The sequence below is a fragment of the Catharus ustulatus genome, chromosome 27 (assembly GCF_009819885.2).
Source record: "Catharus ustulatus isolate bCatUst1 chromosome 27, bCatUst1.pri.v2, whole genome shotgun sequence".
NCBI classification, from domain to species: domain Eukaryota; kingdom Metazoa; phylum Chordata; class Aves; order Passeriformes; family Turdidae; genus Catharus; species Catharus ustulatus.
The window spans coordinates 3,614,824-3,858,616 of record NC_046247.1 but is presented as its reverse complement, the minus strand read 5'-3'; the positions used below and the strand labels follow the sequence as shown (position 1 = coordinate 3,858,616).

General features: G+C 53.3%; 13 protein-coding genes and 1 non-coding gene across 20 annotated transcripts; 4 read left to right on the top strand and 10 right to left on the bottom strand.

The window, feature by feature from the left end:
* Nucleotides 1–2,675: 2,675 nt before the first annotated feature.
* On the bottom strand, nt 2,676–26,920 carry LOC117007750. The gene is made up of 15 exons (XM_033081082.1): nt 26,913–26,920; nt 21,136–24,117; nt 20,508–21,041; nt 19,004–19,088; nt 17,400–17,483; nt 16,253–16,333; nt 15,335–15,447; nt 13,647–13,705; nt 12,092–12,181; nt 11,431–11,474; nt 10,564–10,754; nt 7,967–8,171; nt 5,628–5,772; nt 4,878–5,015; nt 2,676–3,967 (listed from the first exon to the last, which is right to left on the bottom strand). Exons 2-15 carry the CDS (start codon nt 23,795–23,797, stop codon nt 3,644–3,646), a joined length of 4,755 nt encoding a protein of 1,584 aa, XP_032936973.1. The 5' UTR covers nt 23,798–24,117; nt 26,913–26,920; the 3' UTR covers nt 2,676–3,643.
* A 648-nt stretch (nt 26,921–27,568) lies between these two features.
* On the bottom strand, nt 27,569–30,904 carry LOC117007867 (interleukin-36 receptor antagonist protein-like). Its single transcript, XM_033081299.1, has 6 exons — nt 30,816–30,904; nt 30,687–30,723; nt 30,452–30,558; nt 29,541–29,693; nt 28,721–28,845; nt 27,569–28,313 (listed from the first exon to the last, which is right to left on the bottom strand). The coding sequence occupies exons 2-6, from the start codon at nt 30,713–30,715 to the stop codon at nt 28,116–28,118; spliced, it is 612 nt and encodes a 203-aa protein (XP_032937190.1). The 5' UTR covers nt 30,716–30,723; nt 30,816–30,904; the 3' UTR covers nt 27,569–28,115.
* A 971-nt stretch (nt 30,905–31,875) lies between these two features.
* LOC117007868 (interleukin-36 receptor antagonist protein-like) lies at nt 31,876–34,874 on the bottom strand. 2 transcript variants are annotated; one of them, XM_033081300.1, is made up of 5 exons: nt 34,850–34,874; nt 33,499–33,559; nt 33,330–33,418; nt 33,113–33,243; nt 31,876–32,526 (listed from the first exon to the last, which is right to left on the bottom strand). In XM_033081300.1, the coding sequence occupies exons 1-5, from the start codon at nt 34,860–34,862 to the stop codon at nt 32,314–32,316; spliced, it is 507 nt and encodes a 168-aa protein (XP_032937191.1). In that variant the 5' UTR covers nt 34,863–34,874; the 3' UTR covers nt 31,876–32,313. The 2 variants fall into 2 exon arrangements, with proteins under 2 accessions (XP_032937191.1, XP_032937194.1); XM_033081303.1 differs by lacking the exon at nt 34,850–34,874 and adding an exon at nt 33,758–33,824.
* On the top strand, nt 34,402–37,919 carry TMED4 (transmembrane p24 trafficking protein 4). Its single transcript, XM_033081295.2, has 5 exons — nt 34,402–34,588; nt 35,084–35,184; nt 35,537–35,662; nt 36,221–36,367; nt 37,654–37,919. Exons 1-5 carry the CDS (start codon nt 34,444–34,446, stop codon nt 37,801–37,803), a joined length of 669 nt encoding a protein of 222 aa, XP_032937186.1. The 5' UTR covers nt 34,402–34,443; the 3' UTR covers nt 37,804–37,919.
* A 598-nt stretch (nt 37,920–38,517) lies between these two features.
* On the top strand, nt 38,518–49,315 carry DDX56 (DEAD-box helicase 56). Of its 2 annotated transcripts, XM_033081290.1 has the most exons (14): nt 38,518–38,609; nt 39,070–39,231; nt 39,416–39,576; nt 40,284–40,454; nt 40,973–41,063; nt 41,632–41,876; nt 43,693–43,806; nt 44,097–44,243; nt 44,824–44,918; nt 45,439–45,512; nt 46,029–46,118; nt 47,192–47,297; nt 48,330–48,418; nt 49,203–49,315. In XM_033081290.1, exons 1-14 carry the CDS (start codon nt 38,547–38,549, stop codon nt 49,287–49,289), a joined length of 1,695 nt encoding a protein of 564 aa, XP_032937181.1. In that variant the 5' UTR covers nt 38,518–38,546; the 3' UTR covers nt 49,290–49,315. The 2 variants fall into 2 exon arrangements, with proteins under 2 accessions (XP_032937181.1, XP_032937182.1); XM_033081291.2 differs by lacking the exons at nt 46,029–46,118; nt 47,192–47,297; nt 48,330–48,418; nt 49,203–49,315 and adding an exon at nt 45,713–45,890.
* A 2,606-nt stretch (nt 49,316–51,921) lies between these two features.
* On the top strand, nt 51,922–66,105 carry NPC1L1 (NPC1 like intracellular cholesterol transporter 1). The gene is made up of 21 exons (XM_033081081.1): nt 51,922–51,975; nt 52,565–53,590; nt 53,657–54,231; nt 55,100–55,200; nt 55,325–55,497; nt 56,043–56,171; nt 56,314–56,496; nt 57,069–57,183; nt 57,482–57,609; nt 58,039–58,176; nt 58,511–58,600; nt 59,253–59,443; nt 59,520–59,653; nt 60,708–60,822; nt 61,744–61,799; nt 62,158–62,308; nt 63,176–63,407; nt 64,255–64,368; nt 64,519–64,681; nt 64,798–64,923; nt 66,077–66,105. Exons 1-21 carry the CDS (start codon nt 51,922–51,924, stop codon nt 66,103–66,105), a joined length of 4,023 nt encoding a protein of 1,340 aa, XP_032936972.1.
* Nucleotides 65,964–68,791, bottom strand: MRPS24 (mitochondrial ribosomal protein S24). 3 transcript variants are annotated; one of them, XM_033081298.2, is made up of 4 exons: nt 68,750–68,791; nt 67,782–67,850; nt 67,578–67,689; nt 65,964–66,567 (listed from the first exon to the last, which is right to left on the bottom strand). In XM_033081298.2, exons 1-4 carry the CDS (start codon nt 68,774–68,776, stop codon nt 66,284–66,286), a joined length of 492 nt encoding a protein of 163 aa, XP_032937189.1. In that variant the 5' UTR covers nt 68,777–68,791; the 3' UTR covers nt 65,964–66,283. The 3 variants fall into 3 exon arrangements, with proteins under 3 accessions (XP_032937189.1, XP_032937188.1, XP_032937187.1); XM_033081297.2 differs by lacking the exon at nt 68,750–68,791 and having other exon boundaries at nt 65,964–66,379; nt 66,467–66,567; nt 67,782–68,147; XM_033081296.2 differs by lacking the exon at nt 68,750–68,791 and having other exon boundaries at nt 67,782–68,138.
* Nucleotides 68,792–69,529: 738 nt separating this feature from the next.
* C27H2orf42 (chromosome 27 C2orf42 homolog) lies at nt 69,530–76,051 on the bottom strand. Its single transcript, XM_033081078.1, has 8 exons — nt 75,258–76,051; nt 74,509–74,619; nt 73,762–73,875; nt 72,484–72,588; nt 71,416–71,523; nt 70,810–70,910; nt 70,575–70,737; nt 69,530–69,738 (listed from the first exon to the last, which is right to left on the bottom strand). The coding sequence occupies exons 1-8, from the start codon at nt 76,045–76,047 to the stop codon at nt 69,530–69,532; spliced, it is 1,701 nt and encodes a 566-aa protein (XP_032936969.1). The 5' UTR covers nt 76,048–76,051.
* Nucleotides 76,052–78,285: 2,234 nt separating this feature from the next.
* On the bottom strand, nt 78,286–96,306 carry TIA1 (TIA1 cytotoxic granule associated RNA binding protein). 2 transcript variants are annotated; one of them, XM_033081293.1, is made up of 12 exons: nt 96,231–96,306; nt 89,720–89,816; nt 88,180–88,278; nt 86,760–86,814; nt 86,496–86,583; nt 85,906–85,981; nt 85,327–85,435; nt 84,580–84,675; nt 83,808–83,892; nt 82,670–82,793; nt 80,525–80,664; nt 78,286–79,526 (listed from the first exon to the last, which is right to left on the bottom strand). In XM_033081293.1, exons 1-12 carry the CDS (start codon nt 96,254–96,256, stop codon nt 79,415–79,417), a joined length of 1,107 nt encoding a protein of 368 aa, XP_032937184.1. In that variant the 5' UTR covers nt 96,257–96,306; the 3' UTR covers nt 78,286–79,414. The 2 variants fall into 2 exon arrangements, with proteins under 2 accessions (XP_032937184.1, XP_032937185.1); XM_033081294.1 differs by lacking the exon at nt 96,231–96,306 and having other exon boundaries at nt 88,180–88,274; nt 89,720–89,808.
* Nucleotides 96,307–97,285: 979 nt separating this feature from the next.
* On the bottom strand, nt 97,286–97,356 carry TRNAG-CCC. The gene has a single exon. It is a non-coding gene; the product is annotated as a tRNA-Gly (tRNA).
* An 82-nt stretch (nt 97,357–97,438) lies between these two features.
* PCYOX1 (prenylcysteine oxidase 1) lies at nt 97,439–103,259 on the top strand. Its single transcript, XM_033081292.2, has 6 exons — nt 97,439–97,547; nt 98,666–98,872; nt 99,524–99,698; nt 99,993–100,204; nt 100,316–100,468; nt 101,062–103,259. The coding sequence occupies exons 1-6, from the start codon at nt 97,460–97,462 to the stop codon at nt 101,718–101,720; spliced, it is 1,494 nt and encodes a 497-aa protein (XP_032937183.1). The 5' UTR covers nt 97,439–97,459; the 3' UTR covers nt 101,721–103,259.
* SNRPG (small nuclear ribonucleoprotein polypeptide G) lies at nt 103,209–106,520 on the bottom strand. Of its 2 annotated transcripts, none has more exons than XM_033081307.2 (4): nt 106,452–106,520; nt 105,160–105,182; nt 104,453–104,577; nt 103,209–103,378 (listed from the first exon to the last, which is right to left on the bottom strand). In XM_033081307.2, exons 2-4 carry the CDS (start codon nt 105,176–105,178, stop codon nt 103,328–103,330), a joined length of 195 nt encoding a protein of 64 aa, XP_032937198.1. In that variant the 5' UTR covers nt 105,179–105,182; nt 106,452–106,520; the 3' UTR covers nt 103,209–103,327. The 2 variants fall into 2 exon arrangements, with proteins under 2 accessions (XP_032937198.1, XP_032937197.1); XM_033081306.2 differs by lacking the exon at nt 106,452–106,520 and adding an exon at nt 105,417–105,509.
* FAM136A (family with sequence similarity 136 member A) lies at nt 106,499–109,682 on the bottom strand. The gene is made up of 3 exons (XM_033081305.2): nt 109,549–109,682; nt 107,592–107,732; nt 106,499–106,687 (listed from the first exon to the last, which is right to left on the bottom strand). Exons 1-3 carry the CDS (start codon nt 109,633–109,635, stop codon nt 106,499–106,501), a joined length of 417 nt encoding a protein of 138 aa, XP_032937196.1. The 5' UTR covers nt 109,636–109,682.
* A 1,803-nt stretch (nt 109,683–111,485) lies between these two features.
* On the bottom strand, nt 111,486–119,691 carry TGFA (transforming growth factor alpha). The gene is made up of 6 exons (XM_033081304.2): nt 119,635–119,691; nt 116,623–116,676; nt 114,919–115,033; nt 113,869–114,018; nt 112,863–112,972; nt 111,486–112,046 (listed from the first exon to the last, which is right to left on the bottom strand). The coding sequence occupies exons 1-6, from the start codon at nt 119,663–119,665 to the stop codon at nt 112,039–112,041; spliced, it is 468 nt and encodes a 155-aa protein (XP_032937195.1). The 5' UTR covers nt 119,666–119,691; the 3' UTR covers nt 111,486–112,038.
* Between the last annotated feature and the right edge of the window lie 124,102 nt (nt 119,692–243,793).

The following is a 243,793-nucleotide window of genomic DNA, read 5'->3' as shown; positions in this document are numbered from 1 at the left end:
TAAACCTGGGAACTGGCCCAGGAACATCAGGAATAAACTGGGAAAAATCCCTGGGAATTGTCCCACAAACACCAGGAAGAAACTGGAAATAAACCTCAGGAATTGTTCCAAAACCACCAGGAATAAACCTGAGAATGGGGTCAGAAATGGCAGAAATAAACTTGGAAAAAACCACAGGAATTGCCTCAGAAATATCGGGAATAAACTGGAAATAACCCCCAGGAATTTTCCTGAAACCACCAGGAACAAACCTGGGATTTGGCACAGAAATGGCAAAAATAAACTTGGGAAAAAATCCAGGAATTATTTCAAAATTACGGGGAATAAACCCTCAAAAACACCAGGAATAAACTGGGAAAAATCCCTGGGAATAAACACAGGAATTGAACCAAAAACATCGGGAATACACTGGGAATTGGCCCAGAAACATCGGGAATAAATTTGGGAAAATCCCCAGGAGTGGGAGCTGGGAATAAACACAGGAATTGCCTCAAAAATATTGGGAATAAACTGGGAAAAAAACCCGGGAATTTCCTCAAAATCACCGGGAATAAACCTGGGAATAAACACAGGAATTGCCTGGGAAACAACCTGGAAATTGTGGGAATAAACCCGGGAATAAAACTGGAAAAGTTTGGGAATAAACCCCGAAATAAATCCGGGAATAAAACTGGGAATAAACTCAGGAATCACCTGGAACATTCTGGGAATAAACCTGGAAAATTGTGGGAATAAACCCCGAATAAACCCTGTATTTATTTGGGAATAAATACAGGAATCTCCTGGAAAACCCTGGGAATAAATCCAGGAATAAATCTGGAAAATCCAGGGATTCCCCTTCCCGACCCCGTTCCCACCCGGATTGGGATTTTCCCATTTTGTCCCAAGGGAAAAATCCCAGGAAATTCCCATTTTTTAAAATCCCCTTCTGACATTCTGCCTGGAATTTTTTGGGATGTGGTGGTGCAGCTTTTTCCAGGGGTTTTCCTAAAAAAGAGATCCTGGAATTGCTGGGATTGGGGTCAGAATTCCCAGATTTGGGACCAGAATTCCCAGATTTGGGGTCGGAATTTCCAGATTTGGGGTCGAAATTCCCAGGTTTGAGGTTGGAATTCCCAGATTTGGGTCGGAATTCCTGGGATTTGGGTTAGAATTACCAATACTGGGGGCTGAATATTTGGGATTTGGGATCGGAATTCCCAGATTTGGGGTCGGAATTCCTGGGATTGTGGTCGGAATTCCCAGATTTGCGTCGGGATTCCCAGGATTGGGATCAGAATTCCAAGACTGGGGGCTGAATATTTGGGATTTGGGATCGGAATTCCCAACTTTGGGGTCGGAATTCTCAGATTTGGGGTCGGAATTCCCAGATTTGGGACTGGAATTCCCAGATTTGAGGTTTGAATTCCTGGAATTTGGGTTGGAATTCCCAGATTTGGGGAAAGAATTCCCAGATTTGGGGTTGGAATTCCCGGGATTGGGATCAGAATTTCCAAGACTGGAGGCTGAATATTTGGGATCAGAATTCCCAGGATTTGGGGTCAGAATTCCCAGATTTGGGGTCAGAATTCCCAGATTTGGGGTTGGAATTCCTGGGACTGGGATCAGAATTTCCAAGATTTGGGGCTGAATATTTGGGATTTGGGATCGGAATTCCCAGGATTGGGGTCAGAATTCCCGGAATTGGGGTCAGAATTCCCAGGATTAGGATTAAAATTTTGGGATTTGCTTCAGAATTCCCAGGATTGGGGCGTTCAGATTGGGAAAAAAAATGGGATTTCATGACTTTTTTTGGGATTTTTGGAATTCCCAAATCCCCAGATCCCAATTAACTCCTCATTAACCTCCCCCCTTAACGAGCGCTCGGAATTCCCGGTTTTTATAAATCCATCCTGATTTTCTCCCTCCCAAAATTCCCCAAATCCTCCAAAAATCCCGGGAATTCTGTGGGGGAGGAGCAGCTTTATTGCACAGCACAGCACAAAATTCCCAAATTCCCCCCAAAATTCCTCCCAAAATTCCCAAATTCTCCCCAAAATTCCTCCCAAAATTTCTTTGGTGGGGAAAAAAATTCTGTGGGAAGGGGAATTTTGGGAATGGGATTTTTTGGGATTTTTTGGGATGGGGATTTTTGGGAATTGGGATTTTTGGGAATTGGGATTTTTTTTGGGAATTGGGATTTTTTGGGAATTGGGATTTTTTGGGAATGAGGGGAATTTATGGGAATGGATTTTTGGGAATGGGGAAATTCGGGATTTTTTGGGAATGGGATTTTTGGGAATTGGGATTTTAGGGATGGGGATTTTTTTGGGAATTGGGGTTTTTGGGGATTGGGATTTTTGGGAATTGGGATTTTTTGGGATGGGGATTTTTGGGAATTGGGATTTTTGGGAATTGGGATTTTTTGGGAATTGGGATTTTTTCAAGATGGGGATTTTTGGGAATTGGGAATTTTGGTTATTGGGATTTTTGGGAATTGGGATTTTTTGGAAATTGGGATTTTTGGGAATTGGGTTTTTTGGGAATTGGGAATTTTGGTTATTGGGATTTTTGGGATTTGGGATTTTTTTGGGAATTGGGATTTTTGGGAATTCCCTGAGTTGTTCCCAATCCCGGGGGGGCTCAGATCGGGACCCCCCAAAACCAAAAAAGCTCGTACCGGGGGGGAGGGGTCATTGTCACCGGGAGGGGACACGGGGGGGCGGGGGTGGCACTGCCGGTCCTGGTGGCACTTGGGGACAATCCCAGGTGTCACAGCCGCTCTCAGTGGCGCTCGGGGACACCGGTGTGGGTGGCACTTGGGGACACTGCCGGGTGTCACACCCGGTCGCGGTGGCACTTGGGGACAAAGGCACGGGTGGCCCTGCGCTCTGAGATGTGGCACTTGGGGACACTTCCGGAGTGTCACAGCTGCTCTCAGTGGCGCTTGGGGACAAAGGCTCTGAGATGTGGTGGTGGCACTTGGGGACACTCCTGGGGGGGCTGGAGACAGTCCCAGGGGTTGGCACTGTCACAGGCGGTCGCGGTGGCGCTTGGGGACAAGGGCACAGCTGGCCCTGCGCTCTGAGATGTGGCACATGGGGACAGTCCCAGGGGTTGGGGACACTCCCGGTGCCACAGGCGGTCTCAGTGGCACTTGGGGACAGTAGCAGGTGTCACAGGCGGTCGCGGTGGCGCTTGGGGACAAGCACGCGGCTGAGCCCTGTGCTCTGAGATGTGGTGGTGGCACTTGGGGACACTCCTGGAGGGGTTGGGGACAGTCCCAGGGGTTGGCACTGTCACAGGCGGTCGCAATGGCACTTGGGGACAAGGGCACGGCTGGCCCTGCGCTCTGAGATGTGGCACTTGGGGACAGTCCTGGAGGGTGGGGACAGTGGCGGTGTCACAGGCGGTCACGGTGGCGCTTGGGGACAGTCCCAGAGGGTTGGCAGTGTCACAGGCGGTGGCGGTGGCGCTTGGGGACAAGGACGCGGCTGGCCCTGCGCTCTGAGATGTGGCACTTGGGGACAGTCCCGGTGTCACAGGCGGTCGCGGTGGCGCTTGGGGACAGTGGCAGTGTCACAGGCGGTCGCGGTGGCGCTTGGGGACAAGGACGCGGCTGGCCCTGCGCTCTGAGATGTGGCACTTGGGGACAGTCCCGGTGTCACAGGCGGTCGCGGTGGCGCTTGGGGACAAGGACCCGGCTGGCCCTGCGCTCTGAGATGTGTCTCCGCACGCGGCCCGGCAGCCCCGGGGGGGGCTCGGGGACCAGCGAGGGGCTGGAGTGAGCCTTGGTCAGGGGGGCTGGCCCGGGGGGACACTGATCCATGTCCCCAAGGGCCCCGGGACACGGCCCCATGTCCCCAAGGGCCTCGGGATCCCCTGCGACGTCCCCGAGGTCACCAAGGCCGGCGCTGTCCCCGCTGTCCCCGCTGTCCCCGCGCAGCCACGTCCCCAGAGCCTGCACGTACGTCTGCGAGCGGTGGCGCTGCGGGGACAGTGAGCGCGGGGTCACCGCGGGGTGGCACCGGTCACGTCAGGGTCACAGTGTCACCTCAGTGCCACAGTGTCACCTCAGGGTCACAGTGTCACCTCAGTGTCACCGCGTCACCTCAGGGTCACAGTGTCACCTCAGGGTCACCGCATCACCCCAGGGTCACCACGTCACCACAGGGTGGCACCATGTCACATCAGTGTCACAGTGTCACCTCAGTGTCACCGTGTTCACCCCGCGGTGGCGCTGTCAGCCCCACAATGTCACTGTGCCATCCCCCCATGTCACCCCTAATGTCACCGTGTCACCTCAGCGTCACCGTGTCACCCCCCAATGTCACTCTGCCACCCCCCCAGTGTCACTGTGCCATCCCCCCATGTCACTCCTGTGTCACCCCCAATGTCACCATGTCACCCCCCCGTAGCACTGTCACCCCCCAATGTCACTGTGCCATCCCCCCATGTCACCCCCAATGTCACCGTGTCACCCCAGTGTCACCCCTGTGCCACCCCCCGGTGTCACTGTGCCCCCCTGTCCCATGTCAGTGTCACTCCCCTGGGGACATTCCCGGTGTCCCTGGGGTCCCCTCAATGTCCCCGTGTCCCCACCAGTGTCCATCTCGGTGTCTCTGTGTCCCCATTGTCCCCAATGTCCCCATAATCCTCATGGTCCCCAGTGTTCCCTCCATGTCCCTGGATGTCCCCAATGTCCCTCTGTCCCCACTGTCCTCTGTCACCCCCAATGTCCCTAGTGTCACTTCCTCCTGTCCCCCCCTGTCCCCAATGTCCCCGTGTCACCTCCTCCAGCAGGAAGTCCCCCTGTCCCCAATGTCCCCAGTGTCCCCCCTGTGCCCCATGTCCCCAATGTCCCCAATGTCCCTCCTGTCCCCCTGTCCCCGTGTCACCTCCTCCAGCAGGAAGTCCCCGTGTGCCCGGTGCTCCTCCCGCTCCCGTCCCCGTCCCTCGGGCTGGTGCCGCTGGTGCTCCAGGAGCTGGCACGTCACTGTCCCCAACCAGCGGCGCAGCTGGGCCAGCTGCTGCTCCTGGGGACATCAGGGACATCATTGGGGACATTGGGGTCACACAGGGACACTGGGGTCACACTCAGACATTGGGGACATTGGGAAAAAAATGGGGGAAAATGGGATTGGGGAGTTGGGAGAAAATGGAGGAAAAAGAGGAAAAATGGGGGAATATTGGGAGAAATGGGATTGGGGACATTGGGGACATTGGGGTCACACAGGGGCATTGGGGGTTTGGGGGTATTTGGGATATTTGGGGTTTCTATGGGGTTTGTGGTATTTCTCCGGGGTGTTTGGGATTTTTGGGGTTTCTCTGGGGGTTTTGGGGTTTCTATGGGATATCTGTGGTTTCTGTGGGGTTAGTGGGATTTCTCTGGGGTTTTTGGGGTTTCTCTGGGGTGTTTGGGGTCTCACCAGAGGACAGCGGCTCGGGGCCGAGGGCAGCACGGGTCTGGGGTTTCTATGGGGTTTCTATGGTGTATTTGGGGTTTTTATGGGATATTTCGGTTTTTTGGGGTTTTTATGGGATATTTGGGGTCTCACCGGTGGACACCTGCTCGGGGCCGAGGGCAGCGCGGGTCTGGGGTTTCTATGGGATATTTTATGGGATATTTGGGATATTTGGGGTCTCACCGGGGGACAGCGGCTCGGGGCCGAGGGCAGCACGGGTCTGACGAAGCGGCGCCGGGACCCCACGGCCGCGGGGAAGGGGGGGCTGGAGCAGAGCGCGGCCGCCACGTTGATCCCGCGCACCCACAGCGCCAGCTCCGCCCCGCTCCTGTGACGGCATTGGGGCGTCAGCGTGACGTCATCGGGTGTCAGAGTGACGTCATCACAGTGTCACAGTGACATCATCGCGGTGTCACGGTGACGTCGTGTACACACAGCCCCCCACCCCATCACAGATATGGCAAAAATCCCCCAAACCCCCACAAATCCCAAATACCCAAATCTACCCCAAAACCCCGAATATCCCAGAGTGACCCCAAAGCCCCCAAATCCCAAATCCTCCAATCCCCAAAAATCCCAAAAACTCCAAATATCCCAGAGTGACCCCAAACATCCCAAATCCCCCAAAAATCCCAAGAACCCCAAATATCCCTGAGTGACCCCAAATATCCCATACCCCCCAAAAATCCCAAACACCCCAAGCTATCCCAGAGTAACCCCAAACCCCCAAATCCCAAACCCTCAAATCCCCAAAACTCTGAATCCCCAAAAATCCCCAAAACCCCAAATATCCCAGAGTGACCCAAACCCCCAAAACCCCAAATCCCAAATCCTCAAATCCCCAAAACTCCGGCCTCTCTTTAGGGTCCCTTTGGGGTCCCTTTAGGCTCTCCCTGGGCTCCCTTTGGGGTCCCTTTAGGGTCTCCCTGGGCTCTCTTTAGGCTCCCTTTAGGGTCTCTTTGGGCTCTCTTTAGGGTCCATTTGGGCTCCCTTTGGGGTCTCTCTGGGCTCTCTATGGTGCTCACTGGGGACTCTTTAGGGTCCCTTTAGGCTTTCTTTAGGGTCTCTCTGGGGTCCCTTTAGGGCCTCTATAGGGTCCCTTTAGGCTTTCTTTAGGGTCTCTCTGGACTCTCTTTGGGGTCTCTTTGGAGTCCCTTTGGGGTCTCTTTAGGGTCTCTTTAGGGTTTCTTCAGGATTCTTTAGGATTTTTTTAGGATTCTTTAGGGTTTCCTTAGGATTTCTTTAGGGTCTCTCTGGGCTTCCTTTGGGCTCTCTTTGGGGCCTCTTTATGGTCCCTTTAGGGTCTCTTTGGGGTCCCTTTAGGGTCTCTTTAGGGTCTCTGTGGGGTCTTTCTGGGGCCTCTTTAGGGTCTCTCTGGGCTCTCCCTGGGGTCTGTGTGGGGCCTCTTTAGGGTCTCTTTGGAGTCTCTTTAGGGTCTCTCAGGGCTCCCTTTGGGCTCCCTTTAGGCTCTCTCTGGGCTCCCTTTAGGGTCCCTTTGGGTCTCTCTGGGATCTCTTTAGGGTCCCTTTAGGGTCTCTTTAGGGTCCCTTTAGGGTCTCTTTAGGGTCCCTTTAGGGTCTCTTTAGGGTCCCTTTGGGCTCTCTCTGGGCTCCCTTTAGGGTCCCTTTGGGTCTCTCTGGGATCTCTTTAGGGTCCCTTTAGGGTCTCTTTAGGGTCCCTTTAGGGTCTCTTTAGGGTCCCTTTAGGGTCTCTTTAGGGTCCCTTTGGGCTCTCTCTGGGCTCCCTTTAGGGTCCCTTTGGGTCTCTCTGGGATCTCTTTAGGGTCCCTTTAGGGTCTCTTTAGGGTCCCTTTAGGGTCTCTTTAGGGTCCCTTTGGGCTCTCTCTGGGCTCTCTTTGGGTGGTCACTGGGGACTCTTTGAGGTCTCTTTAGGGTCTCTCAGGGCTCTCTCTGGGCTCCCTTTAAGATCTCTTTAGGGTCTCTTTAGGGTCTCTCTGGGCTCCCTTTGGGCTCCCTTTAGGGTCTTTTTAGGGTCCCTTTGAGGTCCCTTTGGGTTCTCTCTGGGGTCTCTTTGGGGTCCCTTTAGCGTCTCTTTGGGGTCTCTCTGGGCTCTCTATGGTGCTCACTGGGGACTCTTTAGGGTCCCTTTAGGCTTTCTTTAGGGTCTCTCTGGGCTCCCTTTGGGCTCTCTTTGGGGTCCCTTTGGGGTCTCTTTAAGGTCTCTTTAGGGTCCCTTTAGGGTCTCTCTGGGGTCTCTGTGGGGTCCCTTTATGGTCTCTTTGGGGACTCTTTAGGCTCCCTTTGGGGTCTCTTTAGGATCCCTTTAGGTCCCTCTGGGCTCTCTTTCTTTAGGGTCCCTTTGGGGTCTCTCTGGGCTCTCTTTGGGGTTCCTTTAGAGTCTCTTTAGGGTCTCTTTGGGATCCCTTTGGGCTCTCTCTGGGCTCCCTTTGGGCTCTCTTTGGGGTCTCTCTGAGCTCCCTTTAGGATCCCTTTATGTCCCTTTATGTCCCTTTCAGTCCCTTCCAGTCCCTCTCGGTCCCCCTGTCCCCGTCCCGCACTCACTGGGCCTGGCACAGCAGCTGTCTCCGGTCCCCGCAGCGCAGCAGGAACACGTGCGGCCGCCGGGAGCTGCGGGGCTGGGGCTGGGCCAGGGCGTGGGGGAGCCCCAGAACCTCCTGGGGCCCCTCGGGGGGATCCCGCAGCCACAGCAGCGCCCAGCCCCGCAGCTCCGCACGGAAACGCTTCCAGCCGCGGCGGCCCCAGGGGGCTGGGGGAAAAAGGGGAGGGGGATCAGAAATGGGAATGGGGAAATGGGAAATGGGAGTGGGGAAACAGAAATGGGAGTGGGGGAGGGAAAACCCAAATGGGAGTGGGGAACATGAATGGGATTGGGGGGATGAGAAATGAGATTGGGAAATCAGAAATGGGAGTGGGGGACATGAATGGGGATGAGGAAATGAGAAATGGGATTGGGGAAACAGGAATGGGATTGGGGGATACAAATGGGATTGGGGAAATGAGAAATGAGAGTGGGGGAATCAGAAATGGGAGTGGAGGAGGGAAAACCCAAATGGGAGTGGGGAAATCACAAATGGGAGTGGGGAAAAACCCAAATGGGATTGGGGGAGGGAAAAACCCAAATGGGAGTGGGGAACATGAATGGGATTGGGGGGATGAGAAATGGGAGGGGGATCAGAAATGGAGTGGGGAAAAACCCAAATGGGAGTGGGGGAATCAGAGATGGGGTGGGGGAATCAGAAATGGGGGTGGGGGACAGAAATGGGATTGGGGAAAAACCCAAATGGGATTGGGGAAAATCCAAAATAGGATTGGGAAACACAAATGGGATTGGGGAATACAAATGGGAGTGGGGGAATCAGAAATGGGAGTGAGGAAAAACCCAAATGGGAGTGAGGGACAGAAATGGGAGGGAGGGAATGAGAAATGGGAGGGGAACGAGAAATGGGAATGGGGGAGGGAAAAACCCAAATGAGAGGGGGGAAATGAGAAATGGGAGTGGGAAACATGAATGGGGATGGGGAAATCAGAAATGGGATTGAGGAATAAGAAATGGGATTGGGGGAACACAAATGGGATTGGGGCAGGGAAAAACCCAAATGGGATTGGGGAAATCAGAAATGGGATTGGGAGATACAAATGGGATTGGGGAAAATTCCAAATGGGATTGGGGAAAATCCAAAAATGGGATTGGGGAACATTAATGGGATTGGGGAAATCAGAAATGGGAGTGGGGAACAGAATTGGGGTTAGGGAAAAAGCCCCAAATGGGAATGGGGAACACAAATGGGATTGGGAGATACAAATGGGATTGGGGAAAATTCCAAATGGGATTAGGGGAAACACAAATGGGATTGGGGAAAGCAGAAATGGGAGTGGGGAAACATAAATGGATTGGGGAAAATCAGAAATGGGATTGGGGAACATGAATGGGAGTGGGGAAATCAGAAATGGGACTGGGGAATAAGAAATGGGATTGGGGGAAACACAAATGGGATTGGGGAAAGCAGAAATGGGATTGGGACAAACATAAATGGGATTGGGGGAACACAAATGAGATTGGGAGAAATCCCAAAAATGGGATTGAGGAGCAGAAATGGGATTGAGGGAAATAAAAAATGGGAGTAGGGATACATGAATGGGATTAGGGAACACAAATGGGAGTGGGGAACACAAATGGGATTGGGGGAAATCCCAAAATGGGATTGAGGGAAATCAGAAATGGGAGTAGGGATACATGAATGGGAGTGGGGAAATCAGAAATGGGAATGGGGGACGTGAATGGGGGCGGGGGAATGAGAAATGGGAGTGGGAACACAAATGGGGATGGGGAAATCAGAAATGGGATTGGGGATACATGAATGGGAGTGGGGAACAGAAATGTGATTGGAGGAATCAGAAATGGGAGTGGGGAACAGAATTGGGGTTAGGGAAAAAACCCAAAATGGGAATGGGGAACACAAATGGGATTGGGAGATACAAATGGGATTGGGGAAAATTCCAAATGGGATTAGGGGAAACACAAATGGGATTGAGGAAATCAGAAATGGGAGTGGGGAAACATAAATGGATTGGGGAAAATCAGAAATGGGATTGGGGAACATGAATGGGAGTGGGGAAATCAGAAATGGGATTGGGGAATAAGAAATGGGATTGGGGGAAACACAAATGGGATTGGGGCAGGGAAAAACCCAAATGGGATTGGGGAAATCAGAAATGGGATTGGGGAACATGAATGGGGATGGGGGAATCAGAAATGGGGGTGGGAAAACAGAAATCCCACCCCCACTCCCACCCCAATCCCAAACCCACTCCCAATCCAAGTCCCAACCCAAAGCCCCCAAACCCCAACCTCAAGTCCCTCAACCCCAATCCCACTCTCAACCCCAAACCCCAAATCCAAATCTGAATCCCAACCCTACTCCCAGCCCCAAACCCACCCAATCCCACCCCACTCCCACCCCAATCCCAATCTAAATCCCAACCCCCAAACCCCCCAAACCCCAACCTCAAGTCCCCCAATCCCAACGCCACTCCCAACCCAAAAACCCAAATCCCAAACCCCAAACCCCAAATCCCACCCCAATCCCAAACCCCAAATCCCAATCCCACCCCAATCCCAACCCCACTCCCATCCTGACCCTTTTTCCCGTCGCTCTCTGCCAGGACCTTCCTGCTCAGGATCCCGCTCAGGCCGGGGCCGGCCCCGGGCTCGGGCTCTGGGTGGGGGATTTGGGGGATTTGGGGCATTTTGGGGTTTTTGGGGTTTTTGGGATTCTTTTTGGAGTTTTTGGTGTTTTGGGGATCCGCCCCAGGCTCGTCCTCGTCGTCCCTGTGAGGAGGAGAATCCCAAAATTCAGGGGAGTTCTGGGAAATCCAAACAAATTTCAACAAATTCCAACAAAGCCATGAAATTCTCACAAAATTCCATAAAATCCCACAAAGTTCCCACGAAATTCCCCTCAAAATCCCACAAAATCCAACCAGAATTCCCAAAAATCCAACCAAAATCCCATAAAACTCCCATAAAATTCCACTAAATTCCCATAAAATCCCCACAAAATTCCCATAAAATTCCCCAAAATGTCCCATAAATCCCCATTAAATTCTCATAAAATCCCCCCAAAATTCCCATTAAAATCCCATCAAATCTTCACAAAATTCCCATCAAAATCTCATAAACTCCCAGAAAATTCCCATAAAATTCCCTCAAAATTCCCATTAAAATCCCATAAATTCCCATAAAATTCCCAGAAAATCCCCCCCAAATTCTCATTAAAATCCCCCTCAAAATTCCCATTAAAGTCCCATAAATTCTCAGAAAATTCCACAAAATTCCCACAAAATTCCCATTAAAATCCCACAAAATTCCCAGAAAATTCCCAAAAATTCCCCCACAACCCCCTAAAATCCCTCAAAATTGCCCCAAATCCTCCCTAAATCCCCAAATTTTCCCAAATTTCCTCCAAATCCCCCAAATTTTCCCAATTTCCCCAGTTCCCACTCACGTTGCCCACTCCAGTTTGTGGCTGCGGATGGATCCGTAAAGAGCCTGCAGGGATTGGGATTGCTCAGATTTTGGGGATTTTTGGGGTTTTTGGGCTTTTTAGGGGAAAATCCTTTTTTTTCCCTTTTTTGGGATTTTTTTAGGGTTGTTTTTTGGCTCAGAACCCAAATTTTTGAGGTTTTTTGGTGCAGAATTCTCATTTCTCCATGGATTTTTTGGAGTTTTTTTCTGTTTTCGGATTTTTTTTGGGGGGTAGGTCACTCCCAATTTGGGATTTTGGGGGTTTTTAGGAGAAAATCCCTTTTTTTCCCCTTTTTTGGGATTTTTTTTTAGCCTTCTTTTTGGCTCAGAACTCAAATTTTTGAATTTTCAGGGGATTTTTTGGTGCAGAATTCTCATTTTTCCAGGGATTTTTTCCAGTTTTTTTTTCAATTTTCAGATTTTTTTGGGGGTAGGACACTCCCAATTTGGGATTTTTTGGGGTGGTGTTTTTGGGGTTTTTGGGAGTTTATTTGTGTTTTTAGGGGGTTTTTGGTGCAGAATTTTCATTTCTCCAGGGATTTTTTTCGAGTTTTTTTCTGTTTTCGGATTTTTTGGGGTAGGACACTCCCAATTTGGGATTTTTTGGATAATTTTGGGGATTTTTTGGGGGTTTTTTGTACCTTGAGCTGCTCCCGGGGGAAGTCCCTGCCGTCCATCAGCCCGCTCAGGTTGGACACGAACTCAGAGCTGCTCATGGCCCTGCCCAGGCGCTGGGTGGGGGAAAAACATCCAAAAAATATCCAAAAAACATTCCAAAAACATCCCAAAAACATCCCAAAAACAGCCCAAAAATATCCAAAAAATATCCCAAACACATCCCAAAAAACAACCCAAAATCATTCCAAAAATGTCCCAAATACAGCCCAAAAACATCCCAAAAAATCCCAAAAATGTCCCAAAACCATCCCAAAATCATCCCAACAATGTCCCCAAAACATCCCAAAAATATTTCAAAAAATATCCAAAAAAAACATCCCAAAAATATCCCAAAAACGTCCCCAAAACATCCCGAAATCATCCCAAAAATATCCCAGAAACAGCCCAAAAATATCCCAAAAATCATCCAAAGCCACCCCAAATCCACCCTAAAACCACCCCAAAGTCACCCCAAATTTATCCCAAAAATCATCCAAAATCATCCTAAAATCACCCCAAAAATCAGAAAAAAAACCCAAATCCAACCCTGGGTCTGACCCAGGCCAAACTCCCCAAATCCACCCAAAATCCACCCCAAAAATGAAAAAAAACCCCAAATCCAGCCCTAGGTCTGATCAACCCCAAATCCCCCAAATCCCCAAACCTGAGTCCCCCTCACCTGGGTGTGCAGCTCCGTGGGATTTGGGATTTTGGGGATATTTTGGGGTTGGTTTTGGGGTTATTTTTGGGGTTGTTTTGGGGGTTTTGGTCTCACCTGTCCGTGCAGGTCAGTGGGATTTGGGGTTTTTGGGTTGGGTTTGTTTTTAGGGTGGCTTTGGGCTGGTTTTGGGGTTATTTTGGGGTTATTTTTGGGGTTATTTTGGGTTTTTTCTCACCTGTCCGTGCAGCTTTATAGGATTTTGGGATTTTTGGGGTTGTTTTTGGGGTTGTTTTGGGGTTTTTGGGTTTTTTTCTCACCTGTCTGTGCAGCTCAGTGGGATTTGGGGGTTTTGGGTTGGGTTTGGTTTTAGGGTGTTTTTGGGTGGTTTTGGGGTAGTTTTGGGGTTATTTTTGGGATTTTTGGGGTTGTTTTGGGGGTTTTTCTCACCTGTCCATGCAGGTCAGTGGGATTTGGGGGTTTTGGGTTGGGTTTGGTTTTAGGGTGGTTTTTGGGGTTGGTTTTGGGGTTATTTTTGGGGTGTTTTTGGTCTCACCTGTCCGTGCATGTCTGTGGGATGTGAGGTTTTGGGGGTTTTTGGGTTGTTTTGGGGTTATTTTGGAGGTTATTTGGGTTATTTTTGGGGTTTTTCTCACCTGTCCGTGCAGGTCAGTGGGATTTGGGGGTTTTGGGGTTGTTTTTGGGGTTGGTTTTGGTTTTAGGGTGGTTTTGGGGTTGTTTTGGGTTATTTTTGGGGTTAATTTTGGGGTTTTTCTCACCTGTTCGTGCAGGTCTGTGGGATTTAGGGGTTTTGGGTTGGGTTTGGTTTTAGGGTGGTTTTGGGGTTATTTTTGGGGTTATTTTTGGGTTTTTGGTCTCACCTGTCCGTGCAGGTCGGTGTTGAGCAGCATCAGGGCACAGGTCAGGGTGTGAACGGAGTCTGGGGGGGTTGGGGGGGTCAGGACACCCCAAAAACGACCCCAAACACCCCACAGGGACCCCAAAACCCCCCAGGGACCCCAAAACCTCCCAGGGACCCCAAAACTCCCTAAGGGACCCCAAAATTCTACAGGGGATCCCAAACCCCCCCAGGGACCCCAAAATCCACCCAATGGACCCCAAAACCTCCCAGGGACCCCAAAACCTCCCAGGAACCCCAAAATTCTCCCAGGGGATCCCAAAATTCTCCCATGGGGACACAGGTTTTGGGGTGGGTTTGATGTTTTGGGGTGGGTTTAGGGTTTTGGGATGGCTCTGGGGTTTTAGGGTGGGGTTGATGTTTGGGGTTTTGGGGATGGTTTGGGATGGGTTTGGGGTTTGAGGTTTGGGATTTGGGGTTTGGGGTTTGAGGTGGGTTTAGGGCTTTAGGGTAGGTTGAGGTTTGGGGTGGGGTTGGGATTTTAGGTTCTGTTTGGGATGGTTTTGGGGATTCTGGGATGGGTTTGGGGATTTCAGGCGAGTTTGGTCTGGATTTGAGGTTTTAGGGTGAGTTTGGGGTGGGTTTGGGGTTTGGGGTTTGGGGTCTCACTGGGGGATGGGAATGCACTGGGGTTGGTTCAGGGTGGGTTTGGGTTTTTTGGGGTGTTTGGGGTCAGTTTTGGGGTCTCACCCTGAGAAGGAAAGGCCCCAGGATTGAAGCTGTGGGTTTGGGATTTTTGGGGATGGATTTGGGATGGATTTAGGGTCAGTTTTAGGATCTCACCCTCAGAAGGAAAGGGCCCTGGGGTTGCACTGATGGATTTAGGGTTTATTTAGGATGGATTTAAGGTCTCACCCTCAAAAGGAAAGGCCCCAGGGTTGCACTGGTGGGTTTGGGGTTTATTTAGGGTATTTAGGATGGATTTAAGGTATATTTAGGGTCTCACCAGTTGAGGGAAAGGCCTCAGCACTACAGCTGTAGATTTAGGGTGTATTTAGGATATTTAGGGTGTATTTAGGGTACATTTAGGCTCTCACCCTCAGAAGGAAATGCCCCAGGATTACAGTGAGGGGTTTAGGATGTATTTAGGGTATTTAGGATATTTAGGATGTATTTAGGATCTCACCCTCTGAAGGAAAAGCCCCAGGGTTGCACTGGTGGATTTAGGGTTTATTTAGGATGGATTTAAGGTCTCACCCTCAAAAGGAAAGGCCCCAGGATTACAATGATGGGTTTGGGGTTTATTTAGGGTATTTAGGGTACATTTAAGGTCTCACCCTCTGAAGGAAAAGCCCCAGGGTTGCACTGGTGGGTTTAGGGTGTATTTAGGATATTTAGGATATATTTAGGGTACATTTAGGCTCTAACCCTCAGAAGGAAAAGCCCCAGGATTACAGTGATGGATTTGGGGTTTACTTAGGATATTTAGGTTATTTAGGATGGATTTGGGGTGTGTTTGGGTTCTCACCCTCAGAGGGAAAGGCCCCAGGGTTACAGTGATGGGTTTGGGGTTTTTGGGATGTATTTAGAGCGTATTTAGGAAGGCTTTAAGGTCTCACCCTCAGAAGGAAAAGCCCCAGGGTTGCACTGGTGGGTTTGGGGTGTATTTAGGATATTTAGGGTGTATTTAGGGTGGATTTGGGGTCTCACCCTCAGAGGGAAAAGCCCCAGGGTTGCACTGGTGGTACCGACTGGAGAAATGTCTCAGCACTCGCTCGCGCTCCTGAGTCTCCCCTGAGAGCACCAGAGCCCGCAGGAACTGCCTGGGACACAAAATACACCCAAAATAAATCCAAAATAGATCCAAATAAACCCAAAATGTACTCAAATGTACCCAAAACAGATCCCCCCAGAGCACCAGAGCCCGCAGGAACTGCCTGGGGACATCAAAATACACAAAATAAACCCAAAATATACCCAAAATACACCCAAATGTACCCAAAATATACACAAAATATATCCAAATAAACCCAAAATAGATCCAAAATAGATCCAAATGTACCCAAAATATATTCCAAATTCCCCAAAAATTCCCAAAAGTCCCTCCAAAATTCCCCAAAAAATTCCCCCCAAAATTCCCCAAAATCGCAGAAAAATTCCCCAAATCCCCCAATATTTCCAAAAAAATTCCCAAAAAGTCCCCAAAATCCCCCCAAATTCCCCCAAAATTCCTAAAAATCCCCCCAAAATCCCCAAAAATTTCCCCCAAAAATTTCCAAAATTTCCCAAAAAAATCCCCCAAAATCCCCTCAAAATTCTCCAACATTCCCCCAAAAATTCCCAAAAAATTCCCAGAAATCCCCCAAAAATTCCCCAAAAATTGTCAAAAAATGCCCAAAAAATTCCCAAAAAAATTCCCAAAATCCAAAAAAAAATTCCCCAAAATTCCCCAGAATTCCCCCCAAAAATCCCCCCAAAAATCTCCCAAATCCCCCAACCCCCCTCAAATTCCCCCAAATCAATTCAAAAATTCCCCCGAAATTCCCTGAAATCCCAAAAAAATCCCCAAAAATTCCCCAAAAATTCCCAAAATTCCCCCAAATTCCCCCAAAATTCCCCTCCCCTGACCTCAGCGCCTGCTCCAGGCTCAGGCCCCGGAACTGGAACAGCCCCAGGTACTCGTGGGCCAGGCGGGAGCTGAACTCCGTGCTGGGGACACAAAAGCAGCAATTCTTACCCAAAAAATTCAAAATTCAAATAAACCCCTCAATTCCCACCCAAAATCCTCAACTCCCACCCAAAAGCAGGAATTCCCACCCCAAAAATTCACAGTTCCCACCCCAAAATCTCATTTCCCCCCACAATCCCTTCCCCCCAATTTCCCCATTTCCCCCATTCCCCTTTCCCCCAATTCCCCACTTTTCCCCAATATCCTGTTTTACCCCAATCCCATTTCCCCCCCCAATTCCCCAGTTTCCCATTTGCCCCCAATCCCATTTCCCCTCTCAATTTCCCCTTTCCCCCAATCCCATTCCCCCAATCCCATTCCCCCCAATCCCATTCCCCCCAATCCCATTCCCCCAATCCCATTCCCCCAATCCCATTTCCTCCCAGTTCCCCATTTCCCCCCCATTCCCCCCAATCCCATTTCCCTCCCAGTTTCCCCATTTGCCCCCAGTTTCCTGTTTTTCCCCCAATCCCATTCCCCCCAATTCCCCATTCCCCCTGTTTCCCTTTCCCCCCTAGTTTCCCCATTTCCCCCACTTCCCCCGTCCCAATCCCATTTCCCCCCAGTTTCCCCATTTCCCCCCCAATGTCCAGTTTCACCCCAGTTCCCCATTTCCCCCAGTTTCCCCATTTCCCCCCAGTTTCCCATTTCCCCCAATCCCATTTCCCCTCTCAATTTCCCATTTCCCCAATTTCCCATTCCCCCCCAGTTCCCCATTTCTCCCCCATTCCCCCATTTCCCCCCCATTTCCCCCCAGTTTCCCATTTCCCCCCAGTTTCCCATTTCCCCCCAATTTCCCATTTCCCCCGTTTCCCCTCCTCCAATTCCCATTTTCCCCCAATTTCCTCTTTCCCCCAATCCCATTTGCCCCGCAATTTCCCAATTTCCCAGTTCCCCATTTCCCCCCCAGTTCCCCCCCAATTTCCCATTCCCCTCCAGTTTCCCCTTCCCCAATCCCATTTCCCCCTTTCCCCCAATCCCATTTCCCCCAATTTCCCTTTTTCCCAATTTCCCATTTCCCCCCAGTCCCCCCAGTTCCCCCCTCACTCCTTGCGCAGGAACGAGGCCACCTGGGACTTCCTGACCCCGTCCAGGCGGAAAAGGCGCCGGGCCAGGGCCGACGGGTCGGGGCTGGGGAGGGAAAAATGGGAATGGGAAATAATGGGAAATAATGGGGAATGGGAAATGGGAAATAATGGGAAATAATGGGGAATAATGGGGAATGGGAAATGGGAATAGGGAATAGGGAAATAATGGGGACTGGGGAATGGGAATAGGGAAATAATGGGGAATGGGAAATGGGGAATGGGGAATAATGGGGAATGGGAAATCGAAATGGAAAATGGAAATGGGAAATAATGGGGATTGGGGAAATGGGGAATGGGGAATGGGAAATAGGAAATAATGGGAAATAATGGGGAATGGGAATGAGAAATGGAAATGGGGAATGGCAACAGGGAAAATAAAATAATGGGGTTGGGGGAAGAAAATGGGGATTGGGAAAATATAAAATAATGGGGTTTGGAGAAAAATAAAATAATGGGGTTTGGGGGAAAATAATAACGGAGTTTGGGGGAAATAAAATAATGGGATTTGGGGTAAAAATAAAGTAATTTCACAATTATAAGCTGCACATTACAATACAGGATGTGATCACAGGTTTCTGTTCTATCACCATCTGCTGAGGGTGGGGCAGTGATCCTGATCTCTGTGGGAGATATTCTGCTAATGGGCATCCATTGAAACCAGCCGGGGCAGTGTTCTTTATCTCATGGGATATCTCCTGTTCATGGCCATGGTTTATAAACCAGCTGGGGCAGTGTTCTTTATCTCATGGGATATCTCCTGTTCATGGCCATGGTTTATAAACCAGCTGGGGCAGTGTTCTTTATCTCATGGGATATCTCCTGTTCATGGCCATGGTTTATAAACCAGCTGGGGCAGTGTTCTTTATCTCCATGGGATATCTCCTGTTCATGGCCATGGTTTATAAACCAGCTGGGGCAGTGTTCTTTATCTTTTCACAGCCCATCCTTCCTCCAGCCAGTCATTTTCTGCTCATGGCCATTGAGTCCCACTGTGGGACTGATAAAATTACTGCATCCCATTGGGAGTTGCTCCAGCCAGGGGGAAGAGCCCAACATTTCTTACCAAGATAAAAACAGAGGTTTGGGACACTAAGGGAGCCCTTTCTCCACTGGACTCCAGAGGGAAACGGGATTGCTCCACATCACCACTGGAGCTCCAGAGGGAAACTGCACCTTGTCCAGGAGCACTGCTCCAGCTGAGCCACATCTGTCACTGCAGGAGGATGCAGCCACCATGGGATGGGACTGCTGCCAACACCCTGCCTGACTGACGGCTGTCAGCTTGGATTCTGACTCTGGCAGGGCTTGGGGCTGTTCTTTGGAATTCTGTATTTCTATTTTAATTTCCCTAGTAAAGAACTGTTATTCCTATTCCCATATCTTTGCCTGAGAGCCCAAAATTTCAGTCAAAATGGTGCGGCTTATAACAGTGAAATTACTGTAATAGGATTTTGGGAAAAATAATAATGGGGTTTGGGGGAAAATAAAACAATGGGGTTTGGGCAAAAATGGGGGTTTGGGGAAAATAACAATGGGGGTTTGGGGGTCAGGGGGGTTCCTCACCTCGGGGGGTCCCGCGGGGGCTCCGGGCCGGTCTCGGGGGGCGGCTGCTCGGGGTTGGGGGTTTGGGGAGGGGAACCCCCAAAACCTCCCGGGCTCTGGGGGGGATTGGGGGGCTCCTGGGGGAGTTTGGGGAAGTCCAGGGGGGATTTGGGAGGGCTCAGGGGGGATTTGGGGGGGCTTAGAGGGGTTTTTGGGGGGTCTTGGGGGCCAGGGGAGCTCAGTGGGAATTTGGGGAGGTTCAGGGGGGATTTGGGGGGACTCAGTGGTGTTTTGGGGGGGTCCTGAGGGGTTTTGGAGGAGGCCAGGAGGGTTTTTGGGGGGCCCAGGGGGGTTTTGGGGGGTTCCTGAGGAGTTTTGGGGGGGCTCAGTGGGAATTTGGGGAGGCTCAGGGGGGATTTGGGGGGACTCAGTGGTGTTTTGGGGGGGTCCTGAAGGGTTTTGGGGAGGGGCCTGGGGCTCTGGGGGGGTCTCAAAAGGGTCTGGGGGCTCTGGGGGGGCTTTAGGGGGCTCAGGGGGCTCTGGGGTCCCCATTTTGGGGGTAAATTTGGGGGGACTGGAGGGGGTTTGTGCCCCCCTTTTTGGGGTAAATCTGGGGGGATTTGGGGTCCCATTTTTTGGGACACATTTGGGGGGATTTGGGGGCTTTGGGGTTCCCCTTTTTGGGGTAAATCTGGGGGGATTTGGGTAAATTGGACACCCCCTTTTTGGGGTAAATCTGGAAGTGCTTGAAGGATTTTATCCCCCCCTTTTTGGGGTAAATCTGGGGGGATTTGGGGACTTTGGGGTTCCCCTTTTTGGGGCAAATCTTGGGGCTCTGGAGGGATTTTGTCCCCCCCTTTTTGGGGCAAATCTGGGAGGACTGGGGTAGATTGGACACCCCCTTTTTGGGGTAAATCTGGGGGGATTTGGAGTCCCTCTTTTTGGAGGGCTGGGGAAGGTTGGACCCCCCATTTTTGGGGCAGATTTGGGAGGATTTGGGGGCTTTGGGGTTCCCCTTTTTGGGGTAAATCTGGGGATTCTGGGATGCTTTGTGCTCCCTCCTTTTGGGGTAAATTTGGGGGGGTTTTGTGCCCCCCTTTTTGGGGTAAATCTGGGGGGGCTGCAGGGATTTTATCCACCCCTTTATGGGGCAAATTTTGGGGGATTTGGGGGCTTTGGGATTCCCCAATTTGGGGCAAATCTGGGGGGCCTGGGGAAGGTTGGACCCTCCCTTTTTGGGGCAAATTTGGGGGGATTTGGGGTCCCTCCTTTTGGAGCAAATCTGGGGGGACTGGGGAAAATTCGATGCCCCCTTTCTGGGGTAAATCTGGAAGTGCTTGAAGGATTTTATCCCCCCCTTTTTGGGGTAAATCTGGGGGGATTTGGGGACTTTGGGGTTCCTCTTTTTGGGGTAAATCTGGGGGGATTTGGGGACTTTGGGGTTCCTCTTTTTGGGGTAAATCTGGGGGGATTTGGGGACTTTGGGGTTCCTCTTTTTGGGGTAAATCTGGGGGGATTTGGGGACTTTGGGGTTCCCCTTTTTGGGGTAAATCTGGGGGGATTTGGGGGCTTTGGAGTTCCCTTTTTTGGGGCAAATCTGGGGGTTCTGGAGGGATTTTGTCCCCCTCTTTTTGGGGTAAATCTGGGAGGATTGGGGTAAACTGGACACCCCCTTTTTGGGGTAAATCTGGGGGAATTTGGGGTCCCTCCTTTTGGGGCAAATCTGAGGGGGCTGGGAAAGGTTGGACCCCCCATTTTTGGGGCAAATTTGGGGGTTCTGGGGGGTTTTGGGGTCCCTCTTTTTGGGGTAAATCTGGGGAGTCCCATAGACTGGGGGGGTCCCAAATTCCCCCCTCAGGGGTGACATCCAGGGGGGTGAGGGGGTCCCCAAATTCTGGGGGTGGATCTGAGGGGTCCCCAAATTCTGGAGGGGGATCCAGGGGCTCCCCAAATTCCATGGGGGAATTCAGGGGGTCTCCAAATTCAGGGGGTGGATCCAGAGGGTCCCCAAATTCCATGGGGGGATCCGGGGGGTCCGAGAGTGCCGGGCCTGGGGGTCCTGGGGGAGGAGAAAACATCGGGGGGGTCCCCATGAGCATCCCTGAGACCCCCCCCAAATCATCCCCCACCAAAGTTGGGGTCACCACACTCACCTGGGGGGTGGCACCAGGGGGTGGCACCGAGGGTGGCACCGAGGGTGGCACCGTGGGGACGCCAGGGGGGCACCCCCGGGGGCAGCGGGCTCTGGAACAGGGGGTTGGTGTGGAAATGGGGCTCCTCATCCTCATCTTCATCTTCATCCTCATCTTCATCCTTGTCCTCATCCTCATCCTCATCTTCATCTTCATCCTCATCCTCATCCAGCTCCTCCTCTTCTTCATCCTTCTGGGAGGAGCTGCCGTGGTCATCGTGGTCATTGGTGGTGTGGTCACCATCATCATCATTGTCATTGTCATTGTCATCATCATCATCACCTTCCTCTTCCTCCTGGCTGTGTTTGGGGGTTTGGGGTGTGGGGGAGATGGGACCATCCATGGTTGTGGGTCTGGGGGACATGGGACCATCCCTGGTCACACATTTGGGTGACACTGTCCCATCCCTGGTCACAGATTGAGGTGACATTGTCCCATCCATGGCCACAGATTCAGGTGGCATTGTCCCATCCATGGTGACAGATCTGGGTGACATTGTTCCATCCATGGTGACAGGTTTGGGTGACATTGTCCCACCCATGGTCGCAGGTTCAGGTGACATTGTCCCATCCCTGGCCACAGGTTTGGGTGACATTGTCCCATCCCTGGCCGCAGTCTGGGCTGAGTTCGTTGAATCTGTGGCCATGAGTTCTGCAGAATTGGTCCTGCCTGTGGTCACAGGTTCAGGTGACATTGTCCCATCCATGGTGACAGATTTGGGTGACATTGTCCCATCCCTGGTCACAGGTTCAGGTGACATTGTCCCAGCCATGGCCATGGGTCTGCACAAGTTGGTGCCACCCAACTGGGATGAGATGGCCAAACCCATGGCCAGGTGCTCCAGGGAAAAGGAAAAGGTCAAGGGCTTGGAGAAGGTGATCCCGGCCATGGTGGGGCTGTCCACGGGCTTGGGTGACACCCTGGAATCCACAGGAACGTCCTCCAGGGAGGGGGGTCCACCCCTGAACACTGTCCCTGATGAGATGTTCCCACTCATTGTCACTGTCCATAATGAGATGTCCCCACCCCTGGCCACTGTCCCTGATGAGATGTCCCCACCCATGGCCATGGTCCCTGATGAGATGTCCCCATCCCTGGAGGTGCAACAGATGTCCCCATCCATGGTCACAGTCTCTGATGAGACGTCCCCACCCATGGTGACAGCCCCTGATGAGACATCCCCATCCCCAGACCTCTGGCAGATGTCCCCACCCATGGTCACAGCTCCTGATGAGATGTCCCCACCCCCAGACCTGTGGCAGATGTCCCCACCCACGGTGACAATGCCGGGTGAGACGTTCCCGTCTCTCAGCTCGCGCTCCCGGCACTGGGCCGGGCCAGGCCCAGCCGTGGCCACGGGACTGGGGGAGGTGGGACCAGCCATGGACACGTGGGAGGTGTTCCCAGAGAGGAACCCAAAGCTTTGGTCCCTGGGAACGGCCTGGGGTGGGATGGAGCCATCCATGGACACCTGGGGGATGTCCTCGAGCATGGGTCCACGGCTCTGGAGGTTCTGGGAGATGTTCTCATCCATGGGCTTGGGTGGGATGGATCCATCCATGGTTGTGGGTTTGGGTGGGATGGATCCATCCATGGATATGTGGAGGATGTCCTCGAGTGTGGATTCACGGCTTTGGTGCTCCTGGGAGGTGTTCTCATCCTTGGGCATGAGTTTGGGTGGGATGGATCCATCCACGGACACCTGGAGAATCTCCTCAAACATGGATTCATGGCTCTGGAGGTTCTGGGAGATGTTCTCATCCATGGGTGGGGTGTTCTCATCCTTGGGCATGAGTTTGGGTGGGATGGAGCCATCCATGGACACCTGGAGGATGTCCTCAAACGTGGATTCATGGCTCTGGAGGTTCTGGAAGGTGTTCTCATCCATGGTCATGGGTTTGGGTGGGATGGATCCATCTATGGATATGTGGAGGATCTCCTTAAACATGGATTCATGGCTTTGGTGCTGCTGGGGGATGTTCTCACCCACAGTCATGGGACCGAGGGAGATGTTTTCATCCATGGTTGTGAGTTTGGGTGGGATGGATCCATCTATGGATATGTGGAGGATCTCCTCAAACGTGGATCTGTAGCTTTGGAACTCCTGAGAGATGTTGTCATCCACGGTCATGAGTTTGGGTGAGATGTTCTCATCCTTGGGCATGGGTTTGGGTGGGATGTTCTCATCCATGGATATGGGATTGGGTGGGATGTCCACGCCCATGGACACCTGGAAGATGTTCTCAAATGTGGATCTGTAGCTTTGGAACTCCTGGGAGATGTTCTCATCCATGGTTGTGAGTTTGGGTGGGATGGAGCCATCTACGGATATGTGGAGGATCTCCTCAAACGTGGATTCATGGTTTTGGTGCTCCTGGGAGGTGTTCTCATCCATGGGCATGGGATTGGGTGGGATGGATCCATCCATGGACGCCTGGGAGATGTTCTTATCCTTGGTCATGGGTTTGGGTGGGATGTCCACGCCCATGGACACCTGGAAGATGTTCTCAAATGTGGATCTGTGACTTTGGAACTCCTGGGAGATGTTCTCATCCATTGGTATGGGATTGGGTGGGATGGATCCATCCATGGACATGGGCTTCAGAGGGATGGCACCATCCATGGACACCTGGGAGATCTCCTCAAACGTGGATCCATGGCCTTGGACCTCTTGGGAGAGGCTCCCAGCCCCATCCTGGGGATGGTTCTGGAGGTCCTGGAGGTCCTGGGGGAGATCCTGGTGGTGGTCCTGGAGGTCCTTGGAGTGGTCCTGGAGCTCCTGGAGGTAGTCCTGGAGATCCTGGAGATCCTGGTGGTGGTCCTGGAGTTCCTGGAGATGCTGGGGGTGGTCCCAGGGGAGGTCTGGCTGTCCCTCGATGGCCCCCTGGAGCTCCTGGACACAGAGCTGGGCACGGAGCAGGCTGGCCCTGAACACGTCAGGGGCTGGGGCCGGGGTGGGGGGAGTGGGCAGGGCAGGGCTCAGGGTGGGGGTCAGGGGGGTCAGGGTGGGGGTCTGGACAGGGGTCAAGGAGGGGTCAGAGGTCAGGGCAGGGCTCAGGGTGGGGGTGGGGGTCAGGGTGGGGGTACGGATTGGGGTGGGGGTCAGGGCAGAGGTCAGGGTGGGGGTTGGGGTCAGGGCAGGGGTCAGGGTTGGGGTCAGGGTCCGTGCAGGGGTCAGGGCAGGGGTCAGTGTGGGGGTTGGGGTCAGGGTGGGGGTCAGAGTGGAGGTCAGGGTGGGGGTTGGGGTCAGGGCAGGGGTCAGGGTTGGGGTCAGTGTGGGGGTCACAGGGGGGCTCAGAGTCCGTGCAGGGGTCAGAGTGGGGGTCAGAGCAGGGGTCAGGGTTGGGGTCAGTGTGGGGGTCAGGGTCAGAGCAGGGCTCAGGGTCTGTGCAGGGGTCAGTGTGGGGTTCAGGGTCAGGGTTGGGGTCAGGGTGGGGGTTGGGGTCAGGGCAGGGGTCACAGGGGGGGTCAGGGTCTGTGCTGGGGTCAGTGTGGGGTTCAGGGTCAGGGTTGGGGTCAGAGTCGGGGTTGGGGTCAGTGTGGGGGTCAGTGTGGGGGTCACAGGGGGGCTCAGAGTCCGTGCAGGGGTCAGAGTGGGGGTCAGAGCAGGGGTCAGGGTTGGGGTCAGTGTGGGGGTCAGGGTCAGGGTTGGGGTCAGGGTGGGGGTTGGGGTTAGGGCAGGGGTCACAGGGGGGGTCAGGGTCTGTGCTGGGGTCAGAGCAGGGGTCAGAGCCGGGGTCAGGGTTGGGGTCAGGGTTGGGGTCACAGGGGGGCTCAGGGTCCGTGCAGGGCTCTCAGCCCCTCCCCCCGAGAAGGCGATGGCGTCCAGCACCGGGCACAGCCCGGGGGGGGCGGGGGCAGCCCCGGGGGGGTCCATGGTCACTCCTGTCCCTCCCTGCGGCCACCGGACACAGCCTGGGCAGGGGACAGAGCCGGGTCCATGGCCTGGGGACACCCTGGGGAGAGGGAGGAGAGAGTGAGGGGCAGGGAGAGGGGAGAGGAGAGGAGGGAGGAGGGAGAGGAGGATGAAGGAAGGAGGGAGAGAGGGAGAGAGGGAGGAGGAAAGGAGGAGGGAAGGAGGGATGGAGGGAAGGAGGGAAGGAGGGAAGGAGGGAGGATGAAGGGAGAGAGGGATGAGGAAACGGAGGGGGAGAGGGAGAGGGAGAGGGAGAGGGAGAGGGAAAGAGGGATGGAGAGAGGGGGAAGAGGAGAGACGAAGGAAGGAGGAAGGAGGGAGGGAAGGATGGAGAAGGGAAGAGAGGGGGAGTGGGGAGGAGGAAAGGAAGGAGGGAGAGAGGGAGGGATGAAGGATGGGAGGGAAGGAGGAGGGAGGGAAGGAGGGAAGACTCCAGGAAGAGAGAGGGAAGGCGCAGGGAGGGAGGAAGTGCGGGAGGAGAGAGAGAGGGAGGGAGGGCTCGGAGGAGGAAGAGGAAGGAAAGCGAGGAGGAGGAGGAGGAGGAGGGGGAGGAGGAGGAAGGGGAGAGGGAGCGCCCTGGGGGTCTCCCTGCCCCTCCCCCGCACCTGCGGCCACCCCGCTCCGTGTCCCTGTCCCGTGTTCCTGTCCCGTGTCCCTGTCCCCGAGCCGGTGTCACCGTGTCACCGTGTCACCGTCCCCGTGTCACCGTCCCCGTGTCACCGTCACCGGCCCCGCGCCGCTTCCGCCCCGCGCCACAGGAAACGGGGGGAGGGGACCCCAAAAATCACCCGGAACCCCAAAAATCTCCTGGGACATCAAAATCCCCGGGGACCCCAAAAATCATCCGGAACCCCAAAATACCCGGGACACCAAAATCCATCCGGGACCCCAAAATCCCCGGGGACACCAAAAATCACCCAAGACACCAAAATACCCAGAGACACCAAAAATCTCCTGGGATACCAAAATACCCGGAGACACCAAAATCCGCCCAGAACCCCAAAATCCACGGGACACCAAAAATCATCCGGAACCCCAAAAATCTCCCGGGACACCAAAATTCACCGGGGACCCCAAAAATCACCGAGAAACCAAAATCCACTCGGAACCCCCAAAATCACCCGGAACCCCAAAATCCCCAGGGGCACCAAAAATCACCCAGAATGCCAAAAATCCCCGGGGACACCAAAAATCACCCGGGGACCCCAAAAACCTCCCAGGGACCCTCCCCAAAAGCGAACCCCCCCCCCTCCAATCTGGAACTGGGGTTTGGGGTTGTCCCCAAATTTTTGGGGGACCTCAAAGATCCCAAAAGTTCTTAGGGACCCCAAAATGGGTTGGGTGTCATAAAACGGGGGGAGACCCCAAAAAAGGGGGGAGGGGGGACAGAGATTTGTGGGGGTTCCGGGGGAGACCCCAAAAAGTTCGAGGGGACCCCAAAATTTATGGGGGGACCCCAAAATGACCGGGGGAGACTTAAAATGGGATGGGAGGGGAAACCCTAAAAGGGGGGGACCCTCAGAGTCCAGGTGGGACCCCAAACTCATTTGAGACCCCAGAAGTTTTGAGGGACCCCAAAAGCGTTGAGCGAACCCCAAAATTTCCGGGAGACCCCAAACTTTAGGGACGGGGCGGGGGGGGCAAAGGTTACGGGGGCGCGGCCCCGAGATTTTGGGGTTCCCCTGAACTTCGGGGGGGATTTCCCAGCCCGGGGGGGTTTGGGGACTTTGTGGGGACTTTTTGGGGACCCCCGGACCCCGCCCCGGGCCCTGCGGACCCCCCGGGTGCCGCCCCCTCCCCTCCCCCCCTTCCCGTCCCTTACCGGCGCTGCCGCGGAGGGGGCGGGGCCAGGGATGGCCACGCCCACAAAGGGCGGGGCTATTGAGCCTTAGGACACGCCCTCTCAGTGACGTCACCCTGGCGTGAGGCCACGCCCCCTCCGTGAGGGAAGGAACGGGGATTGGGGGGGGAGGGGCCCGGGACCCCAAAAATGGGACCCTAAAAATGAGATTGTGACCCTAAAATGGGGTTTGGGACCCCAAAAAACGGGGTTGGGACCATAAAAACATGGGTTTGGGACCCTAAAATGGGGGTTGTGACCCCAAAATGAGAGTTCTGACCACAAAATTAGAGGGGTGACCCCAAAAACGGGGTTCTGAGCCCAAAAAATAGGGTCACAAAATTGGGTTTGTGACCCTAAAATGGGGTTGGGACCCTAAAATTCGGGTTGTGACCCTAAAATGGGGGTGCTGACCCCAAAAACGGGGTTGTGACCCTAAAATTGGGGTTCTGAGCCCAAAAATGGAGTTCTGAGCCCAAAATGAGGGTTGTGACCCCAAAACAGGGGTTGTGACCCCAAAAGGGGGGTACTGACCCCCCTGGATTCATCCTGACTCCCCAAATGACACCCACGAGGTGACACCGACAGCTGTGGCTTTATTGCCAGGGCAGTGACAACAAACCTGGATGTCCCCAAGCCTCGATGTCCCTTCATGGTTGTCGCCCCCCCCGCCCGGATGTCCCTTTGTTGTCACTTGCAGCGCAGGTGGCACCAGGGAATGTCCCCACCGGGAGTATCCCCATGCCGGTGTCACTGTCACTTCTGCCGCAGGTAGAAGGCGGTGGCTCTGTGGATGTCCCCAGGTGATGTCCCCATGCCAGTGTCCCCATGCCGATGTCCCCTAGTGATGTCCCCATGCCTATGTCCCCGTGTCACTGTCACTTCTGGCGCAGGTGGAAAGCGGTGGCACTGGGGATGTTCCCTGGTGATGTCCCCAGGTGATGTCCCCATGTCGATGTCCCCATGCCGGTGTCACTGTCATTTCCGCTGCAGGTAGAAGGCGGTGGCTCTGTGACTGTCCCCAGGTGATGTCCCCATGTCCATGTCCCCAGATGATGTCCCCAAGCCGATGTCCCCATGCCGGTGTCCCCATGTCCCCGTGTCACTCATTTCCGGTGCAGGTAGAAGGCGGTGGCTCCGTGTCTGTCCCCAGGTGATGTCCCCATGCCGGTGTCCCCGTGTCACTCATTTCCGGTGCAGGTAGAAGGCGGTGGCCCCGTGTCCCGGTGCCAGCCCCAGCTCTCGCTCCGGGGCCGTGCAGAGGAACAGCCCGGGGAAGGCGGCGGCCTCGAAGGTGTGAGTGGAGCCCCCGAAGGTCTTGTAGAAGGTGAAGGGCGTGGCCGTGTCCTTGTCACCTGAGAACAGCTCCAGCAGCCCCACGTCCTGCAGGGACAGCGCGCGGTGACACCGCGGTGACACCTCGAGGAACACCTGTCTGCAGGTGGCACCGGGTGACACCACCCTGAGGAGCCACACTGACCCCACCCCAGGTGACCACACCCCCAAAGTGACCACACCCCCAAAAGTGACCACACCCCCAAAGTGACCACACCCCAGGTGACCACACCCCCAGGTGATGCCATCACTAAGTGACACGCCCTGGGGAATTCCCACCTCCAGGTGACACCGCCTGCAGGTGACACCAGTTCAGGGTGCCCCACCTTGGGGTGACCCAAATTTGGTGTCCCAGCCCCTCCTGGGTGTCCCAGCTCGGACTGACCCACCGTGAGTCGCCCCCTGTCCCCTGTCGCCCATCCCCCTGTCCCCTCTGTCCCCTGTCCCTTTGTCACCTGCAGGTGCAGCCGCGGCTCGGGCCCGGTGCCACACGACAGTGCCTTGGTGCCACCGCGGATCCCCACGATGAGGGGACTGCGCCGGCGCTCCAGGTGCCGGTTGGGGACAACGGTGATGGGCTCTGGGGACACGGGGGGGTCACTGCTGTCCCCTCAGAGGGACACCCGCTGTCACCCCTCAGAGTGACACCCACAGATTGTCAGCGCTGTCACCCCAGAGTGTCACCCACAGATTGTCACCGCTATTCCCCCAGAGTGACACCCACAGATTGTCACCGCTATCCCCCCAGAGTGTCACCCACAGATTGTCACCTGTGTCCCCAGAGTGACACCCATCGATTGTCACCTGTGTCCCCAAAGTGACATCCACAGATTGTCACCTGTGTCCCCAGAGTGACACCCACAGATTGTCACCGCTATCCCCCCAGAGTGTCACCCATCGATTGTCACCTGTGTCCCCAAAGTGACACCCACAGATTGTCACCGCTATTCCCCCAGAATGCCACCCACAGATTGTCACCACTTTCCCCCCAGAGTGTCACTCATGGACTGTCACCCCTGCTTCTCCCCAAGTGTCACCCCTGCCTCCCCCCAAGTGTCACCACTGTCCCCCCCAGAGTGTCACCCCTGTCCCCCCAGAGTGTCACCCGTCTCCCCCCTGCTCCCCCAGGTGTCACCCTGCTTCCCCCCGAGTGTCACCTGTGTCCCCTCCAGAGTGTCACCCTGTCTCCCCCAAGCGTCACCCCTGCCCCACCGAGTGTCACCCTGTCCCCCGCAGAGTGCCCCCACCGAGTGTGCCCCTGTCCCCTGTCCCCACCTTCCATGCCGGCGTTGGCCCCCTGCAGGCTGGTGGCCACGAGCTGTCCGTGTCGCAGGCACAGCCCCTGCTGCTCCGTGTCCCGCAGCACGTACTGGTACGGCCGCGCCCCCGGCAGGGGCACCGGCGGGGCACCGAAGGTCGCCGAGCCCTCTGGGGACATGGGACAGCACGTGGGGACAGGGGCATGGGGACACTGGACAGCACGTGGGGACACGGGACAGCACGTGGGGACAGGGGCATGGACATGGGGAGAGATAGACATGGGGACATGGACATGGGGACACAGGACAGCACGTGGGGACATGGGATAGCACGTGGGGACATGGGGATGTGGGCATGGGGACACGGGGACAGATAGGCATGGGGACATGGGGACACGGGGACAGATCACGGGGACAGATAGACATGGGGACATGACATGGGGACATGGGCATGGGGACATGGGGACAGACATGAGACATGGGATAGAGGGACGTGGGGACATGGGGACAGATAGATATGGGTACATGGGACACAGGGACATGGGGACAGCATGTGGGGACACGGGATATAGGGACACTGGGACATGGGAACACAGGGACAGCCAGGTGGGGAATTGGGACTCGGGACATGGGGACATGGGGACAGTCAAGTGGGGAATTGGGACACAAGGACATGAGGGCACCAGAGGGACATGGGGACATAGACATGGGGACAGGGACACGGGGACATGTGTCTGGGCACATGGGACATGGGCTGGGGACACAGGACACAGGGACACGGGGACATGGACATGGGGACAGGGACACAGGGACAGGAACATGGGGAGAGGGACATGGGGATGGGGACATAGAGACAGGGACATGGGAACATGTGGGACAGGGACATGGGCACAGGGACAGGGATGGGGACATGGGGACAGCACCCACCTGTCCCCAGGAACTCGTTGAACAAGGCCACCATGTCGGGGTCGGTGACACCCTCGCTGTCCCCACTCGCTGCCATGGTCCCTGGGCGGCGTCCCCACGGTGTCCTCCTGTGGGGACAGGGGAGGTGACACCCGGGGAGGGGAGGTGACACCCCCCAGCACGAGGGGTGGGACAGCACTGTCCCCATGCTGCCCCCACGCTGTCCCCATGCTGTCCCCACTCTGTCCCTGCTCACCTGAGGGCATCTCTGGGCGCGTAGGACATGGCTGGGCCTGCAGAGGGTGACACAGGTGACACAGGTGACACCCAAGTGCCAGTACGATTGTCCCCAAGCAGGAGCTGCTTGTCCCCGTCCCCACGGTACCTGCGGATGTGTCCCCTGTGCCACCTGCCGCGATGCTGTCCCCTGTGCTCCGGGCCGTGTCCCCGCGGGTGACAGTGCCTTGGTGACAGTGCCTTGGTGACAGCGGCTTGGTGACAGTGGCTTTATAGGGCCGGGCGGGGCGGGGACAGAGCTCGATAATTGGCGGCATGGGTGACAGCGACGTGAGCGATGGCGAAATGCCACCAGGTGTCAGCGTCCCCAGAGATGCCCGCGGTCCCCTGTGCCATCCCTGTGCCATCCCCTGTGCCATCCCCTGTGCCATGTCCTCTGTGCTGTGTCCCCTGTGCTGTGTCCCCTGTGCCATCCCCTGTGCCATCCCCTGTACCATGTCCCCTGTGCCATGTCCCCTGTGCTCCGTGGGTGACCCCTGCCAGCCCCCCGTGCCCTGTCCCTGTGGTCCCATCACTTTGTCACCATTGTCACCATGAGCACTGACCCCAAACTCCCAGGTGTCCCCTGTGTCCCATCCCCGTGGTGCCCTGTGCCCTGTCCCCAGGGTCCTGTGTGCTCTGTCCCCATGACCGCACCTGCTCTGTCCCCACGGTGTCCCCTTGCCCCCTGTTCCTGTGGTCTCAAATCCCAAAAAATCCCAGCTCTGTCCCCACAGTCCTGTGTGCCCTGTCCCCAAAATGCCACCTTCCCTGTCCCCAAGGTGCCACATCCCCACACTCCCATGTCCTCTGTCCCTTCTGTCCCACATTCCTTGTCCCCAAAATGTCACGTCACCTGTCCCTATTGTCCCCAAAATGCCACATTCCCTGTTCCTCCTGCTCTCCATCCCCTGTCCCCACACCCCCGTGTGCCCTGTCCCTGTTGTCCCCATCCCCTGTCCCCCACGGTGTCCCCACAGAATCCGGGAAGGGGCCGCGTCACCCCCGCCCAGGGACATCCCGTTCTGTCCCCATCGCGCGAGTGGCGCAAGAGCGGCAACCCCGCGGCGGTGACACATCCCGCGGTGCCACCAGCCCCGCCCTGTGCCACCTCTGTGCCACCTCTGTCCCCCCTGTCCCCCCTGTGCCACCCACACTCGGACACCGCGTGGCCTCAGCATCTTTATTCTCGCACCGGTGCGCGGTCGGGATGGCATTGTCCCCAGGGAGGTGGCATTGTCCCCAAGGGGATGTCACAGTCCTGAAGGGATGTCACCATCCTGGGGAAGATGCCACCGAGGAGCAAGGACATGTCACCCTCCCTGGGTGAGGATGTCACCCTCCCCAGGAAGATGTCACCCTCCTCAGGGGGATGTCACCCCCTCTAGGGGGATGTCACCATCCTGGTGCGGATGTCACCATCCCTGGGGTGAGGATGTCACCTTTTCCAGGAAGATGTCACCTTTTCCAGGAAGATGTCACCCTCCCCAGGGGGATGTCACCCTCCCCAGGGGGATGTCACCTTCCCGAGGGGGATGTCACCCTCCCCAGGGGGATGTCACCATCCCTGGGGCTGGGCTGTCCCCGCGCAGGGGGGTGGAGGGGGCTCAGCAGAGCTGGAAGTAGAAGTCGAGCAGGTTGGAGGTGACATCGCGGTGGCGACAGAGCGCCAGGGGCTGGTGGCCCCGCGGGGACGTGCACAGGAACCAGCCGGGGTGCGCGGCCGACTCGAAGCGCCACAGCCCGTCCCGGTAGGAGCGGAAGAAGGTGAAGGCGGCCGCGCTGTCCCCGGCGCGGGGCAGCTCCCGGATGTCCACGTCCTGCGGGCCACCCCCGTGTCACCCCCGCGTCACCCGCGGGGACACAGCGCCCACCGTGCTGCAGAGCCCGTCCTGTAATGTCCCCGTGTCCCCATCCCGCAATGTCCGCATCCCCGTGATCCCTGTGGTCCCCGTGTCCCCATCCCACAATGTCCCGGCACTGCGGTCCGCGTGTCCCCATCCCTCAATGTCTCCATCCCCATGTCCCCATCTCGCAATGTCCCCGTTCCCACCGTCCCCGTGTCCCCACCCAGCAATGTCCCAGCACTGCAGTCCCCGTGTCCCCATCCCTCAATGTCCCCATCCTCGTGTCCCCATCCCTGTGGCCCCCGTGTCCCCATCCCGCAATGTCACCAGCTCCGCAGTCCGCGTGTCCCCAGGTGTCCCCTCCCCACGGTGTCCTCGTCCCCTTCCCTCCAGTGTCCCTCCAGTGTCCCCGTGCCCGTTGCATCCCCATCCACCATTCCCACGGTGTCCTCACGCCCTCGGCATGCCCGTCCCTGTCCCCTCCGTGTCCCCTCCCTGTCCGCTGGCTCTCCGCTCTCTGTCCCCTCGCTGTCCCCGCCGTGTCCCGCCGTGTCCCCACCTGCAGGCTGAGCCGTGGCTGTCCGCCGGGGCCGCTCTGTGCGCTCAGGCAGCGGGAGCCGTGTTGGATGCCCAGGATCACCGGCAGCCGGGCGGGCTCGAAGGCGCGGTTGGGCACCCAGAACACCTTCTCTGCAGGTGGCACGGGGACCCTCAGCGCGCGTCCCACGCGTGTCCCCGTGTCCCCACGCGTGTCCCCGCGCGTGTCCCCGTGTCACCTTCCAGCGCGGCGTTGGCGCCCTGCAGGTGCCCGGCCACCAGGTGCCCATCGCGCAGGTACAGCGACCTCTGGTTCACGTCCCAGAGCCTGCGGGCGGCACAGGGGCAGCGGCAGCGGTGCCACCCTGTCCCCTGCCACCCGCGGGGACCCTCGGGGATGTCCCTTACCGGTACTGGAACACCTTGGTCTGCAGGGCGGGCGCGGGGCAGAGGGCGAAGCCTTCGGCCTCTGCGCGGAGGAAGAGGAGGGCGAGGCTGAGGGTGGCCACCAGGAGACCCCCGCGCCCCCTGCCCGCGCCCCCCGAGCCTTGGGGATCCCTCCCGAGACCCCCAGCGAGGGTCCCGGCGGTGGCACCGGCTGTGCCAAGCTCTCCGTGTGCCCTCCCGCCCGGCCGGGCCGTGCCCGGGGTGCCCGGGCAGCGCTCACCCATGGGACCCCCGGCTCCGGCTCCGGCTCCGCTGGGACCCCCGGCTCAGCTGGGACCCCCGGTTCTGGTGAGAACCCCGGTTCTGGTGAGACCCCCGGCTCCGGTGCGACCCCCGGCTCCGCTGGGACCCCTGATTCCGCTGGGACCCCCGACTCAGCTGGGACCCCCGGCTCCGGTGGGACCCCCGGCTCCGGGCGCTGCGGGCGACGACGAGGGAGGAAGGAAGGAAGGAGGTTGGCGGTGGTGTTGCCACACTGCTGGGAAGGGCGAGCCCCGCCCCGGCCATTGCTCAGCACCTCCGCGGGGTGACAACAGAGGGGACACATGGCGATGGGGGTCGACAGCGCCAAACAGCACGGGGACACCGCGATCCCCGCGGCGGCTGCGGCGGGACTCGAACACCCAACCTTAGGGGCGAGGGAGCGACGCCCTCCCCGCTGCGCCACCGCGGCTCTGGGCGCGCATGCGCACTGCGGGAACGGCGGGCAGCGCGCAGGGGCGGCGTGGGGAGCGCTGAGTGGCCGTGGGCGCTGCGCGTGCGCAGAGAGAGGCGCGAAGCCACAGATCGCTGAGGGCGCCACTGCGCGTGCGCGGCGCGGGCGCCGAGGCTGCAGCGCAGGCGCACTGAGGCGGGTGAGGCGCTGGCGCATGCGCAGAGCGCCCTCCCCGACGGGCGGGAGGGACCATGGCGGCGCTGGGGGAGGCGCTGAGAGCAGCTGTGGCCGCGCTGCTGCTGCTGGGCTGGGGCGCCCATGGGCTCTACTTCCACATTGGCGAGACTGAAAAGCGCTGCTTCATCGAGGAGATCCCCGACGAGACCATGGTCATCGGTGCGGGCGGCGGGGGCGGCGGCGGGGAGCATCGGGAATGGCGGGGGGTTGAGGGGGTAACGGGAGAGACCACTGGGAATGGCGGAGGGGGGTAACGGGAGAGACCACCGGGAATGGCGGAGGGGTAACGGGAGAGACCACTGGGGATGGCGGAGGGATAACGGGAGGGAGCACCGGGAATGGCGGAGAGGTAACGGGAGGCACCAGCGGGCTCTTGTGAGGAGGACAGACGCGCACGGAATTTAGGACCGGGGGAGTTACCGGGAGGAACCATTAGGCCGGGATGTGGGCGACACCACCGCCCCCACTGGGGTGATGGGAGCGACCACTGCGGATCGGTGGGGGGGGGTTAACGGGAGGGACCATTGGGGAGCGGAGGGGGGTGCGGGGATTCCCGGGGAGCGGGAGGAACCATTGGGGGGTTTGGGGGGGATACGACCCGGGGGTCCCGGACTGGGGGTCCGGTCCGAGCCCGGTGTCCCCACTCGGTGCCAGGCAATTACCGGACACAACTGTGGGACAAACAGTCCGAGTCCTTCCTGCCCTCCACGCCGGGGCTGGGCATGCACGTGGAAGTGAAGGACCCCGACGGAAAGGTGTGGGAGGGGTCCCTGGGATGGGATTGGGCATCCCCTGAGGATGGGGAGGGGTCTGTGCAGGGATTTGGGTACCCCTGGGCATGGGGAGGGGTCTCTGGGTGGGGGGGATGTCCCTGGGTGTCCCTGGGGTGCCATTCCAGCCTGGCCAGGGCTCCCTGGGGGTCCCTGGGGTGCCACTCCCAGCAGGGTGGGGGGTTTTGGGGTGCCAGGACCCAGCCCAGTCGTGCCCCAGTGCCCAGGGGGTGGCAGTGACCATGTCCCTGTGTCTGTGGGCTGTCAATGCCCATGTTCCTCTCCCATGGGGTGGCCCTGGCCGTGCCCAGGTGTGACAGTGTCCCTGCTGTCCCAGGTGGTGCTGTCACGGCAGTATGGCTCCGAGGGCCGCTTCACCTTCACGTCGCACACGCCGGGCGAGCACCAGATCTGCCTGCACTCCAACTCCACCCGCATGGCCCTGTTCGCTGGGGGCAAGCTGGTAATGCACCTGGGACACTGGGACAGCAATGGGGACAGGCTGGGACAGCTGGGACAGGCTGGGGCAGAGCTGGGACAGCTGGGGACAGAGCTGGGACAGGCTGGGGGCAGCTGGGGACAGAGCTGGGACAGGTGGGATAGCTGGGGACAGAGCTGGGACAGCTGGGGACAGGCTGGGACACCATTGGGGACAGGCTGGGAGAGCTGGGGACAGCTGGGGATGGCACTAGGGGCAGACTGGGGACAGCCTGAGGATAAACCTGGGGATAACCCTGGGGACAGCCCTGTGCCCACACCCCCTGCCCATACCATGGCTGTGCCAGCCCTGGTGACAGCCCTGCACCCTCCCCATGGCCATACCAGCCCTGGTACCATTGCTGGTGTCACTACCAGTGCCAGCCCAATGCCCACACCCTCTGCTCTCCCCATGGCTGTACCATTGCTGGTGTCACTGTCAGTGCCATTGCTGGTGCCAGCCCTGGTGTCACTGCTGGTGGCAGCCCTGGTGCCATTGCTGGTGTCACTGCCAGTGCCACCCCAGTGACCCCTGTCCCCGCAGCGGGTGCACCTGGACATCCAGGTGGGCGAGCACACCAACAACTACCCCGAGATCGCCGCCAAGGACAAGCTGACCGAACTGCAGCTGCGCGCGCGGCAGCTGCTGGACCAGGTGGAGCAGATCCAGAAGGAGCAGAACTACCAGAGGGTGAGCAGGGCTGGGGGTTTGGGGTGACACTGGGGGTTTGGGGTGACACTGGGGGTGTTTGGGGACAATCCTGGGGTGAGTCTGTGCTGTTCTGGGGTGAGCCTGTGCAGATTTTGGAGAAATCCCTGCAGTTTGAGGATGAATCCAGGGGGTTTTGGGGTGAATCTGCTCAGTTCTGGGGTGAATCTGTGGCGTTTTGGGGTGAATCTTTGACATTTTGGGGTGAATCTGTGACATTTTGGGGTGAATCTGTGACGTTTTGGGGTGAATCTGCACAAGTCTGGGGTGAATCTGTGCAGATTTTGGAGAAATCCCTGTGGTTTGGGGAGGAATCCAGGGGATTTTGGGGTGAATCTGCTCAGTTTTGGGGTGAATCTGTGACGTTTTGGGGTGAATCTTTGACATTTTGGGGTGAATCTGTGACGTTTTGGGGTGAATCTGCTCAGTTTTGGGGTGAATCTGTGGCGTTTTGGGGTGAATCTTTGACATTTTGGGGTGAATCTGTGATATTTTGGGGTGAATCTGCTCAGTTTTGGGGTGAATCTGTGATATTTTGGGGTGAATCTGCTCAGTTCTGGGGTGAATCTGTGGCATGGTGGGGTGAGCCCGCTATTTATGGGGTGACTCTGCGTGGTTTTTGGGGTGACCCTGGGTGTTTTTGGGGTGTCCCCACATGTTTTTGGGGTGACTCTAGGTGGTTTTGGGGTGACCCCGTTTGTTTTTGGGGTGACCCTGGGTGGTTTAGGGGTGTTTTTGGGGTGACTGTGTGTTTTTGGGATATTCCTGAGTGTTTCTGGGGTGACTCCACGTGGTTTTGGGGTGACCCCGTTTGTTTTTTTTTTGGAGTGACCCCACATGGTTTTTGGATGTCCCCGTTTGTTTTTGGGGTGTTTTGGGATGTCCCCGTTTGTTTTTGGGGCGACACCACATGGTTTTGGGCTGACCCCATGTGTTTTTGGGGTGTCCCCGGATGTTTTTGGGTGACCCTGTTTGTTTTTGGGGTGACCCCGGGTGTTTTTGGGGTGTTTTTGGGTGACCCTGCGTGGTTTTGGGGTGACCCCATTTGTTTTGGGGTGGTTTCTGGGTGTCCCCGGGTGTTTTTGGGGTGTTTTTGGGTGACCCCGGGTGTTTTTGGGGTGGTTTTGGGCTGTTTTGGGGCTGTTTTGGACTGTTTTGGACTGTTTTGGGCTGGTTTGGGCTGTTTTGGGCTGTTTTTGCGCTGTTTCTGGACTGGTTTTGGGCTGTTTTGGGGCTGTTTCCCCCCACTAACTCACCCTGCCCCGCAGTACCGCGAGGAGCGTTTCCGCATGACGAGCGAGAGCACGAACCAGCGCGTGCTCTGGTGGTCCATAGCCCAGACCATCATCCTCATCCTCACCGGCATCTGGCAGATGAGGCACCTCAAGAGCTTCTTCGAGGCCAAGAAATTGGTGTAACCCCACCACTGCCTCCGGGGGGCTCCCCAAACCCCCCCAACAGGGGATCCCACTCACTCAGGCCTGGGGGCTCCCCCAGACCCATCCCACCCCCCCAGGGGAACCCCCAGACCCATCCCACCCACCCTGGGGTGCTGAGAGGGACCTGGGGGCTCCCCCAGACCCATCCCGCCCACCCTGGGGTGTTGGGGGGGTACCCAGGGGCTCCCCCAAACCCATCCCACCCACCCTGGGACACCCAGGGGAGCCCCCAGATCCATCCCACCCACCCTAGGGTGTTAGGGGGGACCTGGGGACTCCCCTAAATCCATCCCAGCCCCCCTGGGGCACCCAGGGGAGCCCCCAAACCCATCCCCCCCACCCTGGGGTGCTGGGAGGGACCCTCGCTGCCGGGGGGGCGTGGGCAGGTTGGGGAGGGGTGCAGAGAGGAGCCATCCCCCGAAGTGTTTTTTTTGGGGAGGGAAATAAAGATTTTTGGTTCCACCAAGAGTTGTCGGTGCATTTTTGGAGCGGGGAGGGGGTTGTGGCGCTCAGCTGCCTGTCCCGAGGGCGTTTTCCCGCTGGCGGGGGCGAATCCCCCCAAGGAACGACCCCGGGGGGATTTTGGGGTGTTGGGTGCTGCCAGTCCTCCACCACCAGGAGGCGCTGTAAGCTTCCACCCGCCCTGGCGGCGCTCTGGCCGCGCGACCGGAAGTGTCTGTGGGCGGCGCGGCCGGAAGTGCCTTGTGGGCGGTGAGGCCAAGATGGCGCCAGACGTGGAGGCGAAGGGCTTCGAGCACATGGGGCTGGACGGGCGGCTGCTGCGGGTGAGGGGAGAGCGGGGGACGTGAGGGGCAAGCGGGACACCGGTAGCGGGGCGCGGGCCGGGGAGGAGCGGGGTGTTCGGAGGGTAGGGTCCCGTGAGGGGTGTGGGAGAGCCCTCTGTGGGCAGGGATCGGGGAGTTTTTGGGAGTGGGGGAGGATTGGGACAGCGGGGGTCGCTCGGGGAGGGTTGTGGAAAATTGGGGTCCCTTTGGGGGCACGGGGACATTGGGGACCCTCTGAGGGGAGGGATGGGGACACTGGGGGACCCTTGGGGGGGACAAGGCCATGAGGGGTAGGGGCTCAGCGGGGAGGCGACCGGGATGTCGGGGTCCATTTGGGGACATGAGAAGGTGGGGGGCTGAGGGGACACTGAGGACTGTCACCACGGGGAGAGGGTGACACTGAGGATTGTCGCCACGGGGAGGACATGTCCCTGTGGTGACCCGAGCCCCGCGCCCGCAGGCGGTGGCGGAGCTGGGCTGGGCAGTGCCCACGGCCATCCAGGCCCAGGCCATCCCGCTGGCCATGGAGGGCCGGGACCTGCTGGCCCGGGCCAGGACGGGCTCCGGGAAAACGGGAGCGTACGGACTGCCCCTGCTGCACAAACTGCTGGGCATCAAGGAGGTACTGGGAATACTGGGGGTACTGGGGATACTGGGGGGTACTGGGGGCACTGGGGAAGTTGAACATGGAGGATATTGGGGGTCACTGCAGAACGGGATGGGGACATTGGGGTGGCCCTGGTTTCCTGTGCCCTGCAGTGACCCCGCTGTCCCCTGTGTGTCCCTGCTGTCCCCTCTGTCCCCAGGCAGCCCCAGCCGTGCCCCAGGCCGTGCGGGCTCTGGTGCTGGTGCCCTCGGCAGAGCTGGCCCGGCAGGTCGGGCACACCCTGCGCCGCCTCTGCGCCTTCTGCGGCCGCCGGCTGCGCGTGGCCGAGCTGTGCGGGCAGGCCGAGCTCGCTGAGCAGCGGTCAGTCACCTGACAGCCCCTGCTGTCCCCTGGTGTCCCCTGAGACCCCCCCTGGGACCCCTGAGCCCTCCCTGGCGTCCCCTGGTGTCCCCTCTATGTCCCTGAGCCCTCCCTGGGTGTCCCCTGGTGTCCCTGAGCCCTTCCTGCTGTCCCCCTGGGACCTCTGAGCCCTCTCTGGTGTCCCTCAATGTCCCTGAGCCCTCCCTGGGTGTCCCTGGTCTCTCCCTGGGTGTCCCCTGGGTGTCCCTGAGCCCTCCCTTGTGTCCCCTGGTGTCCCCTCCATGTCCCTGAGCCCCCCTGGTGTCCCCTGAGTGTCCCTGCCCCCTCCCTGGGTGTCCCTGGTGTCCCCTGAGTGTCCTTGAGCCCTCCCTTGTGTCCCCTGGTGTCCCCTCAATGTCCCTGAGCCCTCCCCGGGTGTCCCCTGAGTGTCCCTGAACCCTCCCTGGGTGTCCCCTCCATGTCCCCAAGCCCCCCTGACCCCTGGTGTCCCCTCCATGTCTGTGAGCCCTCCCTGGGTGTCCCTGAGCCCTCCGTGGGTGTCCCCTTGATGTCCCTGACCCCTCCCTGGGTGTCCCCTGGGTGTCCCTGATGTCCCATGTCCCCTGGTGTCCCCAGGCCGGTGCTGATGGAGCAGCCTGACGTGGTGGTGGGCACTCCTGACCGTGCCCTGGGTGTCCCTGATGTCCCATGTCCCCTGGTGTCCCCAGGCCGGTGCTGATGGAGCAGCCTGACGTGGTGGTGGGCACTCCTGGCCGTGTCCTGGCGCACGTGGCCGAGCACAACCTGAGCCTGCGGCCGTGGCTGGAGCTGCTGGTGCTGGACGAGGCTGATCTGCTGCTGTCCTTCGGCTTCGGGGATGACATCAAGGCCCTGCTCTGGTGGGGACACTCAGGGGACACTGGGGACACTGGGGAGACACTCGGGACATGGGGGGATATTCAGTGATGCTCAGGGAACATGGAATACATTGGAGGGGCACTCGGGACACTCAGGGTGCTCAGGGGACACTCAGGACACTCAAGTCACTCAGGATACTCAGGACACTCAGGACACAGGAGGACATTCAGTGGACACTTGGGACACTCAGGGGACATGGGGTGACACTCAGGGGACGCTGGAGGGACACTCAGAGCACTCGGGGCTTTTGGGACATCCAGGGGACACTGGAGGGACACACAGGGGACACGGGGGTGGAGGGCACAGGTAAGAGGTTGGGGCACTACTGAGGTTTTGGGGCTCTGAGGGGTTTGGGGCACTGAGAATTTGTGGGGCACTGAGAGGTTTTGGGGTACCCTGAGGGATTTTAGGGTGCCCTCAGGGGTTTTGGGGTACCCTGAAGTGTTTTAGGGTACCCTCAGGGATTTTGGGGTGCCCCTGACCCCCCGTTCCCCCCCAGCCACCTGCCCAAGATCTACCAGGCCCTGCTGGTGTCGGCCACGCTGAACCCCGAGCTGGAGGCGCTGCAGGAGCTGGTGCTGCACAACCCTGTGAGTGGGGACTGGGGATTGGCGGGGCTGGAGTGAGGGCTGGGGGGCTGGAATGAGATTTGGGGGGGCTGGAATGAGGGCTGGGGGGGCTGCAGAGATGGAATACACCAGGGTTTGGGAACACCCTTCACAGGAGCACAGAACCAGGAATTTTGGGGATGGAAAACCACCAGGGTTTGGGCCTTATTCCCCCTTTCAGATCCCTGACCCCAAATTCCTCTTTCAGGTGCTGCAATTCCATCTCCCCAATCCCCCATTTCAGATCCCTGAACCCGAACTCCCATCCCAGGTTCAGGTGCTGCACCCTGACCCCTGTCTCCTGGGAATTCCAGTTCCTTATCCCCCATTTCAGATCCCTGACCCCAAATTCCTGTTCCAGGCTCAGATGCTGCCCCTGGAGCCGCAGCAGTTCCAGCTGTTGAGAATTCCAGTTCCTTATCCCCTATTTTGGGTTCCTGCCCCCAAACCCCTGTTCCAGGTTCATGTCCTGCCCCCTGACACCCATCTCCCAGGAATTCCAGCTCCTTATCCCCCATTTTGGGTTTCTGATCCCAAATTCCCATCCCAGGTTCACGTGCTGCCCCCCGAGCCGCGCCTCCCGGGCCGTTCGCAGCTGCAGCAGTTCCAGGTGTGCTGTGACACCGAGGAGGACAAGTTCCTGCTGCTGGCGGCGCTGCTGAAGCTGCGGCTGCTGCGGGGCCGGGCTCTGCTCTTCGTGGGCAGCCTGGCCCGGGCCTTCCGCCTCAAACTCTTCCTGGAGCAGTTCGGGATCGCCGCCTGCACCCTGAACCCGCAGCTGCCTGCGCGCTCCCGGTCAGTCCTGGTGGGATTTGTGGGGTGGGGTTTGTGGGATTTCTGTTTATGGGATTCCCTTTTTTATCCTAAACCCACAGCTGCCTGCCCGCTCCCGGTCAGTCCTGATGGGCTTTGTGGGGTGGGATTGCTGTTTGTGGGGTGGGCTTTGTGGGATTCCTGTTTGTGGGATTTCCTGGTTGTGTCCTGAACCTGCAGCTGCCTGACCACTCCTGGTCTGTCCTGATGGGCTTTGTGGGGTGGGGTTTGTGGGATTTCTGTTTGTGGGATTCCCTTTTGTGTCCTGAACCTGCAGCTGCCTGCCTGCCTGCTCCTGGTGAGACAGTGGGGTTTGTGGGGTGGGGTTTGTGGGATTTCTGTTTATGGGATTCCCTTTTGTGTCCTGAACCTGCAGCTGCCTGCGCACTTCCGGTCAGTCCTGATGGGATTTATGGGGTGGGATTGCTGTTTGTGGGGTGGGATTTGTGGGATTCCTGTTTGTGGGATTCCCTTTTGTGTCCTGAACCCACAGCTGCCTGACCACTCCTGGTCTGTCCTGATGGGATTTATGGGGTGGGGTTTGTAGGATTCCTGTTTTTATCCTAAACCTGCAGCTGCCCGTGCCCGGTGAGACAGCCGGCGTTTGTGGGGTGGGATTGCTGTTTGTGGGGTGGGATTTGTGGGATTCCTGTTTGTGGGATTCCCTTTTGTGTCCTGAACCTGCAGCTGCCCACCTGCTCCCAGTCAGTCCTGAAGGGGTTTATGGGGTGGGGTTTGTGGTATGGGGTTTGTGGGATTCTCTTTTGTGTCCTGAACCTGCAGCTACCTGCACACTCCTGGTCAGGCCTCATGGAGCTTATGGGGTGGGATTTGTGGGATTCCTGTTTGTGGGATTCCCATTTGTGTCTAAACCTGCAACTGTGTACTTGATCCTGGTTACTCCTCATGGGGTTTGTGGGGCGGGGTTTGTGGGATTCTTTTTTGTGTCCTAAACCCACAGCTGCCCACCTGATCCCAGTCAGTCCTGAAGGGGTTTATGGGGTGGGATTTATGGGATTTCCTGTTTGAGTCCCCAGCTGCCAGCGGGATCCTGGTGACACGATGGCACTGGTGACACGATGGCACTGGTGACATGCTGGGATTTATGGGGTGGGGTTTGGGGATTTCCCATCTGTGCCCTCAATCCCTGACCTCTCATCTGATCCCGGTGATTACTGAGGGAAATGACGGGGTGGGGTTTGGGGAATTCCCTCAGTTCCCAGGGGGCAGGACAGGGGTCCCTGGTGACAATGGCATGTGCTGGGTGACAGTGAGATGTCCCCACTGATGTCCTTGTCAAAGGTGCCTGGTGACACTGGCATGTCCCTCCACACTGATGTCCCTGTCCCAGGTGCCTGGTGATACTGGGGTGTCCCTGGTGACATGGGAATGTCACTGCTGATGTCCCCTGATGTCCCTGTCCCGGGTGCCTGGTGACAGTGGCATGTGCCTGATGACAATCCCATATCCCAGGTGACACTGGCATGTCCCCACTGATGTCCCTGTCCCAGGTGCCTGGTGACAGTGGCATGTCCTGAGTGACAAAGCATGTCCCCTGATGTCCCTGTCCCAGATACCTGGTGACACTGGGATATCCCAGGTGACGCTGGGCTGTCCCAGGTGACTCTGGGCTGTCCCCAGTGATGTCCCCTGCTGTCCCTGTGACTGGGCTGTCCCCTGCTGTCCCTGTGTCCCTGTGACAGGTGCCTGGTGACTCTGTGCTGTCCCAGGTGACTCTGTGCTGTCCCAGGTGACTCTGTGCTGTCCCCACTGATGTCCCCTGCTGTCCCTGTGACAGGTGCCATGTCATTGCCCAGTTTAACCGGGGTCTCTATGATTACATCGTGGCCACCGACGAGGAGGGGCCGGCAGAGCCCCCCCGGCACCGCCCGCGCAAGGGGGGGACGGCCAGGTGAGCTGGGGACAATGGGGACAATGGGGACAGGGGGATGGCACTGGGGACAGCCTGGGAACAGGAGGGTGATATTGGGGACAGCCTGGTCAGCTGGGGACAGGAGGGACAGCGGGGTGGCACTGGGGACTCAGGGATGCCACCAGGCTGCTGTGGGTGTCATCAGTGTCCTGTGAGTGCTGCGGGGTCTCTGTCCCTGTGCCCAGTGGGTGTCCCCAGGAGGGGACAGCAGCAGTGTCCCCATGTCCCTGTGTGTCCCTGTGTGTCCCCATGTCCCCATGTGTCCCCAGGAAGGGTGGCAGCAGGGGACAGTCCCCGCAGTGTCCCCAGGACCCCGAGTTCAGCGCCTCTCGAGGGATCGATTTCCAGAACGTCGCCGCCGTCGTCAACTTCGATGTCCCCAGCACGGTGGAGTCGTACATCCACCGCGTGGGCAGGTGTGTCACCTGTCACTGTGTCACCTGGCGGTCACCTGGGGGTCACCAGTGCTCTGGGGTGTCCCTCACGGTGTCACCAGGGGGTTTGGGGTGTCCCCAGTGTCACCAGGGGGTCCTGAGGTCACATCTTCATTGTCCCCAGCTCGCTGGAGTCCTAAATCCTCCACGTGGACAGATCTGTCCCCAGGGGTGTCACCAGGGTGTCCCCATGGGGCTGGGGGGGCTTTGGGTGTCCCCAGGGTGTGTCCCTTGTCCCCAGGGTTGTCCTCAGGGTCACCAGGGTGTCACTGGGGAGGGCTGGCATGGACTTTGGGTGTCCCCAAGGTGTCCCCACGGTCTCTAGTGTCCCAACCTGTCCCTAGGGTGTCCCCAAGGTGTCCCTGTGCCCAGAGCATCAGGGATGTCCCAGGTTGTCCCCAGGGATGTCAGGAATGTCCCCAGGGTGTCCCCAGGGGTGTCAGGGATGTCCCAGGGTACCCCCAGGGTGTCCCAGCATGTCCCTGTCCTCAGGGATGTCCCAGGGGTATCAGGGATGTCCCAGGGGTGTCCCCAGGGTGTCCCAGCATGTCCCTGTCCCCAGGACAGCCCGTGGGGACAGCCCTGGCACGGCGCTGACGCTGGCACTGCCCGAGGAGCGCGAGGGACTGCGGCACATCGAGGACACGCTGGCAGGAGGTGGGGGACATGGGGGGGCTTGAGGACATGGGGACATGGGGGGGCTTGGGGACTCTGGGGTGTGTTTGGGGACATGGGGGACACTGTGGAGGGGCTTGGGGACACTGGGGAGTGTTTGGGGACATGAGGGACACTGGGGAGGCTTGGGGACACTGGGGGACATTGGGGGGATGTGGGGACATGGAGAGGCTTGGGAACACTGGGGGGGCTTGGGGACACTGGGGGACATTGGGGAGGCTTGGGGACACTGGGGATGTTCGGGGACACTGAGGGGGTTTGGGGTGTCTGGGCGGGGGTTTGGAGACCCTGGGGACACTGAGGTGACACTGATGTCACCCCTGTCCCCACAGAGAACGGGCAGTCCATGCTGCAGCCGTACGAGTTCTGAATTGGGACTGGGGGGGTTTGGGGACACTGAGGGACACGGGGGTGTCTGTGGGGACACTGAGGTGACCCAGGGGACACTGAGGGGACCCAGGGGACACTGAGGGCACACTGATGTCACCCCCTGTCCCCACAGAGAACGGGCAGTCCATGCTGCAGCCCTACGAGTTCCGCATGGAGGAGATTGAGACGCTGCGGTACCGCTGCAGGGTATGGGGACAAAGGGGACAGGGGGGACACTGAGGGGACAATGAGGGGCTGGTGCCACCTGTGTCCCTTCCTGAGGATGCCATGGGAGGGTCCCTGGGGCTGTCCCAGTGTCCCCAGGATGCCATGGGGGTGTCCTGATGTCCCCAATGTCCCCAATGATATTCCCATGTCCCCATTCATGTCCCCATTCATGTCCCCAGGACGCCATGCGCTCTGTCACCAAGCAGGCCTGTCCCTCATGTCCCCAATGATGTCTCTGATGTCCCCATTAATGTCCCCATTGATGTCCCCATGTCCCCAGGACGCCATGCGCTCTGTCACCAAGCAGGCCTGTCCCCATGTCCCCATTAATGTCCCCAATGTCCCCAGGATGCCATGCGCTCTGTCACCAAGCAGGCCTGTCCCCAATGTCCCCATTCATGTCCCCATGTCCCCAGGACGCCATGCGCTCTGTCACCAAGCAGGCCTGTCCCCATGTCCCCATTAATGTCCCCATTCATGTCCCCATGTCCCCAGGACGCCATGCGCTCTGTCACCAAGCAGGCCGTGCGCGAGGCGCGGCTCCGGGAGCTGCGGCAGGAGCTGCTCAACTCTGAGAAACTCAAGGTGAGAGCTGGAGCCAAACTGGGACAGGAACCCCTGAGAGAGACCCCAAAACTGGGGTAAAAACCCAAAATCCAGATAAAACCCCCAAATCCTTAAAGTGCAGGACAAACCCCCCAAAATCAGGATTAAAAAATCCCCAAATTGGGGTAAAAACCCCAAATTCCATTAAAAAAACCCAAATTCCAATTTTAAAAACCCCAAATCCCCTCAAAACCCCCAAATTCCATTTAAAAACCCCAAATTCCATTTAAAAAAACCCCAAATTCCCATTTAAAAAACCCCAAAATTCCCATTAGAAAAACCTCAAATTCCCATAAAAACCCCAAATTCCCAGTAAAAAAAAAAAACCAAATTCCAATAAAAACCCCAAATTCCATTAAAAAACCCCCAAAATTCCCATTAAAAACCCCCAAACTCCCTTTAAAAACCCCAAATTCCAATAAAACCCCAAATTCCCCTTAAAAACCCCAAATTCCCAATAAAAACCCCAAGTTAAAAAAAACCACCCAAATTCCCCTTAAAAAAATCCCAAAATTTCCATTAAAAAACACACATTCCCATTAAAAAAAAAAAACAAATTCCAATAAAAACCCAAAATTCCCCTTTAAAAAACCCCAAAATTTCCATTAAAAAACCCCAAAATTCCCCTTAAAAACCCCAAATCCCATTAAAAACCCCAAAATTTCCATTAAAAAACCACAAAATTCCCCTTAAAAACCCCAAATCCCATTAAAAACCCCAAAATTCCCCTTTAAAAAAAACCAAACTCCCCTTTAAAAAAAAAAACAAACAAAATTCCCATTAAAAAAAAACCCAAATCCCCTCAAAAACCCCAAATCCCAATTAAAAAAAACCCCAAAATTCTCATTTAAAAAACCCCAAATTTCCATAAAAACCCCCAAAATCCTTTTAGGATTTCCCCCCAAATCCTCATTTTTAACCCAGTTTTTCTCCTTATAATTGATCTGAGCTTTCTCTGCTGCCATGAATAAATTAATCAATGAACATTTAATTCTAATTAATTAGTAATTAATGATTAATTAATAATTAATTGGGGTTTTTGGTGGTTCCAGGTTTATTTTGAGGACAATCCCAGGGACCTGCAGGCGCTGAGACACGACCGACCCCTGCACCCTGCAAATGTCCAACCTCACCTGGGGCACATCCCTGAGTACCTGGGTAAAAATGGGGCAAAAAACTGAAAAAAGGGGAAAAAATTGATAAAAAAGTGAAATATGGGATAAAAACCTGAAAAAATGGGATTAAAATGGAGTAAAAATGGGATTTAAATGGGGGAAAAATGGGGAAATGGGAGCAGCCCCAACCCCACCTGGGGCACATCCCTGAGTACCTGGGTAAAAATGGGGCAAAAAAACTGCAAAAATGGGAAAAAATGAGATAAAAATTGAAAAAATGGGGGGAAAACTGAAAAAATGGGGGGAAAATGGGATAAAAACTGAAAAAATGGGGTTAAAATGGGGGAAATGGGGAAATGGGAGCAGCCTCAGCCTCACCTGGGGCGCATCCCTGAGTACCTGGGTAAAAATGGGGCAAAAAACTGAAAAAATGGGAAAAAATGGGATAAAAACCTGAAATATGGGATAAAAATGGGGTTAAAATGGGGAAAAATGGGATAAAAATGAGATTAAAATGGGGGAAATGGGGAAATGGGAGCAACCCCAACCTCACCTGGGGCACATCCCTGAGTGCCTGGGTAAAAATGGGGCAGAAAACTGAAAAAATGGGATAAAAACCTAAAATATGGGGGAAAAATATGAAAAAATGGGGGAAAAACCTGAAAAAATGGGGTAAAAATGGGATTAAAATGGGGAAATGGGAGCAGCCCCAACCCCACCTGGGGCACATCCCTGAGTGCCTGGGTAAAAATGGGGCAGAAAACTGAAAAAATGGGAAAAAATGGGATAAAAACCTAAAAAAATGGGAAAAAATACTGAAAAAATGGGAAAAAATGGGGGAAAAAAGTGAAAAAATGGTGAAAAAAAGATATTTAAATGGGATAAAATGGGTAAAAATTGGGTTAAAATGGGGGAAATGGGGAAATGGGAGCAGCCCCAACCCCACCTGGGGCACATCCCTGAGTGCCTGGGTACAGAAATGGTTCTGGGGTGGTTTTTGGGTGATTTTGGGGTGATTTTTGGGATGTTTTTGGGGTGTTTTTGGGGTGACCCCCCCGTTTTTTCCCCCCCCCAGTCCCCCCCAGTCTCCGCGGCGTCGCCAACCCCAACCCCAGGAAGAGGAAATGTCCCCGAGGGGCCGGGCCCAGGCGGGGGGGCAGCAAGGTGAGGGACCCTGCACCCCAAATCCTCACCCCTGCACCCCAAATCCTCACCCCTGAACCCCAAATCCTCCTGAACCCCAAATTCCCATCCCTGAAACCCCAAATTCCAGCCCCTGAACCCCCAAATTCCAACCCCCAAATCCTCACCCTTGAACCCCAAATCCTCCTGAACCCCCAAATCCCTTCTGAATCCCCAAATTCCAACTCCTGAACCCCCAAATCCCCCTGCACCCCAGATCCTCCTGAACCCCAAATCCTCCTCAACCCCAAAATTCCCATCCCTGAACCCCCAAATTTCAACCCCCAAATCCCCCCTGAACCCCCAAATTCTCCCTGAACCCCCAAATTCCCACCCTGAACCCCCAAATTCCCACCCTGAACCCCCAAATTCCAACCCCAAAATCCTCCCTGAACCCCCAGATTCCCACCCCTGCACCCCCACGGGTACCAAGGTGAGGGACCCTCCCCCAAAATCCCTGAATCTTCCCAAAAATTGCCCCAAATCCCTCCAAGCTCCCCCTGAATTCTTCCCAAATCCCCCCCAAATTTCCCCCTGAACCCTCAAATTCCAACCCCCCCCCACTCCTGGGGTCCAGCTGTGGGGAGCCAAGGTGAGGGATCCCCCTGAACCCCCAAAAATCCCCCCAAAAACTTCCAAAATCTCCCTAAAATCCTCCAACACCCCCCAAAAAACCCCTCAAACCTCCCCCAAATCCCCAAAAATTCCCCCAAACCCCCAAAAATCCCCCCAATCCCCCTCTAACCCTCCCCCTGTTGTGTCGCAGCCCCGCGGCTCCGGGAATCCCCTGCAGAGCTTCAGATTCACCCGGCGGGGCAACAAACGGAGCAGGGGGGGTGGGGACACGGCCTGAGCCTGGGGACATCCCTGGGGACACGGCCTGAGCCTGGGGACACCTGGGGACAGCCCTGGGGACACGGCCTGACCCCTGGGGACACAACCTGACACCTGGGGACACTGGGGACACCTGGGACATCCCTTGGGGACACCCCTGGGGACACGACCTGAGCCCAGGGACACCCCTGGGGACACGGCCTGACCCCTGGGGACATCCCTGGGGACACGGCCTGAGCCTGGGGACACCGCTGGGGACATCCCTGGGGACACAGGCCTGAGCCTGGGGACACCCCTGGGGACATCCCTGGGGACATGGCCTGACACCTGGGGACACTGGGAACACCTGGGGCCACCCCCTGGGGACACGACCTGACTCTGGGGACACCCCCTGGGGACACCTGGGGACACAACCTGAGACCCAGGGACACGCCTGGGGACATGACCTGAGACTCTGGGACACTGGGGACACCTGGGGACACCCCCTGGGGACACCCCCTGGGGACACGGCCTGACACCCAGGGACAGTGGGGACACCTGGAGCATCCCTTGGGGACACCCCCTGGGGACACCTGCCACCCACTGCCACGTGCCAGTGCCACCCCTGCCCTCAGGGGACACCTGGGACACCCCCTGGGGTCACGGCCTGAGCTTGGGGACACCCCCTGACCGCCACCCTCTGAGCCCTTGAGGACCCAGCTGTCACCTCCCCCCTCCCCGTGTCACCTTGGGGCCACCACAGCCCCTCTGTGTCACCCCCGGGGGTTGGTGACAAATAAAGGTGCCGAGGAACCGCTCTGGTGGCTGCGGTGGCTGCGGGACAGGGACAGGGGTGGGGACACGGGGAGGGACAGGGCACGGGGACAGGGACAGAGACAACTGGGGGGCAGGGAATGGGGACAGGGATGGGGACAGGGACAACTCGGGGACAGGGATGGGGACACGGGGAGGGACAGGGAATGGGCACAGGGACACCTCGGGGACAGGGAATGAGGACAGGGATGGCACAGGGCACGGGGACAGGGATGACACAGGAATGGGGACAGGGACACCTCGGAGACAGGAATCAGGACAGGGATGGGACAGAAATGGGGACAGGGACACCTCGGGGACAGGGATGGGACAGGGAATGAGGACAGGGATGGGACAGAAATGGGGACAGGGACACCTCGGGGACAGGCTGGTGACGCAGCCGTGGGCAAAGGTGCCAGGGCAGGACGGGCGGGACGCGCCCCCCTTATCAGTGCCCCCTTATCTGTGCCCCGCTATCTGTCTCCCCTTATTGTCCCCAAGGCCACCAGGGCCATAAACGGCGCCTCAGGGAGAGCCGGGGTGGCAGCGATGGCATCGGGGGGGTGGCACCCCCTCGGGGACACTGTGGGGACACTGCGGGGCTCAGGGATGGCACCGGGACCCGGCTGGGGGACGGGGGATTGTGGCACTGCCCCGCCCTGGTGACATCGGGGACGGGTGTGGCACTGCCTGGGCTCTGATCGGGGTCCAAGGCCCTGAACCCGCCGGGGACAGAGGGCACGGCTGGCACTGGGACACGGGGATGGCACACGGGGATGGCACTGTGACACGGGGATGGCACACGGGGATGGCACTGGGACACGGGGATGACACACGGGGGTGGCATTGTCACCATCAGGATGGCACTGGGACACGGGGATGGCACACGGGGGTGGCATTGTCACCATCAGGATGGCACTGGGACACGGGGATGGCACACGGGGATGGCATTGTCACCATCAGGATGGCACTGGGACACGAGGATGGCACTGAGACACGGGGATGGCACACGGGAGTGGCACTGACACGGCACTGGCACACGAGGGTGGCACACGGGGATGGCATTGTCACCATCGGGATGGCACTGGGACAGGGGGATGGCACACGGGGATGGCACTGGCACACGGGGACAGAGGGCACGGCTGGCACTGGCACACGGGGATGGCACACGGGGGTGGCCTTGTCACCATCAGGATGGCACTGGTACAAGGGGATGGCACTGGTACTGTCCTGTCACCACCAGGATGTCACCGGAGGAGGGGCCACCGAGGTGACCCTGGCACATGGGGATGGCACTGGGACATCACCGGCACCACCGGGATGGCACTGGGGTGGCAGTGGCACTGCCCGGGTGGCCCTGTCACCACCGGGATGGCACCGCGGGGGTGGCACTGCCCACGACCTGGCAGACACCACGGCGTCACCCCCGGGATGTGTCACCGGCGCTGTCACAGCTGCGCCTGGGTGACGTCCCGCTGCCACCCTGTGCCACCCTGAACTCCCAAATTCCGCTGTTGTCCCCATTTCAGCGCCCGCGAGTGACCCCCGCTGTCACCACCCCCTGTGCCCAAATCAGCGCCACCCTGCTGTCCCCATTTCGGTGGCCATGGGTGACCCCCGCCCCGTGTCACGCTGTGCCCCATCAGTGCCACCCCGCCGTTGTCCCCAGCGCGCCGCGGGGTTCCCGCGCCCCGCCCCGATCGATCGATCGATCCGGGTTAATGATCGATCGCGGCTCCGGCCGGCCCGGGGCTGATTGGCCCCGGTGCCATCAGGCCAGCAGGGCCCTCCCCGGGTGGCACCGCGGGGGCGGAGGGGTTTATAGGAGCGGGTGGCACTTGGGGACACCCCCCGTCAGCATGGCCGGGACCCTGGCACTGCCTGCGGCCCTCCTGGCCGCGCTCCTGGCGCTGGTAGGGGACAGGCGACACCGCGGGTGGCACTGGGAGGGACACGGGGCTGGGGGCGGGGACTGCGAGTGACACCGGCGGGGGGCGGGGGGGGCGACGGTGCGGTGACCCTTGGTGACATTTGAGGACTGTGGGTGGCACAGGTGAGCGGACAGCACACCTTGGTGACATTCGAGGGTGGCGTTTGGAAGATTTGGGAGTGGCAGGAGCAGGGGACACCCTTGTGGTGCCCACTTGGTGGTGGCATTTGGGAGGGGCTGGGGAGGACACTGCCGTGCTGCCCATTGGTGACATCCGGAGGTGGCAGGGCAGGGGACACTGCCGCGCTGCCCTTTGGTGCTGTCCGGATGTGACTTGGACGAGCTGGGAGTGGCAGAGCCGCTCCTTGTGCTGCCCTTTGAGTGGCACCTGGTGACACTTGGGTGGCACCTGGTGACATTTCAGGAGGCAGTGTGTGGCAGAGCAGAGGGACATTGCTGTGGTGCCCGTCAGGGGCCATCTGGGTGGCACCTGGGTGACACTTGGAGGGGCTGGGTGTGACAGAATGGAGGGGACACTGCTGTGCCCACTGACATTTGGGTGACATTTAGAGGGACTGGGGGGTGGCAGAGCGGAGGGGACACCGCTGTGGTGCCCCCGGGTGACATTTGGGTGTTGTTTGGAGGTGGCACAGCTATGGGGACACCTCCTCAGTGCCACTCAACCCCTCAAGTGCCGCGGCCGTGCCACCACCCCTCCCCACCCGCAGGCCCGCCCGTCGCTGACCCCCAGACACGAGCCCGGCGTCTGCGCCTTCTACGGCGACTGCGGCAAGAACCCCGAGCTGAACGGCCCGCGGCCCTCGGGGGTGCCCTGCCTGTCCAACACGCCCGCCCCGGTGGCCTCGGCGCTGGTTCTGTCCCTGCTGCGCTCCGTGTGCCCCGAGCTGGTGCAGGAGAACGGGACCACGCGCGTGTGCTGCAGCCTGCAGCAGCTGATCTCGCTGCAGCTCAGCGTGGGGCTGTCGAGCACGGTGCTGGCGCGGTGCCCCTCCTGCTCCCGCAACTTCGCCAACCTCTACTGCCACAACATCTGCAGCCCCGACCAGAGCCTGTTCACCAACGTCACCCGCGTCTCCGAGAACAAGACCGACACCGGTGACGTCCCCGTGCTCGAGTACCAGCTCTTCTACCGGGACCGCTACGCCGAGGCCGCCTTCGCCTCGTGCCGGAACGTGCGGCTGCCGGCCACGGGCGGCTACGCCATCGCCACCATGTGCGGCAGCTACGGCGCCGAGCTGTGCACGGCCCAGCGCTGGCTGGACTTCCAGGGCAACAAGGACAACGGGCTGGCACCGCTGCAGATCGACTTCCACCTGCTGCCCAACGGCTCCGAGCCCGGCGAGGGCATCACCCCGCTGGACCCGCCCGTGTGGAGCTGTGACCAAGCGCCGAGCGCGGAGCAGGAGCCGTGCTCGTGTCAGGATTGTCCCCGTTCCTGCGCGCCCCTGGTGCCGCCCTCGGGGCCGCCGCCGCCGTTCCGCATCGGAAACGCCGATGGAGTGCTGGTCATCTGCGCCGTGCTGTTCGCCGCGCTCGCCCTGCTCTTCCTGGTGGCCCTGCTGTGCCGCGGGGGCTCCGCGGAGCCGCCGCCGAAGCCGCGGGGCCGGGGCGGGTGCGCGCAGCGGGCGGGCGATGCTTGGCAGAGCGCCCTGGAGCGCGCGTTCCGCTGGTGGGGCACCGCGGTGGCCACGCGGCCCGTGGTCGTGCTGCTGGTGGCGCTGGTGGTGGCCGGCGGGCTCTCGGTCGGGCTGATGACCCTGCGGCTCACCACGGACCCCGTGGAGCTGTGGTCAGCGCCGGGCAGCCGCGCCAGGCAGGAGAAGGCGTTCCACGACCGCCACTTCGGGCCCTTCATGCGCACCAACCAAGTGATCGTGACCGCGCCGGGACGCGCCGGGCGCACCTACGAGTCGGTGGTGCTGGGGACGAAGAATTTCAGCGGTGTGCTGGCCGAGGACGTGCTGCAGGCGCTGCTGGAGCTGCAGGAGACGCTGTCGGCCACCACGGCGTGGGCGCCGGGCTCGGGCAGGAACGTGAGCCTGCAGGATGTGTGCTACGCGCCCCTGAACCCCACCAAGCCCAGCGTGGCCGACTGCGCCGTGAACAGCGTCACGCAGTACTTCCAGAACAACCGCAGCAACCTGGAGCTCACCGCCTGGCAGGACGGCAAGAACCCGGGCACCGTGGACTGGCACGACCACCTCATCTACTGCGTCAGGTGGGAGCCGCGGGCGAGGGGCGGGGGGGTCCCGCGGAGGATGGGGGAGGGCACGGTGTGGCATGGTGCCCGCTGTGGGGTTGGGGTGACATTTATGGGGTGCTGGACATGGCCTGGTGACCGTGGGGTGGCCAGCTGTGGGGTTGGGGTGACACCTGTGGGGTGCTGAACATGGCCTGGTGCCCGTGGGGTGCTCAATTGTGGGGCTGGGGATGCCCAAGGGATTTTGGACATGACCTGGTGACCGTGGGGTGATCAGTTGTGGGGCTGGGGTGACACCTGTGGGGTGCTGGACATGGCCTGGTGCCCGTGGGGTGCTCACTTGTGGGACTGGGGATGCCCAAGGGATTTTGGACATGATCTGGTGACCGTGGGGTGATCAGTTGTGGGGCTGGGGTGACACCTGTGGGGTGCTGGACATGGCCTGGTGCCCGTGGGGTGCTCACTTGTGGGGCTGGGGATGCCCAAGGGATGCTGGACACGGTCTGGTGCCCGTGGCATGGTCAGTTGTGAGACTGGGGTGACACCTGTGGGGTGCTGGACATGGCCTGGTGACCGTGGCATGGTCAGTTGTGAGACTGGGGTGACATTTCTGGGGTGCCAGTGGGGTCAGGGTGATGCCCTCAGGCACTGGGCACTGCCCGGTTTGGGGGTCCAGGTGCTCTCTGTGGGCCACTCAGGGGGTCGAGGTGCCACCCGCTGCTCCCAGGGTGCCACCCGCGTGTCCCCATCACTATGGGGTGCCAGGCTGTGTCTCTGGGGTGCCACCCCGACCGGGCTCTCCGAGGTGCCCCGTGGGTGGCAGCGGGTGCGGGACGGGGCCGGGTGGGCGCAGCCCCCGCTGACACCCCCGGCCTGTCGCCACCAGCTCCCCGCTCTCCTTCAACGACATCACAGCGCTGGAGCTGAGCTGCATGGCCGAGTACGGCGGGCCCGTGTTCCCCTACATCGCCCTGGGCGGCTACCCCGGTACAGGGGTTCCGGGGGTCCGGGGGGTTCGGGTGTTCCGGGGGGTTTGGGGCTTCGGGGGTTCCCGGGGGTTCCCGGGGGGTCCCGGCCGTGTCCCCGCGCCGTGACCGCCGTGTCCCCGCAGAGTCCGAGTACACGGAGGCCGAGGCGCTCATTGTCACCTACTCGCTCAACAACTTCGAGGCCGGGGACCCGCGCCTCGAGTGGGTGCTGAGCTGGGAGCGCGAGTTCCTCCGCGTGGTGCGCGACTTCCAGCGCCGGCACGGCCACAACCTCTCGGTCACCTTCATGGCCGAGGTGCGGCGCGTGCCCCTCCGTGTCCCCCGGTGTCCACTCAGTGTCCCCCGGTGTCCCCTCCGTGTCCCCTGGTGTCCTCTCCGTGTCACCGCAAGTCCCCTCCGTGTCTCCCGGTGTCCACTCCGTGTCACCCCGTGTCTGCTCCGTGTCCCTCGGTGTCCCCTCCGTGTCCCCCGGTGTCCGCTCCGTGTCACCGCGTGTCCCCTCCGTGTCACCCCGTGTCCACTCAGTGTCACCCTGTGTCCTCTCCGTGTCCCCTCAATGCCGTTGTGCCTCCCCATGTCCCCATGTCATCTCCACGTCCCTGTGCCCCCCCCACCTTGTCGCCTCCATGTCTCTGTGCCCTCCGTGTCCCCTCAATGTCCCTGTACACCCTCCACGTCCCTGTGCCTCCCGTGTCCCCTCCGTGTCCCTGTGCCCCCGTGTCCCCATGTCCCCGTGTCTGCAGATCCCCAGGTGTCCCTCATGTCCCCGTGCCCCCCCATGCCCCTGGTGCCCCCCACGTCTGGATGCCCCCTCAGCTGTCGCTGTCGCTGTCCCCTCAGCGCTCTCTGGAGGATGAGATCAACCGCACGAGCGGGGAGGACATCCCGGTGTTCGCCACCAGTTACCTGCTGGTGTTCGCCTACATCGCGCTGGCCCTGGGCGAGTACACGGCCTGGCGGCGGGTCCTGGTGAGCACGGGGGACACGGGGGACACGGGGGGACACGGGGGGCACGGGGGGTGCTGATCCGGGAGTGCTGATCTCGGGGTGCCGATCCGGGGTGCTGATCCGGGGGTGCCGATCCTGTGGTGCCGATCCCGGGGTTCCGCAGGTGGAGTCCAAGGTGACGCTGGCGCTCGGGGGCATCGTGGTGGTGCTGGGGGCCGTGCTGGCCTCCATGGGGCTGCTGGCGCTGCTGGGGCTGCCCTCGTCCCTCATCATCATCGAGGTCGTGCCCTTCCTCGTGCTGGCCGTGGGCGCCGACAACATCTTCATCTTCGTGCAGGAGCTGCAGGTGGGGGCGCGGGGGGCACCGGGGGGTCCTTGGGGCACCGGGGGGCACCGGGGGGTCCTTGGGGCACCAGGGGGGACTCAGGGGTCCTTGGGGACATTTCGGGACTGGAGTCCCCGTGGGGTAGGGTGGGCATCTGTGAGCGTGGGGGTCTTTGGGGACAGGGACACCATGGGGCATGGGGACACCTCTGGGGGCAACTTGGGGACACCTTTGGGGACAGAGATCCCTCTGTGGCACAGGAGCACGGGGACACCTTGGGGATGTTTTCCCATGGTGGGGGGGACACCTGAGGGCAATGGGGATCCCTGAGGGGCAGAAGGACATGGGGACACTTTGGGGACCAGGGACACCTGTGGGGACACTTTGGGGACCAGGGTGTCCCCATGGGCTACAGGGACACTTTTGGGACTCCCATGGGGGATGTGTCCCTCGGGGGGGTCCCGTGGGGCAGGGGGGCACCCTCACGTGGGCAGGGGGTGCCCGTGGGGGTCCCTCGGATCTGGGGGGTCCCCTCGGATCTGGGGGTGCCCGGGGGGTGCCCGGGCTGTCCCTGACCCCCCCCGGGCCAGCAGCAGTCGCAGCGGGAGCCGGGCGAGACGCGGGAGCAGCACATGGGGCGGGTGCTGGCACAGGTGGCACCCAGCATGCTGCTCTGCAGCATCTCCGAGGCCGTCTGCTTCCTGCTGGGTGAGTCTGGGGGCACCGGGGGCACCGGGGGGCAGCGGGGGGCTGCAGAGCACGGGGGGGGCACGGGGGATACAGGGACAGGGGGGACAAGAGAGATGAGGGGACACTGGGGGCACCGCGGGTACAGCGGGCACAGGGTGGGCACAGGGACACGGGAGACAAGAGGCACGGACCGAGGGCTGTGGTGTGGGGGGGCTGGTATGGAATCCTGGTGACCCGGGGGTGTCCAGGGGTGTCCGGGGGTGTCCCGGTGACCCGAGGGTGTCCCGGTGACCCGGGGGTCGCGGGGGTCCCGCAGGTGCCCTCTCCTCCATGCCCGCCGTGCGCACCTTCGCCCTCACGGCCTCGCTCGCCATCGCCTTCGATTTCCTGCTGCAAATGTCGGGGTTCGTGGCGCTGGTGGCGCTGGACTACCGGCGACAGGAGGTGACACCCGGGGGACACCCGGGAGCAGGGCAGGGGGTGGACACGGGGACCCCAGGGTGGGCGTGAAGGTCCCCAGGATGGACACGGGGACCCCAGGATGGGCACAGAGTGGGTGTGAGGGTCCCCGGGATGAGTGTGGGGTCCCCAGGGTGGGCACAGGGACCCCAGGGTGAGCACAGGGTGGGTGTGATGGTCCCCAGGGTGGGCACAGGGTGGGCACGGGGACCCCAGGGTGGGCACAGGGTGGGTGTGATGGTCCCCAGGGTGGGCACAGGGTGGGCACGGGGACCCCAGGGTGGGCACAGGGTGGGTGTGATGGTCCCCAGGGTGGGCACGGGGACCCCAGGCTGTACCCGGTGGGGGCAGGGGACACCCGTGGGGTGCCGTGCCAGCCTCCCCCGTGCCCCTAATACCCCCCTGTGCCCCCAGGCCGGGCGCTTTGACCTCTGCTGCTGCTGCGGGACGGACAAGGGGCGCCCGACCGGGGGCGGGGCGGGGCTGCTGCGCCCCTTCCTGCAGCGCTACTACACCCCCGTGCTGCTGCACCGCCTCGTGCGGCCCGTCGTGGTGAGGGACGGGGACATCAGGGGACACTGGGGGGCGTAGGGGGCATCGAGGGAGAGCAGGGGCACGGGGAATTTTGGGGGGATGGGAGCCTTGGGGACAATGGGGGGCACAGGGATGTGAGGGGGGTTTGGGGTTGGGGGGGTGAGAAATGGAGTGGGGGGATCTGGGGGGGTCCTGGGATGTCAGGGGGACACGTGGAGGGATGGGGGACATGCGGGGTGTGAGGGCTGTGGGGGTCACAGGAGGGCTGTGGGGGTTTTGGGGGGACATGAGCGGGCCCTGTGGGTTTTGGGGTGCCCCGGGGGTCCCTGAGCACAGCCCCCTCCCCCTCCAGGTGCTGCTGTTCCTGTTCCTGGCCTGCGCCGGGCTCTTCCTGCTGTTCCAGGTGTCCGTGGGGCTGGACCAGGAGCTGGCCCTGCCCGAGGTGGGGGCTGCACCCCGGGGCTCTGGGGACACAGCGGGGGACAGTGGGGCCGTGAGGGGACACCTGGGGGGGTGGCACCCGTGGGGAGGCTTGAGGACACGTGGGTGACCCCCTGAGGTGCTGGGTGGGGACGTGGACCAGTGTGGGGACACGTGGGGATGCTGGGACCCCTTGGGGACCCTTTGGGGACCCCCAGGACCCTGTGGGTGACACATGGGGTGGGTGACACATGGAGTGGGTGACACATGGCAGGGGTGACATGGCCATATAAGGGGACACATGGTGGGTGACATGGTCATATATGGGGATGCACGGCAAGCTGTGACCCCTTTAGGAGCCCTCTGTGTCCCCTCTGTGTCCCCGTGGATCCCCCTGTGGATTTCCCTGTCCCCCTCTGTGTCCCCTCTGTGTCCCTGTGGATTTCCCTGTCCCCCTCTGTGTCCCCTCTGTGTCCCTGTGGATCCCCCTGTCCCCCTCTGTGTCCCCTCTGTGTCCCTGTGGATCTCCCTGTGGATCTCCCTGTCCCCCTCTGTGTCCCCTCTGTGTCCCTGTGGATCTCCCTGTGGATCTCCCTGTCCCCCTCTGTGTCCCCTCTGTGTCCCCCATGCCCCCCGTCCCCCGCGGTGCCGCCCTGACGCGTGCCTGTCCCCAGGACTCGTACATGCTCCAGTACTTCTCAGCTCTGAACCAGTACCTGGCCGTGGGTGTCCCCACCTACTTTGTCACCACGAGCGGCTACAACTTCTCCTCGACCAACGGCACCAACGCCATCTGCTCCAGCTCGGGCTGTGACAACGACTCTCTCACCCAGACCATCCAGCTGGCCACGGAGTTCGCCAACGTGTGAGTCCCCGGCCCTGCCCCGCGCGCCAGCGCTGGCCCCGCGTGGCTCCTGCCAGCCTCATGTCCCCTCTGCCAGGTCCTACCTGGCCATCCCGGCCAACTCGTGGGTGGACGATTTCCTGGACTGGCTGAAACCCATCACTGGCTGCTGCCGCATCCACCAGTCTGGGGAGCACCAGGGCGAGTTCTGCTCCTCCACCAACACCGACAGTGAGTGCGGGACGGGACGCGCAGTCTGGGCTGGCCACGGTGCCCACCACGGGGCTGTTGGGCGGCCATTAGATGCCCACCATGGGCCACTGGATGCCCACCATGGTGGCTGTTGGGTGACCACTGGGTGCTCACCATGGTGGCTGTTGGGTGACCATTGGGTGCCCACCATAGTGGCTGTTGGATGGCCACCATGGTGGTCATTGGGTGGCCATTGGGTGCCCACCATAGTGGCCACTGGGTGACCACTGGGTGCTCACCATATTGGCCATTGGGTGGCCATTGGATGCCCACCATCATTGCCATTGGGTGGCCATTGGGTGCTCACTATGGTGGCCATTGGCTGCCCACCATGATGCCCATTGGGTAGCCAATGGGTGCTCACCATGGGGGCTGTTGGGTGCCCACCATGGGCGCCATTGGGTGGCTATTGGATGTTCATCATGGTAGCCATTGGGTGGCCACTGGGTGCCCACCATGATGGTCCTTAGGTGTACATTGAGTGTCCACTGCTGTGGCCATTGGGTGCCCACCATCATTGGGTGGCCATTGGGTGCTCACCATGGTCGCCGTTGGGTGGTCATTGGCTGCCCACCATGGTGGCCGTTGGATGGCCACTGGATGCTCACCATAGTGGCCATTGGGTGGCCATTGGGTGTCCACCATCATTGCCATTGGGTGGCCATTGGCTGCCCATCATGGTGGTCATTGGGTGGCCATTGGGTGGCCACTATGGTGACTGTTGGGTGGCCATTGGGTGCCCACCATGGTGGCTGTTGGGTGGCCACTATGATGGCTGTTGGGTGGCCACTGGATGCTCACCATGATGATTCTTTGGTCTACATTGAGTGTTCACTGCCGTGACCACTGGGTACCCACCATGGTGGCCATTGGGTGGCCATTGGGTGCCCACCCTGGTGGTCACTGTGTCCCTGCTGTGATGCCCACTGGGTGCCAGCTTGGTGCTGCTGCAATGGCCACCACACCCCCTTTGGGTGCCCGCTGGGGCCCAGCGGGGGCCAGTGGCCGCACTGTCCCCTCCGTGTGCCCGCAGAGGAATCGAACTGCACGAGCTGCCTGAACAGAACGCGGCGCCCCACGCCCGAGGAGTTCGAGCGCTTCCTGCCCTGGTTCCTGCAGGACCGGCCCACGGTGCAGTGCGCCAAGGGGTGAGCGGCACCTGGGGACACTGTGGGGACACTGCGGGGACACCGTGGGACACTGTGGGGACACTGTGGGGACACCGCGGGGACACTGGGGACACTGCGGGGACAACGCGGGGACACCGCGGGGACACTGAGGACACCGTGGGGACACCACGGGGACACTGTGGGGACACCGCGGGGACACTGTGGGGATACTGCGGGGACACCATGGGAACACCTGGGGACACTGCAGGAACACTGTGGGGACACTGCGGGGACACTGCGGGGACACCGTGGGGACACTGCCAGGACACTGCGGGGACACTGGCGACACTGTGCTGGCACTGCGGTGGCACTGTGGTGACACCAGGGGAAGCACTGGGGTGTGGTGTCAGGGGGACACTCGGGGTTATGTGCCACCCAAGGGGACACAGGGGTGGTTGGCACTGTGGTGGCACTGTGAGGGCACTGCAGTGGAACTGCGTTGGCACCTGTGGGGACACCCAGGAGTTGGTGTCACCCAGGGGGTCACCTGAGGATAGGTGCCACCCGGGTGTCCCCGGACCCCGTGTCCCCCCTGGCTGTCCCGGGTGTCCCCGTGTTCCCCCTCACCCTGTGTCCCCCCTCAGCCTCCCAGATGTCCCCCTGTACCCCTGACCCTTCTGGGAACCCCTCTGGCCCCCTTGACCCCCTGACCCTGTGTCACCTGTCCCTGTGTCCCCTGAACCCCTGACCCCCTGTCCCTGTGTCACCTGTCGCTGTGTCCCCTGACCCCTGACCCCCATCCCTGTGTCCCCCGACCCTTCTGGGTGTCCTATCACCCCCTGACCCCATGTGTCCCTTGACCCCCCTGACCCCCTGACCCCATGTGTCCCCTGAACCCCTGACCCCCTCACCCCAAGTGTCCCCTGACCCCCCTGACCCCCTGTCCCTGTGTCCCCACAGTGGCTTGGGCGCCTACGACACCTCTGTGGTCATGGACGCCAACGGCACCATCCTGGGTAAGAGCAGGAGGGGACAGGGGACAGGGGACAGGGATGGCCACTAACCTCGGGAGTGACCACTGAGCCAGGGGGTGACCACTGTCCCTGGGGGTGACCACTGTCCCTGAGGGTGACCACTGAGCCCTGGAGTGACCACTGTCCCTGGGGGTGACCCCTGCCCCCGAGTGACCCCTGTCCCCGAGTGACCCCTCTCCCTGGGGGTGACCACTGCCCCAGACTGACCACTGCCCCGGAGTGCCCCGTGCCCCCGTGATGCCCACTGTCCTGAGTGACCCCTGCCCCAGACCGACCCCTGCCCCCGAGTGACCCCTGCCCCAGACTGACCACTGTCCCCGAGTGACCGCTGTCCCCGCAGCGTCGCGGTTCATGGCGTACCAGCGGCCGCTCCGCACGTCGCAGGAGTACACAGCCGCGCTGCGCGCCGCCCGCGCCCTGGCCGAGCACGTCACCCCCACCCTGCGCGCCGTGCCCGGCACCGACCCCGCCTTCCGCGTCTTCCCCTACACGTGAGTGGCACCGCGGGGACACCGCGGGGACACCCGGGGTCACCAGAGGGTGCCCAGTTCGGGGTGCCCATCCTGGGGTGCCCCTGTTGGGGGTCTCAGGGGGGGTAGGGGTCAGGGGTGACCAGTTTAGGGGTGCCCGTCCTGGGGTCAGTGGGGGACCAACGTAAGAGGCTCCCAGTGAGGGGTTCCCAGCCTGAGGTGTTGGGAGTGCCCCAGTCAGGGTCAGTATGAGTGCCCGTTTTAGGGGTTCCCAGTTAGCGGTGCCCAAGTCAGGGTGCCCATTTGTGGGCGCCCAGTGCCCATACTATGGTATCCAGTACCCATTTTGTGGTGCTTAGTGCCCATATCAGGATAACCAGTGCCCATTTTGGGGTGTCCAGAATCCATACCAGGGTATCCAGTGCCCATTTTGAGGCGCCCAGTGCCCATTTTGGGATACTCAGTGTCCATATCAGGATAGCCAGTGCCCATTTTGGGGTGTCCAGAATCCATACCAGGGTATCCAGTGCCCATTTTGAGGCGCCCAGTGCCCATTTTGGGATACCCAGTGTCCATATCAGGATACCCAGTGCCCATTTTGGGGTGCCCAGTGCTCATTTTGAGGTGCCTGGTGCCCATATTAGGGTACCCAATGCCCATTTTGGGGTGCCTGGTGCCCATCTCGGGTTCTCAGTGCTCATTTTGTGATGCCCAGTGCCCCTATCAGGAGTCCTAGTGCCCGTTTTGGGATACCCGGTGCCCATCTCAAGGTACCAAATGCCCATTTTGGGGTGCCTGGTGCCCGTATCAGGTTTCCCAGCGCCCACCTCAGGGTCCCCAGTGCCACACGCGGTGCCACACGCGGTGCCAGCGGCGCTGTCCCCGCAGGGTGACGTACGTGTACTACGAGCAGTACCTGACGGTGGTGTACGAGGGGCTGGTGACGCTGGCGCTGTGCCTGGTGCCCACCTTCGCCGTGTCCTTCCTGCTGCTGGGCATGGACGTGCGCTCCAGCCTGGCCACGCTGCTGACCATCGCCATGGTGCTGCTGGACACCGTGGGCTTCATGGCGCTCTGGGACGTGCCCTACAACGCCGTGGCGCTCATCAACCTCGTGGCGGTGCGGGGACAGCGGGGACAGCAGGGACAGGGGGGTGGCACAGGGATGTGGGGTGGCACAGGGACACGGGAAACGCAGGGTGGAATGGGGACATGGGGTGTGGGGTGGTACAGGGACAAGGGGTGCATGGGGACATGGGAAATGTGGGGTGGCACAGGGACATGGGAAATGCAGGGTAGAATGGGGACATGAAGGGTGAGAGGTGGCACAGGGACATGGGGCACATGGGGTGGCACAGGGACACGGGGTGTGAGGTGGCACAGGGACACAGGAAATGTAGGGTGGAACAGGGACATGGGATGGCACAGGGACACGGGGGCGTGGGGACACACAGAGGGGTTGGGGTGGCACAGGGACATGGAATGGCACAGGGACATAGGATGGCACAGGGACGTGGGATATGAAGTGGCACAGGGACACAGGAAATGTGGAGTGTAACAGGGACATGAGGTGGCACAGGGACATGGGGCACATAGGATGGCACAGGGACATGGGATATGAAGTGGCACAGGGACACAGGAAATGTGGAGTGGAACAGGGACATGGGGCACATGGGATGGCACAGGGACACGGGGTGTGAGGGGTGGCACAGGGACACAGCGGGGGTGGGGACACACAGAGGGGTTGGGGTGGCACAAGGACATGGAATATTCTGTGTGGCACAGGGCCACAAGGAGTGGCACAGGATTTGGGACATCCCAAATGGCTTTGGGGGCACAGGAGGTGGCAGCAGAGCTGGGACACTCAGGGTGACACGGGGCCGTGGGGTGGCACGGAGCCATGGGGCACAGGAGGTGACTCTGGGGACACTGGCAGTGCCCAGTGTGACAGCCCGCTGTCCCCACAGGCCGTGGGCATCTCGGTGGAGTTCGTGTCCCACATCACCTGCGCCTTCGCCCGCAGCTGCCAGTCCACGCGGGTGGCACGAGCCACCGAGGCCACTGTCACCATGGGCAGCAAGGTGGGCACGGGGAACACCGGGGGACCCCGAACCCTGCGGGGATGGGGGTGACACTGTGAGACCCCAACCCTGCTGGGGCTGCGAGGTGGTACCGCGGGACGCTGTCCCTTCCCGGGCCGATGTCACCGAGGGTGGCCGCTGTCCCCGCAGGTGGTGGCGGGCGTGGCCATGACCAACCTGCCGGGCGTGGTGGTGCTGGCGTTCGCCAAGGCGCGGCTCGTCCAGATCTTCTTCTTCCGCCTCAACCTCATCATCACCCTGGTGGGGCTGGCACACGGCCTGGTCTTCCTGCCCGTGCTGCTCAGCTACATCGGTACGGAGCGGGTCACCCCCGGGGACGGGGACAGGGACAGGGTGGCACTGTCCCCATTGTGCCCCCTCGGTGTGGGTGACAGGGACAGGCTGGCACTGTCCCCATTGTCCCCACAGGGCCCAGGCCGCGGCTGCCAGCGGGGCAGGACACGCCGGGGGATGTGGGGCTGGGCCTCGGCAACCCCGGCTTCAAGGACACGGACATGGACACGGACACGGACAAGGACAAGGACAAGGACAAGGACAAGGACAAGGACAAGGCGCTGGGGAAGGGCTGAGCCCCCCTGCCCCCCACTCCCCCCCTGTGTCCCTCCCCCCTTTCTATTTAAACTACTTTTGTCACACCCTGGACTGGTTGGACTGGGATGGGCGCAGGGGGAAGGGGAGCTGCGCCTTGGCTCCCAAATGTCACCGGGGTTGGGGACATGGGGACAGGATGTGGGGCACAAGAATGTTCAGGACACAGGGACATGTGGGCACAGGGGCATGGACACTGTGGGGACAGGGACATGTGGGGCACAGAGACATGTGGGGCACAGGGACATGTGGGGACAGAGCCATGGACACTGCGGGGACAGGGACATGTGGGGTACAGGGACATGTGGGGACAGAGCCATGGACACTGCGGGGACAGGGACATGTGGGGTACACAGGAGCCACTTTGATGGGGCACACAGGGACACCATGGGGACAAGCCAAGGACACTGTGGGGACAGGGACGCTGTGGGGCACAGGGACACAGCCCCCATGGCACACGGGACACTGTGGGGACAGGGACATGGGGCAGAGGGACATCACAGGGGACAGGGACACACAGACATGGAGTCACAGGGACACTGTGGGGACAGGGGCACAGGAACATGGGGGGTACAGCGACACAGGGACACAGGGTCACAGGGATGCTGTGGGGACAGGGACACACAGACATGGGGTGTACACGGACACACAGACATGGGGGTCACAGGGACATCACTGGGGACAGGGACATCACTGGGATGAAGCCTCATGGGGCACACGAGGTGGCACGGTGGTGACAGGGACATGCAGGGCACGAGGCCACCACTGGGCTGGGGCTGGGTGTCCCCAGTCCCTCCCAGCCTGGGGTCACATCCTGGACTGGTTGGACTGGGATGGACAGGGGGGAAAGGGGAGCTGTGCCTTGGCTCCCAAATGTCACCGGGGTTGGGGACGTGGGGACAGGATGTGGGGCACGAGAACATCGTGGGGACACGTGGGGCACAGCCCTGGCAGTGTAGGCACCTGTAGCACACAGGGGACATACAAAGATTTTGGGATATTTACTGCCAGCCCTACAGGTACTTGTAGGGCACAGTGGGGACATCCCACAACATTCCTTCAGGGTCATCTATAGGGCACTCCTGTGGGACATTTATAGGTTTATTCCCAGCCCTACAGGACTTGTAGGGCACAGTGGGGACATCCCAGAGCATTCCATGAGCATGTTTATAGGACATTTCCTGTGAGAGGCTTATAGGTTTATTCCCAGTCCTACAGGTACCTGTAGGGCACAGTGGGGACATCCCAGAGCATTCCATGTTTCTAGGACATTCCCTGTGGGATGTTTACAGGTTTACTCCCAGCCCTACAGGTACTTGTAGGCCACGCGTGCAGGCACGGTCTGCAGCTCCAGGCGCACAGGGCACTTGTAGAAGTGGCCCAGCAGGGTCTCAGCGTAGCCCTGCAGGAAGTAGAGCTTGTAGGGCGGCAGGGCCCGGCCCAGCAGGGCACAGATCACCAGCAGGTTCCCGCGGCGCTTCAGCACCACCTCGTCAGCCAGCAGCCCCGGGAAGGTCCCGTACAGGAACTGCCGCAGGAACGCGTCCTCCACCGAGCGCTGCGCCGCGCCCGCCTCGCCGCATAGGTTCCCTGAGGGGACACAGTGACACTGGTGACATTGGTGACCTCACTGTGCTGTGCCAGCCTCGCCGCACAGGTTCCCTGAGGGGACACAGTGACACTGGTGACCTCACTGTGCTGTGCCAGCCACACCGCACAGGTTCCCTGAGGGGACACAGAGGTGGCACAGATGGCACCAGTGACTGCCTGCTGTGCCAGCCATGCCCCACAGGTTCCCTGAGGGGACAGGGTGGTGGTGGCTCTGGCTGTGGCACTGGGTGGCACCACAGGAGTTGTGTGTTCTGTGCCCAGGATGCCTGTGGGCAGCACACAGTGGTCACTGTGCCCACCATGCCCACATGTCCGTGTGTCCCCACTCCTCAAATGTCCCCAGTGTCCCCATCCCCAGGATGCCCCACATCACTGTCCCCACCATGCCCACATGTCCCCTTTGTCCCATCCCCATGTTTCCCACATGTCCAACGTGTCCCCATCCCCACATCTCCTGTGTCCCCATCCCAGAACACCAGTGTCCCATCCCCAGGATGTCCCTTGTCCTCCCATGATGCCACCCACCCCACAGTGTGCTGTCCCCACAGTGCCACGTGCCCCCATGTCCTCACAGTGCCCCAGGGGCCATCCCCACAGTCCTGTCCTGCCCACATCTGTCCCTCTGTGCCTCTCATCGCTGTCACAACACCCTGTGACCCTCCTCAAGGTGCCTTCATGTCCCATTGTCCCCATCCCCACAGACCCCTTCTGTCCCCCATCCCCATCCCCACAACCCCCCGTCCCCATGGTGCCCTCATGTCCCCTTTGTCCCCATCCCCACAGACCCCTCCTGTCCCCATAACACTCTGTGACCCTCCCCACAGTGCCCTCATGTCCCCCTCTCTGTCCCTTCTGCCTCATCCCTGTCCCCACAACCCCCTATCCCCACAGTGCCCTCATGTCCCCACTGTCCCCATCCCCACCCCAGGAGTCCCCCGTGTCCCCCCATGCCCATCTGTTCCCATCCCCGTGTCCCCAGTGTCACCCACCGGTGTGCAGGGACAGCCACCCCTTGCGGTGGCCGATGTAGTGCGGGGCGTGTGCCTGCTCGTACGTCACCGTCTTGTCCCCCTTGCCCGAGCGCACCCGCGCCGCCCGCGTCTGTGGGGACAGCGGGGTCAGGGGGACACGGGGACAGCCCCTCGGGGTCACAGGGACACGGGGACACCCCCGCGGGGTCCCTCAGCACTCACCTTGAGGCAGGCGGGGGTGGTGTGCAGCTGCCGGGTGGCGCTGGGGACAGGCAGGGCACGGGGAAGGACCTGCAGAGAACAGGGCTGGGGACAGCCTGGCAGGGGGACATGCTGGTCCCCTGTCCCCAACAACAGCCAGGGTGTCCCCAGGAGCTCCATGGAGCAGTCCTGGTGTCCCCACAGCTGTGACCCTGTCCCCAGTGTCACCACAGCCCTTGGCGCTCTTATCCCCATGCTCAGTGTGCCCCAAACCCAATGTCCCTTGTCACCCCCATCCCGTGTGTCCCACACTCAGAGCCCCCCAACTCAGTGACCCCCACATTCAGTGTCCAGAGCCCCCATGCCCACCCCTCTCCCCAGCTCGTGTCCCCTCCATTCCCAGTGTCCCCAGTGCTCCCCCTCCTCAGTGTCCCCCATCCCCAGTGTCCTCAGCATCGCCAGTGTCCCCCAGCCCCCGTGTCCCCATCCTCAGTGCCCCTCATTCCCAGTGTCCCCAGTGCTTCCCCTCCCCAATGTCCCCCAGCCCCAGACTCCTCACTGCCCCGCATTCCCAGTGCCTCTCATTCCCAGTGTCCCCAGTGTCCCGTGTCCCCATTCCCAGTGTTCCCCATTCCCAGTGTCCCCAGTGTCCCGTGTCCCCATTCCCAGTGTTCCCCATTCCCAGTGTCCCCAGTGTCCCGTGTCCCCATTCCCAGTGTTCCCCATTCCCAGTGTCCCCAGTGTCCCGTGTCCTCATTCCCAGTGTTCCCCATTCCCAGTGTCCCCAGTGTCCCGTGTCCCCATTCCCAGTGCCCCTCATTCCCAGTGTCCTCCATTCCCGGTGTCCCCAGAGCCCCCCTGAGCGCCCCGTGCCGCTGCCGGGCCTGCAGCCCCCGGTGTCCCCGGCGTACCCCCAGCCCGGTGTTTCCCCCATTCCCGGTGTTTCCCCCATTCCCGGTGTTTTTCCCCCGTTCCCGCTCTCCCCTCACCCGCAGCGCGCGCGCGGCCGCCGCCATCTTGGCTCGGGGCGGGGCGGCAGCGCCCCCTGGCGGCGGGAGGACTGAGGCTACTGGGAGCACTGGGGGTGCTGGAGGTCTGTGCTGGGCATCCCCCAGTACCACAGGCGCGGCTGGGGGTGTTCCCCCTTTTCTCCCTCCCATTTTGGTGATCTCCTAGGGGTCTCCCCCATTTTGGGGGTGTCCCGGGTGTCCCCCCTTCTCTCCCCTCCATTTTGAGGGGGGGTGTCCCAGGTGTTCCCCCTTCCATCCCTCCCATTTTGAGGGTCTCCTGGGTGTCCCCCCCTTTTCTCCCTCCCCATTCTGAGGGCTTCTCCCAAGTGCCCCCCTCCATTTTTGGGGTGCCCCGGATTCTCCCCCCACCTTTTACCCCCCCCTAATTTTTGGGGGGGGTCTTACAGATGTCCTCCCTTCCCCCACCCCCATTCTGGGGGTCTCCCAGATTTTCCCCCTCCCATTCTGGGGTCTCCCAGGTGCCCCCTCCTCTTTTTTTGGGGGTTCTCCCAGGTGCCCCCTCCTCCTTTTTGGGGCTCTCCCAGGTGCCCCCTCCTCTTTTTTGGGGGGGTCTCCCAGGTGCCCCCTCCCCCTTTTTGGGTGGGGTCTCCCAGGTGCCCCCTCCCCCTTTTGGGGGTCTCCCATCTCTCCCCCTTCCCCCCAGACACACTCAGCACACTTTGGGGAGGTGCTGGTTTATTCTGGGGGTGCTCCCAGGTGTCCCCCCCATCCCGAGCCCCCCGCCCCTTTTGGGGGGGCTCAGGGGAAGGCGATGGTGCCCAGGGGGGGCAGCGGCAGCGGGGGGGGCTCTGAGGGGGGGGTCCCGCGGGCCGGGGGCTGCCGGGGCCCCCCGTGGTGGCCGTACTGGAACTTGAGGCGCAGCTCTCCCAGGCGGGAGCGGGGCAGGATGTCCGGGATCCACTCGATGGTGAAGGGCGTGGGCTCCTTCTGCGTGGGGGACGTGTGTCCTGGGGGGGCACGGCGGCGTGGCTGCGGGACCCCCGCCTCGGGGACCCCCCTTCTTCCCCTCCCTGAACCCCCCAACCCTTTGGAACCCTTCATTTCCCGGGGTTGTGTCCCTTCCAACCCTATGGAGTTTCCCTTTTCCTGTCCCTTTGTTCGCCCCCACTCCCTGGGACCCCCCTTTCTTCCCTTCCCTGAACCCCCCAACCCCTTGGAACACCCCCTCCCCTCTTTCCTCTGTCTGGAAGCCCCCAGGGTTGTGTCCCTCCCTCTTTTCCTGTCCCTTGAAGTCCCCCATTTCTGGGACCCCCTTTCTTTCCCTCCCTGTAGCCCCTCTGGCCCCTGAACCCTCCTTTCTTGGAGCTCCCAGGGATGTTTGTGACCCCCTATGGACCCCCCTTTTCCTGTCCCTTGAAGCCCCCCAACCCTATGGAGCCCCCCCTTTTCCTGTCCCTTGAGACCCTCCCCAGGTGTGTTTGTTCCCCTCCACTCTCTGGGATCCCTCTTTCTTCCCTTCCTTGAACCCCCCCTCCCCTTCTCTGGAGCTCCCAGGGGGTGTTCATGACCCCCCACCTCTGAGACCCCCTTTCTCCATCCCTTAAAGCCCCCCCAAACCTTGAACCCCCCTCTCTTAGACCCCCAGGGGTGTTTGTGAGCCCCCAACCCCATGGAGACCCTGCTGGGTTCCACACTGCCCTTCCACGGGTTGTTTTGGGGTCCCACCCTGCCCCTCTGGGCACTATTTTGTGTCCCCCCCTGCCCCTCTGGGCACTATTTTATGCCCCTCCCACCCCATCCCGGTGTGTTTCAGACCCCTCCCGGTGCATTTCGTGCTCCTCACCGACTTTGAGGAAGGTCTGCAGCTCCAGGGGCCGCAGCGGGGGCTGTTTCTCGTGCTGGCCCAGCCCCTCGGCCACGCTCTCCACCTCCACGCGGGGGCTGCGGAAGGGCTCGTACGATCCGTCCCGGTTCTGCACGAAGCTCCGCGTGATCTCCAGCGGCACCTGTGGGGCGGGCAGCGCTCAGAGCCGGCCCTGAGGGTGCTGAGGGGGTCCCGGGGGATGTCCCGAGCTTACCTCGGGAGTGTCGAAGATCTGCTTCACCTGCAGGACGTTGGTGATGTGCCAGGTGTACTTGGAGAAGGTGCCCAGGGGCAGCGCGTCCCTGCGCACGAAGGCTGCGGGAGGGGTCGGGGGGGGCTTCGGCCCCTCTGCTCTTCTCCCCCCTCTTGGTTTTAGTTTTTTATTTTTCCCTTTTTTGTCTCTTTTCCCCCATTTTTGCCTCTTTCCCCCTTTATCTCGTTCCTTTTTCCTTCTCTTTTTTATCTTTCCCTCCTCCTTCACCCCTTTTTCCCCCCATTTTTTCCCTCTTTTTATTTTTCCTCTCCTTTCCTCCTTTTCTTCCTTCTTTCCCTTCCCTTCCCTTCCCTTCCCTTCCCTTCCCTTCCCTTCCCTTCCCTTCCCTTCCCTTCCCTTCCCTTCCCTTCCCTTCCCTTCCCTTCCCTTCCCTTCCCTTCCCTTCCCTTCCCTTCCCTTCCCTTCCCTTCCCTTCCCTTCCCTTTTTTTTGTCTCTTTACCCCCATTTTTTGCTCTTTCCCCTCTTTATTTTCCTGGTTTTTTTCCCCATTTTCCTGTTTTTTTCCCCCATTCCCTGTGTTTTCTCCCAGTTTCCCCCCCTCTCACCCGTGGTGGAGTTGGGCAGCCTCTTCTTGCCGCTGCCGCTGGAGATGCGCTGCTGCAGAGCCTCGAAGAAGGACTGGGGGATGTGGAAAACCAGCGGCTCTGGGTGGCCTGGCAGGGCACAGCAGGGTCAGGGAAGGGGCTGGGGGTCCCAAATTCTCATCCCAAAGGGCTTGAACTGCCAGGGAAATGCTGGGGGTTGGAGGCTCAGTGCCATTGGTGGTGAGAGGAATGGGTGGGGAGATGGGGTGTTCACAAAATGGCACCAAAGTGTTCCCAAAATGGCACCAAATCATCCCCAAAGAGGGACACAGTGTTCACAAAATGGCACCCAAAGTGTTTCCAAAATGGCCCTAAAGGATTCTCAAAATGGCACCCAAAGTGTTCCCAAAATGGCACCCAAAGTGCTCCCAAAATGGCACCAAAGTGTTCCCAAAATGGCACCAAAGTGTTCCCAAAATGGGGCACAGTGTTCACAAAATGGCACCCAAAGTGTTCCCAAAATGGGGCACAGTGTTCACAAAATGGCACCCAAAGTGTTCCCAAAATGGCACCCAAAGTGTTCCCAAAATGGTACCAAAGGTGTTCCCAAGATGGCACCCAAAGTGTTCCCAAAATGGTACCCAAAGTGTTCCCAAACAGGGACACAGTGTTCCCAAAATGGCACCAAATTCCCAAAATGGCACCCAAAGTGCTCCCAAAACCAGACACAGTGTTCCCACTGTCCCAGGTGCTCCAGCCTGGCCTGGGACACCCCAGGGATCCAGGAGCAGCCCCAGCTGCTTTGGGAATTCCATCCCAGCCCCTCCCCACCCTCATTCCATCCCAAATCCCATTTCAATCTCCCCTTTCCCAGTGAAGCCATTCCCTGTGTCCTGTCCCTCCATCCCTTGTCCCCAGCTCCTCCCCAGCTCTCCTGGAGCCCCTTTGGGCCCTGGAATGTTCTGGAAGCTCTTCCTGGATCCCTCCCTTCCCCAGGGGAACATTCCCAGCCTGGCTCCAGAGGTTCTCTGGAGCAAACCCAAGAAAAATTCCCAGGGGAAAAGGCCCATCCTGCAGCCAGACACTCACCCTCAAACTGGTAGTGCATGGTCTGGTGGATGCGCTCTGTGACACTGCCCAGCCACTCCTGGAAGGACAGGGACACCTGGGACTCATCCAGCACCTGGGAACAGCCTGCAGGGGACAGGGAAGGGACACTGCAATGTCACCCTGCCCCAGACCTCACCCTCCAGGGCACTCTGGGGGTGTCTGTGGGAGCTGAACTGGGAGGGTGAGCTCTGTGCTGGGAAGAGCAGGGAAATGAAGAATTTGTGCCAGTTCCCAGGCAAAGCTGAAAGCAGGAGGGGGAAAGCAGCAAGCAGAGGCTGCTGCCTTGGCACAGGGTGATGCCAGCCTGGAGAGAGGGTTTTTCCACAGGGATGTCATGAAAACCACGGGATTTCATGGTGCTGGAGGGACCTTCCCTCTCCCAAACATCCCACAGAATCCCCACACAAATAACTCATGGAATGGTTTGTGTGTGAAGGGAGCTCGAAGCTCATCCTGTTCCAACCCAGCCTGGAACACCTCCAGGAACATTGAAGATTTTTTTCCCAAAATCCCATCTAAACCTGCACATGGAATCCTGGAATGATTTGGGTTGGAAGAGACCTTAAAGCCCATCCAGTCCCACCTCCTGCTATCCCAGGTGCTCCAGCCTGACCTTAGACACTTCTAGAGATCCAGGGGCAGCCAGAGCTCCTCTGGGAATTCCATCCCACCCAGAAATTCCTTCCCAAAATCCCATCCAAGCCAGCACAGGGAATCCTGGAATGATTCGGGTTGGAGGAGATCCCAAACTTCATTTGGTCCCACACCTCCCACTGTCCCAGCTGCTCCAGCCTGGCCTTGGACACTTCCAGGGACCCAGGAGCAGCCCCAGCTCCTCTGGGAATTCCATCCCAGCCTCTCTCCCAGTATTTCTTCCCAAAATCCCATACAAATCTGCACATGGAATCCTGGAATGGTTTGGGTTGCAGGGATCTCAAAATCTGTCTGGTCCCACACCTGCCACTGTCCCAACTGCTCCAGCCTGGCCTTGGGCACTCCCAGGGATCCCAGCTCCTCACCACCCTCACAGGAGAGAATTTCTCCCCCAAATCCCATCTAAACATCGAATCCTGCATTGATTTGGGGTGGGAGGGACCTCAAAGCTCATCCAGTGTCACTGCAGGTCCCACACTTGGACACTGCCAGGGATCCACAGCTGCTCTGGGAATTCCATCCCAGCCCCTCCCAAGCAGGAATTCCTTCCCGAAGTGCACATCCCTCCTGCAAACGCAGCTCTGGCAGTGCCCCAGGGCTCACCGTGTCTCTTCAGGGAGGATGAGGAGGAGGCGACCGGCGGCTTCCTCAGGCTGCTCCTCCTGGGGCCGGGGTGGGGCGGGTCTGGAGCCAGCAGGGGGCCGGGTCCCTGCGGGCCTGAGGGACAGAGGGAGGGAGGGATTGTCACCCACAGTGCCCAGGGGGTCACCCTGGCACCTCCCTCCTGGGGGCCTTCAGCCCCCACACCACCACAGTGACACCCACGGGCTGGGCAGGACAGTTCTTAACACCTGGAGCTGCTCTGGAGGATCCAACAGCTGGATTTGACCTCGGGATGGATTTCAGCTCCCACCCACCCCAAACCCCAACACCTGGAGCTGCTCTGCAGGTTCTAGCAGCTGGATCCACCCCCATGGAGCTGCTCCAGAAATTCCACAGCTGGATCTGACCCCATGGAGTTGCTCTGGAGGTTCCACAGCTGGATCTGACCCCATGAAGCATCCATCCCAGAGCCCTACACCTGGAGCAGCTCCAGAGGTTCCAACAGCTGGATTTGACCCCATGGAGCTGCCCTGGGGGGAATTTCAGCCCCCACTCACCCCAAACCCCAACACCTGGAGCTGCTCCAGAGGTTCCAACAGCTGGATGTGACCTCATGGGGGATTTCAGCTCCCACCCACCCTAAATCCCAACACCTGGAGCTGCTCCAGAGGTTCCAACAGCTGGATCTGCCCCCATGGAGCTGCCCTGGGGTGATTCCAGCCCCACAGCCCTCCCCAGGACACTCACCTGGCCCCAGGTCCTTTTTCCTCCTCTTGGTCTTGGCAGCAGCTGCTCCCCGGGCCCGCACCGTGGCCGTGGGGCCGCGCAGCAGCTGTGGCACCACTGTGCCCTTCAGACCTGGGGACACAAGTCCTGTCCCTAAAAACATCCTGAGCACGGGGACACAGGCACCCCCAGCACACCCCAGGAAAACCCCCACCCTCTCAAGAGGCTCCTTGGAGGGGAAGGGGGGGGTTAATCCCACTCCAAATGGGTTTTCACCTTGGACTGTGGGGGGTTATGGAGAGAATAAACCCCAGATATTCCTGCTGTGGGTTTAAGGGAATGAACCCCAGATATTCCTGCTGTGGGAGGGATTTAGGCAATGAACCCCAAAGGCTGCTTGGGAGGGGTTCAGAGTTTCCAGCCCTGGAAAAGGACCCCCAACCCAGTGGGATGTGCCCCCAAGCTCCACTGGAGCTGCTCCTTCACAGGCAGGAGCTGGCTGCACCCCAGTGGGAATCGCTCCCCATGGATCTCTGCACACAGCAGGATGGGGCAGGACACAAACCCAACTTCCACACTGGGAACACTGGAATGGCTGCTGGGAGAGCCCCAGGCCCGTGTTTAAGGAACCCCCCCAACTCTCTGCCCATTCCCACTGCTGGCGTCAGAGGCCAGGAAGTCGGAGAACTCCTGGGCCAGGAACCCTGGAGTGGCTGCTGGGAGAGCCCAGTTCACATTTACAGAACCCCCAAACCCCTGCCCATTCCCACCACCAGCGTCAGAGGCCAGGAAGTCGGAGAACTCCTGGGCCAGGCTCTCGTCGCTGGCGAAGGCGCAGATGCAGGCCAGGAAGTGGATGCAGCGTGTGGGGGGCGACTCTTCCTCCTCTTCATCCTCCTCCTCCCCCTTGGCACGGCCGTGCCCCGGGGCTCGGCAGCCGCAGGAGAATCGGCGCTGACCAAAACTGGCGTGCAGGTAGCCCAGGCTGTGCCTCTGGCTGGCCTTACACTTGACCACCAGCACGCTCTTGGTGACCCTCTGCACCAGCGGCCCCGTGGGCTCGGTGGCCAACTCCCACAGGCTCTGCTTGGCCTCGGCAGGAGCCTGCACGGTGCCCAGCACCGAGCTCTTGAGCGGCAGCGGCGTGGCCTCGGCCTGGCAGCCCAGCGCCAGCTTCAGGTGCTGGCACTGCTTGTCGGCCGCCGCCTTGGCGCAGGCGGGCGCGTGGCAGCGGCCCGAGCTCAGCTGGGTGATCAGCGTGCCCTCGGGGGTCTGGATGGCCGTCTCGGACACTCCCAGCTCCACGAAGCAGCGCGAGTCGCGCTGGCGCACCGAGTAGAGCTGGCTGTGCGAGCCCGTGAGCACGCGCACGGCGTCGGCGCCCGGCTGGCGGCGGGAGCCCGCGCGGAACACGGTGCCGCACGTCTTGTTCTTGCAGCTGAGCCCCCGCGTGCCGTTGTAGGTGCCGCAGCGAGGGCACTTGCGGATGCCGCGCAGGGTGGCCTTGCCCAGGTCGGACAGGAAGGACGGGGCTTTGGGCCGGCCCGGGCACGGATCCATGGAGCTGGGGAGAGACGGGGGAGCTGCTGGTAACAGGGGCAGTGTGACGGGCTGGGTCAGCCCAGGGGGCACCCTGAGAGTCCCTGTGCCACCCCAAGGGTCACCCTGAGAGTCCCTGTGCCAGCCCAGGGGTCACCCTGAGAGTCCCTGTGCCACCCCAATGGTCACCGTGAGAGTCCCTGTGCCACCCCAATGATCACCGTGAGAGTCCCTGTGCCACCCCAATGGTCACCGTGAGAGTCCCTGTGCCAGCCCAGGGGTCACCCTGAGAGTCCCTGTGCCACCCCAATGGTCACCCTGAGAGTCCCTGTGCCACCCCAATGGTCACCCTGAGAGTCCCTGTGCCACCCCAATGATCACCGTGAGAGTCCCTGTGCCACCCCAATGATCACCCTGAGAGTCCCTGTGCCACCCCAATGGTCACCGTGAGAGTCCCTGTGCCACCCCAATGGTCACCCTGAGAGTCCCTGTGCCAGCCCAGGGGTCACCCTGAGAGTCCCTGTGCCATCCTGACAGGCTGGGCCAGCCCAGGGGTCACCCTGAGGGTCCCTGTGCCAGCCCAATGGTCACCCTGACAGTCCCTGTGCCATCCTGACAGGCTGGGCCACCCCAATGGTCATCCCAACAGTCCCTGTGCCATCCTGACAGGCTGGGCCAGCCCAGGGGTCACCCTGAGACTCCAGGTGTCACCCCAACAGTCCCTGTGCCACCCTGACAGGCTGGGCCAGCCCAGGGGTCACCCCAACAGTCCCTGTGCCATCCTGACAGGCTATGCCACCCCAATGGTCACCGTGCCAGTCCCTGTGCCACTCCTATGGTCACCTTGACAGTCCCTGTGCCATCCTGACAAGCTGGGCCAGCCCACGGGTCACCCCAACAGTCCCTGTGGCATCCCAGCAGTCCCTGTGCCACCCCAGTGGTCACTCTGACAGTCCCTGTGCTACCCCAATGGTCACCCCAGTGGTACCTGTGCCACCCTGCTTGTCCCTGTGAGAACCCAAGAGTCCCTGTGTCACCCCAAGGGCCATTCCTCTTGGTCCCTGCTAGTCCTGATGTCACTCTGCATTAACCCCGTGCCACCCTGACAGTCCCTGTGCCATCCTGACAGCCATTCTGCCTGGTCTCTGTGCCGCCTCAAAGGCCACTGTCTGTCCCTGTGCCACCCCAATGGCCACTGTCTGTCCCTGTGCCATCCTGACACTTCCTGTGCCACTCCAGGCACAGCCTGAGCCCGTTCCCCCTTGTCCTGTCACTCGTTCCCTGGGAGCAGAGCCCGACCCTCATCAGGTGTCTCCCTCCTGTCCCCCTGGGGTCCCCACGAGCCTCTCTTCCCCAGCCCGAGCCCCACCAAGCCCCATCCCTCTCCTGGTCCCCATGTCCCCCTCACGGTCGGGCCCGGGGGTCTCTCCCCTCATGGCCAGGCCCCGGCTCCCTTCAGGGCCAGGCCCGGGGGTCTCTCCCCTCACGGCCAGGCCCGGGGTCCCCTCATGGTCGAGCCCGGGGGTCTCTCCCCACACCAGGCCCCGGGGTCCCCTCACGGCCAGGCCCGGGGGTCTCTCCCTTCACAGCCAGGCCTGGGGGTCTCTCCCCACACCACCAGGCTCCGAGTCCCCTCACAGCCAGGCCCGGGGGTCTCTCCCTTCACGGCCAGACCCGAGGTACCCTCATGGTGGGGCCCGGGGGTCTCTCCCCGGACCACCAGGCCCCGGGTCCCCTCACGGCCAGGCCCGAGGGTCTCTTCCCTCACCACCAGGCCCTGGGTCCCCTCACGACCAGGCCCAGGGGTCTCGCTCCCCCCTCACCGGCGTCACCCGGGGTTTCCCAGCATCCCTCGCGGCCTGTGACGTCACCTCCGCCACCGGGCCCGCCCCGGTACCTGGGCCCCGTTACCGCCGCCGGGAGCGCCGTGAGGGGGGCTCCACTTCCGCCAGCGGCGCGCTCCTATTGGTCTGCTGCACCACGTGATGCACCGCGCGGGCTGATGGGAGTTGTAGTCCAAGGAGGAGCCCAAGCGCCAAAGCCGCTTGGACTACGATTCCCATCAGCCCTAGCGGTGGAAATACCCCAAATTTGGCCTTTCCCCCCCAAATTTCGCCTTTCCTCCCAAATTTCGCCTTTTTCCCCCAAATTTGGCCTTTCCCAACCCCAACGCACCACCACCTGTGCCCCCACCCGACAAAACACAGCACACAAGCAGCTCAGTTTTTTCATTTTTCCTTTTTTTTTTTTTTTAAAAAAAAAGTTTTTCGTATTTTTTTTTTCCATTTTTTGTGAGTTTTTTGTGGTTTTTTTTAAAGGCTGGGCGAGAGGTAGGATAGAAAAGGGCGTTTTTTGGCCTCTGATAGATCAGGTTTGGGAGGTCTTCTCACCTTCACTCCCTTGAGAAACACACCTGGGCTCTACTGAGGGAATTTTACACAAAGGATTAAAAACTTTATATTTCAAGAGATATTTCATATCCACAAAAAAAGTAAGGACAAAAAAAGAGGGAAGATTTGAGGCATAAATCACATCAAAAGACTCCGTGTCCTACCTTTAAATAAGGAAAAAACGTACAAAAGTGGCCAAAGGTTGTGCAAAAATTCTTCAATTTGCGCTTAATATTTTACAGAATCAGTACAGGAAAATGTAGAAACCAGTAAAAAAATTAAAAAAAAAAAATAAAACCAAAAAAACCAACCTACCCCCGGAGGGATTTGTCACGTTTTAGCAACAGGAATTTTGCTGTCCCAGGGTGGGAATTTTGGCTCATGTGGGGAGAGCTGGGCACTTTCAAGTCCCTTTTTTATTTTATTTTAATTTTTTTTTTATTTTCCCCAGCAAAAAGGCAAAAACCCAACCCTGAAAAACACACTGAGATTCACAAAAAAATGATGTAAACGAAGGATTTATCTTCTAAAAAAAGCTCCCCCTGCTTGGGGGGATGCTCCAAGAGGCTCTTTTAAAACAGAGGGTGTGAGGCTGAAGGCAGCTCCAGGATTCCCACACTTTTGGCTTCTTTTGGGTGTTTTTTTTTCCAGCTGTTTCTGTTATTTTTTAATTTTCTGAGGGAAAAACCCCTCAAAAAAAAAAATCACAAAAAAAAAAAAAAACCCAAACCCACAAAGGATGACTTTGTGCAATTCCTGCCCCTATTCTCAGCTAAGGCAGCGAAGTCCCTGCAATTTGTGTTTCCAAAAAAACACATTTAATACAAAAAAACTAAAAATAAAAAAAGAGAAAAAAACCGAAAGGCGGCGGCGGTGTTGGCGATCCAGCATCCGGGTTTTTTTTTTTTTTTGGGGTGAAAAGGGAAGGATTTTGTTAAAATTTCAATGCTCTGGGGCTCACTCCATGATTGGTGGTGGCTGTGGACTGAGCTGGGGGCTCAGGGGGTCTCGAAGCCCACGCGGAAGCCGGGCTGGGGCGGCACCACGGCGCCGTTCTGCCCCTGCACGCCGTAGCTGGGACCCATCCACGGGGCTGAGGACTGGCTCTGCCTGGTTAGAGAGGGAAAAAAATCCTTTAGGGATTCCTGAATTGGCTTTGGAGGTGTTTAGGGAGGGGTTTGTGGAGATTTGGGGTGATAGGGGGGTGTTGTTACCCGATGGGATGTTCGCAGCTTGCTGCGGGTTTGAGGTGCAAAATTTGGTTCCCAAAGGGGATAAAAAATGGGAAAAAATCACTCAAGGCTCATCCAAAGCCCTGCTGGGATGTTCCCACTTTGCTGCAGCTCTGAGGTAGAAAATCCCCTTCCCAAAAGGGATAAAATTTGGGATAAAAATGCTCAGGATTCACTCAAAGCCCTGCTGGGATGTCCCCACCCCACTGCAGCTCCAAGGTGTGAAAATCACCTCCCAAATGGGATAAAAATTGGGATAAAACACTCAGGGCTCACCCAAAGCCCTGCTGGGATGTCCCCACCTTGCTGTGGCTTTGAGGTGCAAAATTTGGTTCCCAAAGGGATAAAAAAATGGGATAAATCACTCAGGGCTCATCCAAAGCCCTGCTGGGATGTTCTCACCTCACTGCATCTCCAAGGTGTGAAAATCACCTCCCAAAGGGGATAAAAATTGGGATAAAACACTCAGGGTTCATCCAAAGCCCTGCTGGGATGTTCCCATTCCACTGCAGCTCTGAGACACAAAATCCCCTTCCCAAAAGGGATAAAATTTGGGATAAAGCTGCCATGACTCATCCAAAGCCCTGCTGGGATGTCCCTCAGAGCTCTGCAGCTCTGAGATAAAAAACCCCTTCCCAAAAGGACTAAAAAATGGGATAAAAGTGGCTCAGGATTGATCCAAAGCCCTGCTGGGATGTCCCCACCCCACTGCAGCTCCCAGATACCAAACCCCCTTCCCAAAGGGATAAAATCCAGGATGAATCCCCCAGCACTCACCCAAAGCCCTGCTGGGATGTCCCCACCTTGCTGCAGCTCTGAGATACCAAACCCCCTTCCCCAAAGGGATAAAATTTGGGATAAATCCCCAGCACTCACCCAAAGCCCTGCTGGCTCCAGGCCTGGCTGTACACGCCGTAGGTTGGCACCTGCCAGCCGTTGGGCACGTACTGGCCCAGCTGGGCCCCCCCGTACCACTGCCCCCACTGCCCGTAGGCTGGGGGGTAGCTCAGCTGGCCCTGGGGACACAGGGGACACGGTCAGGAATGGGGATGTGGGAATTCTCAGAGCCCTGACAGGAGCTGGGTGTTCCAAGCTGGACATGGGTGCTCCCAGGTCACAGCTCTGCTGGGAATTCCAGCCCTTTCCAATATTCCTGTCCCATCCCAATATCCCATTTATCCCTTCCCATTATCCCACCTATCTCTATATGCCATCCATCCTTCCCAATATCCCATCCATCCTTCCCCACATCCCATCCATCCTTCCCAATATCCCATCCATCCCTTCCCAATATCCCATCCATCCCTTCCCAATATCCCATCTATCCCTCTTGTCCCTTCCCAATATCCCATCCATCCTTCCCCATATCCCATCCATCCTTCCCATCCATCCCTTCCCATTATCCCACCTATCCCCATATCCCACCCATCCTTCCCAATATCCCATCCATCCCTTCCCAGTATACCATCCAACCCTTCCCAGTATCCCATGCATCCTTCCCATTATCCCATCCATTCTTTCCAATATCCCATCTATCCCCATATCCCATCCATCCTTCCCAATATCCCATCTAACCCTTCCCAATATCCCATCTAACCCAATATCCCATCCATCCCTTCCCAGTATCCCATATATCCTTTCCCAATATCCCTCCTGTCCCTGCCCTCTGGCACTCTGAAGCCACTCCCCTTTGTCCTGGCATTCCAAGTCCATCATCCATCATCCATCCATCCATGATCCATCATCCATCCATCATCCATCCATCATCCATCCACCCATCATCCATCCATCCATCATCCATCCATCCATCCATCCATCATCCATCCATCATCCATCCATCCATCATCCATCCATCCATCATCCATCCATCCATCATCCATCCATCATCCATCCATCCATCATCCATCCATCCATCCATCATCCATCCATCATCCATCATCCATCCATCCATCATCCATCCATCCATCATCCATCCATCCATCATCCATCATCCATCCATCATCCATCCATCCATCCATCCATCCATCATCCATCATCCATCCATCCATCATCCATCATCCATCCATCATCCATCCATCATCCATCCATCCATCATCCATCCATCCATCCATCATCCATCCATTCATCATCCATCCATCCATCATCCATCCATCATCCATCAACCATCCATCATCCATCCATTCATCATCCATCCATCCATCATCCATCCATCATCCATCAACCATCCATCATCCACCCATCATCCATCCATCATCCATCCATCATCCATCCATCCATCATCCATCATCCATCATCCATCCATCCATCATCCATCCATCATCCATCATCCATCCATCCATCATCCATCCATCATCCATCCATCATCCATCCATCCATCATCCATCATCCATCCATCATCCATCCATCATCCATCCATCCATCCATCCATCATCCATCCATCATCCATCATCCATCCATCCATCATCCATCCATCCATCATCCATCCATCATCCATCCATCCATCATCCATCATCCATCCATCCATCCATCATCCATCCATCCATCATCCATCCATCCATCATCCATCCATCATCCATCCATCATCCATCCATCCATCATCCATCCATCATCCATCCATCCATCATCCATCCATCCATCATCCATCCATCATCCATCCATCCATCATCCATCCATCCATCATCCATCCATCATCCATCCATCATCCATCCATCATCCATCCATCCATCATCCATCATCCATCCATCCATCCATCCATCATCCATCCATCCATCATCCATCCATCCATCATCCATCCATCATCCATCCATCATCCATCCATCATCCATCCATCCATCATCCATCCATCATCCATCCATCCATCATCCATCCATCATCCATCCATCCATCCATCATCCATCCATCATCCATCATCCATCATCCATCATCCATCCATCATCCATCCATCCATCATCCATCTCATTCCCTCATCCCAGCCAATTAACAGCCCATTAATCAGCCCCCCATGTGGAGCAGCCCCCTGACCTGCTGGACAGGGCTGACCATGTCAGGTGTCTCCTTGCCCCAGTAACATTTCACCACGTGGCCCTCGATGGTGGTGCCGTTGACGGAGACGATGGCGTGGGCAGCGCTCTCGTGGGAATTGAACCTGTGGGCATGGAATTGGGAATATTTCTTGGGATTTACTTCATCCTGTCATTCTCCCTCAACTGGGGAATTCAGCAAGGACAGCAGGCAATTCATGGATTTTAAATAAATTAATAGTGGTGTTTTTTGGGACTTTTCCAATTTTTTATGGTCATAATCCCTCCTCAGAGCACAACCTCTCTAAACTGGGAGGGTTCAGTGACTCCTCTGTGCTGATGGAGATCCTATGTGACAAAGGGCCCTGTTCTGGGTGTTTTTTGGGATTCTTTCCAATTTTTTATGGTCATAATCCCTCCTCAGAGCACAACCTCTCTAACCTGGGAGGGTTCAGTGACTGCTTTGTGCTGATGGACGACCAAGGACCCTGTTCCAGGGGTTTTTGGGATTTTTCCCTCTTGTTACAGCCATAGTTCCTCAAAGTAGAGGAAGGAAAACCTCTCTAACCTGGGAGGGTTCAGTGACTCCTCTGTGCTGATGGAGATCCCATCAGACAAAGGTCCCTGTTCTGGGTGTTTTTTGGGATTTTTCCCTCTTGTTACAGCCATAATTCCTCAAAGCAGAGGAAGTCAAACCCCTTTAACCCTGCAAACCTGCAGCAATGTATTTGAACAGTTCAGGCCACAGTGTGTTCCAGGTGTACCAGCCAAGCCATTTTAAATTATTCTTACTAAATGATTAACTACTAAATTTAGCCATTCTTACTAAATTACCAAGACATTATTTAGTTCCATCAAACACTCTGGAATTCGTCAAGGCTACTGGAACATAAATTGGGAAAGAAGAGGCTGAAAAAGAGAATTCCAAGGGGAATAAAGAAGGGAGGTGAAGGCCTGGACTGTAACCAACCACATTTCCTGCAGAGCTTGGGGATGACAGAGCAGCACCAATGAAGTTGTGGGTGATTGTGTGCACAGGAGGTTTAGAATAAAGTGAACAATGAAGTGGCTTTGCTCAATCCCAGGGTTAGTTGTTCAGAATGAACCCCCCACCCCACCCCAGTCCCAGCCCAGCCCACCTGACAAAGGAGTAGCCTTTATCTGGGAACACTCGGATCTCCATGATCTGCCCGAAGGGGGAGAAGGTCTGGCGCATCAGCTGCTCTGCAGCAGGAAGGACAGAGAGAGAGAGCAGCTGAGGCACCCTGGGGACACTGACAGGGACAGGGACACACCTGAGCACCCCTGGGGACACTGACAGGGACAGGGACACACCTGAGCACCCCTGGGGACACTGACAGGGACAGGGACACACCTGAGCACCCCTGGGGACACTGACAGGGACAGGGACACACCTGAGCACCCCTGGGGACACTGACAGGGACACACCTGAGGAACCCTGGGGACACTGACAGGGACAGGGACACACCTGAGCACCCCTGGGGACACTGACAGGGACAGGGACACATGTGAGGAACCCCTGGGGACACTGACAGGGACACACGTGAGGAACCCCTGGGGACAGGGACAGGAACACACTTGAGCAGCCCTGGGGACACTGACAGTGACAGGGACACACATGAGGCACCCCTGGGGACAGTGACACACCTGAGGAACCCTGGGGACACTGACAGGGACACATGTGAGGAACCCCTGGGGACAGTGCCAGGGACACACATGAGCACCCCTGGGGACATGGGGACAGTGACAGGGGCAGATGTGAGGAATCTCTGGAGACAAAGGGAGAGTGGCAGGGGCAGGGCCACACCTCAGACACCCCTGGGGACATGAGACAGTGACAGTGGGGTGGGGACACGGGGACAGTGACAGTGACAGGGAGGCCACACGTACCTGTGAGGCCCGAGGTGACCCCCCCGCAGTACACGGTGCAGTTGCTGGGGCTGGACTGTGTCACCACCTCGTCGTAGGACAATTGTTTGGTGTTTGCTGCAAGAGATTGGGGGGGCTCTGAAGGGACACACTTGAGAACCCCTGGGGACAGTGACAGGGACACACCTGAGCACCCCTGGGGACAGTGACAGTGAGAGGGACACATGTGAGCACCCCTGGGGACATGGGGACAGTGCCAGGGAACTGTGGGGGGATTTCAGCCCTGCCTGGTGCAGGGTGTTGGGAATGAGTTCCAAATCTTTCTAGGGACACATCAGATCCCCCTCCAGGGACAGAATTTGGGATCAGGGACAGGAATGCAACAAGAATTCAGGGATGGGAACACACCAGGAAAATTCTGGAAAAATCCTGGAAATTCCAGCAAATCATGGAAAACTCCAGAAAATTATTGAGGGAATAGGAAATCAGCCTAAAGGGGCTCCAGAGAGCTGGAGGGAGTTGGGACAAGGGAAGGATGGAAGGACAGGACACAGGGAATGGTTTCCCACTGGGAAAAGGGAGATTGGGCTGGGATTTAGGGAAGGAATGAGGGTAGGGATGGAATTCCCAGAGCAGCTGGGGCTGCTCCATCCCTGGCACTGCCCAAGGCCAGGCTGGACAGGACTGGAGCACTCTGGGGTAGGGGAAGGTGTCCCACCCCAAAAACTCTGGGATCAGGAGCTGGCAGGGCACAGGGTGGGCACCTACTGTCATAGGTGCTCTTGGGAGCTGGAGGTTTCCTGGTGGCCCAGTTGGTTCGGATCTGTCGCCCCCCGAGCCACTGCCCCCCCATCTGCTGGATGGCATTCTCAGCATCCTGCAGGGGAGAGAGGGGAGAGAAACAGCACTGACCCCAGGGCAGGTAACCCTTCCTGAGGGACAGACATGGGAGGGACCCCAGTGCCATCCTGAGTGACCCCAGCACATCCTGAGTGACCCCAGTGCCCTCCTGAGTGACCCCAGTGTCCTCCTGAGTGACCCCAGTGCCCTCCTGAGTGACCCCAGTGTCCTGCTGAGTGACCCCAGTGCCCTCCTGAGTGACCCCAGTGATCCTGAGTGACCCCAGTGTCCTCCTGAGTGACCCCAGTGCCTCCTGAGTGACCAAGAAGGAAATGAAGAGATTTTACCCATTCTTGAGGAAGGAAATAAAGGGATTTTACCCACTTATTAAGAGGAAATGAATGGATTTTATCCATTTATTAAGAGGGAAATAAAGGGATTTTACCCATTTATTGAAGGAAATGAAGATTTTTTACCCATTTCTGAGAAGGAAAGCTGAGCTCTTACCCATTTGTTGAAGAAGGACACGAAGCCATAGCCCTTGGACTTGCCCGTGGCCATGTCCTTGACCACCCGAGCGTCCCTGAAAGACAAAGGGAGCAGCTCAGCTGGTTTTGCAGGGCAGGTGGATAAAGGATGTGGATTTTGCAGGGTAGGTGGGATAAAGGATCTGGATTTTCCAGGACAGGTGAGATTAAGAATCTGGATTTTGCAGGACAGGTGGGATAAAGGATCTCAATTTTGCAGGGCAGGTGGATAAAGGATTTGGATTTTGCAGGGTAGGTGGGATAAAGGATCTGGATTTTGCAGGACAGGTGGGATAAAGGATCTGGATTTTGCAGGGCAGGTGGAATAAAGGATCTGGATTTTGCAGGGCAGGTGGATATATGATGAGGATTTTGCAGGGCAGGTGGGATTAAGAATCTGGATTTTGCAGGGCAGGTGGATAAAGGATTTGGATTTTCCAGGACAGGTGGGATACAGGATGTGGCTGTGAGAGCAGGACTGTGGTCCCTCACTGCCACAGTGTCACTCACTCAGCACAGAGCTGCCTCCACTCAGGACAGAGACCCTGATGTGCCCCAGAAAGAACTTACGAGATTCTTCCAAAGGGAGCAAAGGCTGCTTTGATGTCTTCAGTTGTGATCTCAGGGCTGAGGTCTCCCACAAACACATGGAAATGATCTTTGGGGGAGAAGAGACAGGAGCATTTAGTGATTGAAGACACCCTCTGAGCAAAACAGAGGAAAAATTAATTAACACAAACACAATAAATAATTAGGTTTCCAATCCAAAGCATTCCCCCAGAGCTCTGGTGGTGCAGTTCTGGTTCAGAATTTGCACAGCTCAGGGACACTTACTGCTGGTGTCTTTCTTCTGGCTGCTGGGGGTGGTGGCCCAGTTCACTTTGACCTCCTGCAAATGGGAATCAAACATCAGATTTGGCAAATCCCAAAAAGCTCAGGCATCTCCAGTGCTCAAATCTGACCCTACAGGGTTAAACTTCAAGAAGGGATGGAGGGACAGGACACAGGAATGGCTTCCCAGTGTCTCAGAGGTGATTGTGAACAGGACAGGGACACACTGTGAGCAGTGTGACAGGGAAAGGGACAATGGGACTGAGAGATGGGGAATTCCACCTGAATATGAGGAAAAGATGAAGGAGAATATGAAGGAGAACTTTCCTTTGAGGCCTGGAGCAGGCTGTGGTATCTCCTCAGCAGACAGCAAAGCCCTGCCTGGACACTGCCCTGTGCACCCTGCTCTGAATGAACTTTGGCACAGAATCATCTCCAGAGGGGCCTTCCCAGCCCAGCCACTCTGCAGCTCTGGCATTTGCTCCCAGCTCCACATCCTCAGCTCCAAGTTCCTCCCAACATTGGAATCTCTCCCAACACTCTAAATTTCTCCCAATGCTCTGAACTTCTCCTCCCAGTGTTCTGAACTCCTCTCAGTGTTCTGAACTCTTCTTCCCAAAGCTCTGAACTTCTCCTCCAAACACCCTGAATTCCTTCTTCCAACAATCTGAACTGCTCCCACTGCTCTGAACTGCTCCTCCCAGTGTTCTGAATTCCTTCTTCCAACACTCTGAACTGCTCCCAATGCTCTGAACTTCTCCCAACACTCTGAACTTTTTCTCCCAACACTCTGAACTCCTCCCAACACTCTGAACTGCTCCCAGGGTTGTGAATTCCTCCTCCCAACACCCTGAACTCTCCCCAACACTCTGAACTCCTCCCAACACCCTGAACTCTTCTCAACACCCTGAACTCCTCCCAACACCGTGAACTCCTCCAAACATCTTGAACTCCCTCTCCCAACACCCTGAACTCCTCCCAACACCCTGAACGATTCCCAACACCCTGAACTGTTCCCAACACGCTGAACTCCTCCTCCCAACACTCTGAACTCCTCCCAGGGTTCTGAACTCCTCCCACCACTCTGCACTCCTCCCAGGGTTCTGAATTTCTCCTCTCAACACCCTGAACTGTTCCCAACACCCTGTACTCCTCCTCTCAACATCCTGAACTGTTCCCAACACCCTGAACTCCTCCTCCCAACATCCTGAACTCCCAACACCCTGAACTCCTCCAAACATCCTGAACTCCCTCTCCCAACACCCTGAACTCCTCTTCCCAACACTCTGAACTCCTCTCCTGAGCCGTGCCCCGCTGAGATCTCCACCCCACAGAAGACTCAGCCTTTGCAGCCCTGCTTTCCCAGCAGGACTCCCCCAGCCCTGGCACAGCCCCAGACTCACCCCAGAGCACAGCAGCTTACCTTACCCATTATCTTCCTGCCGTTCATGGCAGCCAGCGCCGCGGCCGCGTGCCGGTGCTCGTAGAACTCCACGAAGCAGTAGGGATCATTGCCAGCTGTCTGAGAGGGACAGATCCCAGATTAGGGACAGGAACTGGGATTGGGGACAGACACAGGGGTTAGGGACACACAGGGGTTAGGGACAGACACAGGGGTTAGGGACACACAGGGGTTAGGGACAGGAACTGGGGTTAGGGACAGGAACTGAGGTTAGGGACACACAGGGGTTAGGGACAGGAACTGGGGTTAGGGACAGAAACAGGGGTTAGGGACAGGAACTGAGGTTAGGGACACACAGGGTTAGGGACAGACACAGGGGTTAGGGACACACAGGGATTAGGGACAGACACAGGGGTTGGGGACAGACACAGGGTCAGGGACAGGAACTGGGGTTAGGGACAGACACAGGGGTTAGGGACAGGAACCGGGGTTAGGGACACACAGGGGTTAGGGACAGACACAGGGACTGGGGACACACACAGGGGACTGGGGTCACAAACTGTCATTAGGGACACAAACCGGGATTAGGGACACAAACAGAGGTTAGGGACACAAACAGGGGTTAGGGACATAAACTGGGATTGGGGACACACATCTGGGATTGGGGACATGCACAGGGGATTGGGAACACACACATGGGATTGGGGACACACACCTGGGACTGGGGACACACACCTGGGATTGGGGACACACACCTGGGACTGGGGACACACACAAGGGATTGGGGACACAAACTGTCATTAGGGACAGAAACTGGGATTGGGGACACACACCTGGGATTGGGGTCACACATCTGGGACTGGGGTCACAAACTTGGGACTAGGGACTCAAACCCAGGATTGGGGACACAAACATGGGATTAGGGACACACACCAGGGACTAGGGACATAAACCTGGAATTAGGAATGTAAACCCAGGACTGGAGACAGACACCCAGGATTAGTGACACAAACCCGGGATTAGAGACACACACCCGGGATTAGGGACAGACACAGGGACACAAACCCAGGATTAGGGACACAAACCCAGGATTAGGACAGGTTTTCTGACTCTACAGGAACTAACAATGCTCCTAGAGCTTTCAGTTCTGCTTTAGAAAGGTAAAATTATGGCCAAGGATTTTTAAAACCTTATTTGCAATCCTCTCATGATTTAAGGAGTACAGTGTCCCTCCCTCAGCAGCCCCATGAGGACAGGTTTTCTGACTCTACTGTCAATGCTCCCAGAGCTCTCAATTCTGCTTCAGAAAGAGTAAAAAATTATGGTAAAGAGGTTTTAAAACCTCATGATTTAATGAGTCCACTCTCCCTCTCCATGCCCACCCATCTCTAAATTCACCACCAGGCACGTGCAGAAACGATGCCAAACCCATCTGAGTGCATCTCCAGATTTATTTCAGGTGCTTGTGGCCTGTTTGCAGAGGAATTCCCAGAGCCAGGAGCACACACAGCCTGGAGGCAGCAGTTAAGGAGCAGGGAAATCAGAGGATCCAGGCTCTTACATCCATGATCATCTTGCAGTTCTTGCAGGGGCCGATCTGGCTGAAGAGCTGCAGGATCAGAGCTTCAGTCACGTCCCTGGAGAGGTTCCCCACGTACCTGAGGGTCAAACACAGGGATGGACACGGGTGTTGGACACTCTGGAGGCTGCAAAGGGCTTTGGGGACAGGGATGGAGTGACAGGAAAAGGGGGAATGGATTCCCAGTGCTGGAGGGCTGGGATGGAATTCCCAGCAGAGATCCCTGAAGTGCCCAAGGCCAGGTTTGAGCACCTGGGACAGTGGGAGTGTGGGACCAAATGAATTTTGGGATCCCCTCCAACCCAAATCATTCCAGGATTCCCTGTGCTGGTTTGGATGGGATTTTGGGAAGGAATTCCTGGCTGGGAGGATGGGGAGAGGCTGGGATGGAATTCCCAGAGGAGCTGGGGCTGTCCCTGGATTCCTGGCAGTGTCCAAGGCCAGGCTGAAGCACTGGGGACAGTGGGAGGTGTCCCCATGGCAGGGGTGGCCCTGGGTGGGTTTAATGTTCCTTCCCAACTAAACCATTGCAGCATTCCATGACTCCATGAACTTGACCTTCCAAACTGATTTCCCAGTACAAACTGCAGTTCCCATATTCCATCCCAATTCCCAGTACAGAAACTTCCAGTTCTCATATCCCACAGATTGATTTCCCAGTACAGAAAATCCAGTTCTCATATCCCACAGATTGATTTCCCAGTACAGAAAATCCAGTTCTCATATCCCTACACTGATGGATCTCCCAGTACAAACTCCAGTTCCCATATCCCACACTGATTAATTTCCCAGTACAGAAAATCCAGTTCCCACATCCCCACACCAACTCCCAATACAGAACACATCAGTTCTCATATCCCTACACTGATTCCTCAATACAGAGTCCAATTCCCACATCCCTACTATGATTTCCCAGTACAGAAATTCCAATTCCCACATCCCTACTATGATTTCCCAGTACAGAAATTCCAATTCCCATATCCCACTGTCATCCCTGCCCCAGCACCACTTCCCAGCTGCCCTCAGCAGCTCAGGCTGCTGTTTGTCCACATTTTAAAAAACATTTGGTTGGCTCCTTCCAAGAGCCTCAGGTTTTGGATGTGTCTGAACACCCGAGGGCCAACGTGCTTGAGTGCACACATTCCCAATTCAGCAAGGATCAGCCTCCCCAAGGACAAACACATCCCAAAGCCCCACTCCCACCTGGGGTTTTGGCTTCCTTGGCACATCTGTGACCCAGGGGTGGCTGTTTTTGTTGTTGCTGAGCCCAAGTCATGAGATTTTTATAAAAAGCCCAGTGAGAAACCTCAGCCCCCGAGGTTCCCGCAGAGGAACGTTCTGTGGGAAAGCTCTGCCAGGGAATCCTGGCCAAATGCCAGCCCTGAAACCACACTGGTGCACCTGAGCTGGTGTCACAGGGGCAAAGGGGCTGTGAGAGAACAAACAGGAGCAGATCCAAGCTTTGTTACGTTAAAGGGGCTGTGAGAGAACAACCAGGAGCAAATCCAAGTTTTGCTACATTAAAGGGGCTGTGAGAGAACAACCAGGAGCAATCCAAGTTTTGCTACATTAAAGGGGCTGTGAGAGAACAACCAGGAGCAATCCAAGCTCTGCTCACGTTCCTGTTGCTGTCAGAGAACAACCAGGAGCAAATCCAGGCTCTGCTCACATTAAAGGGGCTGTGAGAGAACCAGGAGCAAATCCAGGCTCTGCTTCTGCTCCTGCTGCTTCCAGAGGGGTAAAGGGGCTGTCAAAAAACAACCAGGAGCAACCCAGGCACTGCTCATGTTAAACGGGCTGTCAGAGAACACCCAGGAGCAATCCAAGCTTTGCTACATTAAAGGGGCTGTGAGAGAACAATCAGGAGCAATCCCAGCTCTGTTCCTGCTGCTGTCAGAGAACACCCAGGAGCAATCCAGGCTCTGCTGCTCCTGCTGCTTCCAGAGGGGTAAAGGGGCCATCAAAAAACAACCAGGGGCAATCCAAGCTCTGCTCGTGCTCCTGCTGCTCTCAGAGAACACCCAGGAGCAATCCAAGCTTTGCTACATTAAAGGGGCTCTCAGAGAACACCCAGGAGCAATCCAAGCTTTGCTACATTAAAGGGGCTGTCAGAGAACACCCAGGAGCAATCCAAGCTCTGCTCATGCTCCTGAGCTGCTCTCAGAGAACACCCAGCAGCAAATCCAGGCTCTGCTTCTGCTCCTGCTGCTTCCAGAGGGGTAAAGGGGCTGTCAGAAAACCACCAGGAGCAATCCAGGCTCTGCTCATGTTAAAGGAGCTGTGAGAGAACAACCAGGAGCAATCCAAGCTCTGCTCATGTTCCTGCTGCTCTCAGAGAACATCCAGGAGCAATCCCAGCTCTGCTCGTGCTCCTGCTGCTCTCAGAGAACATCCAGGAGCAATCCCAGCTCTGCTCATGTTCCTGCTGCTCTCAGAGAACACCCAGGAGCAATCCTAGCTCTGCTCATGTTCCTGTTGCTGTCACTATCAGAGAACACCCAGGAGCAATCCCAGCTCTGTTCCTGCTGCTGTCAGAGAACCACCAGGAGCAATCCCAGCTCTGCTCATGTTCCTGCTGCTCTCAGAGAACACCCAGGAGCAATCCTAGCTCTGCTCATGTTCCTGTTGCTGTCACTATCAGAGAACACCCAGGAGCAATCCCAGCTCTGTTCCTGCTGCTGTCAGAGAACCACCAGGAGCAATCCCAGCTCTGTTCCTGCTCCTGGGCTCTGCAGGGATGCACTCTGAGGTTTGGTTTTGTGGGAAGCAGACCCAGTGTGTGTCAGGAACGGCTCACACAGCAGCTCTGTGGTGATTATTTGGCCAATTGTTTTAGGTAGGAGGCAGCACTGGGGTTTAAGATCAGCAGGCAGGTATTTACAGGCATGTCTGGTTCTGAGTGAGTGATTCCTGCACTTCGGACACTTTTCCTTAAAACCTTAAAAAAAGGAGGAATTAGAGCACTTCATTAAGGCAGTTAACACCAGGACATTTTTCCCCAGCAAGTCCAACCGAGAGTGGGATCAGAGAGGCTGGAAAAGACCCAAGGTCACAGAATCCAACCTTTGACCCATCAGCACCTCATTAACCAGAGCAGAATTAGCAAGGCTTCCCTTTCACTCTCTTTTTAAAATATTATAATTATTTGGACAACAAATCAATGGAAGCACCACAGTGATGAGCCTCACACGACCTTCTGGGTCTGAATTCATTAATTTGTGGCTGGAAGGTTCCCAAACAGAGCATCCACCCCCTGAGCTCTGACTGATGGGATTTCAGGCCTCTCCTGAAACATTCCTGACCTCAGCACTGGGTTTAGCAGGTTTTAGGGAAGTGATTCCCAAAAATCCCACCAATCTCTGCACTCCTGAAGGATCTGCAGGAATATTTGTGTGTACAGAGAGTGGGGAACACCCAGAGCAGGGCCATGAACCAGTACATGACTTTTCCATGGAATTTTCCCTGACTTTTCCATGGAATTTGCAGCACACCTGGACCTTGTCCTGGGCCACTCACACAAACATGACCCAGCACCCAGGTGACCCTGCCAGGCAAGGAGAGTTCAGCCCTGCCTCTTTTCTTCCTGCACCTCTCCCACCCTTTTCTTTCCTGCTAATTGGATGAGAATCCAATTAAAGAGTTGGCTGATGACTCTGTAGATGAAGGGCTGTGTTATTCAAGTTTATCTTGAGAAGCCAAACCCAACTGCTGCCAGGGTTTATGCGTGCTTCAGACCACAAATTAATTTAATTTAGGACACGTATCCCACGTGCACCCATGGAAAACACAAACAACAGGACTCTGTCACCTCCAACCTGCTCTGCAGATCCATCATCTGCTGAAAAGTGGCTTTCAAGGAAGGGAAATGCCCGTGGGAAAAGGAGCTGCACCTCCAGGAATTCATTTACACAAGGAAAAAAAACTCCTAAGGGAACACAGGGCTCTGCACCCCCCTCACTGACACGGGTGAGGTGGAAAAGGCAAAAAACCAAAAAGTGTCTGCAATCTGCTCCAGAAAAACAACTGGAATGTGTTAAGGAATGTCTTAAGGTGCAGAGGGCTCTGGGAAGCTGAGGGAACCCCAAAATCCACACTTGGGGGTGTTTCTGGAGCAGAAATCCCTGTGTGAGCATTGATTTAACACCCACTAAAGATCCCAACTTTCTGCCTTTGCTCCTCACTGACAGGTGAGGTGGAAAAGGCAAAACCAAGGAGTTATTTGAGGAACATCTGGGGAGGAAAAAACAGGTTGCAGAGGGTTTTGGGAAGCTGAGGAAGCCCCAAAATCCACACTTGGGGGTGTTTTTGGAGCAGAAATCCTACAGAAATCCCTGTGTGAGCACTGATTTAACACCCACTAAAGATCCCAACCTTCTGCCTTTGCTCCTCACTAACACAGGTGAGGTGGAAAAGGCAAACCCAAGGAGTTATTTGAGGAATGGCTGGGAAGGGAAAAACAGGTTGCAGAGGGTTTTGGGAAGCTGAGGGAACCCCAAAATCCACACTTAGGGGTGTTTCTGGAGCAGAAATCCTACAGAAATCCCTGTGTGAGCACTCATTTAACACTCACTAAAGATCACCTGAGCTGCACTTTGCTCCTTCTAAACCCAACCTGTGACACCCAGCTGGGGACAATTCCCTGTGTGACCCCAGAAAGTCACACAAGGAGAGAGTCAGAGGAACGTTGCTCAGCCCTGAGCTGTGTTTTAAGGCAGGACTCAGTGATCCTGGAGGTCTTTTCCAGCCTCAATGATTCCCTGTCTGTGCCACCAGCCACACGTGCCCCAGGACAGGCACTTGGATTCCTTGGCACACTCCAAGACCACTAGGCTCCTTGGGATGGGAGAAAACATCTTCCCAAATAAACACCCAAACACACCAGCAGCTCTGTGTTTGCACAGGCCAGGAATAGCTCCCAAAATGTGGGAAAACACCGGGGCTGGGGATGCAGAGAGTGGTCAGTGCTCAGGACAGCTGGGGTGAGGCACGTCAGGGTCTCCTTGTCCTGTGGTCACTCAGCCAAGTTGTTTCTCAAGCCCTGGGGAAGGGCAGGAATCCAAGGGCACAACAGTCCCTCACCTTGGGATGATTCCCTCTCTCCCTCCTGTCCTTTCTGCTGCACTGGAGAAGGCTTCTAGAGGTGGCATGGGAGCCTGATTTCCCTGATCTGAACAAGGGAAAGCTACTCCAGGTAACCCCTGCCTGGGCAAAGGAGGAAAGCCCAGCCCAGGTGTGCACAGGAGCAGCACCCTTTGCTAAAATCCACCCTGAACCTCCCCTGACGTGGCTTTTTGATTCACTCCTTGGGAAGCAACAGGTTCAGAGAGTGCTTTGAACACTGGGATAAGCACTGGATTTACAGGCACCTCCTGGTCATTCCCAGGGAGCTGCTGGCCAGGGCAGTGGGGCTCCAGCTGTTTGCCCTCACACCCCCAGGGGAAAATCCAGCTCCCAAAAACCTACATGGGTCATGCAGAAGGGCAGGACTCTCACCATGGAACGGTCTGGGGTGGAAGGGACTCGAATCATCCAGTTCTATCCCCTGCCATGGGCTCTGATGGACTGGGGAGGGGGGCACACACCTTCCAGACCTCCCTTCCCTCCAGATGTGAGTTGGGATGTAGCAGGGAGGGGAGGACACCTTCCACACTGCTCTGCTCTCCAGATGTGACCTGGGCTGGGCTGGAGAGAGGGGCACACACTTTCCAAACCCCCTTTCTATCCACGAGAAGGGGGGTACACACCTTCCAGACCACTTCTCCCTCCGAGTGTGACCTGGGATGGACTGGGTAGGGGGACACACCTTCCAGACCACTTCTCCCTCCAGATGTGACCTGGGCTGGGCTGGAGAGAGGGGCACACACTTTCCAAACCTCCTTTCTATTAAAGAGAAGGGGGGACACACCTTCCAGACCACTTCTCGCTCCGAGTGTGACCTGGGATGGACTGGGATGGGGGACACACTTCCAGACCCCTTTTCTCTCCAGATGTGACCTGGGATGGACTGGGAAAGGGGACACACCTTCCAGACCACTTCTCCCTCCAGATGTGACCTGGGCTGGGCTGGAGAGAGGGGCACACATTTTCCAAACCTCCTTTCTATTAAAGAGAAGGGGGGACACACCTTCCAGACCACTTCTCGCTCCGAGTGTGACCTGGGATGGACTGGGTAGGGGGACACACCTTCCAGACCCCTTTTCTCTCCAGATGTGAGTTGGGATGTACTGGGGAAGGAACACACAGCTTCCACACAGCCCAGATGTGAGCTGGAGGCCCAGGGTAAGGCCCGGGAGCGTAGGGGAGGCCGGCGGTGCCCAGCACTGCGAACGAGGAAAGGGCAGGAATACCGCGGGAGCCGGGCTCCCCTCAGCCCCGGGCGGGGGTCGCTCCCGCAGCACTGCGGGGCTGAGGGGCCCCGTCCGTGAGGCGACCCCGGGCCGCCCCTCCCCGCGGAGCCGGGAACAATAGGCGGTCTCGCCCCCTCCCCACTCACAGGGTCTTGGGCATTTCATCCTCCATGGCGCCGCCGCCGCCCGCCCCGGCTCTTCCCGCCCGCCGGGGCGGCCCCGTGAGCCCTGGGCAGCCCGGGCAGCCCGAGCGGCGCCGGCCCCGCCGGCGGACGGTCCCGCGGCGGCTCCTCGCAAGATGGCGGCGGGCGGGCGGGCTGAGGGGCCGGGGGGGGCAGGGGCGGGAACGCGCGTGCGCGGGGACAGCGCGGGAACGGCGCGGGGACGCGCGGCCCGCCCGGCGCGGCCGCTCCGCGCATGCGCGGCCGTGAGGGGAAGGGGAGGAAAGCGGTGAGAATTGATTTATAAAATAAAGGCGTTAAAAGTGAAGGGGTGAGAAGTGCAGGGGTTTAAAATAAAGGGGTTGAAAATAAAGAAAGCGCTTAAAAGCGGCGTGAAAAGGTGCTGGTGTGCAGAGGGAACGGGACAAATGGCAATAAAGGTGTGAAAATAAATCTGTTAAAAGAACGGGATTTAAAATTAAGGAATTAAAATAATTAATAGGGGTTAAAACCGCGGTGGGAAGGGATACGGGGGCATCAAGAATGGGGGCAGCAGGGCTGGGAAATAAAAACAAAGGGAGTAAAGGAGTTAAAGGAGCTAAAGGAATTAAAATAGAGGCGTTTAAAATGAAGGAGTGTAAAATTACAGGATTAAAAGTGAAAGAATTCAAATTAAATCGCGGTGAAAAGGGCCACGTGGGCATCGGGAATGGGGAAATAAAGTTTATAAAATACAGATTACTAAAATAAAGTGATTAAAATAAACGAATTAAAATGTATTAATTAAAGAAATTTAAAATGAAGGATTTAAAAATGAAAGAATCGAAAGTGAAGGGTGTAAAAGCAGGGTGAAAAGGTTTCGTGTGGGGAATGGGAACAGAGGCCTTGCGGGGAGGGAGGAAAGGCATCTTCTACAAGTGCAGGAAAATTGAAACAAAGGAGTTAAACTAAAGTAATTAAAAGTAAAGGATGTACAATGAAGGAAGTAAAAGGAGGGATTTTGGAATTCTGCATAAAAGAGTTTAACAGCAAAAGCTGAATGCGCCGCCCGGGAATCGAACCCGGGTCGCAAGAATGGGAATCTTGCATGATACCACTACACCAGCGGCGCGTGTGATGACGCTGAGCTCTCCGTGCCCGTGATGTCTCTGATCCCGAGCCCGCCTGGGCCGCGCTCCCGGCCCGCCCCTCGTCCTCTGCCCTGCTCCGGCGCCATGCCGGGCCTCCGCTGGTTCCTGCTGCTGCTGCTCGCCGCGCTCTGCCCGCCCGCCCTGAGCCTCCGCGATGCGCCCTCCAGGATCGGTGCGGCGGGCACGGAGGGCCTGATGGGCGCGGGGTGTCGGGGGAGGCGTGAGGGGAAGGGGTTGGGGGTCAGCGGGAGGGATCTGTGAGGGGGAAAGTTGGGGGGGGGGTATGGAGGGTGTTCCTTGAAGGGATTTGGGGGAGAAACTGAGGGGCGAGCGGGGTCCTTTGAGGGGATCCGTGAGGAAGGTGTGAGGGGAGGATCCTTTAAGGGCCCGTGAGGGGATCAGGGAGTGCGGGGACATGTCCCTTGAGGGATCTGGAGTGGGGACCCCTGAGGGATCCGTGAGGCTCATCAGTGGGATGTGAGGGGAATCCTTTGAGGGAATCCGTGAGGAAGGTGTGAGGGGAGGATCCTTTAAGGGTCCGTGAGGGGATCTGTCATGGGAGGCCCGTGAGGGGATCTATGTGGGTCAGGGAGTGCGGGGACATTTCCCTTGAGGGATCGGGAGTGGGGCACCCCTTAAGGATCCGTGAGGGTCATCAGGGGGATGTGAGGGGAATCCTTTGAGGGAATCCGTGAGGAAGGTGTGAGGGGAGGATCCTTTAAGGGCGCTTGAGGGGATCTCTCATGTGAGGAAAGTGCGATGGGGGAACCCCTCAAGGTCCCTGAAGGTCAAGGGGGACACATGAGGGGATCTTTGAGGGGTAGAGGATATTGCGGGGGGGGATCTCTTGAGGGGATTGGGATGGGGGATACTCTGAGGGAACTTTGAGGGGTTTCCCTTGAGGGGATTGGGATGATGGGGCTGTGAGGGATCTTTGACGGGCAGGGGATATGGGGGGGGATCTCTTGAGGGGATTGGGATGGGGAATATTCTGAGGGATCTTTGAAGGGCAGGGGACATGAGGGGGGGTCTCTTGAGTGGTGCCATGAGGGATCTTTGAGGGGCGGGGGACATGAGGGGGGTCTCTTGAGTGGTACCATGAGGGATCTTTGAGGGGCAGGGGATATGAGGGGGGTTTCTTGAGTGTGACCATGAGGGATCTTAGAGGGGGTTCCCTTGAGGGGATCTGTGGTGCAGGGGGTCAGTGAGGGATCTGTGGGGCAGGGTGTGAGGAGTGGGGTTTGTGGGGGTTCCTGGGGGTGTGAAGGTGACCAGACCCCTTTCTCCCAGCCGTGGTGGGCGGCGGGATCGGCGGCTCGGCCGCTGCGTATTTCCTGCGGCAGAAGTTCGGCCGCGGCGTGCAGCTGCACGTGCTGGAGAAGGCAGCGCTGGGCGGCCGGCTGCACACGCTGGACATGGAGGGGGCGAGCTACGAGGCAGGGGGGTCTGTGATCCACCCCCTCAACCTGCACATGAAGCATTTTGTCAAGGAGCTGGGTGAGCAGGGACCTCCCTACCCTGGTGTTTCCCAGTCCCAAAATTGTCCCTCGGTGCCAAAATTATCCCCCTTGGGTGCTCTGGGTCTCACTCTGCTGGGGGACATCCCTTGAAAGAACAAGGCTTGGTAGCCCCTCATCCATCCCCAGTAGCCCTCATATCCTTCTCACTTCTTTCCCAATATCCCCCACATCCTCCCCCAATAGCCCCCCTTCCTTTCCCAATATTCTGCCCATGTTCTTTCCCAATAATGCCCCTTCTTTTCCCAATATCCCCCCCATATATTTCCCTAATAATCACCTTTCTCCAATATCCCTCCCCCACTTTCCTTCCCAAAGAGCCCCCCATCACCTCCCCCATGCCCCCTGTGCTACTCCAGCCCCTCTCCAGGCAAAGAAAACCCACATCCCAATGGGAATGGTCTCTGCTTTCCCACAGCTGACCCACTAATGGTATCATAAAGGTCCAAAAGTCACCTCCAGTCACTCCCTGGCGCATGATCAAGGGCTAATTGATTCCCCTTTCCATGCCTTTGGACTCTAATCTTCACTCACCCTTATCAGCATGAAGCCAGGTTATCTCAGAAGTTAAAGTTGAGGTGGAATAGCCCTACCTTTCCCTAAATTCCCTTTTTCTGTCCTTTTCCCAAAGGCCTCTCAGCTGCCTCAGTCCAGGGCAGCCTGGCGGGCGTTTACAACGGGGAGGAATTTGTGTTTGAGGAGAGCAGCTGGTCCTTCATCAACCTCCTCAAGCTGCTCTGGCACTATGGCCTCAACCCCCTGCGCATGTCCATGTGGGTGGAGGACATCCTGGACAAGTTCATGAGGTGGGTTGGGGTCCTGAGGGGGGAAAACACCTTAAAAACTCCTCAGTGCATGGGCAGGGATGCCTTCCACTATCCCAGGGTGCTCCAAGCTCCGTCCAACCTGGCCTTGGACACTTCCAGGGACAGGGCAGCCACAGCTTCTCTGGGAAAACTGTGCCTAGCCTCTCCACCCTCATAAAAATCCCCAATACTCAGCCTAAACCTCCCCTCTTTGTCCTGTTTCTCCTGCTGCTCCCCTGCAGCTCCCAGGGCCACAGAGCCCATGAACAGACACAGTTTCTTGTCTAATTAAAGGATCTACCGGTACCAGATGCACGACTACGCCTTCAGCAGCAACGAGCGCCTGCTCCACGCCCTGGGAGGCGACGACTACACCCGCCTGCTCAACCAGACCATCGATGAGGCCATGCAGAAAGCAGGCTTCTCCCAGAAATTCATCAATGAGGTGGTTTCTCCGGTCATGAGGGTGGATTATGGCCAAGGGGTCACCATCAATGGCTTTGTAGGTGAGTGTGGGCAGCCTCCCATCCTGGCTTTGGGGTTCCTGCTCCCTAAGCTCCAAGCTCTGATTTTGCAGTTTGTTTTCCCCTGCCCTGACAGTTCTGGTTTCCTTGTAGGTGCTGTGTCCCTGGCTGGGGTACACTCAGGCCTTTGGTCTGTGAAAGGGGGGAACAAACTTGTGTGCTCTGGCCTCATCTACGCCTCCAAGGCTGAGGTTATCCCGGGAACAGTCGTGTCCATAGAGCCAAAAACCAGAGTCAGTCGTGGCGGTGAGTGGGGCTGGAATTCCCTTCAGGGGAGGGGATGGTGACCCTGGAGACTGACCTCAGCCCCCTGGGGGTTTCAAAGTGAAAATTCCTCCCTGTGAGGGAGGGGTGGAGAGAAGCTGTGTCTGCCTCTGCATCCTTGGAAGTGCCCAAGGGAGAAGGGAACGCTCCAGGGAGAGCTCAGAGCCCCTTCCAGGCCCTAAAGGGGATCCAGGAGAGCTGGAGAGGGGCTGGGGACAAGGGATGGAGGGACAGGACACAGGGAATGGCTTCCAAGTTACAGAGACTAGGATTTGATGGGGTATTGGAAGGAATTCCTGGCTGGGAGGGTGGGGAGAGGCTGGGATGGAATTCCCAGAGGAGCTGGGGCTGCCCCTGGATCCCTGGAAGTGTCCAAGGCCAGGCTGGATGGGGCTTGGAGCAAGCTGGGATAGAGGAAGGTGTCCCTGCCATAGAACTGAATCCCTTCCAATCCAAACCATGCAAACAGGGCTCAAACCCCAGCTGTACAAATTTATAAACCCAAACATGAAGCGCCAGGGCCAGCCAGGATTCCCTCCCAGCACGGATCAGGGTAACCGAGCTGTTCTCCGCAGGGGACCCGGTGCAGCTCTACCACGTCACCTACAACACGTCCTCGGGGCTGACCGGCGACACGTACGACATGGTGCTGATCGCCACGCCGCTCGGCCGCAAGATGGCCAACATCACCTTCCGCAACTTTGACCCTCCCATCGCCGAGTTCTCCAGCCCCTACCACCAGACCGTCACCACCTTGGTGCACGGCCGCTTGAACACCTCCTTCTTCGGCTACCACGACCCCCAGGCTTTTCAGCTGGGGGCCATTTTCACCACGGACAACCCCAAACTGTTCATCAACAGCCTGAGCGTGGTGTCCCCCACGGGGGACGCGGGCGCGGGCGAGAAGCTGCCCTTGCAGTCGGCCGTCTGGAAGGTGTTTTCCAAGGAAGAGCTCACCAAGGAGCAGCTCAATTTGCTCTTCTCCTCCTACGACTCGGTGAAGGTGAAGACGTGGTTGGCGTATCCCCAGTACAGCCCTCCCGAGAAGTTTCCTCCCATCATCCTGCACGAGCACCTGTACTACCTGAACGGGCTGGAGCGCGCTGCCAGCGCCATGGAGATGAGCGCCATCGCCGCCCGCAACGCCGCCCTGCTCGCCTTCCACCGCTGGCACGGCCACAGCGCCAGCATCGACCAGGAGGACCTGCACGAGAAGCTCAAAACGGAGCTCTGAGATCCCCCCGGGGTTAATTAACACTAATGAACTTCGTGCTTCGCCCCTCTGAAGAGGTGTTCTGTAGGATCGTGGGATCCTTGAAGTTAGAAGATTTTCAAGATGATTAAGACCTTCAGGATCTTTAAAATCTTCAAGACTTTCAGGATCATCAAGACCTTCAAGACAGCCAATTAACATCCAAATAATTAACACCAATAAAGTCCAAGCTTTGCCCCTCCAAGGAGGTGTTTCATAGGATCATGGCATCCTTTAAGATTGGAAGATCTTCAAGACCTTCAGGATCATCAAGACCTTCAAGATCAAGACCTTCAAGACAGCCAATTAACATCCAAATAATTAACACCAATAAACTCCAGGCTTTGCCCCTCCAAGGAGGTGTTTCATAGGATCATGGCATCCTTAAAGTTAGAAGATTTTCAAGATGATCAAGACCTTCAGGATCTTTAAAATCTTCAAGACCTTCAGGATCATCAAGACCTTCAAGACCTTCAAGACAGCCAATTAACATCCAAATAATTAACACCAATAAACTCCAGGCTTTGCCCCTCCAAGGAGGTGTTTCATAGATCATGGCATCCTTAAGGTTGGAAGAGCTTCAAGAACTTCAAGACCATCAGTATTATCAAGACCTTCAAGAACATCAAAACTTTCAAGACCTTCAGGATCTCAAGATCATAAAAACCTTCAGGATCTTCAAGACCTTCAGCATCATCAAAACCATCTTCAAGGTCATCAGAACCTTCAGGATCTTCAAGGTCATCAAAACCTTCAGGATCTTCAAGACCTTCAGGATCATCAAAACCTTGTAGATCATCAACACACTCAAGGTTGTCAAGACCTTCAAGCCCAACCACCCACCCAACCACGCTGACCACAAACCACGTCCTCAAGTGCCGTGTCCACGCGTTGTTCGGACGCTTTCAGGGATGGTGACTTCACCACTGACCTAGGCTGGACAACCCTTCCTTCCAGGACAAAGTTCTACCCAGTAACTCATCCTGAGCTCCCTCAGTGCCAGCTGGGAGCTGTTTGGCCAACTCAGGAGGGAGCAGGAGCAGTTCCCAAGTAAGCTGGGATATTTTCATCAAGCAAATTCCTGAGTTTTCCTCAAACACCTTGATTTATCCTGTCTGACATTAGGGAATTCATTAAAAGTGCCATACTGACCCCAAAAGTGCCCTCCAGCTGGGAATATCGACTCCCCTGGCTGTCCATCCCTCTGGCCCAACTTTTCCAAAGGGTCTACCAAGGAATTATTCCTCAGGGAGCTGCCAAATGGGTGGGAAAGAGGAAAAAAACACCAATATCCATCGCTGTGTTGAGGTATGAAGGAGTTAATAAAGAATTGAACAACCAGAAGGGTTTTTAAGGAAAAAACCACCAAAAATAGCAAAGTTAAGAGGCACTTCAATTAATTAAAGTTTTCCTGGGATTGGAGCAGAATTAACACCCAGCTCCCAAAAAGTGATGCGAGAAAGGCTTGAGTTAGGTCAACCATTACAAAATTGATTTAATAACAAAAACAAAATAATTGTACACTCGTGAGCGGCGTCTTGGATGAGGGAATGGAACCGGTGGGTCGGGATTTGGGGTTTTCCTGGGCTTTATACTCGTTCCAAAGCTTCCAGCATGATGATGCTGTTCCCTCGAATCACCTGGAAAGGGGAAAGTGAGAGTTGTTACCTCTGAGCTGAAAGTTCCTTCCTTCCTTCCAGGTTATTTCCCAAAAAATCCTTGAAAAATCGGCTGGAATTCCCCCCACAAAAATAAAAAAAGGACTGATTTTAACCCTAAATCCCCAGGGATCGCAGAATCCCAGAATCCTTGAGGGTGGAAAAGACCTCTGGGTTCTGAGTTGAACCTTCAGCAGCACAGAGCACTGAGTGCCACATCCAGGAGTTCCTTGGGATGGGATCCAAACCCCCCTGGGCACTTCCAATCCCTGAGCACCCTTTCCATGGGGAAATTCCTGCTGCTGCCCCCCTGAGCTCCCCTGGCCCAGCCTGAGGCCGTTCCCTCTGCTCCTGTCCCTGTTCCTGGAGCAGAGCCCGACCTGGGGCTGTCCCCTCCTGGCAGGGACTTGTGCAGATCCACAAGGTCCCTCCTGAGCCTCCTTTTCTCCAGGCTGAGCCCCTTCCCAGCTCCCTCAGGAATTCTCCAGCCCCTTCCCAGCTCCCTCAGGAATTCTCCAGCCCCTTCCCAGCTCCCTCAGCCCCTCCTGGTTCTCCAGACCCTTTTCCAGACTCTTTTCCAGCAGACTGAAGTCCCTCCCACACTGATGCCATCCATCAATTCACTGAGAGTGCCCTTGATCCCCTTGCCAGATCATGGATAAAGGCACTGAACAGAGATGGATCCAACCTTGAACCTTGCGGACATCTCTGGTGCCTGGCTCCATCCATCCATCCATCCATCCATCCATCCATCCATCCATCCATCCATGCATCCATCAATCATCCATCATCCATCATCCATCCATCAATCATCCATCATCCATCATCCATCCATCCATCCAGGTGTTTCCAGCCCAAACTTCACCTCTCTGAGGAGAACTACCCAAAGCTCTGCAGAATTCCCAGCTGACACATCCCATACCTGTCCCTCACCAAACCTCCTGCTCATTCTGCACACATGGCTCCACCAGTGCTCCCAGTGGCACTCATCACCAGTGCTCCCAGTGCTCCCAGTGGCACTCACACCCTGCTCCCAGTGCTCCCAGTGGCACTCACCACCATGCCGATGTTGTTCTGCTGCCCGCCCGGCGCCATCTCCACGCACTCATCGATGACCAGGTTCATGAAGGGGTCGAAGCCCCGCAGGATTCCCTGCACGTGCCGGCCGCCGTTCAGCTTCACTGCAGGGAACCCGGCGCGTTAGGGATGGACAATCCCCAAACCCACTGGGATTTCACCCAAATCTGAGGCGGGGAAGGAGCGGGACCCACGGGGGGATGGATGGATGGATGGATGGATGGATGGATGGATGGATGGATGGACGGACTTAGCACAACCCATTAATGGGTCATGAAAAGGGAAAAAAGTTAATTTTCCATTCATATTATAGTTTAATTAATGAATTGTGGTTTAAATGAATGAATGAGAATTTTATTTATTGAGTTGTAAGACCTGAACTCAGGGCCTGCTGCAGCTGGGATCCCCTCCCTGGGCACCGTGAGGGGCAGGTGGGGGCCCCCAAAACCGGGGGAGGGGTTTGGGGGTCCCCCATAGCGGGGCCATGAGGGGAAGCGGGGCTGAGGAGGGTCCCCAAAACCGGAGGAGGGGCTCAGGAGTCCCCCACAGCAGGGCCGTGAAGGGGAAGCGGGGCTGAGGAGGGTCCCCACACCGGGCACCGCTGGGGGCCGTGAAGGGAACCGGGGCGGGCGGGAGTCCCCGGGCACCGCGAGGGGGATCGGGGTGGGATCAGTTCCACAACTCACACGACAGCTTCTTGTCCATGAACCTGCAAAGAGATGGCACCGGGTCAGCACCGGCGGGTGGGGACGGGACAAAAGACTCCCCCCTCCATCATCCCCTCATGACACCGGGCCCCCCCGCCGCCATGGCACCGGGCCCGCGGTGCACGCCGGGACACCGGCAAGCGCCGGACCGCGCCGTTCCGGGGCCCGCTTCCCCCCACACCCCCGCCGGCTCCCCTCGCCCTCCGGCCCAGCCCCGGCCCAGCCTCCACACCCACTTTTTCAGCTCGGGCGGGTGCGCTTTGCTCATGGCGCCCACAGCCCCCGGCCCGTCTCTGCCGCACGCCGCGCTCTGACGTCAGCGCGCCGTGCGTCTTCCCGCGCCAGCCAATGGCAGCCGCGCGCGCCTTCGCGCCGCTTCCCCGCGCGCCGCCCCGGCAGCCAATGGCGGCCCGCGGCTGCGTACCGCACTCACCCGAATAGCGGCGCAGCCCGGGGAGAGCAGCGGGGCGGGGAGGGGGCAAAGCAAGGGAAGTGCGCGGCTACAGGGGGAGATACGGCGGCATGGCCGCCATAGCGTGCGGTGCGTGTGGGCACGTGTTGTGTGTGTGTGTCTGTCCACTTGTGCACACGTGTGTGAGTACGTGAGTGTGACTGTGTGTGTGTCTGTCCACTTGTGCACACGTGAGTGTGTGAGTGTGACTGTGTGTGTGCCCATTTGTGCACATATGTGTGTGTCCAGGTGCACACGTGTGCCCGTGTGTGTGTAGTGTAGGTGTGCATCACCCAGTGTCACCACCCTGCACACGCCTGGGGTCCCCAGGTGTGCTGCACACCTACCAGGGTCACCCTGTCCTGTGCACACACACATGGAGGGGACATCCCAAGCCTTGCCCGGCACACACCTGGGTCACCCCACACCTGCACCCGCACAGAGCTCCCCTCACTGTGCCTAAATCACCCCCCAATACCCCTCATTACCTGCAGTGTCCCCTCACTGCCCACCTCATCACCCTCTCAGAGCCCAAATCATCCCCAGAGCCCCCCCAGTGCCCCCCATTACCACTCCAGTGCCCCCCATCATCCCCAGAATGCCTCCCCTTACCCCCATCACCACTCCAGTGCCCCCCATCATCCCCAGAATGCCTCCCATCACCCCCCCAGAGGCCCTCCATTGCCCCCATAACCATCCCAGTGCCCCCCATACCCCCCAGAATGCCTCCCATGACCCCCCCATTACCATCCCAGTGCACCCCAGTCCCCCCAGTTCCCCCGTGCCCCCCGCAGCACCCGCGGTTTTTGGGAGGTGCCACCTGGCCTTTAATGAGCGCGCGGGGGCGTCCCCGGGGTGTCCCCGGTGTCACTGCTGGATGTTGGCCAGCCCGTCCCGCATCTTCTTGGCCATGGCGGGCACGAGGCGCAGGTGCTGGTCCCCGCAGGTGGCCAGGCACGCGTCCAGCTGGCCCCGCACGCGCGGCTCCGAGCCCCCCGAGTCCAGAGCGTCCTTGGCCTGGTCCGAGCACTGCAGCGAGCAGCGGCTCAGGCGGTCCTGGGGAGAGTATGGTCAGGGGGCACTGGGATGGACTGGGGGGACTGGGATGGACTGGGGGGAACTGGGATGGACTGGGGACAGCACGGTCAGTGGGAACTGGGATGGACTGGGGGGACTGGGATAGACTGGGGGGACTGGGGATAGCGGGGTCAGTGGGCACTGGGATGGACTGGGGGGACTGGGAACAGCATGGTCAGTGGGCACTGGGAGCACTGGGATGGACTGGGGGGACTGGGGACAGTATGGTCAGTGGGAACTGGGATGGACTGGGATGAACTGGGGACAGCATGGTCAGTAGGCACTGGGGGCACTGGGATGGACTGGGGGAAATGGGATGGACTGGGATAGACTGGGGGGACTGGGGACAGCGCAGTCAGTGGGCACTGGGATAGACTGGAGGGAATGGGGACAGCATGGTCAGTGGGAAATGGGATGGACTGGGATAGACTGGGGGGACTGGGGACAGCATGGTCAGTGGGCACTGGGAGCACTGGGATGGACTGGGGGAGTGGGGACAGCATAGTCAGTGGGAAATGGGATGGACTGGGATAGACTGGGGGGACTGGGGACAGTGGGGTCAGTGGGAACTAGGAGCACTGGGGTAGACTGGGGGGACTGGGGACAGTGCAGTCAGGGGGCACTGGGATGGACTGGGGACAGCACGGTCAGTGGGTACTGGGATGGACTGGGGACAGCACGGTCAGTGAACACTGGGAGCACTGGGATGGACTGGGGGGCACAGGGAGTGTCCTGGGGGGCACAGGGCGCATTTAGGGGCACAGGACTTGCAGGGGTTGCAGGGATTTGGGGGCTCAGGTCCTGCCCAGGATCCCGGTGCTGTCCCAGTGCTGTCCCAGGGGGGTCCCTGGCGGTCCCGGGGTGTCCCCGTGTCCAGGCTCACCTGGAAGTGCTCCAGCTCGGCGGTGACGATGGCCTGGGCGCGTGCCAGGGGCGCGTGGCAGCGCTCGATGCAGCGCTGCACCTCCTGCATGGACGCGGCCGTGTCCTCGCAGCACCGCGCGCTGCAGCGGAACATGGCACCCTGGGGACATGGACAGGGTCACACAGAGCCTGGGGACATGGACAGGGAGCCCTGGGGACATGGACAGGGTCACAGAGAGCCTTGGGGACACGGGACAGGGTTACATGGCATCCTGGGGACATGGACAGGGTCACAGAGAGCCTTGGGGACACGGGACAGGGTTACATGGCATCCTGGGGACATGGACAGGGTCACAGAGAGCCTTGGGGACACGGGACAGGGTTACATGGCACCCTGGGGACATGGACAGGGTCACAGAGAGCCTGGGGACACAGAACATGGCACCCTGGGGACATGGACAGGGTCACAGAGAGCCTGGGGACACAGAACATGGCACCCTGGAGACATGGACAGGGTCACAGAGAGCCCTGGGGACACGGGGACAGGGTCACAGAGAGCCTGGGGACATGGACAGGGTCACAGAGAGCCCTGGGGACACGGGACAGGGTTACAGAGAGCCTGGGGACACAGAACATGGCACCCTGGGGACATGGGACAGGGTCACAGAGAGCCCTGGGGACATGGACAGGGTTACAGGGAGCCTGGGGACACGGGACAGGGTCACAGGGAGCCCTGAGGACATGGACAGGCTCACAGAGAGCCCTGGGGACAGGGTCACAGTGGGGACAGGGGCACAAGGCAGCCTGGGGACAGAGCCTGGGGACAAGGGTACCCTGGGGACATGGGGGACAGGGTCACAGGGGCACCCTGAGGACTCCTGGGTGACAGGAGCCACCTCCAGGGACACCAGGGTTACAGGGGAACCCTGGGGACAGCAGGAGAGGGGGTCCAGGGGCACCCTGGGGACACTGGGGTCAGAGGGGACACCCTGGGGACACGGGATGGGGGGCACAGGAGATGTCGGGGGGTGCAGGAATGTACTGGGGGGGGGCACAGGGATGTACTGGGGGGGGCACAGGGATGTACTGGGGTGCACAGGGTGTATTTAGGGGGCACAGAAAATGTTGGGGCTGCAGGAGATGAACTGGAGGACACAATTTATTTTGGGGGTGCACAGGGTGGATTTAGGGGGCACTGGGTGTGTTTTGGGGCACAGGAGATGTTGGGGGGCACAGGGAATGTACTGGGGGTGCACTGGGTGTGTTTTGGGGCACAGGGATGGATTGGGGGGCACAGGGAATGTACTGGGGGGGGGCACAGTGTTTATTTTGGGGCACAGGCTGTATTTAGGGGGGCACAGGCTGTATTTAGGGGGGCACAGTGTTTATTTTGGGGCACAGGCTGTATTTAGGGGGGCACAGTGTTTATTTTGGGGCACAGGCTGTATTTAGGGGGGCACAGTGTTTATTTTGGGGCACAGGCTGTATTTAGGGGGGCACAGTGTTTATTTTGGGGCACAGGCTGTATTTATGTATTTAGGGGGGCACAGGGTGTGTTTAGGAGACCCAGAACTTTCCCTGCAGAGATCTGGGGAGGACTCAGGGTTGTCCTGGGGATTTCAGTGACTTGGAGGATCTCAATGAATTGGGGGGGGGGGGTCTCAATGAATTGAGGGGGAGCTCTCAGTGATTTGAGGCGGGGTCTCAGTGATTTGGGGGGGGTCTCAGGGTGTGTATGGGGGTGTCTCAGTGAATTGAGGGAGCTCAGTTAATTAGGGGGGTCTCAGTGATTTGCGCGGGGGTCTCAGTGAATTGGGGCGGTTCAGGGTGTGTATGGGGGGTCTCAGTGCCGGTCCCGGCGCTGCCCCGAGCACCCACGTGTTTTGCAGGGGGTGCAGCAGCAGCCCCGGGACGCGCCCCGGGCTGTCCCCGCTGTCCCCCCGATTGTCCCCCCCGTGTCCCCGCTGTCCCCGTACCTGCATGGCGCGGATCTGCTCCCGCTCCAGCCCCTGCACCGCGCTCTCCACCGCGGCCTGGACCCGGCCCTGCGCCGCCTCCGCCATGGCCTGGTGTGCGCTGGGAACCGCCCTAAACCCAGCCCTAAACCCGGACAAACCCGCCCTAAACCGGCCCTAAACCCCGCCCTAAACCCGCCCTAACCCGGCCCTAAACCCGGCCCTGCGCCGCCTCCGCCATGGCCTGGTGTGCGCTGGGAACCGCCCTAAACCCGGCCCTAAACCCGCCCTAAACCCGGCCCCAGAACCGCCCTAAACCCCGCCCTAACCCCGCCCTAAACCGGGCCTAAACCCTCCCCCAGAACCGCCCTAAACTCCGCCCTAAGCCCGGCCCTGCGCCGCCTCCGCCATGGCCCGGTGTGCGCTGGGAACCGCCCTAAACCCGGCCCTAAACCCGGCCCCAGAACGGCCCTAAACCCCGCCCTAAACCGGGCCTAAACCCTCCCCCAGAACCGCCCTAAACTCCGCCCTAAGCCCGGCCCTGCACCGCCTCCGCCATGGCCTGGTGTGCGCTGGGAACCGCCCTAAACCCGGCCCTAAACCCGCCCTAAACCCGGCCCCAGAACCGCCCTAAACTCCGCCCTAAGCCCGGCCCTGCACCGCCTCCGCCATGGCCCGGCTGTGCGCTGGGAATCGCCCTAAACCCGCCCTAAACCCTGCCCCAGAACCGCCCTAAACCCTGCCCCAGAACCGCCCTAAACCCTGCCCCAGAACCGCCCTAAAACCCGCCCCAAACCCCGCCCTAATCTGCCCCAAACCCGCCCTAAACCCGCCCCGGAGCCGCCCTGGAACCGCCTCAGAACCTGCCTTAAAACCCGCCCCAAACCCCCAGAATCGCCCCCAAACCCGCCCCGAAAGTGCCCTAAAAGCCCGCCCCAAAACCGCCCTAAACCCGCCCCGATCCTGCCCTAAAACCGCCCCAAAAACCCGATCCACCCCAAATTCCGCCCCGAACTTGCCCCAAAACCCGTCCTGATCATGTCCTAAAACCGCCCCAAACCCGAGCGGAACCGACCCCAAAACTGCCGGGGTTCCCCCCAAACCGGTCGAGAAACCCCAAACTGCTGAGGAACCCAAAACTGTCCTGAACCGACCCAAACCTGACGGGAATCGCCCCAAACCCGCCTCAAAACTGCTGAGAATCGCCCCAAAACTGCCGGGAATTGTCCCAAAACCAACCCGGTGCACCCCAAAACTGTCCCCAAACCTCCAGGACGACCCCAAAACTGACGGGAATTGTCCCAAAATTGTCCCAAAACTGCCCCAAAATGGAGTGAGCTGAGTTTTAATCAGGGATTGAAAATTTGGGATGAGAATCTGGGAAATTTGGGATGAAAATCTGGGAAATTTGGGCTGAGTTTGTTACTGGGGCATCAGGGATTGAAAATTTGGGATGAAAATCTGGGAAATTTGGGCTGAGTTTGTTACTGGGGCATCAGGGATTGAAAATTTGGGATGAAAATCTGGGAAAATGGGGCTGAATCCAAAACTGGGGCAGCAGGGATTGAAAATTTGGGATGAAAATCTGGGAAATTTGGGCTGAGTTCATTACTGGGGCATCAGAAATTGAAAATTTGGGATGAAAATCTGGGAAAATGGGGCTGAGTTCATCAGTGGGGCACCTGGGATTGAAAATTTGGGATAAAAATCTGGGAAATTTGGGCTGAGTTCGTTACTGGGGTATCAGGGATTGAAAATTTGGGATGAAAATCTGGGAAATTTGAAATCTGGGAATATTCCCCCCCACTCCCAGCATGTCCTTCCCAAATATTCCCTCCCAAAAAAACCCCCAAACCATGAATTATCTGAAAAAAAAAAAGTGTTTTACATCACTTAAACAACTCTAACCCAGGTTATTAGGATGGGATTAATAAAAAAAAACCAAACCCAAGACCAGGCCGTGACAAGAACATCTTTATAGGAATCAAAATTAATTTAAACCACGCGAAATAAATTAAAACATTAAATATTAACTTTCAGTGCAACATATACAGAAGACATGAGAGTAACCATGACTTAAAAAAAAACCCAAAAAAACCCAAAACAACCCCAAAACAGAGGGAAAAGCTCTGGGTTGGTTATGAGGAGGACTAAGGGGAAATTAAGGCTGTGCCAGAGGTTGGAGCTCCAGCCTGAGGAGGTTTCCTGGGATTTAAATTCATTTATTATTCATCAAAAGCTGGGATTTGTCCCCAAAAACGAGCTGGGGCTGAGGTTTTGTTTTTTTGTTTTTTTTTTTTCTCTATAGAAAAATAAAGCCCCATCCTGGCAGGGGTTTTGGTTTAAAACCCAAATATTTGGGAAGGGGGGAAAATCCCGGGAAAACGCCCCCAAAGCCAAGGAAAAAATCCCAGGAAAACGCCAGAAAAGGGGAAAAGGCCCCAAAAAGGATCTGAAGCAGAGCAGGGGGGAGGGGCCGATCCTGGGGGTCCCCAGGTGCTCCCGGGTCTGTCACACACCTGTGGGGACAGCAATGGCAGCGGTCACACCCTGGGCTGGCACCTGGGCCTCAGCTGGCAGGGGACAGCAGCAGGGACAGCCCTGGTGTCCCCTCACCTGGCCCAGGTGTCCCCAGGTGTTCCAGGGGTCCCCTCACCTGTCCCACATGTCCCCAGGTATTCCAGGTGTTCCCTCACCTGTCCCAGTGTCCCCCTCAGGTGTCCCTCCACTGTCCCTCACCTGTCCCAGTTGTCCCTCACCTGTCCCAGTGTCCCCCTCACCTGCCCCCAGGGGTCCCCAGGTGTTCCAGGTGTCCCTCCCCTGTCCCAGGGGTCCCCCTCACCTGTCCCTCACCTGTCCCCAGGTGTCCCTCCCCTGTCCCAGGGACCCCCTCACCTGTCCCCTGTGTCCCTCCCCTGACCCAGGTGTCCCCAGGTGTTCCAGGTGTCCCTCACCTGTCCTGGGTGTCCTCCATGTCCTTCACCTGTCCCCTGTGTTGCTCCCCTGTCCCCAGGTGTCCCTGGTATCCCTCACCTGTCTTGCCATGGCAGCAGGATGTGTCACCTCTCCTGTGTCCCTCACCTGTCCCCTGTGTCTCTCATATGTCCCAGGTGTCCCTCACCTGTCCCCTGTGTCCCTCACTTCTCCCAGGTGTCCCCTGTGGCCCTCCCCTGTCCCTGGTGTCCCTCACCTGTCTCAGCATGGCAGCAGGATGTGTCACCCCTGCCGTGTCCCTCACTTGTCCCCTGTATCCCTGCCCTGTCCCAGGTGTCCCAGGTGTCCCTGCCCTGTCCCAGGTGTCCCAGCCCTGTCCCAGGTGTCCCCAGGTCCCTCACCTGTCTCGCTGTGGCAGCAGGAGCCCCCCTTGAGCAGCCCCCCCGGTTTCTCCTGGCCGGCTCCGTGCTCGCGGCACCACCCAGGGCAGCGCTTCCGCAGGTGGCAGCAGCTGGGGACAGGGACAGCAATGGGGACAGGAATGGGACAGGGACAGCAGTGGGGACAGGGACAGCAATGGGGACGGGGAATGGGGACAGGAATGGGGACAGGAATGGGACAGGGACAGCAATGGGGACAGGGAATGGGGACAGGAATGGGGACAGGGACAGCAATGGGGACAGGGAATGGGGACAGGAATGGGGACAGGGACAGCAATGGGGACAGGGAATGGGGACAGGAATGGGGACAGGAATGGGGACAGGAATGGGGACAGGAATGGGGACAGGGACAGCAATGGGGACAGGAATGGGACAGGGACAGCAATGGGGACAGGGAGTGGGAATGGGGACGGGAACAGCAATGGGGACGGGGACAGCAATGGGGACAGGGAGTGGGGACAGGGACGGGAATGGGGATTGGGACAGGGACAGCAATGGGGACAGGGACAGCAATGGGGACAGGGACAGCAATGGGGACAGGGAGTGGGAATGGGGACGGGAATGGGGATTGGGACAGGGACAGGAATGGGGACAGGGACAGGAATGGGGACAGGGACAGGAATGGGGACAGGGACAGGGACAAGGATGGGGACAGGGAATGGGGATTGGGACAGGTGTGGGACAGGGGTGGGGCTAGGACAGGGAGTGGGGACAGGGGAATAGGGAATGGGGACAGGGCAACAGCAGCTGCAAGGAGTGGGGTCAGGGATGGGGACAGGTCTGAAGTCAGGGACAGGTAATGGGTACAGGGTCAGGGACGGGGTCAGGGACTGGGTCAGGGATGGGGCTGGGGACAGGACAGGGTCAGGGACTGGGTCAGGAACTGGGTCAGGGACTGAGTCAGGACGGGATTGGGGACAGGACAGGGTCAGGGGGTCCCTCGTCCCGGGATGTCCCTGGGACTCACTGGAGCAGGACACAGACGGTGACGAGCAGTGCCGAGGCCACCACGGCCACCACGAGCAGGGCCGTGATCGTCTGCTTCTTCTGATTGGCTGCCACCACGGCCAGCAGGTCAGCGTGCTCACAGCGTGTCCCCACGTACCCCGAGTGACACCTGGGGACACAGAGCAGGCCAGTGCTCACAGCGTGTCCCCACGTACCCCGAGTGACACCTGGGGACACCAGGGGACAGGGACACACAGCAACAGGGACAGAGAATCATGCCAGGACAAGGACACGTGGGAACAAGGACAGCAGAGTGACCCCAGGACAGGAGGGACAGAGGAGTGACTCCAGGACAGGGACAGGTGGGAACAGGGACAGGGAGTCACCCTGGGGACAGGGACACACAGGAGGGACACAGGAGTCACCTCAGGACAGGGACACATGAGGACAGGTGGGAACAGGGACAGGGAGTCACCCCAGGATTGGGACACACCAGAGGGACAGAGGAGTCACCTCAGGACAGGGACGCATGGCAGGGACAGGGAGTCACCCTGGGAACAGGGACACACAGGAGGGACAGTGGAATCACCCTGGGACACCAAACCCAGAGTTTTGGGGATCCCCAGAACACCAACCCCAGACTTTTGGGAACCCCAGGACCCTGACCCTGCAGTTTTGTTCTTGCCAGGACCTGACCCCAGAATTTTGGGGTCCCCAGGACCCTGACCCTGCAGTTCGGTTCTCCCCAGGACCCCAACCCCGCAGTTTGGGGATCCCCAGAACCCCGACCCTGCAGTTCTGTTCTCCCCAGAACCCCAACCCCGCAATTTTGTTCCCCCCAGAACCCCGACCCGACACTTTTGGGGATCCCCAGGACCCGACACTGCAGTTTTGTTCTCCCCAGAACCCCGACCCTGCAGTTTGGGGAACCCCAGAACCCCGACCCCGCAGTTTTGGGATCCCCAGGACAGGACCCCGCAGTTTTGGGATCCCCAGGACAGGACCCCGCAGTTTTGGGGATCCCCGGACCCGACCCCGCAGTTTAGGGGTGCCGTGGCCCGGCACTCACACGCAGGCGGGTTTGTCCTCCTGCACCAGGAAGCGGCAGGTGCCGTGGAAGCAGAACTGGCTGTGCGAGTCGGGGCACTCGTTGAAGTGCGACCTCACCGCCGCCGCCACCGGAGCTGCGGGAAAAACGGGGCACAAAACGGCGTTTTTGGGCAATCCCAAAGCCGAACCCGGCTCCAGCATCCCCGCTTTGCGGGTTATTTTGGGATAGGATTTATTTGGGATGTGTGGGACGCGGCCACCCCAAAGAGCCCAGCCGGGTGCTGCTTCAATAATCCCCCAGGAATTTCCTAAAGAGCTTAGGAGGGAGGAGGAGGGACACAACCTGCGCTCCTGTTTCCCATTAAAGCCCCGCTGGTTTGAATTATCCCCGGGCAGGGAATATCCTGCTCCGGGATTATCCCGGGATCCGCCACTTCCGACCGCGCCGCTTCAAAGCCGCCCCCGGCTCCGAGGCTGCCCGGGCGGCTCCGTGCGGGGCTGATGGCCGGGATGTGCGGGGGGGCTCCCGGGGCTCGGATGGGGTGTCCCCGTGTCCCTGTGTCCCCATGTCCCCATGTCCATGCGGGGCTGATGGCCAGGATGTGCGGGAAAGGCTCCCGGGGCTCGGATGGGGTGTCCCCGTGTCCCCAAGTTCCTGTGTCCCCAAGTCCATGTGGGGCTGATGGCCGGGGATGTGCGGGAGAGAGAGGCTCCCGGGGCTCGGATGAGGTGTCCCCGTGTCCCCATGTCCATGCAGGGTTGATCACCGGGGATGTGCGGGGGAGGCTCCCGCGGCCCGGCTGGGATGTCCCCATGTCCCCATGACCTCAGCTCTGAGAGTCCTCGGGGTGCTCGGGTGGGATGTCTCCATGTCCCTGTGTCCCCCTGTCCCCAGCTCTGAGGGTCCTCGGAGTGCTCGGATGGGATGTCCCTGTGTCCCCCTGTCCCTGTGTCCCCATGTCCCCAGCTCTGAGTGTTTTTGGGGTGCTCAGCTGGGATGTCCCCTGTGTCCCCAATTGAGGGTCCTTGGGATGGCTCAGTTGGGATGTCCCTGTGTCCCCACGTCCCCAGCTCTGAGGGTCCTCAGGGTGCTCGGCTGGGATGTCCCCAAGTCCCTGTGTCCCTGTGTCCCCAGCTCTGAGGGCCCTTGGAGTGGCTCAGCTGGAGTGTCCCTGTGTCCCCAAGTTCCCCTGTCCCCAACTGAGGGTCCCCGGGGTGCTCGGCTGGGATGTCCCTGTGTCCCCATGTCCCCCTGTCCACAGCTCCGAGGGTCCTCGTGGTGCTCAGCTGGGATGTCCCCATGTCCATGTCCCCCTGTCCCCAACTGAGGGTCCTCGGGGTGCTCGGCTGGGGTGTCCCCGTGTCCCCATGTCCCCCTGTCCTCAGCTCTGAGGGTCCTCAGAGTGCCTGGGTGGGATGTCCCCATGTCCCTGTGTCCCCAGCTGAAGGTCCTCAGGGTGGCTTGAGTTGGGATGTCCCCGTGTCCCCAACTGAGGGTCCTTGGGGTGCTCAGTGGGATGTCCCTGTGTCCCCCTGTCTCCAGCTCTGAGGGTCCTCGGGGTGCTTGGGTGGGGTGTCCCTGTGTCCTTTTTTTGGGGCTGCAAACCATTCCTGGTTTTTCCCTCAGGGATCGGGGTCAGGATCCCACTCAGGGCCCCGTTATCCCACAGAGGGGGTTTGGGATGGCAGCACAGCCCGGAATTCCCGCTGGGCACTCACTCACCGTTCTGGGCAGCCGTGGTGTTGTCCAGGGCGTGGCACGCGGCCAGCAGGACACCTGGGGGAGGGACACAGGGTCAGCCACGCCCTGACCCCAAAAACCTCAAACCCCGACCCCAAAAACCTCAAACCTTGACCCCAAAAACCTCAGGGCCATTTAGGGTCACCAAAACCCTGAGCCCAAAAACCTCAAACCCTGACCCCAAAAACCTCAGGGCATTCAGGGTCACCAAAACCCTGACCCCAAAAACCTCAGGGGCATTCAGGGTCACCAAAACTCTGAACCCAAAAACCTCAAATCCCGACCCCAAAAACCTCAAATCCCGACCCCAAAACCTCAGGGCCATTTAGGGTCACCAAAACCCTGAGCCCAAAACATTCAAGGGGGGGATTTAGGGTCAACAAAACCCTGACCCCAAAAACCTCAAACCCTGGCCCCAAAAAACCTCAGGGGAGAGATTTAGGTTGTTGAGATTTTTAAGGAAAACACAGGAATTCCCTGTGTGGGTGGAATTCTGGAGAACTGGGAGGTCCCAAGGAGTGACTCCAGGAGGGGACAGGGGTTCCCCAGGAGTGACCCCAGGAGGGGACAGGGGGTCCCCCTGGCCAGGAGTGTTCCCAGGGCTCGGGGCTGGCTGTGCCTCCCCAGGATCTGACCCCATTCCTGCACGGATGGGACACACGGAAAGGGAGGGAAGGAGGAGCCCGGGGCTGCAATCCCCAGATCCCGGAGCCACCGGAGCTTCAGGGAGGGATCCAGGGCTGCAGGGATCCACCCAGGGCTGAAAGGATCCAACACAGGGATCCACACAAATTCATGGATCCACCCAGGGCTGAAAGGATCCACCACAAATTCATGGATCTGCCCAGGGCTTTGGGGATCCACCCACGACTTCAAGGATCCAGCACTTATCCAGGAATCCACCCAGGGCTTTTGGGATCTACCACAAATTCAGAGATCTGCCCGGGACTGCAGTGATCCACTGGAGCACCAGTGATCCACCACAAATTCAGAGATCCACCCAGAGTTTTAGGGATCCACCCAGAGTTGCAGCAATCCACTGGAGATTCAGGGATCAACCCAGGGCTGCAGGGAGCCACCAACAATTCCAGGATCTACCCAGGGCTGCAGGGATCCACCACAAATTCAGGGATCCACCGGAGTTTCAGGGATCCTCCATGGCTTCAGGGATCCACCACAAATTCAGGGATCCACCCAGGGCTGCAAGGATCCAGTACAAATTCAGAGATCCATCCAGAGTTTTGGGGATCCACCACAAATTCAGGGACTCACTGGAGTTCCAGGGATCCACCCAGGGCTGCAAGGATCCACCACAAATTCAGGGACCCTCCCATGGCTTCAGGGATCCACCACAAATTCAGTGTTTCACTGGAGCTTTGGGGATCCACCACAAATCCAGGGATCCACCCAGGGCTCCAGGGATCTACCATGACTTTTGGGATTCACTGGAGCTTCAGGGATCCACCCAAGGATCCTCCATGACCTCAGGTATCCACCACAGATCCACAGATCTACCAGAGCTTCAGGGATCCTCCATGGCTCTGGGGATCTGCTGGAGCTTCAGAGATCCACCACGAATTCAGGGATCCACTGGAGCTGCAGGAACCCTCCCTGGTTTCCTCGCAGACCTCGGGGATTTTCCTCCAATGGAAATTGAATCCAGTCCCATCCCAACTTCTCCCATTTCCCTGGCTCGGGGCTTTGTCCAGTCTGGTTTTTTTGGGGAACACGCCTCCACTCCCGGGTTTTTTTTCGGGAATGGCTCATCCCTGTGGTGGGTGGGTGTCCATCCCTCGGCACCCAGCTCCTCTCCGTGGGCAGGGGAGTGTCCAGCCCTCACCCCTGCCCCCGGGAAGATTTCCATGCCCAGGGCCGGTGTGGGGACATCGGACACCTCCGGACACCTCCGGACACTCGGACAATCCACACCGGAGTGGGGCTCCACCCCCGCTTGGATTTCCACCCCCATCCCACCCCGTTCTCCGGGAATCTCTCCCTGCCTGAGCTCACCCCGCCGCCAGGAGCCCCCAAAGGACTCCCGAGCCTTCCCGAGGCGCTTCCATCCCGCTAATTCCCATCCTCCGGCTGGGGTGCGTTCCCTGCTCCAAAACCTCCCTTGGAGCCCCGCTCGGCTCCAGCCCCGAGCTGCAGGGACCTGCAGGGGCTCCCGTTCCCTTCTCCCATCCTGGGGCTCAGCTCCTCTCCCATCCGGATCCCATCGGGGCTGGGAATTGCTGGGATTGGGGAACCCGCGGCTCAGCCCCTCCGGGACGGGCCAGACCCGGGGCGAGCACGGGAGCGGCAGAAAAAGGGACACGGGAGATGTGGAAGAGCCGAGGGAGGCGGGACACGGCTGCTGGAGCCCCGCGAGGGACGGAGGAACCGAACCGGGACCCGGCGGTGCCGGAGCCAAAGCGGCAGCACCGGGAGCTGGAGCGGGGCCAAGCGCAGCCGCTTTCCCGAACCCCAGCGCTCCGAAGCGGCGCTTTCCAGGCGGGACAGAACCCCCGGAGCTGCGGGGGGACAGCGGGACAAAGCCAGCCCGGCTCCAGCCATCCGCACCGGGACCCTCCCCCGGGAGCATCCCCGGCTCTGCTCCCGTCCCGTCCCGTGCCGTGCCGTGCCGTGCCGGCATCGCCCCGCTCCAGCCCGCAGCGCCCCCTTCCCCAGCACCCACCCCCTTCAGCTCTAATTAGCCCCCAGCCCTAATTAGCCGCCCTAATTAAGCGTCTGACCGCGGCCGTACTCACGCGTCGCGGCGAAGGCGCCTTTCCCACAGGGAACGAACTTCGGGAGCGCCCGCGCCGCGGATTGTTACGGGGTTTTTATGGGGTTTTATGGGGTTTTTATGGGGTTTCACCGCGCTCCCGCAACGCACGGACCCGACCCCCACCAGCCACCCCCAGCTCCCCCCGAGCCCGCGGGGACCGCCCCGCTCCGGGGGTCCGGCGGGGTTCGGAGCCCCCCGGGCCGGGCCGAGCCCCGCGCACGTACCGAGGGCGAGCGCGGCCGGGCCGCCCGCCATGGCGGGGCTGCACCGGAGCGAGCGGGGCCGGGGCCGGGCCGGGCCGGGCGGGCGCTGCCGGCGGGGCCGCTGCGGGGCCGAGGGGCGGCTCCGCCCGGCGGAAATGGGCGGCACCGGCCGGGCCGGGGCGGGGACAGCGCGGGCAGCGGCACCGCCGGACCCCCGGAGCCCCTGCGAGACCGCCCTGGGATCCTCCCCCGGGGACCACCCGGGACCCCCTAAGGGACCGCCCCGCGCCCACCCGGGACCACCCCGGACACCCTGCGGGACCCTCTGCGGGACCGCTCCGGGACTACCCGGGACCCTCCCCCGGGGACCACCCGGGACACCCCGAACACCCTGCGGGACCGCCCCGGACACCCTGCGGGACCCTCTGCGGGACCGCCCCGGGACCCTCCCCCAGGGACCCCCCGGACCCCCTAAGGGACCACCCGGGACCCTCCCCCGGGGACCGCCCGGGACACTCGAACACCCTGCGGGACCGCCCCGGGACCACCCGAGACCCTCCCCCAGGGACCACCCGGAACCGCCCCAGGACCCCCCCGGACACCCAGCGGGCCCACTCAGGACCCTCCCCCGGGGACCACCCAGGACCCTACGGGACCCTCCCCCAGGACCACCCTAAACCCCGCCCCCGACACCCTGCAGGACCCTCCCCCGGGACCCCTCCCTGGACACTCTGCGGGACTCACCCCCATGGGACCCCCTCGGGACCACCGGCGCCCCTTCCCCCGGTACCGTCCCTGGGATCCGGAACCACCCCCGTGGGGATCGTCCCGACTCACGCAGGGACTCCCCACAGGATCCCACCGGGGTCCCCAGGGGACACCCCGGGACCCCCCAGACCCCTCAGGAAACACCCGGGACCGTCCGGGACCACCCCTCCATCCTCGGGCACTCCCCCACGGGAACCCCCCCGTCACCCCTCATGTGACCCCTCGGGACCCCCCCCGAGCTCCTCCAAACCCCCCCAAACCACAGAGAGCATTGAACAGCCCCACCCCCCTGTCCCCAAGAGCCCTTGGACCCACCACCCACAGACCCCCATCAACCCCCCGGGTCCCCCTGGACTCCCCCGGGACCCCCAAACCTCCCCTATAACCAAAACCTCCCCCGGGACCCCCGGGGTGCAGTCACTGCCCCTCCCCTTGGTGCCACCCATGGAAGGGCCCAGGGTGTCCCCAGGGGATCCCCCCACCCCTCCAAGGCTGAATTTTGGGCTGGGGTCACCCTGTGTCACACAAATGGGGAGCCCTTGGCCCCACCTCAGTGTTCCCCCCATGGAGGGGGGCAGGAGGGACCAGGCCCCCCCCATGTCCCTCCCTGCCCCCCATGGATTGCCAAAGCCCTGCCAGCACATCCTGTGTCATCCTCAGCTGCTGCTGATCCCAGCCTTGGTCATCCCCAAATCTGCAGGGCCACCACCCTGCTCTCGGTCACCCCAAAATCTGCTGATCCTGCTCTCGGTCACCCCGGAACTGACAGAGCCCTCACCCTGCTGGTCCTGCCCTCGGTCACCCCGAAATCTGCTGCTCACCCTTGGTCATCCCAAAATTTGCTGATCCCAGCCTTGGTCTTCCTGAAACCCACGGAGCCCTCACTCTGCTGATCCTACCCTCAGTCTCCCCAAATTCTGCTGATCCTACCCTTGGTCATCCCAAATTCTGCTGATCCTACTCTTGGTCTTCCTGAAACCCACGGAGCCCTCACTCTGCTGATCCCGCCCTCGGTCACTCCAAAACCCAGAGGCCTCTCCCTGCTGATTCCAGCCGTGGTCATCCCAAAATCTGCATGGTAACCCTCCACTGACCCCACTTTTGGTCATCCCAAAATCCCAGGAGTTCCCACCCTGCTGATCCCACCCTCAGTCATCCCAAACCGGGCCAGGGGTGACCCAAACCTGACCAGGGGTGACCCAAACCGGGCCAGGGGTGACCCAAACCTGACCAGGGGTGACCCAAACCGGGCCAGGGGTGACCCAAACCGGGCCAGGGGTGACCCAAACCCGACCAGGAGTGACCCGAACCCGGCCAGGGGTGACCCAAACCGGGCCAGGGGTGACCCGAACCCGGCCAGGGGTGACCCAAAGCCGGCCAGTGGCCCGCACGTCCCCCATGATCCATGGGGATCATCCCCCAGGACCCCCGGTGTGACCCATGGAAGTCCCTGGCTGTGGGGCCATGGGGGGTTTGGGGAGGTCCCCTCCTGTCCCCTCCCGTGTTCCCTGGTCTCTCCCCGCCGTGTGTCCCTCCGGGTGCCCTCCTGTCCCCTCCCCGTGTCCCCTGATGTGTCCTTTCTCCTGTCCCCTCCCGTTTCCCCTCCCCTGTTGCCCCCCTCCGTGTCCCCTCCCCGTGTCTCCCCCCTGTGTCCCCCTGTGTCCCCCTCATGTCCCCTCCCCTGTTCCTCTCCTGTCCCCCCTCCGTGTCCCCGTGTCCCCCCCGCTCCGTGTCCCCTCCTGTCCCCCCCGTGTCCCCCCCCGTATCCCCTCCGTGTCCCCGTGTCCCCCCCGTTCCGTGTCCCCTCCTGCACCCTCCGTGTCCCCTCCTGTCCCTCCCCGTGTCCCCCCCCGTGTCCCCTCCTGTCCCCCCCCGTGTCCCCTCCTGTCCCTCCCCGTGTCTCCCCTACCGTGTCCCCCTCTGTCCCCTCATGTCCCCTCCCCTGTTACCCCTCCTGTCCCCCTCCTGTCCCCTCCTGTCCCCCCCCGTGTCCCCTCCCAGCCCCGGGGGCCCGGCCCTGCCCGCTCCCATTCCCAGCCGATACCATCTCTCCCCTCGGCACTTGAAAGCCTCTTTGAAGGGGCTGGGAGCTTCCCGACGCTGCCGATCCCAAATCCCAGCACCCCACAAGCCCTGGAATGCTGCTCGGGAGCCCCGGAGCCCCACAAGGGCCACCCAAATCCCAAAATCCCACTGTGGATCGCCCTGGGGGCTGCACATTCCTGCAGGGATCCCACAGCGTTCCCACCCTGCTGGGCTCATCCCAAACACCCTAAAGTGCATCGGGATGAGATCCCAGAACCTGAACATCCCAAAATTCCAAAGTGCATCGGGATGAGATCCCAGAACCTGAACACCCCAAAATGCCGCTGGGACTCCCGGGGCCCGGGTGGGAATGGCAGTGGTGGCAGGGCAGGGAGGAGCCAGAGGGATTTGGGGTGATCCTGAGCTCCCCAAATGCAGCGGGAATGTGGGAATGGGGAAGGAAAGGCGGCTCTTTCCTGCTTGGTACTACTGGGTTTTCCAGAATCCACCAGCATTGCTGACCCCAAAACCCATTCCTGATCCCAAAAACATTCTTAACCTCAAAAACCATTCCTGACCCCAAAAATCATTCCTGATCCCAAAAACATTCCTGACCTCAAAAACCATTCCTGACCTCAAAAACCATTCCTGATCCCCAAAACAATTCCTGACCACAAAAACATTCCTAACCTCAAAATCCATACCTGATCCCAAAACCATACCTGACCTCAACAACATTCCTGACCTCAAAAACCATTCCTGATCCCCACCAACATTCCCAATCCCCACTGGTACTCCCAACCCCCAAAAACACTCCTGACCTCAAAAAACATTCCTGACCCCAGAAACCATACCCAACCCATAACAACATTCCTGACCCCAACCAACATTCCCAATCCCCACTGACATTCCTGACCCCAAAAACCATTCCTGACCCCAAAACCAATTCCCAATCCCCACTGGCAAGTGGTGACCCAAATCTGGCATTCCTGATCCCAAAAACCGTTCCTGATCCCAAAAAACATTCCCAATCCCCATGAGCATTCCTGACCCCAAAAACCATACCTGACCCACAATAACTTCCTGACCCCCACTGACATTCCTGACCCCAAAAAAACATTCCTGACCCCAAAAAACATTCCCAATCCCAAAAAAACATTCCTGAGCCCAAAACCCATTCCTGACCCCCATAAAAATCCTTCCTGACCCCAAGAAACATTGATGACCCCAAAAACCATTCCTGACCCCAAAAACTGTTCTTGACCCCAGACACCATTCCCGACCCCAAAAATCATTCCTGACCCCAAATCCCATTCCTGACCCCAGACACCATTCCCGACCCCAAAGACTGCTCCTCATCCCAAAAACCGTTCCTGACCCCAAAAACTGTACCTGACCCCCAAAACCATTCCCGACCCCAAACAACATTTCTGACCCCAAAAACCATTCCTGACCCCAACAAATTCTTCCTGACCCCAAAACCTGTTCCTGACCCCAAAAACAATTCCTGACCCCAAAAAACATTCCTGACCCTAACCAACATTCCTGACCCCAAAAAACATTTATGACACCAAAAACCATTCCCGACCCCAAAAAACATTCCTGACCCCAAATCTCATTCCCTCTCTCTCCATGCCAGTCCCTTTTCCTGAGTTCCAAAACCACAACCCCAAACCGAGGGGTTATTTTGGGATTCTAACAATAATTATGAATTAATTTGGGGTTATTCAATTGTTCCTGCCCTGGGAGCCTCCCGGTGCTGGGTTTTCCTTTTGGGATTAATCATTCCTGGGGGAAGATTTGGGATAAATCTGTGGATTTGGGGTAAATCCCTGAAAAAGGGGCAGAAACCCCTTGTCCTCCCCATCCCCCATCCCAAAACTCATTAAAAAAAATGGGATTTTGGGATTTCTGGGCTGGAATGTGACACTTTGGGCTCTGCCATACAGAAAACAGTGGGGAAACTCAGAAAAAAAATTGGGATTTCTGGGCTGGAAAGTGACACTTTGGGCTCCTCCCTGCAGGAATCAGTGAGAAAAATTCAGAAAAAAATGAGATTTTGGGATTTCTGGGTTGGAATGTGACACTTTGATCTCCTCCATGCAGGAAACAGTGGGAAAACTCATTTAAAAAAAAAAAAAAAAGGATTTTGGGATTTATCCAGGCTGGAGGGTGACACTGCAGGTAATGGGAAACCCCACCCAAAATCTGGGATTTAGGGATTTATCCAGGCTGGAGAGCAGACCTCAATCAATAGGAAAACCCACACAAATCTGGGATTTTGGGATTTATCCGGGCTGGAATGTGACACTTTGGGCTCCTCCATGAAGGAAATAGTGGGAAAACTCAAAAAAAAAAAAGGGATTTTGGGATTTCTGGGTTGGAATGTGTCACTTGGGGCTCCTCCATGCAGGAAATAGTGGAGAAACTAATTTTAAAAATTGGGATTTTTGGGATTTCTGGGCTGGAATGTGACACTGGGCTCTGCCATGCAGGAAACAGTGGGAAAACTCATAAAAAAATGGGATTTTGGGATTTAACCAGGCTGGAGGGTGACACTGCAGGTAATGGGAAACCCCACCCAAAATCCGGGATTTTGGGGATTTATCTCAATCAATAGGAAAACCCATCCAAAATCTGGGATTTAGGGATTTATCCAGGCTGGAGAGTGACACTGCAGACCCCAGTTTGTGTCCAAAATCTGGGATTTTGGGATTTGGTCACTGCCAAACACCCTCTGTGCCCCATGGGGACATTCTCTGAGATCGACAATATTCTCCTCGATCTGGATTCTGGATTCTCACCCCTCTCACTCCAACCCCTGATTTTTCAACGTGGCGACCAAAAAAAAAAAAAAAAGATAAATAAATAAAAAGCAGGAAAAATCCCCCAAATCTCCTCGTTCTGGGAACAAGGGCGCTGTGTGCTCGTGTCCGGCAGGAATCCTCCGGCCCCTGTTGATCTTGGATCGGGAAGGTGAAAATGAGGCCGAGGGAAAACACGGCCCCGGGCTCCCCCCGGCCCTTCCCGGGGCTCGCACAATCCCAAATTGTGGCGGCCGGGACGGTTTTGGCTCCTCGGAGGGGCCCTGGCATCGCTCAGGCGGCGGCAGCGGGGAGAGCCCCCCCGGTTCTGGGTGTTTAATGTATGGGCTGAGAATAAATCAGAATAAATCCCATTATTGCCAGGGATCCCGCCCCGGGGTGAGCCTGTTCCTGTTGCTCCTGCCCCAAAATTGGGGGTCTGATCCATCCTGTGAGGGGAGAACCTCCAGCATCCATCCCATCCCAAATTTTGGGGGTCTGATCCATCCTGGGAGGGCAGGACCTCCAGCAACATCTCCCTCATCCCTAATTTTCATGGTCTGACCCATACCTGGGCTGTTTTGGGACAGGGAACATTTCTGACATTTCCTTAATCTCAGATTTTCAGTTTGACCCATCCTGGGAGGGGAGAACCTCCAGCATCCGTCCCATCCCAGATTTTGGGGATTTAATCCATCCTGGGGCTGTTGATGGACAAGAAGGACTTCCAGTGTCCTCCTCACCCCAAATTTTGGGGGTCTGACCCATTCTGGGGCTGTTTTGGGACAGGGAACATCTCTGATATCTCCTTCATCTCAAATTTTCAGAGTTTGACTCATCTTGGAAGGGGAGCACCTCCAACATCCATCCCATCCCAAATTTTGGGGTTCTGACCCATCCTGGGAGGGCAGCACCTCCAGCATCCATCCCATCCCAAATTTGGGGGTCTGACCCATGCTGAGGCTTCTGATGGATAAGCAGCACCTCCAAAGTCCTTATCCCAAATTTTGGGGGTCTGACCCATCCTGGGTTTGTTTTGGGACAGGGAACATCTCTGACATCTCCTTCATCTCAAATTTTCAGTTTGACTAATCCTGGGAGCACCTCCAGCATCCATCCCATCCCAAATTTTGGGGATTTAATCCCTCCTTGGGCTGTCGATGGACAAGCAGCACTTCCAATGCCCTTCTCACCCCGAATTTTGGGGGTCTGACCCATCCTGGCAGGGCAGCACGTCTGGAATCTCCCTCATTCCCAAATTTTGGGGTTCTGGCTCATCCTGGGTCTGAATTGGGATGGGCAGCACCTCCGACATCTCCCCCACCCCGCTAAAAGTGGGGCTTTATTGGGAATTTTTTCCTGGCTTTATCTCCCAGCTCCTGTTTTTCCGCCGCCTTAAAAGGCTCTTTCATAGCCGGGATTTTCCCCATGAATGTCCATTTTATTCCTTTTTTTTTTTTTTTCTTTCTTCCTTTCCTAAACAACTCTTCGGGGTTTTCTCCCTTCCCACCCCTTTTCCCCGCTCCCCCTTTTCTGTTTATGTCCCTTTTTTTTTTTTTTTGCCTAAACCCTGCATAAATAAAGGATTTTGGAGCAGCCCAAGCCTGGCCACTGACGAGGGCTTTGTTGGCCACGGGAATGCTGGCGGCTCCGGAGAAAATGTCAATATTGGATCACTTAGCACCACATTATTTTATTGATGTTTTTATCCCTCTCCAGCAGCAGGGATAGCAAGGAGCAGGAATTCCCGCTGGGAATGCGGGAGAGGGGCTGATCCCGCTGTTGATCCCGCGGTGGCTCTGCCGGGTGTTTTTGGGGTTTCCCGGCTCTCCGTGGTCACGGTGCGACACTGGGGTCATTGAGCCGCGGTGAGCGGAGCCCGGAGAGCACCCGGGCGGCCGCACGTCCGGCCGTGCCCTCAGAAACCCCAAACCCTGCTCTGCTCCTCCTCCTGCTCCTCGGGATCCTCCTGGGGTTTGAAATGGGACCCCAAATTCACACCCCAATTATCCTCCTCCTCCTCGGGATCCTCCCGGGTTCTGCAATGGGACCCCAAATTCACACCTCAGTTCTTCTCCTTCTCTTCGGGATCCTCACGGGGTCTGCAATGGGATCCCAAATCCACACCCCAGTCCTCCTCCTCGGGGTCCTCCCGGGGTTTGTGGTGGGACCCCAGGCCCCTGCTCTGCTCCTCCTCCTCTCCTCGGGATCCTCCCGGGGTCTGCAAAGGGACCCCAAATCCACACCCCAATTCTTCTTCTCAGGATCCTCTCGGGGTTTGCAATGGGATCCCAAACCCCTGCTCCGCTCCTCCTCTCCTCGGGATCCTCCCAGGGTTTGCAATGAGACCCCAAATTCACCCCCGAGTTCTTGTCCTCCTCTTCCTCCTTCTCCTCGGGATCATCCCGGGATCTGCAATGGGACCCCAAATTCACACTTCAGTTCTTCTCCTTAGGATCCCCCCGGGGGTTTGTGGTGGGACCCCAAATCCACGCTCTGGTTCCTCTCCTCTTCCTCAAGATCCCAATGGGATCCCAAATCCACCCCCCAGTTCTCCTCCTCGGGGTCCTCCCGGGGTTTGTGGTGGGACCCCAAATTCACACCCCAGTTCTCCTCCTCCGGATTCTCCCGGAGTCTGCAATGAGACCCCAAATTCACCCCCCAGTTTTCCTCCTCCTCCTCGGGATCCTCGCGGCGTTTGCAATGGGACCCCAAATTCACACCCCAGTTTATCCTCCTTAGAATCACCCCGGGGCTTTGTGGTGGGACCCCAAATCCACGCTCTGGTTCCTCTCCTCTTCCTCAGGATCCCCATGGGATCCCAAATCCACTCCTCAGTTCTTCTCCTTGGGATCACCCCGGGGGTTTGTGGTGGGACCCCAAATCCCCATCCCAGTTCTCGAGGCACCCTCCCAGCTCAGGTGGGACATCCCTGAGACCCATCCCAGGTGTCAGGAACCCCAGATCCCCATTCTAGTTCTTGGGACACCCTCCTGCTCAGGTGGGACATCCCCGGGATCCATCCCAGGTGTCAGGGACCCCAAATCCCCATCCCAGGTGTCCGGGCTCCCGAAGCCTCCCCGGTCCCTCCTGTCCCCGCGATCCTCCGGAGCGGGGCAAAGGGCCAGCGGTGTCCGGCCAGCACAAAGCCCCCGGAAGGCGGCGGCGGCGGAACAGAGGCGCTCAGTGTCCGGGCCACTGCCCCGGGCGGTCACAATGCTGGCACTGTCCCCAAGCGGGATCTGTTTGTCCCCGGCCCGCCTGTTTGTCCAGCGCTCCCATTGTGCGGCCCGGCAGGAGCTGAGTCAGCGCCGCGGCCCCGCTCCCCACGCGCGACCGCCCGGGAATCCGCGCCCACGGCGGGGCACGGGGGGCACGGGCACCTGGGGGGACACGGGCACCTGGGGGGACACCGGCACCTGGGGGGGCACCGGCACCTGGGGGGACATTGGTACCTGGGGTGGCATGGGTACCTGGGTGACATCACTACCTGGGGGGGCACCAGGACCTGGGGGGCATTGGCACCTGGGGGGCTTTGGTATCTGGGTGGCACTGGCACCCTAGGGTGGCACCAGCACCCTGGTTATGGCGTGGGTAACTCGGGGATGGCACTGTACATGGGGTGTATTGGCATCTGGAGGTGACATTAGCACCCTGGAGGTGGCATTGGCACACGGGGATGGCATTGGGACCTGGGAGTGGCATTGGCACCCTGGGGGTGACATTAGCACCCTGGGGATGGCACTGGTACATGGGGATGGCATTGGCACCCTGGGGGTGGCATTGGTAACGTGGGGATGGCACTGGTAATTTGTGGATGTCATTGGTAATTTGAGGATGGCATCAGCACCCTGGGGATGGCTTTGGCACCCTGGGGGTGGCATTGGTAACTTGGGGATGGCACTGGTAATTTGAGGATGGCATTGGTAATTTGGGGATGGCACTGGTAATTTGGGGATGGCATTGATAATTTGGGGATGGCACTGGTAATTTGGGGATGCCATTGGCACCTGAGGATGGCATCGGTAACTTGGGATGGCATCTGCACCTGGGGCTGGCATTGCAGGAACCAGAGCCAGGAGATTTGGGATGTTCTCAGCACTTGAGGATGGCACTACCAGAACCAGAGCCAGGAGATTTGGGATGTTCTCAGCACCTGGGGCTGGCATTGCCAGAACCAGAACCAGGACATTTGGGATGTTCTCAGCACCTGGGGATTGCCAGAACCAGAACCAGGATATCTGGGATGTTCTCAGCACCCGGGGCTGGCATTACCAGAACCAGGATATTTGGGATGTTCTCAGTACCCGGGGGTGGCACCGGCGCTGGGAGCCGCACCTGGGGGTGGCACAGCCACAACCGCTCGGCTCCTCGGCATCGCGCACGGAGCTCCCTCCTATCCCTGGGAACGGGGGGAGAACACCCGGGCCGCCTCCCACGGGAATGAATCAGGGCTGGAAGCGCAGCCGAGGCCGGGGAGCCACGCGTGACTCAGCCCCGAGGCACGGCAGGAATGTGTCCCTGCCCGGGAAGCGCGCACAAGTAGAACAGGTCCCGGCGCTCCCCGCAGCTCCTCCGGGAAGCGCCGGAGCCGGGCCCTGCACCCAGCGGAGGTTCCCAGGCGCTCGCAGATCCCGCAGATCTCACACGGTTCACACCTGCGTTTCCCCAGGGAGACACACCTGGAGGGGAAGGTTGGGATGCGCTCCCGATCCTGGCAAGGTCACGGCAGCGCAGCCGCTGTCACCAGACCCCAAACCACCCCAAAGCTCCGGTTTGGGCTTTTTACAGAGCCACCACACCCCAAACCACCCCAAAGCTCCGGTTTGGGCTTGTTACGGAGCCACCAGGCCCCAAACCACCCCAAAACTCTGTTTTGGGCTTGTTACAGAGCCATCAGACCCCAAACCACCCCAAAGATCCGGTTTGGGCTCCTTATGGAGCAGGGAAGAGCCGCCAGACACCAAATCATCCCAAAGCTCTGGTTTGGGCTTGTTACAGAGCCATCAGACCCCAAACCACCCCAAAACTCTGTTTTGGGCTTGTTACAGAGCCACCAGACCCCAAACCATCCCAAAGCTCCAGTCTGGGCTTTTTACAGAGCCACCAGACCCTAAACCATCCCAAAACTCGGTTTGGGCTCATTACGGAGCCACCAAATCCCAAACCATCCCAAAGCTCCGGTTTGGACTCATTACGGAGCAGGGAAGAGCCACCAGACCCCAAAACTTCCCAAAACTCTGTTTTGGGTTTTTTATAGAGCCACCAGACCCCAAATCATCCCAAATCTCTGTTTTGGGCTCATTACGGAGCCACCAGACCCCAAACCACCCCCAAGCTCCGGTCTGGGCTCATTATGGAGCAGGGAAGAGCCGCCAGACACCAAATCATCCCAAAGCTCTGGTTTGGGCTCATTATGGAGCAGGGAAGAGCCACCTCCCTCCCCTCTGGCAGATGGGAAATCGGGAATTTGGTGTCCCCTCTCGGTGTCGCTGCTCGGGGCAGTGTTGGTGACCCCAGCGGGGACCCTCAGGTGTCGGGGTGGTGGCACCACGAGGATCTCATGGATGAGAACCCCCATGAACCCCGACGCAGACCCCCGAGAGCCCCTTCAAGACCCGAGCGTGACCCGCAGGGGACAGGAGCCGAGGGGACCGCGCAGGGGACAGGAGCCGAGGGGACAGCGCAGGGGACACGGGCGGGCCGGCGCTGGAGGGGAGCGGGTGGAACACAAACATTCCTCGGGGAAGAGCCGGACTTTGCCCCGGCGACAACACAGAGCCGATTCTGCTCCGCTGCCAAACAAATCCCTGCGCTGGGACGGCGCCAGCGCTGGAAAATTTCGAGTTTGCCAGGAGCGGAGCGGGCACGGCCGGGAGTCACCGGAGGGGACAAAACGTGGGGCGATGGCACGGCCACCACCAGGGCTGTGCCCGCCGGGCATTCCGGCGGATCCGGGAGCGGAGAAGGGGAATTCGGGCAGGGGATCGATGCTGTTTTGGGTTCGGTTTTCTGCGGATCGCTGCTGTTTTGGGTGCCCGAGCGGGGCCTGGCCGGTGTCACCCGAGGGGACACTCCCTGTGCTGGCTCCCCCTGGGGACACCGATGGCTCCTCATCCTCGTTTTCCTGTCATGGAAAAGGCACCGGAGCCTGAATCCCGCCGGGATCCGGGGACAAGGAGCCCTCGGGGTGCGCCCTGCTTGGTGCGGGCGGGCTGGAAAATCCTCTGCAGACAGCCCCAAAAAATCCGGGAATCAATAAAAGCCAGGACAATAATGATAAATGAGAACAGTGTGAGGAATCACGGGAATAATGGGAGTGATCATGGCAATAAGAATCAGAACAATGTAATCATTCATAATAATAATAACAATAATAATGATAATTATTTTTCTCCCACCCCACCAAGAAACTGGATTACAAAGTTCTCCACATCCACGGGAGCTCTGTGCCGGTTCCCAGGGATGCCAGCCCGGCTCAGATCCCCCTGCCAAGCCCCCGTCTCCATCCGAATCCCCCCGTGGCCGCCCCGCCGCCCCTCACCCCCCGCTCGTTTTCAAGGCAGTGAAAAGAACCAGGAGCGCAAAATTCCAGCCGGAGCATCACAAAGGCGGGCTGACGTCAGGGAGGCGGAGGGCTCCGGGCCAGGAGAAGGGAAGCTGTGTTCGGAAAATGACAATTTCTGTCTAGGAAAGGCGGCTGTGAAAGGAGCCCTTCTGCAGGAGCCGCCGCCGAACAAGAAAAGCTTTTGAACGGCCGGGCGAGCGGCTCGGCCGGCGGCCAGCCCGCCGAAAAATCCATGGACACGGATTTCTCCTGGCTCGGGAGACATCCCGGCACGGGGGGGATCCGAGCCAGCCCCGCCGGGCTGGAATGGTGCCCTGCTCCCGGCTGGGATGGGGATGGAACCGGGATGAAGGCGCGGATCCAGCGGGCGCAGCGCCGGGACCCCTGTGGAGAAAAAAAAAATCCCAATTTTCCCACATGGATTTGGGAAGGTTGGTCCTGCACCCACAGGCACTGGAGGCACCCAGGAACAATAATTCCCGATAAAAATCCGGTTCCTGCTGAGCCCCGATGTCCCCGGGGGAGGTTGGGGTGATGCTCATCCCATCCCAGCTCCATCCCAAACCGGGAATTTTGTCCCCTGGATTCTCCCTGCGCTCGGATCCTTTGATTCGAGAGGATGAGGATGAGAGGAAGGAATTTCACATTGTGCCAGGGGAGGTTCAGGTTGGATGCTGGGGAAATTCCTGCAGCCCTGGCTCAGCTGCCGGGCGGGGTCCCCATTCCTGGGGGGATTTCTCGGTGGCACTTGGGGACACGGCCAGTGCTGGCCAGGTGGCCTCGGTGACCCCAGGAGGCTTTTCCAGGAGGATTCCGCGATCCCGGCTGGTTCCGAGGCTGGTGAACCCTTTTTGGGGAGGATGGTGCCATCTCCTGGCATCCCGGGCTTCTCCCGGGGCACTGCGGGATGCTCAGCCCTGGGAAGGGAAACTGAGGCACGGAGCGAGGGAACAGCGATCCCCGGGGACCCTCCTGGTGTGGACCCCCAGGAAAATCCCTGTTGGATCTCTCGGCAGGCTCAGGGAGAGAGGATCAGGCTCCTGCCTCAGTTAAATCCCAAAATAAACTTTAAAAAAAATTTTATTTTAATCTCTGAATCCCCCCCCCCCCCTTTTTTTTTAAATCTCTGATTAAAATTCTCCTCTCCTGGGTGAGAAACCTTCACCGCCCTGCCAGGGGTTCCCTTTCCATGGGAAAAAGCCACGGAAAAATCACTTTGAAGTTCTAAAATCAACCGGGAAGGGAAAATCCCGCGGGTCCAGCATCGCACTCGGGGCTGTCCTTGGAGCTCCCCGCTTCTCCTTCAGGAAAAAAAGGAGAAAAAAAAATCTATCCAAGGAAAATTCTGCCCTCCAAGCAATCCCCTCTCCCAGATTCCCGCTGGAATTTTTAATGTTGGGACTTTCCCTGCCTCTCCAGCCAGGAGGATTTGCTGAATTCAGGGAAGTTTTGGTCCCTTTTTCCACAGGAACGCGAAGTGAAAGGGAATAATCAGAGTCCAGGAATCCCAGATTTAAACCCACACCCTCCCAACACCGAGAAATTCCCAGGAATTCCAGCGGGCTGGAGGCAGGACAGACCCGGGAACGCTTGTGGGAACAATTTCCAGCCATAATAAAGCAAAACAGGATTTTATTTTATGTATTTTTTAAATCCTTCACTTGGTTTAAAGTCCAGAGTTGCTGGCACGGATCCATCAGGGTGGAACTCCTCATTTTTCCACGCGATTGGGAAAATTCCCCGGCTCTGAAGGAATTTCTCCCTCTGGATCCGTGCCTGGAGCCCTGCTCAAAAATTCTTTTCTTTTCTTTTCTTTTCTTTTCTTTTCTTTTCTTTTCTTTTCTTTTCTTTTCTTTTCTTTTCTTTTCTTTTCTTTTCTTTTCTTTTCTTTTCTTTTCTTTTCTTTTTCTTTTCTTTTCTTCTCTTTTCTTTTCTTTTCTTTTCTTTTCTTTTCTTTTCTTTTCTTTTCTTTTCTTTTCTTTTCTTTTCTTTTCTTTTCTTTTCTTTTCTTTTCTTCTCTTTTCTTCTCTTTTCTTCTCTTTTCTTCTCTTTTTTCTTTTTTCCTTTCCTTCCTTTCCTTTCCTTTCCTTTCCTTTCCTTTCCTTTCCTTTCCTTTCCTTTCCTTTCCTTTCCTTTCCTTTCCTTTCCTTTCCTTTCCTTTCCTTTCCTTTCCTTTCCTTTCCTTTCCTTTCCTTTCCTTTCCTTTCCTTTCCTTTCCTTTCCTTTCCTTTCCTTCTTTTCTTTTTAAATTTAATTCAATATTATTTTATTTTATTTCTATCTAACTTTTATTTTCTATTTATTTCATTATTTTACTGTATTTATTTTATTTTACCTTCTTTCTTTTATCTTAATTATTTAATTTAATTTAATTTAATTTAATTTAAATTTCAGTTTTACATTGTACCACAGGTTTTAATAAACAGAGGCCCCACAGGGAGGAAGTAATTCCCTGTATTCTGTCCCTCCATTCCTTGTCTCAAATCCCTCTCCAGCTCTCCTGGATCCCCTTTAGGGCCTGGAAGGGGCTCTGAGCTCTCCTTGGATCTTTCCCTTGTCCTTTGGGAACTTCCAGGGATGCAGGGGCAGACACAGCTCCTCTGGGAATTCCATCCCTGTCCCTTTCCCAATATTTCTTCCCAAAATTCCATCTAAATAGGGAGTCACAAAATGCTTTGGGTTGGAAGGGATCTTAAATCCCACCCAGGGCTACCCCTGCCATGTTCAGGGACACCTCCCACTGTCCCACGTGCTCCAGCCTGGCCTTGGACACTCCCAGGGATCCACAACTGCTCTGGGAATTCCATCCCAGCCTCTCTCCCAGTATTTCTTCCCAAAATCCCAGAAAAATCTGCACATGGAATCCTGGAATGGTTTGGGTTGCAGGGATCTCAAAATCTGTCTGGTCCCACCATGGGTCCCACACCTGCCACTGTCCCAGCTGCTCCAGCCTGGCCTTGGGCACTCCCTGGGATCCCAGCTGCTCTGGGAATTCCATCCCAGCCCCTCACCACCCTCACAGGAGAGAATTTCTCCCCCAAATCCCATCTAAACATCGAATCCTGCATTGATTTGGGGTGGGAGGGACCTCAAAGCTCATCCAGTGTCACTGCAGGTCCCACACTTGGCCAGGTCCAAGCTGGCCTGGGACACTGCCAGGGATCCACAGCTGCTCTGGGAATTCCACCCCAGCCCCTCCCACCCTCCCAGGCAGGAATTCCTCCCCAAAATCCCATCTCCCTGCCCTCTGGCAGTGTGGAGCCAGCTCCACGCCCTTGGATTGAAAGTTTCCTGTTGGTCATGGCTGCAGTTCTGCATCAGCACAGAACCCTTGGCTTTGGGAATGAAGAGGAACGTGCTGCAGCAGCTGCTGGGCTGGGAGAACAACCCTGAGCTGCAGAAATGTCCCCCTCACTCTGGGCAGCATCAGTGCCCCATAAAACCCTGAACTGGCAAAGCCAAAGGGCACCTGAGTGTCCCTCTGTGCTTTGGTGTGCCAGGGACAGTCTGTGCGTGTCACAGCCCCCAGCCCGGCTCTGGGCTGTGCTGTCACACCCCACAGCCTGTGACACAGCACAGATGCTGTGACAGGGCACAACTGCAGTAATGGGCAGAAGCATCAACACCATTGATAACATTTCACGTTCCAGCGCAGCTCCAAGCCCTAAATTCCCATCAGGTCCTTGGGGAAGAGCACTGGGGCTGTGGGGATGAGGCATTCCAGGCAAAGCCAATTGTCCCAAACCCTTGCTGGTGTCAGCATCCTGAATCCTGCCCCTCCTCACCCTCACAGGGGAATTCCAAATTCCCAAAATCCCATCCCTGCCCTCAGGGTGGGGAATGTGTTGGATGCATCCTGAGGATGCCGAGCCGGAGCTGTCCTCGCCCTTGGTCCTCATCCCAACTGCACAAAATTCGGTTTTTCCCCGTTTTTGCGGGCACTAGAGGGCTGCAGAGACCTGCGTTTGCTGCTCCAGCCCTGGAAGCAAAACGGGAACCGCGGGTGCGGGAGTCGGGCTGGATCTCCTCTCCCACAATGAGGATTTGGGATTTTGGGGTGCAGGGATTGGGGAGAGGGATGAAGTTCTGCCCTTAAATCCCAAACCTGCCCAGTTTGTTCCTCAGTTCCCACCCAGAGCAGTGTCCTGGTGGGATCTGAGCATCCCCCAGGACGGGAACACCCTTCTCCCTCTGGAAAACTCATCCCAGGCTTGATCTTTGTACATTTAAAGGGGAAAAAAGTCTTTTTTTGGCATGTACAGTATTTTCACGATTCTAAGCCGCACCATTTTCACTAAAATTTTGGTCTGAACTCGAAGTGCGGCTTATAATCAGGTGTGGTTTATATATGGACAAAGAACAAAAAGTTGCTGTTTTAGTTTGGAGGACAGGTGTCTGCTGAGAAAGGCAGGAACTTCTCTTTGAAATAGAGAATGGAAACCCCCTCCCTCCAAATTACTATAATTTTGAAATCAAGGGGATTTCAAGCAAAGATATGGGAATAGGAATAACAGTTCCTTACTAGGGAAATTAAAATAGAAATACAGAATAGAAATACACTGTCCCAGGCTGCTCCAAACCCCGTCCAGCCTGGTCTGGGAAAACTCCAGGAGCATCCACACCTTCCCTGGGCAACCTGCTCCAGCTCCTCTCCAAAAAAAAAAAAAAAAAAAAAAAAAAAAAAAAAAAAAAAAAAAAAAAAAAAAATCCGAATTTTAATCTCCAAAAAAAATCCGAATTTCAGTCTCCAAAAAAATTCTGAATTTTAATCGCCAAAAAAATTCCGAATTTTAATTAAAAAAAAAAAAAATCTGAATTTTAATCGGAATCCTGAGGGAATCTGACCCTCAGGCCACAGCAGCTCTGAGGGAGGATGCAGCGAGGTTTTGGACACTCCTGGGAGGTTCTTCTCCTGAGCACCCTCCAGCCTCTTCCCTTCTTGGATAAATTCACTTTATCCAGGTTTTTTTTCCAGCAGGTGGCAGGGAGAGACCAGGGAAGCAGGGAGGTGTGGGATAGTCCGGGATGAGAGCCCCGGGAGCACCTCGGAGGAGGGGACAGCTTCCTGCAGGGATTTATTGGGAATTTTTTACCTTTGGAGAAGAAAACGAGCCTGGAAGGGACGTTGGTCTCCGTACCAAGTGGAATAAACTGAAAGGATAATCGAGGAGAGATTTTATTTCAGGTGGATAATTTGGCCACCCATACCCAGGACTCTGATTTCCCTTCGGGGGGAATGGGACCAGAATTCCAAGGAAAGAATTCCAAGGAGAACTGAGCCTGAGCTGTTTTCCTGTTGGAATTCTGCTGGAACTCGCTGTGCTGAGGCTGAGCAGGGCAGGGTGAGGGAATCTGGGAAGGGACACAGAGGGTGGCACAGGGACACAGAGGGGGACACAGGGACAAGCAGGGGGGACACAGGAACCAGCAGGGGTGGCACAGGACAAACAGAGGTGGCACAGGACAAGCAGGAGGGACACAGGGACAAGCAGGGGTGGCACAGGACAAGCAGGGATGGCACAGAAACCAGCAGGAGGGACACAGGAACCAGCAGGGGTGACACAGAGACAAGCAGGGGTGACACAGGGACAAGCAGGGGTGGCACAGGAACCAGCAGAGATGGCACAGGGACATGCAGGGGTGGCACAGGACAAGCAGGGGTGGCACAGGACAAGCAGGGGGACACAGGACAAGCAGAGGTGGCACAGGGACATGCAGGGGGGACACATGGCTGGATCTGGAATGGCAGGAAAAGCCAGAATTGCCAGCCCTGAACGTGCTCCCCATGGCATCACTCCCTTACCCTGTCCCTGCCATGCCACCTCCAGCAGGTTTGAGGTGTTTCATTAATTTTTAAATCTAATTTATGTGAACTAACACTTTTTCCTTGGATGAGAGGGCAGGGAAGGGCCTCACACCGAGGGCACATTCCCAGAACAGCTCCTGCTCCCCTTTCCCAGTGCTGAACATGCTCCAGGTTCCTCAAAGCACAACCAGACTCCTTAAAAATATCTTTTAAAAACTCTCTCTGCTGCAGACACTGAAAAGGGAGGAGGTTTGATGTTCAGTCTCATGGATTTTAGATGTTAAAAATATTTTTAAATTTTTATTTTTACACCAACGACCCCAAGGTTGCTTTGGTGAGGAGGATTCAGGCCTGGGAGAGGCTTCAGGGAATCCTGGAATGGTTTGGGTTGGAAGGGACCTTAAATGCCATCAGTGTCACCCCTGCCATGGCAGGGACACCTCCCACTGTCCCAGTGCTCCAGCCTGGCCTTGGGGACACCTCCAGGGATGCAGGGACAGCCACCTGTGCTGGTCACCATCAAACCCAGCCATGAACCCAACAGGATGGGGAGACAAGGGCGTGAAAATCCCAAAATCCCGAGTGGAAAACCCTCCCAGCTTTCCCAGACAGGGAAAGAGTGAATTTGGGCAGAGCAGGGAAAACTCATCCCCACCAACTCTCCAAAGCCAAAATCCCTGGGGGATGGAGGAGAACCCCTGGAAATCTTTGGGCTTGGAGGACACAGCCTGAAAACGACTTTAATAATGGAATAAAAAGGCAGGAAAGGCTCAGAGATTTCTGAGCCTTGTAGAGCTCCTGAATGCTAATTCCTGACTGCAGGAAAATTCCCTTTCCATGTGTTTATTAAAAACATATGCCCGTGCCCATTAGGCTGCAGAGCAAACGATGTTTCCTCCTCCCACTGCAAGGAAAACGCTTCTCCAAGTGCAAGGAAACCCTTGTGTGGCAGAAGGAGCCCTCGGAGGGAACAGCCTCCTGCAGGAAAGGGCTCGGGATTCTTCTCTGCTCCGGAATTTCATTGTTAATCAATGCACTCATTACTGCCAGCCTCGCAAACACAACGCCCTTAATTGCTGTGTTCTTTCCTAAGAGGGTGCAGGAGTGGGGAAAGGGCAGCTTGGAGGGACTGGAGGGTTTAGCATAAAGGAAAAGGGAATTTGGATGGTTGTGGTAAAGATTTGGGTTCTGATGATCAGAGAGCAGAAGGTTCTGGAGAGATCTCAAAGTCCCTTCCAGAGCCCAGAGGGGCTGGGGATGAGGGATGGAGGGAAAGGACACAGGGAATGGCTTCAAACTGGGAAAGGGGAGATTGAAATGGGATTTTGGGAAGGAATTCCTGGCTGTGAGGGTGGGGAGAGGCTGAGATGGAATTCCCAGATTTGCTGTGGCTGTCCCTGGATCCCTGGAATGTCCAAGGCCAGGCTGGAGCACCTGGGACAGTGGGAGGTGTCCCTGCCATGGCAGGGATGGCACTGATGGGATTTAAGTCCCATCCCAACATTCCAAGATTCCATTTGCTTTGGAGCTCTGTCCCTAAGATGGCACCACAGGAAATGGGGCCCAGAGCTCCTTGTTATCCAAAGGGAAGAAATCCACCCAGGAAGCAGCAAAGCCATAAAAATAAGATAAATTATTAAATAACAATGACATGTTGTTTAAACTCTGCCACCCTGAGCAGGATCGTGACCTGGCAGAGGAATTTACTTATTTTGAAATCTCCACTTTTCTATAAATGAAGACTTTCAAAAAGAAAAATCTGCAATGAAGACCTAATGCAGGTGCATTGCAGCTCCTTATCCCATGAAGCTGTGGCTGAAAAAGGGGAAGATAATGGGAGCTTTTGTCCTGGCTATCCGAGGAGGCTTTGGGAAGCCAAGACTTTCATGTGAGCCGTGTTAAAGGATTTTCTGCAAAATTCTCTGTCTGAGGGAGAAGAAAAACCAGGCCTGCAGCCCTCAGGAGCTCTCCTTTTGAGTTTGTTAAACCTTTTAAAAGTTTTACCTTTATTTATCTCAAGGATTTTATTTTCCCCTTCCTCTGGACGCGATCGCTGTCGGAAAATCCTGGTTGGGGAGATGGCAACGCTGATGATTTACAAACCCCTACAGAGGAGGAGCTCAGCAGCTTTTCTGCATGGAAATCCTCCTCCTGCCAGCAGGACTCAACCCCAGCCACGTGAGGAAATTCAGGAAAAAAGGGGAATTGGCACGATTGGCTGGAAAAGCGCGATCCCTGTGGCGGGAAGTGCAGGAGATGTCAGGGCTGAATTAGCACCGCGCTCTTTCCATAATTTCCTTGTGACACCCCTGGCTCTGCTGCCATCTCCAGCCCTGCCTGGTCTCCAGCATTCCCTGCTCCAGCTGAGCAGCTCTCAACTGCCAGATGTGGGCACTAAATCCTGGTTTTCTCTTCTGGGAAGAGGCTCTGCCAAACTCCGTCCTGGAGCTGGGAGCAAACTTTAGTCTCCTGCAGCAGGAGCTGAAGCCGGCTCTGAACTTCCTGATTAGTCTGATCCCTGATTAGGCTGCAGATAGGCCCTGATTAAAGTGCTCTTGGCTATTTTGGAGCTCCAGATAAATATTCATGAGTGGAGGAGAGGAGAAAAGAGTAAACAGAAAACAAAGCAGAGCCTGGCAGTGCCTGGAGATGCAGGGGGAGGATCCAGGTCTGGGGTGATTGAGGGTGTGGAATCATGGAATGGGTTGGGTTGGAGGGACCTGAAAGCTCAACCCTGCCCAGGAACACCTCCACTGTCCCAGTGTGACCCTGCCTGGCCTTGGGAATTCCATCCCAGCCCCTCCCCACCCTCATTCCATCCCAAATCCCATTTCAATCTCCCCTTTCCCAGTTTGAAGCCATTCCCTGTGTCCTGTCCCTCCATCCCTTGTCCCCAGTCCCTCTCCAGCTCTCCTGGAGCTCCTCTTCTGAGATTTTGGGAATTTTAAATCTATCCAGGGAATAGTTTAGGTTGAAAGGACCTTAAATCCCATCAGTGCCACCCCTGCCATGTCAGGGACAGTTCCCACTGTCCCAGATTATCCCAACCGTCTTGGACACCTCCAGGGATCCAGGGGCAGCCACAGCTCCTCTGGGAATTCCATCCCAGCCCCTCCCCACCTTCCCAGCCAGGAATTCCTTCCCAAAATCCCATCTCCTCGCCCTCTGTTTCCCCTTGTAGGACTGGAGCTGGGATGTGCCCAGGGCAAGGCTGAGGCCACCAAGGACTCCCCGGCTGGTGTCACCTGGGCCAGAGGGACAGAGGGGACACCAAGGGGCTTTGGGAGCTCAGGTTCAGCTCTCCCTTGGCCCAGAACATGGAAACACTTCCACCTCGGACACCTTCCCACCTTGGGATCAATGCTTTGGCATTTTGGGTTCTTCCTTTGGTCCATTTGGAGCAGAAAACAAAGCCTCTCCGATTTCCTAAAATATCCCACACTGTCACTTGTATTTTCCCAGTTCTTGGATGTGTTTGGAAGGGATACAAGATACCCACAAATTAATTAATTAATTAGGTTCAGGAATGCAGAACCTTGTGATTTAGGCCCTAAAAATCCTCGTGCCATGAAGAAATGGGGATGAGGTTGATTTGTCCCATTCTGGCTGAGTTTCTCCATCCCCCCCTTCCTCTCCAGCACCAGATCCCAAACAAGCCCCCAGACCTGGTCTGGGCTGGTGATTCCAGCTCCTCCCATCCTTCCAGGACTTTCCATTATTACCTAAATCTGGTGAAAAAGGAAATGAAAATCCAAACCCGCCTGGCAGCTCCTAGTACAATGGAAAGTAAATAAGGTCATCACCAAATTGAATCAACAACCTCACACTTCTCTACCCCTTCTCCTGCATTTTATCCTTTCTCCAGATGTTTCCACCTCGCCTCCTTTGTAATTTTCTGCCACAAACAGCAGCAAAATCTTATTTTTTGATCTAAAAGCAGAAAACCCCCAGCCCAGTGCTCATGAATTTTGTTTCAGGTCACACAAAATCTCCTCCTCTCCTCAGCACCTGGGGAACTCTTCCCAGTTGTTCCCTCCCGGGGCTTTTCATCCTGAATCCCTATTTCTCACAGCGACCTTTGTTCTCCCCAGGTTTTTATTTTTATCTCTGCTTTCCCCTCCCTGAAGCATTGCTGAAGATGGAGGAGAACTCATTTGGCTGGAATAGTGAAAATTTGGGTTTTCCACCCAAACGTGGTGGAATCCGACAGAAAAAAAAGCAAAGGGAGGAGCCCCCACCTGGCTGAAAATGATTTTATGGATAATAAAAAATGTCCTCAGGAAATGTGAGCCCTCTTTGGCCACTCAGGAATGGAATTTTCTCTTGGAATTACCCCACAATAGTCGGGGATGGCCATGGCTGGAGGAATTGGTTGTAACCCCGCCCCAAAGAGGGGTTTGAGGTCCCCAAGTGTCACCTGGGCACCTGACAGGTGGAATTTGTGCTCCTGGGAAACCTCCTCTGTGGAGTTCCCTGTCTGCCATGGCAGGTGCCTCCTCTCTTAGTGCTCACCTGTAAAAACAAGGAAATTCTGAATTTGAGAAAATAAAAAAAGCAAATTTTGGCCTTTCCAGCCCAGGTCTGGGTGTGGCAAGCGGGGACAGAAGGTGAGGAAGCAGCTGGAGTGTGCCAGGGAAGATTTCCTTGGAGTTCCTACAGCAGGCTGCTAATGGGACACCAGCCACATGGATGTGCGAGCATTTAGTGATCAAAATGATAATTATTGTGGTAATGAGGCATAAGGAATTAATTATTGTCATGGCTCCCTCTGGGATCAGCCCAGCCACAACGTTTGGGTGGGAGGTGGGAGGTGCCTTCCAACCCAAACCTTTCATTGACCCCAAAATGACAGAAATTTGCATTTTTGTGGATGGAGAATCCAGCCAGTGTCCAGTAAAGGTCAGGAATTGGTGGCCACAGGACCTTCCAAGAGGGAAGGATGGATCCTGTGCAACCCAGCTCCTTCTCAATGATCTGCTGAGTCCTGACCCCATCAACTCCACACCCTCACCAGGCTCCAAAAACCACTCCCTCCCTGTGGTAATTATGTATTTAAACATTTTCTGTCAACCAAGAAATATTTTCTCTTCTCAATTATTTTGTTTCTTATGGGAAAATAAACCCCAAACCCCAACAGATCCAACTCATCAATTTCTTTGATAAGCTCCACAACACAGGGAATATTTTCCAACTTGTGGTGAAGAGTATCTTCATTTCTTCATTTAGGAAAAAAAACCCAAACAGGGAATGAAAAACATCAGCATCAACAGATGGACAAGGCAGCGGGAGGATTTGCAGGAGCCACCTGAAGTAAACGAAGCTGATGGAATTTGGCATTTCTATCACAACAGATCTGGAGCAAAAGCTCCCAAATTCAGCCTGACACACATTTAGGTCGCTTTTCCCCGGGATTTTTTTGCTCTGCTGCTGCACCTGAACAACAAAACAACCCCAAAAATAAACAATGTCAGAGGCACGATCAAGGTTCGACCCAACTAAAGCAAAACCAACAGTTTATACACTTAAAAAAAAATAAAAATCAAGATTTTGGGTGTTGCACAGCCTGGTGGATGTGGTCTGACACAATTTTCCATAAAATAAAGTCAGACCGAGTATTGTGGGGTGCTGATGCCTGGGAGAATCGGAATGGGAGATCATCAACCCTTCAACCTCAAAGACTCACTCGTCTGCAGAGAACTCCAGGCTCAAGGCTCCAATTTGTGTTTGATTAGGCCCTTTCAAAGCCTCTCTCGAGAATGAAAAGGGAAAAAAATAACATTTTTCTCTTCAATTCCAGCAGAAAAGCTGTGAGATAAGGCTCTTTACAACAAAAAAGGGGTGTTTTTTCCCATTTCCCCCCATTCTGTGATGAAAAGCATCTTATTATAAATATAAGACGACCCAACCTCCTCCTGATGATAATGACCCAGACAATTTATCACAACAAAATGTCAGTGTCACTGTGGAATAATCATGGCAAAATACCTCAAAAACAGGGGAAAAAAGGGGAAAGGAACACTCCCAGTCCTGTACAACTGGAGGAGTTGCTTGCAAGAACAGTGCAAGTCAGAGGCTTAAGTGATTCAGACAAATATTGAGCAATTCATTTGCAATTTGATTTTAACCAGGGGCACGATGAGGGAAAACAAGAGCTGGAGCGTCGGCGTCCCAATATTAATAAAATATAATTAGCAGGGAGATTTGCATAGGAGAAAGGGAAGCACCTCAATTCCCCTCCCTGCTCCTGCCAGCCCGGCTCGTGCTGTCGGAGGTGATTTTCCAAGGCTGATGTTCACAGAGGGTTGATTGGAGGGGCAGAATGTGAATTAACAGGGAACTCACTGATGGTGTTTCCCTCTGGGAGGTGCTCTCAGATCCCAGCTGGAGTGGCCTGGAATCTGGCATGGGTTGGGTTGGGAGGGACCTTGAGGTCCAACAAGGGCAGGGACACCTTCCACTAGACCAAGGCTATGAGCCCCAGCCAGCTTGGCCTTGGCATGGGATGGGGCACGGAAGATGAACTGGATTCAACTGGAAGATGATCTGGATTCAGTGGGAAGAAGACCAAATTCAATGGGAAGAAGACCTGGGTTCAATGGAAAATGATCTGGATTCAACTGGAAGATGATCTGGATTCAAGGGGAAGAAGACTTGGATTCAAAGGGAAGATGATCTGGATTCTACTGGAAGAACACCTGGATTCAAATGGGAAGATCATCTGGATTCAGTGGGAAGAAGACTTGGATTCAAAAGGAAGAAGATCAAATTCAGTGGGAGAAGATCTGGATTCAATGAGAAGACCTGGATTCAATGGGAAGATGATCTGGATTCAACTGGAAGATGGTCTGGATTCAGTGAGAAAAATACCAAATTCAATGGGAAGATGACCTGGATCCAGCAGGAAGAAGACCTGGATTCAGCTCAAAGAAGACCAAATTCAGTGGGAAGATGATCTGGATTCAATGGGAACATGATCTGGATTCAACTGGAAGCAAACAAAATTCATTGGGAAGATGACTTGGATTCAGCAGGAAGAGGACCTAGATTCAACTCAAAGAAGACCAAATTCAATGAGAAGAAGACCAAATTCAACAGGAAGAAGATCTGGATTCTACTGGAAGAACACCTGGATTCAACTAGGAAGATGATCTGGATTCACCTGGAAGAAGACCAAATTCAATGGGAAGAAGACCTGGATTCAATGGAAAATGATCTGGATTCAACTGGAAGAATACCTGGATTAAACTGGAAGAAGACCAAATTCAATGGGAAGATGACCAAATTCAATGAAAAGACCAAAAAAACCCTGGATTCAGTGGAAGAAGACCAGATTCAATGGGAAGATGATCTGGATTCTACTGGAAGAAGACCTGGATTCAACTGGAAGAAGACCAAATTCAATGGGAAGAAGACCTGGATTCAATGGAAAATGATCTGGATTCAACTGGAGGATGATCTGGATTCAATGGGAAGAAGACCTGGATTCAATGAAAAGACCTGGATTCAAAGGGAAGAAGATCTGGATTCAATGAAAAGACCTGGATTCAATGGGAAGATGATCTGGATTCAATGGGAAGATGATCTGGATTCAATAAGAAGAAGACGACTTGGATTTAATGACAAGAAGACCAAATTCAGCTGGAAGAAGATCTGGATTCAACTGGAAGTAGACAGCCAGGAAGTTGGGAAATACTGAACAGCACAACAGCAGCAAAAAGGAAATTAATTTCTTATGGGAGATGGAACCCTGGAATAAAAACAAGGGGAAAAGTCACATGCCCTCCCTGTTTCCTCAAGTAAAATTCACTTTTCTTCCTGCACTTCCTTCCACCCCAGGGCACCATTTCCCTTTGGAAATAGGGTTCAGTTTCCAGTTAAAAACCCATTCCTAGAACAAAAAGTATTTCCTGGGCTTCCTGCAGCCACAGCAGGAGGGTTGGGAGAAGATTTGGAGTCGCACAACAGGCTGGGAAATAAAAGGGGTTGTTTTTCTGAGGAAGCTGCCCGAGGAGAAGGGCTGGAAATCATCCTGAACACATCAGCATGAACTAAAATCCCAACTTTTTGCAGGGAAAATGGTGGATGAAGGATTTGGGGAAGGGCATCTCAGGTGCTTTTAGATATCCAGGTTCTCCCTCCTTTCTCAGATCCAATTCTTTATTTTTCACCTTCAAGGGCACAAAAAGAAGACAAAAAAAAAATATAAAAAAATCCTTCTTCAGCCTCCACGTGACGTCTTTTGTTCCAGTCTAAAGGCAGAAAATCTGGGAAAATCATTGCCTTGCTCTCCAACTGAGACTGGCAAAGTGACAGCTCGGAGAGAAAGCCACTTGCACGTTTTATTCGTACAATATTTTAAAATTATCTAAGCTCCGCTTGAGTCTTGACATTGAAAATAGCCCAGTCAAGGGAGAAATCCAGCTTTTTGGAGCTGCTCCCAAAAACTTCAGCTTCTGCTGCAGAGACCAAATAAAAAACAACAAATTTTTTATCTTTATGCCTAATCCAGAGCTGACATTCCCTTTCCAAGAAGAATGCTGAAGTGGTTTATGCAGCAAAACTGTTTTTATGGATTAACAGATATTTGACTAAAGAGCAAATTTGAGCCATCCCAATTAAAATTATGGCTTTTTTTTCTCTGCTTTGACCTGGTGCAGAAAGGGTGACACCAATCTGGGTGATTATTTTGGCTCCATTCCCACATTTTCTTTTCCCTGATAAAAAAAATGGATAAATTCTATCCCTGAAATCAAACTATGGCTCAAAGGATGGCCCTCGATGTTCTAAAATCCCTCTTCACCAGCCTTTATCACCTGAACTCTTTCTTATCAGCAGAACTGATTGCTGTTTAATCACCCTGGGTGCAAAGATGATTTTTGTGCAGTTTTCTCAAACCTGGGAGTTTTTCCATCCCATGCAGAGTGATCTCCTCCCATCCAATGCTTTGGAGCAGCAATGTTTTCACTGGAAAAGCTCACCCATGTTTGACGTTTTTCCTCAAGGGATTTATAATTTAAAATATTTATTTAAAATTAAATATATTTAAAACACAACATATTTAGATATTGCCCTCAATTTTCTCCTTCCCAGTGGTGAATAAAGATCAGTTCTGTCTTTGTCCCCCCAAAGGTGGAAAAGCCGATGGGATGAGCCCAGGGAAGAGTCACTGCTGGTTTTCCAGGCACAGGAATTCCCATCCCACCAGGCTGAGGGATCCCACTCCCTTCCAGATCAGCACAACAGCTCCAAAACAGAGGGGAAGTGCCAGGAATGAGCTCACTGGGAGATAATTTTTGTGTAGAATGGTTGGGACAGGGGGAGGAAACAGCAGGTGAAGCTCCAGAGGAAATCCTGGAATGGTTTGGGTTGGAAAGACCTTAAATCCCACCCAGGCCACCCTGGGACACCTCCCACTGTGCCAGGGATCCAGGGACAGCCCCAGCTGGGAATTTACAGTGCTGAGGGGCCAAGGGGAAATCCTGCTGACATTCCAGAGGGGAAGAGGTGCCGGGGATCCGTGCTGGACCAGCATCGATTTCATTGATTTGTTTTCTGACCTCGTGTTTATCAATCTCCCCTCGATTGTCAAAGGCACTTTGGTCAAAGGCACCTCAGTTCATCCAGAGAATTCCACCTCACAATTCCACCTCACAATTCATTCAGAGAATTCCACATCACAATTCCACCTCAGTTCCATCACAAAATTCCACCTCAGAATTCCCCCACACTATTCAACCTCAAAATTCCACTTCCCAATTCGACCTCAAAATTCCACTTCAAAATTCCACTTCAAAATTGCACCCCACAATTCCACCTCAGAATTCCCCCACACTATTCGACCTCAAAATTCCACCTCAACATTCCACCTCAAAATTCCCAAGCACAATTCCACCACACAATTCCACCTCACAATTTCAAAACTCAATTCCCCCGCAGAATTCCACCCCAAATTCCACCCTGAAATTCCACCACACAATTCCCCCCCAGAATTCCACTCCAAAATTCCACCTCACTATTCCATCTCACAATTCCTCCACATGATTCACCCACACAATTCCATCCCAAATTCCACTCCAAAATTCCACCATGGACTTGGTGATCTTGGTGGGCGTTTTTCCAGCCTCAGCGATTCCATGATTTGGCAGACCATGATTTTGGTCTCTCCTTGACCCTAGGAAAGCATCAAGGATTTATTCTATAATTTTCTATGAATTTATATAATTTTTTATGCCTGTGAACCCCATGGCAGCACTTTGTGCTCCCTCCACCAGCACAGCACTAACAAGGGACAGACGTGACATCATCAACTCTGGGCTTCCTGTTTAATTAGCTGCACTATGCTTAATTAATTAGAGATGCACCATTGGAGACCTGATGGATGATCCAGTTTGGAGAGGGCTGTTCCAAGGCCAGGCTGGAGCCCCGTGGGAAGTGTCCCTGCCATGGCAGGGGTGACACTGGATGGGCTTTGAGGTCCTTCCAACCCAAACCATTCCAAGATTTTGTGATTTTGTGATTTTGTGACTCCCTGGCAGTGCTGGCACAGCACCCACCACAGCAGCCTTTTCCTGAGGAATGAGGCAGCAGAGATGATGGATGCACGTCTGCAGCTCCACCAAGAGCCCGGCGTGATGGATGGGCCTGAAGAGAAAGATGCCATCCCTTGATTAAAACAGAAATTAATTAATGGGCCGGGAGACGCGCATGATGGCTCGGAGCTGGGATGGATGGAGAGCTGGGAAATGCTGGCTCAGCTGGAGAGGGGAAAAGGAAATGAAAAACTGGGATGTCACCTGGATCAGACACCAGCAAGAGTCAGCAGCACTTTCCCCAGACACCCGGAGGGATCTGCTCTGCTCACATGGAAACACTGAATTCTTCAAGGAGCCCCAACCTTCTCCAGGCTACCAGAATTTAGGGGATGCTGGGAGAGGAGTCAGGAAAGGCAGTGGAGAGCTCAGGGTGTTGGAGTGAGTGCATGGGTTCACACTTTGCTATTCTTCACACATTTGAGTCAAAACCAGAAATGAAATTCTGCCCATTCAGCTGCAGTTGAGTAATTGCTCCTGCTCTCTGACAAGCCAGAGCATCAATCCTGGCACACAGGATCGACTGCCTGCCCTCTTTCCCCTGTCCTGCTCTAACTGACCCCAAACTATCAACAGGATCAGTTCTGGTCCTTTCTGCATCTGACCAGAACAACCCAGGAGCAACCACCGAGCTCTGCTTGGCATTGGTGTGGGGAGTGGGAGATCAGGGCTGGGGTTGGGGTTAGGATTTGGGTTAAGGTTAGGGTTAGGGTTAGAGTTAGGATTTGGGTTAAATTTAGGGTTGGGGTTAGAGTTAGGATTAGGATTTGGATCAAGGTTGGGTTCAGAGTTAGGATTATGTTTAGGGTTAGGGTTGGGGTTAGATTTAGGGTTAGGGTTAGAATTTGGGTTAAATTTTGGGTTGGGGTTAGAGTTAGGATTAGGGTTAAGGTTAGGTTCAGAGTTAGGATTATGTTTAGGGTAAGGGTTGGGGTCAGAGTTAGGGCTAGGTTTAAAATAAGTGTTACAAATAAGATTGGTGTTAGGATTATAGTTAGGGTTAGGATTTGGGTTAAGGTTAAGGTCAGAGTTAGGGTTAGGGTTAGAATTAGTATTAGGATTTGGGTTAAGGTTGGGTTCAGAGTTGGGATTATGTTTAGGGTTAGGGTTGGGGTCAGAGTTAGGGTTAAAGTTAGCGTTAAGATAAGGGTTACAGATAAGATTGGGGTTAGGATTAGAGTTAGGGTTAGGATTTGTATTAAGATTAGGATCAGAGATAGGATTACGTTTAGGGCTAGAGTTGGGGTTAGGATTAGGATTAGGATTAGGGTTAAGGTTAGATTTAGGGTTAATGTAAGGGTTAGTGTTAGATACCTGAATCCTGAAACTGTTGTACCTGATATCCCTGATTCCCTGAGGCTGGAAATGCCCCCCATGATCATCCAGCCCCAGCTGTGCCTGATCCCCTCCTCGTCCCCAGCCCAGAGCTCCCAGTGCCACCTCCAGCCCTTCCTTGGACCCCTCCAGGGATGGGATCCAAACCCCCCTGGGCACTTCCAATCCCTGAGCCCCCTTTCCATGGGGAAATTCCTGCTGCTGTCCCCCCTGAGCTCCCCTGGCCCAGCCTGAGGCCATTCCCTCTGCTCCTGTCCCTGTTCCTGGAGCAGAGCCCGACCTGGGGCTGTCCCCTCCTGGCAGGGACTTGTGCAGAGCCAAAAGGTCCCTCCTGAGCCTCCTTTTCTCCCAAACACCCCCAGTTAACCCCCCAGTCCTGCCCAGACAGCTCCCAGCACTTCTCTGGGATGTCAGGAGCTCCAATCTTTAATCTCTAAAATATTCCTTTTTTCCCCTCTGTGATTAGGTGAATTCCTGCTGATTGAAGGATTCTCCTTGAGCGGGGGCAGCAGCCTGACAGCAACATCCTGATCCTTGGCACGCACCATAACACAAAGATTAAACTCAATTACCATTCTGTTCATTAATGTGCAGCATCCAGAAAATTTCCGGCAATTTCCACTCAAGAAGGTCCGGCGTGTTTTTATAGCTCTCCTCATTTCTCCCCAGTGGCTGCAATTTCGATATTATGAACAAACTCTGGGCAAAAATAAAGCTTTGCTAAAGTTTCACTTGACTTCAGCCACAAACTTGGCTCTGAGAAATTTAAATTTAGGTCTGAGATGGAGTCTGTAAAAGTTTGGAAATCCCAGTGGGGGGAAATCCATAATGATCTCTGAATTAATCCCAACAATCTCACCTATTGATTTTTTTTCCTTTTATCAATTGAACTGCTTGTTCCCAATAACTCATTTCCAGGTAATGAACTGAAATACCCCAGAACTGCTCAGTTCTAATTGACACCTTTTCCTAGAACACCTTAATCAGAAATTATTTGACTAATAATGATTTTTCAGATACCAGGACAGGCTAAACAAACTCTGGGCTGCCCTAAAGAAGCAGAAAACTGAATTAAATTTCAGAGGCTGCAGCATCTTTTCTTCCCTCTCCAAAATCAGGGCAGACCTCTCCTGATACTGGGTGTGGAGAAACAATTGATGTTACAAACCAAAATGGAGTTTTTGAAACCAAGAGTTGGTGCAAATACGATTTGTCTTCTGTGAGGGTGGTGATGGAATTCCCAGAGAATTCCCTGCAATAAATATCACGGAATTATGGGATGGTTTGGGTTGGAAGGGTCCTTAAAGCCCATCCAGCTCCAACCCAGACACCTCCCACCGTCCCAGGATGCTCCAAGCCCTGTCCAGCCTGGCCTTGGACACTTCCAGGGATCCTCCTTCCACAAGGCTGGAATCTCATGGACAGGAGCAAACACTGATGACAAATCCCTCGATTATTCCATTTGCTTTCAATCATCTTTTCATATTTTCTGTTTTTGATTCTTTAAAAACACATCCCAGATTCTCCCGCGTCAAAGTTTCTTCGTTTTGAGTTTTAAATAGGGACTTTTGAGACAATCAGAACCTGTGGTGAATAAGAATTTTCTGTTTAGTTAAAAGGAGTTCCTAATTGGTTGTAATCAATGCAGTGTGTTCAGTTCATCACGGGATGGAGGGCTGGAATCTGTGGAGCAAGGAGCAATTGCTGCTGCTGGATGCACACAGAGGCATCCCATGCTCCATTTGTACCACAGCCCTTTTATTTCCATGAATAAAATCCAAACCAGACGATCATTAAAGAAATATAAAATCACTGAATGGGCTCTGGGCATTAGAGCTTCATTTTCTTCCATTTCTCGCTGTCCTGTTTTCCTGGAGCTTGTCCTTTGGGCTGTGGTCTCCTTGCATTCCTGCTCAGCCAGGTGGATTTTGGGTTTGGAGGGATTGACAGAGTGACAGGAGCAGCAAATCCAAACGGGGGAAATTAATCAGGAGAAGGGATTTTTATTCTTTTATTAAGATGAGCTGACCACAGAAACTGGGGGAGCTGTCAGTGATCAACCCTGCTGTTCCTGGCCAGGATTTCAGGAAAGGTTTGGAATTGCCACCATTCCCTCCTGGGACTCTTCCTGGGGAGTTTTCCACCCACAGCCCATGAGAACTTGGACCCAGGTGAATGTGGAGCTGGGAATAAGGAGATCAGGGATGTGGCAGGGAGGGAGGGGGAGAAGGAGCAGCTGCTGGGTCTGTCCCAGGGAGGGGAGGATCCCTCTGGGGAAAATGGAGAGGGAGGATCCTCACAAATCACCCAGAGCCACCCCTGCATGGCAGGGACACCTCCCACTGTCCCAGATCATCCCAGCCTGGCCTTGGACATTCCAGGGATCCAGGGACAGCCACAGCAAATCTGGGAATTCCATCCCAGCCCCTCACACCCTCATTCCATCCCAAATCCCATCAAATCTCCCCTTTCCCAGTGGGAAGCCAGTCCCTGTGTCCTGTCCCTCCATTCCTTATCCCAAATCCCTCTCCAGTTCTTCTGGAGCCCCTTCAGGGCTCTGAGCTCTCTCTGGATCCTTCCCTTCCCCAGGCTGGACATTCCCAGCTCTCCCAGTCTGGCTCCAGAGCTGTTCCATTCCTTCATGGTTTCCTCTGGATTTGCTCCATTTTTTTTCCTACATCATCTGGGGCACCACACCTGTGAGACAGGAACACTGAATGGACATCTCTGTCCCCCCAAGCTCCCCTTAATCCCAATTTCCTGGAGTCATTCCCACCCCCAGCTCTCCAGAGAGGCTCCAGGTCGTGGAGCATCCTCAGGCCCCTCCTGGACTCTCTCCAGCAGCTCCACATCCCCAATTAATTAAACCCAGAACCAAACCCTGACCCCAGTTCTGCTCAGCCCCAGCTCCCTGATTCCAGCGCTCCTGACACAGCTGCTCCTTGAACACAAAACAAATCCAAATGCTCCTCATCTCAGCAGCCCCATTCCTCATTCTGCTGCTGACAACACCTAATGAAGTGGATAAATGATTAATTAAGAAACAATATTTCTTTACAGAAGCTCGCTCCTGGGGGGAGGAAAGCGAATCCCTCGGCGCTATTGTTCACTGGAATGTTTTCCACTATTTTTAGCAAGTGGAGGAGAAGCTGGAGCAGCACAAAGGGAAGTGGAGCCGTATTTGATCAGAGCAGGAACAACAAACAAACCTCTGAACAACCCTCCAGGTGCTCCCTGCCTCTGGAATTAACTCCCCTGCCACTCCTGAGCTCTGGAATGGGATTCATGGCTGATGCCAGGCTTGGGAAAAAAATTATACATCCAAAGGGAGAAAAAGGGGGTTGTTTTTGGTCATCCATGCAGGACACACGGTGGCAAAGCAAAAAGTAAAAAATATTTTAAATAAAATTTAAAAAATACAATTTTCCTCAAGGAAAATCCTTCCACAGCCTTCCTGCTCCTCCACACACTGACTGTGTCATCAGGAATACGGAGCAGGATATTAAATCTCTCAGAGTATTAATTCCTGGAGAAGCCCGGACCATAATTAAACAACATCCAATTAACAGCTTGGAAAGACCCATCTGAAAGTTGCAGTTACAAACTTTGACTCCAGTGCCCCCCTGGAGATGATTCCCTAATCTCCTTTAATTAAGACATTCATAATATGCCAGGCAAGGATTTTGAAAAGAGACTTTTTAAGCTTCCCATTCCCATTTAGGAAGGAGCAGCAGTGGCTGGAGCCACGTGCAGCCATCAAGAGCTCAATTAAAAAAATAACTTTTTGATGGATAGTTTTACTTCTTTCTGTGTTCAAAATATAATTCATACATCAAAGTGCAATAACTGGAATAGGAACAGCTCCATTCAATCCTGTTATTCCAGGCAATAGGAAACTAAACTTTTGATTTTAGCTGGAATTTCACAGAATCCTGGATTGGTTTGGGTTGGAAGGGACCCCAACCAAGGGACACCTTCCACTAGAGCAGGTTTCTCCACACCCCATCCATTTCTCATCCTTGAGTATTTTCCTTATAAATTCTTTTTTTTTTCCCCTTAAAATCACCCAATAAAACACCCCAGTGAAGCACTGACAGCAGGGATTGGAATTTTCCTCTCAAACCACAGATCAGCCCCCATCCCTTCCCATTCCTGATGTTATTTTGGAGAGCAGCTCTGGGGCTGATCACACTGATCCCCTGCAGTTTAACCTCTGCCACATCCAGGTTGTTTTCCTCAAAAATCCCTTTTTTTCCCCTTTATTTTGGAATAATCTGATGTGACAGGGCTGTGCTCAAGGCCTCTCCCAGCAGCACCAGCAGCCTTTGGAATTGTTCCACTTCCATTTTCTCCGGGAGAGAGCAGCCGAAATCAATCTCTCTGCTGCATTCCCCTCTCTCCTCTCTCATTTCTCTTCCCAGGACTGGAGGTGGAAAAGGCAATTTTTGGGAGCAGAGGCCTTGGCAGGATGATTTCCCACTCGTTATTCCCTGCTCGCCTCCAGCCCCACACACAGAGCCCTCGGGACATCCCTGATTGCTGGGTACAACATCCCTGATTTCCAGCTCTACACCCCAAATTCACAATAAATTCACAATAAATTCACAATAAATTCCCTGCTCCTCCATCACTCCTTAATCTCAGGGGTCTTTATTCCTCTTTTTCCCCCCTCAGGACCCCATGGAGCAGAATTCCCCACGCATCCACTTCCTCCAAAACTCATTTATCCTTTTTTTTTTTTTTTTTCCAAAGCCTATTTCCCAGCACATGGTTTGCCTCTGATGCAGAGATCCTTGGGGTATTTTTTCCTCTCCAGCCAGAAATTTGGGATGTTTCCCTTCATGTCTTTTTCCTCCTAAGGACTCCAAAACCAATAGCTCTGGATAGAGATCATTAGGCCTTAAATGACCTATAAATTCCTATTAAAGGAAAGTTATACTTAATTCACTCCCCAGAATTCCACCCCATATTGCCTCTGGCTGTGCCAAACTCCAGGAGGATCAATAATTCCACCCTGGTCACAATTCCAGTCCTGCTCAGGAGCAGTCACTCTCCATCCTGGGATTTCTCATGGCTTTCATTTCTGAACATTTCATCTCCAACCACAGCAACCAAGTCCTCAGAGGGGTTTTTGGGAGGCTCCCCCAGCTGGGCCCTTCTGGGAAAAAAAGCATTTTCTGACTGAAATGGGTTTTGTTTTGATTTTATTTTTACCTGGATAGGTGGGAACAGGGAAGAAAAGGGTGAGCAAAGGTTTCTCTGGAGCAAAGCATTGATAAAACTAATTTTCCTTGGATTTGAAGCATCCCAACCGTGGGCCAGGCCTTGGCAAGCCCAGTTTTGCTGTCCCAACCACCCTCTGCAAAGTTGTTTCATTCTGTTCCATGATCCAGGAGCAGCCCCAGCTGCTCTGGGAATTCCAACCCAGCCCCTCATACCCTCAGTCCATCCCAAATCCCATTTCAATCTCCATTATCCCAGTTGGAAGCCATTCCCTGTGTCCTGTCCCTCCATCCCTTATCCCAAATCCCTCCCCAGCTCTCCTGGAGCCCCTTTGTGCTCTGAGCTCTCCCTGGATCCCTCCCTTCCCCAGGCTGGACATTCCCAGCTCTCCCAGCCCAGCTCCTTGGCCACTTCCAGGGATGGTTTATCCACAAATTCCCCAGCCAGCACTCCCTGTGCCTTCGGATTAGAACTTCAAACCTCGTCCCTGAACCACTCTGGATGGTGTTGCAGTTAATGGCTTTCATTAACAATGCTAATGAGATCACTAAAAATGTTTGTGGGACAAATTCATTTAGAGAGACAAAGCTGCTGCAGGACTGGGGGCTCTCCTGGGCCCGGATCTCCCGGCTGTAATTATCATTATTATCATTATTATTATTATTATTCCATAAGCAGCCTGGGAGTTTGGATCTATTTCATTCTGATATTAAGCAATAGCTTTTCTTTTAATCTGCTCCTGTTTTCCCCAGGCCTTTTGGAGGTGGTGGGGAAGATGCTGGGTAACAAAGCGTGAAAAATGTGAGAGCAGGGAAGTGCCTGAGCCACATGTCTCACATGTTTAACCAACAAAACATCCAAAATTTTCTTTGTACTAACAGGGGGCTGCTGCTCAGTGAGGTCCCCTCCTGACCCTCCTCCTGCACCCCCAGGATGGAGCTCCCCTTTGAGTGTGGGGTTTTTGGGGAAATTTCTTCATGAAAATCCTCTCTTTGCAGATTGTCCAGGCAGTGCTGGAGTCCCAAACCCTGGAGGGATTTGGAAATGGATGTGGCACTTGGGGACATGGATTAGGTGGCCTTGGTGGTGCTGAGGGAACGGGTGGGCTCCATGGTCTCAGAGGGCTCTTCCAACCTGAACAATTCCATGGTTCTCTGATTCCATGATTTTCCTAATTCTCCTTCTGAGGGAAAAACTGTCAGCTTGAAACACGGACTTTATTTGATTGATTGATTGATTGATTGATTGAGAGAAAGAGAGAGTAAAATTTTGGAGTGTCTTTCAACCTCCAACCACATAAATGGGATTTCTGCTGAGGGATAACGGGGAAAAATGCTTTGAACTCTCTGAGACCTGCAGAAGGAGCTGAGGTTTGGAGTCTGTGCCTGGCAAGGGCTGGGTGATTCCAGGCCATCCCAGGGACCCAGGAGGGGAGGAGAGGCAGAGGGAGGGGAAGAGGGGGTGAAATGCAGCCCCTCGTGGCTGGGAACGCTGAATTTGTGATTATGGAATAGGAATAAAGCGTTCACCTTGCCCTTAAAACTGGGGTTGTGAAATCTGGATCGAGGATCTGCAGCTTGGGTTTCTCTTCTCCCTGTATTTTTTTCCAATTTGGCTGTTTGGCTTTCCAGGTTTTGTGCAAACTGAGGTGGAAAATCTGTTTTTCTGGACATGCTTTGGGAGTGGGGAGCTCAGCCAGGCACCCCCAGCACGTGAGGACAAACAAGGGGGGGTTCAGAGCAGAACATCCAACCCATGCAAATCCATTGGCTGAAAATCCCAATTTAACCTCCTGATCCCATCTCATTCCACCCCTTGCCATGGCAGGGACACCTCCCACGATCCCAGGGGTGCTCCAAACCTAATCCAGACCGGCCTTGAACACCTCAGGAAAGCCAAATTTTAACTAAATATTCTGCCAAGGCTGTTGCCTCCCTCAGCTCTCAGGGATAATTTGGAATGGGGATCTTGGATTCAGGATCACAATGTGCCACAGCCAGAGGAGGAAAAATGCATTTACATCCCACATCAGCACCCAGTGAAACCACCTGGAGCTTCCCCCAGGCTGGAGCAGGTCCTGAAATTACTGAGGGAAGCACAGAAACATCAGAGAAGGAAATCTGTGCTGCTTTAAAAAGGTACAAATTTCTCCAAGCAGGGAGTTGTGTTGCTGAAGCGTCTGGGAATGCTGCAAACATTTCTCCTGAACGCCCCCCGACCTCTTCTGCACGACTTGGAGCTCCTCAGAAGCGTGGCAGGAGATAATTCTCACTCCAAAGGATTCATCCACGAGCAGTCAGAGGAGCGAGAGCACATCAATATTTCATATTTGCTCAGACAGATCCATGAGGACAGGAAGGGTCTGCTGGCCACTGAGAGCAGGGCAGGAGTTCAGGATGCTGACACCAGCAAGGGTTTGGGACAATTGGCTTTGTCTGGAATGCCTCATCCCCACAGCCCCAGTGCTCTTCCCCAAGGACCTGATGGGAATTCAGGGCTTGGAGCTGAGCTGGAAGGTGAAATGTTATCAATGGTGTTGATGCCTCTGCCCATTACTGCAGTTGTGCCCTGTCACAGCATCTGTGCTGTGTCACAGGCTGTGGGGTGTGACAGCACAGCCCAGAGCTGGGCTGGGGGCTGTGACAGCACAGACTGTCCCTGGCACACCAAAGCACAGAGGGACACTCAGGTGCCCTTTGGCTTTGCCAGTTCAGGGTTTTATGGGGCACTGACGCTGCCCAGAGTGAGGGGGACATTTCTGCAGCTCAGGATTGTTCTCCCAGCCCAGCAGCTGCTGCAGCACGTTCCTCTTCATTCCCAAAGCCAAGGGTTCTGTGCTGATGCAGAACTGCAGCCATGACCAACAGGAAACTTTCAATCCGAGGGCATGGAGCTGGCTCCACACTGCCAGAGGGCAGGGAGATGGGATTTTGGGGAGGAATTCCTGCCTGGGAGGGTGGGGAGGGTCTGGGATGGAATTCCCAGAGCAGCTGTGGCTGCTCCTGGATCCCTGGCAGTGTCCAAGGCCAGGCTGGACCTGGCCAAGTGTGGGACCTGTAGTGGCACTGGATGAGCTTTGAGGTCCCTCCCACCCAAATCAATGCAGGATTCGATGTTTAGATGGGATTTGGGGAAGAAATTCTCTCCTGTGAGGGTGGTGAAGAGCTGAGGTGGAATTCCCAGAGCAGCTGGGATCCCTGGCAGTGCCCAAGGCCAGGCTGGAGCCCCTGGGACAGTGGCAGGTGTGGGACCCACTGTGGGACCAGACAGATTTTGAGATCCCTGCAACCCAAACCATGTACAGATTTATCTGTGATTTTGGGAAGAAATACTGGGAGAGAGGCTGGGATGGAATTCCCAGATTTGCTGTGGCTGCCCCTGGATCCCTGGAATGTCCAAGGCCAGGCTGGGATCATCTGGACAGTGGGATCTGTCCCTGCCATGGCAGGGGTGGCACTGATGGGATTTAAAATCCCTTCCAACCCAAATCATTCCAGGATTTCAAGATTTCAAGTTCACTCTTCTCTTTCTGACCCTCCTCTAAATACAAAAAGGGGTCTGACCCACCTGACTTTCCCTGCTGCTCTGCCTTGGGCCATTTCAAGCATTGAAAAGGCCAAAATTTGTCCTGGAAAACATCCCTTGTTAAAGGGAACCCCAAAATCCCAAACCCTTCCCCAGCAGGGACTCACACTGAGCCAGGGGCTCACAGGGGCACAAACCTTGGAAACATCCTCGAGGTGTTGGGGACACCAAAACCTTGGCACAGCTCCCTCCAATTCACTCCAGACTCTGGAGTTGGGAATTTCAACACAATCCCAAGGAAATGAAACCTCCAGCAGCTCCACATCCTTTTTATGAAAGGGGTCCAGAGCTGGACACGGTGTTCCATCTTTATTTTAGCTTCATCTTGTATTTTTCTTGTCTTTGTCTTATCTTTATTTGGATTGACACACTCCAGCAGATCCTGATTTCCAAACCCAGCCTGTCTTGGTTAAAAAAGTCAAGGGACTCAGAGGAGGAAAAGCTGAAGGGGACATTCCCTGTCCCAAAAATTTCTTTGTCCAAGAGCAAACAGCTCCTGCCAAATAAACGAATTAAAAACTTTAATTTTAAACTTAAGACGAGATTTTTCTCAACTTAACAACTGCAGGAGTCAGAGGTTGAGTTCAGATTCTGGATCTGGAGATGCCCTGAGGCCTGAGCGTTCCTGGATGGCACCACAGGTCTGTGCTGGAGAGAGCAGACACCCCAGCAAAGTCCCTGAGTGTAAAACAAAGTGAGATTTGGCTGTGAAAGCTGTCAGTGCCACCGTGCCCGTCTGTCACCTGGCTCGGGGCTGGCTCTGAGCAGCCCTTCTGCCAGGGGCTGACGTGGCTCAGTCCCCAGGCAGCACCAGGGTAAATAAATAATATTGACTAATTATGATAAAGTGGCAGCTCAGCCCTGCCGGCGTTTCAGGATCTGGGAGAGGCTGAGGAGGGCACGGAGCAATTTCCAAATCCCAGGAGCAGCACAAAAGGCTCCCAGCCCCAATTTTGGTGCTCACTTTCTCCATCCCCCCCTGGTTTTTGCATCTGAGTCTGCAATGCCTCACAAATCTCCTCTCATCTGCTCTTTTTTCTCCTCTGGCTTTCCACTGAGAAGCAATAAACTCCCTTGAAGTGACAGTGGGGCTGGAGTTCTGTGTGGGAAGAGGCTCATCCAAGACTGACAAATGTTCCTCAGCCTCCCTGTGCCTTGTCCAGCACACGATGGATTCACACCACCCCTCACCCCTGCTCCAGATGGATAACGAGCGTCTCATCCCAGAGAAATGCTCCTCTGACAGCTCCAAACCTCCCTGGCTGCCAGGAATGATGGGGAAGGGCTTTCAGAGCTGCTGTTCCCTGCTCTGTCACAACCAGAACACTCTCCAGAGCATCCTTTGTCTCCCTGTCTGCTCCGATTCCCACGGGAGCCTTTCCCAGCCCTCTCTTCTTTGAGATCTCCCCAGAACTCACCCGAATTCTCTGACTGCTGTCCCCTCCTCGGTGCCTCCTGAGCTCCCACACCCCACAGTTGTGTTTTGTGGTGTTTGGAGCCTCCAAATTTATTGGATTGATTTGGAACAGGAATCTCCAGGGAGAGCAGCACCTTCATCCCAGGATTTTATTTTCCTGCAGTAACTACACAGGATCCAGGAGCTTTAAGGGCTCGGGTTCACCATGGATTTATCACAGCTCAGCAGCATCCACGATCCACCCTGGTCAGGGGGGATTCCCAGATCCCCCTCAGCACCAGCCCTGAATGATGCTGAGTTTTGTGTAGGATTGAATTTCATCTGGATTTAACACTCGGGGGCTACAACCTTTGTTTTCCCTGCATTTTACACCCGTGGCATCCTCGTCCATCCACAGAGAGCTGTGCTCCTGCTCCAGCCCACTGATGGCACCTCACAGTGGGTTCTCCCTCCTCATCCTATCAAGCCACCTATGGCAAGGACAATTTTCCTTCCTTACCCTGTCAAGCAGCCCATAGGAAGGATTCTTTTCCTTCCTTATCCCATTAACCAGCCATTTGGAAAGACTGTTTTTCTTCTTGATCCTATCAAGCATCCCTTAGGAGGAACTGTTTTCCTTCCTTATCCTATCAAGCACCCATAGGAAGGACAATTTTCCTTCCTTATCCCATCAACCATCCCTTAGGATTATTGTTTTCCTTCCTCACCATCCCAAGCAGTTCTTAGGAAGATGTTCCCAAGCCAGACTGTTCCAGGGAGCTGCAATCCTGTTGTCTGAGCAAACACAACCATTTTTTTCCCCCAAGCTCAGTCCAGGAAGACAAAAGTCTTATTTTGGGACACGTCAGCCAGAAGGAAGCTCCCTAAAATAACCCCAGCTCCTACAGGAGGTGCTCAGCCGTGGCAAAGCTCCTGCATCCTGGTTTGGGCTGCAGGGATCCATCCTGCAACACCTTCCCAAGGATTTTTATTCAGTGACGCCCACACTCTGGTCTCGTTGTGTTTTCAGGAAGGTCTGGAGCATTCCTTGCTTTTATTTTAGGCAGAGCCCGTCCCGAGCGTTCTGTCCCCGTGGGTGGGAGCGGTGTCACAATGTCTGGGGTGCCTCTGGTGACAGCTCAGTGGAGGGGGTGACAGCCGGGCCCAGGGCTGTTCTCAGCTCCTTTGGAGCCCCCGTGCTCCAGGGTTCCTCGTGTCTGTGTTTAGCTCCGGGACGGGAGCGATTCCCGGCTCCGATTCCCTTCACGGTGACAGACGTGCGGAGGTGAAGGCGCCAGTGCCACAAGAGTGGCAGTGTCCCTGCTCCTCCTGGGGCCCTGCCAGCTCAGGAGAGACACGTGGGCACCCGGCAGCATCGCCTCCTCCTCCTCAGGAGGAGCAGGAACAGCCTGGGGAGCTGGAATGGAGCTGGGATTGGGATTGGAGATGGGTTTGGAGATGTGTTAGAGCTGGGTTAGAGTTGGGATTGGAGCTGGGATTGGAGCTGGGGTTAGAGCTGGGATTGGAGATGGGATTGGAGCTCGGTTGGAGCTGGGATTGGGGCTGGGTTGGAGCTGGGATTGGAGCTGGGAATGCGGCTGAGTTGGAGCTGGAATTAGAGTTGGGGTGGGGCTGGAATTGGAGCTGGGTTGGAGCTGGGTTAGAACTGGGATTGGAGATGGGATTGGGGCTGGGATTGGAGCTGGGTTTGGAGATGTGTTAGAGCTGGTATAGGAGCTGGTGTAGGAGCTGGGATTGGAGCTGGGATTGGAGCTGGGGTTAGAGCTGGGATTGGAGCTGGATTGGAGGTGGGATTGGGGCTGGGATTGGAGGTGGGATTGGGGCTGGGATTGGAGCTGGGATTGGAGCTGGGTTTGGAGTGGGTTTAGAGCTGGGTTGGAGCTGGGATTGGAGCTGGGATTGGATCTGGTTTGGAGCTGGGATTGGAGCTGGGGTGGAGCTGGGTTTGGAGACGGGTTGGAGATGGGATTGGAGCTGGGATTGGATCTGGTTTGGAGCTGGGATTGGAGCTGGGATTGGAGCTAGGGTGGAGCTGGGATTGGAGCTGGGTTGGAGCTGGATTGGAGCTGGATTGGAGCTGGATTTGGAGCTGGATTGGAGATGGGTTGGAGATGGGTTGGGGCTGGGTTAGAGCTGGGTTGGAGCTGGGTTTGGATCTTGTTTGGATCTGGTTTGGAGCTCTGGGTTGGAGCTGGGGTTGGAGCTGGGTTGCAACTGGATCAGAGCTGGGTTTGGGCCTTGTTGTTCACAGATTTTAAGGTCTAATGACCACAAAAAAGGCAGAGACCTCTGGTAATGGGACAAGGGGACATTGTGTGTGGAACTCTAAATGGGAGGGGTGACAATCTGGGAGCCCTAGGATTGAGCTGGGTATTTCGTGGCATTGGAAACAGCCTCAGGTTGTGCTAGGGAGGCTGAAGTTGGATATTGGGATAATTTCTTCCAGAAAGGGCAGAGTGGTGGAGTCCCTATTCCTGGGGGATTTAGCAGTGAGTGTGGCATTTGGGGACATGGTCAGTGGTGGCTTTGGCAGTGCAGGGCAATGGTCAGACTCGATGACCTTAGGTGGCTTTTCCAACCCAAACCGTTCCATGATTCCCTGATTTGCTGGGTGTGCCTGGCAGGGGTAGATCGAGATGATCTGCAGGGTCCCTTCTGTCCCAAATCACCCTGGAGCTCTCCCAACACCCTCAAAGCAGAGCAGGACAGCACAAGGTGCTCACTTGGACACTTGAATATCCCAGAATCCTGGCAGAATCCCACAGGGAGAGCTTTTCCTCAAATGACACCGCCTGTGAGCCCAACTTCCTTTTGTTGGTAAGGAAGGACGGAGAATAAATAAAAACACCCGGAGAAAAGGGTTGTGAGGGATGTCAGGAGGGGCCGAGCGCTCCGTCTGAAATCCGCGCCTGTGACAGACAGTGGATTAAACAGGAGATGAGTTACAGCTCCCCAGAGCGCGGCAACGCCAGTTCCCCCCACGCAGGCAGCGTGACAAACAGCCCCTGAGATGGAGAATAAAAATAAACCACGGCTGAGATCAGGGCAGGCATCACCGCTCGGATCTGCCGCGGAAATCAGCTCCAGAGCTTGGATGAGGGTTTGGAATGCATGGATTTGCTGGCGTAAAAACTATGGGACCTGAAAGAAAAAAGGGAGAGATCGTGGAAAGGGCTTTTTTTACTCTGGTGGAACGGTGGAAAAGGAGAGGGCTGTGCTTCCAAAGGAAAGAATTCCCAGGAAGGCGAAAAATCAAACTCACAGTCATTTCCAGAAGCCCAAGTGAGCCCTGTACATAGGACAGGGATTCTGAGAGGAGACCTGGAATTCTTATGGAGCATTTCCACACCTGACCCTCCCCAGTTACTCAGACAGGGATGGAGTTATTTTTGCTTCTTCACTTGACTTATACCATGAAAAATCAAGACAGAAATCAGGGAATAATGGAATTATTTGGGTTGGAAATGCCATCTAAGGTCGTTGAGTCCGAGACCATTCCCCAGCATCACCAAAGCCACCACTGACCACGTCCCCAAATGCCACATTCACTGTTAAATCCCCCCAGGAATGGGAACTCCACCACTGCCCTTTCTGGGAAGAAATTATCCAATATCCAACTTCAGCTCCTCTGGCACAACCTGAGGCTGTTTCCAAATGCCAAGAAATACCCAGCTCAGTCCTAGGGCTCCCAGATTGTCACCCTCCCCATTTAAAGATGCACAGACAATGTCCCTTGTCCATTAAGAGGGGGCTCTGTCTCTTGTGTGGCCACCAGAGCTCAAAACTCCATGACCAAACCCCTGATCTGAGCCTGGAATTGCCTGGAAGTGATTCCAGCTCCATCTATGGATTTGCACCCACAGAGATAAAAATCAATGAGTCCTGGCATGGTTTGGGTGGGAAGGGACCTTAAAATCCATCCAGTGCCACCATCCTGGGTTGCTTTTCAAAAACCTGGCCTTGGACACTTCCAGGGATTCTGGGGCAGCCACAGCTTCTCTGGGAATTTCCCCTTCCCAAATTGCTCCAAGATTTTGCTTTGAAATCCTTCTTGAGATATCCCAGAAGAATTTTCTTGGAAAGGGAAACCTTTGCCAGAGGTTTTGCAGCTGGAGTGCTCCAAACTTTGCAGTCCCTCACTGCCCCTCTCCTGCTCTGGGATGTCAAACACACCAGTGCCAGGACTGGGACAGCTCCCCAAGGAGCTCCCCTGGGTGCTGAGTGCTGAGAAGGGGTTGCTGCTGTGGGAGCAAGGAACCTTCACCTCTCCCCACCAGCTGGGCTGGAAGCAGATGAAATGAAGTGCTAAAAAGTGGCAGGTTGCTTTCAAAAGCAATTTACTTGAAATATCCCCATTTTCTCCAGGAAGAAAATGCCTGGGTTACCAGGAGCTGAACACAGGCGATTTTACTGCTGGTTGTTGGGGTTTTTTTCTTCTCTTTGCTAATAAAGTGAGGCTGTGAAGCAGAAATCTGACACCCAACAGTACCATGGGTGGGGCTTTATCCCCACCTCAGAACCTTTTTTCTTCACTCCACGTCATCTTCAGCTCCTCCTGACAGCGGCTGGCTAAAAGCAGAGCAGGGAAAAGGCAGTTTTTAGGGTTGGAAAGATCCGTCATCCCGCTCAGGGTGTGACTTCTCACACCCGCTCTGTGCCCAGAGCTGTGGCACATCCATCCTGCCTGCTGCTGGGTCAGAGCTCTCCCAGAGACAGGACAGGGCTGGGAGCAGCAGCTGAGGGTTTGAATCGCACCCATTCCATCCCTGACTCGGGAATTATCACACATGGCAGCGGGAGGGAATTTGTGAGCTCTGTGACACGTTGGGTGTTCCAGGCTGGGAGCTGCCACGCTTTAGAAAAACCAGGAAAAGTTCAAAATTCCCCTCTGTTCCAAAAGTGGATATTTTTACCCTTTCCCACCGGCTGCTCCCAAAGTTGGGTGAGGTTACTTTGGAAGGTGGAATTCTTCAGGAGTCCCTGCCCTTGGAAGGGCAAGTGGGATAAATGTGTTTGAATTGAAAGGAGGAGAAGTTTATGTTGGATTTTAGGAAGGAATTCCTCTCTGTGATGGGCTGGGATGGAATTCCCAGAGGAGCTGTGGCTGCCCTGGATCCTGGAGTATCCCAGGCCAGGCTGGAGCACCTGGGACAGTGGGAGGTGTCCCCATGGCAGGGGTGGCACTGGATGAACTTTGAGGTCCTTCCAACCAAACCATGCTGTTAATATCCATGATTTAGTGACATTTTGGGTCCCCGTGTCCGGATTTTCCCCCTCTGGAACCACAGATCTCCAGGCTCTCCCTACAAACAACTCCCAGCTCCAGTGGGACTCGACCCCCTCAACAACCCCAAAAGGTCCCCAAGGTGCAGCATTCCCACCCAACCATCCCAGGAGAGCATCCTCCTTCCCCCGGAACATCAAAACACTTCCCAGTTCTCAGAGCAGGACATGGAATTTGGGGAGAAACTTCTGGAGGCAGAAGAGGAAAATCTCTGCTTCTCCTCCTCCAGTATTGGGATTTTCTCCTCCCACCTCTCTGGGAATGCAGCTGGAGAAGAGGGGGTTGTGACAGTTCCTCGCACTCATCACCTAAAATCTGCCCAAAAAAAACGTCCAGGGAGTTCAAGGAATTGCCAGCACCTTTTTTAAAATCAGAGACTGGGATTTTCACAGGAGTAAAGGAAGTTTGTGCCCCTAAATTCCATTGGGTGGCTGCAGGATTTGGGTTCCTGGTTTCCTTGGGCTCCTGCAGAAATCCCTGTCTTGCTCTGGGTTTCCATTCCAGCTGGGAAAGAATAGTTTGGGTTAAGCACCGAAATAAAGTTAATTTCTAACGGAGTGAGGATCTGGAAGTCAATCAGTTACTCCAGTAGAAGTTGAAAAGAAGGATTTACATCCTCAGATTTTTTTTTTTTTCCGAAAAAAAAAAAAGGAGTTTCTGTGGTGGAAGAATCCAAGGTTTACAGTGAGCTGAGTCCAGCAGAAACCAGTTTTATCTAAGCAAAAATAAATCTTCTGGTCTAAATCCTCCTCCTACAGGTGCTGCAGAGCCTCCAGGGATTCCAGTGCTGTTGCTCTGGATTTATCTGGATTTATCTGGATTTATCTGGATTTTGTGGCCCTGATATTGAACGCAGGAATTTCACGTTCCCGGGAAAAAGATGGGCCCTGCTCCAGGTCCTCCCCAACCCAAACTGCTGAGTAAAAACTGACATTCCCCACGAATTTCTGCTTCCAAGACAAGGCCCAGGGAAGCATTTCAGCCCAGATCCTGCTTCCATGAAAAAGCTGCATGAGCTGGCACTGGCAGGAATTAAAAAATAAAATTAAAGCCGTGTTTCTGACCCATTTTAAGCACAAAACCAAGAGAAATCGTGGCTTTCCTCTCTTTTTTGGGGTTGAATAATTCACATTTCCATTAGTATAAACCCGGAGCCATTTTTTTTAAAGCACTCTTTAATCCATGGATTTTTTTTCCTCTGATCTGCAGAATATCTAAATCAATGCCAGGCGGTTCGAGGTGCAGGACCCGGAGCGCTGAGTTTCCTGTCAGGTGGATGCACACGGACATGGATCACAGCATTCCCCCAAGGAAACGCTGGCATCAAGCAGAATTCATTATTGGATTTTTCTGGCTGTGGTTTCGCTCAGCATCTCCATCACTCCGGAATTAGGAAAGCTGAATTAAATTTTTTTTTTTTTTGGGCTGTTCTCTGCACGGTTGGGTTTGTTCCCATTGAAAGGGACAACCAGGATTGTCACAGCTCTGTGGGGATCTTCCATCCTTCCCTCCTGGACTGTCACTCCCCATCTCAATTCCCACATATTTTCCTCATTTTTTGGGAAGAAATTCTGAATTAACTGGAAAGCTCTGAAGGTCTCTCAGGTAGGGAAGGGGTTAAACCTTGGGTCTCCCATCAATCAAATCTTAAAAAAAAAAAATCCCCCAAATCCTAAATTAAACCCTGCTACCCAATCCAGATAAAAAATGTGGGATTGATGCCCAGTTGTTACTGTGTGGCCCAATTTCCCCATTACCTGGTGAAGCTCAGGGCTTTTTGTGTGACCTAAATCTGATGTTTTTACACATTTACAAAATTTTACCATGGAATATCCCAGAACCAAGTCCTGATGGATTAATGGATGAGCCTGGAACCGGAGAGAGTCCAATGTTGGTCATTGCCATGCAAGAACTTTCCCCTCAGAAAATGGGAGAGTTTTAAAGAATATGGAAAGAAAGATATTAATAAATAGAGATGAAAAAATAAAAATATAAGTATTATGAGAGACAAATAAATATAGATGAAAAAAGTATACATATATGTAAAAAGTGTGTGTATATGACTATAAATATGAATATATATTAATATAAAATAAATAGATTGAATAATATTTATATGAATTAATTAATATTAATTAAATATAAATTGAAATATATACCTGGCCTTCACCAAAGTCTCCTCTCTAGCACAGGGATAAAATCTTCTGCCTTTGTTAAATATTTTTAGAGGAATACAATAACATAGAGAATATTTATATTATTTATATATAATAAATTCATTTTATAAATATCATTTTTGACAATATTTAATTACTCATAATCAATATTGATTACATCAGCATCAATAGCAACAGTACAATTAATTATAATTATTATTACAATTAATAGCCATAGTTAGAGAGAACAGATAATGGACAGAAAATGAAATATCAGACATTATTTTTTGCTGGTACTGTCTAAGGAATTGACACAATCCAATGGATTCCAGCTGTGTACAGCAGGAATCCCTGCAATCCTGATCCTACAGCCAGGAATCCCTGAAATCCCGACCCTACAGCCAGGAATCCCTGAAATCCCGACCCTACAGCCAGGAATCCCTGAATTCCCCATCCTACAGCCAGGAATCCCTGAAATCCCAATCCTACAGCCAGGAATCCCTGAAATCCCGACCCTACAGCCAGGAATCCCTGTATTCCTGATTCTCTGCCACTCTGCCATAGGGTCAGATGCCGGGTTCAGCAATTCCTTTATCTCCCATTGTGTTTTATTGCTCTCATTTTCCTTTCCTGTCTCGAGCAGGAGCCTGGAGGGGCACAGGGAGCCAACACCTGGCACTGGGAAATCCAGAGTCTCCTGTGCTGAGAGGGAAAATTTATTTTGTTGATGATTTTTCCTGACTTTCCGTCCCCCCAGCTGGCTGGGACGGCAGATTCCAGCACTGCCCGAGGCAGCCTCTGTCTGCAGGAACAATAAAACTTCCCCGTGCCAGGGAGCGGCGCCAGATGAGCCCATCTGGCAGCTCATTCCCCACCATTAATGTGGTTTTCGGGAGCTTGTTGACTCCTTGTTCCCAGAGAAATTCCCAAGGTCCTTGGATAAACTGCAAGGAACATTTGGAGGATGCTCATGAAACATTTGGAGAGGGGGAAGAATGTTTCTGACAGCCAGGAGATGGTTCCTGGATGGCTGATGCAGGGATGGGATCACGGAATCCCAAAATTATGGAATGGTTTGGGTTGGAAGGGGCTTGAAGCCCACCCAGTGCCACCCCTGCCCTGGTGTCCTGGTTTGGAGGACAGGTGTCTGCTGAGAAAGGCAGGAGCCTCTCTTTGAAATGGAGAATGTAAACCCCCTCCCTCCAAATTATTATCATTTTGAAATCAAGGGGCTCTCAGGCAAAGATATGGGAATAGCAATAACAGTTCTTTACTAGGGAAATTAAAATAGAAATACAGAATTCCAAAGAACAACCCCAAGCCCTGGCAGAGTCAGAATCCAAGCTGACAGCCGTCAGTCAGGCAGGGTGTTGGCAGCAGTCCCATCCCATGGTGGCTGCATCCTCCTGCAGTGACAGATGTGGCTCAGCTGGAGCAGTGCTCCTGGACAAGGTGCAGTTTCCCTCCGGAGCTCCAGTGGTGATGTGGAGCAATCCCGTTTCCCTCTGGAGTCCAGTGGAGAAAGGGCTCCCTTAGTGTCCCAAAACCTCTGTTTTTATCTTGGTAAGAAATGTTGGGCTCTTCCCCCTGGCTGGAGCAACTCCCAATGGGATGCAGTAATTTTATCAGTCCCACAGTGGGACTCAATGGCCATGAGCAGAAAATGACTGCCTGGAGGGAGGATGGGCTGTGAAAAGATAAAGAACACTGCCCCAGCTGGTTTATAAACCATGGCCATGAACAGGAGATATCCCATGGAGATAAAGAACACTGCCCCAGCTGGTTTCAATGGATGCCCATTAGCAGAATCCTTTCAATAAATTCCTCCTTTATTTATCCCTTTGCTCTGTCTAGTCTTTGTTCCAGCTCAGCCTTTCCAGGCAACAATCTGCTGCTGGTTTCTCAAAGTTTCCATCTCTAAAACTCTTGCAGGAGAGGAATTTCTGATCCATTAGAACGTGGGAGCTCAATTTCCCACCCCTCATCTTCCGCATGGACAGAATCCCATGGATTTGGTCTCACAGCAACTTCCAGAAGGATTGTGCCTGCCTGGGCTCTTCTGGCTGTGTATTTCCACCAATCCATTAGTCAGCAGCACCATTCCCATGCCTCTGGAGATATCCATATCTGAGAGCAGCATCTAATTCCCGGTGTTCTATTGATTCCCAGCTCTGCTCCAAAGGGCACTGACTCATCCTGCAGAGCTCAGGCAGAGGAGCTGCTGATAAAAACAACATTTAACATTTGGAGCCTGAGGATGGGGATGAGAAATGCTGCTCCAGCACAGGCACCCAGGGAGCGTGAGCTGGATGCACAACGGGAAGGATTTTCCCCCTGCCCTGATGGTGAACACACACACGCTTTCCATGGGATCATTTTTTGGGGGATGTGATGCCTTTTCAGGACTACCTAAAAACAGAGGCCAGATAGAATCAAGAGAATAAAAATCAGTTCTATTTATTGAGGGACATTTAGGGGCTGCACCCAAAAATGGACAATGGGTCACGGGGGTTTCACACTTTGATAAGTTTGGTCCATTTGCATATTGGGGTCAATCTCCCAATTACAGCTCCAGGTAATGAAGTCATTCACCCCAAGTTTGCTGCCCCAATCACTTTTGTTTCCATCCCTGGCCCTGGGGCAGTGAGGTGTCCTTGATTGCCAGCCTGGAGAGGAATTGTTGTGTCTGCCCCAAATGGGAGAGCAGCAGTGACACTGGGTGTGGAGTTTGGGGTCACACACTGAAAAACTGCAGGGTTACAAATAAATGGAAATAGAAAAGCTGAAATCCTGAGGGATCAGATGGTTTTGCTGGGATAACAGGGAATGGCTTCCCACTGCCAGAGGCTGGGTTGGATGGGATATTGGGAAGGAATTGTTCCCTGTGAGAGTGGGGAGGCCCTGGCAGGGGTGCCCAGAGCAGCTGTGGCTGCCCCTGGATCCTGGAACTGTCCCTCCCAACCCACGGATGCTGTGATTCCCTGGGGGCACAGCTCTCCGGGCTGGCATCACTCCAGAGGATGCACAACCGATGGGAAATTCCAGAGGAGAATTTCTTTGTGTGTGTGAACGTTGGAGAGGACAGAGAGGGTTTCTGGAGAGGGAAGATTTCCCCTGCTCACATCACAACGACGTTTTTATTCCCTCCGAGTGTTCTGGCTGGGATCTGAACTAGACTGAGGGAAGGAATCACAGAATCCTGGAATGGTTTGGGTTGGAAGGACCTTAAATCCCACCCAGTGCCACCCTGCCATGGGCAGGGACATCTCCCCCTGTCCCTGGGTGCTCCAATCCCACAGATCCTCTGGGAATTCCATCCCAGCCCTTCCCCACCTCAGACCTTGCACCAGCCTGAGCTTCACAAAACAAACCCAGACTCTTAAACTTCCAATACCAATTTTTATTAAAGCTAAAAAGGATGAAAAACGGAGTGGAGAGAGAAAACTGCAGATGCCAGCCTGGGGGAGCCATCCCTCAGTCCTGGATCAATAAGGCCTGAGGAGCTCCTCTCCCAGAGCTCCCATCGATTTCCATCAGAACCCGATTCCAAGGGAGCCAGTGCCACCTACTGAGGTGATCTCTCAGTCTCGTGGCATTTTTCATGATAATTATGAAAACATCTTTAATTTTTTTCAAAGCAGGGATGGTGAGATTAATGAGCACCCCAGCTTTTGATGCCTGTTTGTCTTCCTGTGGAGAAAACCCTCTGAGAGCTCAGGATAAAACCATGAGGGGCCCCACCCAAAAGGCAAAACACACAAGGAGGAGCAGTAAAGTTGGGTTTGACTTGATAAGCACATTTTTTCCTCTCTCCCATGACCTCATGAGCTCCTCTGCCCAGCCTCACCTTGTCAGGACACATTTGATGTGAATCCAGAGGGATTAAAGCAGTGGGTGTGGTGGCTCCGGAATGCAGCATTCCTCCTCCCTGATGCAACATCAGTTTGACTCAGGTGGCTCCTCACACCTTGAAAAGACAGAGTAAAACGGTGTCACACAAAAAAATCTGTGGCTGCCACACCCCTGGAAATGCCCAAGGCCAGGAAATGAACCTTGGAATTGAGAATGTGCTCAATCCTTCCAGTGCTTCTCTTCCTCTCATTTTCCTTCATGGAAACCTCCCTGCTCTGGGAGCCTTTGGATTCTTCTTATCCTAAGGAAGTCATGCTACAAAAATCCCAATTCCACCAAAATTACTGAAATAAAAGAAACACTGGGACTCTGATTAACTGAATCCATTATTAATTTAATGGACTTTATTCTAATACTGATCAGTAAGTGAAGGTTTTTGAGTCAAATCAGATTTGGGACCATTATGCAGAATTTTCCCAATAGCTCCACCTGTTTTAATCCCATCCCTAAATCCAGCCCTATCCAGGCCTGCAATTAAACACGACAGGAAGAGAATTAAATGTGGGCTTGGACACAATTTTTAATGAGGATGTTTTCCAGGACTGGGGCCAAATGAGCCTAAATCCATCAGTGCCCAGAGGTGAGTGTGGAGCTGCAACAGGGAAAGGAGAATAAGAAAGTTTCCCATTTGGACTAAACCCGAAACATTAATTAGGACATTAATTTAATTTCCCTTCCCATGTCAGTTTTTAATTAAGCCTTCATTTACCCTCTGAAGTTGGCTTTGGGATTGCATGGAATTGCCACAGAGTCTGTGGCATCCCAGGGAGTGTTGCCAGCTCTGAACTCGGGGGTGACAGGGCAGAGGGGACAAAGGGACACAGCTGTCACCTGGGCTGGTGGCCTTGGCACAGGGAGGACAGAATTCCTGAGGCTGCTCCAAATCCCAGCTCAGAGCTTGGACCTTCCACTTACCTGGATCTCTGCTGGTTCCCAAATTTCCCCCCATTTCAGAGCAGGCTCTAAAATTAATGCAGGAAAATTCCTATGGTGCCTTCGTTAAATCCTCTCGCTAAACCAGCTTGTTAAATGTAATATCTGTTGGCTCTTCATTCATCCCTCCTCAATTTCAACTTTTAAGGCCTTCTTTTCATTCCAGGATATTGGATTTGATAAAACAATAATGGTCTCAGCAGAGGAAAAAGCTTTTCCTGGAATTATCTTTCCTGCTTCGGCGTGAGCGTCTTCTCCAATCTCCCTCCTCATCCTGTGCTTCCTCCATCCCTCATTTCCAGGTGCAAAGAACACCCAGGGCCACCCAGACCTCAGGGTGGCCTCAGCCCAGAAAGTTTTATGGGAATTAGGACCTGGATGTGGATAAAGACACAAGATTGGTTTGGATAATCCAGATTGGATTATCCTGCCCCAGTCTCCCTGGATGATGCTGAAAAAACATTTCAGGGGTTTTCCTGGGAGGGTGGAATAACAGTTTGTAACCCCCTGAAAGGATCCATTGATAATCCTTGGGGGAGGCTGGAAATTCTTCCACATCCTGCACAAAAATACTGGTTCAGACAGGGAACAGAGCAGACTTTGTTGGATTTAAGGAGAGGGGCTGAGACCCTGATTTCCAGAGAAGTTGTGCCTGCCCCAATCCCTGGAATGTTCCAGGTTGGGCAGGGCTTGGAAGGGATCCCTGAGGTCCCTCCCCACTCAAACCATTCCATGTTCCCACAATTCTGTGTTCCCACACAAATCCTCAGCCCAACGCTTCCAGAAAAATCTCAAGGGCAGAAAATCATCGAGGAAAGACGAACTTTTCCCCATCTTGGATCACCACTGGGGGATTTGCCAGCCCATTACAACCAGTAGGAATCCACCAGTGAATTTAATGGAGCAAGAAGAATTTTCCTGGTCGTGTTCCTGCAGATCCAGCAGAGATTTTTGCCCTGCTCCAGACATGACTCAGCAAAGTCCCTCCCTGCCATTCCTTCCCCTCTTCCAGGAAATTTGACCAAGCACGAACTTTGGCAGGGAGGCTGTGGAGGATAGTCAAGTGAATTATATTTTGCTGTAATAAAATTAAGAGGGGCAATCAGTTAAAAGTCATTTTAATCAGGAAAACAAATGGAGAAAGGAATGGAATGATCCCTTGTAGACCGCTTTTGACATTTGTGGATTTGTTTTGTATTCCCTCTCACTCAATAAACTGAAGGATGACTGAGTTCATTTCACAGGAGATGGATTGGATTTTTCTCTGAGCAGCTCTGCTGTGTCCATGGAATTCAACCAGAAATAAAATAACCCAAAACCTATTCTGTGCTTTAAAAAAATCCTGGATTCTGCATTATCAGAGCCTGGCTGCACTGCTGGGGCAGGGAGCAGCACACTCACTATCTGGGAGGGAGGTGATTTTCTGATGCTGCTGGTGAATATTTGGGGGAAATTTAAAGCAAATTTGCACTGACATACAGCCATGAACCCCAAACTGAAGAGTTTAATTTATGTATGAGCTGTCACCCAACCCAAATTATGTTTTTTTTGTGGGGAGCCAGCTTGGGAGTGGGAGTGAGAACAGGGGAAAATCAAAGTGGGCAGAAGGAATGGCTTCCAGTGCCAGAGGGAAGGGAGAGATGGGATATTGGGAAGGAATTCCTCCCTGTGAGGGAGTGAGGGGCTGGGATGGAATTCCCAGAGGAGCTGGGGCTGCCCCTGGATCCCTGGAGTGTCCAAGGCCAGGCTGGAGCACCTGGGACAGTGGGAGGTGTCCCCATGGCAGGGGGTGGAATGAGAGGATTTTAAAGTCCTTCCAACCCAAACCATTCCAGGATTCTGTGATCTTGTGAAAGCCAACAGCAGTGGATGAAAATGAGACAAGAGAAGCCATCGAGGCTCAGTTCTGGCTGACTGGATGAGGTTTTCCCTCCCAACCCGACCCAGAAAGGTTCTCACCACTGGGCCTCTGTGCCTTGGATTGAAAGGGCTTTTCAATATTGTAGAAAACTGGTCCTTTCCCTATTTTCTGCATCCTCAAGCATCAAGGAAATCGATGTCAGTGCAGGGTTTTTGTCAGGGCAGCCTCCACCAAAGCCTCTGCAGCAACTGATGAGAACAAAAAAAAAAAAAAGAACAAAGGCAGCAAAAATAATAAAACTGAAAACCAAAATCTGCTTCTTCCTGGCAGAGACTGAACACAGGGAGAGGGGAGGCTCTGCTGCCACCCAGGAGCTGCTTACAGGGATCAGCCAGCAGCTGAAGGCTCAGTAAAATCTGCAGCCTGGATACCAGACCTGCAGGACAGGTTGGATCAGGCACGAGCTCCTTTGAGGATTTTGGGGGGGTGGAAGGATAAACAGGAGCCCTTTATCAGTTACAATCTCTGGTTTTTGAACTTCTGAGCTTCTTTATTATTTTAAGTGTTAAAGGGAATAAGGAAACACATTTAATTTATTTGTGGGCATGAGAGAAATCATAACCCTAAAGTAAATCCTGATCCAAAGTCTTGGCTCTACAATTCCATTATTGCACAAGCCTGGCTTCAAAATCAGAGTGCAAAATGTCAGGGAGAACCTCTCCCTGTCTTTCCACCCAGATAATCTCCACACACGCTCATGTCCTGCCTCAGCAAAGCCAGAACATCAACACAAATATTCCCATGAGGTTTTTTTCCCCCACTGGGATTTCTTTGTTCCCTCATTAGGCAGCAGGTGATAATGGCACAAGGAAATCACCTCCAGGCCATCACGGGCCGGAATTTGCAAATTGGCTTCACCATTTAGCACGAGGAGGTTGTTCAAGATTTAGCAGCTCCATTGCCAAAAAACTACTTTGGGAAATTGTTTTTTTCCCCTGATCCCTTGGCACAGGCTGGTTGGAATGCTAGTGAACACTCGGTGCTGAGGACACTGAGTTATTAATGCTCCACACCTCACTGAGCTGGGACTGCAGAGCCAAAGGGAGCTGGGTGCAATTCCTCATCCACAACAGACGGGGAAATATTGCACCCATGGGTTAGGGATTCGGAGAAATTCCTCCTGTCAGTCCCTCCCAGCCTCTCAAACACCCAATTCCAACTTTTCCATCCCCAATAACACTTTCAGTCTGTGATGTCCAGGCTCTCAATTCCCTCCATTCTCTCCTTAAAGTTTTTCATGGAATCCCAGTGTGGTTTGGAATGGAAATGACCTTAAAGATCAACACCTCTGCCATGGACAGGGACACCTCTCACTGTCCAGGTGCTCCAGCCTGGCCTTGGGCATTTCCAGGGATCCAGGGCCAGCTACAGCTCCTCTGGGAATTCCATCCCAGCCCCCCTCCATCCTCACAGGGAGGAATTTCTTCCCAATATTTAGTCTAAACCTTCTCTCTTTTGGTTTAAAGCCACATCTCCATGTTGGTGGCAAAATCCTAAAACCTTCTGGAAACTGATGAATCTCAAAGAGTCACTTGCTCCTTCTCTCTCTCATCCTGGTCAGCCTCAGCTCTGAGCATCTTGTGGCCCCACACACCAAATCTTGTGAAAACATGAGGAATAAGGACATCAGCAGATCAAAAAATGCTCCTCGCCCCTCTTGGGCCACTCTCAGACCCTCCCACCAAACAGATTCTGAGAGGATTCTGCAGAGCAGGAACCCGTTACCTTAATAAAGGCCATTTTTACTCTCTCAGAATTGCATTTCTATTCCCTTTAAATAAATGCACAGTAGTGAGTTACAAAGACTTACTTGAGCAATTAATCATTCCAGGAGCACCCAGGCCATTGCAGCCACAGCTGGCATTACATATTCTAGACAGTCCACACTTCTCACTGGAATAATAAACATTTTCAGAAATATTCAGCAGCCAATGCGCTGAGTTAGGCAGAACCTGACTTTTTTTGGGTACAAAATCGCATTATCATAAAATCATTGGAAAAGCCCTTAAAATAATGGAATCCAGCTGTTCTCCCAGCCAAACCCAATCTTAACCCACGTCCCCAAGTGCCACACCCACACATTTTTTAAACATTTCCAGAGTGTTCAAACCAGGCTGAAGACCTGACTCAAGCACCTTTGTGAAGGGAGATGCAACACCAGTGGTCTAACACGTGCAGGAATTAATTTTAAATACTCACCCTCCTTGGTAAAGTTGAAAAGCACTTGTGGAACACCCAGCAGGACAAAAGCACCTCTTTTATAATTTTTAAAAGAACTCTACCGTATCTCCTCTCTTCATCTGCCTCGTCTCACCAAGCAAAATCCGTGTAAAGCCAATTAAAATCCATTTGTCACAGGGTAGAACTAACACCGAAACGCTCCTGGTCTGCTCACAGCTCATTCTCTGCTCCTCCAGGTCACAAATCACAATAACCACCCTGTGGAAATCGTAAGAGAGAAACTCAAAATCCCTCTGAACTCAATGAGCCATTAAATGGTTGACAATATTCTTTATAGGAACCACGAATAGTTAATTAATCCCCAAGTATGAATGGTGAGCATGAATAATTACCACCGTAGATCCCAATCAAGAGATCTGCAGCGAGCATAAATTGACATTGTTTGGTTACAACAGCTCACACCAGCTGGGAGAGCGGTCCTAAAAGGTTGGGCTTGGCTTTAAAATATGGGAATCCCAGATGGGAGCATCTCAGTTCTGTACCAGTGTGCCACTACACTGACTTTACATGAAATCTTCACTTTTTAAAAAAAATCAGTTTGCCTGTTTGTGTCACTTTTGTCAGTCTCAACATGTACAAAGGGTCTGTCTATTCCTTCATCTTCATCGCTATAAGAACCTCTTATCCTGCTTCCTGTTCCTTCACACCTTGTGGATTAACAACTCCAGGAGCTCCCTTCCCTTCCCTTCCCTTCCCTTCCCTTCCCTTCCATTCCCTTCCCTTCCCTTCCCTTCCCTTCCCTTCCCTTCCCTTCCCTTCCCTTCCCTTCCCTTCCCTTCCCTTCCCTTCCCTTCCCTTCCCTTCCCTTCCCTTCCCTTCCCTTCCCTTCCCTTCCCTTCCCTTCCCTTCCCTTCCCTTCCCTTCCCTTCCCTTCCCTTCCCTTCCCTTCCCTTCCCTTCCCTTCCCTTCCCTTCCCTTCCCTTCCCTTCCCTTCCTTCCCTCCCCTCCCCTCCCCTCCCCTTCCCTTCCCTTCCCTCTCCATTCTGGCATTTCCAGGCTGTGTTTTTCTCTCCCAGCCACTCAGGTTCTGTTCTTTGCTGTGCAGAACATTCCCTCAAGCTTTGAGCTGTTTAGATGTGACCTTCAGAAGTTGTCGCACGACACAAAAACAAACAAGGAGCCTCCGTGGCGGTGAGTGCAGGGAATTTCTCAATCAGTGAATATTTGCATATCCTTGGATGAGAGATATCAGTGGTACCAAGAGTTGTTGTTAATCAAAGCCCACCGAGACTCTCCTGCAGGGCAAACACCGCTCACGACGTGCCTTGGCTCTGTCTTGGTGTCCCACCCAGTGTCAGTGGGCTTTATCAAATCCCAGCTTCCTGCTCAGCAAACAGAGCTCTGGTTTGGATGATCCAGGTTGGAAAGTTCAGACAGGAACCACAAAGATGTGCCATCCTCACAGCGCACTGACGTGGCAGCAGGGCTGGCCCTTGGAGATCTTCACTCCCCTCGTGCAGTCTCGGAGGTGACTTTTCCAATTGAATCTGCTCAGTTACCTGAAGATAAACTCAGTTCTAATATTTCCTGTCTCAGGACCATGGGACTCATCTTTCTTTAGAGAACTCATCCTACATCCTTTTGAATCCAAACATCCTTTCCAATGCAACCATCTTATCCAACTCAAACATCTTTTCCAACTCAACCATCTTTTCCAACCCATCCACTCTTTCCAGTCCAACCACCCTTTGAAATTCAATCACTTTTCCAACCCATCCGCTCTTTCCAACCCATCCACTCTTTCCAACTCATCCACCTTCTTCAACCCATCCACTCTTTCCAGTCCAACCACCCTTTACAATCCAATCACTTTTCCAACCCATCCACCCTTCCCAACCCATCCACTCTCTCCAACCCAACTTCCCTTTCCAATCCATCCATTTTTCCAAGCCATCCATTCTTTCCAAACTATCCATTATTTCCAAACCCATCGATTCTTTCCAACCCAACCAATCGTCCCAACCCCAACAAACAGCAAAGCAGTGCCCCCGATCCTGCAGGTATCCCCAAAGCGTTGCAGCTGCCCACATCCAGCTTCTGACTGTTCCATCCTGTCTAAGTGGTGCCTTTTTGATGGGAGAGGTTTGAAACCTTACCTCGATCAACTGACAAAAACATCTTCAATTGAGTTTGCGGCAGCTCCGCGACCTCTCGTGCACCTTTTGTCTTCAAAACACAGGTGCTGCAGGAGGGAATAAGTGAGGCTTTGGAAATGGTTTCTTCCTCTTTTTCTGCCGTGGTGTTCCACGGGGAGCTGAGCACCAGGATGTGCTGTACAAATCCATTTGTTACAGAAAACAGCCCCGGGCAAGAGCCTGCAACTCCCGGACCTTGGGGGGATTCCTTGGAGGGTTTTGCTCCTCCTTGCAAATTAAAGATATGAACTCAGGAGGGAGCAGAAGCTTCTTCCTGGCCTGAGGCCAAGCATGCAAAGTGTACAAACAGACACTTGACAATTTCATACACAACACCGAAAAAGAACAGTATAAACAGCTAGAACAAATAATACTTGAACTAAACTAGACAGAGGGTCAGCCATGATTTCATAGAATGGCATCATGGAATGGGCTGGGCTGGAAGGGACTTTAAAGATCACCCAGTTCCACCCTCTGCTACGGGCAGGGGCACCTTCCACTAGGCCAGGTTGCTCCAAATGCATCCAACCTTGAACAGATCTAAAAGTCTTTTCTAACCTTAATGATTCCATGATTCATTAAGCCCAGAAGCAGCTCTCACCCCTGAGTGAATCCACCTGGAAAACTCTGACCTGCTGCCAGGAGCAAAGCCAGGACCAACATTTCTGTGTTTTACCCCTCACCAAATCCCCACCTTTCTGCTGAGGCTGGGACTGGCAGGGAACTGCGGAAGGAATTTCTTGTAGGAACTTGGCTTTAGTTTCCCTTTCCAAGGCCCCATCACCTTCCCCATGGAGATCCCATCAGAGAAGTTCTATTTGAGGCTTTGGTGGTCATGAAAATAAAAATAAATAAACTAAACATTGCTGGTAGTGCTGGACAGGTTGAGCCTGACCCTATTATTTCTGTGACATGAATTCCATTAAAATCTGGACCTCACAGAGATAAGTTCCCATTGAAGACCAGGGCTGGCAGTGAAATGCCAGCAGAGTCTTAATCCAATGGCAAGTTCAGCCCCCCTTGTCCTTGAAATAATGATTCAGCTGCGGTGGCTGCAAGTCTGGAGTGTCACACAGAGCAGCACAAAGTGATTTTTCCAAGAGATGTCCCTGGAGAAGGGCTGAGGCAGAGGGAGGAAATGAGGCTGACATCGCGCTCAATGCAGACAACAGGCGCAGTTGGATTTACTCTGCTTCTACAGCATGGCATGGGCTTCAACAGAGTTCACTTTGCTTTTTAAGGCATCAGAAAATCTTCAAGATCTTCAAGAGGCACATAAAAATGTAAAAAAACCCCCAAGATCTGGTAATAATCCTGCTTTTTTCGGGTGTTATAACAGCGGCAGCAGGAAACACTCACGTCATGATCCAACTTCTTTGCGATCCACTTGACCTCAACTTTCACCGGCTGCACAGAGCAATAAATGCTGTCTCAGGCACAGCCTAATTAGCCCTGAAAAATCAGATTCATCCAAAAGAACAGCACGGGGAAGATCCAGCCCCTGTCCCAGAAGCCCTGTAGCTCCAAACATGCAGCATCAGTTTGGGATAATTAACGTGTCGAGGCTGGGTCTGTCCCGTCCCTCTGTGCAGCGAGCATCAGCCGCCGCCAATTTACTCAGAGAGAGAGAATCTGTCAAGTTATTTCCAGGGTTAACAACTCACACAGTTTAAAATATCAATTCCATGTCTGGCCTGAACTTGGCTGCTTTCAGGTCCCCACTCTTGGGTCTTGTGATGCTTTTGTCAGACACATTAAACAGCCTCGATGATCAGAACCGTCCCCCCACGTGGACGGGGATGAACCACATCCAGTTACCTTTGGAAGGATTTTTCTCCTCAAATTAAGGTAACGAGGACTAAACCACACCAGGGCTGGTGCCACCGTGGGGAGAACCAGAGCAGAGAAGGCTTTCAAAGGCACAAAGGAGCAGTTAAATGCTCATTTCCCACTGAAAATCGTGGGCCCCTGGGTGTTCTGCTCCACCTGTGAAACTTTGAAAGCCTCCTCCCCTGTCTTGGGACAGATTAATGGGAAATAATAAAAATATCATTTAAACGCGGAGTCTCAGGGAGGTGATTCAACTCCCAGCCCTGGCTGTCACAGCTGTCAGTAAATTAGGGAGAAAAGAAACACAAAATGATCTTTTTCCAGTCCTCCAATTATGCGGGGTGGTTCTGCCTCTGATGAGAGATTTTGAGAGCCTTTCCCCTCATCCAGGTGGAAAACTGCTCGGTGAGGAGTGGAGGGCTGGGGGAAAGGGGGGAAAAAGGGGACAGCTCAGCAATTCAGGGTGTGCCAGGACACAGCACTGTCACCAGGTGTCCTGGTGACATCCGTCATCTGATGGGGAACACAGAGAAAGAGAGAACACCACATCTGTCTGCTCTGCTCCCAGGGGATGGCTCTCAGGAACGGGGAGCTCCCAACAAAACCAGTTGAGGGGCAAGAGACAGCACAGGAAAAGAAGGGAACAGTGAGAAATGGCACATTGCAGGTGCACAAAATCAAACAAATCCTGATTTTAGAGCCTGGGACACACATGTATGGCTGAGCTGCCCAACCTGCTCAGGTGCACTTTAACTCCTTCTGGATCTGCCTCGTTCCTCCTGTTTCCTCCCACCAGGAGGAATGCAGAGAATTCCAGTTCCACATGTTCTTAAGTAAAACAGCTTAGATGTTTTCATGTTGTAAATATGAAACTTCGAACTTTAAGAGGGGATTTTGGGTTGTGAAGTCCAGGCCTGGGATAGGACAAGAGGGAATGGTTTCCCACTGCCATGGGAAGGGTTGGATGGGATACTGGGAAAGAATTCTTCCCTGGGAGGGTGGGGAGGGGCTGGGATGGAATTCCCAGAGGAGCTGTGGCAGCTCCTGGATCCCTGGCAGTGCCCAAGCCAGGCTGGAGCACCTGGGACAGTGGAAGTGTCCCTGCCATGGCAGGGGTGGGATGGGATGGGATTTAAGGTCCTTCCAACCCAAACCAATCCATGATTCCCTCCCTCAGTTACACTCACGATTTTACCCCTCTCCAGCCCATTTTTACACCTCTCTGGTTCTTGTTAGTCGACCTCCAGCAAGTTAAGAAGGAAATTAATGGGAACTTCTCAAAACCAGCTTTGGTTTGCTCCAAGGAAAAGGCCAGGACCTTAACAACCAACAATTTAATTGGGAAAAGGAATTCTATCCCCATTGAAAAAGGTAATTCTTTCTTCAATGAGAAAAGAAATTTTTTGTAGCTCCTTTTCTACTCGGGAAGTCTGAGGTGCAGGCTCAGGAGAACAAATCCCTCCCACTCCACACAGAAAATGCACGTAATGAGGCAGCCCAGGTCTAACTGCCCCAGCACTCGTTGGTGTGATGGCCACAGCTGTCCATTTCTGATGGAAAATTTGTGCAGATTTCACGGTGGCTGCTTGGAGAAAAGTCGCCACACATCACGGTTGTTTCGTAGCTGGGGGGCAAGTGGAGAAAATTATTTAATTAGCTTTTTGTAATAACATCTCCATTTCCAAATGGCTGCCCATGTGTATTAGCAGGGAAGGATTTCAATTACTCTGTTTCCTTTAATTCTGTGACTTTAATGCTGGTGGAGGCGGAGAAAGACTGAGATCAAAAACTAAACTGGGAACTCTTTGTCCACAGAACGTATTGAATGTATTGAATAGATTAAATTAATGCATCCATGGATGCATGGAGCATTTCACACTTCATCTCCCTGCAGCCACATCCATGTGCAAAATCCAAGCCCACATCAGAATGAGGGAATCAGGTTGGAAAAACCCCTTAACATCATCAAGTCCAGTTATTAACCCATAACTAATTAGTGCAAACATTTGTATTGGTGACAAAGCTGCCTAATCAAGGCCCCCATCACAAACACAGCCCTGAAGAGAGGAGTGTCCTGGTGATGGACACAACTCTGGTTGTGTTCACACAACTCTGCTTCCAGATTGAGGAAAAGATCAGCCAAGAGTTTGTGGCATCCCCTCAATTCTCAGCTTTAACCCTCATCCCATCTTGCAAAGTCACAAAATATCCAACTTCTACCACACAGATCCATGAAATAATCAGGGTATTTTGCCTGGGAATTTCAGGAGCTGGCATAAACACGATTTACCAAGTCTTGATGATCTGTCTTGTCCATATGGCTGGGTTGGCCTGGTTAGGGATGAGCTGAGATCAGCCTGGTTAGGGATGAGCTGAGATCAGCCTGGTTAGAGATAGGTTGGGATCAACCTGGTTAGGGATGGGTTGGGATCAGCCTGGTTAGGGATGAGTTGGGATCAGCCTGGTTAGAGATAGGTTGGGATCAACCTGGTTAGGGATGGGTTGGGATCAGCCTGGTTAGGGATGGGTTGGGATCAGCCTGGTTAGGGTTAAGTTGAAATCAGCCAGGTCAGGGTTAAGTTGGGATCAGCCTGGTTATGAATGAGTTGAGATCAGCCTGGTCAGGGATGGGTTGGGATCAGCCTGGTTACTGATGGGTTGGGATCAGCCTGGTTATGGATGAGTTGAGATCAGCCTGGTTAGGGTTGGGTTGGGATCAGCCTGGTTAGAGATAGGTTGGGTCAGCCTGGTTAGGAATGAGTTGGGATCAGCCTGGTTAAGGATGGGTTGGGTCAGCCTGCTCAGGGATGTGTTGCTGCTGGCAGAAGTATCAGGGCAATAAAACATAAATAGACCCCAAAGAAGAACCCAACCAGCAGCTTCTGTCTCCTAATTCCCCATTAGAGTGTCAGAGCCTCAGCTCAGCTCATCCTGCTGTACCCTCACTCCATCTGTTCAGTCTCTAATTTCAACATCAATCAAAATAAACAGAATTCCTGAAAATGTGAAAGAAATCTGATGCTTCCAAGTTCCTTTGTCTCCTCAAAGACTTTGCCTCCTCCTGTTTGACCCAGACAGCTTTCCAAGCTGATTTTTTTAGGGAATACTACAAAACAGAGAACTCCGAGCCCTCCTAGAGAGCTCTCGTAAAACTCCATGGTTGGATGGAAGCTGGAACAGATGGGAGAGCTTCTCCAGGCTCTGCATTAACCCTGCTGTTCCCTGACTGGGGCTTAACAACACTTTCACATTTCAAAAAGTACTGCGCTAAAAATACATCTCCGAGCCAGAGATGATCCAAAGTTTCAATAAACATCAACAAGATGGGTGACATCCTTTGGTGAGGATGACAAACGGCTCCTTCTGGGGAAATGCAGGGATTTCAGCATCTTGGTGCCTGGAAGAGGGGAGGGATTTAAGGGAAAGATGTTTTGAGGGGATTTGGTGGCTGTTGGTCCATTACAGCTGGAATCCTTCAACCATTGCCTTATTACATGGCGAGCAGAGCCAGGAGAGCACAACCAGGGCTGTGATTGGGGTGGAGAAGCAGAGTAGAATTCCTGGGGGGAGATTTGCCATGCTCCACTTGGTGCTGCTTGATAAAAAAATCTCCATTTTTGCTGCTGAGTACACAAATTTCAGTTTGATTCCAAAGGAGCTGTGGGTACCCAGAGTCTTTTAAGGTTTTCCATACCCACCTTCCCTCCCTGCCACACAGGAGTTGAGTGACACAAATCCACAGCTGGCCTGGGAGCTCTTGGATACCACAGGGTGAGGATTTCAGAGGTCTCAAAGGTGCTCAGGATGTTCTGAAGGGTCTGATGTTGAAAATGTTTGACCTCTGCAATGAGGACTCTCCTGTTCATGGAATCATGGAGTGGTTTGGGTTGGAAGGGAACTCAAAGATTATCCAGTGCCATGGGCAGGGACACCCTCCACTGTCCCTGATTGCTCCAGCCTGGCCTTGGACACTGCCAGGGATCCGGGGCAGCCACAGCTCCCCTGGGAATTCCATCCCAGCCCCTCACCCCACCCCCAGAGAGGAATTCCTTCCTAACATCCCATCCAACCCCTCTATCAGTTTAAAAAATCCATCTCTCTCATTCCCATTCCCATGACATTATTCCAAACCCTCAGGTGGGCAGACACCCCAGGAGCTCCACACAAGCCATGCAGCACCGTGTCCCTAAAAGCCACTCCTAAGGGAACAGCCTAATCCCAAGGCAGCAGCACACAAAAATCCATTAAAACCTCTTTTTTTTTTTTCCTGCCCTGGTTTGTGGGATGATTATTCCCCCAAACAAACCCACCGAGCTCCATGGTTCATCCTTTCTGCTGACAGGCACGAAGGTTAATTGGTCACAATTGCATTCCCAACGTCCCAGCTGAGAGAAGTGCCAGGAGCCAGAGGTAAATCACACAACTACCCACTCGCTGCCTCTGAGTTTAAATAAATAGAAATTCCAGGCTAATTAATATTTAGCAAATGCAGAAGTTGTCATCTTAAATCAGCTGAAACACAATAATCACATTAAGTGCTTACTTCAGCAAAATACCCCTGAAATGCAAAGTGTTGGTGAGTTATGGGAGTATTTATCCCCTTAATTGACTCCTGGCTCTGGCAGAACTCCATTACCCAGGAGTTAGGAGGGAATTTAATTCCGATCCTCGTGTCTGCACTCAAGGACTTCTGTTTGACTCGGGTTTATTTTCAGTGGCGGGACTCAAGGGCTGCATTTTTCCAGTTGCAATCCTGCTCAGTTGAGCAACAAATGTGACATTTCGTGTTTCATCTGTTGACCTTCCTTTCATATCCGGGAAAATTTTTCATCCTGTTCTTCTTCTGTTTCGCTTCCAAATGTCCTTTAAGGCAAGAAGGAACTTGGTGTTTTAGCAGGCAGAGTCTGGTAGGAATTATTTAGACAAAGAGGGGCTCAGTGAGCAGCTTGGGTGCTGCTTGGGACCTCAGTTTCTGTGGAATTGTGGAATATCCTGGGTTAGAAAGGGCCCTCAAGGATCTTTGAATTTGGCTAAGGGCAATTCCAAGAATCAACCCAAGGAACCCTAAGGATCAACCCAAAACCCCAAGAATTATGCCAATCACACATCATTTTTAGGAGAAATTTCTTCACCAAAAAGATGGTCCAAGGGTGGAATCAACATTCCCAGGGCCGTGGTGGACTCCCCACTTTTGGAAGTGTTCCAAAACCGTGAGGATGCAGCACCTGGGGGCGTGGGTCAGGGGTGGCCTTCACAGTGCTGGGTTGGACTCAATCTTAGAGGGCTTTTCCCACCTTAACAATTCCACAATTCCCTGATTCCATGCCCCTGGCACCATCATCCAGACACTCCTGGAGCTCTGACATTCCCTGGGGAGCCAGGGCAGATCCCCACACCCCAGGCATCAGGGCTCCCTCCCTGTCCCGAGGTAAATCCCAAGCTGTACCCAGTAATTGATAATTTGGGGGTCACTTTCTCACCCAGTGCTCCCAGGTCCATGGGGTGAGGGCAGCTCTTGCACAACCACTGTGACAGCTTGACCCAGCCAGGGGCACAAAACCTCTCCTCAAAGCTGGTCTTAAAAACACCTTGTAGTAATTTCACAATTATAAGCTGCACCATTTTGACTGAAAGTTTGGTCCGAACCCAAAGTGCGGTTTATAATCAGGTGTGGTTTATATACGGACAAAGAATGAAAAGTTGTTGTTTTAGTTTGGAGGACAGGTGTCTGCTGAGAAAGGCAGGAGCCTCTCTTTGAAATGGAGAATGGAAACCCCCTCCCTCCAAATTATTATCATTTTGAAATCAAGGGGCTCTCAGGCAAAGATATGGGAATAGGAATAACAGTTCTTTACTAGGGAAATTAAAATAGAAATACAGAATTACAAAGAACAGCCCCAAGCCCTGCCAGAGTCAGAATCCAAGCTGACAGCCGTCAGTCAGGCAGGGTGTTGGCAGCAGTCCCATCCCATGGTGGCTGCATCCTCCTGCAGTGACAGATGTGGCTCAGCTGGAGCAGTGCTCCTGGACAAGGTGCAGTTTCCCTCTGGAGCTCCAGTGGTGATGTGGAGCAATCCCGTTTCCCTCTGGAGTCCAGTGGAGAAAGGGGCTCCCTTAGTGTCCCAAAGCCTCTGTTTTTATCTTGGTAAGAAATGTTGGGCTCTTCCCCCTGGCTGGAGCAACTCCCAATGGGATGCAGTAATTTTATCAGTGCCACAGTGGGACTCAATGGCATTGAGCAGAAAATGACTGGCTGGAGGAAGGATGGGCTGTGAAAAGACAAAGAACACTGCCCCAGCTGGTTTATAAACCATGGCCACGAACAGGAGATATCCCATGGAGATAAAGAACACTGCCCCAGCTGGTTTATAAACCATGGCCATGAACAGGAGATATCCCATGAGATAAAGAACACTGCCCCAGCTGGTTTATAAACCATGGCCATGAACAGGAGATATCCCATGAGATAAAGAACACTGCCCCAGCTGGTTTATAAACCATGGCCATGAACAGGAGATATCCCATGAGATAAAGAACACTGCCCCAGCTGGTTTATAAACCATGGCCATGAACAGGAGATATCCCATGAGATAAAGAACACTGCCCCAGCTGGTTTCAATGGATGCCCATTAGCAGAATATCTGCCATGGAGATCAGGATCACTGCCCCACCCTCAAGAGATGGTGATAGAACAGAAACCTTTTATCACACTCTGTATTACAATGTGCAGGTTATAATCAGGTGTGGCTTATATATGGACAAAGAACGAAAAGTTGCTGACACCTGGAGATGCGGCTTATAATCGTGAAATTACTATAATCCCCGTGCTGGGAGAGGAGGGAGTGAAATCCTTTGCCCACAGGTTTGCTGGGGTTTCACAGCAATTTGGGAAGGTCAGCACTCTGTCTGCTCCAAGGGAATTCCTGCTCTGTGTTCCTGTAAACCATCCCAAAGCTGTTTGCTCCTTCCCACAGCACGAGGCTGGAGCTGCTCCTCGCGCTCTCCTGTGTGTGACACATTTCAGTGCTTTAGCAAGTCCAGGAGGTGTTTGTCACATTTGCACTAATCCAGCAGCCTGGCAACCTGCACAATTCCCAGCTGGCCCAGGGCTGAAGGAGCTGATTGTGCCTCTCGGATCGACAGCGATTCCGACAGGCAGCGCTCCGGGATTTACTGGGCTGAGCAGGGGGAGGGAAATAAATTTACAGGAGTGTTGGCACAAGGGATTTCACAGATTAAAGAGCAGGACTGCACAGATCACATCAAGGACTTCACACATTAAATCCAGGACTTCACAGATCAGATCAAGGACTTCACAGAATACACCCAGCACTTCTCAGATTAAAGGCCAGGATTTCACAGAACGAGTCCAGGACTTCACAGATCAAATCTAGGACTTCACAGAATAAATCCAGGACTTCACAGATCAAATCCAGCATCCTGAACTGCAGCAGGAAGCAGAATAGAAACTCATGGAGAAGCGATGTTGTGGGAAGAAATGTCATGAGCAGAAACCTCACTGAAATCCATGGGAGCTCCTGTGCAGGTTCAGCATTTACAGGGTGTATTATTTTATTTTATTTTATTTTTTTAAATTTTATTTTATTTTATTTGTTTCGTTTTGTTTTGTTTTGCTTTGTTTTGTTTTGTTTTGTTTTAATCTGGAGTCAGTTTTGGAAGGTTTTCTGCAAACTGACCTGGCCCAGAGGGAAGAAAGTTGAGAGTAGCTCAAAACCCACAATTCCCAGACCAAGTAGGGATGATGCAGAATCAAACCCTGATGGAAGCCCAGAATTCCTGATGTGAAAGTGCTGTGCTTCCAGGGAAGGGGGACAGGAGGGAGCTGGGGCAGGGAAAGGGAGCACAGGGAGGGGACGAGACTGGAAATGGAAAATCCTCAGTTCCAAGGGACTTCTTGTGTGGCTCCAGTGCTCCAGCCAAGCCAAGCTGCTCCCCTTCCCCCTGCAGCCAGGAAACTCCAACACAGGGAACCGCTTTGTTCTCCCTGGGAACTGAGATCAGTTCACTCACAGCCGTGATGCTGCTGCCTCACCTGAGAGCAGGAATCGCTGACTGATCCCTTTATGGGGCACCCCACGAGGACAGGCACTGGAACGGGGGTTCTGATGGATGTTCCAGTCTCTGCTTCCTTATCCAGCAGCACCACGGCTCTGCTGGCACTGCCAGGGGCACAAATGCCCTTCCCTGACCCCAATTCTTTTGGCTCTGACCTCCCAGAGCAGCCCCTGCTGTCAGCTCCCCCACTGCAACATTCCGGGGATCTTGGGACATTCCAGCTCCTCTGGGAATTCCATTCTAGCCCATTCCCACCCTCACCCTCAGAATTCCATCCGAATTTCCCATCTAACCCTGGCAGTGGGAGCCATTCCCTGTGTCCTGTCTGTCCATCCCTTGTTCCCAGTCCCTTTCCAGCTCTCCTGGAGCCTCTTTAGGGACCCTGAGCTCTCCCTGGAGCCTTCTGAACACCCTCATCTGTCCCAGCCTTTATCTCTGATTTTCATACAACTTTAGGAACAGAAAAGACCCTCCCAGAGTAGCAAACAGGGCCTGGAAAAGCTCGTTAAGGGCAGAGCATGGCACAGTCATTATTATGGAGATGTCAGGTTTAATTCTGCAGGGAAACCAACGCGCGCTGCGCTCTCGGGATGATCAATATCCACCTCGTATCTGCCCACAACAGGGACAGACCTGGTGACACCAGACTGCCAGGGACACTCCTGCAGTCCCTGCACTCCCTGATTTCCACACTGGAGTCATTAGGAGAGGTCCCGAACTGTTCCCAGCCAGGCAGGCTTGCCCCAGGCCAGGATTAATGAGTCTGACTTCCATGGACTCAGCACAGCCAGAGTGGAGCTGCAGCCCTTGGAGTGGCACAGGGAAAAGCTCCTGGCACTGGGAGAGACCCCACACCCAAACTGGGACAGGAGCCACCAAAGGCTCCATCACCTCTGTCTCACTGTGCAAATAATCAGCTTGGATTCCACAGCCCAGATCGATTCCTGGGAGCTGGAATTCCACACCCAGTTCCATACACCAGGATCTGGTTATGCTCGGATTTATGTGCAAACCCACAGAACTGCCTGTGGATGGAATGCACACGGGACAGAGGGGTTTGAGAATGCAAAATAACACAGAGGCTTTGTTTTACAGCATTAATTCCAGCACCAGCAACCAAAAAACCTGTGGTGAAAGGAGGGGCTGCAATTCCCAGGATTTCCAGCCAGTCCCTCTCTTCCTGGCTCGTCCTACCAGGTAAAAGTTGCCCCAAGCTGAGAGCACAAGCTCAGGATTTAGGAGCAATTCCTTGCTGAAACTCCCTAGGAGTGACTGGAGCCCCTGTGCCTCAGTTTCCCTGCAAAGCTGATCTGAGATTTCCCACCCCACACAGGAACTGGGAATGTTCAGGCATTGACTGGGAGCAGGCAACACCAAAATAATTAACATTTAGCACTAACAACCCCCGTGTTTTTAACCACATTTTAATCACATTGGCACCTGTGTTTATTAATTTTTAAATTGTGTATTCTGATATTTTCAGCTCAAAATCTCAGCAAAGAAATTGGTCAGTAAAGGAAACTGTTCAGTAAAGGAAACAGAACTGACTTCATCCCAACACAGGATCCTGCCAAGAAGGTAAAGCTGCCAATTCCCTCCTTTTTTAAGAGTCAAGCCCCGCCTAGAAAGGTAATTAAACTGATAAATTTGATTACAAACATGACACCATCCACTCTGGATCCCGGACGAGCTCCAGACAAAACCTCCTTGTCCCCTGCACGTCCCGTGAACACTTCCATGTGCTTATCTAATTCCCTTCATTTACTCCTCCCCAAAGTTGGGGAGTAAACTATATGTTTAATTATAAACTTTCCACTTGGAGCAGCTGTAATTAATGAGGCACGGAATCTGCAATATGCCTGGAGCAACCCGGATTCCTCCCGGGGACGGCGGTGCAGTTCGAGTCACTTCCCATTAGTTTTAGGAGCTGGAGTGCCCACCTAAGGCATTAATCATGGAACGCTACAGCTCCTGGATTTTAATTACCCTCACTCTGTGTGCTGTACATGGATTTTCCCACCCTGGTAATAAATGGCCTTCCTGGGGCTACCGAGGGCCTTGCCGGGGCTTGGTTCGTGTTGTTCGGTTTTTGTGCAAGGTTGTTGGAAAAATGTGATTCCCAGCGCTGGGAATGGCTCTGGGATGGGGCAGAACGAGCTGCAGCCTGCAAATAAAGAGGGATTAACACACCCTGGAGGTCAGGATGCTGGTGGGGGACAGAATTTGGGCACCACTTCCAGCTTTTCCACTTCCAGTGATTTTCCCTTCTCTCTGAGAACGTCTTGTTACCGAGTCCCCTCTGCAATGGGTTCCTCTGGAAGCCAAATCTCTCCTCCCTTCTGCCTCTCCACAGGTTCTGAACTGGAATTTTGGGATAATTGAGTCATTTCCTCCCGTATTTGAGTCAAAATGACCTGTTGGACAGCACAAGGAGTCAGTCCAGCTGGAATTCCCTGCGTGCTCTAAGGAAAACTCTACAGGAGAGACTGGGCAGGTTCCTGGATCGTGGAATCACGGAATCATGGGATCCTGGGACCATGGGATCATGGAATCATGGAACCACGGAATCCTGGGATCATGGGATCATGGAATCATGGAATCCTGGGATCATGGGATCATGGAATCATGGGATCCTGGGACCATGGGATTATGGAATCATGGAACCACGGAATCCTGGGATCATGGGATCATGGACTCATGGGATCCTGGGATCATGGACTCATGGGATCATGGAACCGTAGAATCATGGAATCATGGAATAATGGGATCCTGGGACCATGGGATCATGGAATCATGGGATTGTGGAATCCTGGGATCATGGGATCATGGACTCATGGGATCATGGAACCGTAGAATCATGGAATAATGGATTAATGGGATCATGGGATCATGGGATCATGGGATCATGGATAATGAACTCATGGAATCATGGAATCCTGGGATCATGGGATGGTTTGGGTTGGAAAGGACCTTGAGGACCATCTGATTCCAATTCCCCTGCTGTGGACAGACTTTTAACAATGACTTGGATGAGGGGATTGAGTCCAGTCTCGGGAAGTTTGGTTTTTGAACCCCTGTGGGGGTTTAACAGCAGATGTGGCACCTGGGGACATGGTCATGGTGACCTCAGCAGTGCTGAGGAATGGCTGGATTTGATGATTTTGCATTTCCAACCCAAACAATGCCAAGATTTGTTGATTCACCACTTTTTTCCCCCGGATGAATGGGTTTTACTGAGCTGATTTTTCTCCAGTGCAAGGGGAGCCACCCCAGCTCTGACTTCCAGAGGACTCTGCAAAGCTGAAAGGAGAAAAAAAAAAGTCATAAAGCAAGAAACAAAGAAATCTGAGAGGAGAAGGGAGAGCAGAGTTTATAAAATTGCATTGTTTGAATTGGTGCCAAACGGGGAAAATCAGGGTGAAAATACCTGGATTTGTTGCTGGTCCAGAGGAGAAACAGCACCTCTAGTAGTATTTGGGTTTATGCTTGTGGAAAGTAAACATGATTAAATAAAAAAAAAAGAAAAAAAAAGAAAAAAAAAAAGAGAAAAATTGCTTCAACATTTTCCCTTAGTACAGTACAATAAATAAATAAATAAATAAATAAATAAATAAATAATCTCTGAGGTGTCCTTTTCCCAAGATCCTCAGCTGTTTTCCATAAAATTCCCCTTTAAGTGGGATCACAGAATCCCAGAATGGTGGGGTTGGAAGGGACCTTGAGGATGACCCAGTGCTACCCCCTGCCATGGATGGGGACTGTCCCACCATTAATGTCCAGTACAGGCACAGTTGCACCACTGGAATTACTGGGAATGGAATTCTGGGGCCCCACGGGTCCTTCTTTACATCCAGGAACAAAGTGCTGACAAACAGGGGACAGGAGCTTGTGAAACATTGAAACCCAAGGCTCAGAATTTCCCTTTCAAACGCTACAAAGGTGTGGCTGCTGGAATATTTATACCCTGCTCGCCTGCCTGGCTCAAGGCTGCTGAAATTTTCATCCAAGGACGAGGCAGTAAAAGCAGGAAGTTTTGTAAGATGGGAAAATGTGCACGGAGAAGGAAAAGGGGATCTAATTCTCCTTCCTCTTGTTGAGTGTACAAACAGCTCTTCTGTGCTCAACAGGGCCTTGAGAGGAGGCTCAGCCCCTTTCCTGCTCTGCCTCCAGCTGCAATTCCCAAATCCTGACCTTGGCCACTCCACAGAATATTCCCTTTGCTCTCCAAGTGCGTTATTCCCAGGCTCAGGACAAAAGGGCTTTTCCAACCCAAACAACTCCATGGTTTGGAATTCTCCATCCTCTCTGTGATCACGTGGATTTTTTTGGGGTTGGGTTATTGGGATCTTGACTCCTGCCCAAGTTCCTGCTCACCTCTGCTCATCTCCAAGCCCAAAATGATGTGGAAATGTTGCCGGGCTGGGAAGCAGCTCAGCACAGAGTCAGTCACAGCTGTCCTACAGAGTTCCTGAAGAATTCACCCAGCGTGGCTGGGGCTGCCTTTCCATCAGGCCACCCATCCTGTTCCCAGTGTTTTAACATTTCCCTGCGATCTGGGGGCAAAAGCACCTCATTTCCTGGTGCATTCATTATTTTCCCTGAGTTGGAGGGGCGTGGAAGGATGTGACTTTATCACAGCTGCCAAAACCAAACCTGCATCAGTTCTGTCTGTGCCTGCTCACAGGGACACCTCCCGCTGTCCCAGGTGCTCCAACCTGGCCTTGGACATTCCAGAAATCCAGGGGCAGCCACAGCTGCTCTGGGAATTCCATCCCAGACAGGAATTGCTTCCTAATATTCCATCCAAGCAGCACATGGAGCCCTGGAATGATTTGGGTTGGAGGGGATCCCAAAGTTCATTTGGTGCCACCGTGGGTCCCACAGCTCCCACTGTCCCAGGTGCTCCAACCTGGCCTTGGACATTCCAGGGATCCAGGGGCAGCCAGAGCTGTTCTTGGAATTCCATCCCAGCCTTCCCCAACCTCATTCCATCCCAAATCCCATTTAAATCTCCCAGTGGAAGCCATTCCCTGTGTCCTGTCCCTCCATCCCTTGTCCCCAGCCCCTCCCCAGCTCTTCTGGATCCCCTTTAGGGCCTGGAGGGGGCTCTGAGCTCTCCCTGGAGCCTTCCCTTCTCCCTTGGACACTTCCAGGGATCCAGGAATTCCAGCAATTCCATCCCAGCTCCTCCCCACCCTCACTCCATCCCATTTCAATCTCCCCTTTCCCAGTTTGGAGCCATTCCCTGTGTCCTGTCCCTCCATCCCTTGTCCCCAGTCCCTCTCCAGCTCTCCTGTATCAGGTCCTGGAAGGGGCTCTGAGCTCTCCCTGGATCCTTCCCTTCCCCAGGTTGGACAATCCCATCTCTCCCACCCTGTTTCCATGGCAGAGGTTCCACTGCTCAGGAATTTTTGGTGAATCCACAGGGAGCATCTCAGCCAGGACAAACTCGTGCCACTCCTGAGACGCCTCAGGTGACATCGCCCTCATCAGCTTTTCCTCCTCAGACTCCTTCCCTCCTCTCAGGCACAGACCTACCTAATGACTGTCAATTAGCACTTCAGCACTAATTAGGGCTATATTTGAGCACCTAAAAGCAGCCACAGCTCTATTTGTGCTCCTTGATGTAAAGGGAAAAAAAAAAAACCTCATCATTTTCAGCAGCTCTTCCCTGCTAAATTTGTCAAAGCCTTTAAATAAGACAGGCCTCAGAGAGAATATTGGGAATGGGGAAAACTTGATATTCCTGAGATAATGAAGGTTTTTTTGGTCTTGATTAACTATTTCTATTTATGATATTTATCAGAGTGTGATTCTTTAATGTATTAAATGTGTCCCCTGCCTTCAGAAAAAGCTGCTTCAGGATGACACTTAAAAAACGTTTCCACAAAGTATAAAATAAACAAAGATTTACTCCCAGGCCCTGAATTCACTCAGTGACAAAGAAATGAAACTGCTGAGCTCCAGTGAAGGGACAGAAAAAACAATTATTGCCCCCAAAGCAGTTCATTAAACAGCCAAATTCTGCCTTTGATATTCCACAGTTGTTCAGTGCTGGGGAAAATCTCTGGGAAAGGATTCCTGGTGGTGGCTTCTCTCCTTCAGCCTCTCCTGAAAAATCCAGCAGGGATTTTCCATGGTCCATAAAATCTGTCTTGGCTGAACAAGTCCAATTCCACACCAGGACCCCCTTGATTAGAGTTGGGAACTGAGGATCACACACAATCACACCCCCCTGCTTTGGGAACCATTTCAGACACAATCCCCAGGAGTGATTTCCTGAAAAACAAACTTCCAGTGCTGAATCCTGCCTGGAAATCTGGGAGAAGCATGGGGATCTGATTTGATTATATTTTATAAACTTTCATATTTTGTATTTTATTTTATTTTATTTTATTTTATTTTATTTTATTTTATTTTATTTTATTTCATTTCAATGTTAGTTTAGTTTAATTTTTTGGTTTAGTTTAATTTTTTTGTTTAGTTTAGTTTAGTTTAATTTTTTTGTTTATTTTAATTTTATTTTGTCTCATTTTATCCTATTTTTTGGATTCTGAATATTATTTCAGAATCAAAGAAATATGAAATGAAGGCCTCATTGATTTTTCTGCTCATCCAGGATATTCCAGACACAGGAGAATGAAGGGAAAAGAAATGGACAGAGAATATGGAGGGGATGAGATTTAATTTTTTAGCCTGTGGATGTGAATGGGTGGGAGAGGATTTTGGGTTGGGGGAAGAACATGGAATGGGATTGACTTTATCTCTTTATTGGCTAAAAATCCACAATCAGGGCAAGGATGGTGCAGAAATTTTTCCAAATTCAAGTGGCAAAGAAAACCCACAAGTAGTATTGGTCCTGTTTGTCCAGGAGAACAAAACTCAGAAAGGGAGGAATTTTTGGATGTTGTTGGCCAGACTCGGGCTCAGCACCGGGAATGTCCCTGGACAAACTCAGCCACATCCCTTCCCAGACTGCTCCCAGCCCTCAAAGCCCTCCAGAGCCGGGAGAATTCCTGCCAATCCAGGAAAACAGAGATTCCCTTAGGATCAGGAGATTCCCCCTGCCCTGACTGTCTGATTGCCCCAGCCCTCAGAGCCCTCAGAGCTCAGCGGTAATTCACCATTCCTTGGGGAAGAAATCCAAATTTCCATGGATTTCCTCCACACAGAGCCAAGATCCAGGTGATGTTGATGGTGGAATCTCCATTCCTGAGAGGATTTCACATTGGATGTGGCACTTGGGGACAGTGGTGGCCTCGGTGGTGCCGGGGAACGCTTGGACTCAAAGGTCTTTGAGGGCTTTTCCAACCAAAATAATTTCATTATTTTGAAGTCTTCTCCATCCTCTCTGTGATCATGTGGATTTTTGGGGGTTTGGATTATTGGGATCTCGAATCCTGCCCAAGTTCTGCTCATGGCCGAGCCCAAAATGATGTGAACAGCATTTATTGACCACAAAATCTCCTTTAAAACCCATTTATTAAAGGCACATCCCCATGGGAGCACTGGGCACCTTTCTCCAGGCTTTCCACGCCTGCATCCATTTATCCATGGCCAGAGATGGATTCCCTGGGCTCTGCCATTTCTGCTGGAAATGTGGAATTATGGCCAAACTTATCACGAGGCGCTGCTGCTGTTCATCACAGCTGGCAATAATTCTCAGCTCTGCTCCACAGCTCGGAGTGGGGAAGCAGCGAAATTCCAGCAGTAAATCCTGGAAGATACTGTCTGTTAACATTTAATGGGTGTCACCACAGGGCAGTAAATAATTCCTGCTGCAAAATCCTACAACTTCGCCCATTTTGTTATTTGAACTCTGCTGAAGCCCAAACCAACCCAACCTTTGGATTAAGCAGATTTTTTCCAGAGTCAAGGTTATTCCAATTAACATCTTCCTCTCCTGTTATTCCTTTAGAAGCAGGGGATAAATATTGGCTGTGCTGAACACTCACAAACTCCTGGGTTCATTTTTTAGCCAAATTTCATCTCAGTGTTATCACCATCCCATGTCTGAGGATGCTTTTCCTTCATTAGCACTTCCACTCACATGGGAGAGGGATGGGATGGAATTCCCGGGAATATTGCAGGATGGCTGCCACTGGAGTTTGGGATACCCTGCAGGGAGAAATTGCTGCCTTCTCCTTTGTGATGGATTGGAATAATTCCATTTTTCCTGACCTGCACTCAGGCACAGACAGATCTAATCAGCAAAATCAGGAATAATAATTTGGTTGGGAGAATGTGCTGAGGCTGATCAATAAGAAATCATGGGAGGCAGCACCAAAAAAAACCAGGAGGAAAAGACAATTCCCATCTTAAGGAGACTAAGGATGAAAATGTGGAATCCCAGAGTTGTTTGGGTTGGGAAAGTCCTCAGAGGTCATTAAGTCCAAATGTTTCCATGTCCCAAAGTGCCACATTCCCCAATCTGTTAAATCCCTGGGGATGTGATTCCACCTCTGTCCTGGACAGCCTGTGCAGGGCTGGACAGCCCTTTCCATGAAAAAACATTCCCCAAATCCACCCCCAAGCTCCCATGGCACAACCTGGGGCTGTTTGCTCTCATCCTGTCCCTTGTACCCATCCCCACCTGGCTCCATCCTCCCTCCTTGTCAGTGACAGATCCCTAAAAAACACATCCAAAAGTCCCAAACTGGAGCTTGGTGGGGTCATGTCCTCTCATCCCATTCCTCATACCCTCCCCACCTGGCTCATCCTCTTTCCATGCTGGTGACAGATCCCTAAAAGCCACATCCAAAAGTCCAAAACTGGAGCTTGGTGGACTCTTCCTGGTGTCCTGGAGTGCGACTTCAGGAAAGGAATTCAAACCCCACAACAACAGCAACTTAAAAACTGCTCCTGCCTTCCAAGCCAAACTTTTGGGACGAGACACAACTTACCAGGACCTTGATTCATCCCTAAGCTCTGACCTTCCAGAACTCCTTCCCAGTTTGTCCCCTCCGAGTCACTCATCTGCTCGTGGCAGGAACAACCAGGAGGAGGAAGAGGAGGCATGAAACAAACTCCAAATACAGAATCAACATGGGAGAAGCATCCTCAAATCTTGTCCCTGTCCCAGTGACTGGTGGGGTTTTACCTCCTCTCACCTGATGTCCAACCCAGAAACCACCAGAATTAATTATTAATTATTAATTATTAATTATTGATTATTAATTATTGACAAACACAATTGAAAGTCAACGGTGCAAACCTCAAAACGACCCAGCACAGCTCCATTTGTTTCAGGGATATCCAGAAACTTTTTCCTGTGCCCAAGACGTCGCTCTCCTCTCGTGGCAGGAATATCAGAGCCACATCAGCCTGCAAATGCTTCTGCAGGAAATTGGGTTTTTCACTCTATTAGGAGCATTTCATTTTTATGATTAAAATCAGACAACAATGTTTTTCCCCAGTTAAAGTGTGATGTGCAAAGTACGGCTCTGCTGGAACGGGGTTTTGAAATCCTTATCTGAAGTGCTCGGGAAAGGCATTAATAAATAAGGATGAGCAATGTCAACGGCGTTGCTGGCGTGCTGCATAATCTGTGTTTGCTGTGAGTTATGGACAACAGGCGCTGGGGAAATAATAACAATAATAAATAAATAAAAATAATCAGAGTTTACATTTTTGTACAGCAGGTCTCAGCGGAAGCACCTCAATAATGAGCTTTATCTCATTCCTGAAATGATGCCATTTTGGAGTGATTTCTGACAGATCCTACAGCTGTTTGGTGACTGGTTCGTGCCACCAGGATAGAAATGATTTCCCAAAATATTTATGATTGTCTGGACAGAAGTGATTCTCCTGAACGCCACATGGGTAGGGCTGGGCTGAATGAAGTCCCTCAGGCAGCACATTCCCGCTGCCTGGGCATTTAAATCTGCAAAATTTGGGGGGTTGGTGGCTCCCTGAATGCACCACAGGGAAGAAAAACCAGGTTTTCCCTCTGCTCTGTGAGCTCAGACTGTGCAATGCCTAAAAAACACCCCAAAACCAAATTACACCCAGACCACAGAACACTTCCCAGCAGCAACCACTAATTAATATGAGTTATTAATTACCACAAACATGGTAAACAAAGCCCCTAGTTTCCCACCTTGATCTGCCTTTTTACATTACAAAAATACAACCAACCTGATTATTTCTGGATCAGGTATTTCCCCTCTTCCTGTTGCCTCTTAATCACCACCACCATTAATTTGAAGCAGCGCTAATTACCGTGCTTTGGCCTCTCCAAGTGCCAATCTGTGCTGGCAGGACCTTGAAACACTGATCTTAGAGAAATTAGGATTTTAGTTAAAAGTTAAAAGTTAAAAGTTAAAAGAAATTGGGGTTGAGATAGTTACCTGAAACTTCAATAATTGATTCCTGTCAATTTATGTTTGCTCAGCTGTGCTTGCAATGGGAAAGGATGAAACTGGTAGGTAGGTCCAAAGAACACAAACAATTGCAACCACAAACTCATTCTTTGCAAAACTGGAGCTGCCCCCAAAGCCATTTGTGTTGTCATTGATAGAAAAGGTCAGGGTGAGGAAGACTCACCTTACTTCCTCCTTTTAAGACCCCTCCCCACAAAAACGAGCCCAGACTTAATTCAAGGAGCCAACCACGCTGCTTAATTGCCATTCCAGCTAATTACCATGGGAAGCAGGGGTGGGAGGGGCTGGTATTATGAATATGAATTTGTTTGACCCTTTTGTCAATAAACAGACTCTGTGACCAGCTGTGATTGTGCAGTGTGTGTTAGAGGGTTACCTCACACTGCTGCCCAGCGCTGAATAAACATTCACTGTCTAACTTTAAATTGTTACAGAGTCTTTTGTCCATCACAGTTGAGTATCAGTGTTAGATCAATACTCAGATTTTGGTAAATCAACCTGAGCACACCGCTCTGATCTCGTCAGAGGAGGGGGAATGTGCAGAGCTGAGAAGTGGGAATGTGCAGAGCTGTGCCCAGGTGCTGAGGAGGAGCTGTCCAAGGCTCCACCTGGATACCCCGCACCCCTGCCGGGGCTGCTCGGGGTTAGGGAGGCACTGCTGGAGCCCTGGTGTTCCTGCAGGGAGCAGCCACGGTGACTTCAGTGCTTCAGTGAGGTGGGGAAAATCCTGGAGTGCTTTGGGTGGGACCCCAAAGTTCGTTCTGGACACAGGCAGCGACAGCTCACACTGTCCCAGGGTGCTCCAGCCTGGCCTTGGGCACTTCCAGGGATCCAAGAGCAGCCACAGCTCCTCTGGGAATTCCATCCCAGCCCCTCCCCACCCTCATTCCATCCCCAATCCCATCTCAATCTCCCCTTTCCCATGGGAAGCCATTCCCTGGGTCCTGTCCCTCCATCCCTGCCCAGCCAATCCCCAGAGCCCAGGGCTGTTCCTGCAGCACCCACAGAGGGATGGGAAAATCAAATCAGAGAATCCTGGGATGGTTTGGGGTGGAAGAGACCCTGAATTCATCCCATCCCAGCCCTGCCATGGCAGGGACACCTCCCACTGTCCCAGATTATCCCAACCTGGCCTTGGAAACCCCCAGGGAACCAGGGGCAGCCGCAGTTTCTCTAGGAATTCCATCCCAGCTCCTCACACCCTCATTCTTTCCCAATATCCCATCCATCCCTGCCCCCTGATCATGGGAAATCCTTCCCTGTGTCCTGTCCCTCCAGCCCTTGTCAATCCCAGCCAGTGCTCTCAAATATCCCACAGAATAACTCCTCACTTTGGAGCTCTCACAAAGACCCCATGCATAAAATCCCGCTTGCTTTCACAATTCCAATTTAATTTTTGGGAAATCTGCACATTTCCAGGAGGCACAATCCCCAGAAAAGTCCACCAGCCACTTCTCCATGGAGACAGACCTGCTAAAATAAAGTCTCCACACAAAATTTTAAGTCAGTGTGGGGTGAGAGGCTGGGAACATCCCATCCCTGTAATCCTCAGGCAAGGAGGATGGAGCTGAACACATTCCATGAGAAAAGCCCCCACCCAAAGCCAGCTGGGCTCTGGCTGGTGCTGAATTAATGGAATTTAGGACAAAAAGGATTAGTTTGGTCCCCTGGTGTGACACTCTGTGGAGCTGCTCAGTGTTGAAGCCAAGCTAAATAAATCCAATCTCAAAATTCCCAGAAATCCAACCAAAGTGCAATGGACTTTCCACTTTCCTTCCACCCTTGGCCATTTCTTTGTGCCAATTAAAATCACAACCCATGGAATATCCCGGGTGGGAAGGGACCCCCAGGGAGCACAGATCCAACCCCCAGACCCCCCAAATTCCACCTTTTCCCTGAGTTGTCCAAACACTCCCGGGGCAGGTTTGGTTCTGAACGAGGGGAAAGGCAGAAACTGCAGCATCCTCTGACAAAAATCTGTTCAATTTACAGCTCAGCTTTATGCACCTTAAACATTCTGACACTTCCAGCAAGCCAGGGACAAGCTGGAATATCTGGAATGAGCCTCCAACCCTCCTGAATTTCCCCAGCATATGCAGGGAAGCAGCTGCCAATCTCAGTGTACGTCTGATGAGGCAGCTCTGGAAAAATAGAGAGGAACTATTTTCTAACAGAGCCTCTTATGAGTCAATCTGAGCTCAACTTTCCACATTCTGTGACTAAATATTGGTTACACAAGAGGAATTCGGGCCCAGTTTCTCCCGTGCTGACTGTGATTTGCTCAATTAAATAATGTGAGGGTGATTTGTCTTTAATTTGTGTTTTGAAGTCCAGCACCGGGTTGGACTCGATGATCCCTGCGGGTCCCTCAGGAAAATCTCGGGTTCTGTGAGCTCTTTGAAGTGATAATGTTAATTTTTCATACTTGTTGCAGGAGCTGGAGGGTGTTTGAAGCCCAGCCCGCTCTGTTTTCACTCACTCCAGCAGAATCAAAGAGTTTTTGCCATGAAAAACCCAATGGATGGTGCCAGCCAGGGATGAGGGACAAACCCCACAACCCTGAACATTTTTTGGCCTGCAGATCACACAGGCACTGTGGATGTTCATCTAAATCTAATCCCAAACTTGCAATGGTGGTTTTTACCAGAAAACAGATCCTGAGCCCCCACAGTCCAGGTGAGCTTTGCTGCCTCAGTTGGATCCCACAGAGCTGGGGCTTCCCTCACACTTGAAGCACTCCTGGAGTCTCCTGGACCTTTCCCTTCCCAAACTCCAGCCCCAGCTTTGTTAAGCCAAGACCAAACTGGATCTGTGAGCTGGACACAGAACAGAAAAAGGAAAATGGGACAAATTGCAGGGGTTTAGGGATCCCAGCCCTGCTGCAAAGGGAGTGAAGGGATGATGCAGCCCCCCAGAGAATCCTGGAATCCTGATTGCAGTGGGAAGGACCTTAAAGCTCATCCCAGCCAGGAATTCCTTCCCAACATCCCACCCATCCCTGCCTCTGGCAGTTTGAAGCCATTCCCTGTGTCCTGTCCCTCCATGCCTTGTCCCAAATCTCTCCCCAGCTCTCCTGGAACCCCTCTAGGCCCTGAAAGGGTTTTAAGGTCTCTCTAGAAACTTCTTTTCCCCAGGCTGGACTCTCCCAAATATTCTCTATTTATCTACCCCTGCACACCCTGATTTTAACAGCTCCCATTCTTTATCCACAACAAACCCAAGGATTCGCACAGAACTTCATGGGAGCTGCTCCTTTGGGATGTTTTGGGGGATTTTTGTTTGTATCCCAACCTCTGGCATTCGTTAGGATGCAGATCCTGCAATAATTGGGGTTTTGTGGATGTTCTCATCACGTTCTCAGCCCTGTGATGCTGCTAAAACCGAGCCCCAGACTCCACACACAGAGTGCTCTGATCTCCAGGGAGAAAAGCAGCTCATTTTTATTTCTCTTTCAAGCCTACTTTAGGTTGGGGATTCTGTCTCTTACCTCAATCCCGAATTTCAACAGCTCTCTGGATAACAAGGCTTGAGAGTCGCAATCCAAAAGGAACAAAATTCAGAGAAATCAGAGCCTGTAATGAATCTGCCCATCAAATGTCAGCCAGAATTGCCCTTTTTTCTCTGTAATGTCAATATAAAAAAGGTTGGCTACAAGGGTGGAGGAATTAATTTTAACATGTGCAGGATTTGTTGGCCCAAAGTTCCCCCACGGAATTGATCCCATCATCCTCTAATGAGAATCATAATTCCAGCAGTGCCTTTTGGACACAACCTCGACAACATAATTAACCTGGGGCATGTTGGGGCAGCGAAAGCAGAACAAGAACCTGTGTAATCATTGGCAATAAAATCTAAAAATTGTTACAGAATAATAAAAATCTTCATCTTTTGCTTCCCTAATTCATTGTTGTAATTGAACCTTTAAAACCATTCCTCCAAATTCTGTTGCTGTCCCAAATTTGAGACGTTTTTAGAAGAATCCTGTTGTGGATCTTGCTTTTCATATCCAGAATTTCAGGCAGCCTCATCCCTGGATTTTTACCATACCCTGTTCAATTGCATGGCTGTTTGGAGGAATTTGGATTATTAAGGAAAAGGTGAATTTAGTGAGCAATTCCCACCGAATAGGAAATTATATTACTCATAACTGATGGATTTCATGGAAATTTGTCCCTAAAGTTGGGGTGGGACCTGACTCCCCATTTTTGGTAGCTGAAATGTGCAACTTTTAATTTAAAGCAGAGAATGATACCTGTAATTTATATTTTTATTATTGCTTTTTATCTCCTCTCATCATATTTTTTTTTTTTTTTTTTTTTAATAGAGGATCTTCCTCAGCCAGCCTTGGGGCTGAATAAACACCAATTAACACTCTCCAAACATGGGGCATTTGTCCTGGAATGTCCCAAACCAGAGTCCCAAATGCCTTTTTTCACTTTTTTTCCCTCCACAGGATTTTTTCTCTGATTCAGAGGTGACCCCCAGGGTCCTGTCCTGTCCCACCCAGCACCAACAGGGTGTGATGAGTGCTGCTGTCAGCAGGGGATGTGCTTTGGGTGGAAAACCCCAGGGGTTGTTGGCTTTGGAGGAGTTCAAATTGGGAAAAGACAACGAGGCTGTTGGGAAACTTCTGTTCATCCTTTTGCTGCCCTTCCTGCTTTTTTTTTTTTTTTTTTTTTTTTTTTTATTTTTTTATTTTTTTTTTTGTTTACCGGAAGGAAAAGTAGCTCTTTCTCACTCAATTTTAAGGAAAGAAACACCCTCATGGTGCTGTTTGATCTCTTCTCTTCCTACCCTGGCAGCAAGAGATGGATTTGATGGGGACAGAGAACAACAATCCCACACTTTCCCAGATGGGATGGAGAATCCAATTTTGGATTGGAATTGGAGAATCTGATTTTTCTGCCTGTTTTTTGCAGCGGTTTGACTCCATTCTCCAGTTCTGGGCTCCAGCCTCTCCACCTCCAACAGCAGCAGGAGCCCCTGGGGAGCTGGGAGTGGAGTTTAAAGCTGGATTTTATAAGTTTTGGAGGAATGGGAAGGGGAGGGAGCGGAAGGAAGGCACCACAGAGCCCGTCCTTAAAACCTGGTGTGGTCCCTGATCCCAGCAGCAGCAGAAAAGGAGAATTCAACATAAACACATGCACATGTGATATGTGCATATATCACAGCTGCATATTTATGATACATGCACACAGATGCATTTCCACATGCACGGCAGGATGTGCATATTTTGGGGTGGGTGGGCTGCACGGATTCATCCGAGGGGGAGGGAGCCATAAATATTTTTGGAGTCTCTCTGCACACATTTTGCAACCCATAAATCAGATTTTTGGTGACGTGCAGTGCAGCTGAATTTTGGAGAGAAATACAACTTTTGGGCCATGATTTCTAAATCAAAACCGAGGGTTTTAAATTCACTGGCAGCTTTTATAAATCAGTGGCCCAGGATGTAAAAGCCCAAGCATGGGGATGTGCAGAGTTTTAATTTCTCCCTGTAAATCACAGTGGGAGGAGGTGGGACAGAGTGAAAAAGGGAAAAGGGCTCTGGGGGTTAAGTGTTTTTTTGTAGAAACACACAAAGGAAATATAGGAGAGCTGGAGAGGGGCTGGGGACAAGGGATGGAGGGACAGCACATAGGGAATGGTTTCACTGCCACAGGGCAGGGAATGGGATTTTAGGGAGGAATTCCTGGCTGGGAGGGTGTGAGGGGCTGGGATGGGATTCCCAGATTTGCTGGGGCTGCCCCTGGATCCCTGGGGGTGTCCAAGGCCAGGCTGGAGCACCTGGGACAGTGGGAGCTGTGGGACCCACGGTGGGACCAAATGAACTTTGGGATCCCCTTCAACCCAAATCATTCCAGGGCTCCATGTGCTGCTTAGATGGGATTTTGGGGAGGAATTCCTGGCTGGGATGGAATTCCCAGAGGAGCTGGGGCTGCCCCTGGATCCCTGGGGGTGTCCAAGGCCAGGCTGGAGCACCTGGGACAGTGGGAGGATGGGCTTTAAGGTTCCTTCTCATCCAAACCATTCCAGGATTCCACAACATCTGCCTCTTCACAAGCCTGGCTTTGGGACATTCAACATTCCCCATGTCTGGCAGTAGGTGAAAATACAGGATAAAGGCCAGGAGCAGGAGGCCTGAGGGACAGGTGGCTCTTTGGGGAAAAGCAAAGGGAATTCTCCCCAGGAACTCGGGACGTTCCAGCTCTCCCTGCATCCCCTCATCCCGTGTTTGCTTCCTCAAAACATTCCCATGCTTGGCTTTTCCCTGCCAAAATCCATCCTGGGGAGGGGAATTTTAAAGCAGCATCTGTGGATGTGTGGAGCAGGAATGTTTTAAAACACTTCCCTCGCTGCATCCCGGGCTCCTGGGCAGGATCCACAGCCAGAAATGAGCGGGGTGGATTTCCAGGCTTGTCACGGAATGAATGACAGAGTTTGTGTCATTCCAGCTCCCCCAGTGAGGAATAAAGATGGGATTCACTAATCCACCGGAGAAACCCAAAATGTACTCATGGCTGTGGGTAGGAGTGAGGCTGGATTCCATCCCAAATCCCAAATCCAGGTGGGAATGGTCACTCAGCCCTCCCAGATCGATGCAGGGCAGGGAGCTCAGCAAACTGCACAGACAGCAGGACCCACTACAAATGAATTATTAATTATTCAGCACAAAGTATTTCCTAGGGGGAATTCCCTTGGCACAAGGGGTTGTCCAAGGAGGAATTAAAATCCTGATTTTTGTGATCCCAACGTTCTCAGCTCTCCCAATCCCAAACTAGCACAGGCAGGTACTTACAACCCCTGGGATTTCAGAGTAAAATTCCATGTATGCACAAATAAGAACTCCAGGCCAGAGCTGCTCAGAGCAGCCCAAATCCAAGGAATTCAGCTGAGGAATCAAAGCATGGATCAAGGGTCAGGCACAAGAAGTTGTAAGAAGTTCTGATGGAAGATTATGGTCATAAATGCATTTTACATGTAAAACCACATTTGAATTCCCATATAAAACCACAAACATTCCCTCCTTATTCCAGTGAGAATCATATAAAAGCAGCTTCATTCGATAACTGAAATATTCCAAACTGCAAACGCATGGATGCAAATAATAAGAAGAACTGCTATAAAAATTATTTCCGTTCCTTTTTGTGCCCTGCAGATGCCGCAGAACCCTCCAGACACGGAATGGCAGAACCATGGAATGGTTTGGGCTGGAAGGGATCTCACAAACCATCAAATTCCAGCAGGAATCCAAAATTATCCCTGATAAATGTGCCTCACACCAACCAGCGCCTGGTGCTCCTCCCGCTCAGCCAATGCCTCTGGAAGGGTTCCACTGGCAGCCAAGCCCCAGGGAAGGGGCTCTATGGATTCTCTGTCCCCTCTATTCATCAACCAGGTGAAAAAACGTGGTGGCAAATCTCCAATAATCACGGGGCATTAATTAAAAGCCTGGCAAACCTGACTCAAATCCTTCATCAGCCATATTAGCTTCCTGCAGCAGATCCCAAAGGGAAAATGTGACTGCAACCCCACGAGTCACAAATACCTGCCTGGGATATTCCTGTCTGGGAATATTCAGTGCTCAGATATTGGGCTCACTCCTGGATTTGGTGATCTTTGGGATGTCAGGGTAGAAAACCAAAGGTCAGTCTTTCAGTGCAGACAACACTCATGGATTTTATATCAAATATTCCCAACTTTTATGCCCCTTTTCCATAAGGGAAACCAGAAGAGAAATCCGTGATGATCAACTCTTTTATCCTAACTGATAAAATATCCTCTGTCCTCCTGATAATTCAAATTCTGACCTTGATTAAAAAAACATTTTGACACAAATCTCCTGTCCTTCTCATTCCCTCCTGTCCTTCCCATTCTCCCCTGTCCTTCCCATCTCCTCCTCTCCTTCCCCTTCCCTCCCATACTTCCCATCCCTCCTGTCCTTCCCATCCAGCTGTGATCTCCAAGGATCTTTCTGTGCACCCTTCCCACCTCCCACACACAGCTCTGGGAAGCTGAGGGGGACATGGAGTTTTTCCCCAATAAAACCAGGAGTCTCCTGGGTCTGTGGGTGCTGTTCCAGACCAGCATCTCCCAGGATCCCTTCTCCTTTCAGGGCAGTAGAAGTGGCTGGAATTGATGGTTTTGGAGGCATTTTCCAACCTAAATTATTCCATGATTTTCTCTGCTGCCTCTGAAATCCACCCCTCACCTGTGATGGGAGCAGCACTGAGTCCTCCATGGAAACTGCCCATGCCAGAATTTTGGCTTCCCATTCCCAGGCTTCTGTCCCATGGGTTAAACACTCCCTGGAGATCAGTTCTGACCTAAGCTGAGGCTCAAACAGGTTCCTATTTACCTTAATTCCTCTTTTTTTGTGGACAAACTCTCCTATCATTTGACAACTCTGCTGATTTTTCATCCCTAGACAATCCCAAGTGACAAAAAAGGACTGTGCCAATACTTTTCCAAGCCAACCTCACCTTCAGGTTTTCCTGGACAGGTATTGGCACGGTCCCTATCAGCAGGGTTCTGCTGTTGAGTTCTTAATTAACTTCACTGTTATAATCTCCACCTTGTTTGCATGGGGTGAGGAAACCCTGATTTGCATTATCAGACAAGCCCTGATTGCTGACAGAACCAGCAAAGCAGGAGCTGAGGAAAATCAGGGAAGTCCTTCCCTGCCACCCACCCCAGGGCAGGACCCATCCCACCCACCACAGCATCCGTGGAATTGGGTATGGAAAATCAACTGCTGGAATTGGGCGTGGAACACATATAAAACCCCAAAACTCCTCCCCTTTTCCTCCTCAGCAGAGCTTTCCAAGCCTGAGGAATTATTTTGGCTGGGCTGGCATGGAGCCCATCAGAGCTGCCTGTTCTGGGAGCCTCTGGAGAACATTCCCGACTGCTCCGTGTCTCTGCAGGCTCTTCCCAGCCCTATGGATGGAGCTTTCCCACACAACAACTTCCCTCTCCAAAATGGGACCTGCTTATTAAATCCCATTGTCAGGGGCTCCTGCTCTGTGTGTCCCGAGGTTTTAAAATCATCCTGGTGTTCCCAGGATTTTTTTTCCACACTATTTTGTCTCCGGATCCCATTTAACATCGAGGGAATGCGTTTGCTCTGACAGCACGTTGTAGGGATCAGGTTTTCCTACAGGACTGTGACAACCCAAGGATACAACCTTCCCTTCCACGCTCCCAAGTGGGAGGAGATGGTCCTGGGATTGAAGAGCTCCAGCCTAAAGGCATGGAAAGAGGAGAAAATATTAAAATTAATAAATGAATGGGACAACAGGGGGCTGTTCCCAGTGTTCCAGGCACAGCCAATGGTTCCACCATCATTTGCCCCCGGATCCTTCCCACTCCCAGAGAGCCAGGCTCATGGGATCATGGAATGGTTTCGGTGGGAAAGACCTCAAAGGTCATCTCAGTGCCACCCCTGCCATGGCAGGGACAGCTCCCACTGTCCCAGGTGCTCCAGCCTGGCCTTGGGCACTCCAGGGATCCAGGGGCAGCCAGAGCTCCTCTGGGAATTCCATCCCAGCCCCTCCCCACCCTCTCAGGGAGGAATTCCTTCCCAAAATCCCATCCAACCCTGCCCTCTGGAAGTGGGAAGGACCCAGAGGTTTGATCCTTCCATAGACTGTAAAACTTTCACATCATTTGAATTCCACTGATCTGGACAATTTTTTTCCCAGTCCTTAGGAGGAGAAGGGCAATGTCTTGGATGGCACCAAGGGCAGTGAGAAAATCACTCCTGGCGTGTCCTGTTCCCCCAAAACTTCAAATTCCTCATCCAATCTTTGCTATTTACTGCATCTAAAATGTGACTTTTGAGAACCATGGGATCCTGAATGGTTTTGGAAGGACCTTAGAGCCCATCCAGTGCCACCCCTGTCATGGGGACACCTTCCACTGTCCCAGGCTGCTCCAAGCCCTGTCCAGCCTGGCCTTGGACACTTCCAGGGGCAGCCTCAGGGAGAAGGAGAAGAAGGAAGGAGGATGAGTGGATTTTTCGGGGGTCTTTGCAGTGAGAACAAAATTATTTCTGGAGAAAATGAGCTGCTGGGAAAGGGTTGGGAAGGGCCTGGACCAGGCAGAGCTTGAGACACGACAGCAAAACAGCACCAAGCTCTGAAGGTATTTTAAAACCATTAAAAAAAAAACCTTTTAAAAGTGGTTCCCTTCCCACAGCCCAGAGGTGGAGGGTTCATCACGTTGGGCAGGGCTTTAATTCCATGATAACAGAATTAAATCAACGTTCCTCTGCTGATGCCATTCGCTCAAAGGAGGAGCTGAATCAGCAGGGAGAGCGTGGATGAGACGTGGAATGTGAAAATTGCATTCTCCAAGCATCAAACAATGGGAACCCCTCAGCTAAAGAGAGGATAAGGCAGGAAAACTCATCCCGGGCTGTGCTGGCTCCGTTCTAGGCAGAGCACCTGAGTTTTCAGTTAATAAAGGGCAGGAGATAACTGCTCCTATTACAAATAATTGCCAGGAAAAAGGATGGATCAGACTAAGAAAATACAGGGCCCATAAAAGCTCTCGTTAACATTCTTTCTCCGTGCTTATCATCAATTTTACACAGGGTTAAATATATTTTCTGGTGAGTACCACGGCAAGGCTGAGGATTAAAGAGGATAATGTACAATGTGATTTATGAAGTTTTAATGGAAAATCCCCATGGGTTGTGTATAAATCTTATTTATAGCTTTAAAAGTATGTAATATACTTATTGTATATTTTAAAAACTGTGGGAGTGCAGTCCCTGTCATAGTTAATCCATTAAAAAAAGCAACTCCTGAGGGGCTCCTGGGGATAAAGCGTTGGATATTTCAGAGACTCTCCGTGAGTTCAGCAGGAAATGTCCAACAAGATTTGGTTACTGGGGGGGAAAAGGGGAATCAAAGAACTGGGAGGAAGGGCCAGGCTGGGTAGGGAGTGAGCTGGGACCATCTGGGTCCAGGGGATGTGTGGGGGAATGAAACAGCTCAGCCTGGTGCCTGGGGCTGCTTAATCCCTGCCTAAGGCTCGGACTAAGCATCAGCTTTGGGTTTAGGTGAGAGGAGCCACCACGGGGCTTTGAGTGTCACCTCAATGAGGGACATTTCCTGATCACCTTCAATGGACCCAGCAGCTTTGGGGAGGAAAACAACATCTTGTCCACCTGTTCTTGTGGACTTGCTTACTCTTATCTTTCTGAAAACACAGATTTCTCCAGGGAGAGTTCAGAGCCCCTTCCAGGAGAGCTGGGGAGGGACTGGGGACAAGGGATGGAAGGACAGAACACAGGGAATGGTTTCCAAGCTATGGAGACTGGGATTTGATTGGATATTGGGAAGGAATTCCTGGCTGGGAGGGTGAGGAGAGGCTGGGATGGAATTCCCAGAGCAGCTGTGGCTGCCCCTGGATCCCTGGAAGTGTCCAAGGCCAGGCTGGAGCACCTGGGACAGTGGGAGGTGTCCCCATGGCAGGGGAACAAGATGATCTTTAGGGTCCCTCCCACAGAAATCAGTCTATGGTGTTATGATTTCCACAGAAATTTTTTTGATTTATGATTTCCACAGAAGTTTTTTGGGGGAGCTCCAGACCTCAAGAAGGTTTCACCAAATCCTTGGCTACCAGAAGAGCAGGCACTGACCAGCCCTGGCACCACAGTTGGAAAGCAACAAGGACGAATATTGAGCACCAACACCTGAAATTTCTTTCACTGCCTCTGGAAGCATCTTCATGGAAGGGATCCACACAAAACACAGCAAATTCCTATCAGATCCAGGTTGGGAACGCAGAGCAGAGGATGCAGGAGCAATGAGCTGGGCCAAGAACTGAGAACATTTCATCAACCTGTCCCCAAAAGTTCCAGGGACTTCAGGAAGTGTTAATTTATTGGCAAGGCAAATCATCACCTATGAAATATTTACACTCCTGACAGCCTCATAATCAGAAATTGCACAAGAGAGGGATCTCAGCAGCGTTTTTCAGAATGGGAAAGACAGCTGAGAGAGAGGGGTGATAAAGTTTCCCCAGATAACTGCAAAAAAGAAGCTGGAAAACAGCCTGAGATCCATTCCTCCCAAAATGGTGTCTTATTGTTATCAGAGTAATCCTTGGGGACATCTCCAATCCTATGGAATTTAACAGGAGTAAATCCCAAAAGGATTTCATAGGAAGTGCATTAATTTCTGTATTTGTGATAGAAAATGTTAACCTTTCTATAGGGTTGGAACAGCAGAATTCTATTCACAGCCAACATTTCCTATTACATTTTATGGGATGATTTAAAACCTTTTTTTTTTTTTAATGCCAGTGCTGCTGATATTGAAAAGATCACCCGTGTTTATCTTAGAAAGGGGGAAAATACCAAGAAACAGAAGGGAACTGTGATGAGATAAACCCTGGAGAAAATGCAGTGAAAATTCCTGAACGTTCCTTAATAACTTATTAGGACAAAAAGAGTTTCTTTCAATATCACACTGAGGTATCAGGAAAAGCAAGAGTTCGACTAATTCAGGAAAATCTGTTGGAATAAAGAACATCTGGATTAAAGGATGAGGGTTACAAAAAGTCAGTACAAAGTAGAAACTGCCGTAAATCCCATGGAAGGACATCCCACGTCCCACAGCAGCTTCTGGCATCACAACCCCCAATTTCTTGGTTTTTTTTAAATCATGGAATCACAGGATGGTTTAGGTTAGGAGGGACCTCAAACACTGTGGGTGCTTCCAGGTTTGGGCTTTGGGGGCACAACAGGAATAAATATTTAGTCACTAATTAATTTAATTGCCAGTAATTTAATTGCTCAGGAACTGGCATCAGCAGTGACGTCCCCCAATCAAATGGGATCCCAATAAACAGGAATTGGTGCTTCTTGCTGGGAGGCAGGAAGAGTCTGGCTTTTTCCATGTCTGATTCTTCCAAAACAACTTCCCAGCAGTCTCAAGGCAGAGACAAACAGGAGGCAAAGGTCTCTCTGGTGTCCCAAAGGGATATAAAGGTAATTTTCCAGAGAATCAGAGCCCTTAATTCCTCATGGCCAGCTCAGAGATGAGCTTGGTATGATCCAAATCAAAGGCTTGACCACCACTCCAAAGTTTTATCCTTAATATTTAAAATCCAGGTCTGTGATCTCACAAAGGCTTCGGGTGTCCATGTCTCACACAAAAGGGGCCACAATGTCCCTCAAAGGACAAAGATGTTTAATGCAGAGGGTTGAACCCTGCCAGAGCCCAAAACAATAAAAAACTGCATTAAACCCAGCACTAAACAAGCACCAAACTCCCCCTTCCACCCCTGGCAGTGCCCAAGGCCAGGCTGGATGGGACTGGAACAACCTGGGACAGAGGGAGGCGTCCCTGCTGAAACAAACTGGGCCAGGAGAGCAGCTCCTTTGTAAGGCCTTTATTGAAAAATCAGCTTGGGTGGGGAGTTTGAGGGGTCGCGCACGCCACCGCTGCTCCCGATGGACGAGCTAGAGGAGGAGGAGGAGCAGCTTTGTCTGCTCAGGCAGAGCTGAGGCTTCCATCCTCACCAGAATCCCAGGAAGAAAAATGTGGGCTCATAGTCCATGGGGTCATGTTGGCAAGATGCTGTTAGGTCAGGGCAATGGAATCAAAGTATCTCAGGATGATAAATTCGTGTTCTGCACTGTTTTCCCAACCTGGGGACACTATCCTCAGTTCCAGATGTCATTTGGGTTCATGGTTTTAAGGGGTTTTTAACTCCAAATAGCATCCCAGTGTCCTTTGCACCCCTTTCATTTGCATACGGATCAATGACGTCACCCTCCTCACAGGCGCCATTTCAGGGCAGCAGCAGCGTTACCCAACGGAAGGGAAAGGGCACATGGGTGAGACAACTGGGGACTGGAACAGAATGGGGCCAATAATTTAACATTAACAATTAACATTAATTAGGAATCAGAACAGGGTAAGGGTTGGAATTTAACATTAGCAATTAACATGGATACTGAACAAACTTGGGAACTTGTTCCTAGCACCTGCCCATGGCAGGGGTGGCACTGGGTGGGATTTAAAGTCCTTCCAACCTGAACATTTTGGTGATTCCATGATATTAAGGAGGTAAATATGCAAAGCACCACGATTTCTGGGAACAGAGCTGAATGCAGCTGAAGCTGAGCTGGGCAAGGCTGAGGTGGAGCAGGACACCTGAGGGGACAGCCCTGCCACACTCTCACCAGGACATCTGCCCCAAAAACATCTCACAAGGGTGACAGACACAAAATTCAGCTGATTTCATTCCTGCAGAGCTCCTGGGTTTCCAAATTTCTCAAGTGATGGGCTTGTGCCCGGCACCTGAGTGAATCCAAACAGAACAGGAACCTTAAAGGAAAAACCAGCCCCGTTATGGACATGAACACCCCAAATCCCACAGAGAGACCCGAGCCTGTGTGGCTGCATCCATTAACTCCCCTCATTACCACTTCCATTCTCTGAAATCCCAATGGAAAGGCTCTAAAAACGTCATTTAAAGCGGATCAGAAACGCACAGCAACAATTGCGGGCACAAAGTTCAGCGGGAGGAATGAAGTGTTTGGGCAGGAGAATGTGTGGGAGTGCAGAGAATGGAATGGCTGCTGCTCGTGGGCAGCTTTGATCTAAGAAAGGAAAGTGGGTCACGGTGGCAGAGCACAGAGAGGAGCGGAGAGCTCGGGACTGGTGTTAATGAGGCAGCCCTGACGTGGCCAGGAGGGGATGTTGTTGCTTTGGGGATATTTTTTCTCTTAATTTATATTTACACATATATATATACAAACAACAGGATGGGTCTGCTGGAGCTGCTCTCTCAAAGCCTTTATTCCATCTTTTTATCCTTTATTCCATCCTTTTATCCTTTATTTCCATCCTTTTATCCTTTATTTCCATCCTTTTATCCTTTATTTCCATCACAATCAGCCTCATTTTACAGAACCAAGGGAGATGGAAACAGCTCCAGCCACTCACAACAGCAGAAAAGTTGTTGTTATTTGTGTGGCCTTTTAACAATTTTTTAGCCATTAAGATAATATTAAAAGCAATCATTTGCTCTAGCCAATTAGTAACCTTACACATTCTGACAATTCTTACTTGTTTAAAACAATGGATAAAACTTCATTATTAAGCTTACATGATTCTACTCTCTTGCTCAATGTATTTTCTAAGGCCCATTTCCACACAGCTCACAGCTCTGTTATTTCCTGACCTTGCATCCCCAACTTTTTTGCATTTCTTCCCTCTGAGATTTGCTTTCCCACAGCTTTCTGAGAGTCTTGTACCTTTTGTATTTCCCAGAGGATGTGGCAGCAGAATTCTGCTGTTAAATTGTCACGGGCAAGGGACCCTTGGGATGGCACCTGTGAACATCCACAGAGCAGGATGGCCCCAAAACAGAGGGAAGGGCTTTTCCTTCCCAGGAAAATGGGGAAACTGAGGCAGGGCAGGCAGGAGGTCACTTGGAACAACACAAGGATCTCGTGGCTCCTCCTGCCCCACGTGGAATTATTTGGCAAATATGAAGTAAATTTACTCCAGCCTCAGAGTGGGGTTTTGTTGTGTCTTCCCAACGATGGATAAACCACAATTGTAGGAATTTCTCCAAATTCTCACTCACTTCACAGGATCTTGGGGTTGTTAAGGTTGGAAAAGCCCTCAAAGATCAAATCCAACCATAACCCAGCACCACCCCAGGCTCACACTAACCCATGTGCCACATGTGCCATGTACCACATCCACACATTTTTTTAACTTCCAGAGGAGGTGATTTTAGAGTCACTTTTAAGAGTTCACACCCAATTTCAAGATTTTTGTTCCCCCCTGGATAACTCTCAGCTATCAGGAATTGTTGTTTCATTATCACTCAGCATAAAAGCCCTTTATAATCACATCCCTCCTGTGGGGACAGGCTGTGCTCAGGTTTCCTTCGGCTCTATTTTGATTAACTTAATAAATTGAACTCCTTAATTCTTTTGTTGCAGGAGGCATTGTCACCCCTTTTCTCTCCACCTGATCTGCAGAAAAAGTGAATCCCTGAGGAATGAAAGCCCATTTTGCTTTCATTGTGGAAATCCTCTAACAAAGGCAAAGATTTACTACTGGTAAAAGGTGTCACACCTTTTATCTAGGGTAAGACACAAACACAAAACCTGCAGGTGGAGTAGGAAAAAAGACAATTTAAAAAAAAAAATTGCTCCATGAAAAACAACCAAACAAACCTCTCTAAACAGAGGAGCTTTGTTCTAAAAGCCTGGCTCTTTTTTGTGTGATTAAAATGCCATAAATCCATAAATTCAGACAATTTCCAAATGGCCCCCAGGGTACCAGGAGCATCCTAGCAGTGGAGAAACAGCTCAGAGTCTGCAGCCTCTGCTAAAGCACTGTGAAAGGGGTAACTGCACCTAATCACTGCCCTGTCTTCATTTTCTTCTGTCTTCACTCAGAGCCAGGATTAAAAACACGAAGCAGATGAATTTCTCGTGTTTGGGCTTGGTTGTTTATTAAATCTTAGCTAAAGTACAGAGAGTTCAGTAACACTTCCAGCCACCAGCTAAAAGGGAGCAGAACGGAGTTGAATGGAGCTGGTTGCAAGGACTTTTAAAGCTAAACAGTCCAATAGAGAATTAATCTCTGTTATTGATACTTCTGAGCCAAAAACCAAAGTGCTGTGACCCTCAGACCAGCACTGACTGCCCAACCAAAAACTGCCTGAAGCCATGAAGAAGGAAGATGAGCACAGAAAGAGACACCACCCACAATCTCCATCTTGTCCCACACCTGTCACTATTTTATAAAACCCTCAAATTCCAAACCCTTCCCCATGTGGAATCACACAATTTATTTAACTGCACACCCGTGATTTTAACTCCATCACTCAAATTTGGAGCTTTCTCCAAGGCCTCAGCTCACAAGCAGAGTTCTCCAGGGGTCAGTGCCAGAAAGCTCAGAAAGCTCAAAAATCCCAGACTTTGGGATCCAACAAAGCATCAGAGCTACAAGAGACATTTTATTCCTTTAGAAGGCAAATTATTAAACACAAAAATCAACTTTGCAGGGAGGTGAGGTCCAACACCCTCTTGGAGCTGTCGCAGAATAGAAAACCACAGAATATCCTCAGCTGGAAGGGGCCCATAGGATCACTGAGTCCAACTCCAAGTGCTGACACCAAATGTTTTTCCTCATAGAGCTCAAAAATAAAATTTTTCAAGAGTATTTTTTGCCTTTGTGCCTTTTTTTCTTCTTTCATCAGAAGTGCATCTCCGACTTTCAGCCTCATTGTGGCTCCTAAATTATTTTAATAATGGGATGCAGCCCACAGATCTCTGAATTTATCTGTGATTTTTGATAATAAATAACCCCCAGATAAACTCAAGCAATTGGACAGTTTTTAATGTTTGTTTTCTGAGTGTGGGAGCATCCCTGGAGGTGCTGGATGTGCTTTGAAGACTCTGGTGAAGCAGAGGGTTGAGTCCCTCCCTCTGCATCCAGGTTGCAGCACATTTTACAGGAATTTTGTTGCTAAATCACAATAATATCCTGATTCACAGCAGCCTGAGCACTGCAAAGACAACATTTAAATGCCACTGGTGCTCTCTGAGTGGGAACAACGAATTTTCCTGATTTTTCCCAGTAATTCCCAGGTGATCAATGCAGGATTTTGCTCCTGCTCCATCAGCAGAGTGGACACAACTTATCAAATAAATCAGGATCAGCCTCTTTCCTGCCAGGCACGTCCTGGGTGTGTCCCATTCCCAGGGACTGGTGGGATTTATCCCCCAGACCCTCATTACATGGAATATTCCAGCCTGGAGCCACCTGTCCTTTGGCATCCCCTGCAGAAACAGAATCAGAAACAGAATCAAAGTAATTTTCCATCCCTCTGAATGGTCATTAAACGCCTCCTCTCCTGAAAACAGCCTCAATAATTAATCCCTGGGATTGTGGGATCTGTTGGAGTTTCAAACCTCAGTTTTCACTTTCGGTGAGAGGCCAGAACAGTGAAATTCCCACTGCAGCAGCACCACAATCCCTGGGAACACGGAGAAATTTGTGACTTTTCCATGTTAGAAACAACAGAGAGGCGTTTTCAACACCTGTGTTGTCTCTTGCAGAGGGAGCAGGTTTGTTCCAAAGGAGTACAAGTGGAAAAACACAACTTTTGGGTTTGTTTTAGCTGGAGACACTGGCACTGTCACATTCCATTTGGGATGGAGCACTGGGAGCCATGGAAGACACAGACAAAGGAATTATTTGGATTTGAAATCTGTAGAAAGGAGCCCACAAGGGGTTTGTAACACTAGAAACAGGTGGAAAATAGGAAATAAGTTGTCAAAATTGAGCATGAATTACTCCTCCCCCGTGCAAATCACCCAAACCTATGGGTAGAGCTTAATTTATCCCCAAATCCTCACAAATTAGAGAAGTTCTTCCAAATGGGGAGGCTCTGAAAGAGCTGCAGCTCCTGAGGGTGTGGTGTCTCTGCTGGCAGAACCACCACGGCAGCTGAAACCCCCAAAAGAGACAGGATTTGGGAAAGCAATCAGCTGTGGATGTAGGGAAGTGGCGAATTCCTGTCACTTGGGGTCCTAAATCAAGGCTTGATTTGTTTCTGAAGCACATCTGAGAGCTCCCAGGGACATTCCCAGGCTGAGACAGGCAGATGTCAGGGAGGGAAAATTTTCCAGCCCCCTCTCCCCAGGATGCAAAAGCTGATTTTCAAACTGGTTCCTCTGGCCTGCATAAAGGGCTGCCCCTAAACAAGAAATAAAAATTCAGATGAGAGGCTTCCCTCAGGAGTTTGAGGAAAATGGCACCAAAATTCACCCCTTGAGTAAACGACATTATTTAAAAAAAGGAAGAAAAACATTATTCAAAAATAAGGAAAAAACCCTTAACTTGGAAGGCAGGAAAAATAAGGTGCAAATGCCAATTGTTCAGGACCTGAATTCTTTTGAATCTGAAAATCATGGACGTTAAGGGCCCTTTTAAAATTATTTTTAGAATCTCACTGGCTTTGGGTCGTTCCAGAGAACAAACCTCAGGCTCCACAAGGAAATGGGGGTAAAAATCTCTGTCAAGCTCTCACCAATTCCTGCAGCAGGAAGAATTACATCAATAGAGATTTTTTTATAAATAATAAGCATTCTGTGCATTTAATATTTTGCTTGTTTTCCAGGAGCCACTTATTTCACTTATTTCCCAACAATGTTAACAGGATGCAGAAAATCCTCATTAGCTGTGTTGAGGGAGGGCTTGGAGAAGGTCAAATCATGGGCCATGACAATGCAATTATGTTCCCTGCTAGAAAGGTCACTCTTCCTCATCAGACTAATTATCCCGACAGGATCACATTTATTTCCACCGATTTTAAGGCAAAAACTTCAGCAGTGCCTTGGCCTGTTTGATTCCAGCACTGCCTTTGGTTTTCTCTTCCCAGCAAATCCTTCTTGGGGCAGGGGAAAAAAAAAAAAAAAAAACAAAAACCAAAAGAGGTCTCGCAGGAAAACAACAACAAAACAAAGCAAAGTAACAGCCAGGGAGAATTGTAATTAAAAGTTTAAAAAGTCATTTTGCAGGTTCAAGGACTGAGGAGATTTTGTGGGGTGAAAGGAAACAGGAGGAGGGTGTGGAGCTGCAGGAGCCAGTGCAGAGGTCATGGAGATGCTCCAAGGGCTGGAGAACCTCTGGAGCCAGCCTGGAGAGGGGAGGGATCCAGGGAGAGCTTCCAGAACATTCCAGAACCCAAAGGGGCTCCAGGAGAGCTGGGGAGGGACTGGGGACAAGGGATGGAGGGACAGGACACAGGGAATGGTTTCACTGGGAAAGGGGAGATTGAAATGGGATTTGGGATGGAATGAGGGTGGGGAAGGGCTGGGATGGAATTCCCAGATTTGCTGGGGCTGCCCCTGGATCCCTGGAATGTCCAAGGCCAGGTTGGAGCACCTGGGACAGTGGGAGCTGTGGGACCCACGGTGGGACCAAATGAACTTTGGGATCCAACCCAAATCATTCCAGGGCTCCATGTGCTGCTTGGATGGGATTTTGGGGAGGAATTCCTGGCTGGGATGGAATTCCCAGAGGAGCTCTGGCTGCCCCTGGATCCCTGGCAGTGCCGAAGGCCAGGTTGGGTTAATTTGGGACAGTGGGAGCTGTCCCTGGGTGTCACTGGACGGGCTCTGGGGCCATCCCAACCCAAACCATGCCAGCATTCCGTGACTTTCAAACCAGCCCAGAGCCACAGGTGCCTTTGTCAATCTGGATTATTTAACTTTCTGTGTGTGCGAGGAAGAAAAATAAAGATTAAACCAAGAGAAAAACAACTTTTATCAGGGAGTGATGGATTTATCCAGGGCTGCTGAAGAGAAGAGGCAGCCTGGGACACAATCTCAGTGCAGCAAACACACCTAGCACTTTTTCTTCATTCCTACAGCTGCTTTTCCCTCTCCACGACATCTCCAACAATCAGACACTGCTTGTGGCCATGCTGAAATAAGTTTTATTCCTTCCTGGGGCTGCTGTCTTTGCTCTGGACACTCCCTGCAGTCCCCAAAACAATGCCCACGAGGCCTCTGAAGAGTCTCAGCTTCTGAGCTTCCCTCCCTGCCCTTCCCTAGCAGCAGGATAAGCATAAAAAAAGCCTAAAAAAATTAAAACTCTCTGATTCCTCGCTGCAGCCAGGACTATATTCACGACTCTGCAGTGGTCCATGGCCCAATTCCGAGGTTTAAGAAGTGCAAAGGGTCACACTGGAAGAGAAAGAGGCAAATTCAGACTCCTGTCCTCAGCTCCAGACCCTTTAACTCTTCCCAGCTCAAGCAATTTGCTCTGCTTGTGGCTGAATTAACCAAGGAAGTGAGAAGGAAGAAGGAAAAAAGCAGCTCCTCTCCCAGATATTCTTCCTGTCACAGTGCTTAAACAGGTTTGTGGCACCTGAGGCACACAGCAAGTTTGTCTGAATCACCCTAAAATCTCCCCAGAGTCCAGGCCCTGCTTTGAGCCCCTGAAAACAGAGGCTCAGTCTTTGCTGCTGCTCCTTGTTTGCATTTTAGGGTCACTGAAACGTTTTAATTTAGGGTCACTCTGAACCATTTTCATTTTAGGGACACTCTGAACCTTGTTTCCCCTTTAGGGTCACTGAAACATTTTAGTTTTAGGATCCTTCTGAACCTTGTTTCCATTTTAGAGTCACTCTGAACCATTTCCATTTTAGGGTCACTCTGAACCTTGTTTCCACTTTAGGGTCACTCTGAATCTTGTTTCCCCTTTAGGGTCACCGAAACATTTTAATTTTAGGGTCACTCTGAATCTTGTTTCCCCTTTAGGGTCACCGAAACATTTTAATTTTAGGGTCACTCTGAATCTTGTTTCCCCTTTAGGGTCACTGAAACACTTCCATTTTAGGGTCACCAAAACATTTTAATTTTAGGGTCCTTCTGAACCATTTCCATTTTAGGGTCACTCTGAACCATTTTCATTTTAGGGACACTCTGAACCTTGTTTCCACTTTAGGGTCACCAAAACATTTTAATTTTAGGGTCCTTCTGAACCATTTCCATTTTCGGGTCCTTCTGAACCTTGTTTCCATTTTAGGGTCACCTTGAACCATTTTAATTTTAGGGTCCTTCTGAACCTTGTTTCCATTTTAGGGTCACTGAACCATTTCCATTTTAAGGTCACTCTGAACCATTTTAATTTTAGGGTCCTTCTGAACCTTGTTTCAATTTTAGGGTCACCCTGAACCATTTCCATTCTTCTTTTGCACCCTAAAATCCCCCATGGGTGCAGCCCTGGCCTGTTCCTGCCCTGCCACCCATGGCCAGAGTGACAAACCCCCGGTTTTGTGGGCTGGACACGGGTTTACTCCATGATTGCAGAGAATATTTAGGTTGGAAAATAATATTTAGGTTGGAGAAGACCTCCAAGGCCATGGAGCCCAGCCATTAACCCAGCTGGGTCACAGCAGACAAGGCACTGTACATAACCTGGCAATTATTGCATTAATAGCACTTTGTCAAGGGGTTCAAGGCCACAGATGAAATGAAAATGTTATTAATGTAGTAAAGGAGCCTGGACCCACCTCTTTGAGGCACTAAACCTTTTCTGTCTGAACTGGAGGTTGATTTACCCTTAAAACCCTCCAGCAATTCCCTTGTAAAGCACAGACAGGGAAAGGCTGCAAAAAAATTGGTTTTTTGTGTACAGAGAAAGAACAAAAGCACTCCCCCTCATCCCAAAGCTCCCTCCATGCCAGGAATTTGGGCTCAATCACACAGAGAAGCCCTGGGGTCGATGGTTCCATACTCCTGGAAAGGGCAATGGGTTGTTTACAGCCTCCGTGGCACCACACAAGAGCAAGAGGAAAAATAGGTGAGTGCAGGGCTCCTGTAAATCATCAGAACTGAACTCCTGGCCTGCTTTATCCCATCCATCACGGGGCTGGAAGGAGAGCCCACGCTCATTTCCCACAGAAGAAATATGAAGGAGGTGAAGTCCCTCTCATCCCACGGTAACACGGTCACGATCCCATAAATATCCCATAAATATGTCAGGTCTCAGATTGTTTATAAAGTAATCTTTAGAGCCAGTTCCCATCCTGATTTATGGCAGGGAGAAAGTGCTGGGTAGGTGCAGCCCCCAGGGCCAAAGGGAGGAGAAGGAGGAGGAAGAAGAGGAGAAGGAAGAAAAGGAGGAGGAGGAGGAAGAAGAGGAGGAGGTTCTCCTGATTTTTCAACCCTGCATTAGGAATGGGAAATTGGGTCAGGACAGGAGCAGCTCATTGAGGAGGGACAGACAATTAGGAATGGAGCAGGTCTTGCACATTTTGAGCAAAGTCAGTTCCCTGTGAGGCACCCAAATGGTCACATTAAAACCACAAATAAAAAATGAAACTCGGCCCAAGCAAAATGAACCAACCTGGAAATGTGTTCATAGGTGGCACAGGGAGAAATTCTGAGGGGTGATTTTATAAAATCCATTGGAAATTTGTAGTCCAAACCTTTTAAAACCTTACAGCTGAAGACTTTTGGACACTTGACCCTTCTGGAATCATGCTATCCATCTTCCCTGAGGGATGGAGGATGGGAATTCCAAAAAGCCAAACCCCCTTTCCCAGGAGCAAATCAAGCCCTGTGAAATTCATCCAGTGGGAGCAGAGAACGTCTGAACAAAAGCTGCACATCAGGGGAGCACAGCCAGGTTTGGTTTTCAAATGAGGTCTAAAAATCAACTTACAAGGTGAAAAAAGAAAATTGGTATCAGGTGCTGCTTCCACACAGAAGCCACAAAAATACCCAGAGATTCCTTCCATTCCAGCGCCACTTTCCTTGAATTTCTGTAACTATTATTGCACTGGTGAACCACTTAATCATCCCAGAGCCTACCCTCCCCACAGACAGAGGTATTTTTAGGAGGGAAGAAAATACATCTGAGTTCTCATTCCCTATTTCCATTTCCAAGGCTCCACCAATTTGCATTTAACACCAACAATAAAAAACACACAAAGAATACCAGAACTGTTTATCATTGGTTTAAGTCCGGATTCATTCTTTTATTTTCTTTTAAATTTTTTTTTAAAATATAAAATTTCTGCTTTAATTAGCAGCAAATGTAGGACACTTAGGGCCTGAAATGAGGAGACCTTCCTGCTCGTTTCACTGGAGCAGTGTGGCCCTCAAGTATTAATTAAATCTTAAATTGCTTTCTGGGGCAGAAGGGCTGCTCTGGTTTTTCTGGTCACAGGAGCATTATTGAAAACAGGGTCTATGCCATGCCCAGAGATATTCCTGAATCCGTGTGAGCTCCAGAAAAGTGGGAATTCAAAGTCAAACCTCAATTTTCCTCTGTAAATGCGCTATCCGCGCTCCAGAGTCATAAATGTTGGAGCAATTGAAGCAACAAGAGAAGAGCAAGAGAAGAAGCAGGAACTCAAAGCCCACCCCAAAGTCTGGTTTGCTCAATTATTTGATCCCAGGATAAAGAGGTGGGGGCAGGAAAGGCAAAGGATGAGGGTGATAATGGATAATGAAGCTGGATTTCATTTACACCAAGATCTCCCTGTACACTCAGCCTTAAAATAGGTTTTAAATAGGCAGAAATAGGCAAAAAAAACCCCCCCACAAACCCACTCCAGTAATGATTTTTAGCACAGGATAAGTGTAAGAGCTGGGATAGTGGAAGGTGTCCCTGCCCATAGCAGGGGTGGAAAGTGAGTGGGCTTTAAGGTCCTTACAACCAAACTGTTTCAGATTCCAGGATTCCATGATCTGGAACCAATCTCTCTGTTAAGGAACCTTCAAAACCATTCCATGATTCCATGATACCACCATTCCATCATTCCATCATTCCATCATTCCATTATTCCATCATTCCATGATTCCATGATTCCACAATCTGGTACTAATCTCTCTGTTTAGGAACCTTCTAAACCATTCCAGGATTCCATGATCCCATCATTCCATAGTTCCATCATTCCATTATTCCATCATTCCATCATTCAATCATTCCATCATTCCATCGTTCCATTATTCCATCATTCCATGTTCCATGATTCCATGATCTGGTACTAATCTCTCTGTTTAGGAACCTTCTAAACCATTCCAGGATTCTGGGATCTGGTACCAATCTCATTGTTTAGGAACCTTCTCAGGCTGACATTCCTGGGATTCTCTGGCTGTCACACTCCCACCCCCAGACTGCAGACGCTGAAACTCATTCAGATTTCCCCAGTTCAACCCCAGGTTACCCATGGAAGAGTTTTGGATGTCCAGCTCCATAAATCAATTTATTTATGGTCCAGCAGCACAGGAACAGCCTGAGCTGGAGCCTCTGAGGTTCCTCAGCAAAGAATTCCTGGGGTTTTATCCCCTCTGAGCCCAAAAGTTTTGTTTTTCCCCTCAAATCCTCTGCTCCTGCTGCGTCCCTCAGTGTCCCCCACCTGGCTGTGCCACAATCCCTTTGTTATCCAAAGGCTTGGAAATTTCTTGGCCTCTTATCCCAGATTCCAGCCCCTCACAGTTCCACCAAATGTGCTCCTCAACAGCCACTTCCAAGGGAAAGCAGGGAGAAAACCAAGGGAGTGCTGAGGAGTTGATTACAAAGGTTGGTTCTTTCCTGAATCCGCGTAGAAACTCCACAGACTGAAGCATGGGAAGCACAAAGATGTCCCCAAACTCTCTGTGCTTCCCTCTCCTTCCAAAAGGGAGCTGAGGATGGGGCCAAACACAAAGCCAGAGAAGCCATCAGTTTCCCAAAAACCAGCCAGAGATGTTCCCTGGATCCAGAGTCTATGGGTGTTTTTCAGTTTTCCCTGGATAACCAGAATTTCCTAACGCTGAGGGATAGCCTGGTTTCCATAGCACAATCCTATTTCCCCATAGCCTGGTGTTTACATGCTAATTAGCAAACAAATAATCAAAACAAAGCCATTTTGGGCAGGTTGAGGTAACATTGGGAAGGAATTGTTCCCTGTTAGGTGGGGAGGGGCTGGGATGGAATTCCCAGAGCAGCCACCTCATCCCTGGAAATGTCCAAAGGAGAAAAGGCTCCAGGGAGAGCTCAGAGCCCCTTCCTGAAGGGGATCCAGGAGAGCTGGAGAGGGACTGGGGACAAGGGGTGGAGGGACAGGACACAGGGAATGGGAAAGGGGAGATTGAAATGGGATTTGGGATGGAATGAGGATGTGAGGGGCTGGGATGGAATCCCCAGATTTGCTGGGGCTGTCCCTGGATCCCTGGCAGTGTCCAAGGCCAGGCTGGAGCACCTGGGAGAGTGGGAGCTGTCCCTGCCATGCAGGGATGGCACTGGATGGGATTTAAGGTCGTTCACAACCCAAATCACCCAGGATAAATTTAAAATTCCCGAAGTCTCAGAAGATTTTGGGGCCCACAGGAGCTCAGAGCCTGGTTCAGAAAGGCTCAAGAGGATTTAGGCTGGTGGTTTATTCCATGTGACAGAACCTTTCATCATCTTTATTCACCGGGATAGAATTCCAGAGCTCATCCCAGTCACCTTCCCAGGGCTGCTTAGGAAAACCTGCCCCAGGAAAATGCATTTGTGAGGCTGAGCTAAACCCAGGGTAAGGATTTCACTGGTTCCACGCTGCTCCAAATGTGATGGATTTATGGAATTGATAGGAGCTCTGCTGAGCTGCTGCTGCCCTCCAGCCTGCAGGAAAAAAAAAGAAGAAAAAAAAGATGGATCGTCCTAGAAAGAGCTTGGAAAACTTCCAAAGCAGCACAGGGCAAACACAAAGTTCACTGATTTGTGCGGGAGCTGCAGCTTTTATGTTTCAAGTTGATTAGGAGCAAAAATTAACATTTCATGAAAGCTTCTGACAGGAGACAGGAGCCTTTCATTAAACACAAAGTGTGTAATTAGTGATAATAATGATACCTGGGGGCTCTTTGTGCACAGTTCGTTCTGTGGGAGATGAACAGGGAAACACCATTTTCCCCCATTGTTGGGAGCTGAAAGCGCTAAAATTCCCAATTTCTTTTCCTAATCAGGACTAAACTCCACTTTTTAAACTTTAAACATTCACAAGGATGAGAAAAATAATCCCAGTGCAACTCACTCAGAGTTTAGGTCTGAGCTTTGTATGTTTTATACCCTTAAAGAACCCACTTGGGTCAGACGGTTTTTCTTTAACTGGTTCTGTGATAATTATAACACTCATTAGGATGTGCTGAAAGGAGCAGAAAGGTTCTGGATTTCCATGGATTTAATGAACTCCTGGAAAAATCCTCTCTTTTCTTCCTGGCTAAGGTTTTTGGAATTGCTCAGACTCTTCATTATTGGGTGTCCAGAGAAGTTCTGGATCCCTGGAAATGTCCAAGGCCAGGTTGGATGGGGCTTGGAGCACCCTGGGATAGTGGGAGTTAAGGTCCCTTCCAATGCAAACCAGTCTAGGATTCCATGATTTTTTAAAGCAGGAGTTTAACAAGGAAAATCCCATTAAAATCTCATCTATCTCCACACACACACTTGAACTTCTTCATCTTGGAGATTTTTCCAACCTTTTCTATGATTCCACAGCCTGGGATGCTCTTGCCTGCACTCAGAACCTCCCAAGGATTCCCAAAAAATCTCTTGGCAGGGATCAAACCTCTTGTCTTGGGTTGCAAAGCAGGATGTGTCCAAAGGTCTGGATTCTGTCCCCAGCTGTTAAACCAGCTGTGGCAGTGATCCTGATCTCTGTGGGATATCTCCTGTTCATGGCCAGCTGTTAAACCAGCTGGGGCAGTGTTCTTTATCTTTGCACAGCCCATCCTCCCTCCAGGAGATCTCTCCTGTCCATGGCCACTGAGTCCCAGGGCATGGCTGATAAAATTCCATCATCCCATGGGGAGATGCTCCAGCCAGGGGAGGAGCCAAGCATTTCCTACCCTGATCAAATCTGAGATTTGGAACATCAGAGCAGCCTTTCCCACTGGATCCCAGAGGAAAACCAGACCCTTCCACATCATCCCTGGAGCTCCAGAGGGAAACTGCACCTTGTCCAGGAGCACTGCTCCAGCTGAGCCACATCTGTCACTGCAGGAGGATGCAGCCACCATGGGATGGGACTGCTGCCAACACCCTGCCTGACTGACGGCTGTCAGCTTGGATTCTGACTCTGGCAGGGCTTGGGGTTGTTCTTTGGAATTCTGTATTTCTATTTTAATTTCCCTAGTAAAGAACTGTTATTCCTATTCCCATATCTTTGCCTGAGAGCCCCTTGATTTCAAAATGATAATAATTTGGAGGGAGGGGATTTACATTTTCAATTTCGAGAGTTGCTCCTGCCTTTCTCAGCAGACACCTGTCCTCCAGACCAGGACACCTCTCCAGGGTGGTGGCTCAACAATCTAACCCAAAATGAGCCACTCAAAAATTCAATTTCTTGATGTAAATGGCCCCAAAATGACCCCTCAGGCATGAGGATGTCAGGGAGGGGATTTTGTATCTCCTGACTCCAATCCAGTGTGGACATGCAGCTGTCTCCCTTTGATCCAAATCCCAGTGAAGATTTATCTGGTTTGTCCCTGATTCATTCCTGCCCCAGCCTTCCCAGCGTGGAAATTCAGATTTCACAGGTGTGATTGTTCCTCCCTGAATCCTGGTGGGCACCAAGGCTGACAAGGCTTGGAAAAACGTACCCTGATTGCAAAATGTGGAATTCCAGCCTGTGCTGGAATGTTAAAATGCACAAGGAGAGGAGGAAAAGGAGCCTCAGGATCAGCATCCATCCAGGACACATCTCTAATTTTGATTAGCTGGGAAAAAAAACAAACAATCCTGATTTGGATCCATTGGGGAGGATGCTGCAAATGCTGCTGCCAGGTTTTATTGGAATGATTCTTGTGCAGACGAGGGAAATCAAAGCAGGACCTTAGTCCCGGGTTTTAATGAGTCCCAGGGAAGATCATTCAGTGTTTGCAATTCCTCAGCTCCTCGGTAAATACGGGAGGACACAAGGCTGGAATTCCAATTTCTCAGGAATCCTGGTGCTCTGCAACTGAAAAAATCCAGAATTCTCCATGCAGTTGAAGAGATCCCATTCATTTGGAGGCATTGCTGGAATCAATAGCTCAAACATTAGAGCACAGTGCCAAGCTTTATTTTATTTTATTTTTAAAAATTTAAATTAACTCGAATTTATTTTTATTTTTTGGTTTTCCTTATTTTATTTTTTAAAATTTAAATTAATTGAATTAATTTTTCTTTTTTATTTAATTTAATTTAAATTTTATTTTCTTTTTGTTTTTTGAGCTCACAAATTCCCTCTGCTGAGACGAAAAGAGAATCAGAATTAAAAGGCAAATTTTGAAAATAAATTAATATCAACAACCCAACTTGGGCACAACCCATGGAGTCGGGATGGGAGGGAAAATCACTTTAGAGGTTGGAAGAAATCCAGTGATGGAAAACTCCAGGGCTTGGAGGAGATGAGCTCAAGCTCCAAACTCTGTTTTAGTCCATTAAAACAACAGGGAGCAGCACCCCAGGGGGAAGATCAGGGATTGGGAGCGCTGGAATTCATTCCATGTGTGGAAAGAAAAGGATTGGCCTTGGCAGTGCCAATCCAGAGAACAGGAGAGGCAGAATCCAGGTAAAATCCAGCTAAAAATGGGCTGGAGGAGGGAACAAAGAACCCAGCCCCTGCTGCTTCATCCCTGCTGGACCCCGGGGAAGAGGAGCTCAGGAATACTCTGCACAATTGCTGAATCCAAAGGGTTGCTGACCTCAAACCCAATTTTTGCTCTGAATTAAAATAACATCCAAGACCTCAAATTCTGTTTTTTTTCCCCACTCATGTCAAGCAGGGGAAGGGTAAATTTGGAGTTGTCATGTCAAACAAATGAACTTTTCTGAGTGTGCAGCGTTCTGCTTCCATTTCCCACAGCCCCAACAACACATCCTGGAGGAAAGTTTTCCATGGCAAAGAGATTTTTGCCTACAGGGAGACTCCCCAGGTTTTTCTCAGCTGCCCAAATTTCTCTTTTTGGGGTTAAAATCTTGTGGGAAATAAATTGCTGGAATATCCCATTACAGGGAGTGGCTCCACCCAACAATTTTCCTGTCATTAAGAACCCTGGAAATGCATTTTTTGGGGAGAAATCCAAACCCTGCTGAAAATTAACCCCAAAGTGGTAATTCCTTAATTCCAGCCCCCTCTTTAATGGGAATTACTGAGGGAGTTTTATCTAATTCTATGTGATTTTGGCCCAAATTGATAACAACTAATTGATAACAACATAGGGAATGGTGGGATTGCCAATATTTGCCTCTGGAAGCTTCTCTGAGTAGTTTAATTTCCCACCCAGACTTTTCTCTGGAAGCAGAGGAAAGAGCTGTGGAGATCCCTGGGTTTTTCCTTGGAGATTGATAAGGGTGGGAGAACAAGTGCTGGGGCTTATTCAGCATCCAGGTTGGAATCCAAACAGAAATTTCCATCCAAATAATGTTTCTCCATTCCTGGTAATGCAGGTTTTTCCCGTGGCACTGAAACAGATCCTTCATCAGCCAATGGAAAACTTGTTCAGAAAAAAAAACTCCAAAAAATGAAATGAATTTTTCATTTCCTTAAATGAAAAAGGAAACAAAACAAATGGAAAAAGCATCTGGGAAACCCCCAAAGATTCCAGGGTGGGAATATTGTGTTACACAAACCTGCTTGTTTTTCCCTCAGTACTTGAATCCATAAAGATACAAAAGGTTTAATTATATCCCAAGGTTTTACCTCCCTTTTTTCTGCCTGAGGAAAACCTTGAGCACAGGAGTTGCTGTGAAATCCCACTCACATCGGTGGGGCTGGAGCAGGAATTCTCTCCCAGCCATCAGGAGCTCCATGGATTATCCTGGGCTGCATCTCCCTAATCCTGGGGCTCTGAGGTTTTATTAAATCACACAGTGAGCTCTGGTGGCTTTTATTAAATCTGTCACATGGAAATTCCACGCACAGGCCAACAGCCTGGCATGGAAGGTCCAAAAAAATAATGGAATCCTGGAATGGTTTGGGTGGGAAAGGACCATAAATGCCACCCAGAGCCATGGCAGGGACACTTCCACTGTCCCAGGTGCTCCAGCCTGGCCTTGGCTCCTCCTGGCTCGTGGTGAGGAGGCTCAGCCCTTGGAGTTTGTTCCTGGGATTTTATCCATGTCCTACACACACCAATCCAGCTGAAAGCTGAAATCCAGCCTTTGTTAACCTGGGAAATGAGGTGCAGACCCCAGTAACCCCTTCCTGTCCAAACCACATAAATGTTGGTGTGTTTGGGATGCATTCCCATTAAATTTGTCACCGGATTTTCCCAGGAGCGCTGTGGAACAAATTCTGTGTGAGGAAATTTTGACTCAATCACTTCAAAATTAGTCCTTTCTTCCCCTTGAATCCTTCTGTGCTCATGTTTATGGAGAAGTTACAGTGATGAGGAATTTACTGGCATCAGCCAGAGCCTTCTGCTCGTGTTGTTCTTCTGTTCAGATCCCGGTTTTCCACCCAAAACATTCCTTCTGGAGTTTTGCAACTCGCAGAGAAATGATCTGAAGGGAATAAAAGCAGAGGAATCCATGCCCACATCACACAGGGAGGGACAGCAGGAGAGGAAACTGCTCCAAGCTGTGCCAGAGCAGGCTCAGGTTGGATATTGGGATAATTCTTGGATGGAAAGGGTTTTCCTGTCCATGGCAGCCCCCATTGCTGGGGGATTGAACCACAAATGTGCCACTGGGGACATGGATTGGGGTGACCTTGGCAGTGCTGGGGGTGGTTGGACTCAGTGACCTCAGAGAGCTTTTCCAAGCTACACAATTCCATGAGTTCATGGATGATAGACACTGATCTCTGCCAAAGGTCACTGGGAAATTCCAGGTCAAGAGGAGACCCAAGCTGACCATCCACAGGCAGCTCCTGGCCCAGCTGAGATCACCATCTAAAGGAGAATTTGGGAATTCACCTCTCCAAGAGGATGGGCAGGAGAAGGATGGGACAGCAGAGACCAGGAAAATCAAAATATTCTCTCCCTGTATCACCACATGGATGTCTTGAGCTCACTTTCCAAAGCTAATTTAATTGCACTGAATTTTTAATATTAAATACAGAGAAAAATGGCAAAATCTGTTCTATCCCAACTTCTTAGTGGATGCACTTTGGATCTTTTTAGAACTTCTGCACACATTTGGTTATTTATTATTATATTAGTACATCATATTGATATTTATTTTAGTGCAATAAAAACCTTTCAGTATTTATTAATCAGGTATTTTGCAGGTCAGCTCCCAGATTTTTACATGTCTTGGTCCAACACATGCAAAAAAAGGAGACAGGAAAACTGAAAATGGCAGAATCACCTGCATTTACCTCATTAAACACCTACTGAGTCAGAGCAAGCACCAGCCTGTATTTTGGGACTGTCTCTTCCAGTAATCGAATTCCCAATGATTTACTGCAGGCACAAAGACAATTCCCAGCTATTGACTTCAATCCTGCAGGATTTAAACCTAATTAAAAGTACCTGAGATTGTCAACCTCGAGTTGACGAAAAAAACTTGTTTTTTTATTTCTCTTAAAAGGAGAAATGGTTTTTATTTCTCTTAAATGCAGCCAAATGAAGCCAAACAAGGACCAAAATCAGCTGTGCAAGTTTGGAATTTTGGTAATTTCCATTTCCCAGTTTTCCTGAGGTGTATCAGGCACGTTCCCTAATGTTTCACATGAATTTTTTTTTGGCTGCATTTACCAAAAGGCAGCAGGTTGGATTCAGAGCGTTGCAAAGCTGACACCTGGAGAGGGATGGCGGAAGGCTCGGAAAATTGCAGATTTCAGGAAAGCAGCAGCAAATGGGAAGTGATGAGATGCTCCTTTGATCCAACAGCTGGAACTCCCTGGAATGTGGGATTTCAGCTCCTCTCAGCTCCAGGATTATCCACCCCGAGCAGTTGCACCAGCTGACAGCTCCTGTGGCTTTCCTTTTGGTCCCTGGTGGTATTTACCAGGACCAGAGAGTCCTATTATGATTTAGCCATCTCTCAGAAAAGCTCACATTTAGCCAGCAGAGAAAGACCAAAGGCCTTACTTGATGAGTTCCACAAGAATCTTTATTTCATGCCAAGGGTGGTCAAGCAGGGATTCTCTCAGAACAAAACCATATTTATAGGTTCAGGGAGGATTCAAACTACAGCCAATAAAAGTTTATACAAAGAACAGCATCCAATCTAAGTGAGAAGTTCTAAAGGTGAACTGACCAATTAAATATCCTAATTTCTAACCAATTATCTTCCAAAGTGTTAGAGAGTGACCAAATTCTTAAGGAATTTGGCTCAGCCTTGGTGTCTAGGATACCTTATCTATTATAGCAAGTTCCAGGGGAAGATGGCTTTAGAGGAATTGTATCATCCACAAGCTCCCATCAGCCGAGCTGCTCGGGATTATTTTCCTTTATTTTGACACCCCCGGAGTCGGCGGAATCCACGGGGAGACAAACCAGGAGTCACGTGCCTGGGCAGGGATGCCAACCTGTCACTCTGCCTCCTCCAGAATCCTCCTCCTGCTGGTGCAACAAAGGGAAGTGGGTTGGAGCCAGAAGAATTTTCCATTTGCATCTCCCAGATTCCGGGTGTTTTAGCCCAGGTTGTTTGCAGGGAGCCGGGAAGTGACAAATCCATGCAGTGTTGCATCAGCAAAGCCTGAAATGCCATTTTCTTTTTTACTAAACGTTGTGGAATCAGCCCTCCTGCTCAGCTGAGTGGGAGAAAAACATTGCCAATGTTTCAGGGACTAAAGGAAGATTTAGGATTTTTCAATTCCTCCTAAGGAAGGAAATTTTGGAAATGACATTTTTCTGTTCTCAATCCAACAGACAAAATACCTACAAAGGCATAAATACTGGAATTTGAAAACAACAAATTTGAAAATCCCTTAAAGAAAACCCAACAGCAACAGGGATGTGCACATGGGATCTGGGATTTCACATTCCAGTTTGGGGGACTGGGATTTCCCACCCCAGTTTGGGGGACTGGGATTTCACATTCCAGTTTGGGGGTCTGGAATTTCGCATCCCAGTTTGGGGGACTGGGATTTCATGCTCCAGTTTGGGGGACTGGGATTTCACATCCCAGTTTGGGAGACTGGGATTTCACACCCCAGTTTGGGGGACTGGGATTTCACATCCCAGTTTGGGGGACTGGGATTTCACACCCCAATTCAGGGGTCTGGGATTTCACACCCCAGTTCAGGGGTCTGGGGTTTCACACTCAGCTCAGGGATTTGTTCTGGAATTAGCACAGTTCCCATTCCTAATTCCCTTCAGGTATGACTGATGAACCCCAACAAGTCAAACCCCATAAGAACCCTTCCAGGAGCCAACAGGGAGCCTGGAAAGGAGGAAAGGCCAGGTGACACCATCAGAGGTGTTGTTGTGGCAGAGTGAGTCCTCAGAGGGGTGATTTTGCTGATGAAGGGTCAGTTTTGGAGACAAAGAACTGAAAGCTGGGAAATAGAGCCTGGCTCAGGCATGGAATCATGGAATTGGGTGGGAAAACACCTCCAAGATCATCGAATTCCAACCCTTGGACACCTCCCCCTATCTCAGGGTGTTCCAAGCCCTGTCCAACCCGGCCTTGGGCACTTCCAGGGATGAGGCAGCCACAGTTTCAGGACACACTGAGCTTCAAAACAGAGCAATTCCATTTTTCCTGGTTATTTCCCTCTTCCCTCCCTTCCTTCCCCTCACCAGGGTTGGATCCACTATGCCCAGGGCAGGTTGTCCTCACTTCCCCAACACCCATCCACCACTTTGTCAGGTCCTTGGTTCTCTGAGGGTTCCTGCTCCTGATTTCCAGCACATTCCCCCAAATTTTCCCCCCCAGATCTAATTAATGCTCCTCCACGGGGTTTTTTTATGGCTCTCAGCTCTCTGTTTTGGAGATTTTCACAAACCATTTATTTTTCATGGCATCTCCAAGAGATAAAAGACAAAATGTCTGGATGACAAAGAGCAAATGGAGAGAAGGAGACTTTTAATGGTCAGGGGAGACCACTAAGCTGAGGTGTTTAATTTCCAGTGTCCTGGAACGCCATGCAGGCAGTAACAAATGCCCAGATCCGGGTTTTCCATCACCCCCCAGCACAGCTCTGACTGCTCAGCTCTTTTGGGCTGGAATATGCAAAACCAGGAGCGTTTTTCCTGCAGTGCTTGGGAGGGTATGAATGGAACTGAATCCACCAGGAGAGAAATCTCTGCAGCATCACTCATCCCCCTTGCAGAACATTTCCTTCCAGGCACAGCAACTCCCTCCAGCAATTTATTTCAGTCAGGACGGGCATTGCTGCGAGATGAAATTTATCCCCATAAAGAGATCCAAGACTACTCCTCTGAGCAATTTAGCTCCTGTTTTGGGGCTCTAAACGGGACCTGGAGCACGTGCTGACACTTCAGGCAGTGAATCCCACCTCGTGTGCTCTGTTGTGCTGTTTTCCATTCAGTGGGCTCATGTTTGCTGTTGTCTTTCCGGATTAAATGAGGATTCTCTTCAACAGTTGCTAATTTTGGGGGTATTTAAACAACCACCTGCAGAATCGTTTGCTCTCCCAGGGGGTTTAATTAGGGAAGATTGGGATGTGTGTGCAAAGGCAGGGATACAGATTCCACTGCAGCTAAAACGAGGGAAAACACTAAAACTGATCGGCAGCAGGACCCTGAAATCCAGAGGCTGGAAAAGGCAGCAGCCATTGCTCAGTGGCTTTAATTTCCCCCATAATTAGTAAATCTGGTTAAGGAAATAACGATTCCTGCTCTCAGGGTGGCTGGCCCAGAACAATCCTGGCTTTTTTTGTTGTTATCCGTGGATTGTTGTGCTCGAGGCTGAAGATTGGAAGGGACACTCAGAGTGCCAAGGCAGGAGAGGGTTTATTCCCAATGTCCAGTGACTGCCACAATTTGTGTCTCCAAATTCCAGGTCCCACTGAGCAGGCTCAAACCCTGTGCAGGGGTGTAAGCTCATCAGAGTGGATATTTATGGAATCCTGGAATGGTTTGGGTTGGAAATCCCACCCAGAGCCACCGCAATGGCAGAGACACCTCCCACTGTCCCAGGTGCTCCAGCATGGACTTGGACACTGCCAGGGATCCAGGGGCAGCCCCAGCTCCTCTGGGAATTCCATCCCAGCCCTTCACACCCTCCCAGCCAGGAATTCCTTCCTAAAATCCCACCCAAAGCAGCACATGGGGTCTTGGAATGATTTGGGTTGGAGGGGATCCCAAAGTTCATTTGGTCCCACACCTCCCACTGTCCCAGCTGCTCCAGCCTGGCCTTGGACACTCCAGGGATCCAGGGGCAGCCACAGCTCCTCTGGGAATTCCATCCCAGCCCCTCACACCCTCATTGCACCCCATCATCCCCTGAGGCTGGCAGGGATGCTCTCAGAGCTCTTTTCCCACCTGAATTATTCAGGACTCCAAGCCATTTCTTTGGTTGTTGATTTGTTTGGGACAAAACCGAACAAGCTCTGCTGCAATGAGTGAAATAAAACCAGGTTCACTGCAGGCTGATTTAATGCACTGTTGAAATATTTCATCAAATCTTCATCTTCTGGGGCCGCTGGCATTGCCAGCACAGCAGAGATTTCCTCTCCAGGCTGTTCCCAGCCTCCTTCCCGACCCTATTGTGCTGAAATTAAGCTGAGAAAGCAGCAAAGGTGGGGCAGGAGGGAGGAGAAGAGCCACATTTCTGCCTGCAGTGTCACTTCGAGGGGTGTTGGCACCTCTCTGGGCTGGGATTCAGGGCTAAACCCCACTCTCAGTGTCACTAGGGAGGCTCTGGTGTTTCATCTCTGCTGGCAGGGCAGGTTCCAGTCACCCACCCCTGCACAGGTGTTTTATCCTGCTGCTCCTTCATCCACACAAATCCTCACCTGGGCACAGGTGAGCTCCCAAACCCAGCAGCTCCTCCAGCTCAGCAGAAGTTAAAACACTTTTTTTTTTGTCACAAGAATCATCCTTAAGGCTCGGGGCCTGTTGTCAGAGGAGAACAGATGCTCCGAGGGCTTTGCTGAGCCCCCTCTCCACCCACCAGGACCTGCCACCACATCCCAGCCCTCTCCACTTCCTGCAGCCTCTGCCATTCCTTTTATTGCAACCGAAATGCTCCTTTAGCCAAGCTGCTCTCGAGTGTGGGGGGAAGCTCAGTTCTGGTGTTTTTTACTTCTCCTCCCCGTGTCCTTCCAATTCTTTCCCTCTCCCCCCGCCACCTCCACCTGCTCCCACCGCTTTCCTCTTTCGGCAGCTCTGCCGATAAACACAAATGTTTGTTCCAAGTTCACCAGCCAAAAGCTCTTAATCATTGATGGTGGGGGTGGGATGGAGGGAGGGGAACACTCGGGGGAGTTTTGGGGGGAGTTTTGGGTTCAGTTTCCAGCTCAGCAGAGGCATCTCTGCCTCCTCTCATCCACATCCATCAGCACCAGGGGTGTTGTGTCCTCCCTTCCAATGGCCCCTTGAACATCCCAGCCTCACTGCACCATTTCTTGGGAATTCCTTGGGATTTGAGTCTTCTAACATCACCAAATTTTCTGCTGATAAACACAAATGTTTGTTCTGAGTTCACCAGGAAAAGCTCTTCATCATTTGTGGGGGAGGTGGGATGGAGGGAAGGGAAGACTGGAGTGGCATTTGGGGGCAAATTGCAGAGTTTTGGGGGCAAATTGTTCATTTTTTGAGGCAAATTGTGGAGTTTCCAGCTCGGGAGAGGCATCTCTGCCTCCTCTCCTCAGCACCAGGGGTGTTGTGTCCTCCCTTATGGGACCATTTGAACTTCCCAACCTCACTGCACCACTTCTTGGGAATCCCTTGGAATCTGAAGTCTTCTGAAGCCACCAGATTTCAAAGCCAGGACCAGCACTGGCCCCTTGGTGGCTTTGATCCCCACAGAGTGTGAGGAGTGCTCAGGAACACACCACAGTCCAAGCACGTCTTGGGTTTTTTAAATTAATTAAATCCTGATTCCCAAACAAGCAGGGACACGAGTAAATATCAAAGCCCTCAGTGAAGAGCCCGAGAGCTCTCGAGGGAGGCAGCTCCATCTGAAGTGTCCTTTAGGTAGAGCCTGATGGCTTTGATAGCTGCCCATATTTGATCAAATAAAGCTATTGATCCTTAGCATGAAAGTTCAATCCAGGCTATCAGTGCTGCAAGAGCAGCACAATAAAACCTCACTCCTTTTGATCTCTGCTGAAGCATTTCATCTTGACATTTGTTAAATGTATCAGTAGATTGCTTCCAATGAGAATAGGGCTTTAAAAGCTTACTGGAAAAGCAAAGCTCCCATAAAAAATTCAACTTTTACATTTGTTAACTTTCCCATTCACTGCTTTTCATTAAGTGCACGGCCCAGCCAGGTATTATTATTATTATCAATTCCATTTTAAGCAAGATGGGGAGACCTAAATGGATTTCTAAATATAAATCCTTGGCTCCATTCTCACAAGTGGTTTTGAGGAGGGTTTATCTGCTGCTGCACCTTTGCAGTCAATCACTGCTGGGGACACCTCCTGACCCCAATCCAGCAGCAGGAACAGGGGGGTGAGAGCAGAACATCCCTGAGCAGGACAGAAAGCACAGGGCAAGGTTAGAAAGCAAATAAAGAGGAGAGAGGGGAATGGAAAGAACATTTCCCATCATCTGATATTCTGTAATAGCTGGGATGGGTTGTTGTCACAGTGACACCTCTGCAAAGCCAAAGGAGGGAGTGAAATATCCCATTTTATTGCTGTTAGCCAGGGAGGATTGGGTTGAAGTGAGGAAATGTGTCCAAGGCCAGGCTGGACAGTGGGAGGTGTCCCTGCCCAGGGCAGGGGTGGCACTGGATGGGATTTAAGGACTTTCCCACCCAAACCACTCCAGGATTCTACAAACCTTCAGGACATGCAGCTAACACAGCCCAGATCACAAAGATTTTTTTATCATTTAGAGCAGAGCTCTAGAACAGACTTTACTCCTCCTGCCTCCTCCGAGGAGAGTTTTAAATCCAGAGAAAGTCTCTGACAAGCCAGGCCGACTTTGAGGTGAGCTCTGCTCTGAGGAGGCAGCAAAATTCACTGCCCAGGTCTCAGGTAACAGCTCCTGCCAGCTCCTGATAAATCCTAAACACAGGTCCCAACACTGCCACTGCTCTTTTCTCACTCCTCAGCGCCTTCCAGAAGGCAGAGAAAAAAGCCAACATTATAAATATGTGGTCTGAACAGTGAGGGATCTAAAATCAGAGTCCCAAAAAGGTTTGGGTTTGGGGAGAGCTTAAAGCCCACCCAGTTCCATGGGCAGGGACCCCTCCCCTGCTCCAAGCCCAGCCTTGGGCACTCCCAGGGATGGCACAAACTGAGGCAGGAGGAGGGGAATGGAGGATAATCTCCTTTACAGGGTCAGCCTGCTGGGAAATGCAGGAACAGGCCTGGCATTTACTCTCTGTCTGGCTGATGAACTCGCACAGGAGACAAACTGTGCCCTCCCAGCCAAGCAGAGCTGTGTTTGCAGTGCCACTTGTGTTTATTTGGTGTCTTTATGTCACAGACTCCTCCTGGAGGTTCTTCCCTGCTGGGGAGCCTCAGCTTCTCCAGAGCTGTTTGGTTATTCCTTGATGCACACAATCCTTCCTCCTGTGGAACAGAAATCCCACAAAAACCAGAGTGAGAGCCCTGGGCTGACCTCTCTGCCTCTGCTCAACCCCAGAATGTCAAACCCTGAATCTGTCCTGACCCCTAAACTTGGGAATTCACAAACTCAGAGTGAGATTCCCAGCTGGAATAAACGGACCTAGTCCACACAGGTTTATGAATTTACATTCTTTAGGCACTGGGGCTAATCTGGGGCTGTTGAGAGGACACTGAAGTGTCAGAACTTTCTTTTTTGATTGATTTTTGGGCAAACCAAAGTGCTCTGCCTGGCATTTTTGCCCCTGCTGTTTTGTAAGAGAAAAAAAGAAGAAATGATGGGAGCAAAACTGAAAAGAAGTGGAGATGGGATGGGAAAACAAGACCAAAAAAATGTACATTCTCCTGAGAAATCAATAGGAGCGACCCGATTTCTCCCTTCAGCAATTCCAGTTTACAGCTGGTGCACTCACTCTGCCTGAGCTGTCCCACACATAAACCTGGGGTGGTGATAAACAGGCGCTTTTATTTTGTGGAAAACAACCCCAGGTGCCCTCTAAGGCTCCCTTTAAGTTAAGAAAGAATCACTTAGAGACCTGTTGCACTCACCCTGCACACCCTCTGAGAGGACTCACCTTTGGAAGTAAATGGCTCAGAATTACTCCCAGGGCTGTGTGGATACGTCTGTGGGATTTCAAACACAATTTCAAGGCCTTTGAGAAACAGTGGAAGCTGCAGGAAAGCAACCTTGAACTCCTGATGTTCCCACACCATTAGGAAATTTTCTGAGAAGATGGAGGGAAAAAAAAAAACTTGGCAAGTAACTTCTGCTCAAAGCTTTTCTTTGCTGCCTTTGTGGTCAGCAAAGGAGCCCTGCTGAACAGAGATCAGGCTGAAGGACTCAAAACAGGAGCACTCAGGGGAGCAGAGAGAGAAAAAGCCAAAAAAAAAAAAGCTCTTTTCCCTTCCCTTGAAGCTAAGTTTGTAACGGTGTTGGAGAGAACAATCAAGAAATTCCTTTGGAGATGAGAGGGCAGGGGACTGGGGGAGAAAGAGGCCAGTGCGTTTCTTGAAGGGCTCCTTTCCTTTCCTTTTCCCTCCAGGAATATCAGTATCAAAGGCACCATTGTTGGGCTGGTTTCAGTGCTGGAACTGCACTGAAATTTGCTACTGCACGAACCACGGCCTGCAGAGAGCTCGGCGCTCCTGAAGCCACAGCGGCGGAAGAACCGCGCCGTTAATGGGGATGATTAGGAGGGAGAGTCCTGTAAAACCTGGCACCAAACTTTCTGAACATCCCCAAACCACTCCAAACACACTCCAGCTCGTTCCCCAGCATGGTTTCCTGCACTCAGAACTGCCTCAGCTCTGGCAATGAGAAGAGCAGAGCAGAACCCTCTCTGAACCTTCCTGTGTCCCTAAAATGGGAGAATTCTGAACAAAAACAGTGCCTGGGTACCCGGGGTCTGTCCCAGGACACACCTGTGGGAACCAAAAGAGGGGGAATTCAGAGGTGGCCACACCTGGCACCAGCCACAGCATCCTCAGGACTGCCAGGGCAGGGTGGGGTGGGATACTGGGAAGGAATTGTTCCCTGGGAGGGTGTGAGGACTGGGATGGAATTCCCAGAGCAGCTGTGGCTGTCCCTGGATCCCTGGGAGTGTCCAAGGCCAGGCTGGAGCACCTGGGACAGTGGAGATGTCCCTGCCATGGCACTGGATGGCATTTATGGTCCTTTCCCACCCAAACCATTCCAGGATTCCATGGTTTTTTATGACCTTCCATTCCAGGCTGTTGCCACCCAAATCCTTCTGTGGTTCCTCAAGGACACCCTGGAGGGGAGCTCACTGCCATGATCCTGCCTGGGCTTTGTTTCCATCACTCCAGAGCGTTCTCCTGCAAGGAGAAAGGATGAAAAATCCCGGAATTCCAGATACTCCTCCCTTCCCCTGTCACAACAAACACCCAGGGCCCTGTTCTGCCTTCAGAGCACAACACTCTCAGAGCCTCTTCCCTTCCTTCCATCGAGTATTAATGGCATTAACAAATTAACAGCCCCTGAGGATAATGAGGTATGTGCACACCTGTGGCTTTTCTTTTTTGGTCCCTGGTGGTATTTACCAGGACCAGAGAGTGCTAATATCATTTAGCCATCTCTCAGAAAAGCTCCCATTTAGCCAGCAGAGAAAGACTGGAGGCCTTACTTGACGAGTTCCACAATAGTTTTTATTTCATACCAAGGGTGGTCAAGCAGGGATTCTCTCAGAACAAAACCATATTTATAGGTTCAGGGAGGATTCAGACTACAACCAATAAAAGTTTATGCAAAGAACAGCATCCAATCTAAGTGAGAAGTTCTAAAGGTGAACTGACCAATTAAATATCCTAATTTCTTACCAATTATCTTCCAAAGTGTTAGGAGAGTGACCAAATTCTTAAGGAATTTGGCTCAACCTTGGTATCTAGGATACCTTATCTATTATAGCAAGTTCCAGGGGCCAGGGGAAGATGGTTTGGAGGAATTGTGTCATCCACACACACCCACAGAGCCATTGTGCAGTGTAGAACAAGCTGACATTAAATAAACCAGGAAGTGATCTCCCAAAGGACTCAAACCTTCCTCAGCCCCTTCCCCTCTCCTGGAAAGGCTCCACATCCATCCCTGATCTCTCTGCCAGGTGTCCCAATTCTGCCAGGTGCAGGAAGGAAAAGGCTTTGCCTCGGGCTGTCTGTGCATGGCCCAGGGGCAGGAGGGCTCAGACCCAGAGCTCAGGGAACTGCTGATGCTCCCACAATGGGCTGATCCTTTTCCACACGAAGGGAACTGGGGGGATGGAGCATCTCTCCTATGGGGAAAGGCTGAGGATTGTCCAGCCTGGAGAGGAGAAGGCTCCAGGGAGAACTCAGAGCCCCTTCCAGGGCCTGAAGAAGCTCCCAGAGAGCTGGAGAGGAACTGGGGACAAGGAATGAGGTGATAGAACAATTTGAAACTAAATCCGATTTGAAACTAAACCAAATATCCTAGATGGGATATTGGGAGAAAGTTCTTCCCTGTGAGGGTGCTGAGGCCCTGGCACAGGTACCCAGGGAAGCTGTGGCTGCTCCTGGATCCCTGGAAGTGTCCAAGGCCAGGCTGGACAGGGCTTGGATCAGCTGGGATAATGGGAGGATGACCCTGCCCATGGGAATGGATGGGCTTTAAGGTCCTTTCCACTCAAACCATTCCAGGATTTCATGAATTTTCAGGCATGCAAAGATTGTCCTCTAAGATCCCCAGTAAATAATGGATTCCTCCTGCACACCAGAGTCCCAAAAAGTTCCAGTGTTCAAAGCACCTCGAGGTCTGACAGTAATAAAAGTGACAAATCCTCATTTAAGCCTTGATCCATCAGGGTTGGAGCAGAAACCTTGAAAATCTCACCCATGGATGTCAGACCAATATAAGTATGAAAACTTGAGTTGGATTTCCATGATGTTTCTGGATCCCTTTGAATTCTCTGATAATTCTTCAGACACAGCGACCTGGGATAGTTAAAACTAGATGGTCTTTAAGGTCCCTCCAACCCAACCCGTTCTGGGATTTCCTGACCTGGAATAAGGAATATTATTAAGGAATAAAGGAATTGTATTCCTGCTGGAATAAGGAATATTATTAAGGAATAAAGGAATTGTATTCCTTCTGGAATAAGGAATATTATTAAGGAATTGAGGAATAAAGGAATTTTGTTCCTTCTGGAATAAGGAATATTATTAAGGAATAAAGGAATTGTATTCCTTCTGGAATAAGGAATATTATTAAGAAATTAAGGAATAAAGGAATTGTATTCCTTCTGGAATAAGGAGTATTATTAAGGAATTAAGGAATTTTATTCCTTCTGGAATAAGGAATATTATTAAGGAACTAAGGAATATTATTCCTTCTGGAATAAGGAGTATTATTAAGGAATAAAGAATATTATTCCTTCTGGAATAAGGAATATTAGTAAGGAATAAAGGAATTTTATTCCTTCTGGAATAAGGAATACTATTAAGGAATGAGAAATAAAGGAATTTTATTCCTTCTTGAATAAGGAATACTATTAAGGAATTGAGGAATAAAGGAATTGTATTCCTTCTGGAATAAAGAATATTACTAAGAAATTAAGGAATTTCATTCCTTCTGGAATAAGGAATATTATTAAGGAATTAAGGAATAAAGGGATATTATTCCTTCTGGAATAAGGAATATGATCCCTGCTCTCCAGCCTGGAGCACCTCACAGTTTCCCATCTCTGCCCACAGCGTGTTTGCAGAAGGAATGTCAGAAACAGGCAGGGAATGTCCAGGGCAGAGCCCAGAACAGGCCTGGGAGCATCTTTGGGATCACCCTGCAACAACACAAGGTCCATCAGCGTGGGCAGGTCAGGGCAAAACCACGGGGGACACGGAGCAGAGAAATCCAGGGGTTGGAGTTTCACTCCTCCAGGAATGAGGAGGAGAACAAGGAGATCATTCTCACTGGCAAAAACCAGGAATAAGATCACATTTAGCCCAAGACCAGTGGAATTCAGTGGAGAACAGAGTCAGTCTCACTGGGGAAAGCACTTGGATAAATTACATGATGGAATCTCTGGCCTTGGAGGTGACCCCACAATCTCATCAGATAATTAAAGGGCTGAAGCAAATTCTGCTTTTAAGGACGTTTAAAAAGATGTCACTGCTCATAAACAGTGAGTCTTGAAATAACATTGAGAGAATTCTGACCTCAATTTCACTAATTGGGCAAAGGTTCAGCAGATGGTTTTATTCAACAGTCAAAGGTGGAAATCCCACATTAGCCATGGGGAGGGAGCTCAATTAACCAGGACACAGCTCCAGGGGCTGGGCAGTCCCTGGGGAGAGGCAGGAGGAAAAGGCCATAGCTAGCAAAGGTCAATCCCATTCCAGAGGTGGGAGAACCAAGGAATATCCCTGCCAAGACATCCCAGATGGATGGAGGATGGACTCAGCCACTTTGTGGTTTCATTTGGAAGCACTGGAAAGCCTCAAAAACACACTGAGGTCTTTAATGGGATCCTGGGACTCCAGGGAGGTGATGCAGGGAAGCAATGGAGAGTTTGGACCCCAAGGACTCTTTAGGATGGACCACAGCCAGTCAGTCCAGAAGAAAATCAGCACAGGAAAAAATGGGATTGAGTCAAAAAAGTTTATAAATATCAGGAAAATCAGGAGAAGGCTTAAGCACAGATGATGATGATGATGATGATGATGATGATGATGATGTTTTTGTCATGATTGCCCCATCCCTAGAAGAGTCCAAGGTCAGGCTGGATGGGGCTTGGAGCAACCTGGGGTAGTAGAAGGTGTCCCTGAACATGGGGTAGGACTGGATGATTTTTGGGGTCTTTCCAACCCAAACCATTCCATGATAGATGTTTTCCTTAGCAAGGGGTGCAGTTCTTCATCCAGTGACAAAAATTTGAAGGAAGCATATAATTTATAATATAAATGATACAAATACAATATAACATAATTAATACAAATAATAGAATAGAATAGAATAGAATAGAATAGAATAGAATAGAATAGAATAGAATATATTACACAGGAATCTCCATGATGGAGTCTTTGGCCTTGCAAGTGACCCAGCAATTTCATTGGATAATTAAAAGACTGAAGCAAATTCTGCTTTAAAGGACACTAAAAAGATGTCCCTGCACATGAAAAAATACATAAACAAATAAATAGATAAACAAAGAAATAAATAATATATATATTTTTATAGTGGAGGTTGGGACTGGGTGATCTTTAAGACCCCTTCCAACCCAAATCCTTCCACAATTCTGTAACAATTAAGGAAAAGAGAACTGGGGAAGGCCAAGACCCCATCCTTTCAAGAGTAGAACAGAATGTCCCCAATCCCATAGGACAGTGCAACATTTCCAGTCCATGTCCTGGCAAATCCAACCCCAGAAAACATCCCTGAGATCCAAGCCCAGAGAGGCAGAGTCCCCTCATGGGAACCCAGAGCCTCCAGGAGTGGCCACAAATGCAGAGAGAGACAGAAGGGATTTATCCCAGTCTGGAATTCTGG

What these genes read in the sequence shown, in the direction of transcription:
- NPC1L1 (XM_033081081.1), top strand. Translation starts at nt 51,922, where the DNA reads ATGGCCGGGACCCTGGCACTGCCTGCGGCCCTCCTGGCCGCGCTCCTG. An exon ending in TGGACTACCGGCGACAGGAG is followed by an intron (nt 57,610 to 58,038) that starts GTGACACCCGGG and finishes CTGTGCCCCCAG; the next exon opens with GCCGGGCGCTTTGACCTCTG. An exon ending in GCCTCGTGCGGCCCGTCGTG is followed by an intron (nt 58,177 to 58,510) that starts GTGAGGGACGGG and finishes CTCCCCCTCCAG; the next exon opens with GTGCTGCTGTTCCTGTTCCT.
- C27H2orf42 (XM_033081078.1), bottom strand. Translation starts at nt 76,047, where the DNA reads ATGGATCCGTGCCCGGGCCGGCCCAAAGCCCCGTCCTTCCTGTCCGAC. An exon ending in ATCCTCCCTGAAGAGACACG is followed by an intron (nt 72,589 to 73,761) that starts GTGAGCCCTGGG and finishes TGTCCCCTGCAG; the next exon opens with GCTGTTCCCAGGTGCTGGAT. An exon ending in CATGCACTACCAGTTTGAGG is followed by an intron (nt 71,524 to 72,483) that starts GTGAGTGTCTGG and finishes GTGCCCTGCCAG; the next exon opens with GCCACCCAGAGCCGCTGGTT.
- MRPS24 (XM_033081296.2), bottom strand. Translation starts at nt 68,015, where the DNA reads ATGGGGATAAGAGCGCCAAGGGCTGTGGTGACACTGGGGACAGGGTCA. An exon ending in CCACCCCCGCCTGCCTCAAG is followed by an intron (nt 67,690 to 67,781) that starts GTGAGTGCTGAG and finishes CTGTCCCCACAG; the next exon opens with ACGCGGGCGGCGCGGGTGCG. An exon ending in GTGGCTGTCCCTGCACACCG is followed by an intron (nt 66,568 to 67,577) that starts GTGGGTGACACT and finishes GTGTCCCCTCAG; the next exon opens with GGAACCTATGCGGCGAGGCG.
- LOC117007868 (XM_033081300.1), bottom strand. An exon ending in ACCAAGGTGTTCCAGTACCG is followed by an intron (nt 33,419 to 33,498) that starts GTAAGGGACATC and finishes TGCCGCCCGCAG; the next exon opens with GCTCTGGGACGTGAACCAGA. An exon ending in AGCCACGGCTCAGCCTGCAG is followed by an intron (nt 32,527 to 33,112) that starts GTGGGGACACGG and finishes GGTGGCCCGCAG; the next exon opens with GACGTGGACATCCGGGAGCT.
- SNRPG (XM_033081306.2), bottom strand. Translation starts at nt 105,448, where the DNA reads ATGAGCAAAGCGCACCCGCCCGAGCTGAAAAA. An exon ending in CACCCGCCCGAGCTGAAAAA is followed by an intron (nt 105,183 to 105,416) that starts GTGGGTGTGGAG and finishes ATCTCTTTGCAG; the next exon opens with GTTCATGGACAAGAAGCTGT. An exon ending in CATGGACAAGAAGCTGTCGT is followed by an intron (nt 104,578 to 105,159) that starts GTGAGTTGTGGA and finishes GGTTCCCTGCAG; the next exon opens with TGAAGCTGAACGGCGGCCGG.
- TGFA (XM_033081304.2), bottom strand. Translation starts at nt 119,665, where the DNA reads ATGGCGGGCGGCCCGGCCGCGCTCGCCCTCG. An exon ending in GAGGACAAACCCGCCTGCGT is followed by an intron (nt 114,019 to 114,918) that starts GTGAGTGCCGGG and finishes CTGTGTCCCCAG; the next exon opens with GTGTCACTCGGGGTACGTGG. An exon ending in ACCGTCTGTGTCCTGCTCCA is followed by an intron (nt 112,973 to 113,868) that starts GTGAGTCCCAGG and finishes CCCTGTCCCCAG; the next exon opens with CTGCTGCCACCTGCGGAAGC.
- PCYOX1 (XM_033081292.2), top strand. Translation starts at nt 97,460, where the DNA reads ATGCCGGGCCTCCGCTGGTTCCTGCTGCTGCTGCTCGCCGCGCTCTGC. An exon ending in CGATGCGCCCTCCAGGATCG is followed by an intron (nt 97,548 to 98,665) that starts GTGCGGCGGGCA and finishes CCTTTCTCCCAG; the next exon opens with CCGTGGTGGGCGGCGGGATC. An exon ending in CACCATCAATGGCTTTGTAG is followed by an intron (nt 100,205 to 100,315) that starts GTGAGTGTGGGC and finishes GTTTCCTTGTAG; the next exon opens with GTGCTGTGTCCCTGGCTGGG.
- TIA1 (XM_033081293.1), bottom strand. Translation starts at nt 96,256, where the DNA reads ATGGAGGATGAAATGCCCAAGACCCT. An exon ending in GCAGGAAGATAATGGGTAAG is followed by an intron (nt 86,815 to 88,179) that starts GTAAGCTGCTGT and finishes TCCCATTTGCAG; the next exon opens with GAGGTCAAAGTGAACTGGGC. An exon ending in TGGAGCCAGCAGGGCTTTGG is followed by an intron (nt 79,527 to 80,524) that starts GTGAGTGCTGGG and finishes CTCTCTAACCAG; the next exon opens with GCAGAGCCAGTCCTCAGCCC.
- TMED4 (XM_033081295.2), top strand. Translation starts at nt 34,444, where the DNA reads ATGGCGGCGCTGGGGGAGGCGCTGAGAGCAGCTGTGGCCGCGCTGCTG. An exon ending in TGAAGGACCCCGACGGAAAG is followed by an intron (nt 35,185 to 35,536) that starts GTGTGGGAGGGG and finishes CTGCTGTCCCAG; the next exon opens with GTGGTGCTGTCACGGCAGTA. An exon ending in TGTTCGCTGGGGGCAAGCTG is followed by an intron (nt 35,663 to 36,220) that starts GTAATGCACCTG and finishes CTGTCCCCGCAG; the next exon opens with CGGGTGCACCTGGACATCCA.
- DDX56 (XM_033081290.1), top strand. Translation starts at nt 38,547, where the DNA reads ATGGCGCCAGACGTGGAGGCGAAGGGCTTCGAGCACATGGGGCTGGAC. An exon ending in GACATCAAGGCCCTGCTCTG is followed by an intron (nt 40,455 to 40,972) that starts GTGGGGACACTC and finishes GTTCCCCCCCAG; the next exon opens with CCACCTGCCCAAGATCTACC. An exon ending in CGCAAGGGGGGGACGGCCAG is followed by an intron (nt 43,807 to 44,096) that starts GTGAGCTGGGGA and finishes ATGTGTCCCCAG; the next exon opens with GAAGGGTGGCAGCAGGGGAC.
- LOC117007750 (XM_033081082.1), bottom strand. Translation starts at nt 23,797, where the DNA reads ATGGATGGTGCCATCCCTCTGAAGCCCATGTCCATGGATGGATCCATC. An exon ending in TCCCCCGGGAGCAGCTCAAG is followed by an intron (nt 11,475 to 12,091) that starts GTACAAAAAACC and finishes CAATCCCTGCAG; the next exon opens with GCTCTTTACGGATCCATCCG. An exon ending in CACAAACTGGAGTGGGCAAC is followed by an intron (nt 10,755 to 11,430) that starts GTGAGTGGGAAC and finishes TCCTCCTCACAG; the next exon opens with GGACGACGAGGACGAGCCTG.
- FAM136A (XM_033081305.2), bottom strand. Translation starts at nt 109,635, where the DNA reads ATGGCGGAGGCGGCGCAGGGCCGGGTCCAGGCCGCGGTGGAGAGCGCG. An exon ending in AGCAGATCCGCGCCATGCAG is followed by an intron (nt 107,733 to 109,548) that starts GTACGGGGACAG and finishes CCATGTCCCCAG; the next exon opens with GGTGCCATGTTCCGCTGCAG. An exon ending in CCGAGCTGGAGCACTTCCAG is followed by an intron (nt 106,688 to 107,591) that starts GTGAGCCTGGAC and finishes TACTCTCCCCAG; the next exon opens with GACCGCCTGAGCCGCTGCTC.
- LOC117007867 (XM_033081299.1), bottom strand. Translation starts at nt 30,715, where the DNA reads ATGTCCTACGCGCCCAGAGATGCCCTCAG. An exon ending in GCGCCCAGAGATGCCCTCAG is followed by an intron (nt 30,559 to 30,686) that starts GTGAGCAGGGAC and finishes CTGTCCCCACAG; the next exon opens with GAGGACACCGTGGGGACGCC. An exon ending in CAACGAGTTCCTGGGGACAG is followed by an intron (nt 29,694 to 30,451) that starts GTGGGTGCTGTC and finishes CCATGTCCCCAG; the next exon opens with AGGGCTCGGCGACCTTCGGT.